This window comes from Ambystoma mexicanum, chromosome 4p, assembly GCF_040938575.1.
Source record: "Ambystoma mexicanum isolate Mex_15411 chromosome 4p, UKY_AmexF1_1, whole genome shotgun sequence".
NCBI classification, from domain to species: domain Eukaryota; kingdom Metazoa; phylum Chordata; class Amphibia; order Caudata; family Ambystomatidae; genus Ambystoma; species Ambystoma mexicanum.
The window spans coordinates 450,821,728-451,110,085 of NC_090927.1; the positions used below are offsets into that span (position 1 = coordinate 450,821,728).

Genomic DNA, 288,358 nt, shown 5'->3' on the forward strand with positions numbered 1-288,358 from the left:
TTAACAGGACATTGTGGCAATAAGACCCGAGGCGGCGGGCCAATATCGCCCCAGGTAATGCCACCGGGGCCATAGTTACAGGCCTGAGCGTTCCATCAACTAGGCACTAGGCCACCGTAAAGGTCGATATGTTGCTTCTAGCCGCTAGTACCATGTAAGGGCATATAGCCCCTTGGCGATCGTCCCATAAAATGGTCAACGTTGTGCAGTTGTTTACAAGAAGCTGCAGCTGGCATTTGAAAAATCTGTCTGCCGGGGTCTGGAATTGGTGGCAGTGGCAGTACGGTAGGATGTACCTGTTTAGAAAACATAAAAATTGAAATTAGTCTCACCAGCCGATCTTAATTACTATTATTCATTTTATTTATTACGGGCGAGCTGAAACTATTTGCTTGTGAGGATAGTGCAATGGAGTATGTTCAGCTCTAAAAGCAATGCGAAAACTAACAAAATAAATCGAGGGAAACACACAAACTAATGATTTTTTTTACCGTTGAACCACTGAGAAACGACTGTGTGTCGAATAGGCACATGCATGCCCATGTGCCCGGTAGAAAGACGATCCCACAAATGTTGTACTTGCTCTTCATTCATTCATTCCGGTATAAAAGCGTCTATAGTTACTTACATTATATTTGCCATTTCCATTGTATCTCTGCGTAATGCAGTCCGTAAATCCCATTGTGTTTGTGCCAACGATTTTTTTCATATACTGAACTAACATGAAACTCGGTCTAGTTTCAGAATTTTCAGCCTTATAACCTCTTACGTTATTGCCCCCCTCCTTCAAATGAAGTCCTTTCGCATGGTCCCTGTCTCTCAAGGTCAAAAAACAATAGAACCTTATGCTGCCAGTGCGATTTGCGGGCCTCTTCAGCCCGCGAGCAAAAAATCAAAGCTGCTGACCTTCACTCTGCATGAGCGTACATTATTACTTTGCAACATCCCGTGTAAAGCCATCTGTGAGAACTGGAATTTTCGACTCCATCTTTGTACTAGGCCTCAATGTGCAAATGCGAACTAGCTTCTCTCCCATCTGCAACGCCTCGCTTGGCGCGTTCTAAGGCCCCCAATTTTATCCTTGTTGTCCACGAGCTTTGCAGCCCCAGAGAACCATAACTATGGAGACATTGACTTTTTGGTGGAAGGTTAGGGAAAGTATAAAGTACCAGAGGAGTTGAGTTGAAAGTGAGATTTATTGTTTATTTGTTTTATTATTTGCAATCCGCAAGCCTCCCCTCGGTTAACAGTGCGCAGCATTTACATGAGATTGCGAAACTTCGCTACAGCAACAAAAATATATACATACACATATTCACATGGTCAGCAATATGAGGTGAATAGAGAGAGAACTTAAAGATGACACCCATGTTGTTCGCCACCCAGGATGGTGAAGGGAGGGTTTAGGGTTAGCATACTTTGTATGCACACTGTACAATAACATTATTTTCAAAAAGACAATCAGATTACAATGATTTATTTAAACCGGGATTTGAACTTCTCAACGAGCTCTGCTTTGGGTGGACATGGCACAGTGGCAATGTTTGGTGGCAATGCATCAGTGCTCTGCACAGAAACGCTCAAAATTCCATATCTGTGCTTCTCTAGTACACTAACAATAAGGCCTTTAACAAAGTCGAACTCCATTTCCTCATATACTGGTTTTCACCACCCATTTCTTACTTCTTTTTCCAAAGGTTGTAGTGTAGCGAGGCATCCCTACATTTCCCGTAGTCCTAGACTGTTCACGGCCCACATTCTCGTTATCAGCCAAGACCGCTAGTAGAGTCCTATGTTTCATGCCCTGTATGCCGAAATGCAATCGCTTTGGCCTGTACTTTAGGCACATATTGTGGAACACCTCCAATTCTCCTGTGTGACAGATGTCCCCTCAAATCTCTTGATAGAGTTTTATCGAAAACAATCTTCTCAATGGCTTTGTGTGTAGGTGAAGATGCAATCAACCACTTCTTCTTCCGTGCCTCCTCTGTGGACAAAGGGCCATGTTCGCATTGGTGGAAATGTTGGTTTTCTGTCCAGCGTTGAACGTTGGTACAGTGGTGCATCAGTGACCGCCATTTTTCAAGTAGGATTTCCACTGACCCTTTACAAGTTTTGGAGCTCCACCAAGGATGGTTGCTGATAGACTGGGACCACTGTGAAATACTTTCAAAACGTTTTTTTTTCCCTGCAGTCGATATTTTCTTATTGATTGATTTAGCAAGATGCCATACGTCAAATTGATGTTTAATATGTGGCAACTGCTCTCTCATTGTCTTGGCAATTGAAACGTGTCTGTCCGTGGCTATGAGGTCGATGTGCATTCCCCTTGATTGTAGATATTGCAATGATTTTATAAATCCTAGTTTCTCCATGGCCACTGAGGATTTACATTGGGACACCTGCACGACCACCGAACTCACAATTTTCTTACTATTCATGTCCTGAAAGTGGTAGGTGCAGTACTTAGCAGAAAATCCAGGGCTGTCGCACTGTCCATCGCCGGCTAGCCTGAATCGTTTCCCTTCAAATGTACTTGCTAGAGACAATTGTTAAATTTTCCAAGCATCACTAATGGCCGGAAACAGATAATCATGTTGGTATTTGTAGTACTGCGTTTTAGAAATGAATTGGAGTCCCACAAACTGAAAGAAAGCCTCTAACTTTCTAAAACTGGACCCACTAAAAAGTGAGGCAGCTGCACACAGTGGATTGCCTGCTGGAAGCTTCCCCAGCATCGGTTGAGCAGACCATGAGAACACATGATTTAATCTACAGGTGGCATGTATTTTGACGTTACTGCCTTGTTTTTGACGAGTCACACGAATCAATGGCTCCCCACATACTTCCCCTCCAACTGAATGCCCACATTTCAGCATACTTATAATATCCATCAAACAACTGTCGAATACTATGTATTTGCCCTCTTTCATTAGACTGTCATCCGGCGTGAAAGTTGTTTCGGACTGTGCCGTTGAGGACATATCAACAAATTTGAAAGAAATATCGCTGATATCAAGTTCTGATGCGTCGTTGGGTGCTGCTGCTGGTTCGTTCTCTGTCATTTCAACATCTGTTACTTCAGCATTGATGGGAGAACACAACAATGTCGACAGCTTTTTGGGTGGCATTTTTTTGGCGGGTGTAGATTGTGTGAATTGATCTGCGACTACTTCAGAGCTATCTTCAATACATTCAGTATCATCTTCTTTTGGTGGTGCGGTCGAACTGTAGCAATGGTCCAATAAAGCTTTACTGGATTCTCCGGACACATTCAATTCATGTTCTGGTCATTGGACACGCCACGTCTGAATTAATAGTTCCTTCATAGTGTAAATGGTCTGGCAAGCAACATCTCTCATTTGCTTCACTGTCTGTGTATGTATAGTTCGTACACCCACGGGTAACTAGAGGACAGATTGGAAAAGGGATGTTCATTTTAAACACAATATAAAGTATAGTACAATTGACAGGAAAAAAACATAATATAGTCCCCAACACAAAACAATTCCTAAAATTATGAACTGTTTGAAACTAACCTTATTTTTGTTTTTTTTCTTTGCAACTTTTTTGACTCGAACTTCAACATCTGCACGCTGTTGCTCCGATTCGTTTCCGCATGTCTTCCCTTCCTCTTGCGCTGCAACAACTATATTTTCTGGATCCGCATAGACAGCATGGAATGACGCTCCATCGACTCCCTGAAACATAGTACTTTCATTACTATGTATCACAATATTGAAAACATAAAACACACGTGAGGACGAACACACAGGTACATCTCAAAAGCTAAACACGAATTAAACATTGTGTAGAACCATCAAACGACAAGTATTCGAGCTCTGATGATCTAGTTTGATGGAACTGTCGGTATCCATACCTCTGGCTCCGCATGGACTGCCATGAATGGTTGTATTGGAGAGGAGGCATCAGCAACTCCCTGAAACACAGTACTTGCATTAGTATGGTTTTCAATATTGGAAACATAAGACAGACTTGGGGTCGACGGCACAGGTACATATAAAGAGATAACCACAAATGATGCATTGTCTAAAAGAATCAAGGAATATCTAAATATGATCAGATTTCATCGACTTATTTCTCCGATTTATTTACATCTGCATCATCTAAATGGGATGTTGTTATTGTAGTGGAAGCTCCGTCGTCTCCCTGAAATACAGTACTTGCGTTAATAGGGAATAAAGTGTAGCAAATGGAATCACATTATATGATGACGCTCGATGGATCTGTCAGTATCCATACCTCGTGCTGCTGAAGAATATGTAGGGATGTTGTAAATGTAGTGCTTACTTCCGAAAGCTGTTGCACCGATTCGTATACGCAAGGTCCCGCTTCCACCTCCCCTGGTATTACTTGAATGTCAGGCTCCGCATCAAGTGCAGGGGTTGACGCTCCATCAACTGCCTGAAACATAGTACTTGCATTAGTAAGGATTACAATATTGAAAAGATAACACACACTTAGGGTCGACCGCACAGGTACATATCAATGGCTAACCACGAATGAAACATTGTGTAGAACAATCAAACGACAAGTATTCCAGCTCTGATGATCTAGTTCGATGTAGCTGTCAGTATCCATACCTCGTGCTGCTGAAGAACATCTATGGATGTTGTCAATGTGGTGGACGCTTCAGCATCTCCCTGAAAGACAGTACTTGCATTACTATGGATAACACTAATTATAACTGAAAACAAACACCAGTGGACGATAACTAAGGTGTATATCAATTGGAAAGCACTAACCAAACATTCGGTAAAATAATTACACGATACAATAAAAATATGACTTGACATGCATAAAACAAGTCTGTAGCGGAATAGCCAAGTAAGATCACCTGATACACGCTAGAAGTGGTTGATAACTGCAAGCACGTCACGGATGTAGAATATTCTTGCTTCAGATTCAAGGGATAGTCAAGCAGTTGTAAAGGTAAATTATTGATTGATAATGAAATGCCAATATTAAAAATTGTCATGTAAGGAGACAGAACACTTGAGAGTAATGCTATTGAAAATGTGCAATAAAGCACAGTTCCCTGTGCCCATATATAGATTTTGTTTGTTGGTTATGAAATCGAAAAAGAATACATTGATAAATGTCATTATTCAAAAAGCTATACACTCATATCAATGTCGAAAGTATTACAAGGGACACAACACCTAAAATATCAATGAATCCATTCGGCTACCTACACACTACCGCAAGGCCTAAAGCTAAATCCGGACACTTGACTCACCAGTGTCAGAATGTGGACGAATAGAGTGGGAATAGCGTTCGCGAGCAATTTTCATGCCGTTCGCCGTTTATTCTTCTTAGTTACCCAAGATGTTGTGTACATGTTCGAGGAAAAGTGCCGGCTTTAGATGCGGTATCGATCAACCCTCTTGTCCTCTAAGACTTGTTGGACTCTACTTTCCAGCTCATCCAGTGGATATCCGCAATGTCTGACCCATTCTCTTATTCGATCAACAGTTTTCGGGAATACATGCATTGTAGTGCCTTCTGATTTAGCATGGGTCTTCGAAGGGCAACCGCTAATTGAACAGGCAGGCATTGTTGAAAATTCTGAAAAGTAAATATCAACATTATTATACAATCTTGATGAATAAAAATGTCATACAAAAGTAAATGAACCATACAATGTTCAATGTAAGGTTTGTTTTGGTCGCAGGAACTATACCAGTTCATCATGTGCGGCTTAGTATTTGCATAAATTGCAGAAATTTATAAATGATGTGACTAAACTCTGAACATGTGACTCGTCCCTTGGATGTTCTGTCTTGCACGAGAAGGAAACATGCTTACATTATAGACTGGACCCCCGAAGGATGCAATTCGATGACAATTGACACAGATGAAAATAAATAGATCTATTGATAGCATAACAATGGAAACTCAAGTCAATATCAATGAGACCAATGAACATAGCACTATTGAGTACTCTTCTCGCAAATAGATAGAAATTTAAAAATCAACGAAATATGACTAGGATACATGGCCTTACCTTGACCAACAAACAGTTGCATTCAGCAAGCCGAGCAGTATGTTGCAGGAGAACAGGTAGATGGCCACAGGTAGCACACTGACGAGTTTGCTCGAAGCGGTCACAGAAGTTCATGGATAGCACGACGACGAGCAGATTAGCATAGATCTCAGTGGTTCTCAGGTAGCACGTTCAGGAGTTGACTTGCAAAGCACAAAGATGTTCTCATGAGACATACCAAGTGGTTTATAAAGTATTACAAACAGGGGTGTTTTTTTGAATGAATGACGTGTGTATGTCATGGTATTATGTGGTTTGCCGGGGGCCGGCCAGCGTGGGGGGGGGTCCTGGCCGGACACACGGAGTCTGAGGAGGCCATGTGAGCGATTGCCCCTTGGCGTGGGATACCTTTTGAAGTGTACATGCTGTTTGGCACCTTGGCCGTTCGCGCCCCTTACAGCCCCCCATGGCAACGCGCATCCCCTGGCGCGAACTGCCTTTGATAGATGGGGGTGGGATGGATGGGCCTGGGGCGTGCAGATAAGGCACAGGAAGACTGCTGAATGGAGACACACTTATGTGGATTGCAGGGGCACGGCCTGCTTCAAGGGGTAGCCCTGCCTGGAGACACAGAGTCTGAGGAGGCCATGTGAACGATGGCCCCTTGGAGTGGGATACCTTTTGAAGTGTACATGCTGTTTGGCACCTTGGCCGTTTGCGCCCCTGACAGCCCCCCATGGCAGCGCGCATCCACTGGACTTGTTGTTATGGACTTTTGTTTTTGTTAAACTAACCACTTTTTTATACTTTATATAGTTATACTTCGCCTTTGATAGGGGAGGGGGACGGATGGATGGATGGGCCGGTGGGCGTGCAGACAAGGTAAAGGAAGACTGCTGAATGGAGACACACTTGATTCATTCAAAAAAATTGAAACAACTGTTGTTAAAATATATCTGGTGTTTTATTTTGTTTCTTTTTTTGATGGCACAAAAATACAAAACTTTACACATTGTACAGGTCAGGTTGCAGCACAGCGAGGGAAAATCCCCTGTACTGACCGCTGTCACTCGGGAAAGTTTCTCTAATGGCACGAACGGCACAGGCGGGTATTACTCTTCGAACGCGGTGTCCAAGCCTCCCGTGAAGCCACCATGTAAAGGAACGATAGGCCACCAGTCGGTACCACCTGTGAAAAATAATGATACAAACTGTTTTTAAATGACCAAGATAAGTTGATTAAACGTTTGTTGTCAATGACAATTCTTGTAACTAATGGCATTCTGCTCGGACAAATGCTATTTAGACACTGCACACTATTGAATGACTTTCGTGCATTACAATGATATGTAGATGTAATTTTGGATATAGGAGACGACCATGAAATAGTAGTGGCATCACAAGCAGATTATATTTACTCGTTACTCGGATTACGAGGACGAACAGTTGCGCGAAGTTCGTGCATAAGCACCATCATTATCCTCAACACGGACCGTGTGAGGCAGGCTGCCCTGAAGTCTGGCAGCTCGGTGATGCATTGTGGTCAAGGCTCACCTTCCGAAATGTAGGCCACGCATCCCGAGTTTTCACAGCAGCAGCAGTTCTCCTCCTCGGTTGGCATTAGCTAGCACCGATTGCATGTGCACCAGGTGGAAATACCGTCCATGCGACTAGGTCCAGCGTCTTCATCCGTTGATTCGTCCTGCCAACTGCCGTCCGAAGCCCCATCGTTTTCGCATGTTTCCCTTTCCAGTAGTTCCTCCTCAGTATACTCGGGCTCGTACATGGAGGGCATTATTGTAGCCATTGTGTGGTAAACAAACTAAAATAATTTATAGCGATGGTACAGGTGTTCACAAGCGGCAAAGGTAGCTGACCAGAGCACAGAAACGAGTCACAGAATACTCAAAGTAACATAGAGAGAGGAATGGAATCGAAAATCTGCTGCTGTGTGTTGTGAAACGGTCTGTTTATACTTATTGAGGAAAGAGGCGGCTTGCCATTTCCATGGCGACAAGTCATTAGCTGAAGCGCAGCGATTGTTGACACGAGACGTGCTTTGGCGTTGTAAAATGGGCGGTACACGTCTGCTGATGACAGGCTCAGAGGCGGGGGATATGATTTAGTGCCGCAAAAGCAGGTCAGCCAGGGCGATGGGGCAAGTGATAGGATTATCACAAAATAGCAGCGCCCTGGTACCTGTTTTCGCGTGCGTTTAATGGACGAAAACTCGGGTATGGTCCATAGGAAATGTTTCTAAAATCAAGCAACTTACGCTTAAAAACACATGGCCGACCCGTAGGGACAATAAAAATTTTTGACCGAACCACTCCTTTAAGGACAACATTGGCTCCCTTGCCCTTGCACTTGCTGATTTCTGCAATCACTCTCTTGCTACCGGGTCTTTCCCCTCTACCCTCAAGCACTCCCTTGTGCGTCCCCTCCTGAAAAAGCATTCTACTGTCCCCTTGTGTCCAGCTAAATACTGCCCCATCTCTATCACTCCCTTCCTTGGGAAACTTCTGCAGAAGCTGGTCTTACCCAAACTGACACAGCATACTGCTCGTTGGTTGCCTATACGACAATCAATCTGGATTCCCGGCATCCAGAGGCACAGAAACTGCTCTCCTGAACACCCGTGAATAACTGCTTGCATCTCTTGACTCTATCTCACCTGTTGTTCTCATTCTACTTGATTTCTCATCTGCATTTGATACGGTCAACCACTCCATCCTCATATAACTGCCCCATGATACCCTTGGTATCTCGGAGCGGGCACTGTACTGTCTGACTTCCTTCGTCACTGACCGTCCCTCTCAAGATATCCTGGGATATTTCTCCTCTCCCACCTCTGTCTCCACCTGAGGTGTTCCCCAGGGCTCCAACCTTCCACCCTGGCCCTTAAACGTCTGTCTGGCCCCGCCTGCTCACCTTATTTCCACTTTCTCTCCTCACTTCCAGTGTTATGCAGATGACACCCAACTCTTCTTCAAACTTCCCTCTGATCCTCTCCCCACTTCCTCTACCATTCCTGACTGCCTATCTGAATTCCAGACCTGGCGTGCCTCTAATGATCTCTGCCTCAATGCCAGCAAGACTGAGATCCTTCCTATTGGGACTCCTGCTCCCTCTTTCCTCCCTTCACTCTGGCCCACCCTCTATGGGCTCTCCACCTTATCCTTCATTTGGAGCCAGAAACCTTGGAGTCATCTTTCGTCTCTTCTCTCTCTTTCCTCCCAAGGCACAGGAGGCCCATTTTCAACTCCACCTCCTCAGAGGTATCCTTCCTTTCCTCACTTTTCCCCAGAAGCTCAATGTCTCTGGAGCTCTTGTACTCTCTAAGTTGGACTACTGCAACAGCTTCTTCCTTAATTACTCTCTTCCTCTCTCTGCCGCCCTCCAGCTTATCCAGAATAGGGCAGCAAGACTTATCCTTGGCCTCAAGCCCAAGGACTGAATCTCTCCAGCCCTAATATCTCTCCACTAGCTCCAGGCTGCTGCAAGGATCAAATTCAAATCCATCTGCATCATCCATAAGGCTGTCTGGGGCCGGGGACCACCCCTACCTTCAACCTGCTCTCGCCAAATACTCTCCCTCGAGATATTTACGTTCTTCTGGCTCCAACTCTGCCTGTCAAGCGATTCTCTAAGCATCAAGCTGGTGGCCGATTGCTTTCATCGGCTGGCTCCCTCCTCTGAAGCAGCCTCCCCCTTCCTCTCCATCTTGAGCCGTATCTCCTCAAATTCCGGAAGTTCTTTCCTCTTCACCAGCTCCTTCCCCCTCTCCCTCCTGTACTAACCCCCACAGTCGCTTAGATTGGTGGCCTGGTCCCTTAAGTGTCCTTCTGGGTCCTGGCCTTCCGTCCAATCACCTTCAACCTCCACCTTCCCCCAGCACTCGCCTTTGGGCACCACTGGCCTGTGTCGGCACACAGGCCTGCACTTATTGTATTGGCAGGTGACCACTCTTTACCAAGTGATCTCTGCCAGACACTTACCTGCTGCCTGCGACAGACTCTCTGGGACTTCCCCCTCGGTGGAACCACTAGCACTTACCCCCCTTCCCCTGTCCCTTCTCTCTTTGCACTTGCGCGTGCCGAATGCTCACAAGGCCTAGTAGGATCGCCTGTGTCTCTGTTCATCATTGTTACTTTTTTTGCCTTTTGTTCCACATTGACGTGCGAATAACTTGGGCTTTCATGCCATTATCTGGTATTTCATAGCAGTTTCCTGCCACAGAAGTATCATAGAATATTAATTCACTGCCTGAGAAATGACGAATGGGCATAGCGGGCAAATGGTGCCAATACAGGGAGAAATGGTAAGGTTTAAAAAGTTGCTGAAAGTAATTGTTGATAGCATTAAAAGCTCCATCGTCCGAGATTTTAAACAGAGCACAGGAGGCATGCAGCAACTTAAAATTGACATTTTAGCATGTTTCTTTTTATTGGGGGAAAATGAAAAAACATGCTATCAAATACCAGGCAAAAATGTCGGAAGACTGCAGAGTTGTCAAGTTTGGCATACGCTGCACGGCACAGTAGTTCTTCCCCAGTCGCCATGCATTCAGACTGCTTCTGAAAATCAGGGTGAAGGTGTGCCAGGAACATGACACCTGTAGAGGCCTTACCTGCTGGAGGCCAGCGTCCACGGGAACTGTAAACAGAAAGGGGGTTGCTATGGTAGGAAGGAAGTTGTGTTAGCACCCCGGGCAAACACCAGGTCCCTAAAACAGTCTGTCCAGGGAGGAACGACCCGAAGCAAGCCACCATGTCTGTGCCATACTCCTATTTCGACAAGACGAATGCGAGTCCACACAACCAAACCAGGTAGGCGAAAGGGGGGCAGTCAGGTGATTCAAATGGTGTGATTTGAAAAACTGCGCACACGCTGATAACTTAATGTTACAGTGAAGGGCGTGTTGCTAGAACATAGTCCTGTTCTGAATAACTTTTTGCTTCACATGTAACAACAAAAAAGTTGTTATACGAGGGAGACAATAATGGACAATAAAGGAGAATACCATTTTGGTAAATCAGTTGCTTGAAAGGCAGGCGGAAGGCACAGAACGCCAACATCTGCAGTGATTGGGTGAAGACGTGCCCCTCTGTTAGCCAATCACTGCACAGCCCCCAAAGCTGAGTCACAACGTACTGCATGTCTGCATCCTAAAGTGCGATTCCGCGTGCTGGTTCCTTTTTCTGACAATGTGACATATATCCCACATCTGCCTCTCACCTGTTTCGTGGTTAATAATGTCACACTTTTGTTGGGCGGTGCTTCATGCCGAATTTATCACCATGCTAATAGAGGCAGTGGTGGAAATGGAAAACATTTAAAGGGGATCCCACAAGGGCCTGGGTGGTGGTGGAGTTCCGAGGGGGCAGAGTTCTGAGCAGGGGGAGCCAGCAGTTGGACTCCGCTCAAAGAAAATGTTCAAAATAATAGTTTAAAAATGATGCAATTTCTTTCATGCTGCTTCTTTCCATACTCCACACTGTACATCAATTCCACTTTAAATCATTTCTATGACAGTGGTGCACCCAAAATACTGTCGTCAATGCAGTGATTGATCCATAGAGCCGCTCTACATTAGAAGGTTGCCAGGGTAGCTCAGCAGGTTGACAGACCGTTGCTGAAATGTTATATATTCAAAACGTGTTAATCGTGTGACTTTTTGCAATTCCTTATAAAAAAAAAAAAACAAGTGCTATAAAATTATAAAATGTGTTTGGCCAGGGGATGGGTTGGGTTGGGGTGGGTTGGTCGAAGGGTTGGACTGGGGATGGGTTCCTTATATTTAGGGCGGAGATGGGGCCCATTTATAAGTGATAATCAAAAGTTGGCATCCATGAACCCACAGTTTAATTTCCTAATAACTGTCAGCACAACAGAAGCATTCATGTGTGATTAACCAGTTTGAAAAGCATATAACATATTTTTAAATAAGCAAGGGGCACACAAATGACAGCCTTTTGGTGTGGTAGCCTGACCCAAACATTTCTTTCAAAGAAATCTAGTGTACTAGTGAATGCAAGCAGCATTTTTGAGTTTGGAAATTACTTTGTTTTCTATGAAAGTGTAAAATGGAAAACAATAGTGTGCCCAGCATGAAGAATGCCTGCTTTCACCCCCGCCCCAGTGATATTCATGGCCCATTGCTTCCCGTGGTGTCTGTTTTAGGACAAAAGAAAATAAACAGCTGAGCAAACGGAACCAGGAAACACGCGAGTGGCGGCTGGGGAAAGGAGGAGAGCGCAGACTAGATCACTGAGCCCCCAGCTTCCCTCAGCGAAGGGAAAGCCTGGTCAGGGCTGAGTCAATCCGGGTCCCGAGATCAGGCCAGACATCTGATGCCAGACCTCGGACCCGGCAAGAGCCGGCCCATTGACCAGCGCTGAATAGAGGTGATAATTACTGAATTTAACTAAACAATGAAGCAACCTCGATAGAATAATGCTCTGGCGCTTTGCCGGGATTCGAACCTGTCACTGCAAATCGCAGACAGATGTTCGAGGCAAGCAATTCCTTTGCTAATCTACTCTCTTTGCATAACTGCCGCATTGTTGTTTGAGTATTCTGAATCGTTTGTTACACTAATGGATCATCATTAGATTGACTATAAACGCCCACTGTGCTCGCCAACCTGTTCACAAACACCCACCCAACATAAATAACACTCACAACAAACAATCCCAGACACTGGACCTTGCCCATACGGATACAACAAGCCAGTGCGCACAATCATACATACCAGTCAGTCTACACATAAAACACATACAAACCCCCAACATAATTGATTTCTTGGCACCGATACCTGATGAATGGGCTGTGGCGGAAGCAAGTTGTAATGGTCCTCTGTCACCCAGAGCCTTAATTACTACAGAATCAAGAGTGAAGAGTGTGAAGGACCCATTGACTGTCTGTCTGAGAAACTCCTGGATGAAATTCAATGGTTTGCTGGGTGTGGATGCATGTAGAGATCCTGGTGCGTCATTGTGGTTGAATCCCTCTGTTAGATTGGAAAATAAGACGCTATTCTGGGCAGACTGGTTTTTGGGTGGTGTGAGTTTGATTGATGATTTATTTAAGGAGGGGAAATGGATGAGTGCTAGAGAGTTGCAACAACAATTTCATATTGAAAATTTCAGGTTTTCGGATTACAGGAAATTGAAGATTGCAGTTGGTGAGATTGATTTCCAGACGAGTTTGAATTTGGATTTTCTTACAAGAAAGTCGTTGGTAGGTGAAGATGGCTTAGCTAGCCAGGTGTACAAACAAATAGTGAGTGAATATAAAGACAATGTTCAGCTCAGAGATGAGTGGAGTCAAAGAATTGGCTCTGAAATTACAGTGGAGACATGGACAAGGATGTGTGCAAATGTCAAATTTTGTTCCCTGGGTTTGACTGAGAGAACGAGACAAATAAAGATATTAAACAGGGTTTATTGGACACCTGAAAGATTATGGAAGCGAGGTTTGAAAGATGACTCTGAGTGTTGGGCTTGTATTTGTGAAACTGGAACATATGATGTGGGATTGTAGGAAGGTGCATGAATTTTGGAATGAGATTGGTGTGGTGATGGAAAAGGTCTTGGATGAACCGATAGGTCTTGATTTTGAGACATTAATACTGGGAAATGATGCTACCTTAGATATACTCACTCTAAGCCAAAAGAAGTGGTTATTTAGGGGAGCCATGATGGGGAAAAAAATCATCCTTAGGAATTGGAAATCCGACATGTCTTAAAAAAAAGAGGACTGGTTGAAAGAAATGCTTGATCTGGCGGATGTGGAAAAATGTATATATAGGAAACAAGGCAAGAATGGGTTGTTTATGAAAATGTGGGGCAAATTTCTGACATTGTATTGATTCTGACAATTTCATATTATATGATGTGTACCTGGCATCTGTAAGGGGGGTGAGGGGGTATTTATGTGTTTGTAATTATGTATATAGTTTTTGCTACGAATTTCTTTGTTATTTCATGTTTTGTTGTTATAAGTAAAATGAAAATAAAACATGAAAAAAAAATTAAAACAAATAAAAAATAAAAAACAAACTCCCAAGATAGCAAACACTCACATGGGAAAACAACCCAGGCATTGGACCTCACCCGTAGGGATACAATAATCCAGTGCACACAATCATCCATCTGCAAGTCAACACACACATATGCCAGTTTCTCCTGGTCCTGAGCCTACCCCAGCAATCTACCCTCACTAACCAACCCCATCCTCTTTCTTGCAGAGCCATGTAAGTGCCTGGAGACGGCCCCAGTTTTTAGCAGAACACGGTATAAATCAACATAACATAATTACATTTCCAGGGCTCAAGTCCTAAAAAAAAGTGGGCGAAGTATGCAGTGGGGAGGGACGTCACAGGCAGTGAACGTAAATTGTAAAACATTTGCATTTTTCATTTTAGGATGTCTTTCCCAACTAAAGAAGGTTCACAGGACAAATAAGCTTTTCCCAAGAGAACACGATTTCTTAAAACATTGGTTGCTAAATAGAAAAGTTGTGCACCATTTATGTCTTAAAATGTGTAATAAAACCTGTCCTAAATAGTAGAAAGTCAAAATTAATGTTCCGGGGGAATCTACTGCGAGGCAGTTGTGGTCTCACAGCTTTCTTGCCTCAAAGCCACTCAACCTCGAATCCCAGACATGGCTCTGTTTTATCAAGTGGAGGCAGCACTTAAGGTAATTAATTGAAAACATGCATGGGGGACAGTGTCCGTCCTCTGAAACTGAATTAATTGATGTACATGCTTTTTCAAAATTATTATTGTGATATGGTTTAATAATGAGAAGTTGGGGATGTGATCCTGTTGTACATCCAATTGATCCACTCCAGTAGTTGACCACACTTGTTACAACTGTAGTGGTCTTGTACATTGAATGCATCTTATAAAATGACATTTCTTTAGTTGTGACCATCAGTAGGTCCTACCACATATGTACTGTATTTGGGTAGAATTTTTATGAATTGTTGAATGTATGGCGGCTGAATGTGGATGAATGGGCGAATGAGTTATTGTCAATTGTATGAATTGGTATGTTCTTAATGGTTAGCTCTTTTGCAATGTAAATAATACTTGAAGTGCTGATTAGGTCACGATTAATTTGTCTGTTTAAATGATGTATCAGGTTTAATAAAATTCCTTTTGATACCTTGTTTATAAATGAAGCTCCTCTGGACTATTTTTTCTGTGCTTATTTGTTATATTAATGCCCTAGTCCAGATTGTGGGGTCTCCTGCGTCTTTCAGTGATACATTAATAATAAAACCTTTCACATAACAAAATGCCAACAAAAAAAATATTTTAGAAATAGAAAAATATAACAGTCAACTTCATCATCATGCAACGAGTTATACTAAATTACTTTTTTTTAATCGAATAATAAACTCCCAAACAATTCCATTGCAGTGTAATCCCACAATAAAGTGCTTGAATCAAAGTGCCATATATATACATTTTACATCCGTACATGAAGCAAATCTCCTCCTCAACACCCAGGCCATCATGTCGCCCCTCTTCTCCCTACCCAGTACAGATGTACCCCTTCTCTGGCCCCCTCTGTATCCTATCCCCCGCTGTAAATCTGTTCTGTTGTTAGCACTGAAAAGTGCTCTGTTATGGCGCTCTGTTGTGTATCTGTATTGGTGTATACCTCTGTAAAGCACCCGGTTGCTTCTCAAAACTAGGCCCATGCTCAATAAATGCCATAATAATAATAATAATAGTAATAATAATAAAGATTGCCCACGCTAATAGCTTAGGAAGTCTTCATTCTATTAAAGACAAGGAGGTGAGCATTATGCTATTTCTTTCTTTATATACTGCCATGTCAGCACTTTAAAACTTTCAACTTTAATACTGAACATTTCTGTTTTTTAGAAACAAAGTTTAGAAAACAAAATGCAGAAGTTTAAAGATCCTCTAGTCCATAGTCTTATTCAATCAATTTGCATCAGAGAACTACAAGCCCCATGAGTCTTAGGTCTGAGGTAGTCCTGACCTTTCCCCTCTGCCCCTATCCGAGGGCAGCCCTCTCCATAAGAACCCCTCTGACCAGGTCCTTTCCTCTTTCTTTATGTCTGTCCACTTGAACAACTTCATTTTTGCAAACCAAACCGTCCATTATCATTGAACAGAGAATTGTTCCTTGAAACTGAGAACTTTTGCGGTCCAACATGACCAACTTGAACAGGTTTCCTTCCACTGTTGAGTAGTGTTTCATCCGGCCGTCTTTTGCTCTTCTCCTGTAAATAATGGAGAGCAAATCATGAGGCATGAGGGTGGGAATGAGCAAAGGAGTTACCTCATAACAAATATAGCAATGCAGACAATAATTTTGCCATTCTGGGTGGGATATAATGCTCGCCTCCTTGTCTTTAATAGAATGAAGATTTCCTGAGCTATTAGCTTGGGCAATCTTTATTCTATGACAAGACAGGAGGCTCGCATTATGCTTGTTCAACGCTTGCTACCACAATATTCGTAATCTCAGAAACAGGCTTAAAATAGAATGTCTTAAAGGTTGATTCGGAAGACCAATCTGCTGATTTCATAATGTTCTGAAGAGACACCCCTGTCGCAAAAGCTTTGGAAGCCATCGCTCCCCTAACAGAATGCGCCCCAAAAAGTGACAAATCAATTCGAGCCCATTGCATAATCTCTCTCACCCATCTAGCAATGGTTGCAGATGCTACAGCATGATAAGGCTTCCTGCGCGCTATAAGCAGCTGTGACACCCCTCGCAGTCTAAGATGCGCTGTTGCTTTTTCATAATCTTTAATACACTGCGCAACGCAAAGCTTCTTATTACTTGTGAAGTATGGGTAGTCTATTACTCTCGAATCTGTCTTTGTTCTCTTGGAAATGGTAAATGATACCCCATCTGGATAGAATATTTTCCTATCGACTTCAAGCACTTTGACATCAGAAACTCTCCTACAGGAAGTAAGGCAGAGCAGCATAGCTAGCTTTCCTGATAGCTGAGATCGGGATAAATTTTCGTTATCTGGCCATCTGAGGAAAAGACGAAACACGTCTCTCACATCCCATAACACTTTATACTTGGGTTCCGGTGGCTTCTTAAGCTTCATCCCTCTTAGCAATCTCACGACCGCTGGGTGTTCTCCCACTGTGTTACCTTCCACTTTTTCGTGACCCGCAGAGATAGCGGACCTATAGACTCCCACTGTTCTGAAGGCGCCGCCTTCTTGAAATTTAAAAGCTAAGAAGTTGAGAACCTCTACTACAGGGGCTGAAACGGAATCCACACTGTGGTCCGAACACCAGGTAGCCCACCCGTTCCAAGCCGCACCATAGCTCCGAAAGGGTGGAAGGCGCACAGGAATCTCTGATGCACTCTGCAGTGAGCTTTGAAATTCCTGGCAATTCCCATCTCTTCCTGAAACTCTGCAGGCTATCAATTGCAGCATGCCGGCTGCTATGAGAGGGTGAGCTTGCCCTGATGGGTCGAGAAGAAGGTCCGGCAGAATGGGAACTATCCTCAGAAAATCCGTAGAAAGTTCCATCGCTACTGGAGACCAGGGCTGAGCCTTCCACAAGGGTAGGACTATCACGAGCTCTGCGTGATCCCTGCAAATTTTCGCTAGCGCTCTCGTTATCATAATGAATGGCGGGAAGGCATAATGCACTGCTCCTGTCCATGACTGCAGGAAGGCGTCCGTGCCCGCTGCATCCGGGTCTATCCTCCAGCTGAAGTATACTGCCCCTGAGCGTTCAGTCTGGACGCAAACAGATCTATGTGCAGGGGTCCCCAGAGTTCCTGCAATTGTTGGAAAACTAGGGGGTGAAGCTTCCAATCGCTGGAGTCCACAAGATAACGAGAATTCCAGTCTGCCACTTCGTTCAGAGTCCCTGGCAAATACTCCGCTGATACGGATATTCTGTGCTGGAGACAGTAATGCCAGAAGCTCTTCGCTAATTCTGCCAGCATTTTGGATCTTGTTCTGCCTAATTTGTTTATATACCTTACTGCAGAGATATTGTCCATCTTGAGCAGGACGCAGCACTTTACTCTCTATTTCGTAAAAGCGCAAACTGCGAAAGAGCCCGCCGAAGCTCGAGGCAATTTATATGGAGCTGTAACTCTTCTTCTGACCATTTGCCTCCTGTCTGCACGTGTTCGCACCTGGCTCCGCAACCTGATCTGCTCGCATCTGATTCTATTACCAGATCTTGGGCGTCGCCGAAAATGGCGCGACCGTTCCAAGCCTCCATATTCTGCAACCACCAATGTAGCTCTGTGAGGGCTTCGTGGTCCAGAGTTACTAGTTGGTGGTAGCGAAGGCCTCCTTGCAGATGTTTTATTTTGAGCCGCTGTAGAGCTCGATAATGAAGCGGTCCCAGAAAAATCGCTTGAATAGAGGCTGCTAGCAGACCTACTACTCTGGCTAGATTGCGAAACGAGATAACCCTTTTCGCTATCACAGCTCTGAGCTCCTTCTTGATCGCTCTCACTTTGTAGCTTGGGAGCTCGAGAGATGCCTTCACAGAATCTATTGTGAAACCTAGGAATTCTATTCTCTGGACCGGAGTCAGCTGAGATTTCTCCAGGTTCACTAAAAAACCGAGCAAAGTCAGAAGTGAGAACACCCACTGGACGCTCTTTGTCAATGATAGTTTGTCTGGGCCAAAGACGCGGATGTCGTCTAGATAGATAATAATACAAATTCCTCTCTCTCTGATGGCAGCTGCCACTGGTTTCATGAGCTTGGTGAAAGCCCACGGAGCGGAGGAGAGGCCGAACGGGAGGCAGGAGAAACGCCATACTTCTCCGTTCCATAGGAAGCGTAGATACTTCCGAAACGCTGCTGCTATCGGAATCGTAAGGTATGCGTCTTTGAGATCTAGGCGGGCCAGCCAGTCTCCGGTACGCAACAGATCTCGAAGCAGATGAATCCCTTCCATCTTGAAATGGTTGTATACCACCCATTCGTTTAGACCTTTTAAATTTATTACGGGCCTTATTTTGTCCCCTCTGTGAACTAGGAACATGGTGCTGAGGAAACCGGGACCCTGTTGGTACTCGCGCTCTATTGCGCCTTTGCTTTCTAACTTTGTGAGCTCGCAGTGCAGGAGCGCTGCTTCCTCTTGCGTCATGTGTATGGGGCGAGGTTCTGCTGTCTGCACCGGTGTTCCTATAAACTCTAAACGCAGCCCCACTACTGCTTGCAATACCCAAGCATCGCTTGATAAGGCTTGCCATTTGTTCAGGTAGTGGAGAGTTCTCCCTCCCACACGCAAGCTTGCGGTACTCACCCACTGACTGCCCTGGTTGCCGGTACGATCCTCTTCCTCTTCGCCCTCTTGGAAATCTTGTTCTGGCAGGGAAGAAGGTATCCTGCTGTCTAGACTCCCAGTAATTTGATCGTTGACCTTGGGGTCTTCGCTGGAAGGAATAGCGACCGGACGAGCGACCCTTATGTCGTCCGGTCCCGGAAAAAACTCGCCCGGGGAAGATCTTCTCGCCCGGGGAACTCTGTGCTCTCTCTAGAGCAGTGTATGTGCCCACGAATTGAGACATTTCTTTAGCAAACGCTTCGCCAAACAACATTCCTTTGGTGCCTTCACCTGCCTCGCAGCTGGCGAGATCACTCAATTTGTTATCTATTTTTAACAGGACTCCTCTTCTTCTTTCTGAAGAGATGGCACAGTTGGCGTTGGATAGGAGGCATACCGCTCGTTGCGCCAAGTTACCTAAGACTGTCACGTCTACTGGGATACCGGTATCTTTTGATTTCTCCGCCAGATCCATGATCTTGGCTAGGGGCCCTGAGATGTCTAGGAGCTTGTCCTGACACCCCCTCCAGGCACGGTCTACTCCTTTCCTTATATCACAAGCTGCTTTGGTCACAAAGGTGACCATCTTGGGGTCTAGGTCTGGAGTATCTTCAAGCTTATTCGGCAGCTCTGGTCTGGGGCACTCCGACCTCATGCATGACCTTACTTCCCTTTCTATGGGTTTTCTAATGTGCTGGGCCATGTATGCTGCCACTCTGGGTAACGGCTCCCAATCCGATGACTTGGGATGCCGAATGGCCTCTGGATCGAACATGTCTGTTGTATCGTCGATACTGTGGGGGCCTTCAACATCTTTATCGATGTAATCTTCCTCCTCATCCCCTTCATCGTCGGGCGAATAGCCCTCGTCTTCGTCCCCTAGATTGTACACCCCTGGGGCAGTGGGTCTGTCCTGACTTTCTTTTTTCTTTGCCAGGAAGGCTTCTTTAAGCCTGGCGACAGGGTTGCCTTCCAATTGGGGAACAGTGTTAACCCTTTCATCGATACCCGGGGGGGTCAAAGAGTGCTTGCTCTTCCGGGCTACTTTACACCCCTTCTTTTCAACCCCTTTCTGGGGGTGTCCTGCCGACGTTCCTTCCTCTCTTTTCCTGGCTGTAAGCTGTTTCTGCTGTTTAGCCATAATCATTTCTAGAGTCTCCAGCCTTTTCGTAATAGGTTGCCCCCCCTGTGAGACAGCTTCAATCAAGGAATCTCCAAGTACCTTCTTAAAACTTAATGATAAGTCAGAATCTTGTTGGGAAGGGTCTTCTACCCATTATTCTGGGGAAGTGGAAGGAGTATTAGTGGGGGTGCCAAATGTAGCCATGTCCTTGGTGCTGGCAGAGCCAACTGTGAGGAAGTCAGCAGCTGGAAATGCTCCTACACACTTCTTAACACGTGCTGTATATTGCTAGCAGTGTGTGTGTGAAAGCAGCTTCCCTTTTTTTTTTCTCAAAAATCTGACTGGAGCTCTATCAAACCAACTTCCTTCGTTCTCTGTTCGTGTGCAATGCGTGCTGAAGCTGGATTCCCAGGGGACGCTGGGAACTGTGGAAGGTTCTAGCTCCCCTGGGTCCTAACGGCCGCCATGTTTGCCGGCGCTGAAATACGGAGAGAGAGAGAGAGCGGGACGCGGTAGTCTAACGCAGGCTAAATATGCACGTGACTCCGGCCCCAGCTCGCTCACAACACTCTTCTTACCCGCGATGTGCGGGAAACTCGCTGCGCTCGCGCTGCCCTAATGATATGCACCACAGTAAGAACGTCAAAATCATTATAAATGCGTTTCGTCTTCCTGCGCGAGCCGTTGAAAATGAACAATAAGCATTACTAAGTGTATTACAACAAATATCCAAGCCATTCATATCCATAAACAGGTAATATAGAGTTCATCTATCTCTCCTACAGAAGAAACAATAAATCATGTCACTTATCTGTTGGCAGCAGAAAGAAAGAGAAAAGGACCTGGTCAGAGGGGTTCTTATGGAGAGGGCTGCCCTCGGATAGGGGCAGAGGGGAAAGGTCAGGACTACCTCAGACCTAAGACTCATGGGGCTTGTAGTTCTCTGATGCAGATTGATCGAATAAGACTATGGACTAGAGGATCTTTTAACTTCTGCATTTTGTTTTCTAAACTTTGTTTCTAAAAAACGGAAATGTTCAGTATTAAAGTTGAAAGTTTTAAAGTGCTGACATAGCAGTAAATAAAGAAAGAAATAGCATAATGCAAGCCTCCTGTCTTGTCATAGAATTATATAATTGCAAGGAAATAAATAGATGTATTTCGGTAGGTAGGTTATCTCTTCTCCTGGTAAACATGGCATACTCTTTATAGTTTTCGTATGATTTCAATTGTTCTATGGTCTCCCTCCAATCTGTTACATACAACTTTGTTTTTGTAGGATTTGAAGTAGGCTCCTGTGAGATGACCAATTCAATTTTAGAAAGAAGTTAGACAAGTTAATGGAGCAGACAGACCGATTCTTCAGGGCCAAATTCAAATCAACATATACAGAATTGGAAGGAGGATCAATCATTTTTGCATAAATGCAAAGTTGTTTCCATAGAACTTTAAAATTAAGTGAAATCAAGCCTATTTTGTGCCAAATTATCGCATTTGGTACCGACAGGGATAATCTCAAGGTTCTTTTCCTTATAATGCCTTGTACGGTATTCAAATAAGCACCCAGATTTAACAGGGATATATACCGCCCATAACTGATAGCAGGTTGAACTTTCGCTAGATTAAAATGCAAGGCCGGCAACAGAGAATATTTTCACATCTTTGAATATATTCTCCTTAACTGGGCCTACAGAGGGTGTGTCCTAAATCTTAATGAAATTATATGATATATGATATGATATGGCATTTATAACACGCCTGTACACAAGTGTTTCTAGGCACAACAAGACAAAGAGGGGGAAACAGAGGGAACACAAAACAATGATCTTACTAGGCCTTGTGTCATTTAGATTGAGCAAGCTATCAATATATACCGATACCTTTTTTTTTACATTGCAGCCCAAGTATGGTAAAGAAGAAACTTTTCCAAATGAAAATCCCCCTTTTTCTAGACCATTGTCTTGGGATTTGTCTTGGTGGAATAAACCACCATTTTGAATTTTCAGGCATTTATCAGTAAATTATTATCAAAGGCATATACCGAAAAAAAATATTCAGTTTTCCTTGTAATCCCAATGGTGTCTGATCAAAAAATAACAGGTCATCCACAAATGCGTACCAATTCAGTTTGGAAGGATACAGCTTTACTGGGTAGGTAGTTTATGATGACCATAAATTATCAACATCTCAAATATAGAGACGTAGTGTGGAGTAGTTTAGGAGCTAGGTCACAGCCCTTTCTCAAACCAATGAATGTATCGATAGGTCTTGTTAACATCCCCTCTTTTTCAAGCCTGATCTTTACTGTAGTGTAAAAGAGATACAATTTGTACAAGTGGAGATTTAATGTTCTATGACAAACGTTTGCTCCAAAGCTCCCGCCCAACTGACACGATCAAATGTATTGCTCATGCCCATAAAAGCAATACAAGTAGTGGCTATGGCACCTATTTTTACTTCTGCAATAATATGTGCCTGTAGCCTACCTGAGAACGAGATAAGATCCCCAAAGGAGCCACCTATGTCTTCAGATCCTTTAAGATCAAAGATGCGAATATCTTACTAGATGCATCTAATGTAGCAACTGGCCTACAAATGTCCGGTTTTGCATGGTCCCCTTTTTTAAAAATGGGAATATTTATAGAAATTTCCCAAGATGAAAGGACTTGCAATGTTGACAAAATGTCCATGAATAAAGGAAATAAGTTACCCGACCATAGATCAGGATAATTTTTAATGGTGGCCAGAGATAAACAGTCAGACCCCGGCACCTTGGAATATTTGGCTTTTGAAATAGCTAAATGCACATCATCCTGAAACCATTGAAAGTCTATGGTTTCCATGTATGGTTTGTCATCCCCGCGAATGTCAGTCAGCTGAGTATGTGAGTCGATTATTTACCCTTCCAATGGTAACGCACAAAGAAACTTCCTTGACAATCTCCTTTATTGTTATTCAGCAGAAGACTTTTAGTTTTTTTTCCAGTTGTACCATACACTGTTTTTTTTCCTTCAGTTTCCTAGTCATAGGTTCAGTTCCTCCTGCTCTATGATTGAAGCAACCCTATTAGAGATGGCCATAATGGGCTCCTCTTCATTAGCCGTCGCAAGTAAATCCGCCGAGCAACTTAGTCTTGATTGTCACACTAATAAAGGAGTTGGACTGTTCACCCCTTCACCTTTGCAGTCGTTTTGTCAAAAACCAAACCACCTCCACAAGGAATATTATCAAAAGGTTTGGTGTGAGACCCCAGCACATTTTTCAAGTCTTTATCGTTTTACTCATATTTCTGAGAATGTTTCTGTGGGATGGCAGTACAAATAAATATACAAAAAATACAATGGGGGAAGGGACGGCCAAACCTACTATGCCTTCTGAGTATTCAGAATGTGCATGTGCAGCAAGGAAGAGGGCAGTGAGGGAGGCACTGGGGTGTCCGTGCTCAAGGGTGAGCCACAGAAGAAGTGCAGGTTATGGTAAGTGCAATGCGGCCAGGAGCCACATTGGGTGGAAAAGTGCAAGTCTCCAGTGCAGAGGGTGTGCTGGGGCAAGTGCTGAAGGTAGACAGAAGCTGGGGAGATTGGGTGTGAGTGATCAGGGGCCCGAGGATGCATAAGGGTCCAGTAAACCAATCACAGCAACTTTGAGATTAGCAGAGGAGGGAAGGAGGAAGGCTGTTCCATAGGAGGGATCCAGCTGGGGAAAGCAAACAACCTCCTGCTCTCTGTTAGGCAAAACACTTTACACAGAGTTGGTTAGAGAGGACCGTAGAGGTCTAGAAGGAGAGTATTTTGTAAGAGAGATTTGCAGATAGTGTGGTCCCTGGCCCCAGACAGCCTTGTGGATGATGCAGAGGGTTTTGAATTTGACCAGTGCAGCAACCAGGAGCCAGTGGAGACTTTTTAGTGCAGGAGAGATGCGGTCCGTGGGTTTAAGGCCAAGGATAAGTCTTGCTGCTCTATTCTGGATTAGCTGAAGGGGTTGCAGAGTGGAAGAAGGTATATTGAGGAGGAGGCTCTTGCAATAGTCAAGCCTAGAGAGAACCAAGGCTCGGGAGATATTGAGCTTCTGGGGGAAAGTGAGAAAAGAGGGAATTCCTTTGAGAAGGAAGAGTTGAAAGTGGTACTTCTTTGCAATGTCCTAAGTGTGAGGGAGGAAGGAGGGAGGAAGGATAGGGAGATGACTCCAAGGTTTCTGACTTCAGAAGGAGCAGGGGGAGAGCCCAAGGTGGAAGGCCAGAGAGAAGGGAAAGAAGGGAAAGACATGTCATGCCACAGTAAGAAATATCTATGCTGACTGCACCATAATGCCAGTTTAGCTATGTAATAACAAACATCAAGTTGACTTGGCCCATAAATGCCAGTAAACATGCTGTGTGCTTAAGGAAATGTCAATAATGCTCCAGTGTCCCCAGTGACTAATACACACACACAATCACATTCATGCCCATTCACCCACCAGTCACTGACCCATACACGTTCTCTCACATTGACTCACAAATGCCTCCAGAACATGCACACTGCATTCCCCACACAGGCGCCCACGCAGAACATTTGCGATATGCGGATGACACTCACCTCTCTTTCAGGCTCCCCTCAGCTTCCTCTCCTCTCTCTCATTCCTGACTGTCTATCCACGATTTTGGATTGGTGCGCCTCCAACGATCTCTGCCTTAATGCCAGTAAGAATGAGATCCTTCTCATTGGGACCCCTGCTCCCGCTTTCCCTCTCTCACTCTGGGTGCCCTCTTTGGGCCCTATTCCTTCGCCTTCCTGTGAGGCAAAAAACATTGGTGTCATCTTCAACTTCACTCTCTCCTTCTCTCCTCACATCATTGACCTTGCCAAGAAGACCCACTAACAGCTGCACCTCCTCAGAGGTATTCTTCCTTTTCTCACTTTCCCCCAGAAGCTCACTGTCTCCAGAGCCCTGGTTCTCTCTAGGTTGGACTACTGCAACAGCCTCTTTCTCAATCTGCCTTCCTCTACTCTCCGCCCTCTGAAACAAATCCAGAACAGGACTGCAAAACTTGTACTTGGCCTCAGGCCCAGGGCCCATATCTCCTCCAGCCCTGGAATCTCTCCAATGGCTCCCGGCAGCTGCAAGGATCAAGTTCAAGACCCTCTGAATCATCCACAAGACTTTCTGAGGCCAGGGCAGCACTACATCCAACTCTCTCTTCCAAAACACCTTCCTTCTCGAGCCCTTTGCTCAGCCACCTCTAATTCTAGGAGGGTCAGACACTTCTCCTGGCAGAGAGTGGGAGGAGATCTCCCTCCTCTGCAGGTGCCTCCCTCTGGAATGGCCTTCCGGCCAATATCAAACTGGAGCTGGACCATCTGAAGTTCCGGAAACAGCTCAAGACGTTGCTTTTTGCCTCTGCTTTCTCTCTCTCTCCTGTTGACCTACCTGTCTGCTGCGCTGACTAATGGCCTGGCTACCCTGAGAGTCTCACTGGGTACCAGGCTCCTCCATGACCAGTTGCCCCTGCACTGCCTCTGGGTCTACCGCGCCCCTAGGGGCTGCAACTGTAACCCTACAGTCTCCTGCCTCCTTGCACTTACCCAGGCCGCTCTGCCCTGGCCATACTTACTCAGAGCAATGCTGCCCTGATTGCACCTTATCTTTCCCTTTCCCTGGCACTTCCCCCTTCTCCCTCCCCCTGCACTTTGCATTATCGCACTTGCACGATCTGAATGAAACAAGGCCTAGTAAGATCGTTTGAAACACTTGTGTACAGGCACGTCATAAATGACTTACCATATATCATATCACATAAACACATTCAAAGCCATTCACAACTCTCTTACCCATACACATTCTCTTACATTCACTTACACTGCATACTCAACACATGAAAATCCACCCAGAACATTCACAGTCACATTCATACCCAGTCACCTACCAGTGACTCACCCATAGACTTTCTCTCATATGAACTCACAATTTAATCTCCACAAGTGCACCCACCAAGAACATTCATACACACACACTCACATTCATACCCTTTCACCCACCAGTCACACACCCATACACCTTCTCTCACATTCACTCACACTTCATTCTCCACATGAACACCAAGAACATACACACACAAACACAGACTGCATTCTCAATCACATAACAGGTGCACTCACCACCTATACATACATACATACATACATGCACCATTCACATGCACGCACACATACACATAGATACATAACATTACATACTTCAGTACACAATCACAAACGTATCAGACTTGCACGCACACACTCACACATACACATTTTCTTTCTTTTTTAAAAAGGTTTCCTAGCGACGCTCTGTCTTCTCTTCAGGGCTCTGGCTCTGTGCTGCATGCAGACAGGTAGCAGGGACACTCCTTCCCCGCCTCCAGCTTCAGTCACCCCTGCCCAGTTGTTACCTGGATTTAAGGGCAGGATGAAGGCTGGGCCGGGCTCCCTCCCTGGACCTGGAGTGACGCCCCTCTGCACCGTGTGGACTAACCTTACTGTCACCAGTGCTACTAAACCTATTGTCACCCTTCTCCATCTGAAAACCATAAAGCTGGTTCATTCTGTAATCCTAACCCAACAGGGCGCCGCCTCCATTTACAGGACATCTCAGAAACAACATGAATGGTGAAAACAGAGCTGCAAGTTTCATATTATGCCCGTTTGAAAATGGAGTTGAGTGGTTTGCTCTTAAAAACTCCCAGATTCTCCAAAAGGTACAGAAAACCACAATCAAACGGATTCAAAATTCAATAGGGAATCGCACAACTGAACAGATTCACAAAGATCGCATAATTTTGCTTTGTGATGCAAAGGAAGATGAACATTTGGTGGGCTCTGTAATTCAATTAAGAATTGGAATCATTGTGGATCTTTTGCATCTGAGGAGGTGGAGTTCTAGAGAGTGATTTTGAATGTGAGTAGGATAAATTGCAACTTCATGTCCGGATGGGGATACAAGGAAAGAAAATGGCCCGATTCGTAGTCAGTGCAGTGAGTTGCAGGTGGCCAAGTGGATCCTGGGTTTGAGTGTAGTGGGAAAGAGAAGAAGTGAGAAAGGACTGTGTGTGGGAAAGGTGGGGATTTTGAACAGGCCTCCTTTTCCACCGACAGCGAACATGCCTTGTATCTCCAAAGAATTGAGGTTTGATGGCACATGATTACTTGATTAGAGTGCATGTCGTGAAGGGACCAGCTTGGAAACAGAGTGATTTCTGAGTTTATGATAGCACAGTGCTTGGCAAATTCCCATCTAATACCTATACCATTAGCTGTATTGGCCAAAGCTGATGGGAGTTCTAGTCCAAACATCTGGGGAGCTAACGGTTGCAGATACATAAACAAGCCAAAATTGCTGGCTTTGTGAATGCTAGTTTTTAACAGGACTTCTGTAAAAGGAACCTAAGGTCCAAGCAGATCGTTATTTCCAGGGCACATACGGAGTCTCAACATCAGGCCCAGTCGTGCGTTAACAGTGGCCCAGCGGATTGGAGCTGGTTGGCTGGCGCTTTGGTAAGGTCATAGTTCATAGCTTGCCCCATTGCATGTTTTAAGCAACCAAATTAAAATCCGCTGGTGGAACACTCAGGGCTTTTTGCATCTGTTCAAGGAGGGCATCCCAAAACTGCCGTAACTAAATATTATTTGTCTACAGGAAACGTGGTTGCGGTCCCCTCATCTTTTGGAGGGTTATTCCATAGTTTTCTGTGCTGCTGAAAAAGGAACGAATGGTAGGCCAACAGCAGCTCTTTTGATTGCCCTATGAGCAGAAAGAAGTTACGATATTGTGGCTGAATTAAAGCCGTCACCACTTATCCAGGCTCTGTTACTCCGACTGGGAACAGCCTCAAAAGGAACTGTAAAGATGATTCTGGTAATAAACTTATATTGGAATGTGGCCTCAAAGTGGAGTGGGAAATTTTTGGAAACAGTCGTCGCACTGATTGATAATGTCAGAGCTGATCATCCAAACCTGGAGATTCTGGTATGCAGAGACCTCAACATCCATTGTTTTGATTACACAAGAGTCCTTGTTGAAGACATGCCACTTCTTCATTCGCAACAAGTAAAAAGTTTGCGTCATGAACTGTCAGAAAGAAACATCTTCTTGGTAAATGGACAGATTTTTGGTGATCACCCTCCCAGGGTAACATGGAAAAGAGGGTGTGACTCTAACATACTAGACTATAGTTTTGCTTCTGAATTTTTCTTTTCGGATCTATTAATTTTGGAGATTTGGGATTCGAACAAAAGCGATCACAATATTTTGGTATTATCAGTTACAAACTGGCTACTTAAGATCTTCAAGCACCATGAATGATCTCTGGAACTTGAGCCAGGTAGAAACAGGTTGAGGTTAATACCACCTTCTCCCTTATCGGATCAACCTCCGGTCACATCAAATTAGGTGATCAAGCCAATCTCAAAGCTTTTATCCCCAGATCTGCTATAGTGAATAAACCAGGATTTACTATTCACCATAAAAATGATCCTGAAGTGGCCAAGAGGAAAAAAGCTTTGAACAAAGAGCTACAACTTAGTTCCTCAACCCCAGGATAGGAGGCCAGTGAACATCGGAGAAAACTTAAACAAGCTTATAAGAACTGGTTGAAGGACCATAAACATTTAATGTTGCTGAGAGAGGCATATCTCATCTAAAAACAGCGGAGATATGGAGATTGATCCACCACCTCCTAGCGCCCCAAGAACCATTGTTGCTAAATTCTATACCAGCTGAAAAATGGAAGCAACATTTGAAACAATTTTTGCTGGCCCCAACTCAAGGTGGCCCCAAACCATCGAGAAAACTGAAGAAAAGTGGTCTTTCTTTACATCAGAGAGTGACATATATGACTTGATCCTTAAAACCAGCAACTCTAGAGCAGCTAGCCCTGATAGAATGACAAATTTACAGCTGAAACAGGATCCGGAATTGTGGGCCTCAGAATTGGGGCCATAGTTCGAGCGTATTAAAAGATGTAAAGAAATCCCAGCTTCTTGACAAGGACAAATATCATCCCTATCTTCAAAAAGGAAGACAGGGCAATCCCTACTAATCCTAGGCCTATTGCCCTTTTAGACATCTCTGGTAAAATATTCACCTCTCTACTTCTGAAAGCCCTATTGAACTGAATAACATCGTCACAGCATTACGACCTATGGCAAACAAGGTTTATCAAAGGCATGGGTACGACAGTTAACCTCTTCATTCTCAATATTCTTAAAATAAAGACAAAGGCAAAGAAGGGGTCGGAATTGTACGTGGCCTCAATCGATTTGGCTCAAGCTTTTGACACCGTAGACCGCCAGAGCTTGTGGGCCAAAGTGGGGTTGCCTGACGGATATTACAGAAGCTTTGAAATCACTTAACCCGGGTACTTCACTTTGTGTAAGATTAGACCGAAAGGGTCCGTTGACTAAGCCCACTGGAACATTCAACGGTTTAAAACAAGGCTGTCCGTTGCCCCAGGTGTCTTTAATTTGTTATCTCAGACGTAGAGGAGGCGTTAGATGTTTTGCACCATCATTGGCTGGTGTTCAAATTGGAAGACTCCTCTACACTGATGATTTGATCCTGCTGGATCAGGCCAAGGTGGGACTTCAAAGGCAGCTGAGTGCCTTAGAAAAGTATGTTGTTCTAAATGGCCTAATGATAAACATCAAAAAGTCCAGAATTCTATCTTTTGGGAAAATAAAGAAGAAGGGGGGGGCCATACAAAGTGATGGTTTCTTAATGGAGAGAAAATTCAGGAAGTGTTGGCACTAACCTATTTGGGGTTTTCTCTAAATAACAGTGTGGCCGATGCTCAAAGAGGACAAGTACTAAGGAGCAAGACATAGAACTTAGCTGCTCAAGCTATCATTATCAAGAACAGACACTGTAAATTCTCTCTGTTCCCAGTGATCTAGTTTTTTCGGTTAAAAGTCGCTCCAATTTTGAACTATGGGGCTGAAACGTTGTTTTCACTATCAGCATCAATCTGCGGGAAATTGGAGGGGATTTTTTGGAGGAGGATATTCAGCCTGCTGAATGGTGTTCCAATACAGGTGATAAGGGCAGAACTGGGGCTGATTTCCCTCTATTCCATTACGATCTGGAAGACCCTCTCACTCTTTAGGAAATGTGGAGCAGAAGTGAAGGAGGGTTGGCGTCCATTCATATGGCCCTATCTCGCCCCTCTGAAACCCTAGTGATCGCATGGAGCTGATTGTATACTGACATTTTAAGTGATCTAGGTGAGACAGCAGAATCACTTCAGCAGAGACCAGCACAAATAAAAAGAAAAATGTATGATCTGGACTGGATTCAGACAATTGAGGCTAGAGTTAAAGTAGAAATGTATGTATGGTAACAACTTCAAGGATTTAAGAGCAAGGGGCTTCATGCCCCCGTATATGTCCAAATTTTCATGCTCATTTAGGCGGTATGATTTTTTACGGCTTAGGATGAATCTTTACCCAACAAAAGAAGTTCTGGAAGCTGGGAAGCCTCCGGAGATACGGGATTATAAGTGTCGTTTGTCTGCCCACGACCATGAAACTTTATTCCATCTTATCCTGCACTGTCTGAGTTGTAACAATATCAGATCGAAAATGGCTGGCTAAATTCTCCGATCAATTTTTAACTTCGACGGCAGAGGAGTGGTGGGGTAGAATGATGTCTAGCACACAAATATCGCTGACCCTGGCTTTGTTGGCTTTTGTCAAAGAACTTGTTGAAGTAATAGCAGCGAATCAAATTTGAGTTTTAGTTGGTTTGAAATTATGGGACCACCCGTTGCACTAATAGGACTAATGGGTCTGACGGGACTTTATCTGTAGTTATAGAGCACTGAGTATGGGTGCTCCTGGTGATGGGGGGTTTGAAATGAAGTGTTCTCAGATATTTTGTAGGTGATTATGAATTGTATGTTGTTGATTTATTATTTTATTGTATTTTATTACTATGGCAAAGGTTTAAGCTAAAACCAAATGCTAATAAAAAAAAATAAAAAATAAATGGAACCTACATAAATCAAGTGACTGAATGCACACGTAGGTAAGACATTTTCATTACACCATTAGCGTATTTAGAACTCAAATCAAGACAGGCCAAAATGTTTGATCTTGCTACAGAACGGATAAAACGGTAGGGATAATGCGAGTTGTGAAAGAAAGTAAGAAGCATTAGTGGGGCATGTGAAAACAGGAAGAAATGCAGAATGCAGACCTCTTTAGAAATATCATTGAGACGATTGAGGCAACATCTCTGACTGAGGCAGCCCCATTCCTGGGCATCAGGTCCAGCAGGGAGCTCCAGGGTGTCAAGACTAGAAGGGAATGTTGGACAGCAGAGATGATCACCAGAACCTAACTCGCAATTGGAAAACACATTCCACCTGTCTTCCAGCTTAGCACACTTCCTTGTTCACTCTGTTAAACGTAACCATATTCATAACAAGCATCCACAAAGCCAACAGTTTTGGCTTTTGAGCAGGCATGAGATGGGCATTTGCCAGGCACTGTCATAATGGTACTACCTGGCCATTAGATGGCAACAGCAGGACAATGGTGCATTTACCAGGCCATATGACAGCAGTGCCTATACACAAGCCAACACTCACGATTTTAACAGCACTTCAGAACAAGGAATTAAACCATCAACAGCAGACTGCTTAGAAATAACATTGACCTGCCAAACTTTTACGTTTCTACTTGATAATGCTAGCTCAAAGAGATCGCGGGACGATGTCATTTGGACGAGCAGGAGCAGGAAGCGGGTGGGAATGGCCATAGGAATTATAATGGTCGTGTGAATGGGAAGTGAATGGGTGGTAAATACCCAAACACCATCCATACATATGTGTCCCTCCTCAAATGTAATTTCCCTCCTAGCTGTACTCCAATGCAATACTTTTTAGGTGGTGCTTGAGTGGCACCCAATATGTTTTACTATGTTTGGATAGATCTGAAATGTTGATAAGAACCATTAGATAGTGAACAAAGTGTGGACATATTTTTAAGCCGCAATGATCAGAATACTTCTAACAGTTTTAAAAACACAATTAAACAAGCGACTGGAACAAAGACATTGTTTTAACTTGATTTTTTGGAACTTTGTTTCCTTTTATATGGACTGTAGACTAGTCTTCTGCTTAGTTTTGTGTTCCAGTCTTCCAGGGATCTGTAGACTCCTTGGAATGTTCCTGAAGTAATGCCTTGGTGAGAGGAGGGAAGTGGCATGATCAGGGGTTGGGGGGGGCCGTATTGTTATGTGCCTTTAATGGGAATGATGCTGAACACGCCAGTACTATCTCAAAGAAAAGTGGGGGCATGACCTGGGCGCATGCAGTGAGGACGTGACCATGTAACGCTTCCAATGTGGTCCTTGCGGCGACTACCTTTTATCGATTGTGCCTGCAGCAAAACGACACCCCTGGCTAGGGGAAGCCAACGCTGTGCCCACCAGCCTTCACCTGACCCGAATCGGGCCCAGCAAGGGACGAATTTTATCCGAGGACGGTGTTGTATAGCCACCCGTGCCTCGGGTGGCCCACACGCATACATGCTCGCGCGCACACACTCAGAGAGACACGGGACGTGATGCTGCCTGCTACGCGTCCCGGCGGCAACTGCCCGCACGGACGCCGTTTATTAAACTGCGCATGCGCGGGTCCCAAACGAGGCTCGCGCTACAACTGACTGGGACGTCACATACCTTTTTTTTTATCAACAAAACAGTACAACAATATGGTAAACACAACCTGGATACTCCCATCACTGGTGACGGCCCGTTGGGACTTCGGCTCAGTCCCCTGAGTCCAGGACATAGTCCTTGAGGTGAGCAGGCAGTCTCCGGTCCCTCCGCACGGGGTACCTCGAGGTGCCCGGCAAAGTTCCACTGGTACTGACGTCCGCAGGGGCGAGGGCCCTGGTGGGATCCTCGTCTGGAGCCTCGGGGATCGTGTCCTGGTGTGGCATCTCCTCTAGACCTGTGGCCTCTGGTGACGTGTCCACTTTTTTGAAGAAAGACCTGTTGCGGGTGACAGTGCTGCGTTCACAGGCCGCTGTCACCATAGTTCCTTTCACGTGGGTGACCTTCCAGGGGCGAGGCTCGTATGGTAGAGACAGTTTGCCCTCGGGGTGCCGGTTCTGAACTAACACGGAGTCTCCGACACACAACTCTGTGTCGTGCAGACCTCGCCTCTCGCTCTCCTTCTGATTGCGCATGGCGCGCTCCTCTCGAACTTTGTCATTGTCTATGACACCTGGTCTCCTGCCCTCTACTTCTGGTATCATTCCCCGAGGGCAACGCCCGAACAGCGCCTCCGCAGGGGCAACCCCCGTCGATTGGTGAGGCGTGGTGCGATATTCTCGCAGAAACTCCACAAGCTTTTTCAGAAGGTCTTCACCCCCACTGGCGGAAATCCTCAGTACCTTATTCAAGGTACGCATCATCCTTTCGGCCTCTCCGTTCTCTCGAGGCCATAGCGGGGATACCCTGCGGTGACGGATCCCCCTGTGTTGGAGATACTGGGCAAACTGGCTGCCGGTAAATGGCGGTCCATTGTCCGAGCAAAGTATCTCTGGGAATCCATTCGTCGCAAACATTTTGTCTAGGGCCCTCGTGTTAAACTCCGTCGCTGTGGATTCCACCACCTCCACCTCCGGATACCTCGACCATTGATCCACCGCCACCAGAAGATACATGCCCCGACCAGTCGAGCCAAAGTCCACGTGGACGGTTCCCCACAGCTTTTCACTCCGTTCCATAGAACTGATAGGTGGGGCCTTGTCTCCTGGGTTGGCTGCCTGACATGACAAGCACTTTCTCACGTAACTTTCCACCATCCCCTCCAAATCAGGAAACCAGACCTTGGGCCGAAGTCTCGCCTTGGTCTTGACGACCCCTTGATGCCCGATATGAGCCAGCTCTAACACGCGCATCCTTAACGCCTGCGGGATCACAATCTGCCTCCCTTTTAGAATCAATCCATCATCTGAGACTGACAGTTCATCCCGTACCTTCCAGAGTGCCTGCAGGTCCTTTTGGGCATCTGACTGTCGCCGTGAATTGTTACGCAGCACCTCTCTCCAGTCGCCACTTCTCACGGCCGCTTTGATGATGCCGAACACCTCATCCTTGGATGATTCCGTCGCTATGGCCAGCCTCGACAGTGCCACCGGTAGCGCCCCATCCACCACGTGACAGAGCAACCCTTGGCAGTCGGACACGCCACCGTCCTTGTCCGTATTCTCTGTGTTGGGGTGCCGTGAGAGATAGTCTGCCGGGTTGTTGGTTTCTGGTCTGTATATTAGTCGAACCCCATACTCCATTAGGGCTAACATCCACCTCTCGATCCTGGGCGGCGGCTTCGAAGACACCCCCGCCAATATGGGCAGCAGCGGCTTGTGGTCCGTCACCACTACAACAGGCTTGCCCAGGATGTACAGGCGAAAATGGTGACAGCCCCACAGAATGGCTAGCGCCTCCCTTTCAATTTGCGAATATCGCATTTCGGTGTTGGAGAGAGCCTTACTTGCATAAGCGATGGGTCGCATGTCCCCCCTTTCATCAGGCTGCAATAGTACGGCCCCAAAACCCACGGGACTGGCATCCACAACAATCTCTGATTCCACGGAAGGGTTAAAGTACGCCATGGTGTCCCCATCGGAGAGCGCATTCTTGAGGGCTTGAAATGCCTCCTGTTCCTTGCTTTCCCACCTCCACACAGCGCCATTCCTGGTCAGCGCCCTGAGGGGTTCAGACAAGGAAGCCAAACCCTTGATGAAGCGCCCACAATAATTCACCATCCCCAAGAAGCTCCTTACCTCCGTGGGGGATGATGGTGCCGCAGCTTCTCGAATGTCTCTGATCTTAGCTGGATCCGGTGACACTCCAGCGGCGTGAAAAATAAATGCAAAAAACCCTATCCGGTCTTTAAAGAATTCACACTTCTGACGGTGTAGGGTAAGTCCCAGATCACTCAACCTTTTCAGCGTGCTCTCGAGCCTGTTCATGTGTTCTGCTTGCGAGTCGGCAAATACCAAGATGTCATCACTCATATTCAAGACGCCTTTAAGGCCTGCCAGCTCCCTCCTAATAGTGTTCTGGAAGACTTCGGCGGCCGATGAAATGCCGAAGATCAGGCGCTTAAATTGATAAAGGCCTTCGTGTGTGGTAAAAAGCGTGATGAATCTAGAGTCTGGGTGGAGCTCAAGCTGGTGATAGCCCGCCGGTAGATCCAATTTCGAAAAAACTTTCGCCCCCTGCAACTCCCCAATGATGTCATCGAAGGTCGGCGTTAAGTGTCTTTCTCTCTTAATTGCGGCGTTGGAGAGACGCATATCTACACAAATTCTCACCGCCCCAGGCTGTTTTGGTTTGGGTGCCACCACAATGGGCGAAACCCAGGGCGTCGGTCCTTCCACCCTCTCGATAATGTCCATACTGACAAGCGACCGGAGCTCTTCTTCCACTTTCTCTCGAAGATGAAACGGAATCCGCCTGTGCTTGAGGGCTGTTGGTCTGATCGTGTCGTCAATGTGCAGACGTACCGGGGGCGCCTTCAACTTCCCAACTCCTTCAAAAATGCCCGCAAACCTGTCCAGCAGTGTCTCAATATCCACCTGATAGAACTCTAGTGCAGGTTCAGGGCTTCGGAAGCCGCACAGCTGAGTAGAGAGTGGGGACTCACATCTGTAACGAAAAGTCGGGCCTTCATGGTCTTTCCGCCCCTGGATACAGGCGCTACAAACACACCCTTGATGGGGAGCGGAGTGTCTCCGCCAAACGTGAAAATCCTCGCCGTCGAAATGTTCAGCGCGGGAGGGCCCGGAATCTTCTGGTAATGATCCGAGGCAAGCACGCATACTGAGGCCCCTGTGTCAATTAGCACTTGTGTCGGCACCCCTTGAATGTTCACAACACATTTGGGCTGTCTTTTACTCTTCGCCCCAGTGGCGATGCTCGAGATGAAGAATACTTGTCTTCCTCCTCCTCTTCCTCCTCAGCTAACTGAAGTCTCTGCATTTCTTGCTCCAAAGCCGCAATGCTCCTCTGCCTTCTCGAACCACCCCCTTGTACCCTGGCCGGGCCCCTCTGTATTGACACGGGAGCTGGGGCACGACACATTTGGGCGTAGTGTCCTGGTCCGTTGCACCGGCCACATGAGCTCGATTTGGCCGGACACTCTTCAGAGTGGGGCAAATCATATCCGCAATACTGGCAGATAGATCCAGACCCTGTCGGGGAACGAGTTTCCTGTCGTTTCTGACCCCACTTGTCTTTCGACGCAGTCTGTTTATTGATAGCAAATGCCTCTTCCGATTTCCCAGGACTCCGCCAGTTCATAGGTTCTACCACTGTCTAGGATTTGTTGCAGGGTCCAGCCCGGTTCCCTCAACACTTGCCTTCGTAGTTTGCCTGAGCCACACCCTTGGAGTACTTGATTCCTAATCATCGATTCCTCATTGTCCCATCGACACGTGGTGGCCATGAGCCGCAGTCGAACGCAAAACTGATCAAGTGATTCCTCCTCCTGCTGTTTTTCCCCACAGAAGAGAAACCTCTCGTAGTCGACGTTAGAGAGCGGTATAAAGTGATTTTCCAGAGCAGTTTTGACGGCATCTTAGGTGACTACCTGCAGGTTCAGGGATTCATATATGCGTAGGACATCCAGACCTGCCGAGTACAAAAGAGTGGCCCTCTTCGCATCGTCATTGGTTATCCCAGTCGCTGTAAAGTACATATCAAGTTTTTTTATCCATAGCAACCATCTTGGGGCCAACTTCGAAGGGGGACCGGACACATCAAACTCTTGCATGGGTAACAAGGATCCCTGTTGTGCTTTCACCACCACAGTCGCAGCTTCCACCTCTCTGTCACTTCCCGCCATGTTTACAGGTCGCACAGGCACCTCCTAATGGCTCAGAGGCGCAAACCTGACTTTGGTGGGCAGTACCTCACGTTACTGTACGGTGGAATTCAGCATGCCCTTGCTCCCCCCCAGCTCTGTGTGTCTTCCTTGTTGCCAGCTGTGCTTTCCAGCCACCTTTTGTGCGGTAGCTATGCGATGTGGGCTGTCCTCTGGGTTGTAGACGCACGGACGCGGTTTATTAAACTGCGCATGCGCGGGTCCCAAACGAGGCTCGCGCATGCGCTACAACTGACTGGGACGTCACAGACGGGACGCCCACTGCACTCCAAGATGGCGGCTGCTGTGTGATACATGGCTCAAATGGCGAACTGCAGTGAGGCTGGGCCTCGGGACTTGTATGCACCTTGATTTCCTAGGATCCTACTGGCCGTATGTGCGACAGCGGCGGCTGTGTGTCAGACATTAAGGGAGCTGCGCCAAGAGGATTCAGAGGTATCCTGCTTGTGCTGCAGGGTGTGCGGGATAAAATGCGCTACTCACCCCTGGCTTGGCCTGGAACTGCAGCGCAGTGATGCTTCGGATTGCCTGCAGAATACTCCCTGGTGGGGGGACCTGGTGGGGAGCTGAACAGATTCCACTGTGGTGTACCACTATGGTGTACCATGTTGCTGTTACTGCCAAGCTCCGGGCGGACACACTGGTTAGGCACTCAGCCCAGGTTTGACAAGAAGTGGATGATGAAGGGGAAGTGTTCTTTATATAGACTGTGCTAGGGTCACGATCAGCTACAACGAATAAGTAAAATAACAGAGGGTGAGTGGAAAGAGTAGAGAGAAACTGACAACCCAGAGTCTGCATAGGAGGGAGGTGCGGTGGAGAGCAGATGTTGAAGCATTGAGAGTGAGGGAGACCTAGGTAGAGCATGCCACATCACTGTGATTTTAACAGATTGATACCTGGTAAACCAACATCAAAGTACTGAGCGTGAGCGATATATGGCGGGAGAATGCCAAAGCGCTGAGAAAGAGGAGGGAGAGAGAGATAGAAGCAACGGCCCAAAGACAAAGCGCTGAGTAAGAGAAATTTGCGCGGCAGTTGAAAGACACAGCAGTTATGCATGCTGGAATGAAGGGCGGACTCCCCCAATACAGCGCAAGAGTAGCTAAGTGGGAGAGGACAGTGCATGAAGCATTAAAAGACCAATCCAAGAAGTGTATGCTGGGAGTTGTAGTCTAAACACTCCTCAATGGTTTGTGTGTGCAATAGAGATATGGGACTGACCAAAGAAATGAAAGAAATGTATGCTGGGAGTTATAGTCGAGACACCCAGGAATGGAGCACAAGACACAGAAAGAAGGAAAAGTGACAGCCACAATAAGCAGTGGCCTTGTCAGGAATCAAATGTAGGAGGGCACAGAGGGGGCCACAAACAAAAGTAAGTGGGTCACAGACAAAAGTAGTGGGGCCGCCTATAAAAGGGCAATGTGTGACAGCAGAAGCACTCCTGCAGAGAATCATTTGTGCACACCAACTACCACACCCCACTGCACTGCCCCTCCCATCAGACTGTAGGCATGAAACCATTAAGTCAGTAATGACCCATCATTAGCGGGTTCCTGCGCTACATTCTGATTGGAGGGGCTGCTCTTGGCTCCAGCGGGGTCTTAACAGCTGTTATGGTTGTGTGGCAGCATTGATTGCGGCCGTGTGTGTGCTTTGTGTGTGCTGTGCGGACGGACACAGCACTGTAGACAGTAAAGAGAAAGAAGCCCAGCTGAGGTAGGGTACAAGGGGGGCCAGGATCTCAGAAGAGGGGCCTGGACCTCCCCTAAGCCCCCCTAAACTCCCCTAGCGACCCCATTGGCAATAAGAGACTGAAAGCCAGAGAAGTGGTTATTATAAGTTGCGCTCCAATACTTCTTGAGGGACAGTGAGGGACCTCAAGAGAACCCACGTGAACGGTAACCACAACGCACAAGAGGTTCAGAGAAGGCGGGAATCCTCACAAACCTAAGTGAACTACTTCATGGGAGTTGGAATCTTATCACTCCGCATTGACCGCAAGGTGGCGCAAAGTGAGCTGAAATAGCAAGAGTCACTGTCCAATAGAGAAGGACACAGTAGGTTAACCCTTCACAGGGAGGAAATCTAGTGGCAAGGGGAACTGGGCAACATGATAACAGCCAGCTATAGGCAGAGCCAGCTGAGGGCGGTGGGACAGGGACCAGAGGGGAAGCAGAGACAGAACTGGGCACAGCAAGAATCTGCTAAGTGAGAAAGTAACCAAGAGACTGTGAATAAAAGACTTGGTGAAAATAAACCATTTCATGTATGTTTTTAAAATTTAAGGAAAATAAAGAAATACATTTCATAGGACGTATGACAGTGTTGTGAAGCCATGAATTGCTTTACTTTAAGCAAACTTTTTTTTTAAGTCAAAGCATCATGCCAGGAGAGCTCCCTTTGAGTGTTCTGACCATAGTCCATCCCCTTGGTTTCTGCGCATGCTAGCCATACCTCTACCCTTTGCAGGGCTAAAACAGCCTTTCTGCGCGCCTGCTAATTTCTACTTTTGAGTGGAGCCCTCCCTTTTGTTCTACACGTTCTCTTGCGCCGCTTGCCTTGAAAGCTGCTGTTTGCCTTGGTTTGTCGTGCTTTTTATTTACCCGGGCGTGGCTTGTATCTCCATTGCCATCGGTTTCTTGTGAACTCAGAAGCTGTTCTGTGGCACGTCACCTCCCTGCCAATACCCAATAGCAAAACACAACACGGATGATACGCTGGGGTTAGCAAAGCAAGAGTTTCCATTCCACCTCTGCTGCCTACGCCCTTTCTCAAACAAGATTTAAACAACATATTAAGGTACAGTATATTTGGCTTGCTCTTAAAACCAAGCATCTGTGTATTGGTGCATTCAATGTTGAAACATGTTTCTATTTCCATGAATATGTGCTCCACAAGCTGTTCCTTTACATAAATTATGTGCATAGTATTAAAACAGTTTGGAAAATTCAGCGATTTGCTATTTCTGTGTAAACTCGTGGGTGGGCTGTTAGGTCTGCATTAAAGGGAGCTTTTATCTCTTTGCTACAAACAAATAAAATAGACCAAGCTATGAAAGGAGTGTGTGCAGGCAACAGCAGCTGCTTTTGTGAACAGCATACACTAAGTTACAGGGTCAAGACTTATTCGAGGTTGTGCTCGTCCGTGATACAGTGCTGGTCAGTGATGTGCTTTATCTGCTGGCATAATACCAGGTGTTTCGTATAGTGGCTTATGCAAAAGTTTTTCTGCTTCTAAGCACTGTAATGGTGGTTAACATTACCCAATTTAGGTCTCGATTCATGGAAAAGTGCACATTGATCCCACAAAGTCTACGCGCCGAGAACGGCTTTGCCTGTCCTTGCACGCAGAAAATAAGTTGTGCCCTCTGCGTATTCATGAACTGTTTCCCGCTAAGTAACACTATGTGAACGTAGCGGGAGGAAAGCACCCTACATGCCCCCATGCAAAGCATATTCAGCCACATGCACCTACCTTTCCGGGCTCCTCTGCCGCAAACTCATGCACCCCGGTAATACTGAGTGTGGTCACTTGCAACCAACCCAGCACCCCAGCGGCACCGCGTGGGGTCCCCCGTAACTGTAACCAGCACACCAACAACATGCAAACCATTTTATGTAACTCGGGTAATTCTACGATCAATCTGCATGCAAAACCCCATAAACCGCAGGCTGCACCCCGCTACTCTGCGTACGCGCACTCCTAACTGCGAACGGCACTCCAACTGCATGCACACACCCTAAATTCACAAACTGGCCTTACCTTCGCACGGTGATTCCGATGTGATTGGGGCCTTGCGCCTGCTTTCACGTGGCAGTGTGATCAGGAGCTTTGTGTGCTGAATTCCCCCGATGTGATGTTGCACGGCCAGATCCATGAATACGCTTGGTTTTGCTGCTCGAAGAGGTGTGCCGGACCTGCGCAAAGTCCCTGCGAGTCCTGAAAAAGTCCTGCAAAGTTGATTCCATAAATCGACATAGGGCTTTTTGGTACCCAATGTGTGAACCTGTGAAACACTGGTAGTGTCCTGGCACTCATTACGGAGGAGCCAGAGGGCAGGCACAGTGAAAACTGAGCACTCCCTCAGCCTCGGAGAGAACCTGAGCTGAGTGATGATGGGCTGCGGGTGTTGAGTGACTAGTGGTATGTTATTGTGTTGCAGCAGTGGCTTGGCAAACCACTGCTCGATGGGTCAGGTAAGGCTGTGGGCTTTCTTCTTTCCCAGCCTTGCATGGCCCATTGGGCAGGCTATCTGTCTGCAGCAGGCATACAAACTCACTGGGATATATGTGCCAGTAAGCTAACAGGGATGTGGTGCAGTCAGGCACATGTAAGACAAACCTCACTTATCATTGACTGCGTCCTAGCCCTACTGTCAATCTAAAAAGGACTATTCAATGTGGGTGTTAAGATATTTCCTGATACGCTGGCACCTCTGAATGGCGGGTAGGGTTAAAGGTACCTCAAGTGACTTTAGGTACCACATTGAGAGGGCAATGATCAAATGTTGCCCACAACAATGCAAGTCTGTTCAGAAGGGTTTAAACACATTTCAGACCTCTGGCAATGTGATCCTTAAGCTCTATTCTAAGACTAATTGCACCTTTGTACCATTAAAACTATAGAAGCCTGCCTGAGAAGTGCTGACACATTCCTTTATAAATCCAGTAGTTCTGCTTAGGAAATGCCAATACTTTCCCACTAAAAGTATGACCAAAGAGAGGTTTGGCACGGCATTAGTGAAACCTGAAATAATTTGCCAGGTTATGTTACGTTAACGCTTGACTCATTGATATTGATATTGATATACCAGATCTTAGAGTGTAGGGGCTCTTCACATCACCTCCAGTCTGTTCTCGGATAACCATCAGATGTCTCTCCATAATCCCACTAAAGGGTTTGCCCAAAGAAAGACGTCCTTGCACTATCACACCTCAAACAAAGTACATTCTGACACCGGAGCACCTTCAATAAGGCACTCAAGCACATGGTAACTACTAGCACGTTCATTGGCTCCCAGGATACAGTGACACAAGAATGCCAAAGAGATTAATGAGCCATGCACATTTTTTTTATCACATCTATCCTTTAGAATTATATATACAAAAGGAAATATCAACAACGCACGCACATCAAACAAAAAAAGCACTGCTCCGAACTTCTTTGAATATTGCTAAAACAGGTTTGCCGGCATCAAAGTGAAGCGAATCGGCAGGCGGCGGATCTATATCGAGCAGACGAGACTGCTCACCACAGGCAATGCCCAGAAGCCCTTTGCCTGTGATCCAGACTAGCACATGATTTTTCCAGTCCTCGTGCTCGGCTCCTCTACAAACCAACAGAACTGAGGGTACGGGAAGATATGGATCCAAGGGAGTAATGACCATGATTAACTAAACTGGTCCTGAAGATGACAACATCAGCTGCCATAGTCATCGAAACCGGTCGACATTTTTCCTTTTACGATATCCACTAAAAGCATACAGGATACGTGCTCTGCAAAGATTTGATACCTGTTTGGTAAACAGATGATTTGAGCATCATAGATGTTGCTCTCGCCCTGCACACGTGCAGGACATTTTAGATACCCACAGGAACCCAGCACCAATGCCCTGATAACATATTTCTCTGTTGGTTAATAAATAAATAGGACATTCCCCTTAGGAATGTTAATCTCACTAGCAAATTGAGATGGGGACATCGTTTCTCCTGTCATGGGTTACCACATTTGTGTTTTTTTTAGTAGATGAATTTCGATGCCAAAATGTATTGTGCACTCTTAAGTAGGGACAGCCTTGTCCCCCTTTTCTTTTAGATAGGCAGAGCATCATTGTCTCCCTAGGGACCGCACCCCCTGTTAGGGACAGGTTGTGCTCCGGGGAATCTATGGGCCCACGACCGATACTCCGGGATTTTTCACAGACTTATTCGCCACATGTTCTCCACATATGGGTCGCCTGGTGTTTATGGGTGGGGATCTCAATGTGGTGCTACAGCTCAAAAATGACAGGTAGAACCTTACGCAGACACAAGCAAGTCCCAACCTGACAAAGGATTGCACACTTAGGACCCTCTTATCAGACCTGAGACTGGTGGACGTGTGGAGGCACCTACATGAACGTTAGAGGGACTACACATTCTACTCAAACCACCATCAGTGCTATTCTCTACTGGACTACTGGCTGCTCGGCGGTACAATGATATATATGGTGGACCGCTGTTCAATCCTTCCCGTGACCCTATCGGATCATGCCCCGGTCCTTATGCGCCTCACCCTGCCGGGCACTCCTACCAGTGTTCCTGCATGGAGAATGAATCTTGTTGCTCTGCAGTACCCTGATTTAGCATAGCTTTTTGTCACAGCATGCGAGCAACTTCTGGCTACACAACCTAAGTGGCGACTTTAATACACTTAGCTGCTGGGACCCATTTAAGGTGCACCTCAGGGACCAACTTATATCTAGCTGGGCCTATAACAAGAGGGGTTGGGTGGAAATGGCGACCCGGCTGACGTCAGATCTGACCGCAGCCGAGCACATGCACAAAGCGACAAGGGACCCCGAAGTATATGCCAAAACTGCATCCTGAAAAGCACATGTAACCACACTTATAGCCCAAAAGGCCTTTTCCAAGTGGGCACTCAACCTATATGCCTCTGGAGATCAGCCCCTTTGTATGATGGGCCTCGACTTGAAAGGAAAGCAATGAAACCAATTAATCACTGCTATCCAGAGCTCTATGGAAGACATGCTTCCTGGGGACTCAGCTTTTAACGAGAGGTTTGTTGAGTTCTGTCGGGAGCTCTACGCCTCTCCATCCATCAGGGATGGCAGTAACATTATAGCATACCTCAATGATGGCCCCCTACCAACTCTTACTGATGCTGAGCTCGGCATCTTGAACGCCCCGCTGGATGATGAAGAGGTACTCTGAGCCATTTGGGGATTTAACCCAGGGACAGCAACTGGGCTGGATGGTATGTCTATAGATATGTACATACTGATGCAGGAAAGGCTTGCATGGAGTGTGGGACAAATATTCCAGGAAGCCTTGGAAGTTAATCATCTCTCAACATCTGTCCGATCCCTTGTCTACCTCCCCTTTCTCCTCACCTGTCTCCTCCGAGGTATATACACAAGGATCAGTCTCGACCTTGCTTGGCTTCTCCTTAGTCCTTGGAACCTTGCTTTTCTGGGTCCTGGTCTTCTTTTCGTGAAGATAAGGTCTGGCCCCTCCGGAGGCCACCTTGACAGAAGGTAGGACCTATCACCGGGGAACCCCAGGGGGCCAGCCTCAGTTCTAGGGAAAAAGCCCGAAGGCGGAAAAAACCCTAGTCCATAGATGGGTTCGGAAGGTAGGACTTAGCTGGTGTCAATCAATAATGGCAACTCCAAGATGTCAGAGTAGATGATGTTGTTGATGAATTAAGAATCCAAGAGACAAGAATATATTATACGGAGGAATAGGGTAGAGGACCCTGAAAATAGGGTAGGGAAAGGATGGTATAGATAAGAAAAGGGGTGCTGTAGGAAAAGTAATGGAGAAGGACTACTATACTCAACAACAGTGAGAAAGCAATTGAGCTGGCAATAGAACTGCCTAAGTAGTCTAGAGCAGCACTAACCCACCACGGCGGAATGGAAACGGAACCACACGCCAGCAGGTATTACGCCGTAGGGAGAGAAAAGAAGGTAGAGAAGTAGGCTAACGAAACGCTGAGGATTTTAGCACAGCGCCTTCGTGAGAGAGGAATAATGAAACAACCAGTCAGAAGGGCTGAAGGGACAGCCGATAGTAAGGTAAGTAGGAAGCTCCCGGACGCGGAACACAGTGTGCGAGCACCCTCGCGGCCGGGGAGCCAGGTTGAAAGGAAATGTACAAGTTTTAAGCAAGAAAGAAATAAAGAAGCGGAAAGGTACCGCAGCAGATATTACAGCGGAACTCGTGTGCGCAGAGCAGAACTGTAGCGAACACGGAATAGTAGAAATGAATGACAATAAGAAACAAAGGAAGCAACAAGGGGAAAAAGAGAACGATAAGGTAAACACAGGATGGCAATAATCCACAGACGGAGCGTTGAGAGAGAGTGAAACAACAGATACAACGCGCCGAAAAGTGGGCGGAGCCAGATTATATAAGCTCCAGCGTCCTGTCGGGCGCCATGTTAGGTGAGGACTAGACCGGTCATCGTCGGAATCGCCATCGATACCAATGTTTCCAATCTTGGTTCCTGACAGTATACCCCTCTCCTCTCGGTGAACCTCCCGGCTTGCCCGGGTGAAGGCGATGAAATTTTCTCAAGAGCCTAGGAGCATGAATATGGCTTACTGGTTCCCAAGACCTCTCTTCCACTGGATAGCGTTTCCAGTGAACCAGGTATTGGAGTCGACCTAAGTGGTATCTGGAGTCCACTAGGTACGCTACTTCATATTCTTCTGGAATGGAACGTACCTGGGCTCGACTCTTATTGATGGGTCTGAGGAACGGGTCTACCTTGTACTCTTTGAGCAAAGAGACATGAAACACCGGGTGAACCCTTTTGAGATAGTCAGGAAGTTTGAGTCGAAAAGCAACCGGGTTGACCTGTTGGAGAATGGGAAATGGTCCAAGATAACGGGGAGAGAATTTTCCAGCATGAACCCATCGAGGAAGAAAAGTAGTTGATAACCAGACTAGTTGTCCTGGTTTCCATGAAGGGTTGGAAGCTCTGCTCCTATCTGCCCATCTCTTCTGCGATTGTTGACTGAGTTGGTGTGCCTTCTTGGCGAGATCATGAATCTCCTGAAGATCCTGTATAACGCTCTCCAGAGTTGGAATCTTAGTGGCTAGGGAGCCAAACCCTGGCAGATGTTTGGGATGAAATCCATACGTACACAAAAAAGGGCTCATTTGGATAGTGGTATGCAGGGTATTATTATAGGCGAACTCTGCTTGAGAAAGGAAATTATACCATCTCTCCTGCTGGTTGCTGCAGAAACACCTTAGATACTGTTCCAGGGTTGCATTTAACCTTTTGGTTTGTCCGTTACTCTGGGGGTGGTATCCCGAAGAAAGGGCTCTGTGGATACCCAAGACCTGACAAAGCGAAGCCCAGAATTTGGAAGTAAACTGAGGTCCTCGGTCAGATACAATGGTCTGTGGTAAGCCGTGTAGACGGACTATATCTCTGAGGAAGATAATAGCTGTCTCAGACGCAGAAGGGATTTGTTTGAAGGCTGAAAAATGGGCCAGTTTGCTAAATGAATCTATTGTGACCATAATCACCGTCATACCCTCAGAAGGGGGGAGATCGACGATGAAATCTGTAGAGATATGTTCCCATGGACGTGATGGTAAGGTATGTTGTTGTAAGAGTCCGAGTGGTTTACCGGTTCGATATTTGTTAGAGGCACAGATTGAGCATGAGGTAACATACTGATATACATCAGTCTTTAATCCTGGCCACCAAAATCCTCTTTGTAAGAGTTCATAGGTCTTTCTGATGCCTGGGTGACCCGATAAGGGGTTATCATGACACCACGAAAGAACGAGCTTCTGGAGATTCTTGTTGGGAATGAACAGAGCGTGACCACGATAGTACAGTCCATCCTTGCCTGGGATGACTGTGGCGGGTAGTCTTGCACCGGACTGATAATGAGGTATCAGATCTTGAAAAAATGAGACAGTGGAAGCCAAGACCTTGAGATTAGGGAAAAGGTGCTCATGTTCATTGTAGGTCCCTGAACTGTCTCCGATACTTCTTGATAAGGCATCTGCCTTCTTGTTTTCTGTGCCCGGGATATAGGTTATTAGGAAATCGAACTGTAGGAAGAAATATGCCCATCGGGCATGTCGGGCATTGGTGCACTCCATTTGTTGTAGAACTCGGAGATTGCGGTGGTCAGTTCTGATCACGAAAGGATGGGCAGCGCCTTGTAATAGATGTCGCCATTCTTGACAGGCTAGCTTGATGGCTAGAAGTTCTCTCTCCAAGACAGAATAGTTCCGTTCACTACTGGTAAGGGTCTTCGAGAAATATGCCACCGGATGTTCATGGTCATCGGCTGTCTTCTGTAATAAGATGGCACCTACCGCTCCTATCGAGGCATCCGTCTCTAGGATATATGGTATGGTCTGATCAGGCTGTATCAAAATGGGAGCGGAGGAAAAACATTCCTTAAGAGTCTGAATTGCTCTCCTTTGTTCATCTCTCAAGGCAAACTTGACTCCTTTTTTGAGCAGAGATGTGAGAGGAAGCACTAGGTTGGAGAAGGTTGGTATAAATCTTCTATAAAAGTTGGCCAACCCTAGGAAACTTTGTAGTTCCTTGATAGTGCTGGGTTCTCTCCACTCCATAATAGCCTTAACCTTGGCTGGGTCCATCTCTATACCTTCCCCTGACAAAACGAATCCCAGGTAGGATACGGAAGTAGTCTCGAACTTGCATTTTTCCGGTTTCACCAAAAGTTGGTGTTCAAGAAGACGTTGGAGTACCCTTCTCACCTGTGACCTGTGTTCGTTTAGTGATCGAGAGAAAACTAGGATATCGTCCAGATACACCACCACCGAGACAAACAACATATCTGCAAACACCTTATCCATATACCTCTGAAAGACAGCGGGGGCGTTGACCAGGCCGAATGGCATCACCCGGTATTCGAATAATCCGAAAGGAGTGCGAAACGCGGTCTTCCACTCGTCGCCTTTTCTTATTCTTAGGAGATGGTAGGCGCCTCGTAGATCCAGTTTGGTAAAATAGACAGCTCCTTGCACCGCCTCCAAGATGTCTCGGATTAATGGCATAGGATATCGGTCTCTGATTGTCACCTTATTGAGCCCTCTATAGTCAATACATGGACGTAGTTCGGAACTGTCTTTCTTTGGTATAAAGAATAAGGAGGCTCCACAGGCAGATTTCGACTCTTGAATAAGCCCATTTTGGAGATTAGAGTCCAAATATTCTCGTAGGACCTTCCTTTCTGGGAGTGACAGAGGGTACATTCGCCCGAAAGGAATCACGGCATCCGGTGCTAGATCTATGCCGCAATCTTCTGGTCTGTGAGGGGGAAGATCACGAGGTTGGATGTCTATGAATACCTCAGAGAATTCGTGGTATTGAGGCGGAACTGAGGCTATGATTGTGGAGCTGGGGGTAGGAAGTGGTTCTGCTTCAGGATGGGTGGAGGAATCCATGTAACCCATACAAGTTGACTTACAAAAGAGTGAGTTGAAGCTCACTCTATTAGCCTTCCAGTCAATGTGGGGATTGTGTTTCCTTAGCCATGGAATACCGATGACCAGAGGGAAATGGGCAGCTCTGATCTGATCAAAGATCAGGTATTCCGAGTGATGACTCATCTCCATTCTTAGTGGTATTGTTTCTGTGGTAATGGGACCGGATGATAGTGGTCGACCGTCTACACCCTCTACCGGAATGGGAGCTATCTTAGGTTTGGTGGCTATGTGATGTTCTATAGCCCAGTTAGCATCCATGAAGTTACCTGCAGCTCCACAGTCCAACATTGCAAGTACTTCAATGGAACTCGAAGGAGACAACCATAACTTAACTTGGAACACCATCAGGTTATTTTCCTCAGAATTGTTCATGGCTCTTGAGTGGTTGCAAGGGTACTTGGCACTTCCCCCGAGACTTCCCTTGCTGTAGATCGGGGGTTGAAGTTTTCCTTCTTTCGGGGTGGCACTTCCGGACAATTTCTCAATAAGTGTTTGGCGGAACCACAATACATACATAATCCGGTGTCTCTTCTTCGTTTACGCTCTCCCGGTGTAAGAGGTCCCCGGGTAGTTCCAACTTGCATGGGTTCTTCCGAAGGGGCGTTGGTCCGGGTTGCTGGAGAAGGGTTCGGTAGACTGGGAGAATGAGGATTGATCCTGTATCGTCTTCTTTCTTGTCTTCTTTCCGTTAATCGGAATTCAATCTGTAATGCTAGGGTCATCAATTCTTGACAAGATACTGGCCGGGCTACGCGAGCTAACTCATCCTTGAGCTCGTCGTGGAGCCCTCTCCGAAATATAGTTTGTTGGGCTGAATCTGGCCAGTCAGCCTTCGCTGCTAGTCTCTGAAAGCGGGCGATATACGTCTGGACATCTGTGTTCCCTTGTTCGACATCTAGAATAGCTTCTAGGGAGGAATATAGTACCTCTGGTCTGTCAAATCGTTCCTTGAATCCTTCTATAAAACGATCATAATCAATCAAAGCAGGATCGTTTCTGGCAACAAGAGGAGTGGCCCAAGCCAGGGCATTTCCTGTGAGATTGGCGATGATGAAACCAACCCTAGATCTTGCTGATTCATAGGCATGGGTACGGAAGGCAAAATACACCCCACAGGCATCAAGGAATTCTTTCATTCCTCCCGGGTAACCATTGTACTTGCCAAAGGAAAGGGGCATCGCAGGTAGATCTCCACGGTCATCTCTATGCAGGATTACCTGCTGTCGGAGTGATATGTTCTCTGTCCTCAAGGCTTGGACTTCAACCATGAGATTTTGCATTGCGGCTACCAGTTCTTGGTATTGTTCCAAGGAAGCCATGTTAGGATTCAGGCGTTGTATTCTGTCCGATCCCTTGTCTACCTCCCCTTTCTCCTCACCTGTCTCCTCCGAGGTATATACACAAGGATCAGTCTCGACCTTGCTTGGCTTCTCCTTAGTCCTTGGAACCTTGCTTTTCTGGGTCCTGGTCTTCTTTTCGTGAAGATAAGGTCTGGCCCCTCCGGAGGCCACCTTGACAGAAGGTAGGACCTATCACCGGGGAACCCCAGGGGGCCAGCCTCAGTTCTAGGGAAAAAGCCCGAAGGCGGAAAAAACCCTAGTCCATAGATGGGTTCGGAAGGTAGGACTTAGCTGGTGTCAATCAATAATGGCAACTCCAAGATGTCAGAGTAGATGATGTTGTTGATGAATTAAGAATCCAAGAGACAAGAATATATTATACGGAGGAATAGGGTAGAGGACCCTGAAAATAGGGTAGGGAAAGGATGGTATAGATAAGAAAAGGGGTGCTGTAGGAAAAGTAATGGAGAAGGACTACTATACTCAACAACAGTGAGAAAGCAATTGAGCTGGCAATAGAACTGCCTAAGTAGTCTAGAGCAGCACTAACCCACCACGGCGGAATGGAAACGGAACCACACGCCAGCAGGTATTACGCCGTAGGGAGAGAAAAGAAGGTAGAGAAGTAGGCTAACGAAACGCTGAGGATTTTAGCACAGCGCCTTCGTGAGAGAGGAATAATGAAACAACCAGTCAGAAGGGCTGAAGGGACAGCCGATAGTAAGGTAAGTAGGAAGCTCCCGGACGCGGAACACAGTGTGCGAGCACCCTCGCGGCCGGGGAGCCAGGTTGAAAGGAAATGTACAAGTTTTAAGCAAGAAAGAAATAAAGAAGCGGAAAGGTACCGCAGCAGATATTACAGCGGAACTCGTGTGCGCAGAGCAGAACTGTAGCGAACACGGAATAGTAGAAATGAATGACAATAAGAAACAAAGGAAGCAACAAGGGGAAAAAGAGAACGATAAGGTAAACACAGGATGGCAATAATCCACAGACGGAGCGTTGAGAGAGAGTGAAACAACAGATACAACGCGCCGAAAAGTGGGCGGAGCCAGATTATATAAGCTCCAGCGTCCTGTCGGGCGCCATGTTAGGTGAGGACTAGACCGGTCATCGTCGGAATCGCCATCGATACCAATGTTTCCAATCTTGGTTCCTGACAACATCTCTACTAAAGGCCAACATCATGGCCTTCCATAAAAAGGGATAGGATGCCACCCTTTGTGGCTCCTACCACCCGATTTCTTTAACTAATGCAGATGCTATCCTGCTACCCATGCTAATTCATCAAGATCAAGTGGGCTTTATCATGAGCAGACATTCGGCAGACAATCTCAGGTGCTGTTTGCATATACTAGAAGGGGAAGCTCAATCCAAGGATGCAGTCCTAACGCTCGACACCGAGAAGGCCTTTGACAAAGTGCCTTGGGACTACATGTTCGAGGTGCTGTGCAAGTTCGGATTCTCGCGTTACTTCTTGCAGATGGTGAGGCTCTTGTATAAGGCACCATGCGCCTTGGTAGTCACGAACGCCCTAACACCTGACACTTTTGTCTAAGATATGCTAAGTTGAACGGAATTGCTTTGGTAGGTGTGCATGCCCAGTGAGGACGACAAGTTCTGGAATTTAGCCGACTTGTTTGTTTGAACCCCTAAGGGTATTTTGTTATACAGATTTATGGATTAGAGTGATGATTGCAGGGCATATCTGGTGCCCCTTAATAGGCAGGTTAATTTTGATTTTAATTTTAAGTTTAATTTTAATTCTAATTTCAATATTAACTATATTGTAATTGTTCTATTCTCACTTTGTGGTCTCTCTCATCACACTCATACTCTCTCCCCAGTGCCCCCTCTCCTGAATTTGATCTGCCCCCATTGTCATTGCATATATGCTCCCTTACTCTGTGTTGGACGGTGATGAGCGCAGGAGGGCGGGAAGGGATAGGACTGGAGCGGGACAGAGGGGATGGGATGGGGGACATAGTTGGGGTTACTTGATGGAGCGTGGCTCCATGTGTTTGCTTTACAATCCATGTTTGGCTTGATATATAGCAATAAAAAGATTTTTTTTTAAAAAAAGACAGTGTCCAAAATAAAGGTACGTAAAGTGTCATGAGTAAACGAAAAGAGCGAGAATACTTTCTGGGACATTCACACTTGTCCCATAAATTAACAAGAGTAAACGAAAGGAGCTAGAGTCATTACCGGAGCGCTCATATTCGTCACAGTCAAGAGAAAGTATAAAAAGTGCAGGGAGCGGGTGAGAACCATTATTGGAAGTCTCACACTCATCCCCGTCCGGATAAAATGCCAAGAATAAATAATGGAGGAAGAAACATTATTAGAACTTTCATATCCATTCCAGTCTAGATATAACATTCAGAGTGAAAAAAGGACAAAAGAATCAAGACTAGAAACATTTGTGTACAGACTTACTATATCATATCATATCAAGACTGGAACATTCCAACCCACTCAGGGTCAATATAAAGAGTGGACCTTGAAGCAAGGTACTCACATAAATAGAATAAAACCAGAAACGTATAAGAGTAATCAAGGAGAAAGGGAGGTTGAAAGCTGTAAGAACCCAGTCCCAGAACTTTGTTATTTAATCAGAGAGGATACGAAGAACTACTTAAAAATACTTTGTAGAACCGAACTTGGTGAAAAACCAGCTCGCTGGAGAAGGGAGCCATTCTCCTGGACCTTTGTTATTCTAATGGTGGTAGGGTCAGATAGCTTAGTTTGGACAGTGGACTGGTTTTGTTTTGGAATCTCACTGATGACCGATGAGCACCTGGGTTCGGAACACGCTTAGCATAGTGAAACGTACAAGTTTTCACCTTTCCTTTAATAAATATCAGCAGTGAGATAAAAGATCAGAGTATGTGGTCTTCTTCTGACCCGCCATAGATAGGAGTGCTTTTAAGCACCCCATTTAAGGGTTCTTATATTACCCTACAGGTGTGTTGTCGAGTAGGCTGGTGGAAGCTGTAATTTAGTTTTGGCTTCACCAGGGGTGCAGCAGGTTTTACTACATTAGTAGCACATTGTACTGATAATGTAGACATTGGGCTACAAAAGAATCTTTTTAAGTCATACTTCCAACAATTTTGTTTTGGCCCATTACTTTGTCTGTGGTGACTATGTTGCAGGCCTAAAATAGCAGTGTTAGTGTAATTAGCTTACTTTGAGCCCAGCCCTACACCCTCTTAGAGGTTTAAAATAGCTTAGCCTGGATCCTACCCCACACATGGCCAGTAGACATCTTGTGTCTTTTGACACAAGTGTTTGGCCTAAATAAACTGGCTTCCAAAGCCATTGTGTGTCTGCCTGGTGTGTGACTGGAGGGATGGCTTAGGTGGCCACTTCATGAGTCTATGTTCATGTCTAGAGGAGACCCTGTTCATTGCTTAGCTTCTTGTCTGAATTGCCAAGGAGATTGGCTGCTGATTTTATAAATCTTTGACTCCCTTGTCTTTGTCCCAGTTTCATCTAAAAGCTTCTGAATGTCATTCCGGGGTTGTTCCTCTTCCTCCTCGAAATCCTTGCTTGCTGGTCTGGCAATCCTGTGCTGCGACCTCCTCTTGGTTGGTGCAGTGGTGCCTTCCAGTGAGATCCTCTTGACCCAAGTGCCTTGTTTCTGCCTGGCTTAGAAGAGCTAATTGTCATTTCCAAGTATTCCACCTCGTCTACGCCTGGGCCCCTACATCCGTTGTTCCTAAACTGGGACCGTTTTGTGTCTGCACATCTTGCTCCTCGAAATGCTGGATCCCTTTGCTTGGTTTCCTATGTCCTCCTCGTGCTTTCTCCATTGCTGCTGTGAGAAAATGAATACTGTTCTGGCATAGTACTAAAATGAGTGCTAGCTAACCCACCTACTCAGCCCTACACTACTGCTGGACCAGCAGTGATCCCAATCATAAAGGTGAAACAGGCACAGCCCAAAAAGAATAACTCCTTCACCTTATATTGTAGTGTAGGCCAAGAGTAGGCTATACTTTTGGGAGGGGCTCAAGGGGGGTCTTAAAAGCCACTATAGTCCCTAAAGTTGACCTGGGGCACAGGGCCTTTTCATAGTACCTTTATTCTTGTATTTGCTGCTCGATAACTTTGACCCAGGCTTTATGGTGTTGAATGGGGCGACTGGGTGCTTTTGGCGCTGGGCCAGTGTTCAGTCAGGGGGAGTGGCAATGCTGGGTCCAATGATGCTGTGCTGGTCAGCAACAGAGATGGTAATGACTTGTGAGTCAAAGACGCTGGGGACGGCAGGCAATGTCGGGTCAGTGGCGTGGGAAGACTCATCAGCCTTGGGTACAGACTTTCCTTTTGGCGGCGAGCAGGCAAGTGCTTGGAGCCCAAATGAGCTGGTAACCAGGTGGTGGTGTCGAGCTGGGGATGCTAGAAGACTAAGCAGGTCTCAGATCCGGAGACAGTAGAGCTTTGAGATGATCATGGTTGAGTCTGGCGGCATCCTTGCGGCATCCTGAAGGTGCCTAAACTTCCCTTGAGACGGTTTAGAGATACAGGGAGACCCAGGGGATACTTCTGTGGTTGCTGGTACTCCCATTTTAGGAGCAAAGGACAATCTTATTCCTTTTGTTGTGCACTCCACTCCAGGAGGCATGACTAGCACCTACAGGAGATCCTTCCCTTCCAGTGAACTGGTCCTGGTTTCAATGCAGCCAGCAGTGAGGCACTGGACCATCAGAAGTCACCCCACCTTTCCCTTTTTCCCTGGAGATGATTAGGGACGATAGCTCACCTCTGTCTTGGATGCCTTCTGCCCTCACCTCTATGGCAGAGGACTTTGAGGTAGCCAGTACTTCCAACAAAGGTCCAGTGAAAACTTCTCCTCCTTGTAAGAGTCCGAAGATGAACTCAGACAATGAGGAGGAGCCCCTCTCTTTTTAAAGGCAAGGGCACAGGGGATTTCTACTAGCAAGCATGGTGACAGGGGTCCCATCCCGTTGTTATAATGAGTGCCCTTTGCCTCATGACATCACACCCAGGTTACTGTGCCTGCAGGAAAGGGAAGAGACAAGAAAAAGATGAGAGCGTTGGTGGGACACTTCTACCTTCCCTCCCTGGCTACTCTAACATTGCCTCTTCCCCACGCCTGCTGACTTCAAAGTAACGGCGTTGGTCAGCACCCTGGTGTGAGTGTGGCTTTGATATGTCAGTGATCCCTTTGAAGCACCCACGATCCCTTCTTGGTGAAAATTCCTATGCCCTGAGGAAGGTGTTTCTCATTTGTAGGAGAATCAAAGAAGCAGACTCCTGGTAATTGTTTCACATAGCAGTTGTGGTAACAATCAGCACAAACAGCAGATAGGACCCTATATGGGCCGCCGAACCTGAACCAAAGGCCCACAACATTTATCAGACAAAAAAGTGCAGGTTAGGATTCTTACTTGTACATTTATAGTGAATCAATCTCGCTATTCTCACCCTCCAACATTCACTAACTATCCCTTCTGCTGTAACTGACCATAGCAACCAGTGGTGAGCCGCTTATCTAAGGTGAGGGGATAGTCAGAGAAAACTGACCATAAAATCTTATCTGAGCCCAGATAGCTCAGGCTCAATTGAACGCCACTATGGTAACGCACCAGGATGTGAGCACAGCAGAAAGTTACAGTACATTTATTTCCATCTGCATACCTGCTTGTATGTAAACAAAAATTACAATAAAAACGTTTCCTGTGTGTCTAAATGATTAACTAGGCATCCCTTGTTGCAATGGTCGACCGGTTTGAGTGGTGTATCGTCACTCGTCTTCCACTTTCATCTGGACCCACTATCAATCTTCTTACCTAGAGTCACTTACAGACTTCCATAGGGTCAGGAAATGCATTCCACAACCCTCGGTCGTATTTCTATAAACAAAGAAAGAGAGATGTTTTCACCCTCAAACATGTCGAAACTAGTGACAATACAGTGTAGCAACATTGATATAGTCTAGCTTAGTTGGACGAAACAATACTCGCCATTAGTAATGTTAAAGTGCAGCCACATTGAATTCTGCTTCATATAGAATCTTACTTGCACCTATAAAGATAGAATAGACATTGACATAAAAAATCCTATGTATTATAATCTGTTATGATGATATGGGCAACATCATGATTGATCCAGTCCTTGGTACCGTTGGCTTTGGTTCTGGTCTGCATGGATGGGCTTTCACCTTGAAGCAGTTTGCTGAGATGTATGTCACAACGTTTTCAGCTAAGGGTGAGGCCCAACTGGGGGCTCCAGAACGAGCTAAAAAAGTAGAAGACATGATGAAGAAGCTTTGGGGCGACAGACCGCCTTGTTGAGACTTCCATCCGGGCCGTGCAGCCCACTGACCTGCAGCCCCTGCGGCTAAGGGCCCAAGGACAAGGGCGGCTCCCACATTGGTGGTTCCAAGATGTGTCTGCAGGTGTCAGCAGGGGAAGCCAATGAAGCCACCAGACACCGACAAAACTGTAAATGCTGGCATGGGTGTAGGGTAGAGCAATTACTCTACTCCAGAAAGCTCCTGCTACTCTAACTTACCTTTCAATGGCCTAGACTGCTACAGACCTACACCATGCATTATTAGAGATATGTGACCACCGGCCTAAACCTATTCATGGCTGGACAGCAAATACTGCCTGCAGTATAGTTTTAACTAGTACCATACCCAGAGAGAACCACAAAGATTAGCCTGCGCCAAATCTAGACAGAAATGTGATTGTTAGCATATGTGATTCTTAGCATGCACCAAACTTAGAATTCTCAACCTAGTTTGCGTCACATCTAGATAGAAATGTGATTGTTAGCATATGCCACACCTGTATGAATTCTCAAGTTTAGTCTGCGCCAGATCTAGACAGAAATGTGATTGTTAGCATATGCCACACTTAGATGGAATTCTCTAGTTTAGTATGTGTCGCATCTAGACAGAAATGTGATTGTTAGCATATGCCATACTAGCATGGAAATCGGAACTTTAGATTGCGTCGCATCTAGATCGAAATGTGATTCTTAGCATGCACCACACTTAAAATTCTGAACCTAGCCTGCGTCGCATCTAGATAGAAATGTGACTGTTAGTATGTACCACACTAGTACGGAATTCTGAACGTTAGCTGGCGTCGCATCTAGATAGAAATGTGATTCTTAGCATGCACCACACTTAGAATTATGAACCTAGCTTGCGTTGAATCTAGATAGAAATGTGACTGTTAGCATGTACCGCAACTAAATGGAATCCCACAATTGCAAGGACAGCAATGCCAACTAACCAACCAACTAACAATTCCATCCCTCTGCATACACCTCTCACACTATAACCAAACACAACCACGAGCCTAAAACGCAGCAATCCGCACAAGCTTCACAACAATGCAACAACAAAACAAATCACACATAGACTTGCACAACAGCACACGACGACTACGGACCATAAAACACCCCAAGCCCAGCCAACGGACCCACCGGGCTGAGGCAGCCAACAGCACATCACTGCTCTCTTGCACTTTTCCAGCTTATTCCCACTAACGCACCCCCTCTCGTCCACTTTTTCAGAGCCACCAGAGCGCCAGGAGACCCCTTCGGTGGTGATAGTGCGCGGTACAAATGTCCTTTAACATTAACATATGATATGGCATTTGTAACGTGCCGATACACAAGTGTTTCAAGGCGCGACGAGGCAAAGGCGGGGGAACAGAGGGAAGACAGAGACAACAATCTTACTAGGCCAGGTGTCAATGAGATTGCGCAAGTGCAGGGGAAGGGGGGTGAACGGGAAAAGTGCGGGGGGGGGGGTTCGGAACAGTGCTGTACATGGGAACGACAATAAAAAATAAATGGTATTTATGGTATGAATAACAGCCATAAATAAAGGTGCAGCCAAACTGGTGGCAAGGTTAAGTGCAGACATCAGGTGTGAAGTGCCGGTAGGGGGCTGTGGGGATACAGAAAAACAGTCCCCAAGTGCAGGAGTTGCCAGGGAGGCAGTGCAGGTATGCAACTGGTAGGGGAGGGGACCTGGACCCAAGATCAGAGAGTGGCCAGGAACCAGTGCAGTTACAGTTTCAGCCAGGGGTTCAGCATGGGAGAGGAGGAGAGAAGGCAGAAGCAAAGAGGAAGGTTTTGAGGTGCTTCCGGAACCGGAAGTTGTTCTCCTCAAGTTTCAGGGAGGCAGGGCGGCTGTTCCAGAGGGAGGCCCCAGCCGAGGAAAGAGATCTACCACCAACTTGTTGCATGGAGAAGCGTCTAACCCTGAGGAAGCTGGAGGTGGATGAGCAAAGAACTTGAGAAGGAAGATATTTAGGAAGAGAGAGTTGAAGGTATTGAGGACCAAGGCCCCAGAAGGACTTGTGGACAATGCAGAGGGTTTTGAACCTGATCTTCGCAGGTCAGTGCAGAGATTTCACTCCTGGAGAGATGTGATCCCTGGGCTTGAGGCCAAGGACAAGTCTCGCAGTCCTGTTCTGGATGAGCTGCAGAGGGCGCAGAGTAGAAGCAGGCAGATTTAGAAAGAGACTGCTGCAGTAGTCCATCCTAGAGAGAACCAGAGCTCTGGAGACAGTAAGCTTCTGGAGGAAGGAAAATCTTCATGGGGTCACAAAATTAGAGTGAGTTTAATGTTTACCTCCACTGCCTCTGTTCTGTATTTTATATCGGAAATGATCATCATCACACAATCAAAAGCCTATACATATATATATATATATATACAGTGAAAAAATGTGTTACAGGCACACAATGGTTAAGTTGCACTCGTAAAAACCTATGCAATTCCCTCACACAAAACATTGCTATAGGGACGTTATGGGTAATTACACTACTAAAAGGCTATGACATTCATTGATAAAAAAAACGTTAACGGGATGATATGTTTCAGTTGCCCTAAGAAAAACCTATCACTTTCAGTGCAATAAGGACTTGAAAGGAACATTACACTTACTTTGCACTAATAACAACCTATCCATATTATGGTTACAAGTACAAACGAAAAAACCCAGAAATTTGCCATTTAGGGTAAGCTAAGCAACCATAACTTGCGCCACCACTGTGCACTGCTAAGACTAACACCCATGCCATCAAAAATGACATCACAAATGTCATTGATGACATCACTGATGAAATTACATCTGCATTTAGTTTTCATGAAAATCCTCCACCAGGGATTGTCATTATAATGTTGGCAGCAAACTATCAGAGCTCATTGGGAGAACTTTTTTTTTCATGCTTACAAAGAACCTTTTATGTTTTTGCTCTTTATCTGAGTTTCTCTTTTGTTTGCCTCCTTACATTGTTACAGAATTGTCTTCAACACTTTTTGCACAGTGTAAAACAAAACAGCATTGCCAATTTTGGTCAAAAAATTCCATTTACATGGAATCAGTGCACATTTCGCTCATTAATGATGTCATAGTCGGTGCAGAACATCCCAGCAGACGACATAAATTGACACATGCTTATGTTAATGAAACACCTTCCGACATCTGGCCGCGGACAAATTACACCGCCATGGTCCCATGCTCCTCTTGGTGGTATGCTTGAGAAAACCACCTTGGCAGTGGGAAAAATCTGCATCACTTCTTCCATCAACTTCTTTAGGCGACAGAGCAAATGTCCACATGACATGTACCCCAAATGTAGAGCTCCATAATGCAGCACGACAACATCAACAGTACCGACAGAGGCCACACGTCTGCAAAGGTCACCTATACCGCCGAAACCGCCCTCATAGACAGTGCCCCAGAAAGCCTCCACTCCTTCCAACGCAAAATTAGATTAGCAGCCATGCCTCTTTGCGTGGCATACCTGTACAGATCTTGCACTAAGGTATCACTCACTATTACCACTCTGCGTCGCTCTATCTCTGCCTGCCACCCTCACTACACAGAGTAATGGGGAAAAAGTAGTAGCGGCCCTTCCTGTGAGGCACACCCTCGACACCTGATTGGCTAATTCCCACAGTTCCATTTGCATGGCCACCATGCTTAAAAGGGCAGAATGTGACACGTACGCTTTCCCAGCTACAACGAGGGCAGCCCCCCAGTGAAGCAGGGGCAGTCCTTCTTCTCTTTCTACTCCAGCCATGCATCCAAGGTGCTAGGCCCTCACCACACACAACACACCATAGTACACTCTATGTTTAAATGCTCAGGTCATGTGCAATGCACTCCCCTTCTGCGATTGAGCCTGCCAGCTTTCACCCTGGCCACATATTTGCCTGCATGGCTGCATAACGTTGCCTTGGGTGTGCTGAACGGTATGTAGGTGGCTGTGTACATTGTCCATATTTTACTTTTGTATGCTGAGCACTTCCTTTCATGACGCGATATCTTAAAGCACTTCCTAAAGCAAGGGTCTTGTAAGGGCCTAACCATAGCAAACGCAAATGGTCACATGTGGCTCCCTAATGTGCAACAGGTGCAATGATCTACATCATATGCTAATGCAAGCATAGCAGCTCACTTCTGCTGTCCTACCAAGTCTACAATGTCCTCCACAACCATTGTGTAAAAGTCACCAACTTCAAGTACATGCAGAGTTACAACTGCATGCCTGCATTATGTTGTGGTAGCTGTGGTGAAGGCCTATGCTCTTGGGTTCATGGCCTACGTCCTATGCCTTTGGCCATGCATCCAACAGTCTAGGCCTTGCCCACACCCACCACAACATAACAGAGCCATGCAGGCGAACATGTAGCCAGATTCCAGAATTCACAAAGGCAACATAGGCACCGGCACTTCTACCGAACCGCGCCCTATAATACAGCGATGCATGCAAACATGTTCCAGTTACCATAATCCAAAAACATACCACACTGTTTGGCACCCCTACCCACTATCATTCACATAGCATTGTATTACTGCCACCCAAACCACAAAATCTTCACAACATTTGTCCTGCTCCCAACACTCTAGTAACTGCATACAAGCAGTACTGCAGAGTGCCATACAAAACGTACTAATCTGCGCAATGCAGACTACCCAAGCACATATAAAATCCACTTCAACAGTACCCTCTGCTAACTGGACGGTATTCCAACACTGCACCCAGTAGAGATGCTGCAGTACTGCTCACTGAATAATCTCCATCCATACACCGACAACTGTAAGATGTTCTAACAATCACCACACCCATGGTGTCAACAACTTATGCAATGCAGCCAAACGACACACCCAAACCGACAATGTCAAACCTACTTGCAACCAGTGGACACACTTGTCGGTGCACGGTCTCCAGCCATGCAGCCAACTCAACATAGGAAGGGTCTTATAGAGGGCAAACCCTAGCAAATACCCCCACCTTCGAAGACATACAGAGTTACAACTGCATGACTGCATTATGTTGTGGTGGCTGTGGGAAAGGCCTAGGCTCTTGGGTGCATGGCCTACGGCCTGTGGCCTTCGCCCATGCACCCAACAGTCTAGGCCTTGCCCACACCCACCACAACATAACAGAGCCATGCAGGCAACCATGTAGCCATGTGCCAGAATTCACAAAGACAACATAGGCACTGGCACTTCTACCCAAACGCCACACCATAATACAGGGATGCAAGCAGAAATGTTCCAATAACCATAATACACAAACATACCACTGTGTTTGGCACTGCTACCCACTTCCATTCACAACGCATTGTAGTACTGGCAACCAAACAACTAAATCTTCACAACATTGGTCCTGCTCCCAACACTCTAGTAAGTGCATAGAACCAATACAGCATAGTGCAGTACAGCACTTACTAATCAGCCCAATGCAGACTACCGAAGCGCATATATGAACCAGTTCACCCGCACCCTCTTCTATATGGCCACTATTCCAGCACTGCACCCAGTGGACTCACTGCAGGACTGCTCACTGCAGCATCTCCACCTTTACACTGACAACTGTAGGTTGTTATAACAATCACCACACCCATGGAACCAATAATGTATGCATTGCAGCCAAACCACACACACAAAGCTACAATGTGAAACCTACTTGCAACCAGTGGACATACTTTTCTGTGCAAGGCCTCCAGACATGCATTGAATGGGACACGGACTTACCACACACAACAAACCATAGTACACGCTACTTTTAAATGTTCATGTCATGTGGAAAGCACTCCCCTTCTGCAATTTAACCTTCCACCACTCATCACAGAAATAGATCACCGCTGGAGCGGTCATGCCACAACGAAGGCTGCCTGCAATCACCACACAAGGTTGTTGCCTGGTGAGGTAACTGTGAATTGGCGTAGTAGGCACAGATACCGCTGGCACACCACCATCTTCTTCTAATGAGATATATCAGATAAACCACTTCTCACTCCCCCACCCTTTCCATCCCTTCTTCCCACCACCAGGTGCCATAAAGTATGTTTTCCAGACCCTTTCACCACTGCATTGTCCTCGGATACAATATGCCGGCGTTATCGTAAACTAATGACGCACATCACGTCACCAAACACTGCAGTGCAATCAAACTTTTGCCAAAACAGCGAACAGGGAAATGGGATGCGAGAGCAGAGCCAGATATGACTAATTTTAGTGGGCACACTGTTATGTACAAGAGCCCCAGCGATGCACACAATGCCTTAGGGGCATTGCACACACACCACAACACTATCCTCCGATACACCATGGCAGTGGTTCCCAAAAATGTTGATGCACAGCATGCTTCCCTCCAGCCAACCACCGGCCGCGTCCAATGTTTGCCGCCATCACGGCGTACTGCAAGCCAATGAGAATTTTGTCTGCAAAGTGAATAGGGAAATGGATCCACGGAGCGGAGCCAGATATCACAATTCTTTTTTAGATGTACATTTCAGGTCTTTGCAACAAAAGTACTGGTCCGATTTCCACCAAACACACAAAAGCACTCTTTCTGAACCAAGCCCCTGCCGCTTATTTGGTTAAAATCCGTCCAGCCGTTAAGCCTGTAGCCGTGCACAAAGTTTTTCCCCGTTCAGTCTATGGAAGAAAAAACATTTTTTGGGACCCTCCCTTATAACTTTGCCCCCCCCCCCTCCAGGAAACCTCACCCAACTTCCCCAAAATATTCAGCAGAGCCCATATACTTTTTTGGCGAACTTTAGTGAAGATTCGTCCACGGGAGCCAAGTTATAAACCACCAAAAAAGTGGTCTTCCTATGGGTTTAGCAACTTAACCATAACTACACGCCCGCTGCCGCGGGCCGTGTTATATATATTTTATAAAAAATATTTTAAAAAAAATATTTTTATATATTTATATATATGGGACTAATGGGACTAGCCTTGTTTCTATCTCAAAACATCATAAATGGCTATATCTAGGTGAAATACTCACAGTGATTATATGGATATCCAACATCGAGCATGTATAACACTGACGTTTCTGAAATCTCTCTTTATGCGCATGCGCATCTGTTTTCAAAGATGTTGCCGTAATGTGGTCAAAAACTAGGGAGAATGCTCCTCTTATGGCTAATTCCCCTTACCTATAGAGTCCCCCAGCAGCTTTGCTGGATTTGAAGTTTTTTTTTTTCTCCTGCTAAGTGTGAGACTCTTTTTCCCACTCTTAGGCAATTTTGCTATGTGAGTTCTAGGCTATTTTTGTGTTTAATGTCTATGGGGTTTCTCTCACCTCCATAGGAACCATCTTTATTCACATGTGTTGCACAGCACCCTACGTGCAGTGACACAGGGGTGTCGTAGCGACCCCCAAACATTGACTCCATACCCTGGGACTGACTACTGTCTCCCAGGGCATGTAAAGTCCCCATTGACTTTACTAGTCAATTTGTGTGAACTAAACCAGTACAACCCATCTTACTATGGAGGTACTGGGAAGGGGTAATAGTTTTTCCCTTATGTTCATTTTCAAGAGTGTACCGTACAGTCCCTCTCTCAAAAGTTTCTGGCTGGTGGTAGTGGTTACTACCGTAAATATTCAACCGCAAATATTTTCCTATGGGATTTTCCCATTGTTCGAGGCTACCACATTCTGAAAGCCTCTAACATACCGCCGTTGTATTTTAGTATTAACTTTACTCCGGTAGGTTTTATTTGCCAGAACTTTAATATTACTTCTTTCTCATGTCTTTCTCTTAACTCCTAACCCAGGTTGGGGATCCTTTGTTCGTCCTTTTGGCGGGCTTCTAATGTGTAAACCCTGAATACTGCTCATCTCCCTCTTAAGATAAGTCTGACTGCTTAGCCACAGCTACCAACTAAATTTTTGTGGTACAGACTGATACCAAAGGGGATTTATTGCTCTCACCTGTAGTCCTAATCTTGTGGATTCTGCCTAACTTTGGTGTACAGCGGTGAGGATAAAATTATTGGATTTACATTTTAGAGTTCTGCTAGTACCTTGGTTCAAATAACCACAAGGCTAACTATCACAACAAGTTTATTTTAAACAAAGTCAACAATATGGAAATTTACAGCCAGGAGACCCTCCTTACTAATACTGCTGATTATTTAAGGGTTCTGTGTAGACAGAAAGGTCTTCCTGTCAAAGGCAAGAAATTAGAAATGATTGATAGACTGTTAGAGAAACAAAGTCTGGATAGTGGTGCTGTAGTGCCCACTACCCCAGCAAATGTAGCAAACAGTGAAGAGGATCATGTTGAAAATGTTATTATTGAAACAGATGAGGAAGGAGGAGGATAACAATGTCACCCCCTCTGGGCCTCTACCTGCTCAAAGGCCTCAACATGCAGCTACTGGACCTTTAACAGGTCCCACATTAAGTCCTGAATTTATCTCCCTAGAAAAAATGAGACGTGAACTAGAATTCAAAGGAATTAGTGCCCAAACTGAACAGAGACATCAAGAACTAAGGCTCAAAGAAATGGAGCTCAATCATGAGCTTGAGATGAAGAAATTGTCTTTGGAAAATGCTTCTCTCCCCGAATCCTCTAGATCTTCCAGTCCAAAAGACCCCAGATGCCTAAAGAGATTGTGGGTATGTATGAACCTAAATTGGATGTATTGGATTGGTTAGCTATTTTTGAATATAATCATGGGCTCCAGGATATCACAGGGAATCAGTTGATCCCCCGGTTATTCTCTAGGCTCCCCCCTGTTGCATCTGATGTGGTAATAGAGTTGGGGGAGGTGGATAGGATGGATTATGAATGTGTGAAGCTAGCTTTGATAGCTAGATTTGGGAAGACTCCTTCCCAGTACCTTAAGAGGTTTAGGACCCTCATAAGCATGATAGTACCCCTTGGGCTACTTGGGTGAATGAGTGTTTTGAAGAACTTAGAGTGTTGGATTAAGGGTTCTAGAGTTAACACTTATGAAGGAATGAGAAATCCTGTAATGTTGGTGTCCATCTATGATGCCTGCTCTCCTGAGCTCAGACAGCACTTGGCTGATTGAAAAGAACTAGATTCTAAGAAACTGGCTAAGGCTGCTGACTTGTGGGTTGCCAATAGGGCTACTCACAAGGATTCAGGGGTAGCTCAGAAAAAGGATGAGGGAAAGCAGCCAAAGAAAGACAACAAAGGGAATTCCAATAATTCCAATCCCAAAGAGGTCCCCAAACAAAATTCTAAGGGTAAGCCACAAGGGAAACCTAATCAGGCTAGTGCACCTTCTGGTCCTAGGCCAGAGGGAGGTCAGAACATGCCACCATTCATAAAGACATTTGGAAAATGTTATGTTTGTGGCTCTACTGATCATATGAAAGGGGATCCCAGATGTAAGGGTAAACCTTCAGGGGTCCACACTGTCTCCTTAGCCTTCGCACAGATGGCCAGTGGAAACTTTCAACTACTAGCTGAAGACCCCATCAGAGTCTCAGCTAGTGTATCTTTAGTCTCTCTAGGGTTGTGGGAACAACAGAATTTGGATGTTTATAATTCTATCCCTCCTAATACTAAAGAGTATTACAAAGACAGTGGCCCTCATTACGACCCCGGCGGAATACGAAAAACGATGGCGGAAATGCAATACCGCCATCGAATACCGCCCGTTGCGATCATGACCCGTCACCGTAAAGCACGATGCGATTAGCGACACCGTAGTGAACGCCAACGCTAACTGCACCAAGTACGCGCACGCGCGCCGTGCAAAACCGCAATATCCGCCATGGCGCAAGGGTACGCGAATGCTGACCCCAGCGGACATTCACTTAACGCCATCAAGCATGGCGGAAAGTACCATTCCGCCATGGCGAGAACTACGGCATCGCGAACCAACCGTAATGGCCCTCCTGAGTGCCTGTACTCCACTCCCTGGCCACATTGCACAACTCCTCGTAGGCGCAATGCAGTCACACCATGCAACCAGTGAAATGTACAAGTCACCCATGCATGCCAACGAACAAATGCATGCAGGGGCCCCAAGTGCCCTGTGAGTGGCCATCCACAATTGGCAACACACCATTGCCGTACTGATGCAGCACAGGCATCTGAAGGTGCAAGTACACCAAAATGAACTGAAAATTCCATGACACAAAACAACAACAGTCCCCCATCGCTAGCCACCAGTGTAAATCAACATTCAAAGCAGTAACCTGAGGGAGACAGCACCAGCCCTGTACACATGCCAGTAGTCAAACCAACCATCAGCATAAGCACGTACCACACAACTGTACCCAGAAGCCGGAACCCAATGCAGAACACCTCACAATACATCGCGCCACAAATCGGAATATGCCACATTACTGGCAAAGAATAACGCTACACGGTTAATATCTGAATATAAATTTAATGCACATCAAAATCACCAAGCCCATACAGCCATTTGAACATAAACTCACAAATGATCAGCATTACTGTGGGCTGCATCCGCAATAAATGACCAGCTTCCCCATGTGTGACGCCCTGTACCTTCATGGCACACAGGGGCTACATCAACGTCCAAAAAGGCAACATGGAAGCGCCTAGGACCGCAGGGCCGTCCCATGAAGTAGGCACTAGTCCAGCTGGAAGCTAGGTATGCTGCACCTAGCCACTAGTACTGCGTAAGGGCATGTGGGCCATTGGCGATCGTCCCATAAGATCGTAATGGTGCTCCACTGATTAACTCGAAGCTGCAGGTGTCGACTGTAGAAGCCATCTGCAGGAGTGGCGTACAGATGGCAGCGGCAGAAGGGGAGGAGATACCTGTCACCCAAATGAAAAAAATGATAGTATGGGCATCCGAACTTCATATGTATTACTCACTTCATTCAACACACCAAACCTACAACCATATGCATGCTAGCCCACTCATAAGGATCAATTGCACCCAAAAATCACTTGCGAATTATTACGACACAAATCGAGGTGAATACACTATTTCAAACGAGTGCCTGTGTGCATGCGCCTGTCAGAACAGGATCCATCAGATGGGATCATCAACGTGCATAGACACAAGTGATTGAAGGCGCGTCGAGACAGGGAGGGTTCAACAAGGGCAGACAGACGATGGTCCCACTATGGCAGCCTTGCATCACATAGCGCAGGGGAAGGGGATAGATTCCAAATAGCCATGTACATGGCAGACTCCCAATTAATTCATCTTTCCATGCATCCATTCATCATTCCCTCATCCCGTTATGAAAACGCCTGAATATTCACTCACATAACATTCGAAATTTCCATAGAGTCTGTGCGTAATGCAGCCTTCAAAATCCACTGTGCTCCTGCCCGGATTCCTTGTGTAGTGAAGTCACATGTATTTGGGAACGTCCTGCCTTATCGTCCACTACGCTATAGCGCATCCCATTCAAATCATATCAATCATTGCATTCCCGTCATGGGCCCTGTCCCAAGGACATTCAACAATAGAACGTTACATTTCCAGTCAGACCTGTGGGCGTCTCCACGCCGCTAGTTGAAAACCGAAAGCGCTGTCCTTCGAATTCCTAATTTGCAACATCACGTCGAAAAGGCATCTGTGAACGCTTGTATTCACAAATACATCTATGCAGTGCGGCTGTGTGTGAAAATGGTAACTGGCCTCAATCACTGATGGGACTCCCCGCCGTCGGTGAACGTCGGTACAGTGCTGCATGAGGGTCCACCGTTGATCGAGTACTACATTCCAATGACCCTTCACAAGTCTGCTCGCGAATGCAAATATAGTATGTGAAACAATGGGACCATAGCAGAATTAACATATAAACCAATATTTCACTGCCATCGGGATCAAAAACATGAATGTAAATGCAAGATGCCATGCGTCGAATTGCAGCGTCGTGTGCGGGACGTGCTCGCACGAAAGGCATTGCAGCTGACACAGGTGGAATGAATCACCACAGGTGAAGGCTATACAGCCTGAAAACACATAAATTGCACACCCAACCCCCTCCCCCAACCACACCCACTCCAGAATGCTACCGGCAGGACTAGCGATGTTGGGCCTGGGGGACCTGATTGCACTGCAAGTACTCCAACTTCAAGAAGAAGACGAACGCCAACTACTACAACAACCAGCCGCACAGAGGAGACGCAGGAGGAGGAGGAGGAGGGCAAGGCATGGCCAGCAAGCCCCACCAGCACAGCCACTACCACCACGCAGGCAGCCCGCAATCCCACGCCTCCGAGCTAATCCGTTCAACCTCACAGCTGAGCAGATCCACACCCTCTACCGTTTGGACCGGGACACCATAACCGCCATTGTCGACATGACACACGCTGACCTTGTCAGCATGATAGATAGCCCAACGGCCATCCCACCCCTACTGAAGGTGGTGTCTGTACTCCACTTCCTGGCCACAGGCACCTACCAGCACACAGTCGGACAGTTGCATGGCATTTCACAGCCACTATTCTCACGGACACTATTCCAAGTGCTTGATGCCCTCCTGAAGCACTCAGATGACTACATCACTTTACCACGCTCGGAGCAGGAGCTTACAAACACAAAAGTGGGATTCCATGCACTTGGCGGCATACCGGGTTGCATTGGTGCCATCGACTGCACCCATGTGGAATTGGTTGTCCCACATGCCATGGAGGCCCAGTACCGCAACCGGAAACAATATCATTCTATCAATGTACAAATGGTGTGTGACTCCAACAGGATCTTTACACATTGTTGTGCCCGATTTCCAGGATCAACCCATGATTCTATGGTCTTGCGGAACTCTAGAATACCACGCTACATGGAGCGACACGCAGGGCGCCGATCCTGGCTACTCGGTGAGTCTCATTTAATGCATGAGTATGTGGGGTAGGTGATGCGTGGATGAGCTGGCAGGAAGGGGGGGGTGCGTACGTAGCAATGACATTCCACAAACATCCTTTCTTGTCCACATACAGGTGATTGCGGGTATCCACTGAAGAGATGGCTCCTTACACCAATCCGGAACCCACAGGACCAGCATGAGGAGGACTACAACCATGCCCACTCACGTACCCGTGTGGTCATAGAACAGGCATTCGGCCTACTGAAGGCTCGTTTCCGCTGCCTCAGCAGGTCTGGCGGGGCACTCCTGTACCGCCATGAGAAGGTGGCAAAGATGGTCATGGCATGTGTCATGCTACACAACATGTGCGTACGTAGGAATGTGGCCATGCCCCCCGACGCAGAACTGCTAGCACCTGAAGATGGTCATGATGAGGGTGGGGATGTGGCAGCACCTCAAGGGGTCCGCGAGGCACAGGAGGCCCGTGAATTACGTCAGAATCTCATAGATGCATGCTTCTAGCACTCACGCCTGGTGGCTGTTACATGGACACGGGACTTGTGGCACTGTGTGTGTCTGGAACATGCACAATGTGGACTGTACGCCAAGATAGGCCTCGTACACAGAGATCAATGTCCACACATCTCATTGGATGAATATGAAGAATTGTATTGCAGATGTGAAATGACATTACACACCCAATCGACCCGCCACCCAAAGAAGCACAACACACCCCCTCCACCCTCCTACCCCCCCCACGAACACCAGTGTCCAATGACGCTCATTGTCAGTGGGCAGACGCTATTGCAAGCCCCCTCTCCGGGTATCAGGGGCACCCCTGCCTGTGGAGCGCCGGTTCCTCCCAGATCTACGTTGGGGGCTGCCCTGGACGGAACTTGCAACGGATAATGTCTCTGCCTGCTCACGTCCATGCATGTCCCTAAGGGTTTGTGAGAGCTCAGTGAGCACACGGCGCACAGCGGCAAGTTCCCCACATACGTCTTTGGACGTCGCATGCAGTTCCCCCCTCAGGCTCTCGGTGCTTCTCTCCATTTGTCCCCTCAGGCTCTCGGTACTTCTCTCCATTTGTCCCCTCAGGCTCTCGGTACTTCTCTCCATTTCTGCCCTAAGTGTCTCAGTAGATGTTTCAATGGCTGCCTTAGAACCCCCACATTCAGCAGCATGCTCCTTGAGGAGCGTGGTCAGTTGCTGCTGTTGCACTATCATCTGCTCGAGGGACTGTTGCCTCTGCTGGGCCATGCCCATTTGCGGTGGTGTCACAGAGGGGCTGGACGCCTCATGTTGCCTTGCAACAGGCCTTGTGGGGGTTGGCCAGTCGTCGTCTTGTGGGTGCCCCTGCGTGGTTTCCTCATGGTGTACGGGATGATACAAACAGGGGGATTGAGACAGGTCATGGATGTGTCCTACTTCGGCAGCACCGTTTTCTGTGTCGGAGCATGCTGGCATGAATGCAGTGTCACCTAGGGTGCTGCTGCCACCAGAAGCAGTGCCTTCTGTGGCATCCATTGGGGGGACCTGTGGTGCTGCTGTTGTGGACATGCTGGCTGCTGGGGTGCCTGTTGGAGTCCCCTCCAGTGTGCTGCAACTCAATTTGTGCAGCTGCCGTGTCTTGATCCGTGCAGCTGAGGTGGAGGGTCTTTGGCCGTTGGTCTTGGCCCTCTTTGCAGGTGTGCTGGTAGGGGTGTCCTGAAGCTCGTCGTTGGAATCGGACCCTGTGGTGGAGTAAAGGAGGGCGAGCGTTATTCATGGGTCTGTGGTAATTGTAATGGCAATTGTATCACATGCATTGGGGTGGTACCTGGGGGTGATTTGGGTCAGGGCCTTGGAGGTGGTCTCATTTTTGTGTGCATTGGGGATGCAGTTATTTTGCAGTCTGCAGTTAGGGTGTGCATGCTGCACATGTAGAGTGTGTTTTTGGGATTTTTAAATATTTATTTATTTAATCTGACTTTTAAGGGGCGCTGTCATGGCAATGTATGTGGTCGTTCTCCTGGACATGTGTTTCTAGTGCACTATGGGGACACATGGTACTTCACATGGTTGGTAATTGTGGATTTGGCATAGTTTTATTTGGGCCACCTACCTGATTCTTCTGATGTCTGCACTCCTTTCTCCATCCCTCCGACTCCCTCTATGCTCTCCATTCCAATGGTGGAGGCACAGATTTCTTCCCAGGGGGTCAACTTGATGGGTGATTCCGATCCTCCCCCGGTAGCTGTGGCAATGTTCCGGTTGGCAGAGAGTATGCTCCGGACGCGTATCCGTAGGTCGTCCCATCGCTTTCTGCATTGCTGTGGGTTGCAGGGTGCGGTCCCCACCGCACTTACCCGCTGTGCCACCAGCGCCCATATGGCCTTCTTGTTCGCAAGTGCCGTCCTGGTCATTTGCGTAGAGAAGACGACGGCAGCATTCTCCTGGAGGGTCTCTGTGAGCACGGTGAGTTCCTCGTGGGAGAAGTGGACCTGCCGCTTGCGGTCGCACGCTTTTTTGGCAACTTTTCCCATATTTATTTTTTTAAATGGGGTGGCTAACGGGTTGGGATGTGTCTCAGGGTCGGATTTTTTATGGTTGTGTTGGGATTCTGATTTTATAGGTGTACGGCGTGCTGTTTCCCGTTCCGGCCCCATGTTTTTACTTCCGTTTCCGTATATTTACGGTGACCGTATTTTGCGCTGCCCGCTCATTACGGTGACCGCTAAGATGGGTGGCGGAATTGCACCTAGGGCGACGTACGACGGCGGTAAGGGGCGTTTTGGGGTCATTTCCGCCATCGCGGACTTTGCACTTCCGCCATGGCGTAATGCTCGTGCCCGATGGGTCAGAATTAGGCGCACTTTCCTCCATCGTGCAATGGCGGAAACGCTATTTACGCTATGGCGGTCATGTCAGTTACTTTCCGCCAGGGTCGTAATGAGGGCCAGTGTCCTAGTCAATGGTCAGGAAACCCCTGCCATTAGAGACACTGCGGCCAGCATAACTGTGGTGGACAAATATTTTTTCAAGGTGGAGGATGTTGCTAAGGCACCCAAACGCCTCACCAAGTTAGCTGGAGGGTCTGTGCAGATGCTTCCCCAATTACCAGCTCTCATCCAGTGCAATGAAATGATTGCCAGGATACCTGCGAGTGTACAATCTGAAGTACCAGGAAGGGTGCCGTTGGGTAATGATCTGAAAGAACTGGGAGTAGTGTCAAGTACCCCCAGACCTCTTAGTAAGAGATTACAGGAGTTTACCAGACCTGCAAGGTAGAGGACCTTGAGGGGCTCTCCTGAGGAGATGATAGAAAAATAAATCATTCCTACTCCACTGGAGTTACTAACTGCTATTTCAAAGCAACCAGAAGCAAAGGGGAAACCCAAGACTTCCAAGAAGAAACCAGCAGAAAGCACTCTAGTGCTGCCAACCAGGAAATCTCATAGGTTGTCAGAAATCAAACCTGTGATTCCTCCTCCAGCCGAAGCTGAGAGTGAGGTACCACCCTGTGTGGTTGAACTAGAGCCTGAGGACTCAGATCTGGTAGAAGGCCAGGAACTCATTGGAGATGTTGACCCTGTGAACCATCCTGAGCTGCAGTCGTTACTGGCAGAAGGTGGCCCCAACAGGGCAGACTTCAGTAGGGGACAAAGAGAATGTCCAACTCTGTAAGGTCTTCGCCACCAGGCAGCTTCTCAGCTTGAAGGGCAAGAGCCTGGGAAGTACAGGTTACACTGGGAAGATGGCCTCTTCTATAGTGAACCAACCGAGTCAATCCCTGGGAACTACAAAAGACTTGTAGTGCCTCAAGCAAACTGACTCCGATTCTTGCAACTAGCCCATGAGATACCTTTGGCTGGTCACTTGAGTTTCAAGAAGACCAAGGAAAGGCTCTCTCTCTACTTTTATTGGCCTAAAATGGGGGCTGATGTAGATAAGTACTGCAAGAGTTGCCACACTTGCCAAACTTCTGGTAAACGTGGCTCCAAGAACGTGGCAACTTTAGTGCCTCTCCCTGTGTTGGGAGTACCATTTGAGAGGGTAGGAATCAACATTGTTCGTCCCCTTGATCCTCCAGCCTCTTCAGTAAAAAGGGTTTATCCTTGTTGTAGAAGACCATGCTACTAGGTACCCTGAAGCAATTCCTATGAGGACTGTTACAGCTCAGGCTGTGGCTAAGGCCCTCCTTGGTATTTTTACCAGGGTTGGGTTTCCTAAGGAGGTAATATCCGACAGGGGGTCAAATTATATGTCCCACTACATGAAGGCCATGTGGAAAAACTGTGGAGTTAGCTTCAAGTTCTCAACATCATACCACCCTCAGACAAATGGGTTGGTAGAAAGGTTCAACAGAACCATGAAGAGCATGATAGGAGCTTCAGAGGATCCCCTTAAGAAAAAGTGGGATCTCCTACTGCCATGCCTGATCTTTGTATATAGAGAAGTCCCTCAGGAGGGAGTGGGTTACAGTCCCTTTGAACTTCTCTATGGCCATCCGGTCAGAGGTCCATTGGCCCTGATCAAGGAGGGGTTGGAGAGTGCTCCTTCCCCCACACCAGTCAGAGTCACTGACTATGTGATAGGACTTCGGAGGAGAATGTCACACATGATGGCTGAGGCAAGTGATATGCATTTCCATGACCATAAGGCCAACATGGTTGAGTTCGCTCAAGACCAGCTAGTTCTTGTTATGGCCCCAACAAGGCAGAGGGCCTTGCAGGACAAATGGATGGGACCCTTCAAGGTTGTGGGAAAACTTGGAGAGGTGAACTATCTGGTGGACTTAGGCAATCCTAAGGAGGCTCCTAGAGTCTTTCACACCAACCGTCTAAAAGTTTATGTCTCGAGACCAGAACTGGGAGCTTTGATTCTAGCTTCAGCTCAAGAGGAGGAGGAGAGTGAACCTCTACCTGGCCTCCTCAGAGGCAAATCTTTAAATGAGAACATAGAAGGAGTTAATCTCTCTTCTGATCCGACCCCTGAGCAACAGGTGGAGTGCAAAGTTTTGTTAAATCAATTTGCCCCTCTGTTTTCTGTAATACCAGGCTTGACCCCTTGGGGTCAGCATGATATCAATACTGGTGACTGTTTACCTGTTAAAAGCAGAGGTTAAAGGATGTCAGAAAATGTCAGAACCCACATCAAAGGAGAGGTCAACAAGATGCTTTATCTCAGGGTAATAGAACCCTCTACTAGTCCATGGTCTAACCCAGTTGTGTTAGTACCAAAGGCAGGATCCAAGGAGTTGAGATTCTGTGTGGACTATAGATCTCTAAATGCAGTCACTAAGAATGATGCCCATCCTTTGCCAAGGACAGATGAACTGGTGGATAGACTTGGTTCAGCCAAGTTCCTCAGCACATTTGATCTCACGTCAGGCTATTGGCAAATAGCCCTGACTGACCATGCCAAGGAGAAAACTGCATTCTCCACCCCAGTGGGCTTATACCAGTTTAAGGTTATGCCTGTTGGATTAAAGAATGCACCTGTTACAGTCCAACGGATGGTTAATCAGGTACTGAATGGGATGGAGGACTTCTGCATGGCATACTTGGATGACATTGCAGTGTTCAGGCCTACTTGGAAAGAACATGTTGACCACCTAAGATATGTTTTGCAGGCTCTGGAACAGGTCCATCTTACCATAAAGTGGTCTACCTTGGGCATGAGGTAGGAGGTGGTAAAATAAGGCCTTTGCTCAGCAAGATTGAAGCTGTGCAAAATTGGACAACCCCTTCTACTCAAACCCAGGTGAGAGCCTTCCTAGGCCTCACTGGGTATTACAGGAATTTCATTGGGAACTATGGATCCATAGCTTCTCCACTGAATGTAATCTCCTCTCCTAAGTTCCCTAAAAAGATCAAATGGAATGAGGAGTGTGTAAAGGACCGGTAGGGGGTGGTCTGTACTTCTGCTCTCTATATGGTAGAGGGGAGGCACAGAGGACCCCAGCCTAGATTCTCTATTCGGTAGCTATGGTCGAGCAATTAAGGCCTAGCTTCTCAGGAGGTGATGCAGGCTGGTTCTTAAGTACAGTGAAATCCCCAAGCTCCCACAAAGGAATGTCCGCACACTGTATTGGTTAGAACACAGTCTTTATATTATCAATATTCAAGGTTATGTAAACTTATCATAATAACTCACTTTGTACTTAGGAAAATCAACAATGGCAAATATATACAATTCTAAAGTGGTACCACTCTTTGTATTAGATCTCATTAAAGTGCATCAACAATACTGTAACAATGTCACACAGATCAATAGAGTGAAATCAGCAATATAGAGAGGAGAGAAAATAAGATGGTTGAGCAATAGGCAGAATACTGGCCCCTACCACTAGACACAGTTCTGTGTGGAGATCCCCCCACCTAGGCAACCTGTAAAATAAAGATATAGCACAAGCCCAGTCCATATATTGTTCTGCAAGTCTTATTCCCTCCTATAATGTTTTTACCCCCCCCAATGTACCTGGTGGAGTCGAGTTCTTCGAAGAGGCGTCGACAGATCCTTCTTGAGCGACCCCCTTTCAAGCGGGAGTCACGGATCGTCGAGAGGCGTCGAGAAGCGTCGAGGAACTCGGCGTTCGGCGGCGGGGAATCGTCGGTCCTTCTTGGATGCCTTCCCTTTCAAACGGGAGACACGGGGCGTCGAACGTCCGTCGAGGAACTTGGCGTTCGGCGTCGGGGAATCGACGGCCCTTCTTGAGTGCCTGCCCTTTAAAGCGGGAGACACAGGTCGTCGAACGTCCAACGGAGAACACGGGTGAATGGCGTCGATGAGGCGGCAGCTTCGTCCGAGCGGTGCTCGTCGGCGTCGGAGCATCGGCGTCGGAGCATCGGCGTCCTGCAAGGAAGAGGCGTACGGGGCACCTCGACGACAATTGTTCTGGACCGCAAAGATTCGTGAAGACGGGGGCCCAGCAAGGGCGTCGAGTCGTTCGAGTCTTTGTAGTCTTCGGGTGGCGGGAAACCCACCGGCAGGTTTCTCCTCGGCGCATTGGTCGTCCTCGACTTTCTCCGGCAGGATAAAGCGGTCGACGATGCGGACGAGGGAGTCCTTCGATTCGAATGTTCTTAGGCAAAGGAGCGGACGGCTCCGGTCGTCGGCGGCATGCCGTCAAGTGGTTCCCACGGCTGGGCAACACAACTTCGACGGGCCTCCAGCGGTTACACAGACCTGCGAACCCTGGTCAACGGCAATGGACTTCGACGGCGGCGATGTCCGGGTGCTTCACTTCGATCTCCTCGGCGGTCCCGTCTCGGGTCGGCAGCCTTTCGAGGGTCTGACTTCCAGGGCGCTTCGGGGAAGATGGAGCGGTGCTCGATGGTCCCTCGGAGCACGGGAAGAGGGCGCCTTACCAGGTCCTCTCTCGGGTCAGTCTTCGACGATTTCGGCAGCCTTCGGATCGGTCGAAGCAAATGCAGCAGCAAGTCTTCTTCTTCCAGCTGGGCGTCGAGGATCATCAGTTCCAGTTACTCTTAGAGTGGAGACTCAGCTCCAGAACGCTTCTGAACAATTACCAGTGGTGAGAGGTCTCCAGATATACTATTCTGTCTCTCATCCACACTGCTGGCACGCACTCAGCAGCCAATCATACAGAAGGGCATTCATGCAGTCAGTCAGCCAATCAGGCACACAGTGCATTCAGGCCACACTCCTCCCTTTCAGACACTCACAACAAGGAATGTGGATTGGGACAAGTACCCAGCCATTCAACACTACACACTGCATTCAGGCCAGTTTCGGGCAGGGCTGTCTCAGTCTTTGTCTCTCATGCCAGAAACCAGACAACCACAACAAGGAGTGTATATTGGTCACACACTCCATTCACCCAGGTCCCACCCACAGGAGGTACCCACAACATACAGTCACTGGGAAGGCTCCAGTCAGTCTAGCTGGGCCTTCACAACAACACCATATATGGAACTTCCACCCAACAGCCAGTCGGGGGGAAGGGACAGAGTCAGGGCTTCCCAGGACTTTGGGAACACAATGTAACAGGCAATAGAAAGCAAGAGGCCACAGGGGCCATCTTGTTTCCTGTCAGGAATCAACTGATCCCAATGGCAGGGCCTGGGTATCCCAAAATAGAGGACACCCAGAGCACCTGTCAAATTCAGCACGGAGCTGCCACCAGCCCATACCCTGCTCTGTGGGCCACCCACAGGTGCTCAAAAACATACACTAGGGGCACAGGGTTGTACCCCTACCCATGGGTGCCATAAGGGTATCCCATGGGTCTGTTCACCAAACCAAAAGAGAGAGCTGCACTGCCAGGAGAAAACACGACAGAACACACGATAAAAAGCAGTAAAGGACAAGGATTCAGAGGCCCTGTCCCTCGGATGCATTTCCAGCATCACAGTCGCCCCCCCCAGACTGAGGTGGAGGGTGTCTAATCTCCCACGGGATAGACACCCTCATCCAGACGGTCAACATACCTTCTGGAAAGGCCATCCGCATTATCGTGACTCTTCCCTGGTCTGTGACCTATGGTGAAGTCTAGCCCTTGCAGGCTAATGGACCACCTGAGCAATTTCGGATTCTCACCCTTCATTTGCATAAGCCACTTCAGGGGCTTATGATCTGTTTGGACCTTGAAGGTAGACCCCGTAAGGTAGGGCCTAAAACGCCTAAGGCTCCAAACTATGCTAAAACACTCCTTTTCAACAGTAGCCCACCTAAGTTCTCTACCCTTGAGTTGTCTACTGATGAATATGATAGGATGTTCTCTCCCTTTGTCATCTAACTGGGACAAGACAGCTCCAATTCCGGTGTCGCAGGCATCCGTCTGGACGATAAAGGGTCGGCTGTAGTCAGGCGCACACAACACAGGTGCCCTACACAGACTTTCTTTCAAGCCATCAAAGGCCCTCTGACAGTCTTCGGTCCAATTAACCTTCCTGGGCTGTTTGGGTGAAATTAGAGCTGTCAGGGGTGCAGCTATGGTTCCATAGTCTGCCATGAAATTGCGATAGTACCCAGTGAGGCCCAAAAAGTCTCTCACCTGGGTTTGAGTAGTGGGAGTCTCCCAGTTCTGTACATCCTGTACTTTACTGGGAGAGGTTGGATTTGACCCCCTCCTACCTCATGACCAAGATAGGTAACTTTCCCCTGAGCTATCTGGCACTTGGTGGCCTTGATAGTGAGGTTAGCCCTTTTCAAGCCCTGCAACACCTTATCCAGATGTGTCAAATGCTCTTCCCAGGTGGAACTGTAGACGGCAATGTCGTCTAAGTAAGCCACACAAAAGGCTTCCAGCCCACTGAGCGCATGGTTGACCAATCTCTTGAAGGTGGCAGGGGCATTCTTCAACCCAAAAGGCATGACCCTAAACTGGTAGAGTCCCTCAGGTGTTGAGAAGGCCGCCTTTTCCTTGGCATGGTCCGTCAGAGCTATTTGCCAATAGCCTGAGGTAAGGTCAAAGGTGCTCACAAATTTGGCAGCACCTATGGTGTCCACGAGCTCATCAGCCCTGGGCAATGGGTGCGCGTCAGTTTTGGTGACGGCATTGACTCCTCGGTAGTCCACACAGAACCTCCAATCCTTGGTACCCGCCTGGGAACTTGCCTTGGGGACAAGGACCACTGGACTGGACCAGGGACTGGTTGAGGGTTCAATAACACCCAGATCCAACATCTTGGCGACCTCAGCCTGGATGTGGTTCTTGACGGTATCTGACATACGGTAGCACCTGCTTTTGACAGGCACACTGTCACCAGTGTCAATTTCATGCCTACACCACGGTGTAAGGCCTGGCATCAGTGAAAACAGAGAGGCATACTGTTGGAGCAAAGCCCTGCAGGCCCTCTGTTGCTCTGTTGTCAAATCCGGAGAGAGATGTACTCCCTCCACTGAGCCATCCTGAGGGTTGCTATGCAGCAAATCAGGAAGGGGCTCACTCTCATCCTCTTCTTGCCCTGAAGCTAGCAAGAGACATGAGACTTCTGCTCGCCGGTGGAAAGGCTTGAGCCGGTTGACATGGAATACCTGAGGGGCTACCCCAGAGGCTCCCATGTCAACCAGATAATTGACTTCGCCCATCCTGGAGATGATCCTGAAGGGTCCAGTCCACTTGTCTGCCAAAGCTCTAGGCTTGGTAGGCTCCATCACAAGGATTTCCTGTCCCGGAGTCCAATCCACTTGCGAGGCTTTAAGGTCATGCCAGTACTTATTCAATTCCTGGCTGGCCTTGAGATTTGCGGTTGCCTGACCCATCATCTGTGTCATCCTCCGTCTGAGGCCTAACACATAGTCCCACACTTGCTTGGCGGGACCTGGAGGGGTGGCTTCCAAGCCTTCTCTGATCAAGGCGAGGGGCCCCCTCACGGGATGTCCAAAGAGTAACTCAAAGGGGCTGAAACCAACACCCTCTTGAGGTACCTCTCTGTAAGCAAACAGCAGGCATGGCAGGAGGAGATCCCATTTCCTCCTTAGGGGTTCTTCCAAAGCCCCTAGCATGCCCTTGAGAGTTTTATTAAATCTCTCAACCAGACCATTGGTCTGGGGGTGGTAAGAGGTGGAGAACTTGTAGGTTACCCCGCACTCTTTCCACATGGTTTTCATGTAACTAGACATGAAGTTGGATCCTCTGTCAGAGACAACCTCCTTGGGGAATCCAACACGGGTGAAAATGCCCAGGAGAGCCCTGGCAACCACCTTGGCAGTAACAGTCCGAAGGGGTATTGCCTCAGGGTACCTGGTGGCATGATCTACCAAGACCAGGATGAACCGATGTCCACCTGAAGTGGGAGGGTGAAGGGGACCGACGATGTCGATGCCCACCCTCTCAAATGGTGTGCCAACCATTGGCAATGGCTGCAGTGGGGCAATGACACTGCCTCCAGTCTTGCTAGACAACTGACAAGTTGGGCAGGTCCTGCAGTGGGCCTCCACCTCTACTCCCATCCGTGGCCAGTAGAAATGGGCAGAGAGCCTTGAAGGAAGTGCGGTACACTGTATTTAGGGTAGGTTTCTTTATTACGGAGCCCGCCGGAGCTCCTCACAGCCCAGCTCAACATACGTCTTTTTCAAAACCTTAACCGCCTGCTGTGGTCACGCGGCTCTCGTTCCATGATGTGACCCGAGAGTGCGCGCGACCGCAGCGAGGCTAACCTTAGAGTCTCTACACATCTTCCCCCTTAGGGAAAACAACAAAACAAAATATACGATTAAGAAATAAGTAAGGAAAACATAATCAATTGTAACCGAAGCAGTACCTATGAAATATGTGCTAACATTAAACAGAATCAATTGCTAAAATACCTGTAATAAGATATAACATGCAATTTGTATTTGTGTATCAAGTTTCATAATCTCTCATCCACACCGGCTTTGATCTAGACCTATGTGAACCTTCTTCATTAGTTCTCACGCCAGTGCCATCTTTTTTTTTATTTACCAGCCCTTCTTTCATCTCTTCTTCCAATTCCATATTATTGTTCACATGCATTTCCTTTCCTTTCACTTGCGTATCCCATTCATTCTCTTTACCATTCCCCACTCTTGCCAACCTTCCTTTTGACCAAACCTCTCCTCCTTCCAATATGACCACGTTACTTTTTACTGCGCATATCTTTTTCGGTCCCAGAAATTTACTTTCCACACATTTGTTCACCAACCTGGGATTTTTTACATATACCATTTCACCAACCTTCCATTGTCGTTCCTTCACTTTCATCCTGTCGTCAAACAACTTCTTGTTTCTCTCTTGACCCAAAGTAATGAGTCTCATTATGTGTTCACGATCAACATTAACCACTTTGGCCATACCTAGCCATCCTGGGCAAAGCCTAGTCCCAGGTTCTCTACCTTTCATAGACACAAATGGGGATACGCCAGTCACAGAGTGTGGCGTAGTAACGTAATTCCATGTTAACATCCTTAACACCTCCCTCCATGGTTGTCCTGATTTCATGGCCATTTGCAAGCCCCCTTTTATGTACCTGTTGACTCTTTCCACAAGACCATTCGCCTTGGGATTATACAACGCCGTCCTCGTGTGTTTTATGCTATATCCTGTCAGAAATTCTTTCATGGCCACAGACACAAATTGTACCCCATTATCAGACACAATTTCAACAGGTACCCCTTCTTTAAGGAAAACTTTCTCCAAGAAACTAATCAACTCTTTAGCTGTGACCTCTTTCACTGCTTCCCATTCAAACCATTCGGAATGAAAGTCTACCACAACAAATAGAAACTTCAAGCCTTCTCCCAGACCTGCTACTGGACCCATAATGTCCACCGCCAACTTGCTCCAAGGTTGGTCTGGTATAACATTAGGTATTAATGGAGCTTCTCTTACTACTCTGCACTTGTCACTGGTTTGGCAAGTCATGCACTCCTTGACACACCTTTCAGCATTCCTATCGATTCTCGGCCACCAATAATTCTGCCTCAACTTCCTTTTCATGGCAGCCTCTCCAGGATGTCCCTGATGGGCCAGCCTAACCAACACCGACCTGAGTGATTGTGGAGGAACGATGCACTTTCCTCTCCTTAGTCTGTCTTCACACAAATTTAATTCATCTTTTACCTCCCACCATATATTGAATTTACTATCCAAGTCTCTTTTGGCTGGCCACCCCCTCACTGTCCACACCTTTACTAGCTTGAGGTCCTCATCTATACTTTCTTCTTGTGTCCACTCTTCCTTACTAATGGCACCTTGTATTTCTGCCACTACTGATTCTTCCTCTATTTCTCCACCTTCTACAATCTTACAGTTCACCGGCAACCTTGACAGACAGTCTGCTACCACATTTTTTTTCCCAGGCAGATAGCTCACTTCAAAGTTATAGTTCTGGAGTCCCAAACCCCACCTACTAATCCTTGGTGATCCCAACGCCCATCTTCCACTCTCAAAAAGTTGAACCATAGGTTTGTGGTCGGACCTAACTATGAATCTTCTTCCCCACAAGAAGTACTTAAAATGGCTTACTGCCCAGAACATGGCTAAAGTTTCCCTTTCTATAACCGAATAATTTCGCTCCGCACCTCTCAGCGTTCTAGACGCAAACGCAATAACTCTCTCTGTATTTTCTCTGTCATACTGCACCAATGTAGCTCCCAGCCCAAGCATACTCGCATCAACCACCAAAACAATCTTATCTTTGGGATCGAATCTACCTATGGATGGTGCTTCACACACTGCTCTTTTGATACACTCAAAAGCCACATCGCATTCTGCTGTCCATTCGAATTTTGCACCTTTCTTGAGCAACATTCTTATGGGAATGGACACTTTGGCAAAATCTTTCACGAACTTATGATAATATTCGGCTAATCCTAAAAAGGACTTCACTTGTTCTTTATTCTCTGGCACGGGTGCAACTTTCACTGCCTCCACCAAATTCTTCTTAGGCCTGACCCCTTGTTCATCTATCTCGTGTCCGAGATATTCTACCTTGTGCACCGCAATCTTACACTTGCTCCTTTTTACCGTTAACCCTGCCTCACCCAATCTATTTAACACCTGTCTCAACACCTCATCATGTTCTTCAGGGGAACTTGCATATATCAGAACATCATCCTGGAACACGATAATGTTCTTTACTCCGCTCAACACTGTCTCCATCACCCTTTGGAAGACGGCTGCCGCCGAGGCAAGTCCAAACGGCATCCTGCAATACTTAAATGTTCCAAACACTGTAATGAATGCCGTCAAATGCTGGCAATCCACCTTCAGCGGTACTTGATGGTATGCCTGAGAAAGATCAATGACTGAAAATACTTTGGCATTGTTCAACACAGATAACTTGTCACCAATTATCGGCAGGGGATGTTTATCTATCAAAATGTTCCTGTTCAGGTCTCGCAGGTCTACACACAGTCTGATGTCTCCATTTGCCTTCGCTGCCACTACCACCGGCGACAACCACTCAGAGCTTTCACTCTTCTCAATTATTCCTTTTTGAAGTAGCGACTCCACTTCTACTTTTAGCTTTTCATTTAACTCATGAGGCACTGGCCTCACCTTGTGCACTTTTGGGCTGGCTCCTGCCTTTAGTTGAATTTGGTGCTCAAATCCCTTTAACACTCCTAATTTATCTTGGAACACTTCAGGATATTCCTTCTCCCACTTATCCTTCAGCTCAGCCACGTCAATAGGTCTTTCCGCATTCGCTTGGATTCTGATTCCTAACTTCCACTGTTCGCCCCAACCCAGGAGTGACGAACCCTCTTGAGTAACATATATCTCAGAATCACAGCTTCTCCCCTTGTACTTTATGGAAGCCTGGAACATCCCTACAATTTCAATTCTCACGTTCCCATATGCATAGGGTTCAATATTGTGTTCCTTCAACTGTTTTACGTCTCCCTGCATGCAGCCCAAAAACGTTGCCTTCGACATCAAAGTCCACGGTGAACAACTGTCCACCTTCATTGTCACTACTCTCCCATTGATCATAAACACATCCGTTGGTGCACCACCTTTGTTTGATACTTCTGACACTTCCAGTATATGCTTTGCCTGACTGCTTCTGCCCATTGCATGATCCTCTTCTTGTTCCGGCATTCTTCCTCCTGCCTCAATGTTCTGCACCACCCCAGATTCACGGCAAACTCTTGCAAAATGACCCATTTTCTTGCATTTTAAGCAGGAGATGTTCCTGGCTGGACAGAACATCCTTGTTGAGATGTGGCGGTTACTCCCACACTTATAGCACCTCACTTCCTTGTTCGGGCCCCCCTTGCGGAATCCTCTCACCGCGGCCACTTCTCCTTCCGATTTTTCTCCCTTCATAGTATTCATATATTTATGGGTCTGTTCCATGCTTCTTGCCGTATCTATGGCTGCTTTCAGTGATGCATCCTTGGACAATAGCCTCTCTTGTATCTTTACATTATTCGTGCAACGTACCAATTGGTCTCTTATTAGAGAATCTGTGAGCAGTCCAAATTCGCACGTATGGCTAAGGGACTTCAAAGCTGCAATAAAGTTTTCCACTGGTTCCTGTGGATCTTGTATTCTTTGGAAGAACTTATGCCTCTCAAACGTTATATTTTTCTTGGCCTCAAAGTGAGCTTCCAACTTCCTTTCCGCCATGGAATATTGATCCACCTCCCCTTGACCCTGCTGGGGAGGATCCGGCAAACCATCATAAACAGTTCTGCCTTCAGTCCCCAAGTTGTGAAGTAAAATCGCTTCTTTTCTTGCTGATGCGAATTTATCCCTCCAATGGCAATTAGGTAAGTATCAAATAGCTTCTTCCACCTGTCCCACCTTATGGGTGGAGCACCAGGTTCTGCCAGAAACGGTGGCGGTGGTGACATGCTTGCTGCAGCCATTTTCTTGGTGTTCCAATTACACCCAATTTCACAAGGGCACCACTGCACTCTCTATGTTCCTCTTTGTATATCCTCTTATTACTCTTTAGTCTTTCAGTATTAAATGCACAGTGTTTTTCTTCTTTTATGCTAATTTACCATTAATATACTTCTCCCTCTAAACACTGTCTGGTGTGAGGCTCCCTCACCCTTGTATTTGTCTCTATTTCCTCTGGGAGACACTTCTTCACAGCAATGGCCTTCTGGGAGGCACTTCTTTACAGCAATAGTCTCCCGTGAGCTTTAAATGTGCCTCCCCTCTGGTTGTGCCTGGCCCCTCCCTCTCCCTGCTCCTCACCTCCTTGTCCAATGAGCAGGGTGGCGGCACCAACCAGGAAGAGCTGCTTTTCCTTTTGCAGCCTCTCGTTGCAGAGGTGGAGAACCGTCTGCCTGCAGCGCCACGCCCCCAATCAGGAAAAGCTGCTTTCACTTTGACAGCCGCTCGGAGCAGAGGTGGGGAGACTGTCCCCCTGCAGCGCCACGTTCCCCGGCGCCACAGAGACAGTCCCTCTCCAACCCCCACCTCCTTTCGCGCTGCTCTGCTTGTCGCAGGGCCTGCTGTCCACGCCGCGGATGACGCATCTTCAAAAACAGCTTTATGGGAGCTGCAGCGAAACTCCACGGCGAGCTCCGTGTGCCCTTCCTCGTCGCCACCTGAAGGAAGTGCGGTACACTGTATTTAGGGTAGGTTTCTTTATTACGGAGCCTGCCGGAGCTCCTCACAGCCCAGCTCAACATACGTCTTTTTCAAAACCTTAACCGCCTGCTGTGGTCACGCGGCTCTCGTTCCATGATGTGACCCGAGAGTGCGCGCGACCGCAGCGAGGCTAACCTTAGAGTCTCTACAAGCCTCTGCTTAGTCTTCTTGGTCCCAAGATGACCAGCCAAGGGCACCTCATGCGCCAACTGCAGTAGGAAGGGCCTGTAAACCTGGGGTACCACCAACCTCTTGAGTGCACCAGGTTCAGGCTTAGTGGGCTCACTAACAAGGAGCTCACCCTCCCAATAAATCCGGAATGTCCTAGGCACTTCTCCTTGTGCCTGGGATAGGGCCTGTTTCCTCAGTCCCTCGAGAGAGTGGCACTCTCTCTGTCCCTTACAGAAGTCTGCCCGGGAGGGTCCCCCTTCAGCTAACAAGCATTGAAGGTCGGGATGATCCTCCGGGTTGAGAACCTCTCCCACAGGAGAGTCTCCTGTCTCTTCTCCCACAGGAGTTGAGTTTGGGTTTTCCACTGGACCCAGCCCGTCCGGAGCATGGATCCCAAAGGGTGCTGTCGGAACAGCAGGAAGAGAAGGTGTTCCCTCCACAGAGGTGGCCTTCTTGGTCTTCCTTCTTCTTGCCTTAGGCCTCGCCTTTGGCTCAGGTACCTGACTCACAGCCAGACCCGGTGTCACCTGTGACCTAGTGACTGCAGCAGCAGTCATGGGAAGACCATCCGAGATCAACCCCAACTCTACTAGATCATTTCCTAACAGAATATTAGCAGGGACATTGTCCTGAACCAGGACAGGAAGCTTTGCTGTCTTGTCTCCAATCATGAGTGTGACTAAGGCTTCAGGCGATAATTTGGGAGGCCCACCAGCTAGCCTGGTGGTTCTCAGAGGAGCACCTACATAGTCCTCTGGCTTGAGCAGGGTCCTGTCCACCACCGTCATGCTTGCCCCAGTGTCTCTCAAACCAGTAGAAGGCTGGCCATTCAAGAGGACACTTCTCAAAAACCTACGGGTGTTCTGTGGGATAGTCGCCAGTACTTCTGCATACTGGTCCGAGGCCCCAAGGGACACTAAGGAAATCTCTACCGGAGCACCAAATGTGATCCCGGTAGAGGAGGGGAGGACAGTGGCCTCCACCTCAGACACGGGGTAAGGGTAGGTCAGGCTGACAGCCTGTACTCCAAGTGCCTTACCTTTACACTTGGAGTCACCCCTTCTGTGACCCAGAGCCCCACAGTCCCAACAAGTGCCAGGAGTGCGGGGAACGGTACTGGAACCACTGGGAGCCTGCTTTGCAGCAGGTGGACCACCACTCTTATTCCCACCCACAGATGACTTATCCCCACTAGATTTTTGGAAGGTTTAGGTTTACCCGACTGTGACTGCTTGTGGGACTCCTCAGCTTTCTGAGAGGCCCCCTTTTCTTTGTCCTTGTCCTTCCCACTGGAGTCCTTAGGGGACACCCGGTGGGAGACCCACTTGTCAGCCAACCTAGCCAGCTTTAAGGGGTCCAAAATGTTCTGGTCAGCCACATACTGACGCAGCTCTGGTGAACAGGCTTCAGAAAAATGCTCAAAAAACAAGAGGTGGGACAATTCAACAAAAGTCTTAACCTTGTATCCATCAATCCACCCCATCATGTTCATGTGCGCAGCACTCACCCAGTCAACCCAAGACACATTCTCTCTTTTCTTAAAATCCCTGAACCTTTTAAGGTTTTGGGTAGGTGTCTTGCCAAACTTGGCAATCAAAGCAGACTTAATACACTCATACTGACCCCTTTCTTCCACACTCAGCTTCAGAATACAGTCATATCCAGTTTGAGGCACTCTGCTTAACAAACACTTAGCCCAATCTCTTTTATCAACATCATGAATCGCACAAGCCATTTCAAACGCTTCAATCCATTGGAGGATATCTGAACCCTCCACAAATACACCAACCAAATCTTTCATAAACTTGGTGGCTGGGGACCAGACACTCTCACTGGTTTTAGCTGAAGCCTCCACTCTAGCTTTCTCTAGCTGGATTCTCTGACATTCAGTGTCCTGGCTCTTGAGTTCAAGGTCCTTATTTCTGAGTTCGAGATCCCTATTCTTGAGCTCCACTTGTTGAGCCAACTCCTCTTTCTTAAGTTCAGCATCTATTTCCAACTTGCGGTATTGAAAGGCCAATTTGATCCTTAATAACTCAAGCTCCAAGGAATTGCTGGGGTTTGGAACAGAGGCAGCAGGAATGGCGGCATTCCCAGAAACAGATTCAGCAGAAACCCCAGGGGCAGAGTCCTCATTGGTTGCATTCCCCCCCTCATCAAGAGTTTCACCATCAGTCTGGTAGTCCACCAGGGCAGCTATCAGCTCAGCCCTAGACTTATCCACAAAGTCTAACTCCCTGGCATCACAAGCACTCTGGAGAGCCTCCAAGCTCATCCGAGTCAATTTGCCATTTGCAATAGACTCCATTGTTTGTAATGCAGTTATCTTGTACACAACTAAACCTTAATTTAATAAAGTGCAGATATCTTTTGTAAGTGGCACGGTTATACACTGATTCTTAAAACCATAAGCATCCCACCGCTGCCACCAGTGTAAAGGACCGGTAGGGGGTGGTCTGTACTTCTGCTCTCTATATGGTAGAGGGGAGGCACAGAGGACCCCAACCTAGATTCTCTATTCGGTAGCTATGGTCGAGCAATCAAGGCCTAGCTTCTCAGGAGGTGATGCAGGCTGGTTCTTAAGTACAGTGTAGTCCCCAAGCCCCCACAAAGGAATGTCCGCACACTGTATTGGTTAGAACACAGTCTTTATATAATCAATATTCAAGGTTATGTACACTTATCATAATAACTCACTTTGTACTTAGGAAAATCAACAATGGCAAATATATACAATTCTAAAGTGGTACCTAACAATGTCACACAGATCAATAGAGTGAAACCAGCAATAGAGAGAGGAGAGAAAATAAGATGGTTGAGCAATAGGCAGAATACTGGCCCCTACCACTAGACACAGTTCTGTGTGGAGATCCCCCCACCTGGGCAACCTGTAAAATAAAGATATAGCACAAGCCCAGTCCATATATTGTTCTGCAAGTCTTATTCCCTCCTATAATGTTTTTACCCCCCCAATGTACCTGGTGGAGTCGAGTTCTTCAAAGAGGCGTCGACAGATCCTTCTTGAGCGACCCCCTTTCAAGCGGGAGTCACGGATCGTCGAGAAGCGTCGAGGAACTCGGCGTTCGGCGGCGGGGAATCGACGGCCCTTCTTGGATGCCTTCCCTTTCAAGCGGGAGACACGGGGCGTCGAACGTCCGTCGAGGAACTCGGCGTTTGGCGTCGGGGAATCGACGGCCCTTCTTGAGTGCCTGCCCTTTAAAGCGGGAGACACAGGTCGTCGAACGTCCGACGGAGAACACGGGTGAACGACGTCGATGAGGCGGCAGCTTCGTCCGAGAGGTGCTCGTCGGCGTCGGAGCGTCGGCGTCCTGCAAGGAAGAGGCGTGCGGGGCACCTCGACGACAATTGTTCGAGGCAGCCACATTTTCTGACAGCCTCCAACATACCGCCGGTGTATTTTAGTATTAACTTTACTCCGGTAGGTTTTATTTGCCAGAACTTTACTATAACTTCTTTCTCTTGTCTTTCTCTAAACTCCTAACCCAGGTCGAGGATCCTTTGTTCGTCCTTTTGGCGGGCTTCTGCCAAGAAGCCCTCCTTTCGGCGCCACTGATTCTGGGGTGGGTCCATTGTGTGGGAGGGGGAGTAGGACCCCTGGACAGGGTTGCCTCAGAAACCCATGTCGCACTCTATCCTGATAGGCTGGAGGGTTTCCTGCCAAGATGGCCACTCCACTGTGTGAGTGACATCTAGGCTGTATGAATGGGGCTCTTTTTGCATAAAAGCAGTTGTCCTGAGGACTGGAAGGGCAAGATGTTGCCACTGGAACTAAGAAGACGAAGAGGAGAGAAGCCAAAGACATCTGCAACGACTGAACCACCGGTGAAACCCTGCTGCAGCGTCTCACCACTTTTCTCCACACAACGAGAGAAGATCGTCATCTGCAAGAGCCTTCTTCCCTTGAGCTGGTGGGGTCAACCAGTTTGCCAATCGCCTTCCCGAACCCGCCTTGGTCGAATCGCCAGTACCCTGTACTCAGAGACCGGATAGCCAGGCACCAGTCCACCCAGACCGCGATTTAAAGGTGCATACCTTTTATTCGTCGGGCAGAACCGCGGCTGGTTTCATCCCTGGGGAGTGCAGTAACTCGAACCTTCCTCTACGACGAGAGCCTCTCTTCCTCTGCTGGATCCCCCAATCTGCAGGAACTACCAGGAACAACCGCCACCGCAGGAGCCACTTCTTCATTTTAAAGGTACATTGTTCCGTCAGGCCGCCCTTTCTTCGTGGTAGAGCTAGAGGTGTTTTAAATCCTTTACCTACCGGCTGGGTTGGCCGCCCCTCTCTCTTAACATTGTCTTTCACCTTCTGCACCACCTTTTCATAATTGTTAACCAAAGACTTGACTGCAGCTACAAGAACATTTTGCTCCTGGGCCCTTGCCATGTACCACTGACTCTGGCACAGGCCTACTGACTCTCGCTAAATTTGTTAGAACTGCCTTCACTAGATTGCTTCTCAACTAGAACTGTGTTGGTGCACCTATTTCTTATAATCACCCTTTCCTCCCTACTTTCATATCTTGTGAAATGCCATTTTGATCAGTTTTCATTTAAGTATTTACTATACTGATGCACTGCCTTGCTTAAACTGGTTCGCAATCTTATGGGAAGTGTTGCTAGGGTATATAAGAAACTATTTCTGTATAACTTGTCCTTTCCCTCCCTTGTAAGAGATTGCTAGAGTGCCATTTGTGTTTGGGTTTCACTGTGCCGTTTTGCTCAGTTTTCACTCTTGCTCAAACTTGTCTACCAGTTAACTAGTGAGTGGTGTATGTTTTCTTTGACCAAATTTAACTTGCTTAATATTTGTGATAACTGTGTTTAACTAGAAGTGTATAAATAAATATATATTCCTTTTTAATACACGGTTTTGGTCAGTGTTTCCTTGTTCCATAGTACTGAAGGCCTATTGTGTAAACCCTGAATACTGCTCATCACCCTCTTAAGATAAGTCTGACTGCTTAGCCACAGCTACCAACTAAATCTTTGTGGTACAGACTGATACCAAAGGGGATTTATTGCTCTCACCTGTAGTCCTAATCTTGTGTAGTGCTCCCTAAGGGAACTGCACAGGATTCTGCCTACCAGCCATTATTAAATAATATGAGACTCCATAGATCTCTATATCTACCCAATAGTTCCGCGAGACAAACAACTATATAACTAGTGTCACTGATGTAAATTGACAATCAATGTACACTTGTTTTATAAACAATTGCATTGCCAATTCGATCATTGTAAATTACAGTAGGAAACAAGTTCTCAAAATCGTTATGTTAATTAATGTTACGTTTTCACTGTAAAACGATCACTGTCTCTAAACTTACAGCACATTGTGATTTCCCCAGCCTGGTGCGGTGTTCATCAAGTATCTGAATAAAGTTTTTAAAGCACCAGGCTCTCATATGCATAGTGCTGATCATCCCTGGCACTAGCATGAGAGTCCATGAATGCTAAAGTAACAGGCCAAAAGTAATAGATGGAGAGGGACGTTTTGGGACACGTTGTATTGGGCCTCCAATTCCAAAATGAAAAGTTGATAACATATAGATGTTTTCAAAGATTTTAGTTTGTACCTATTATTTGTGTACTCTATCACTTATTTGTATTTCTTTATTTCTTAAGGGGTTCCCAGTCTGGGAGCCATCCAATATATATTTGACCATAAATAATGGGTAATTCATTAGGTACTTACATATAATGGTATACTTACATATATTTGCATTTAATTTAAAATCTCGAAATCTCAGCAGGCCCATCCCTTTATATTGGTAGGGGTTGTTGTTTTTACATGCTGTTACATACTAAAAAGTGACAGATGGTGTATTTCCCATGCAGCATGGTGTGGTGTAGTTAGAGAGTTGCCAAAGTTTGCCAGCTCGTATTTTCACTGAGCCCAGAGACATCCGTTTTCATGCAAAATATCCATAGCTGTTCCCTCTTGTACAGCGTGGCTGCAATGTCTCTGGCTCTTTAAGGAGCTTTTATTTTTTCCAAGATAGTCCATGTCAGATGATTATGTGTGTGATTCAGGTTCATAAAATGTTCCACCATCGGGGCTGTGAGTTTTTTTAATTCTTATACAGGATCTAGGCTCACCAATCCTGACTTTTATTGGGTGAGATGTCATCCCAATATAATTTAGTCTGCAGGGCAGGTGATTAGATATATCACGTTCGAGGTATTACAGTTCGTGAAAGACTTTTGAACCCATGGAAAGCACCATCCTATATCTATCGAGGTGCTTCGTTTTGTACAAGGACACACCTCACATTGTCCACAAGGGGAGTGGCCCACTGGTCCCGGCTGGTTCCAGAGTGTACCTTGTGTGGGTGCTTCATATTCTGGATATGTATTAAGCAATGAATCTCTCAAATTCATTCTTGACTTTGTGGCGAAGGTGCTTTAAAAGCTTTATTCAGATACTTGATGAACACCCCCAGGCTGGGGAAGCCACAATGTACTGTAAGTTGAGAGACAGTGATCGTTTTACAGTGAAAGCATAACATTAATTAACATAACATTAAGCAACATAAAACACACCATAGTGGTGTTTAATTGAGCCTGAGCGATCTGGACTAAGGCTTTTAAGGTCAGTTTTCTCTGACTATCCCCTCACTCTAGATAAGCGGTGCACCACCTGTTGCTACGGTCAGTTACAGCAGAATGGATATCTAGTGAAAGTTGGAGGGTGAGAATAGGAAGATCGATTCACTATGAATGTGGAAACAGGCTAGACCCCAATATACATCAGTCGTCTCATAGTTGGGCCCTGCTCAAAGAGCTGAAACTACTGTGATATCAAATTGCTGTGGGTGTATAATTGCATGCTCTTAATAGTTACCATGCCACAATCAGGCATGGCTTATATTTACAGATATGCGTGCAATCAGACTGACTAAGGCATGCAATTATTATAATTTAGATCAGAGGGGCTTAAGAATAAAACAGCCAACTCTGCCCGTGGAAACTTTGGATTCCTGCAGCAGCCAGAAAAGTGATCTTTGCCACTTCAGAGGTGGTGCTGTAGATGTCAGTAGACTCGTTACAGCAAGGAACCATGTGTACTACAATTCTGGCGTGAAGACATTATGATTACTGATTAGCAGTAAAAAAGCTCAGGCTATCCCATCCTCGCCAGATGACCGTTCTGTCACAGCTCCTCAGGCTGCTGGCTGTTGCGTAATCATCCTGGGTTCTGTGAGCAACCAGAGGGAATTCTCCCTCCTATTCCCCTCATGGATCTTCTGTGCAGGTGGCCAGGGAAAGGCCATTGCTCTTGGATCCCGAAGGCGAAGGGAGGATCACCTGGATGGAGGGTCTGTGGAGACTGGGAGTTGGATGCGATTAGGCGGGGCATGGTATCCCCCTTTTCCTATTAAGGAACAACCTCAACCCTGCCCCTAGCCTTTATGGGCTATTACAAGACCTCTCCCGTTATTTTCCCACAATTCCCGCCTAACAGCACTAAGATGAGGAAGAAGCAATCAAGAGTAGTAAACACTAGTATCCTAGTTTACCACTCTGGTACTGAGATGAAGAAGATGCCTGAAGAAGGGTATGAGAACCAGCCATGTTCAGCTAAACACTTTTGAGAGGGTCAGGCAATTGGGTTTAATGAGCAACACCTGAAAGTGATTAAGAACTATTTAGAGCCCTCTGCCAAATCAGACAGAGAGTCAAACCGAGAGTCAGTGTGTAAGACAGACTGGAGGTCGTAGCAGAGGTCGAAGTCGAAGACCCGACCGAGAGTAACCGTGAAGACACCTGTGAAAGAGAAAGGAAAGCCAATCCCGTCTGGAAGCTGCGGGAATCCAATCTGTGAGGCAGAACATGTCAAAACACCAAAACCAGAGGTGTGTGAATTGGGTCTCGTGCCTTGCGCTGAAGCATGATCTCCTTTCTGTTTGGTTGGTGCAGCAGGGAGCTTTGCTGGTGATGTCTGTCCCAAAAATCGCTCAGAAGAAAGCTTGTTCTCTCAGGTCATGCCATAAACCCCAGAGTATCGTAGGGGCAGACTGGACGGCACTGAAGGCAGACGTGGAGCACAGAGCAGCCCGTGTAGCAAGGAGAGACAAGTGCAAGCACTGGTGAGTTTCCCTGCACTCAGAAACACTGGTGTCTCTCATAAATGTATGCTGCTGAATGAAAGCCCATTTCCAAAAGCAGAAACAGTAACCGTGAGCGGCTATTAAATTGCAATCCATTATCGGAATGAACTGTTCTTTTTTATTTGTATTGTTTATGGCTTACAAAGAAACCTTTACAACACAACATGTCCATAAACATATATGTATACAAGTTATTTCATTAACTGTTCTTTAATAATGAGCTGGACTTTTTGTATCTAGCATTACCCAAAAATAAAGAAAACATAAACAATGAATGTTTAATCCACAAGCAGTCAAGGAAGCTGTTGGATAACTTAGAGAGAGGCTGGAAAACCTTCCTGCACAAATTGCAGAAGAAGGAGGGAACATATTATTTAAATGTGTGGTGTCAAAATCAACCCCCTCCCAAATGTACTGAGAAGCCTGCATTGTCAAAGCCATGACCTAATCATGTGACTAGCTGAGGGGAAGGGACGTACTGTGCAAAGAAGGGTGAATCTATATCTAGGGTTCCTGGTTGCGTGACCTGTGATAGGCGGTCCGTGTGGTCTGACAAAGACACTCTGAAAGAAGAATCCCAAAAGTAGTATTCACTTGACTTGGAAGTGTGCTTTGTTTTCCTGTGAAACTGAGTTGCTTTGAACTTGGGGAAGAGAACCCTGAGACCCATCTGTGACACTGCTTTGAACCTGGGGAAGGGAACCCCCGAGACCTATCTCCAATATTACATTGAACTCGGTTAAAGGAACCCCGAGGGTTGTTTTTGAACTATATCACCTTGAACTGAAGAAAGGTAATCTTGAGATTCTTTTGTGGAACTTCTTTATACTTGCGTAAGGGGAGCTGAAAGAAAGCTGTGAGCTGGAAGAAGCTCAGAACTTTGAGTGTAACACACTTTCTTTTGATTTTGATATCCCTACACATTGGTTAAATTTAGCAGTGAGGGTAAGTATATGTTTTGGATATACACAGACTTTTAAGTTGAACTGTTGGACTCAGTCGGTAGGGAAATCCCACCTTAGCATAGGGCAAGTTAGGCCTTTTACCATCTTGACATTTGCTTTAATAAAGTATTTTACTTTGAACTTTAAGTCTGTTGGCTGTGTCTTGCTTCATGATGCCTTCACAGTACATGGATTATGTTCATCTGTCTTGATCAATCCTGGTCCAGAGTTTAAGCATCCTGTCGCAAGCCATGTAAAAGAAGCCCTGTTCTTACCAGCTTTTCCTGCCTCTTCTAAGTCAAATCCTGAGAGACTGGCACCATAATTACCAGTACACAAATCCTAGGGTTTGGCTATATTCTTCGCAATCTTCTTCAGGAGACCCCTGGAGTAGTGCATGCCCCCATTTACAGTGGCTTAGCTTTGACTTGCATTGGCCCAAATCCTGTTCTGCGTCCTTCCTTCACTGGTTGGCTGGGCCTCAAATCTGGAAATGGATCTCAAGTGGGGTCTCCCATTGTGTCCTCTGGGGTTAGCGCTCCTTTGTCTGCACCTGTAGGGTTGGACAAGTATTTATCTGGCTTTAACTCATAACCATGTCTTGCCTATGGACTTTGCCCCATTATTTTCTATGTGGAATTTTTGCAAACTTTTAAACTCTTCCTCATGCCCTGGTTGTTAGTCTTAGCAGTGCACCTTGGTGGCGCAAGTTTTGGTTGCTTAGCTTACCATTACCAGCAAATTTCTGCAGGTTTTCGGTTTTACTTAACGTCCTTTACCAACATTTTTTCATTAAATTTCAAGGGTTTTTATTAGTGCAACTTAACCATAACGTTCCTTTAATAACCAGTGCACCCAAATTTGCTACAACTTCCTAACGTCATACTTACCGCCAACATAGCAGCATTTTCCACAGATGTAGAAAGTTTTAACTTAAAATTGTTCCATTCCCTACCTACTAGCAACATTTATAACACTTTTATAAACTTTTTGTAACTTTTTACACTGTTTTTGTGTTTGCCGAAGTCGCGAATGTCTGAAGTCATCGCGGACATTCCGGACAGTGACACGTGACCGCATGCGCGTGCCATATGTCCGCTTACGGGTCAGCGCTTTGCGAACGGGTCTGCGCTTCGCGAACAGTTCGAGACTGCATTTTCAGCTGATGTAAGAGGTTTGAAGCTGAAAATGTACCTTTATACAGCTACTACACCTCTTTTTACTCATTATCCATTAACAATTTAGGACACAGCACATGCTTGGAAGAATATTAGCAAAACTGCTATTTATCTTCGAAAATGCATCAGCTATTGCCACCCCTCCTCCCCAGGAGCCACCTCCACAAGCCAAGACAACAGAATAACCACAATAATTCAGAAAACAATGAAGAGGACCAGAAAGATGAGTTCGAGGAAATACCTGCCTCGAGCACCCAGGGAGAATCATGGGTGCGGCAGTTCTTTACCACTGTTGGGGGTGTACCAAAGGATGAAGCTACCAAAGTGAAATGCACTGAGTGCGATGCTGTACTCAGTCACGGACAACCTGGGCAGTACTCCTACAGGACCACCTCCATACATCGCCACACCAAATCCAACCACCTGGATGCTCTCAGATAGGCTGTTCCTTTCTCAGGAAGTAGTAGTCTGTATTCCTCTACCTTCATCTTCCTCAAGCAATACTGCACCCACACAGGCTACTCCTGTGGGGCACAAAATCCCTCCAGCTACCTTGCAAGCCATCTAAGAGTCTGTTGATCCACATCTTTCGAAGACAACAGTAATCTGTTCATACTGCAACATACCACTCTGCAGGTGGGAGCAGTTTCAAAGTGCTTTCGAGACTGTAATCAAGGAGCATGACAAACACTGCCCCCTACCTCATATGTAATGCACGCCCAACATCTTCCCCTGTTCACCTGCCTCTCCATAGCTGTGCTTGCTGCCCCTCCCCATCTTACTTCCTGACCTTCCATTCTGTCTATGCTAATGGAAATAATTGGACAATTGTATACTAGAGAAAAAGAAAAAACACAGACACCATTTTCTGTCCCAAATACTTTTCTCTAGCATACAATAAGGACCATAGTCCATGGACCTTCATGACTAGCCACGGTCTCCGCAATCCCCTCTAAAGGCTATGCATCATTAAAAAACCCAAATTGCATGTGCTCACCATCGCACAAGACAGCCCTTCTACCCTTTTTACTGCACTCCCTCATTGCCTGCTTGGAAACAGTCACACATATATCCACTAATCAGATAGAAAAACTCTACATATAACCCTATCAACAAAACATGCCAAACTGGGAGGCTACTAGCTACCTGCTGGAGCAGAAGAATCCCAAGGGTGTGGTACACATCCAACAGATGGTAGACACGCAAAGACAGTGCTGAAGGGGTGGGTGGGTGTACTGGTGTTTACTAGATATAGTGCCTGGAACCAACCTGTGAGGTTCATGAGGGACCAGGCCACCAGTCTCAGTGGCATTGGTATGAGTTAGCAGGGAAGGGATTAAGTAAAACAGGAACACAAAGGTAGAGTTTTCAGAAGTTTCTGGAATTTAAGGAAGTCCAGCTCAAGTATAATAGGAGCAGGAAGGGTGTTCCAAGGACAATCACCGGCCGAAGACAAAGACATGCCTCCCACTCTCTGTTGCCAAAAGCGTTTGACAAGCAGAGTATTGGAGTTACAGCAGTGGAGAGCTCTAGCAGGGCAGTATTTAGGGATGCAAAGTTGGACATATTGTAGTCCTTGCAATTAGCAGGAGCCAATGTAAACATTTAGGGCTGCAGAGATCCGATCCCTAGTCTTGAGGCAAAGGATAAGTCTTGCAGCCCTATTCTAGATTAACCGAAGGGGACATAGACAACAAAGGGGGAGGTTAAAGAAGAGGCTGTTGCAGTAGTCCAGCCTACACAGGACCAGGGCTCTACAAACTTTGAGCTCTGGGGGAAGGTGAGGAACAGTATATTGCCTGTAAGGAGGTCAAGCTGAAAGCATGGGCTTTCTTTACAAGCTCCAAAATGTAAGGAGTAAAGGAGAGTGCAGACTTAAAAGGGAAAGTTCACTCAAAAATGTTATTGTCCCAAAAGATCGGCCATAATCAAAGCTATATATAAAACATATTTTTAAAGAAAGTTCCTATGTAACATTATGAGTAAATAAGGCTCAAAGTTTTTACATGGGGGCATCCATTTTGTGATTTGAAGCAGCCTCCTCTGTTCATGTTAAGCTCTGCTCTGCTCTGGCGGCAATAATCAAGCAAAAGCCCTCTACTGGGAACTTTTGCCTACTGCTGCCAGAGAGCAAGGCTTAACACGAAGAGAGGAGGCTGACACAGTACTTTGCCGACTGCCGGGAAACTGAAAACTAAAGTCACAGCAATTATGAATACTCTGCCAGATGTCGGCAAAGCATTCATAATTGCCTTGACTTTCTCAAAATGAAAGTCACTGCAATCATAAATACAACAACGTTGTATTTCCCGTGTACCCCAAGCTCAGGGGAGCCCGGGAAAGCATAACCCCCCCCCAAAAAAAATAAGCACTTACCAGCACAGCAGCGCATGGCAGGAAAGATCATGGCTGGAGTCTCTGCTCTCTGGCTGTAATAAGCAAAAGCTCCCTGTAGGGGGCTTTTGCTTCATTATTGCCACAAGGGCAGAGTGTAACACAAGCACAGGAGGCTCATTCATTTCACAAAATTGATGTCTCTTAGTGCTTGAAATTTTTGATTTAGAGCATCATTTGATCAAAATATTGCATAGGAACTTTCTTTAAAAATATTTATATATATATTTTTGCTTATGGGGCATCTTTTGAGACAATAAAATGTTTGTGTGAACTTCCCCTTTAAAGATAACCCCAAGGTTTTTGGCCTCACTGGATGGTGAGAGTAGAGGGCCCAAAGACAGCGGCCAGAGGGTAGGAGAAAAACAGGGCACAGGTGTCACTGTAAAAAATATCTCCAGCTTACTGGCATTCAGACACAGATTGTTAGCCGCACACAATGCCTCGATGGCAGTCAGACATTTAGAGATAAAAAAGTAGGACAACAAATGAGTTCAGCGAAGTTTAAAGAGACCTGTGTGCCATTAAGATAATGCTGGAAATGAGAAAAGAAGAATGACATCAGGTGAGCCAGAGGGACGAAATAAATATTGAAGAGCCACAATTATAGGTTAAAACCTTGGGGTACTCTGCAGGTACACAGTGAGGTGGTGGAGTGCAAACAGCATAGTTGCATCTGGTAAGGGCAGTTAGTCAGGAAAGGAAATTAGACAGTCCAGGGCCCGCTCCATAATGCTAATGGTATCATGTAACCATTTAATGAGGATACAATTGTTGACCTTGTGGAAGGTGGAGGAGACAGCAAGAAGCATTGTTCTCAATTGTACTACAATCATAAATACCATATACACTTTAATTATATCACTCCACCATGTTACAAATACTGTATATTCCTACTACATTACCTACAATTACTATAGTGCGTGTTGCAAGTGGCCAGATTGACATTTGTGATGTCATCTTTCATGTGCTGGGTGTTTGTCTATGCAGTGCATGGTGGTGGCACGAGTTATGGTTGCTTAGCTTACCATAATTCGTGAATTTCTGGTGGGTTTCGGTTTTACTTGTAACATGACGTCCCTTTAACAAAGTTTTGTCATTATATATATTTAGATATGTTTTTTTTTCCAAGGAAAAAACTTTAGATGCTGGGACGTTAAGGTGAAAACTTAATGCAACAAAACCCTTGAAATTCAGCTAAAGCCACCTTAACTTTGTGCCCAGCCTATGGCCACAATGATGACATCTTAACTATAGGGCAGCATAGTTAAGGTGAGTCAGGCACCCATAGGAACCTCAATAAATTCTATTTATGTGATGTTAATAACAGGTTTTTAAGTTTGTAAATGTTTTCGCACAAAATATAAAAACACACACACACACACACACACACACACACATCACACACACACACACACACACACACACACACACACACACTTTATTTATACTGCCTTATTTGAACTTTGTGTTTTTTATGTTTAGCCATATAATAAAGAGTATTTATATTTCAGTATCTCTATGTAGTGTATTCTCTTGGGTTATCTATTGCGACCCATCCACCGACATTCCTTTCTCCCTTGCTAAGTGAAATCTATAGGATTTCCCTCCCTTTCCCTCCCATTTTTCCTCCAACCACACCTCCTTTTGCACTCTTTGGCTGATTTTCTACTGTTTGGTGAATTTTTCAGCAATTTTTCCTTCCAAAATGGTGGTGGTCATGTTTTAATGTTATTTAAATTTTAAAGAAGTCATTTGACCTGATTGATGCTTTAAAATATATTTACTGCAGCTTTCAAGTTATGTTACACATGTTACTGTGTTTTGTATTTAAAATAAACAAAGTACTGTACTAGCTACGTTTTGGTTTACAATGGTTCTGAAAATGACCATTTACTGATTTGTGAGGGTTGCTCTAGTGCTCTGAAATGTAAGCAGTAGCTAATTGGCTGTGAAGTTTGTTAGTGATGTCACTATTATGTTATTGGCTCTTGAGTATGGGCTTTTTCCCCACACAGCAGCCCTTTTCTTTCACTGATTCTGAGCAGGACTCTAGGGCTGGATGACTGCCGGGTTTACATGTGGAGAAATGGAGTTCAGTTAATGCAGCACAGGACTCCGACATGCAGATTTATTTCCCCTCCTCGAATGTTAATGCACGAGTTGGCACCATTCCAAGAACAGGTGGGTGGGAGCCAGTGACAAAAGGGAGAACGAGGAAGGATAGTGCACACTATGAATGACTCTGAAGAGTTCAAAGACCATAAACTATTCTATCAACATGAAATCGCTGCTTCATGTCATGTATGCAGGCAAACCATCAAAAATCCGTTGAATCGTTTCTTAAAAAACAAGTAGTATCAACTGCTGGTTATTATGTCATCATTAAAACAAGTAGTGCCGATGTCTAAGAGGCACTTTCATAATCGCCATCTCGGAATGAAAAACTTTTCCATTCATATACACCAGACACATTCATGGCAGGGCAGTAAACGGATGGAACATATTTATATTATAAATACAATTAGTGATCGAGAATGTCCGAGTAATGTAGATTTAGTGGCAACATTTGGGGCAGTTCAGCGTGGTGGTAACTTGGATGACACTTGGTGAGCAGGGGACAGTTGTTCAGTGTGGCTGTCGCTCTTCTTGCCCTGACAGGAGGGCATCGGCATGGGTGACTTGTCAGACTGCAGTCTTTGCCTGGCCGTGGTGCTTGCATTTCGCTTCAGGGGTGCTGGTGGGTTGGCAGGTGAACCACCAGCGCAGGAGGTTCTTGGACTGGAGACAAAAGAGGCTGCACGCCAAACTCATTGAAACCCGAAAGAAGCTTGACTTGTCCTAACGTGTATTTGAGCAGGCGAGTGAATTAGAGCACCCTGTACATGTCTGTTTGCGCCTTGAGAGTGATTCTCTTTTTGGAGATTTCCGAGGCCATTTCAAGGGGATGGAGCAAAACATGCCTTCCAACTCACCCACCAATCCCCTTGCCCGTCCAGAGGTGCCAAAAGAGATTTCATAACCGCAAAAGTGAAATCTTCATTTCTCACCTGCCTTTTTATTTGAAAAGGTTGACAGGAATGGGAACAGAAGAATAGCAATTCTGAGGTGCCAAAGCTATGTAGAATGGTAAAGCATGAAACTGTGCTAGTCAGGTGTGAGACTCCCAGCCGAGGAGGGGACACTGAGTTGTCTGAGTTTTTTAGTTTGGTTATCAGCTCTACCTAGAAGCCAAAACTATTGAATTAAAATACAGCTGGGGGTAAAATGGCATATGCGGAGGAACACACAGCTTGTATGTGTTGTTTGGGTATTTGCCCACCCATTGGCTGTTCGTTGCCATGCTAAGCCTCATATAGAGTGAGCAGATTTTCAAGATGAAAAACCGGACGTCCAACAATATAAAAGGACTACCCCCTCAAACCGCCCCTCCAACATGTCACTCCCCCATCCCCACAGTATGTCCAGCATTGCTCCTATAAATTACGCGGTTTTCACTCTAGATCTAAGCTCATTAATAATATAAAGAGCTTTTTCTTTGATACATGTTACAAGACTTGCTGTTCATTCATTTACCAACTGGTCTCTGTGGCACAATCAGTTAATCTGTTTGCCCAGCGCGAGTTCAGCCTGACATGGCAACATTCTGTATGTATTTAAATGTATACTTTATAATTGTTGCCGACCCTCTATTTCCATAAAGACCGGGACTGACACCTCCTCCACAAATCTGGGGGACCAATTCCGGGACATCTGGTCATCCTACCTTATTGCCATTCCCAGCCACTGTTGCCCCTCCCTGCCCAAAACACATTCTTCTGTGATTTCTTTGAGTTAACTTTATCAAGCCATCAAACTTTGTGCTCGAAGTGCATGCCAGTGTTCATTCAAAGCAATCGTCTGAGAGTTAATGACTTAACTGGAGCTGTAAACCCAATCATGGTGTAATAAAAATGACGTAACCAGGTCTGCTTTCAGCCACTGGCGTCCTGTTAAAAATAAGCATTGGCAAAGCCAACAATTTTGGATTGCGTTAGGCCTTTGCCAGGCACAGCTTTTATATCGCACCATTTTGCAGCTGCTACCACTGATTAATTCCACCACGACAGTGCCTGGTTTTGTTTTGAGCTGTGACCGTTTTCTGTTAAGTATGTTGATGATAGTTAACACTTGTAATGGGAAAGTGTCAACTTCATTGCTCCTCTTCAGTCATGGTGACTCTTTGGTGGCACTGCCCTCTCAGTATCCCTAGGTGGTGAGTGGACTGCGCTACAAAAATGCACATTTACGTAAAGGACGCGGGTACCAATATCGGTATACCGCCTGAATCCTTTTGTATAACCTCGAGAAGTGTATGGTGTGCCTCTACTTGATGGAATTGGGGCATTGCCAGATACCCCCGGGTCAGAGGCGTCTTTATGGCAGGGCAAAAGGAGCACTTGTCCTGGGCCCCCACCTTGGAGGGGGCCCCAAGAAAGAGCCTTATTAAAAAAAAAAAATCAGTTTCCCAAAGTCATCAAAATTAAGTATCACACATCAGGATTTTCTATGGTGTGCTGCTAAGGCTAAATCTATTTGCTGTCTCTTGTTGATAAGTACATATTGTTCTGATCTTTTCATCCTGTAATGCTATATTCACTGTGGTATGCATAGTTTGTGTGGCACAACGCCCGTAGCATTCTCACCTTTCTGCGGGGATAATATTGATCATGTGCAATAGCCAAAGGTGAAATACATATTTATACATTTCAGTTTCCCGATGGTTCAGAGGATAGCTCAGTGTGTTAAGCACTCATTGCAGAGATATGCTTTCACATGCAAGATTACAATACCAAATTCCAGCTAGGCCGACTCACCGTTTCCAATTTATGAAGTTGTTAACCTTGCATGTATGTGTACTTTGTTCTATGGCACTCCAGGTGTTATCATCACCAATGTACCTGAATTAGATAGCGGTTGCTATAGAAACTAACATAGTGTCAGTATGGTGATGGTCTAGAAATTGGTTTGTTTAGATGGGGAGTTGTAAAACCTAGGCAGGCACCTCCAATGATGACAACAATGTGTTAGAGGTGTTTATGTATCCAAATTCCACACTGTGGAACGAAAGTGTTCATGCTTGGATCCTGGCTTTGCCAGCAGACAATACAGTGATCCTGGACAAATCTTATATCACTGACAGTACTGTCCTGCCTTCTATGAAAAGGTTTTCTTCTCAAATACTGGTGGCATTGTTTGGCAATTACCTGATCTTTCCTATCATGTAGGCCACTTGAGTGGAAGGAGTTCTAGACAGAAGATAGCAGACCAGATATTGCAGGCTTCTTACCAGCATATTTTAAGGTCTGCTTATGTGACAGCTACAACGGTTTGCTTTTTTGTACAATTCAAAAGTTTTTCTGCACATTTTTAAATACCATTGCACAACCCTGTGTTTGGGGTGTATTTAAAGCTTTACAATACAAAAGAGAAACCTATCTGAAATCTAAGATCACATCCATTAGTATGCTGGTATTTATATACTTTCCTTGATAATGGAGACAATGAAGCTAGAATAATTCCAATTTTGAATAACATGTTTCTATAACGTTGTGTTTTTTAAAAATGTTTATATTGGGTTATGTGATTTTCATATTATCCATGTCAGTTCTGTAAAATGGGATTATTTTAGTTCAAGGTAAAAACTAGAAAATAAATTGGTAAAGAGCAGAAATTGTGGGTACGAATCCCAGCTTCACCTCATAATCAATGTGTGATCCTGGGTATCTCATTTAATCTTGTATTTCTTCACCTGTCAAAATAGTAAGTCCCCAAACCTTTCAAAATATTCAGCCCTTCAGAGTGATTTCGTTCTCAGGGTATGACCTTTAAAAAAGACTCACTCATGGTTTCCCTGGCTATAGATAGTGTTGCTTCCTCTATAATGTTAGTAAGCATCATTGATATATTATACACCACAGCCACCTGTTTCTTTGCTATCCAATGGCAACACTGTTTGAAAACCATGTCCACTTCTAATCTCAGTCTGTCTGGATACAGACACTTTCCTGGTATCTTCAAATCGTCATCCACTCTCTATGCTATTGTTTGTGTACTTATATACTTGCTTCCCATTGGTCATCTGTATCCATGCTTGAGCGCTTTTGCTGTCTCTGAGACAGCTAATCTCAGATTATTCTGGATTATTTGTACCTTTGTCATAAAATATGTGTCCTACAGTTATACTATGTCCAGTATACCAACCACGTGGCTGCAATTGATGAAATGTTTGCTGTACCTATGCTTGAACACAAGTACCCTCGCGTAGACTGCTAATGTTGCCCTTGAAATGCTATTTGTTTATCACTCAGATTACAACATGAATGAAGAGGTTAAGGTATCTGAAAGGAAGTTTACCATGCTTATTTTGATCTGTGAGTCGGCATATCAAGCTATGGGTTGTTATCGTGACACGGGGTGCGGCGTACTCGATATTCTATATCCCTTAATTCCTTTGGCCTGTTGGAGGGGGGCCCCAGAGATTTCCAGGCCCCCAAAGTGCTTAAAATGGCCCTGCCCCGGGTAAATCACCAGGTGACCTCACCTATTGGCTTGTAGAGGCCGTATCACAAACAATAAAAAGGTTAGAGCCTAACTGCAATACCATTTATACAGGTTCCCTTAATGATGACCGTGGCTCTTGATAACTCTCACCCAACCCTTTTGTGTAGGCAGGGAAAGGCACTTACCAGGCACAGACATAGTGGTATTAACTGGACATTGATGGTGCAAAATTATGTGAGTACCTGGCAAATGCCTAAGACTTACATACAAGCTAAAACTGTCAGCTTTGCCAATGCTTGTTTTTTGTTCTTGTTTAGAGATTGGAAGAGAGAGGTAGGCAGTTTATTTCTCATGTTTTGTGTGAATTGAGTGGGCCATGTGAGGTTTCAGTTTACTTGTTTTGTGTGGTATGGCGTTGTTGGACTTGCCCATGGTGCTGCAGCTCGGCGGGCCCAGAAGGATCCTCCCACATCGGACGCTTGGTGTTGGAGACGCACCTTGGGCGCTCTAGGCTGTGAGGCGCCGCAGCTGGCACTGGAGAGGACCGCCTCTTGTGCATAGGACACAACTCGATGCTCTGGCGGATCTTGGAGGTGTGCTGGAGTTGGCACTGGGACACACACGTATAAGGGGGCTGTGCCAGTGTCCTGGATGCTGCTACTTGGGTGCCGGAGCAGTGCGGCTGGTACACCTGTGATGGGACCGGTGTACCCAGACCTGCCTAGTCTCCTAATGTACCACGGACACTGAGGGTTTTTACGTTCTTCTCCTGGTATCCGAGGAAGAAGAGCGAGAAACCTCTGGGATTCCAAAGTAATGAGGGGCAGTGTGGCTGCAAACTGGCTTCCCTCGAGGGTGTGATCTGCAGGTTACAGACAATTTAAGGTGATAAATGGCAGCATCGAGAGCTGCTTTTCAATCTGGGAAACTGGGTCCCTCCTTGAACGATGACGGCCCCCCTGCTTTTATTCTGCCAGAAGACCGCCCTTGGCCGGTTGTTAATAACATTAACATTAACATTATAAGAGCTGGCAGGAGGCCTGAATGGCAGAGGATCACAACGGGAAAGCAGCACACATGAACACCCTTGGATTTAAAAGGGAATGTTTTGGAGGCATGACTACATAAACCTGTTTTTTAAAATAATTTTTAGATGAAAATAGTTTACAATGTATTTTTCTTTTATGCATTGATGGGTATTTGGTGTGTTTTGTAGAAAAATAATGCAATCAGCACCTTTGGCAACGTTTGTAGGTGTATTCTTGCTCACATGCTAGCTGCTGTTTATCTGGCCATGGGGAATGGGTGCAAATGTTGGGAGCCTTAGAAGTGCAGTGAGGCAAGGAGGGGTCTAATCGTGCACATTATGCTAAGAATATGGTATATAGCACCTAGACTGCGCTTGAAGTTCTTTTTTTAGCCTGTCGGCGTGGCAGGTGCGTGAGGTCTCGAATAGCTGGGGGCATGGCATTACGTGACATAAATCTCAGGGTTTTTGATTTTGAAATGTAGGCAGGTATGGGTGTACCGCTGCTCTGAGCATTGGCGGGTGCTTGGCGGGACACCGAGGTCCTGGCCACCTCGTCGGCAGTTGATTTGGGGTCTGGGGGCCCTAGAAAAGGAAAAAAGGACATGTAGCCTTTTCAAAGCATGGTTAGGCTAGAGGTGAGGAGAAAGAAGGTTGGCACAATATTGGCATGCAGATTCATAAGAGAAATAAACACTGCAGAACAGTTGCAGCTGAACAGAATTCCTAGAGCAAGGGGGCATGGTATGACTCCGGGAAAGTGAAACGACCAAGAGAAAAATCAGGAAATAAATCACCATGCCAAAGTTATTCAATGCATGGAACTTCCTGCTGTAAAGCAGTTGTTGTACCAATGAAATAGTAAATTAATTTCAAAAACACTGCAGCAGACTCTGGGGTGCAACAGTAAGCCCCCTATCCTTCCCCCAAAGAACACCCCATCAAGCATTTGCTCCAAAATGTCCACCACATCAGCCAGTTGCTGATGAAGTAGGATTTATAGCTTTTCAGTGGGTATTTAATGTTTCAGCTCCCTGCTGGTTGCCCTCTCGTGATAATCCACGGCTATTAACTCCTGGCTGTATTTCTTTGTCTCCATTACAATGTATGCACCACACAAATGGCTCAGCCTGTTTTCCGGTCTAAGCAAGTGGGGGAAGGGGCCACCAACCATCATGTTGAAATGGGCAACCACACAACTTCATCCGTGCCTTTTGTGGTATTTACAAAGCTACGTTCTAGCTAGGAATTAATGGAACACTGTATAGGGGATGCATCCTAGGGGCTGGTGTGCATAGTTAGCAGAGAGGCTGGAGTAGTGTATGAACATTTCAGAAAGGTAGTTGTTGCAATCCAATTCAAGTCAGTGAACACGAAGTAAATATGCACAATTTCAATAAAAAATTAGTGTATGTTCTGGAAATTTTTGGCATGGGTGGAGTTTTGAAAAGCGGGACTCCCTCTCTCCTGCGCACCTTCTATTCGGTTGTTGACTGAGTTAGACCTGCAGCCAAGGTCCTAGTTTGTCAAGGGACCAACTCCGAGGTTCCTAATGTTTAGAAGATTTGTGGGGTTTGACAAACTCTGGACTGGAAAGACACTGGTTGGATTAGATAGTCCGGTAATTGTTGGTAGGTAGTTTGCACAAGTAATAGATGAGTCAAGTTATTAGTGTGTCAAACATGAGGTTTGGTTTATTCCTTGGTTTAGTCAGCACCAATGAGAGACATCATTGGATGTAAAGGTGATATTTACAACATGATGATATGTTACACAGCCGACGCCGTTTCAACCTAAGTCTTTTTCAAGGCCATTTGGGTTTGATGGTTGAGGATCGGCTGATCCTCGACTCCACACACCAGCACTGCCGAACCCGGCTCAAGCACGGCTATCCAGCCTACTGGCACCCACACATGGGAGGACCAGCTCACCCCACCTGGAAGCTCAACCAAGGAATAAACCAAACCTCATGTTTGACACACATATAACTTGACTCATCTATTACTTTTGCAAACTACCTACCAACAATTACCGGACTATCTAATCCAACCAGCGCCTTTCCAGTCCAGATTTTGTCAATCCCCGCATATGTTCTGGAAATGTCACAACTTGTGCTGTCCCTCCTTCCCCTTTGCGCTGTCCCTCCTTCCCCCTTGGGATGTACCTCCTTCCCCCCTTGGGATGTACCTCCTTCCCCCCCTGCACTGTCCCTCCTTCACCCCTTGCGCTATCCCTCCATCCGCCCTTGCGCTGTCACACCTATGCCCTTGCGCTGTCATACCTTCCCCCTCGGGCACTGTTGCTCTGTTCACCTTTGCAATACCACCCCTTTGCAGGTCACTCCCCCACCCCATTTGCGTTGTCACTCCTTCCTCCAAATGTTGTACAATGCTCCAGTGTACAGTTGCTGGCCTAACTTTCATATATTGGATTTTCTATTCTGACTTGTGTTGCCATTTATTTGTAATGTTTCCTCCCACAGTGCTTCCCCCACCCCCTGGTGCCGCCCTTCATCCCCCCATTCAGTCATTTCTTCTTCCCTGTGCTGTCATTCCTCATTCCTTCCCTCCATGCTAAATGCAAAATGCTAAAAACTACAAACGTCAAAACTATTGGCTCTGCCAATGCTTGTTTAAGGGTGCGACCAACCCTGATTTGCAAATGGTATTTCCCCTTTCTGTAATGGCTTGGCAGGCTAAAGAAGAATGGTCTGGAGGGTTGCCCTGAGCGATGCAGAGGCTACGTATAATTCTAAACCCTCCCGTCATCAATTCTTTTGTTTTGCTGAATTCACCCCAAGTGGGATGGTGTCACGGCTTGCTCCCTTCGCTCCCGTTCCCGCCACTTGGGGGCATGTTTTTTTTTTTTTTTTTAAACTGTGTTTATTGGTTTTACTGAAATAAAGCAGGTACAATTACATTTAACATTAAACCTTTCCCTCCTCCCATCCCCTCCCTCCCCTCTGGTCGGATGAAATCGTAAAGTCCATTGTTCCGCTTATGCATTGAAGATGTCTGAAACCCTAATATTATGAGGGCACCATTGACCCATAAAGTCTGACTGCAGGTATTGCAATATCCCTTCCCATTCCTTTCCGAATGTGTCTCCAGTTCCTTGGATCTTGTGTGTAATTTTTTCCATAGTTATGTGGGCCCACACTTTCCGTAGCCAAGTGCTGGTCAGTGGAGTGTTTTTATTCTTCCAATTCTGCGCTATAGTGGTCCATGCCGCTATAAGTAGACCCATACAGCTTCTCCATTGTGTTTTGCTGTATTGCATTGCTATATCGTCTCTGATTCCACAGAGCCACACTCCCTCCCCCAACAGACCCACATCCGGGAATATTTTACCCATTTCGCTTTTCACTTCTTCCCAAAAGGGTTTAACACCTCTGCAGTCCCACCAAATGTGTCTCCAAGTACCCACTTCATCACACCCCCTCCAGCATTGGTCAGATGAGTTTGGATACATCGAATGGAGCCTCTCTGGGGTAAAGTGCCATTGTGTCATAATTTTTACCCATATTTCCCTTGTTTGTGCCGAGCGGGTCATCCTGGGGATTTGCTTCCATAGGTCTTCCCACCGCTTATCCGTTGGTTCCACCCCCAGCGTTCTACCCCATTTTATTCTATATGACCATTTAATGTCTTCTCCTTGTGTGTTTATGAATTTATATAGTATGGATACCCACTTTTTCTCCCCCGTATTGGATATGATATATGTCTCGAACCCTGTGAGATCCCTGGTTGCTGCTTCGGTGATTTCCGGGGCGTTCAGCCAGTGTTTTAGCTGTTCATATCTGTATCTATTACTTTTGAGGATTTTTTCGTCTATAATGCAGGATTTCAGTGATCTCATTTCCTTACCTATGAACATCTCGCCTATTTTGGTTATGCCCCCCTCCTCCCAGCTATCGTATGCCCCTTGTTCCATCCCCGGGGGGAACTGTGGATTTCTGCATATGGGGGTAAAGGATCCCAGCGTAGTGGTCATTATTCCTTTTCGTGTCTGGATGTCCCATACTTTCAATGTGGTCCTCATAATTTCGCTGATCCCTACATTCTTATGCCTATGCTGCTTTTGCTTCCAGAGAAGTTCTACCAGCGGGGTCCTTGCCACTGCTCTATCCTGTTTGGCCCAAATTTGCTGTGGATTCTCCCCAACCCATTCCCTTAGGACTCTGAGCTGTGCCGCCTGAAAGTATTTTTTGAAATGGGGGAGCGCCATCCCCCCTTCCCTGGTTGGAGCCGTGAGGACCATTCTCGCTATCCTAGGCGTTTTCCCTTTCCACACAAAAGACGATACTAATTTTGCTAGGGTTTTGAAGAACGAATCGGGGACACCCACCGGGAGAGCCTGAAAGTAGTATAACACCCTTGGGAGAATAGTCATCTTTACTGATTGTATTCTACCCCACCATGATATCTGCAAGGGATTCCATCTGCTTAATTCCTTACGGATGTTTGTGAGTAGCGACGGGTAGTTTTCCCCATAAAATGGTTCTATTTTCTGAGGGATCACTATTCCCAGATACCTTATGCCCCCCTCTACAGTCGTAAGGTCTAGTTTCTTTGCTTCCCTTTCTATATTTGCTCTGTCCCCTGCCAATATTAGGATCTCTGATTTTTTCCTATTAATCTTTAAACCGGATATGGTCCCATAGATTTCTAGCTCCCGCACCGCGGCTGAAAGGGTGGATTCGGGGTTTTCTAAGGTAATTAGCATGTCATCCGCATATGCTATAACTTTATGTTCCTGTCCAGCCATGTCAATCCCTTTAATATCTATTGATTCTCGTATTTTTATAAGAAGAGGTTCCAGGAATAGGGCGTACAGCAATGGTGAAAGGGGGAAACCCTGTTTCGTACCTCTTGATATTATAATCTTGTCCGTAACCTCGCCATTAATGACTATTCTGCTGGATGGTGAGTTGTAGTTTGCTTTAATGCGCGCAATATATTGTTCCCCAAATCCCATGTGCTGAAGTACTTTGAATAACAAGGACCACTCCACCCGATCGAACGCCTTCTCTGCGTCTACCGATAATAGTATCGCTGGGATGTGGGAGATACCTATTTATCTACTAGATGTGCGAGCCTCCTCGTGTTATCGTGGGTTTGCCTGTCAGGGATAAATCCCGATTGATCCTTACTAATTAGGTTTGGAAGTAGTGGGGATAGCCTAGTTGCCAGGATTTTCGTATACATTTTTGCGTCTAGGTTAATCAGGGATATTGGTCTATAGGATGCAGGGTTAGTTGGGTCTTTACCTGATTTGTGGAACACCAGAACTTTTGCCTCATTCATTGTGGGGGTCACATTACCGCTATCTTTAAATGAGTTCAAGAGTCTGGTTAGTATCGGGGTCAGTATATCTGAGTATTTTTTATAAAATGGGGCCGTAAAACCATCAGGGCCCGGGGCTTTGTTACTTGGGAGTCCCTTTATTGCTTTGCTGACTTCTTCTTCCCTAATGGGGGCTTCTAATGTTTGTTTATCCTCTTCTGTTATTTTCGGTATCTGCAGGGTCTTTAGGTATGCTTCTTGGGCGTTTATGTTAGGGCTTTCGGTGGAGTAGAGCTCCTGATAGTATTGCCTCAGTGCTTCCCCCATTTCGTGTGTGCGAGTTTGGACGTCCCCCTTCGCATCGCACATGGCCTTGATCGTCGTTTCTTTCTTTTTAGCCCTTAGCTGTCTCGCCAGAAGTCTATCTGCCTTGTTCGCCTTAATGTAATATCTCTGTTTCAGATATAGTAGATTCCGTTCTGCGCCCTTTGTGCGTAGCATCTCTAATTGCCCTTGTGTATGTTTTAGTGATTTTTTCAAAAGCCTGGTGGGGTGTGTCTGTACTTTTTCTTGAATATCTTCTACTGTTTTTTCCAATTCCTTTTCCCATTGAAACTTTTGTTTATCTCTTGTGATTTTCAACGCTATCATCTTCCCCCGCAGCACTGCTTTAAATGCATCCCAGACTGTACTTACTGCCACCTCCCCGGTGTCGTTTTGTGTAAAGTATTCCTCTATCATTTCCCTTATTGCCTCCCCTGTAGCTGGGTCCTGGATCAACTCCTGCGGGAGCTTCCACCTCCAGAGCCCATTCTTTTTCCCTGGGAATGCCACATCCAGCCACAGTGGGGCATGATCCGATAGGGCGATTGTACCCTTTTCCACCCCTTGTATTTTCCCCAGCAGTCCCACTGATACCCATAGATAGTCTATCCTGGACATGGTATTATGAACATGTGAGAAATATGTGTACCCCCTCTGTTCGCCCCTCGTATCCCTCCAAACGTCATTCAGGGCCAAGTGGTCCATTCTTTGCCTCAGGTTCTTCGATGGCGCCCCTTGGCCCTGAATATTCCCCGTACTCCTATCCAATTGTGGGTTCCATGCCATATTGAAGTCCCCCCCATGATCACTTCTCCTTTTGCAAATTCTTCCAACTTTGATAGCATATCTTTAATAAACCCATCCTGTCCTTGGTTAGGGGCGTAGATCGAGGCCAGTGTAATGCTATAGCCTTCCACTTCTATATTGGCGAAGGCGTATCTTCCATCTTTATCTACTTTTGTGTCCCGCATTTTATAGTCCTTTCCTTCTTTTACCGCTATCAGTACCCCCGCTTTTTTTTCCACTGTCGTTGCTTGTACCCAAATTGTGTATCCTTTTAGCCTTATTTTCTGCTTATCCCTTGTTCTTATATGGGTTTCTTGGAGAAGCAGTATATCAGCATTCCCTCTTTTAAACTGTTTCTCCAATTTCGCTCTTTTTGTTGGGTGATTCATGCCTCTAATATTGTAGGTTAATATGCGTACCATCCCCATTCTGTTGTATTAGTGTGTCGATAGATCCTGTCTTCTTCTTTGCGTTTCCTGCCTCTCAGATTTCTCCGATCCTCTCTCCTCCCCCCAACTTCCCCCCTCCCCCAACTTGTAACTTTAAACTTAACAAACTGTCCCCCGAGTAGGGCAAGGGTTCCTATTGATGCTAAGGCGTTGCGCCTCTCGCTCCCTGCCCTCCATACCCTCGGGGGGTATGTTATGGGGAGTCCTAAACCCCAGTGATCCATTTTTTCTGTCCGATTACCACCCTGTCGGGACTCGACCGGGCCGCCAACCGTGGATTGTCCATTGGGTGCCGCACCTCAGCCGCCCCCCGACCAACACCCAGCATCCGGTTTCCATGTTGTCTCCCAGTTATGCATTCTTCCTTATTTTCTCATGGTACTTTCCTTCGGGTTTCCCTCCCTGTGCTTGTCTTTTTCTTCTTACTGGATTCCCAGCCCATTAGGTTTCTTGTACGATCTCTCCTGTATGAGGCTTCTCTTCGTTCCATCTCTTCTTCTTGGAGTCCCAGAGTGCTGAGGCCTTCATCCAGTGTGGTCACCCTTCTCTGTTTTCCTTCCCAAGTAAATAGTAGCCCAAATGGGAAAGTCCATTTGTAGCGGATCTGTTTTTCTATTAATACTTTCACCAGTGGGGCCATTGCTCTTCTTTTTTGGAGGGTGACCATGGCCAAGTCTTGATACAATTGGATGTCTTGCCCATTCATTTTGATATGCTCCATTTCCCTTGCCCTTCTTAGAATCTGTTCTTTCTGCGGATAAGAAGAGAGGGCCACCAGGACATCGCGTGGTCTTTCCCCTGGGGCTCCAGATCTTTTGGGTCCAACCCTGTGTATTCTGTTGACTCCAATATCTTCAGTATCTTGCGTCCCCAATATGTCTCTAAACACTTCTTTTACCGCCTCTTTCAGATCTTTATCTAGTACTGATTCCACCATGTTTTTGATTCTAATGTTCGAGCGTCTGGAGCGATTCTCCAAATCCTCGCATTGTATTTCCAAGTTTTGAGTGAGAGACACCAACCGTTCTTGTGCTTCGCCTATTTGGCTCGTATCTTCTTCAAGACTTTGCACTGATTTTTCCACCATATCCGTTCTCTCTTCGAGGTTGTTTATATCCAGTCTTATGTCTTGGACCGCTTGTTTCATTTCACTCTTCATGGTTGCAAATTGCTCTTGATCTGTAGACATGAACTTCTCTTGAAAATCCATGAACCATGATTGCATATCTTCCCTGGTCAATGGATGTTGTTTCTGGGAGAGTGTTTCTGCCTCGCCCTCGGTTCCTTCCTGGGTTCTCCCTTTCGATTGTGATGCTCCCTCCGTTGTCCACATTTGTAATATGTCTGCGCCTTGTTTTATCGATTGGGGTGTCTGTTGGGAGGGGTTGCACTTCCCTTTTGCTCTTGACATGGCGGGGTGTTTTATTGGAGGGTCTATGGGGTTCTGTATCCTCTTGTGGCCTTCCAGTAGTGTTTTCCCCCGTTCGGCTCCTCCGGCGTACTCCTGTGAGTGTGGGGGGGGGGGGAGTTCCTGTTTTTCCAGACGTGGTGTCCCCTATTCCACTTCTTTTCTTGTCGACTCGGCTTGCCCTCACCCCTGTGGCTATGAGTCTCTCCCCTTTTTTTTTTTTTTTTTTCTTGTGTTCCCCCCCTCAGCGATCCCTCCACTCTATGGGGGAAGCGACTCCATCAGTGGACTCTCTTGTGCCCTGGTCGGGCCGTGCAAGGGGAGAATTCCCCAGCCGATCCGATACCTGGGTGCTGTTCCTTGCTGGGGTTTCCTATGAAAGTCCCTCTTCCGCTCGTCTTCCCGAGACAATCACAATCACCGTTAGTGCGCCAGTTCCCACCTCTCCTGATCTCTCCTGATCCGTGTCTCCCTCCTTCACAGCATTATGGAGGTGGGTGTTGGGTCAACATTTGCTGCCTCGGTGGATGGCTCGTCTGCCGCCCCCCCCCCGGCTGGCTCACCTTTTCTGCTGCCGGAGTTCTGCCTCCCCTCTTCCGCGGGCGGCTCCGCTCCCTCCCCCGTGCCGCTCCTCCTCCCCGCCGCTGACTCGATCGCGGGTCCCTGATCCTTGGGACTGCCTGTCAGGGCTTGCCGTGGGGGGGGGGGTGCCCAGCGGAGCTCCCGATCCTGCTCCCACGCTGGGATACCCCCGCCGCACTGCCTTCTTCTAATGCGCTGGTATGCGCGGGGAAGTCTCGAACGGCTCCGATGGGGGAGGGGCCGGACCTATTCCTCCGCTGTTCGCGCTTCACGCTCGGTTCTCCTGCCGCGTCCCCGCCTCCGTGCCAGGGGGGGGGCCCTCAGCTGTCGGGGGGGCCGAGAAGCGGGCCTTTACTGCATTAATTGTGCTTATTTTGGCGGCCCGGGCGGAGCGCCGATTAACTGCGTCTCCTCGTCCCGGCGGCCATCTTGGATCCTTGGGGGCATGTTTTGGGGTTTCTTCCCTACTGGACATTTCCTCCGAACCTTATGCTACAGTGTCCTGATGAATTGGGAGCGCTAAAACCTTATTTCCCAAATTACTTCCCTTCCGGATCCATTCCAGGTTTTTGGCAGCCAGCATGCTACTGCTACTTTAATCAAATGACTATGCTTCCCAGAATGCCTGGCTCACTGCCTCACCTCCTCCCTTGCAGGACAAGGCTGGGTGGAGGATAGGCAACACCTGTGGCTGCAGGTGCAGCAGGCGACACGCCTGAGGGGTGTGCTCGTTAAGCAGCTTTAAAAGCCTCAGTTTGCTTCAGTCCAGCGCTGGTCATTGTTGCAGCGTTCCTGTCGTGACTGGTCCCTTGTTCCTGGTTCCTAGTTTTTGTGCCCAGTTTCTAGTTACTGTTTCTTGTTCCTTGTCCTGGAATTCGTATTTGTATGCCTAATTGATTTCTGCCTTTTGGAAATCCCTTTCTCCCTTTCTCTGTCTGCAGGCAGCCTTTCTCTGAGCTTTCCTTTTGCTGTAGCCCAATTGCCTGTGTTCACTGTTTCCTAGAAATTGTCCTTTGCTACTGAAAGACTTGTTGCATTAATCTTTCCTTTACAGGTTTAGTTTCCTGCCTTTTCACCTTGGATGGGTGGGAAGGTTTCCCTTTTGATATCGTTTTCACTGCTCCTGATTCTTACCTTCTATTGGGATCCATGCCATGTATTCCTTTACACTTTTGCATTTATTTCCTATTTTATTATTAGGTGCGGGAAGCTGTTGTAACTAGCTCCTGTGTGATTATCTTTTGTTTTCCACACTGTACTATTCCTTATTGCCTCTTGACTTGGGTTTAGGTATTTAGTTATCCTCACTCTTTGCCTTTACTGCCTTCTGGGTTCTTGTTTGATTTACAGGGTTGTGGGTTAGTACTGACTTTTGAGTGGTCTTTCCGGTCCTCGTGAATACGGACATCCAAGTGGTCTTTCCGGTCTTCGTGAGTACTGGCATTCATGTGGTCATTCCGGTCCTTGTGAGTACTGTTTCCAAATTCTTTATTCAGTACCGTCTAGAGTGTCAGCTCACAGACTCTGTCCCTGCTTGCCCTCTACGTGGGCTTAGCGCTGTCAGTATCTGTAATAGCATAGTGGGTAAGGAGTTTGCCGACTTTCCTTTCAGTCATAAGGAGGTTCTAAGTGCTTACCCTACATTCCTTTTTCATATAGTGGTATACACGAGTCTTGGGTATTGAATGCACGTTGTTAGATTCAAGGTTGTTTACTGTGTATTTTGTGCACATTTCCCCTGCCATATCCATCGCCTTCTTCCTTTCCTGACAGAATGACCAGCCGTTGTTCCCGTTTGAACATGGCCAGATTACGAAGGAAAGGCAGCAAGGCCTCTAACAAGCTTATACAGAAAGCTTCCCTTACAATTACACGTGAAAATCGAATCTCTGCTCCTGACTTAAATGAACTCCTTGACATGAATGGGTATTTACGTGCAAAGTATTTTACCCACTGGGTGGCCCATCCTACATTGCCTGATCCTAGCTCTGTCTTTAATTTTGATCCAGAGTCTATGTCCGCACAAGCCTTAGCAGTGGAAAACAACACACTGCTAGAATTTATACACACAAGTACCTCTGTTATTGAACCCCATGACTCCGGTTGTGCTTTACCTCAGATTGAACAGTTTCATGATTCAAGCATGAAGAATGGAGGGGTTCCTTGCATTATCTTCTGTTTTCTGCCCTCAGTCTACAGCTTACTCCTCTGCACAGGTTCTTACTGTGGTCTCTAATGTCAAGGGGTCTGATGCCAATAGTCTGCTTAAAAGAAACACAGACCACGTCGGTAAGAGAGAGTATAGATCACAAGACCTGCAAGCAGTAGATGACAATATACAATCAGTGCACTTCCAGATGGCTAGGGCAGGATCCAGCCCTGATGCCACCATGCCTTCCCCTGTGCCTACTGATAGGGATGTACAGTTAATGCGGGACATGCTAAAAGCAGAATTTGAGGAGTTAAAACAAGAATACATTTCCTTAAAAGAGGTGAATAAGATGTTACAGTCTTTTCTGAATACACCTCCAACTGTATCCGTTGATGAAGTGAATACTGTTCAGTCCCTGAGTGTGGAGACTTTTGTAAATCATGATACTTGTCAATATGTAAGATCTATTGGGAGTGAAAGTCTTTTTTCAAGCCCAGCGCTTATTCAGGGCACAGGTTCTGACAACTGTCCTACCGTTTGTCAGGAATTGCTGTTAGCTGAAGATTCACAAGCCACTCCTTTACCTGAGGCTTCCTGTGTAGCAGTTTGCCATAACTCTGAGCTTGAACACATACATGCTTCTGATTTCCAAACACAATCCACAATGGTGGCATACACAGAATCAGTCACAACTGTAGGCTTAGGTTCTGCCCTTGATCTAGCTGCTGAGACTGAAGTAGACATTCAAATTGATGTGGAAAACGATGCTACCTCTGTGTTCGCTCTTCCTTCTGCCAATTTCGGTCACTACGAGCAGTCAAAGACAGTGCAGAATTCATGTTTTGATGGACTCATTCCACAGATTACTGAACCAAAAACCCGGCAGGCGATCCCTGAACTGTTGATTGTTAATCAGCCACTTTCAGAAGCTAAGACAGAGGAATGGTCAATTGACGAAATCCTGATTAACAGAGACTTTACTATGGTGATTCCTCTGGTTGATTTTGACTTCTACAAAGGAAGAGACTCTGTGTCATCCACTAAGGAGAGGGATGGCAGGGGTACAGCTCAGACTTTGGTTACTGGTGCCAAGGGGTCAACTGCCTTAAAGGGGCTTTCCATTCCTGAACCACAAGTGTGTCTGTCGAATTCTGGGACTTCAGACTGTCCTCCTACTACTATTGACTCTTCAATAATCCTGTCCACAGCTCTGCAGTCATCGTTGGCACACGTATCTTCGATCAATAAAAAATTGCTATGTCTGCCAGTCACCCAAGAGCCTTCACCATGTACGCAGTCAGAGCCAAAGACCTTGACAAGTTTGTCTTCAGCTAACAAGATGGCTCCAGCTTGCATGCCCTCAGCCTCGGAATTTCCTCTGGCATGTCTGTCTTTGGCTACAGTGACTCATCCAGCGGATTATCCTTCAGCCATGGAACCTCCGGTAGCACATCCTGAGTGCCTGTCTTCGGTCCCAGAGCCTACTGCTAGTTTGGCTTCAGTTCATGAAAGACCTGTATCCTGCTCAGCCTCGAAGCCAATATCGGAGGTGCACCTGTCTGCTCGGTTTGATTGTGTTGCAGATTCATCTACTTCAGAGCTACCTCCTAAATCCCAACCATCTATTACGGATGAACGTCCAATCTGCCCTTCTTATGCTTCAGGAGGATCACCAGAAGGCCTGCCTCTTACACAAGTTAATTCTCCCAACTGCTTGACTGTAGAATCAGCACCTCCCGCATATGCTACATCTGAGTCTGAGACTTCTGGCAGAAACATCAAGCTGGATCACGACTCGGGAGGGCCTTACATGCAAGGCCGTTGGACTTGCCTTGAGTGTTACAAGGGGGAGACGGATACCATCCGCCATGGCCCAGACATCGAACAAGTAGCCAACCAGGATAACGGGTTGGACGGTTCGCATTTGGGGGCCGGTTTGGATCAGCCGCTTGACAGCCTTTTTGTTGCCGGATCCCACATGAGCCTGAAGGAAGGGACGAGCACGGCCCCCCAACTGCTGCACCATTCGGGTGCTAGTAGCCAAAGGAAGGATATGACTGCTGCAGTTCAAGATGTGCCCGTTATTGCTCCTGCTGCGAGTGTGCCTGATGTACCAAGTACTGCGTCTGTCACTCCTATCGGTATGTCAAACGTTCCTGCGGTTGTATTCCATGAGCAACAAGGTAGCTACATGACTGACACCAAGAGTGCCAACCTCGTACAACCCATTGGACTTCCAGGCCCCCAAGGCGTGGGACAGATGCAGTCGAACCTTGGTCACCCTCAACCACAGGCCTTTAATCAAATGGATGATGAGAGAAGATCCGAACCTCTACCTCGGCCGCCACCTTCTTTGTCTGAACATGAACATTTCCTGAAACCTGCTGTTTTCTCACCTCCTATGTGTCCACTCTCAGCAGGGGGGCTACCAGAGCATCAATCATTGTCCAAAGCATGTTGCACCAGCCTGCCTCCCTCCGCAATGATGTATGAGTGTTCGCTCCCAGAGACTGAGCTTCCTGGACCTTCCTACTCTGCTTCAGGTCCTGCAAGTCCTTCATGCCTTTCTTCGACCCATGAGTCTCTTCCTCACCGAAAACCCGCCTATGGCTCTTATAGACTGCGGCCTGATTCTATTCATTCCAGTCCTTCTGCTTCTGCCCGTGGGTCATCGTTTCCGTCAGTGCCACTTCTGAAGACAAAGCGCTCCTGTCATGGAAAGAAGATGTTTTGTGCGAGTAACGGCCGCCTGGAGTCGGCCGTGGGAGGAGGTATAGTGTCACGGCTCGCTGCCTTCGCTCCCGTTCCCGCCACTTGGGGGCATGTTTTGGGGTTTCTTCCCTACTGGACATTTCCTCCGAACCTTATGCTACAGTGTCCTGATGAATTGGGAGCGCTAAAACCTTATTTCCCAAATTACTTCCCTTCCGGATCCATTCCAGGTTTTTGGCAGCCAGCATGCTACTGCTACTTTAATCAAATGACTATGCTTCCCAGAATGCCTGGCTCACTGCCTCACCTCCTCCCTTGCAGGACAAGGCTGGGTGGAGGATAGGCAACACCTGTGGCTGCAGGTGCAGCAGGCGACACGCCTGAGGGGTGTGCTCGTTAAGCAGCTTTAAAAGCCTCGGTTTGCTTCAGTCCAGCGCTGGTCATTATTGCAGCGTTCCTGTCGTGACTGGTCCCTTGTTCCTGGTTCCTAGTTTTTGTGCCCAGTTTCTAGTTAGTGTTTCTTGTTCCTTGTCCTGGAATTCGTATTTGTATGCCTAATTGATTTCTGCCTTTTGGAAATCCCTTTCTCCCTTTCTCTGTCTGCAGGCAGCCTTTCTCTGAGCTTTCCTTTTGCTGTAGCCCAATTGCCTGTGTTCACTGTTTCCTAGAAATTGTCCATTGCTACTGAAAGACTTGTTGCATTAATCTTTCCTTTACAGGTTTAGTTTCCTGCCTTTTCACCTTGGATGGGTGGGAAGGTTTCCCTTTTGATATTGTTTTCACTGCTCCTGATCCTTACCTTCTATTGGGATCCATGCCATGTATTCCTTTACACTTTTGTATTTATTTCCTATTTTATTATTAGGTGCGGGAAGCTGTTGTAACTAGCTCCTGTGTGATTATCTTTTGTTTTCCACACTGTACTATTCCTTCTTGCCTCTTGACTTGGGTTTAGGTATTTAGTTATCCTCACTCTTTGCCTTTACTGCCTTCTGGGTTCTTGTTTGATTTACAGGGTTGTGGGTTAGTACTGACTTTTGAGTGGTCTTTCCGGTCCTCGTGAATACGGACATCCAAGTGGTCTTTCCGGTCTTCGTGAGTACTGGCATTCATGTGGTCATTCCGGTCCTTGTGAGTACTGTTTCCAAATTCTTTATTCAGTACCGTCTAGAGTGTCAGCTCACAGACTCTGTCCCTGCTTGCCCTCTACGTGGGCTTAGCGCTGTCAGTATCTGTAATAGCATAGTGGGTAAGGAGTTTGCCGACTTTCCTTTCAGTCATAAGGAGGTTCTAAGTGCTTACCCTACATTCCTTTTTCATATAGTGGTATACACGAGTCTTGGGTATTGAATGCACGTTGTTAGATTCAAGGTTGTTTACTGTGTATTTTGTGCACATTTCCCCTGCCATATCCATCGCCTTCTTCCTTTCCTGACAGAATGACCAGCCGTTGTTCCCGTTTGAACATGGCCAGATTACGAAGGAAAGGCAGCAAGGCCTCTAACAAGCTTATACAGAAAGCTTCCCTTACAATTACACGTGAAAATCGAATCTCTGCTCCTGACTTAAATGAACTCCTTGACACGAATGGGTATTTACGTGCAAAGTATTTTACCCACTGGGTGGCCCATCCTACATTGCCTGATCCTAGCTCTGTCTTTAATTTTGATCCAGAGTCTATGTCCGCACAAGCCTTAGCAGTGGAAAACAACACACTGCTAGAATTTATACACACAAGTACCTCTGTTATTGAACCCCATGACTCCGGTTGTGCTTTACCTCAGATTGAACAGTTTCATGATTCAAGCATGAAGAATGCCATATCCATCGCCTTCTTCCTTTCCTGACAGATGGGTGTGCACAGAAATGGGTCCTGTGTTGGTGGACCTAGAGGCCCAAGCTACTCCTCACTGATGCCCAACGAGGCCAAAACATGTCTGGAGTTGCTTGGGTTCCGGTGCAGAAGTATGTGACCAAGCAGTTTGGGCTGGACTGCCCCTCTTAGGGTGGGACCAACCCTCATTTGCATTTGGTCTTTCCTCTTTCTGTAATGGCTTGGCAGGCTGAGGAAGGGTGGTTTGCAGGGTTGACCAGAGGAACTGCCAGAGGTTAAGATTAATTCTAACCTTTCAGCCGTCATCTCTTTTGTTTTGCTTAAGTCACCCCAAATGGGACGGGTATGGACAAACGTGGGTCTCGAGCTTGTTGGATCTGGTTTTAGTTCTATCCTTACCAGAGTCAGGATCAGGCATATTTTTCTTCTGTGTTGTCTTGGCTTTCGAGAGGCAGTGATGCAAGTAAGGACGCCCCTCCCCCAAAGCCAGGGCTGCCTGGTGGTAACAGGCCGACTGGGCTCCAGAGAGGGACGACCCAAAGAAAAACCAGAATGGATGAAAAATCCTTGCACGGTTGCTCTCGATGGCGGCCTCCGATGAATCCTATTAGCTCGGGGGCCAGGTATGATGTGGGCTGGAGTTTCAGGATCCTCTGTAGGATACAAAATGGAGCAGAGAGGCAGGAGGAACTGGAGAGAGCAGAGGGGGAAGGCAGAGCAACAGAAGGACAACGTAAGGGCAAGGAAGGAACAAGGAAGGCTAGGAAGTACACAATTGGCCGCGGGGACGGACTGGAGTGTTATGGCAACAAAGTTGCAATGCAATGCGATTAACGTCTTTCCGACCTTTGAAGTATATCTGGAGAGGACAGGCCTCTCGAGCATGACAAGGTTGGAGTAGCATAGTCCGGTATTGACTGTGGTGCAGCTATGTGGTTGTCAAGATCTGGAGGCTGCCATAATGGAAATGGCAGGTGGTTGGAAGCCACGGATCAGCGACATATTGTGATTGGCGCAAATGCCATTTGATTCCTGCCAGTGACACACCAGGTTCTGTAGAAGGACAAGTCCTTAACATCTAGAGACCCAAGCAACACTTCACTGACGCCCAATGAGAAAAAAACATGACGGGGGTTGCTTGTGGTCTGGTGTAAAAGGGTTGTGACAAAGCAGTTCGGGCTGGACTGCCACTTTTAGGGAGGGGCCTAGCCTGGTTTGCATATGGTCTTGTCCCTTTTTGTAATGGCTTGGCAGGCTGAAGGAGGATGGTTTGGAGAGTTGCCCAGAGCTGGGCCAGAGGTTAAGATTACATCTACACCTTCAAGCCATCACCTGCTATTAAAGTGCTTGGAAGTTTCAGCAGTCTAGCACGAAGCACTATATACGAATACAATATTATCGTCACATCATGTTGCAGTCAATTAAGTGCTCCTTTTGGGATAGTATCATGCCCCTCTGTTAAAGTGGCGTCTGCAAACTGCATGGATGTTGCTCCTTTATTTGAGTGATTTTGAGTATGTAGATGTGTTGTGTTTATTTCAGCAAAAGCCCTGCGGGCATCTGCATCTCCCCGTGGACTGGAGGAGGAGAAAGATGTTTCAGTTCTTTTCTGGTCTATAGTTTATCTTTATATTCACAACATGCACCAACCGCATCTCTCTTTTTTGTTCTAAATTCATACAGACGAATGGGGGAAGAGCGAGAAAAGGGGGGAGGGGAGGACGTATGTGTCTGTGTTTACTATTTTCTAAGTCCAGAGAAATTGCGGGATGCACGCCGAAGGTGTTAGCTATATAAACAGACTCCTCTCTATACGTAATCCACAAAAATAGAGAGACCCGGAAGTCGGCGTGTTTATGTTTTCTCTGCCCTGTATGCTTAGTTATCACGGCCAGTGCGAAGCAAGCCCTTAACGTTTACCTGCAACGTCAACCTAATACCCCAACATCATGCATTAAATATGCCACTTCTAGGCTCCTTTGTATGCATCCTGTGAAGACAGTTATCCAAAACCAGCCTCATTAACAGCACAACATGAACACAGTGGAACATGAAGCATGCTCTTTATTCGAAAGCGGTCAAATATAAGAAATGGAAAATGCACACTTTGGGAGACCACTGCCAAGGAACGGGCACAGAAAGTCTTAAAGCAGCCGGACTCTTTCGAGACCAAGTTAAAACATCCCAATTGATGGCATTATTGTGTCCAGTTGTTTCACAGCGAGGTTTTATTGTGCATAAACTGCAGCAAACGCCCTCGTTCACTCAGGTGCTGGATTCTGTTACTTCCAAACAGCATTGAATGCGCAGACATGATATACAACGTGCAAGGGCCAGGAGGCGGGCATTTAGGCGCTTTATGATTGGTAGGGGAAATGGATTCATGAATATACCTGGACAATGGAAAGCTCAAATCAGCACGTTAAGGACAGCAGAATTACAAACATGGCAACAGGGGAGTTGCTAGGTCTGGAAAAGACCCGGGGCTTCGCCGATGTCTGAACTGTTGGGACTGGGGGCCAGCTAGTCTTTTGGCTGTAGCTCCTGAGATTCTATCCGGGGCTACAACCAAAAGATCCGGTGCTCTAGCCCCATTAACCCCCCCCTAGCAACGCCCCCGCATGGCAACAATATGAGAAATCAATGAATCTAGCAGAATTCAATGTATCTAAGAGGCCAAAGTATTTTGGATACTTTAATGAAAAGAGAGAATGGATACAAAGCATTGTGATGAAGGATGGATTGTGGAGAAGACACCAAAAAACCTCCGCTATTGGGCCAGTACATTTTACAGATCCATGAAACTCAACGGCCTAGACAGAATCTGGCTCTCCATCAGGGAGGAATACGAGTATTGTTGTGGATTCTGAACTTTCACTTTCATCTTGGAGATCCATGGCAGAGAAGACTGGTTTCTTTCACCTGAAGAGACACACACGTTTTCTCCCATTACTATCTTATATCCCACATACAGGCGCGGTATGATATGCCTTTGTCGGCTGTATGTCTTTTGGCAGGTTCTTTTTTTTTGGGTCAACTCCTGTCTTCTGAATTATTTTTAGCGAAAAGGAGGGGGAGAACTCCCGCACCCCCTCCACCCAAATCACCATCTAAATTTTTGTTGGTGGGGAAATTTGAGCAGAACATTCAAGAAAAAAATGATTCGACCACAATTAAAACGATCAATAAGCCTACTTCCGCCTTTGTATCTCCAAGACTTGCCTTTAGGAATATGATTCATCTTGGGCTATCTGGGAAATGTATGGCCACCATTGATGTCCCACCAAGCATGCCCACGTCTGGAATTGGCAGACTGACACAAGGCCTGACGGATTAAGCCATCAACTCTCACCCAGTGCACAATCTCTTGGCTTTATCATTGACACTTACCCCTCGTTCACAATACATATCCCCGTGCAGACTCAAGCAGCATGGTACTAGCTTGCACTCCTCTGCAAAGTCAAGCCTATCATCCCTGCCCTGACTTTCGGAACACTTGATATGATATGATATGATAGGTTATTTATAACGTGTTTAATACCCAGAGGTTTCTAAGTACTGACCCGGGGATCGAACCTGTGGTGCTCCGTGTCGTCTTGCTTCCAAGGTTTGTTTGTTTATTTTATTTCTATAGCGCTCCGGACCCAGGAGTATAGGGGCGCTTAGTACAAGGTTACAAGGCACAGTACATGGTAATAAACAGTGATGCTAGAGCCATTTAAATAGCAGTTATATACAGGCAGTGGGGGTGCTAGCACCCAATCGTGACATAAGTGAGGCATGAACAGTCAATACATTGTATAGCAAGGTCTGACTTCAAAGTTGACTATTTGTCAGAAGCCACCCAATGACAAGTTTCCTGAATGACTGGAAGGAATTGGAGGATTTGATGCTCACTGGCAGGGAGTTCCAGAGTTGGGGGGCGAGGACAGTAAAGCTCGAGCCTCCGGCTATTTTAGAGTTAAATCTAGGTACTGTTAGGCATAAGGTGTTGGAGGATCTTGTGGTTCTAACTGAGGATTTCATGGTGAGTTTGTTGGTTAGGTATGGGGGTGCTAGATTGTTGAGAGCTTTGTACGTCAGGCAATGTGTTTTTAGGTCAATTTTATGTTGGATGGTGAGCCATCTGCATGTGGTTCTGGTGGTCGAGATGTGCTCACGTCTGGAGATATTTAGCGCTGCCCGTAGTGCGTTATTTTGAAGGACTTGGAGCTTGTTAATTATCGCTTGGTTGGCACCTAAGTAGAGACTATTGCAATAATCTAGTTTCGATTGTATAAGGGCTCTGGCTAGTATGAGGCAACTGTTAGGGGAGAGAAACGGTCTACATGCTCTAATGAGATTTCCGGTATATGCAGTGGCGGAGGCAGTTGCGTTAATTTGTTTAGTGAGGTTAACGTTGGCATCAAGATAGAAGCCAAGTGTTTTCACATTTTTGGCGACCGGGATGGTGTTGCCATCGATTATGATGTTAGAGTAGTTGGGGCTTAATTTATGTAGGTTGTTGGGCGAGCCAACAATGAGCAGTTCGGTCTTCTCGTCATTGAGGCAGAGGCCATGTGTGGCCATCCATGCCTGAATGACGGAGAAGATTTCATTGATCCTGGCTACATCAATATCGTAGTTGCCCGAGATAGTGAGGAGTATCTGGGTGTCATCCGCGTAGTTTGTATAGGTGACACCCAGGCGGTCCAGTTTATCAAAGAGGGGCTTTGTAAAGATATTGTAAAGGGTAGGTGAAACACATGATCCTTGTGTGACACCACAGGAAATAGGGATAGGGTCTGCTGCTGCCTCCAGAGAGAAGACCCTCATGGTTCTGTTGGCTAGGAAGGACTGTATCCACGAGACAGCAGAGGGGGAGAAGTGGGCGGCAGAGGAGAGGTGGTTACAGAGTATTTTGTGGTCAACCAGGTCGAAGGCCACTGAGAGATCTAAGAGGAGTAGGATGGCAGCCTTGCCCTTATCTTTAATTTCGTCAATCTGACCTTTAAGGTCAACAAGGGCAGTTTCTGTTCCATGCTGAGGCTGGAAGCCAGACTGACGCAATCCGAGTAATTGGTTAGACTCTAGGTAATGCTGAATTTGCAGGTAAGCAACTCTATCGAGAATTTTCAGCCGGAAGGGAACAGTTGTGAAGGGCCTGTAATTTGTGGGGATGGAGGGGTCCAGAGTCGTTTTTTTTAGTAGCGGGAGGACCCATGATTGTTTCATATTGTTGGGTACCGAATTAGTGGAGAAAGATGCGTTTATGAGCTTGGATATGAAGGGGGCAAGGTCTCTTGCTGCATCTTTTATGATCTGTGCAGGGCAGCTGTCCCCTTTACAGTTTGATGGTTTGAGGGATGTTATAATTTTTTGCACTTCTAGTGCGGTTACGTTTTTGAAGGTGAAGCCCTGGTTGGTGTTAGGGGTGGTAGGTGGGCTGGGCATGAGGGGGCTAAGGGTGGGGCTACTATTAGAGAGTTGAAGTCTTTTGTTTTCGATTTTTTGTAGGCCAGTAATTTTGTTTGCCAGGGCATCTTGGATACTTGTGCACCAAGATTGGTCCTTCACAGACGAATCCATAGGTGGATTGGGGTTTTCTAACTCCTTCAGGATAGTGAATAGTTCTTTGGTACTGGAGCTAGCATTACTTATTCTTGTGTTGTAGGCTTCCTTTTTTGTGCGAATAATTTCTTTTTTATAAAGGGAAGATGCATTTGTGAGACTGATTTTATGTTCCGCTGATGGATTCTTTTTCCAAAGGGTTTCCATTTTGGACTTATTTTTTCTTAGTATTTTGAGTTCTGGAGTATACCAGGAATTGAGGTGTGCTTTAGATTTACTTTTACGTAATTTTAGTGGGGCAACACGGTCAATAGCGTTGGTCATGGCGTTATTGTAGGTGTCTACTAGTAGGTTAGGGTTTGATGTGTTGGGGATCATGTTAAGGGTGGGTAGAACCAGTGGGATGAGGGCTTCAGCGGTGATGTTCCGTTTGTTTCTCGTCGGGCATGCTGGTGCTGGCGGGTGTTGTCTGTGGAGGGGGTTATTAGTACTGATATCAAATGAGAGTAGGAAGTGGTCGGTCCATATCAGTGGTTGTGGGTCCCTGCAGATGATGTTGCAGATGTGGGCAGCAAGCCAGTCTAGGGTTCTGCCTTTATGATGTGTTGGTAAGGTGTTAAGTTGAGTGTAGTTGTGTTCACCAAGTACATTGGCGAGGGAGGATGCTGGAGTGTCATGGGGGTCATTGTAGCCCAGGTTGAAGTCACCGAGAATAATATTCTGTGATAGAGGTTTGGATTTTTCGGCTATGAGGGTGGTTATATCTTCCTCAAATGAACCTATGGGCCCAGGGGGTCTGTATAATAGATCCAAGGTAATGGAATTCTTGGGGGAGGTTTGAATTTTTATGGATAGATATTCGCAGGTCTTTAAAGGAGGGGCGGTCACAGATCTAATGTCAAGCAAGGATTTGAAAATGAGTGCTACACCTCCTCCACGGGCATCCGGTCTGTCGGCCCTGAGGATGGAGTAGTTGTCTGGAACTGCGAGAGATAGAGAGGGGCCTGCTGCAGTATGGAGCCAAGTTTCTGTGGTGGCGAGGAAATCCAGGTCTGCTGAGCAGATGATGTCTGCAATTTCCGTGGGGTGGGCCACAAGGGATCTAACATTGAGTAAGGCTCCTTTAAGTGGCACAGAGTTTGCAATGGTGTTTTTATTGGTGATTTTAGTAATATGATTCGTGGTCATTTTGCTAAGTAGGGTAGGGTGTCTACAACCTAGTCTATCGTTACGGGTCATGAGGTTGGGGTGGGCTGCAGGGTAATGTTCAATCGAGCTGCGCAGGTTCTGGATGTTGTCAGAGTGGTCATCTGTAACGAGACTGAGTGGGGTGTTACCTAAAGTAATGCTCATTTTAGTACTATGGTCTGTGGATGTGCTGTGGGAGAAAGGAGGTAGGGAAGGTAGGAAGGGTGTTGGGCAGGGAATGGGGTGATGTCTAGGACAGCCAAGCTTAGCGAGTCCATTACTGAGTGGGATATAGCTATTTCTGCTAGATGGTGTGCAGTCGGGCATAATGCAGAAGGGGAACATGATGAGTATTAGCCAGGCTGGCATAGTTTGAATATGGATTTGGGTAGTATCTGTCTAGCAACCAGAGGGCACAACGCAATCAATGTGGTCTATTAGCGACCAAAGGCACAGCACAGTGAGTGTGGTCTGTTAGCGACCAGGGAGCACAATACAATCAATGTGGTCTAGTAGCGACCAAGGGCACAACACAGTGAGAGTGGTCTGTTAGCGACCAGAGGGCACAATACAATCAATGTGGTCTAGTAGCGACCAAAGGCACAACACAGTGAGAGTGGTCTGTTAGCGACCAGAGGGCACAATACAATCAATGTGGTCTAGTAGCGACCAAAGGCACAGCACAGTGAGTTTGGTCTGTTAGCGACCAAGAGGCACATCATAATCAATATGGTCTAGTAGCGACCAAGGCACAACACAGTGAGAGTGGTCTGTTAGCGAACAGGGGGCACAATGCAATCAATGTGGTCTAGTAGCGACCAAGGGCACAACACAGTGAGAGTGGTCTGTTAGTGACCAGAGGGCACAATACAATCAATGTGGTCTAGTAGCGACCAAGGGCACAACACAGTGAGAGTGGTCTGTTAGAGACCAGAGGTCACAATACAATCAATGTGGTCTAGTAGCGACCAGCAGCACAACACAAATCAAGTGTGGTCTGTTAGCGACCGTGAGGCAGACCACAAGTCACCTAAATTTGGCATTCCTATTCACAAGTAAGGTACAGGTATATTATGGTGAGACATCAAGAATTGGTATTCCTATTGCGACTTGTTCCGACAATGACAGGCGACTAAAATGCAGTAAGGTAGCAGTTGAGGCAGGCATAAGTCCTAGGATTCATTCTGAGTGATAGGGTAAAGAAGATGCAGTACTCATAGGTGAACATGTCAGGTATTTTTGCAAGAGTACACGTCAGTTCAGCTTAGGTATCGTTCTGATTGTAGTTACAGTGGTCATTACAGTAGAAGTAACAAGAAGATTGTCCCCAGTGGCGTCTGTGATCTGTTCTGGGAGAAGTGGTCTTAAGCGGTGGGCAACGTTTTTATAGTCTTAACATTAGACTAAGGAAAGAAAGACTAGACTAGGAGAGGGCATACATCAGAAGCGGAGTAGAATAGCTGAGTTCTTACCCAAGAATCAGGAAGATTTCACCAGGGGGATCGTCCTTGGCCTCTGCGTTATTTCGCGTTACAAATGTAGTACTCCGGAGCACTCGTGTACGACATGCCAAGACAGGCATAGACAGGGGGGTAGCCTTAGTTATGGGGCCTTTGTTGGTGGAGGCCGGCTTCTGCCTCTGGTGATGCCTGGTTGGTTAAGAAGGCATACGGGGATAGTTGCTAAGCAACGTATCAACAAAGATCCGAACAATGGATCAGATGGTGGCGGCCATCTTGGATTTGCGGCGAGGCTCGTACCTCGTATGGGCACTCCACGTTGGTCTGGGGGAGGCTGTGGAAGCCGTGGGTATAGGCAGCAGGGTTTTACAGGGCATGTAAGCGCGGATGCTTACTTAGAATGCTGCTCCTGCAGCGATGTTGATCCCGGCAGCCAAGTTGAGGGATCGTAGGTCTAGCTGCTCCTGCAGCATCAGACACGGCTTGATCAGCTGCTCCGGCAGCGCTGGTCTGGGGCTCCTGCCCTTGTGGAAGGGGAAGTCAAGCAAAGGTGAGCACATTGCTCCTGAGCTATCCACCCGAGATCTTCAAGCTTTGGTTGTCTTCCACCTAGATAGTAGCCACAGCCTGCCTGCAGGAGTCCCATATGCAATTATGGCCCCTCTGAAGTTGCAGGAGTGCTATAGGTCACCACGGCTCCTCTGAAATCTACCCAGCACACTGCAGCATGCCTCATGACAGGACTAAGAACATTGGCCCACCTTACCCACTTCCTCATGGAGCTGCACGGTCTTCCACTTTAAGCATTCATCATATTCAAGCTCCTGATGGTGTCCTTCCAGACCTGTCAGAACCTCTGTAGGCGTTCTCCTCATGAATTCTGGATGGGCTGTGATATTGAGGTGGTAAGCTGGGAATACTGGGATCTATCAGAGGCAGGGGCCCCATAGCTATGACCTCTACTTCAAAATGGACATTTGTCCTGAGCCAAGGCTGATCTTCTGACAGGGAAGGGTCTGCAAGATATGCACCAACAAGCAGAGATGGTTTTGTAGAATTTCAATGATTCTATTAATCAATTCCTCCATCGGAAGGCCAAGTAATGTTGACTCCACGAAGCAGAGAGCTGCCTCAGTTTTCCAGGCCCTCATCCACAGTTTATGCTGTGCTGCCAAGAAGCAACATGCTGCTGTGGTTGAGGCACACAGACATTTAAACATAACATTTGATCATAATTTTGATCGTAGCACCATACTGGCTAGAGCCACTGAGGGGTCTTTCTGCTTTTGGATCATGTCAAAGACTTGATGAAAGGTTCTCAACAATGCCTGCATGATATACACTAAATAATTCCCCATCCAGAGAGTACAATGTGAGGCTAAAAGGAACGTTTTAATGCCTTCTCTATTTAGAGCCTACTGGTATGGCCCCCTCAGATATGCCGGAGTCTTGGGCTGATACATTACAGGCCAATAAGTCAGCTCTTGGGACAGGTGTGAACTCGGACTCAAAATTTGACAATAGATACCGTCTAACCACAAAAGCAGGGGTCACTGGCCTGTCAACCTCCTTCCACTATTTAACAAGCAAAGACTGTGTAGCCTTGTGAATGGTGAGGCTCTACGGATCATGACTGATGTACTCCGCAAAGATGCCATCCTCTTCCAAGTCCGCCGGAGAAGAATTGGGAAGGTGAAGAACTTCCCTGATACTTTGCAGTGCCTCAGTACACAGCCCCTCCTGATACGATTGGTTATTTATAACGCGCTTAATACCCAGAAGGCTCTAAGCGCAGACCCGGGAATCGAATCTTGCTTCCAAGGCGAGCACATTGCCCCTGAGCTATCCTCCTGGAGGTACCACGCCATTTTGTGAGGGGGCTCAGCAGGATATGACGTGCATTGGTCATCAAGTGCTCGTTGAGGCTGCAGTTGCACGTGTTCCCTTAAAGCTGTGGCTATAACGAAGGCTACCAGCCTCTGAACATTCTCTTCCTCCATTGTAATTAACGTTGGCTGAGGAGGAGGCTGCTGCTCCATGCAGCCGCAGTCATGGACTAGGCGAGTGACTATTTCCATTATGTAGAAGGTTGCCAGCAGCCACACACGAACTCTAATGAGAGCTGCCATGCTGTCTCTGTCCTCAAATCAGTACTGCAGGATGAAGACAGGCTGACAAGCACCCGCTACTTCAAAGTCGGCCCTGCCGAGGGCCCTTACTTTTGAGATGCATTGCTCTGTTACCGGCAGCAGATCCCATGTGCTCATGCAGGACCACCTCAGCAGTGTTCGTTTTATAGAGAGAAAAAGAGCTGCGCAGCCTGCCTTGCAATGCTGGCAGTAGTTCTGCAGACATAGCTAAACATGAAGCTGGGAGCCCAGCAATACTCACTGGCAGGGGTGTTGCTAGGTTTGGAAAAGATCCGGGGCTACGTTAATGTCGGGACTGTCCGGGCTCGGGGGTAGCTAGCCATTTGGTTGTAGCACCTGAGCTTCTATCCGGGGCTATATCCAAAAGACGCGGGGCTATAGCCCCCTCAGATCCCCCATATCAACGCCTCTGCTCACTGGGAGAAACAGAGGTTAGTCACAAAAAACAAAAATGGGCCCCATTCATGGACATTGGCACGGTGTAAAGTCACCTTTCACTGCTGCAAAGTCACTTTGCACTGTCACCGCACACCCTGATTCATGGAACTGTGCAAAGTGTATTTTTGCAGTGCAAGGGGGGGTTCGGGGGGAACGCGTAGCGTTTCCCCCTGGGGTGGTTTTGGGCGCTGCACATGCCAGTGCATAGAGCGCCCTGGCGGGGGGTTTTTAAGGGGCAGGGAAGGTTTGAGAGCAGGCGACCGTTGAGGGCGAGTCTTTGTCCGGGTCGCCTGCTTCGAGCCTTCCCTGCGTGAGGCCTGGGTGTTTGGGTGGCGAGGTAGGCAGGCGGGTGCAGGGTAGTGTAGTGGGAGGGAATTGTTTAGTATTTTAAAACAAAAAAAAATAAGGAGAATTACAGAATCTTTGGTGCGGATAGGGGACTCGCTGTAGATAAAGCGGTCTCAAGACGTACCTTGTAGGGGGAGGTAGGGCCTTTCAGCCGGCGGGTTCCCTTGCGGGGTTGGGCAGCTGGGGGGGCTTCCTGGTGGGGGCGGCTCTGGGGCGTAGGTCCCGTCGGGCCACGCTTGGTGCACGGTGGCTGGCCGTGAGTTTACGGGCTCTTTGCAGCGCCTCAGCAGGGAGGCGCCGGGGGCGGGGGTGTGTTCTGCAGGAGCCGCGGACCTCTCCAGCTGGTTGCCGGGGGCAGGCCTGCACCTCTCAGCGGCTCCTAAGTCGGGCCCGAGCAGGTGTGGTGTGGGCGGACCGCCGCTGGGAGCAGGAGGGGCCGGGGGCAGAGGCAGAATTTCTGTGCAGCAGCTGCTGCTCTCTCGGGATCTGCATCCCTGCAGAGTCGGTTGGGGGTTGGATTGGGCCAGTGGTGTTGGGGAGCTTGGGTAGGTGGGGGGGGGGTATTAAAAAAAAAAACATTTTAAATAACTGGGTGTTTGGACTTTGGTAAGATATTTAAATTATTTTATTTAGGATATTTTTTCCTACAGGTTGATTTCTCTTCTGGGTTTGGGGATACCAGATTGGCTGGGTTTCCCGCTATTTTCCCCCTTTATACGCAGGGCCGTTGTGTACATTTGTGGGGCCCCCTGTGGCTCTGGATTCTGGGGTGTCACCGGCTGGGAGTTGGGGCGCCAGGGGTGCTTGTCGAGTGTTTCTGCTTGTAGCTGGGGGGATTGGGCAGTGGTGGTGTAAGGGGCAAGTGCCTGGCAGGGCCGGTGAGTAACTGGTGCAGGGGTGCGGCAGGGCAATTTTTCACGAGGTTAGGCTGCGGCGGCTGGGGTACTTTCGGGGGCCGAGGAATTTGTGCTGCGTCCGGTCCCATTTCTTTCTTGGGGCGGTGAGCGCCTGCTAGTGTTAGTGGTTGCGGGTTAGGTTAGCGAGCAGTGGTCGCCGGTCGGGTCGCTGGCCGTGCAGTGATATGAGGAAGATGGTGGGCCAAAAGGCTAGCAAGGAGGGACTCATTGATGCCAAGGCACTGAGGGAGGCCTTGGCGATTATCAGCAGGGCTTCCAAAGCGCAGCTCGAAGGGGCGGTGTCAGAGTTTACAGGGGGTAAGGAAGGGGAGGGAGGTAGACCGCAGAGGCGAGCTGCGGCGGATGGAGCGCTGGCAGCTGTAGTTGCATATAGCCCTGCGGCTGGAAAAGGGGGAGCCTGGGAGGGGGGGGCAGGAGGTCCAGGAGGAAGACTCCCAGGAGAGCAGCGGGAAGGGTTGGGGGGGCGCTAATAGATATAGGATTGCGGAAGGGGGGGCAAAGGCGGAGATAGAGAGGAGAGGAATGGGCATGGGGGGTGGGGCAGGCAGAGGAGGAGAGAGGGGGAGAGGTGGTGCAGAGGGGCATAGTGGCGCAGAGAGGTAAAGGAGGTAAGTATCTACAGAAGAGCATGAAGGGGAGAAGGAGGGAGCGGTCACCGGAGAGCAGTGAGGAGAGGGAGAGGTGCGGAATGACCTCCCTGTTTAGGAGGGCATCGGGTGGAGGGTTTGGGGTGGCCCCCACAGTTCATCAGGAGCAGCCAAGAGAGGGTTTGAGAATGGCCCCTCTACAGGATAGCGGGGTGCAGCCTAGAGGGCGCAGCACAGCCCCTAGCCAGGAGGAGCAACGGGTGGAGGTGAGGACCCCTCGCCCAGGAAGAGAAGAACAGGCAAGGGTTCCTACGGCCCCGCCTAGAAGTAGGAGAAAGAGCAGTGGGGCGGACGCCCTGAGTTCACCTGAGGAGGAGCTACCCGGAACGAGCATGTGCTCGCAAGAGCCCTGGTATGGCATTGGGGATGATGATGGGGTGGAAGAGTATGCGGGGCAATGGGGCGATGAGAGTTACAGGGTGGCTAGGAGGGGGAGAGGGAGCAAGGGGTTAAAGTGGTTTGGGGATGTGGAAAGGTGCGGTGGTCAGCAGCTGAGCAGCCGGGGGAACATTTGGTTAGGTGAGTCTTCTGATATGTTTTCTTCCCGCAGCAGGAGCCCATTGAGGAGGGAGACGAGGAGTGTTGGAGTGGAGGCAAGGCTGCAGTCGGGCGACGGCAGGGCAGAGCGAGGTGAGCAGTGTAGGGAGTGGTCAGCTGCATGGCAGAGGGGAGACACGAGGTCGGGGTAAGTGGGGAGGGGATGGGGTTGCAAGGGGTGAGGAGAGATGGGGCATGTAGGCTGCCGGGGCTTTGTGTGGGGAGAAAAAGGTGTCGTCAGTGGAGGTCCAGACTGACGGGGTGATGGAGCCTGGGGCAACGGAGGTGTGGGCAACGAAAGATAAGGAGACAGAGGGCAAAGCGAAAGATAAGAAGCTGCCATATATGGGCATCACTAAAGCATTGGGAGCGCATTTGATGGCTTCTACAAAGGATAAGATTTGGGCTGGGGAATTTGTGTACGTTTTCAAGCTGTTACACAGGGAGGTTAGAGGCAAGGAGGCTTCGAAGGAAGAGGAGAGGGAGTTGGCATTGCGTCCGAAAGTTCCGGTGACAATAGAGAATTGGACATCAACGTTTATCATATACGCCAGTGTTTACTGCAAGAAATTCCCAGAGTGGTGTGTAGCACTGTTGAAGTATATGGATGTCATTAGGAAGGCTTTCATGAGTTTTGGAGGTTTTGTGTGGGTGAGATACGACGAGGAATTTATGGCAAGATTGGCTGAGGATAGCCAGGAGGTTTGGCGGGGGATAGATATGGACCTCTGGCCAGAGGTGTCTTTATGGCAGGGCAAAAGGGGCACTTGCCCCGGGCCCCCGCCTTGGACGGGGCCCCACGAAAGAGCCTTATTAAAAAAAAAATCAGTTTCAAAAAGTCATCAAAATAAAGTATCACACATCAGGGTTTTCTATGGTGTGCTGCTAAGGCTAAATCTATTTTCTGTCTCTTGTTGATAAGTACATTTTGTTCTGATCTTTTCATCCTGTAATGCTATGTTCACTGTGGTATGCATAGTTTGCGTGGCACAACGCCTGTAGCATTCTCACCTTTCTGTGGGGATAATATTGATCATGTGCAATAGCCAAAGTTTAAATACATATTGATACATTTGAGTGTCCCGATGGTTCAGAGGATAGCTCAGTGTGTTAAGCACTCATTGCAGAGATATGCTTTCACATGCAAGATTACAATACCAAATTCCAGCTAGGCTGACTCAGCGTTTCCAATGTATGAAGTTGTTAAGCTTGCATGTATGTGTACTTTGTTCTATAGCACTCCAGGTGTTGTCATCACCAATATACCTGAATTAGATAGCCGTTGCTATAGAAACTAACATAGCGTCAGTATGGTGATGGTCTAGAAATTGGTTTGTTTGGATGGGGAGTTGTAAAACCTAGGCAGGCACCTCCAATGATGACAACAATGTGTTAGAGGTGTTTATGTATCCGAATTCCACACTGTAGAACGAAAGTGTTCATGCTTGGATCCTGGCTTTGCCAGCAGACAATACAATGATCCTGGACAAATCTTATATCGCTGACAGTACTGCCCTGCCTTCTATGAAAAGCTTTTCTTCTCAAATACTGGCGGCATTGTTTGGCAATTACCTGATCTTTCCTATCATGTAGACCATTTGAGTGGAAGGAGTTCTAGACAGAGGATAGCAGACCAGATATTGCAGGCTTCTTACCAGCATATTTTAAGGTCTGCTTATGTGACAGCTACAACGGTTTGCTTTTTTGTACAATTCAAACGTTTTTCTGCACGTTTTTAAATACCATTGCACAAGCCTGTGTTTGGGGTGTATTTAAAGCTTTACATTACAAAAGAGAAACCTATCTGAAATCTAAGATCACATCCATTAGTATGCTGGTATTTATATACTTTCCTTGATGATGGAGACAATGAAGCTAGAATCATTCCAATTTTGAATAACATGTTTCTATAACGTTTTGTTTTTTAAAAATGTTTATATTGGGTTATGTGATTTTCATATTATCCAAGTCAGTTCTGTAAAACTGGATTATTTTAGTTCAAGGTAAAAACTAGAAAATACATTGGTAAAGAGCAGAAATTGTGGGTACGAATCCCAGCTTCACCTCATAATCAATGTGTGATCCTGGGTATCTCATTTAATCTTGTATTTCTTCACCTGTCAAAATTGCAAGTCCCTAAACCTTTCAGAATTGTCAGCCCTTCAGAGTGATTTCGTTCTCAGGGTATGATCTTTAAAAAAGACTCACTAATGGTTTCACTGGATATAGATAGTGTTGATTCCCATTGATATATTATACACCACAGCCACCTGTTTCTTTGCTATCCAATGGCAACACTGTTTGAAAACCATGTCCACTTCTAATCTCAGTCTGTCTGGATACAGACACTTTCCTGGTATCTTCAAATCGTCATCCACTCTCTATGCTATTGTTTGTGTACTTATATACTTGCTTCCCATTGGTCATCTGTATCCATGCTTGAGCGCTTTTGCTGTCTCTGAGACAGCTAATCTCAGATCATTCTGGATTATGTATACCTTTGTCATAAAATATGTGTCCTACAGTTATACTATGTCCAGTATACCTTCCACGTGGCTGCAATTGATGAAATGTTTGCTGTACCTATGCTTGAACACAAGTACCCTTGCTTAGACTGCTAATGTTGCCCTTGAAATGCTATTTGTTTATCACTCTGATTACAACATGAATAAAGAGTGTAAGGTATCTGAAAGGAAGCTTACCATGCTTATTTTGATCTGAGAGTCAGCATATCAAGCTATGGGTTGTTATCGTGTGACACGGGGTGCGGCGCACTCGATATTCTATATCCCTTAATTCCTTTGGCCTGTTGGAGGGGGGCCCCAGAGGTGTCCATGCCCCGGGACCCCAAAGTGCTTAAGATGGCTCTGCCTCTGGCTGCAATGGATGGTGCCGACAAGGCCTGCGCCGACGGTGCACACTGCAAGTGGCTTACCCGTGCCTTACCGGCCCTTTCTTGGTTGCCCCGCTCCTGAAGGGGCGGGGGGAGGAGGCAAGGGTCGGCAGTCAGCAGTGTGTTGGGGTTTCAACAAGGATGGCTGCACGCGGACGGCCTGCAGGTTCAGACATGAGTGCACCAGATGTGCAGGGCGGCATCCGGTTACACAGTGCTTCCAGCAAGGAGACCGTGGGCGGGGGCGGGGAGCGGGACGAGGGATTGTGGGGAAAGGCTTCTACTCCGGTTACGGTAGAGGTTCTGGAGAGGTGGCTCAGTTTGTATCCGGACAGGGAAGGGGCGAAGACCCTGGGGGATGGTTTTAGGGACGGTTTCAGGTTAGGGTACCAAGGTCCGAGGGTGCGCAGATGGGCGGAAAATCTGAAGCCAAAGAAAAGGGGGATGTGGTTAAGGAGAAGTTGCCCAAGGAAGTGGCATCCGGGTGGTTGGTTGGTCCATTTGTGGATTTACCGGGCGATTTGGTGATATCTCCGTTGGGGGTGGTGCCCAAGAAGGTGCCGGGAGAATTCAGACTGATACATCATTTATCATGGCCGGAGCGCTTGTCAGTCAATGATTTCATTGCCCCGGAAGATTGTGGGGTGTCATATGCGAGCGTGGACCAGGCAGTGGAATTGATAAGGAAGGTGGGTCGCGGAGCATATTGGGCCAAGTGTGATATCAAGGCAGCGTTCAGGTTGCTGCCGGTGCACCCAGAGGATTTTTGGTTGCTGGGAATGCAATTTGAGGATTGCATCTATGTAGACAAGGCTCTACCGATGGGATGCGCGATTCCTTGCGCTTTGTTTGAACGTTTTAGTTCATTCTTGCAGTGGGTTTTTACTTATAGTTCAGGTGCGCAGGGGGTTTTACACTACCTGGACGATTTTTTGTTTATCGGCGGGGCGGATGATGAATCTGAGTGCAGGAACATGCTTCAGACTTTTCAGGCATTGATGCAGGAACTGGGGGTGCCTTTGGCCGAGAATAAAATGGAAGGGCCGGCAGTGGTTTTGACATTTTTGGGGATTGAGCTGGATTCCAGGACAATGACATCACGCTTGCTGCACGACAAGGTGAGTCGTTTGGTGGGTTTGCTGGAGAAGGTGGTGGTGGCGTGGTAGGTGACTTTGCTTGAGATGCAGCAGCTCGTAGGTCATTTGAATTTCGCATGTAAGGTGGTGGCCCCAGGGCGTACCTTTTGTAGGAACATGTCGAGGGCCATGGCGGGAGCTGAATGCCTACATTATCGGGTGAGGGTTTCAGGGGCGGTGCGGGAGGATTGCAGGATCTGGCTACGTTTCTTGGAAGGGTTTAATGGGGTGTCCATGTGGCTACAAGGGGATCCAGTAGTTTGGGAGGTGCAGGTATTTTCGGATGCAGCAGGTGCGGGGGGTTTCGGAGTCTTCTGGCAAGGTAGATGGTGTGCAGAGAGTTGGCCGTCGAGGTGGCTGGAAGAGGGGAGGAGTATTGCATTCCTTGAGTTCTTTCCATTGTTGGTGGCATTGGATCTGTGGGGCAGGGAGTTGTCAAATAAGAAGGTGAATTTCAATGTGGACAATGAGTGCGTGGTCAATGTCGTCAACAGGCAGTCAGCAAGGGACCAGAGGGTGGTGAGGTTATTGAGGGATTTTGTGTTGCGATGCCTTGAATGGAATGTGCTGTTCAGGGCTACGCACGTACCGGGTAAAGATAATGGCATCGCTGATGCATTATCTCGTTTTCAATGGCAGAGATTCCGTGGATTGGCACCTGGAGCAGACCAGATCGGGCAGCGGATCACGGAGGAGCTGTGGAAGCTAGGAAACTGAGAGCTCTGTCGCTAGTCCAGGGCTTTCTGGCACTGTCGTCTAGGGCAGCGTACAGGAGGGCGTGGGGAGAATTTCTAAAGAGGGGGGCTCGTAGCTGGAAGGGCTGGGAGGATGCTGAGGAGCGCAGAAGGGATGATGTGGCTAATTTTCTTTTGTGGTGTATGGATAATGGTTGGTCGAAGGCCACCATAGCAGAGAAATTGGCGGGAATAGCCTTCTACGGCAAATGGTTTTGGGGGTTTTCACCTAATGGTGGGGAGTTGGCGAGTAAGATGTTAGAGGGCCGGGCGAGGGAAAAAGGTGGGGTGAAGGATAGCAGAAGACCGATATCAGCAACCCTGTTGGTCAGATTATGCCGGGCGCTGGAAGTAGTTTGCTGGTCGGGTTGGGAAGGGGTTATGTTTCAGGCTTGCTTTACATGGTGGTTTTTTGGGGCATTCAGGGTGTCGGAGCTTGTGGGAGCGAGAGGGGGTGCGGGTGGGTTGCAATGGGAGAATGTCAATTTTTCGGATTTGGGGGTGGATATTTGGATTGGCTGCTGGGTGTCGCTGGGATGGGGAAGTAATGAGCTGTGCCCGGTGAGGGCAGGTTTGGCGTGGAAGGAGTTATCAGGGGGAAGGTCGGGGATGGTTTTTAGACATGCTGAGTGGTCAGGGGTGTCGGCAGCCCAGGTGCTGGGGGTTCTGAGGAAAGCATTGAGGGTGGTGGGGGAAAAGCCTGAGGATTTTGGTAGGCATTCATTTAGGATGGGTGCTGCATCTGAGGGTAACCGTTTGGGGTTGTCGGAGGATAAGGTCAAGAGTTTGGGTAGGTGGAGGTCTAGAAAGTATAAGGGATATATCAGGGAGCTGCGGAAAGAGTCTGGTTGAGAAGGGGCAGTGGGGTTGTGGTGAGGGGGGATCTTTTGGGGGGGTGGAGGTTCGCAAGTGACACTGTGATTCCTTTTTCAGAGACACAGCGAGGAGGCCGGGGCAGATTCGGCAGATATGGATTGACGAGCGCTCGATTGTGAAGTGGGCGGGCAAAGAGGCAGAAAAGATGGTTTTTGGCATGCAATTGGGCTGCAGCTATGAAATAGGGATTGTGAGGTGGTCGGGTCTTGGGGGGCTTCACTGGGATCAACTGCTACCCATGCTAGCAGGGATGAAGGAGCGTTTTGGGGCCCCGGATGGGATAATAATAGATGCTTGGGAGAATGATCTGGTGCGGGATACGGGAGTGACTTTGTTGAAGAAAATGAAGAGGGACCTGGCATGGCTTAGGGAAATTTGGCCTAAGGTAAGTTTGGTATGGACTAAGTTGTTACCGAGGAGAGTGTGGAGGGGTGCAGTGAGTGAAGGCGCGGTAGAGCGTACAAGAAAGAAGCTAAACAGGTAGGTGACAAAGTTTTGTGGCCTGGCAGCGGTGCGAGTTCCTGAGCACAATGAGATTATATATGAGAACTTTGAGGTTTTTAGGGAAGATGGAGTTCATTTGTTGCTTTACGGTAATAGCTACTATCTTCTGGATTTAAGGTTGTTGATGGAGGATATGGTGAAGAGTTGGAAGTGTTGAGCAACTCAGTGGTGGGGCAGAAAAGAACACCTCAGGGGAGGGTTCTTTCTGGTGGCGGGGGGCATGGCCCCTTTGGATGAGGGGGGAGGCAAGCAATGGGGGGAATAGCGCGGATAAGCATGGGGGTGGTGCTATTTGCACGAATGGGCTACCCCGGGGGTGCAGAGAGGGGAGCAGGTCTGGAAGATAGAGAGGCATGGCCCCGGGGAGAGGGTGGCAAAAAGCGGGGACGAAGGCTGGAGAATGATGGTTAAGGGATGGTAAGGACCTGGAGATAGGTAGGGAGGAAGTTGGGGTTATTCATTCAATTGTTGGGGGCTTTGAGAGTTAATTATTTATTTAATGTTTGGCGAAATGTTAAAGCGGTTAATTTAGTCTGTAAGGCCAGGGGCCAGGTTAGCATTTATTTGTGAGCTTTGGCCTGTCACATTAAAGCGACCTTTTCCACTTTTAAGCGAGTCTGGGTTTTTTGTGCAGTAAGCCCAAAGGGGGGCACCGGGGGGAACGCATAGCGTTTCCCCCCGGGGTGGTTTTGGGCGCTGCACAGGCCAGCGAGCTGGCATGCACATAGCGCGCCGCTGGGGGGCGTATTTAAGGGGCAGGGAAGGTTCAAGAGCAGGCGACCGTTGAGGGAGAGTCTTTGTCTCCGCCCCCCCTATTTTTTGTGAGGTCCATTGGGGTGAGGTAGGGGTGGTTGATTTGTGAGTGGGAAGTCGGTTTTTTAATTTTCCCCCAGGTTTTGTTTTTTTTCAGGTCGTTAGTGTGTTTAGGCCATAAGGTAAAGGGGGTTGTTGGTAGTTTTGGTGTGACAGGTCGGGGCATTATTTTTGCGGAATGTTAAGAGGTTTTGTTGCTGATGTGACATGTCGGCCTGGCTGCGGGTCTGAGGTAGGAGGAGATTGGTATTGAGGGGAGTTGTGGGGGGGCAAGAAGTAGGTGGCGGGGGGCATGGCCCCTTTGGATGAGGGAGGGAGGCAAGCAATGGGGGGATAGCGCGGGTAAGGATGGGGGTGGAGCTGTTTGCACGAATGGGCTACCCCGGGGGTGCAGAGAGGGGAGCAGGTCTGGAAGATGGAGGGGCATGGCCCCGGGGAGAGGGTGGCAAAAAGGCAAAAAGCTGGGACGAAGGCTGGAGAATGATGGTTAGGGGATGGTAAGGACCTGGAGATAGGTAGGGAGGAAGTTAGGGTTATTCATTCAATTGTTGGGGGCTTTAAGAGTTAATTATTTATTTAATGTTTGGCGAAATGTTAAAGCGGTTAATTTAGTCTGTAAGGCCAAGGGCCAGGTTAGCGTTTATTTGTGAGCTTTGGCCTGTCACATTAAAGCGACCTTTTCCACTTTTAAGCGAGTCTGGGTTTTTTGTGCAGTAAGCCCAAAGGGGGGCACCGGGGGGAACGCATAGCGTTTCCCCCCGGGGTGGTTTTGGGCGCTGCACAGGCCAGCGAGCTGGCATGCACATAGCGCGCCGCTGGGGGGCGTATTTAAGGGGCAGGGAAGGTTCAAGAGCAGGCGACCGTTGAGGGAGAGTCTTTGTCCCCGCCCCCCCTATTTTTTGTGAGGTCCATTGGGGTGAGGTAGGGGTGGTTGATTTGTGAGTGGGAAGTCGGTTTTTTAATTTTCCCCCAGGTTTTGTTTTTTTTCAGGTCGTTAGTGTGTTTAGGCCATAAGGTAAAGGGGGTTGTTGGTAGTTTTGGTGTGACAGGTCGGGGCATTATTTTTGCGGAATGTTAAGAGGTTTTGTTGCTGATGTGACATGTCGGCCTGGCTGCGGGTCTGAGGTAGGAGGAGATTGGTATTGAGGGGAGTTGTGGGGGGGCAAGAAGTAGGTGGCGGGGGGCATGGCCCCTTTGGATGAGGGAGGGAGGCAAGCAATGGGGGGATAGCGCGGGTAAGGATGGGGGTGGAGCTGTTTGCACGAATGGGCTACCCCGGGGGTGCAGAGAGGGGAGCAGGTCTGGAAGATGGAGGGGCATGGCCCCGGGGAGAGGGTGGCAAAAAGGCAAAAAGCTGGGACGAAGGCTGGAGAATGATGGTTAGGGGATGGTAAGGACCTGGAGATAGGTAGGGAGGAAGTTAGGGTTATTCATTCAATTGTTGGGGGCTTTAAGAGTTAATTATTTATTTAATGTTTGGCGAAATGTTAAAGCGGTTAATTTAGTCTGTAAGGCCAAGGGCCAGGTTAGCGTTTATTTGTGAGCTTTGGCCTGTCACATTAAAGCGACTTTTTCCACTTTTAAGCGAGTCTGGGTTTTTTGTGCAGTAAGCCCAAAAATCATTTTTGCAGTTATTTTTGCAGTATAAAGTGACTTTGCACTGACTTCGCACTGCAAAAACACACTTTGGACAGTTCCATGAATTAGGGTGTGTGTTGGTAGTGCAAAGTGAGTTTGCAGCAGTGAAAGGTGACGTTGCACCGTGCAAAAAATGTTATTAATCGGGCCCCTAGTATCTTCGCCTTGACTCGGTGGACTCAGACAGATAAAAGAAAAGGCACATGGTCTAGTGGGAGGTTGCTGTATTGATCACTTGGAAAATAGCACCTAACAGGGAAATTTGCCTCAGTAAGGACTTTAATGTCAGGGTAATGCTGGCAATGAAGGGCAAAGGAGAGCAGACTGACAGGCAGCAAGGCTAACTCTAAGAAAGGAACACACTTTACAAAGGGAGGAAATAAGGAGGTTAGAAGAGGAAGGAGTCCACCAAACATACAACAACACCAGATTCTGGAAACTCGGGGCCTAGGATGAGAGATAAAGAACATAGACCTGCATAGTGAGGGGAGCCATCACCACACACAACAAGCTGCAGAACTAGGAAGAAAACTAAGAGAGGAGTGAAAGCAGGAGCCCGTTAGGAGCGCACAGGGCAGTGGAATACAAAATGGGGCAGGCAAGTTGCGCGCACAAACGATGTGAATAGCAGGGTACACAAGAGGTGTGTAGAGGACCTTTATGTAGACACAGTCAAGCAGAAGCGAAACAGTAGACATTTGACCAGGAGTCGCTGGAAAGCCTGGATCAACACGATTAAGTTTCCACAGGGAAACAATGCTGCTAGCCGCTGGCTTTCCGCTGGTGAAAAAGGGATACTCCCAAGAGGCACACAGGCGTAGTCAATGGCCTATGTGCTGTCAACAGGATACACTTCCTGGGCATTCAGTCAAGGCAGAGTTTGAAAAATGCGTTGGCCACAATGCATTTGAGCATAGCATGAAATCCTGGAATGGACTACAGATTGGGGTAAATTCTGAAAACAGTCACACAGGGCTGTATACATGCAACAGGGGTTTAGGCAGAGTTCAGGGGTGAAAGGGAACGAACACTGAAAGCCACGAGTCACTTCGGCACACCACTTGGTGGCAGAACGGCAGTTTGTGGCATGATTGGTAAACCTGAATAACACCACTCCCATCCTGTATGGCTGGGATCTGTCTAAAATTAGGTTTTGTCACATTTGTTTATTTGAGTATTTGTCACATACTACAAATTATTTATTTAAAATGTTTCTATAGCGCCAACCAGTCACAAGTGCACCAGAGCACTTTACAAAGTATACCATTTTACAATCATAACAACACCACAAAATACAATAATTTAAAATCAAGATAAAACAATCTAAAACAATTAAAATGTATAATTCCATAGCCATGCTTTGAATGTTTTTCTCAACACCAAATAGCGGGGATGTTTGTGAGTCGATCAACTGGGCAATAAATACAGCCGCCCCTAAGAAGAATCTATTCAGTGTAAGTGTCAACGTGAATTTGCATACTTCCAGGTGGAGATCGTCCCATCTATGGAGACCTCTTGAACCTCTTGAGATTTATAATTTGTTAGTTGGGTAGAAAGGAGTCTGCCAATATATTGCTTTATATGTAATACCTAAAATCTTGAATTTGATCCTACCATTTAAAGGAAGCCAATGAAGGGATTTTAAGATCAGAGAATGTGTTCAAATGTTCATGCTCCAACATCCAAATGTGCGGCAGCATGGCAAACTGCCTTCCAGGGACCGAAAGAAGAATGAGGAATACCTGTTAAATTGGAATTTTCACAATCAATTAGAGACAAAACGAATCACTGCACCAACGTACGAAAGTGACTAGGTGTAACAAAAGGATTCACTGATCTCAGAGAAAAGAAGTGAACATTTGCATATTTCACTATGGCACAAATGTGAGATACTAAGGATAATCAGGGTCCAGTACAAAGCCTAAAGATTGAGCCGAATGAGAAACTTCTGTCTTGGAGCCTGGAATATTTTCATTTGAAAACCAGTTTAAAAGAACAGGTTCTCTATAAGAGCGGCACAATAAAAGGAATTCATGCTTAGACGAATTTAATTTTAAATAAATGTCCAGGCATCCAACTCTCAATCTCAGACAGTCACGTAAGAGAAACATATTCTTTTTGTACGGAATTCTTAGGTATAGCCGAGTGTCATCCGCATATTACTGCCTCTCAATATTCTATTTTTCTACCCATTGGCCAAGGGGTTCCATGTACAAGTTGAAAACAGTGGTGAGAGAATCAACCATGGAGGAACACCAAATGTGTCAAGAATGGATTGGAGCGATTGTGACACATCACAACCAACTGACTTCTGGGATTCAAAAATGACCGAAACCACTGAAACACTTGTCCTCTAATACCCATCTGATGTAATAAAATGTCTAGCAAATTCTTATGGCTGATAGTGTCAAAGGCTGCGTACAGATCTATCAAAATTAAAAAACAAAATCTGACGTCATCCATATTCCTATACACATTGTCAATAATGTGCAGATTAGTGGTTACTGTGCTACATCCAGCCCGAAACCCAGACTGAAAAGGTGCCTTTAGATTTTGATCCACTATCCACCTATTCAGTTGCTCCGAGACTATTCTTTCAAGACATTTCCAGGGAAGGGTAAGGAGGATGCTGGTGTATAATTGGCCAAGTTGTTTTTTTAACAAAGGTGAAACATGCCCAGTTTTGAATGAGTCAGGAAAACACCCATTCTTAAGAGAAAGATGCACTAGTTGCCGAAACAAAGGAAGAAAAATAGACACATGTTTTCTAATGTTAACTGAAGGGCAGGGATCATTATGATGAAAGACAGCTTTAGTCTTTGTACCTCAGGCCTTTTTAATGTACCAGGATTAAATGTGATATCTTCCAGGGTTCAGGTACTCTCCCAGAATTTGTTATTCTTTAGAACAAAGGTTTTAGTATGTCTGCCCACAATTTCAGGATAGCTTTTAATATCATATTACAATGGCCATCAGTCAGAGGTGCACGTGAGGATTTGAGTACTTTATTTTCTCTTCTAATTCAAATTCGATCTCAATTGAGCACTTTCTTTCAACAGGGTGCACACTGCCAGAAAATGTATCCATTAGATGTTCTTTCCATGAGGCTTCTTGGGCAGTGCAGATAACCTCACTATCACCTTTATTCGTCAGGGCTTTATATTTCGCCCATAATATTTTACTATCCCCATCAATCAATACCCTCACCATACTTTGCCACACTACATTGTCTGCAGACATCCTATTTTTATCCAGTAATTGTACTCATTTTTCACTTTGCATATTATCGAATGCCTTTCCGTCCACATCAAGTCGCATTTAGCTATCCTTCTCAATTCCTGTTGAAACTTTTTTTTCTGAGCATGAATAACTTTATCATACAACATGCCATCCTTTTGGCCCTGCTTGATGGATATAAAGTTACCCATGGGCATAAAGCCATGCATGTTGGTTAAGATCCGGGAGACTATGGGCCTCATTACGACTTTGGAGGTAGCCATTGCACTATTAGCACCATGGCTGCCTCCAAAATCGTGTCCGGGTCCGGTCTGGTGGAGAGGGGACTTACCAGGACATTCCGCCCTAGGCAGACCTGGTGAGTCCCCATTCCAAATGACATTTCCCATTCCCATTTGAGCCCTCATAGGGCTCAATGGGAAGGGGGAAGGCGCTAATATCACACGTCCTTTATGGTTCCTGCTAAGGGACCTTGGAATTGGGTGGTAAGGGATTACCGGTGCCCGGTATCCCTTACCGTCCACCTCGGAATGAGGCACTATGTCATCAGCATTCTCCATGTGATGATAACCATCCTGTATATCAATAACCCACTTTTGCACTTTTTCCAGATTTCTATGCATCCAACCCAGCCTATTACCACCTGCATTGACATTAACAGAACCCACTTTATCAAAACAGGTATGCTTCATAGCAGGTAGTGATATCTGAATGTCAATATCACATGGACACTATAGTCTGTAAATGAGATTTGCAATTCCAATATCTGCTCATACATTTATTCACATACAAGGTTAAAATCAAGCGTAGAATATCTATTTCTGCTACGCCACATTGAGGCAGAGGGAATATCCCCTTTTACTGTATCATTCAGAATGACAAGTTTTAGATCTTCAAAAAAAATTGTACCAAGTTAAACCATTCTTTTTTTTAACACATCTTCGTTGGATGTTCGAAAACCTCCTACTGGGTGCATTATGGGCTTCGACAACAACACAATTGGCATTTAAATCACCACCAATGATAACGTTCAATCCCAACAATTTGAATACTTTAAGCTGTATACCTGTTGTAAAAGAACCTCCATGAGGATCATAGAATAACTTGTGATTAAGTCCACTTGTACCTCTACTACTAGCACATTCATGTCATGTTCCACTTCCCGACACTCTTTAGCTTTCAAGCTATTTGCTACAGAATAGCGAAACCACCACACGGGCGGCCTTTAACTCCCCTAGTAGCAGGAGGCAGATATCAGGTGTACCCATCAAATTGAACCTTCCCCACCAACCAGGTCTCCTGTAATAATATTATGGCAGCGGAATAAAGATATTTACATAAGCCATTTGTACTAAAGAGATGCTTGTGACCTCTAGTATTCCAAGATTTAATTTCAGTACTCGATCAGGATTTTGTAATTGCAGCAAGAATGTATATAGCAACTTCAAATAAGATTTAATGTTTGGGTCACAAACCTCTCCAGTGGTTTTGGGTACCTGTGTATTTTTATTAATTTGAGACGTCTTCCTATCCCCCTTCTTAATAGAAGTTTGATCTTTATAGAGGACTTCTTTAGGGGTATCACAATGTAATTTGTATCCCCATTTCTAGAGTTATGCTGAGTTAGCCCTGATTTGGCCAACTACTTCAGCAGGTGTACAGTGACCATTGGTTAAGTAATGAGGACATAACTCAACAAACTCAAAGTCACTGGTATTTATCACTTTTATAGGAAGGATATTGTTAAAAATGTCAAGAAAGCATCTTCTATTTATTGGCCACTTTGATACCTTCCTTAAACTCACAATAGAGAACTCCCTGTGTGGAAGGTTACTGCCCTTACAGAGAGAAGGTTTTTCAGATGCTAGCAATTTAATAGCTTTCTTAGTTGATGTGTCTGTTTCGTGCTTCAGTTTGCTCTTACGTCTATTAATTTGGACACAGCAGCAGTAGTTGCAATACTTTTTCTAAAGTTGTATCTGTAGCATCTAGTCAACTTTCTTCAGTTTCGACAGGTATCGCCTGATGCAGTGGAAATGTTTTTCCCTTAGTGGCCTTAACACCGATTAGCCAATTTATTAGATTGCCGGCTTTGTTGGCAGCTCTCTTAGCTCTAGGTGCCGCCTTTTTCTTCGATCTTTCAGAGGAACAGCAGTTCTTATCCATACTTTCTTTACCCGATGCTCAGTTATTTCTTCCACAATCTGGGGTTTCTTTTTCCCAATATATTTTAAGTTCTTAATTCTGCATTTTTCTCTGTTTGATAACAAACACTGGTCTTCATCTTCATCACTACCATCAAGGATCTCTACCTTTGTTGATTCCATGATTTCCAAATTAGATGTTGGATGTATATCAGTTGTTGGATTCGTAACAAGGCCTGTCCGTGATTGATGCTTGATAGGTCCATTATCCGGACAAGCTTGCCTTTGAAGTACCAGCTATAATAGCATGCTTGCATTTTTTTGCACTTGACAAGAGATATTGTGTGTCAATTTTAGCAAAATCTTTAATGCAAAGCTTGAGGCTAAATTATGAGCGTCTAGCTCATTCAATTTTTCATAATACATGAAAATATCCATGTTCACATGGTTCCTGGCAGCTTCGGTGAAATCGAGCAAGTCATTAGATATTTTGGGATTTTCATCATTCAGTCTTGTGAGCCGTGCGGAGCATGATAGTCTCATAGAGGGGACAAGTAAATGTTCATTAGATTGAAGAACTGTTCGCTCATTAACCTTTGTCTTGGTCTCTATGTTATTATGTCCAGCTTCCAAGACCAGAATTTCTCCCTGAATAGGTTCAATAGGAGTTATTATTGTCAAATTCCGCTGTAGTACAAGCCGCATTGCTGTTCAAATGTTCACATATTTCTGGGGTAGGATAGACTTCAATTACCACCATCTGTCCTTTGTTAAAGTCAGTTATGTTGTCCTTTTTTGCAGCCTGAGGTTTAGAAACACTTTCCGAGTATGAGCATATACTAGGGTCTGCATTTGCTAAAGACTTTTTACTGTTAGCAATAGTTCTTTGTTTGCCATTTCGCAGACCCATTTTTCCTGGCATGCTCCTGCGTGAAATAAGCAGGCTTGCAATACTTGACTTAGTAGATTAACTCCCACCTCAACGTCCCTCAATGGGTCTGTTATCAGGTCAGTCCAAGCAGTTCAAAAGCAGTCACTGCTTATTAGGTCTGTCTTGTCCACACCATTCAAGTGATTAGATGGCAAAACGAAAAAGATTTAGTTTGGTTGTGCTCATCCAGTAGATCAATCCAGGTACTACAGGGGACACCCCGGCCAGCAAGCACTAGTTCTCAATTGAAGGAAACCGAATTAAACAGATTTCACCTAGTAGCAAACAGTGTTACTATATATAACCGGTGTGAGAGTAGGTTCAGTGGGCGTAATGATAAATAGCCGAATTACGCTTACCTGGGTGGCCATGCGAGGGACTACAAAATGGTATCGTCAACATGTCGCATGCACCGGGAAGGCTTGCACGCCTTCCCACAGCAAACCACAGACAACCACACTCTCCTCAGCACTCCATGCAGCACTATCATGCTACACGTCTGTGTAAAAAGGTTTGCAGGAAGTCTCTCCGCCGCCAATGACTGCAACTGTAGAAAGACTGGTATTGGAAACAGACTCCAGCCAAACTCCAGCCACGGACAACACAGTCTCCTCAGGCATCAATAGATGGTACGACCACGCCACCTTAACACAGTCAACTTCCAACTTCAAATCTTGAAGACTAATGACCCAATGTAGAATGGTCCCTTGATATGTGTGGGGGAACAACAATTATGAAAATTAAAAGGCATTTAATCTGATTACATTGATGTATGACTCGTTGCCCTCTTCTGGGCTGCAGTTCAATATTTCTGAGATTAAATTTGTTCTAGCAATGTTTAGGTTTCACATCCAGAAGTCTAAACGATGAAGTATGCACCGGGATAGCAGATGAAGTAAGCATGGTAGACTTTGAGCGGCACATTGCTCTCGAATAAAAAATTAAACTTGCAGAGCAATTTATCCAGTTTATCCTTATAAACCCTTGCAATATCTTACCAACTTAAAAGATCTAGATGCCCGCACTGGACACACTGGCAAAATGTCAAACTGCACCTTTACGCACCTTAGTGCGACGGTGGCACGTAGCGCTTTGGGACGCCTTAAGCTTCTGTGTCCTGTTCGGACAATGTGCTTCTCGTATCCGCAGCAGTCCGAATGCCGTAAGGAAGCAGGCAAGAATCAGGGTGCAAATTGACTGCCAACTGCACCTACACGCCAGCATCGCACCAAGGTGTGCAAAGGTGCAGTTTGGCAGTCAGTCTGCCCCCCAATTCCTGTCTGCTGATTTATGGCATGAGGACCACCGTGGACACGGAAAGCACATCGCTTGAACAAGACGCAGAAGCTTAAGGCGTCCCAGCACCCTACTTGCAAGCATTGGGCCAGGCGTTGGGATGCCTTAAGCTTCTGCGTCTTGTTCGTGAAATGTGCTTCCCATGTCCATGGCAGTCCTATTGCCGTAAAGAAGCAGAGAGCAATCAGCGGGCAGACTGACTGCCAAAATGCACCTTTGTGCACCTTGATGCGACAATGCATACATTGTCACATCAGAACACCAAAATTGCATTACATTACTTGAAATTATTAGAAGGGGTAATTCATCTGCAGCACAAACTCAACATCTTGGATGTTAAATGCTAAAACAGTGCAGCAATCTACTTTTCTATGAAGTGATGATGACGGGTACAACACATGGTGTGCACCTCTTCTTTGCTTACAGTTCTATAGTCCTTGTTTCAAATGTATAACTTGGGTTGGGCAATATTATGTTAAAGAGTCCCACTCGAATTATAGCAGAGGTGACCTACCAGAGTCAGCTATGTGTGGGTGCATCCTCTTACCAGGAGCAGCTATTTCATTCATTAGCTCGGGAGGATAGCTCAGGGGCAACGTGCTCGCCTTGGAAGCAAGATGACAGTGAGCAACACAGGTACTATCACCGGGTCCTCACTTAGAAACCTCTGGGGATTAAGCCCGTTATAAATAACCCTTCATATCATATCATTGCCAGAGAAGGTTATAAATAACTTCACAAATCCACTATCTCGTCATGTGGGGAAACGGCAGGGCTAGTGCAGAGTGTATGGTGCAGTCATGGTCACTGGCGGTTCTCAACAGTTTGAAACAGTGCAACACCAAAACAATGTCATGATATAAGGGGTGTGACCTAACCCTCTCAGGAGAGTGGTGTTGGGGCACGGCTAAAGTGCACCATACACCTGATATTAAACACTTATATTTAATTCACGTTTTTTTTTAAATAAAACAATACATTTAGTGCATGCTAAAAAAGCATTAATGCAGAAGCAATTCTTAAATATGTCTCTATTTAGTTAGTTCAGCCTATCAGAACATGTATCCTCCAGCAGTCTCAATGGGCCTCATTACGAGTCCGGCGGTAACCGAGGAGGTAAAACTGCCTGGTTACCGCTGGACTCGTATTACCATTCCGCCTCTGTGATTCCCGGAATTACCGGGGCATTACAACCCCGGTTTCCCGGGAATCACGGAGGCGGAATGGTGTTAATCCCCATTCCCATTGCTGCCGGTGTTTCCTCGTCCGCCTGCAGGCGGGCGGTGTTAAACCCGCCAGGTCAAACCTGGCGGGAGCATCACCTCCCGCCTGCAGGAGTCGGGATCAGGCGGTCCGGAAACAACGGTGGCGGCGGGTTTACCGCCACCGTTATTTCCGGACCGCTTGATTTGTAATGAGGCCCAATGTCTTAGACGGGGACGAAGTGTGGGAAGTTGTGGTTTGCCTCGACAGTAAATGCCATTGTAAAACATTTTCCAACTGTTCACTGATTCATAGAGAGGTGAGAGTGATAAAGCGATGGATAGAGAGAATGAGGGAAGACTGATATAAACTGATGTGTGAGTGAGAACATATGTGCTAAAGAGTTATTAAGAGTGAATGATAGAGAAAGAAAATGCAATGTTTTTTATTTAATTTTTCAAAAACTACAACATAACTATTATTAAGATAATGAGACAACTAAATAATGCTAAAAAAAATCACAAGAGAACCAGCTTTTATGCACACCAGCTGTGGAATTCATGACATTTGCATTGGTGGCAAGGAGTGTGTGGCACTGAGCAATTTATAGAACCCAGTGACCAGTTTTCAACCACAAAGTGTGTGTGTAGGAGAGAAAGAGAGCGACTGAGACAGAGGGAGAGTGTGTGTTTGTGTGTCAATATGTGACTATTAGAGTGACAGTGTTACTGTATTTGAGAGTGTGACTGTGTTTGAATGTGAGCATAATTGTGAGACAGCAAGTCTGTGTGGCAGTGTATGTGGGTGTAAGATAGTGAGTTTGCGGCACAGAGTGTGAGAGACAATGTGTGTGAGACAGCAAGTGAGTGTGTCTGCATTTCCGAGTGTGTGACAGTGATCCAACATGTTTGTGTGTGATAGTAGGTAAATGTGACTGAGTGATTGTGAGAGTGTATATGAATGTGTGTCAATGAGCGAGTGTGTGAAAGTGAGTGTGTGGCAGTGAGTGACCGAGTGCAACATTCACATTGAGAGTGGTGGATTGACAATGAATGAGTGTGTGTGCAGTGGTGTTATTTTGACAGTGAGTATGTGAATGTGACAATGAGTGTGTGATTGTGGCAGTGTGTGCGGCTGTGTTCGAGCGTGACAGGGAAACACTGTGTTTGAGTGTGGTAGTGTATGTGAAAGTAAGACTGCCAGTGCGAGTGGGAATGTATGTGTTGTGTAATGACACAATCTGCTATGATTAGTATTTTCCATTTCTTTGAAGTCACACATATGAAAACAAGAGGTTGAACAAGGGGTTAGAAGATTTAATTTCTACACGAAATATCACTTTTTTGTCCTGACGAAGGCCCTGTTACCAGAGCCATTTTAAGCACTTTGGGGGCCCGGGCATGGACACCTCTGGGGCCCCCCTCCAACAGGCCAAAGGAATTAAGGGATATAGAATATCGAGTGTGCCGCACCCCGTGTCACGATAACAACCCATAGCTTGATATGCCGACTCTCAGATCAAAATAAGCATGGTAAACTTCCTTTCAGATACCTTAACCTCTTCATTCATGTTGTAATCTGAGTGATAAACAAATAGCATTTCAAGGGCAACTTTAGCAGTCTACGCAAGGGTACTCGTATTCAAGCATAGGTACAGCAAACATTTCATCAATTGCCACGTGGTAGGTATACTGGGCATAGTAAAAATGCAGGACACATATTTTATGACAAAGGTACAAATAAATCCAGAAACAACAGGGAGAGCTTATAAAGCTAAAGTGCACGGTACAACCGTGTTTGTCCTTTTAACCGTTAACAAAATCACATAGGGTAACACAAAAACAACAGTTTTGTAGGAAAAATGGTATTCAAGGTGCATCAGATGTATGCCAAACAAATAAGTGAGTTGTAGTGCTCACACTCAATTACATGAAAAGGAGGGCCACCTGACTCGGCGTACCTAGCCCTAAGGAAGAACACCCTGACCCTGACGGGGTGCCTTTCCCTGGGTTACGCGTGATGTATCGCCTACTAAAAAGATATAGAGGAGAGTACTGTCCCTCAACCTTCTATATTGGTGGCGGTGTCTGAAAACAGACACGAGTAGTCCAACAGGGACATCTAAAAAGTGGTAGACTTCAGCAGGTTAGGCAGCGTGCTACAAAACTGTATATTAGATCTTGAGGCTGCTAAAATGTATGGATACAACCTGCGAAACAGGTCAACTGCTTATATTCCATCCAGAATGCATAGCTTTAATGATTCCCGTAGGTCTTTGTGGTTGGAGTGTGAAACAGTACTGCTGGAGACACCACTAGAGGGTGCAAAAAAAAAAACAAACCCAGCCTAAGGGCTGTAGGGCTAAAAAATTGCTCTTGTAAAAAGGTGTAGCTCACTCTGTGAAGGTGAGTGTGCTACAGTAAGTAATTTTTTAAAGAATACAGTCTCTTAAATTGGTGTGAAAGAGATCACGGGTAGGTCATGAGAGCCCTCATGACCGAAAAAGGTAGACCGGTTTCGATGGCATGGGAGATTCAAACCATCTTCTTCAGGACCGTGACTTGAAATGCAAACAAGTTTGCCAAATGTTCAGGTAGATGCTGAACAAGGGGATGCTGGTGTCTCCTGTAGGGAGACAGAAGGGAGGGGGAAAGAAAGAGAAGGGCAATCAAACAATGATGAAAAACAAGCACCAATAGTGTGCAGACATACAGGTGGTGCTTGTCATGCGTAGAGTAGAGCATGTCTAAGCAACAGAACTACAGCGGTCAGAAGTTTACAGGAATGGTGGAGGTGCCTGGACACCTGTGTAGGGTCTCAACGCCAAGTGTGAAGGAATACGGGGACAAGGAGGTGAGGGGGAGGTGGGCCGTGAAAAAACGAGTCTCTCCAGGTGATAGATGAGCTGCTGCCTAGGTAGTGAGGGGCAGCGAGTGTGCTAGTGTGGGAATTAGTGCACTACAGAGTAGGAAGGTCGTGAGCCTCTGTGTGGTCCACAAAAAAGGGGGGAGCTATCCCAAAATGGTGCAAGTAAAATGGAGGGGGCTGAACCTACCTCTTCGCCAAAAACCTCTAGGCATAAGGTCTGTCTGGGAGGCGAGGGATGACACTGGTTTGTTTACAGCATCATGCTGGTGAGGAAGGATCAAAAACCTGCACAATCGGGTGATAATGTGCCTGAAGGAAAACAAGAAGACCACAAAGTGTGGGTGGAAATGGCTCAAAAAAACATGGCTTTATGAGTTAGAGTATAAAGCCAAAGTGTCCAGGGGTGTGCCGTACCTTTAAAGCTGTAACTGCTGGGCTCCGTAAAATCCGTGTGCTGTATCGAGCTGGTACAGCTCGAGACTGATGTTCTACAGAAAAAAGGCCCATCGCCTATAAAAAGGAGCGAGCAACGCGCTCACACTAGTTGAGGCGGCGGCGGCGTCGGCGTGACGCAGCTGGCTCCAGGGAAACGCCTCGAGCATTCGGAGCCAGCAAAAGAAGCCCAAACGCCTCTCGACAGAGTGGCAGAGCGCGCTTGGGTTACGAAGGATCGGGCGCTGAAGCCCGATCTCATGTGGCAGAGACTCGATGGGAGGGGGGAGGGGGAGGGAAAGAAAGGGAGGGAGGGGGGGTCGGGAGTGCAAAGAAGGGGGGAGGGGGGCGGGAAATAAATAATAATAATAGAGGGCAACTATTGGCACCAGAAGGACTAAAGAAAAAGGGGGGGTGGGGGGGAAAGGTGGGACTATGTGGCAGGGGGGGTTAGAATGGGGGGGGTGGGGAGAGGGGACAAAAGACCGGATGGGATGGTCAAGATTGCTCCTGAGCCCTGGGCAGTATGAGGAGGGTATGCCTCATAGGACTCATGGTATGTCTAGAGGAGTAAGATTAGAAACAAAGGAGCACTATTGCTGTGCGTGAGATAGGTGATTCAGGACAACACTGCGACTCTGCGACTTTGTAGCTAACATAAGATCTGCACTTGACACCACTTTAGAAATACTAGCCCCACTGAAACCCTCCAAAAAAAAAAGGATAAAAACGCTCCCTATACTCCATTCTCAGTTGAAATTACTGAGGCCCGTTCTAAAAAACGCAAAATGGAACGACAATGGCACAAACAACCATCCGAGTCCAGTCTGTATGCCTATAAGCAGGCGCTTTTACAGTATAAATCCCTTATTCGTTCAACGAAAGAATTGCATCTTAACTCTAGGATCTCTAAAGCCAAATCTAGCTCCAAAGAGCTCTTTGTCATTCTTCAGGAGCTCAAAGGTTGTACTACCATGTCAATGCCCTCGGCAGACAGTACTTGGTGTCAAAACATCCATAACAGCTTCACCAAAAAAACTCTAACTCATCAAAACAATATTATTTCTCAGGTCAAATTATTGACTAATACCTCCTCCATTTTTGATAACATGGATTCACCTAATGATTCTCATGTTTTCACCTTCAAACCCGTTTCTACAGCCGAAGTTATCGACATCGTCATAAAACTCAAACCCACTTCCTGTAGGGGAGATGTTTTTCCGGCCTCCTTATTTAAAGATCATATTCATACCCTTGCCCCATGGGTTACTACCTTTGTTAACAGATCCTTCAGTGAATCATATGTCCCCGAAAGCATAAAAGAAGCATGGGTCACTCCTTTGCTTAAGAAGGAAAATCTGGATCCTGCAGAGGCAGGAAACTATCGCCGAATCACTAATGTTCCCTTTTTGCTGAAAATCATAGATAAAATCGCTTACTGTCAATACCAAACTTTTGTCGAGGAACATGATATTCTAGCCTCTCAACAATCTGGGTTTCGCCCCAATCATGGGACCGAGACTGCACTGCTAGATTTAAAATCCTACATTGCTGGCCTTATTGACAAAGGGCATACCGCCCTGTTACTATTATTAGACCTATCCGCTGCGTTCGATTTAGTCGATCATCAACTACTGGCGGATAGACTAATCACAATTGGCAAATGTTCCCCTGAAGCCTCTGCCTGGTTCAAATCTTTTTTGGGACCACGGAACATGAGAGTTACTAAGGATAATGCTCACTCCATGGCATCCCTACTATTATGTGGTGTTCCACAGGGCTCATGTCTTTCGCCTCTTCTCTTTAACATCTACTCTCGTCTTCTCTGCGCTCTTTTGTCAGCCCTAGGCATTTATTTTGCCAATTATGCGGACGACACGCAGGTTGTTATTAAACTCACTGGTGAGTATCAAAAAGATGTTGAGCACATCAACTCAATCTTCACTGAAATCCAGAAGTGGATGGCTCTAAACTCACTGGCCCTCAACAATGCAAAAACAGAACTGTTGATTTTAGGTACCCAGAAAAATCTGAAGAAACTTGACACAAAATATGACAACTTTCTGATTGGCCAACATACAATCCCTGTATCTCAGTCCGTAAAGACCTTAGGAGTTTACTTTGACCCGCAGCTATCTTTCACCCGTCAGGCCAATTATCTCAAATCCTCGTGTCATTATTATATTCAACTTTTATGGCAGATCCGTCCTTATCTGTCTATAGAGAACCTTGCTGTGATTGCAGCCGCCATTGTAAACTGCAAGCTCGATTATTGTAACAGTCTAATGATCGGTGCCTCCCAGGCCAACATCAAAACCTTGCAGATCATACAAAACAACGCAGCACGCGCAGTAATGGGCCTTAAGCGCAATATGCACGTCTCTGACGCCAGGCGTAGCCTTCATTGGCTCCCTGTGAAACAGCGCTTACACCACAAAGGCCTTACCACTGTGTTTAAATGCCTTCATGGCCAAGCTCCATCCTATCTCACTACCAGGATCAAAAAGAAACCTGTCACCCGTTTCTTGCGCTCAAGTAGCAACACCGTCTTGGTTCAGCCCCCATCTATCTTGAAAAGATTTGGGGATATTAGCTTTGACTCTTGGGCTCCAGCTCTCTGGAATGCTCTCCCTAAATACCTCTCTAATAGTGAGTCTCTGCCTATCTTCAAAAAGAAATTGAAGACCTTCCTGTTTGATAAAGGATAGGTCCATTTCTGTCTTCTTAGCGTAGCTCTCTCGGTACTTGAAATCAGTTCTCCGTTATCTTCTTCCTCTTTCTGCTGGTCTTTATGAGGTTTAGATTTCACCAGTTTTCATGTCTTTTCGTTCTCCTTGTCTGATATTGTTTTCTGTTGTTTTTGTCCCTTTCCTCCTATTGTGAGCGCCCTGAGGCCTATGGGTTGGTGGCGCAATACAAAAAAAAAAAACAAACAAACAAACAAACACTGCTAGTTTGTGCCACTGGATTTGTTCATTCAGACCTTCTGAATAGGTCTTGAGTCTATAAATCCACATCTGTTCTCTTTTGAAAAGTATATTGTGGTAGTTGCCGCCTCTACGGGGCGGTGTGACTTTTTCAATGATGGTCCATTTGAATTGGTCCGCAGTATGTCCTTTAGATGTAAAGTGAGTCACCAGTGGTGCAGTGAGTTTGTTCGTTCTTATGCATGATTTGTGTTCGGTCATGCGGGTACGAACTGGCCTAATGGTCATTCCAATGTATCTCAGGTTGCATGGGCAAGTGATCATATAAATGATGCCCTTGGTGTTGCAGTTGGTGAATGTGTTCTGTGTCCATGGTGTTTTCCAACCTATTTCTATCTGCGTGGTTCTAGAGGTCTGAGCGCACATGGAGCAATTACCACAGGGTGCATGGCCTTTGATGGATGGGGTATTCCAAAGGGTCCCCTGCGTGAGGGCATCCCTGGGTGGACCCGGTGTAAGGGTTTTAACAACCTTGTCTCTCACGTTGCACCGTCTCTTGAGGGCAAACCGTGGGACAGGGATGGTAGATTCGCCTGTATTGAGAATGGGCCAAAGTCTTTTAACTTCCCGCTTAATTTTATTCAGCAGAGGTGAGAAACTGAATACTGCTGTGAAAGTGTTGGACTCACGTGGTTTAGTATGTTGTTGTAAGGTAATAGAACGTGGAATGTTCCTAGCTCTTTTACAGGTGTCCTTAATAATCCTCCTGGGGTAACCTCTCTCGGCCAGTTGTATTTGCAGTTGTTTAGATTGTCTGGTGTAGTCCGGAGTCTGTGTACACAGCCTCCGATAACGTAAGAACTGTCCAAAGGGGAGATTGTCTCTGAGTGCCTTGGGGTGGTAGCTTGAGTAACAGAGCAGGGCGTTTCTGTCTGTAGATTTTTTGTAGACGCTCGAGTGAAGGTTCCCACTAACTGCTGAGATGGCAAGATCAAGGAAGTGGGTTTTGGATCTATGTCTCTCCAACGTGAACTTGAGGTGTGGATTGAGGGAATTGAGCCAGATGTGGAAGGCCTCTATCTCGTGTTCTAAGCCTCTAAATATCACAAAAATGTCATCGATATATCGCCGCCATATAATTAGGTGTGCGAGATACGGATTAGTCTCTGGATAGATGTGTTGGCGTTCGAATGAATCAACATATAGATTGGCGAGGCTGGGGGCGAAGGTTGCCCCCATCGCAGTTCCTGAGATCTGTTGGTAAAATGTGTCTTCAAAGAGAAAAAAGTTCTTGGTCAATGCTATTTCTGCGAGAGATAAGATAAAATTAGGCGGGACTCCATGGAGGTCCATACCTGAGTGTAACAACCTGCTGAGCATGTGCAGTGTTTCCTGCTGCGGTATCCGGGTGTAGAGGGATTCTATATCAATGGTGACTAGCCATTCTGTTTCTGGATCGTATGTGATGGTATCTAAAAGAATCAGCATATTTGTGGAGTCTTTCACATAGCTAGTCATTTTTGGGACTTGATCTTTGATAAAGAAATCCACATATTGTGAAAGGGGTTCCAGAACAGAGCTAATTCCTGAAACAATGGGACGGCCTGGTGGGGGAGTAAGCCCTTTATGAATTTTTGGAAGAGCATACATGGCAGGGATCCGGGGGTGGGGGGGGGACAGAAAAGCAGCTTCCCGAGCGCTAATGTGTCCCTCAGCTTCTGCCTCATAGATGATAGGTGCTATCAGAGCCTGCAAACATGGAGTGGGGTCTCTCGGTAGAATACAGCTATGAAAGACCAATCTTTCCTGAATTTGAGATTATCTACGTATGATGAGGCCATTAGGTGCAGCATGGGCTTTTCTGTCCCCCCCCCACCCCTGGATCCCTGCCATGTATGCTCTTCCAAAAATTCATAAAGCGCTTACTCCCCCACCAGGCCGTCCCATTGTTTCAGGAATTAGCTCTGTTCTGGAACCCCTTTCACAATATGTGGATTTCTTTATCAAAGATCAAGTCCCAAAAATGACTAGCTATGTGAAAGACTCCACAAATATGCTGATTCTTTTAGATACCATCACATACGATCCAGAAACAGAATGACTAGTCACCATTGATATAGAATCCCTCTACACCCGGATACCGCAGCAGGAAACACTGCACATGCTCAGCAGGTTGTTACACTCAGGTATGGACCTCCATGGAGTCCCGCCTAATTTTATCTTATCTCTCGCAGAAATAGCATTGACCAAGAACTTTTTTCTCTTTGAAGACACATTTTACCAACAGATCTCAGGAACTGCGATGGGGGCAACCTTCGCCCCCAGCCTCGCCAATCTATATGTTGATTCATTCGAACGCCAACACATCTATCCAGAGACTAATCCGTATCTCGCACACCTAATTATATGGCGGCGATATATCGATGACATTTTTGTGATATTTCGAGGCTTAGAACACGAGATAGAGGCCTTCCACATCTGGCTCAATTCCCTCAATCCACACCTCAAGTTCACGTTGGAGAGACATACATCCAAAACCCACTTCCTTGATCTTGCCATCTCAGCAGTTAGTGGGAACCTTCACTCGAGCGTCTACAAAAAATCTACAGACAGAAACGCCCTGCTCTGTTACTCAAGCTACCACCCCAAGGCACTCAGAGACAATCTCCCCTTTGGACAGTTCTTACGTTATCGGAGGCTGTGTACACAGACTCCGGACTACACCAGACAATCTAAACAACTGCAAATACAACTGGCCGAGAGAGGTTACCCCAGGAGGATTATTAAGGACACCTGTAAGAGAGCTAGGAACATTCCATGTTCTATTACCTTACAACAACATACTAAATCACGTGAGTCCAACACTTTCACAGCAGTATTCAGTTTCTCACCTCTGCTGAATAAAATTAAGCGGGAAGTTAAAAGACTTTGGCCCATTCTCAATACAGGCGAATCTACCATCCCTGTCCCACGGTTTGCCCTCAAGAGACGGTGCAACGTGAGAGACAAGGTTGTTAAAACCCTTACACCGGGTCCACCCAGGGATGCCCTCACGCAGGGGACCCTTTGGAATACCCCATCCATCAAAGGCCATGCACCCTGTGGTAATTGCTCCATGTGCGCTCAGACCTCTAGAACCACGCAGATAGAAATAGGTTGGAAAACACCATGGACACAGAACACATTCACCAACTGCAACACCAAGGGCGTCATTTATATGATCACTTGCCCATGCAACCTGAGATACATTGGAATGACCATTAGGCCAGTTCGTATCCGCATGACCGAACACAAATCATGCATAAGAACGAACAAACTCACTGCACCACATTGACTCACTTTACATCTAAAGGACATACTGCGGACCAATTCAAATGGACCATCATTGAAAAAGTCACACCGCCCCGTAGAGGCGGCAACTACCACAATATACTTTTCAAAAGAGAACAGATGTGGATTTATAGACTCAAGACCTATTCAGAAGGTCTGAATGAACAAATCCAGTGGCACGAACTAGCAGTGTTGTCCTGAATCACCTATCTCACGCACAGCAATAGTGCTCCTTTGTTTCTAACCTTACTCCTCTAGACATACCATGAGTCCTATGAGGCATACCCTCCTCATACTGCCCAGGGCTCAGGAGCAATCTTGACCATCCCATCCGGTCTTTTGTCCCCTCTCCCCACCCCCCCCCCTTCTAACCCCCCCCTGCCACATAGTCCCACCTTTCCCCCCCCCCCGCCCCCCTTTTTCTTTAGTCCTTCTGGTGCCAATAGTTGCCCTCTATTATTATTATTTATTTTTTCCTCTCCCCCCCTCCCCCCTTCTTTGCACTCCCGACCCCCCCTCCCTCCCTTTCTTTCCCTCCCCCTCCCCCCTCCCATCGAGTCTCTGCCACATGAGATCAGGCTTCAGCGCCCGATCCTTCGTAACCCAAGCGCGCTCTGCCACTCTGTCGAGAGGCGTTTGGGCTTCTTTTGCTGGCTCCGAACGCTCGAGGCGTTTCCCTGGAGCCAGCTGCATCACGCCGCCGCCGCCGCCTCAACTAGTGCGAGCGCGTTGCTCGCTCCTTTTTATAGGCGATGGGCCTTTTTTCTGTAGAACGTCAGTCTTGAGCTGTACCAGCTCAATACAGCACACGGATTTTACAGAGCCCAGCAGTTACAGCTTTAAAGGTACGGCACACCCCTAGACACTTTGGCTTTATACTCTAACTCATAAAGCCATGTTTTTTTGAGCCATTTCCACCCACACTTTGTGGTCTTCTTGTTTTCCTTCAGGCACATTATCACCCGATTGTGCAGGTTTTTGTTCCTTCCTCACCAGCATGATGCTGTAAACAAACCAGTGTCATCCCTCGCCTCCCAGACAGACCTTATGCCTAGAGGTTTTTGGTGAAGAGGTAGGTTCAGCCCCCTCCATTTTACTTGCACCATTTTGGGATAGCTCCCCCCTTTTTTGTGGACCACACAGAGGCTCACGACCTTCCTACTCTGTAGTGCACTAATTCCCACACTAGCACACTCGCTGCCCCTCACTACCTAGGCAGCAGCTCATCTATCACCTGGAGAGACTCGTTTTTTCACGGCCCACCTCCCCCTCACCTCCTTGTCCCCGTATTCCTTCACACTTGGCGTTGAGACCCTACACAGGTGTCCAGGCACCTCCACCATTCCTGTAAACTTCTGACCGCTGTAGTTCTGTTGCTTAGACATGCTCTACTCTACGCCTGTATGTCTGCACACTATTGGTGCTTGTTTTTCATCATTGTTTGATTGCCCTTCTCTTTCTTTCCCCCTCCCTTCTGTCTCCCTACAGAAGACACCAGCATCCCCTTGTTCAGCATCTACCTGAACATTTGGCAAACTTGTTTGCATTTCAAGTCACGGTCCTGAAGAAGATGGTTTGAATCTCCCATGCCATCGAAACCGGTCGACCTTTTTCGGTCATGAGGGCTCTCATGACCTACCCGTGATCTCTTTCACACCAACTTAAGAGACTGTATTCTTTAAAAAATTACTTACTGTAGCACACTCACCTTCACAGAGCGAGCTACACCTTTTTACAAGAGCCATTTGTTAGCCCTACAGCCCTTAGGCTGGGTTTGTTTTTTTTTTTGCACCCTCTAGTGGTGTCTCCAGCAGTACTGTTTCACACTCCAACCACAAAGACCTACGGGAATCATTAAAGCTATACATTCTGGATGGAATATAAGCAGTTGACCCGTTTCGCAGGTTGTATCCATACATTTTAGCAGCCTCAAGATCTAATATACAATTTTGTTGCACGCTGCCTAACCTGCTGAAGTCTACCACTTTTTAGATGTCCCTGTTGGACTACTCGTGTCTGTTTTCAGACACCGCCACCAGTATAGAAGGTTGAGGGACAGTACTCTCCTCTATATCTTTTTAGTAGGCGATACATCACGCGTAACCCAGGGAAAGGCACCCCGTCAGGGTCAGGGTGTTCTTCCTTAGGGCTAGGTACGCCGAGTCAGGTGGCCCTCCTTTTCATGTAATTGAGTGTGAGCACTACAACTCACTTATTTGTTTGGCATACATCTGATGCACCTTGAATACCATTTTTCCTACAAAACCGTTGTTAAAGGTACAAATAATCCAGAATAATCTGAGATTAGCTGTCTCAGAGACAGCAAAAGCGCTCAAGCATGGATACAGATGACCAATGGGAAGCAAGTATATAAGTACACCAACAATAGCATAGAGAGTGGATGACGATTTGAAGATACCAGGAAAGTGTCTGTATCCAGACAGACTGAGATTAGAAGTGGACATGGTTTTCAAACAGTGTTGCCATTGGATAGCAAAGAAACAGGTGGCTGTGGTGTATAATATATCAATGATGCTTACTATCATTATAGAGGAAGCAACACTATCTATAGCCAGGGAAACCATGAGTGAGTCTTTTTTAAAGATCATAACCTGAGAACGAAATCACTCTGAAGGGCTGACAATTTCGAAAGGTTTAGGGACTTGCAATTTTGACAGGTGAAGGAATACAAGATTAAATGAGATACCCAGGATCACACATTGATTATGAGGTGAAGATGGGATTCATACCCACAATTTCTGCTCTTTATCAATTTATTTTCTAGTTTTTACCTTGAACTAAAATAATCCCATTTTACAGAACTGACTTGGATAATATGAAAATCACATAACCCAATATAAACATTTTTAAAAAAACAAAACGTTATAGAAACATGTTATTCAAAATTGGAATTATTCTAGCTTCATTGTCTCCATCATCAAGGAAAGTATATAAATACCAGCATACTAATGGATGTGATCTTAGATTTCAGATAGGTTTCTCTTTTGTATTGTAAAGCTTTAAATACACCCCAAACACAGGCTTGTGCAATGGTATTTAAAAACGTGCAGAAAAACCTTTAAATTGTACAAAAAAGCAAACCGTTGTAGCTGTCACATAAGCAGACCTTAAAATATGCTGGTAAGAAGCCTGCAATATCTGGTCTGCTATCTTCTGTCTAGAACTCCTTCCACTCAAATGGCCTACATGATAGGAAAGATCAGATAATTGCCAAACAATGCCACCAGTATTTGAGAAGAAAAGCTTTTCATAGAAGGCAGGGCAGTCCTGTCAGTGATATAAGATTTGTCCAGGATCACTGTATTGTCTGCTGGCAAAGCCAGGATCCAAGCATGAACACTTTGTTCCACAGTGTGGAATTTAGATACATAAACACCTCTAACACATTGTTGTCATCATTGGAGGTGCCTGCCTAGGTTTTACAACTCCCCATCTAAACAAACCAATTTCTAGACCATCACCATACTGATGCTATGTTAGTTTCTATAGCAACCGCTATCTAATTCAGGTATATTGGTGATGACAACACCTGGAGTGCAATAGAACAAAGTACACATACATGCAAGCTTAACAACTTCATACATTGGAAACGCTGAGTCGGCCTAGCTGGAATTTGGTATTGTAATCTTGCATGTGAAAGCATATCTCTGCAATGACTGCTTAACATACTGAGCTATCCTCTGAACCATCGGGACACTCAAATGTATCAATATGTATTTCAACTTTGGCTATTGCACATGATCAATATTATCCCCACAGAAAGGTGAGAATGCTACAGGCGTTGTGCCACGCAAACTATGGTTACCACAGTGAACATAGCATTACAGGATGAAAAGATCAGAACAAAATGTACTTATCAACAAGAGACAGCAAATAGATTTAGCTTTAGCAGCACACCATAGAAAATCCTGATGTGTGATACTTAATTTTGATGACTTTGGAAACAGATTTTTTTTTAGTAAGGCTCTTTCGTGGGGGCCCCCTCCAAGGTGGGGGCCCGGGGAAAGTGCCCCTTTTGCCCTGCCATAAAGAAGCCTCTGCCTGTTACACCAACTGAGAAGACAACTGCATGGATGTGTACTATCTCAATTTAAGAGGCCGAAACGCAGTGCGTCGACAACATCTTTGCTTATCCAGGTGACAGTTAACAAGCACTTTCCAGATACGGTGCTGAGTTATTTTCAAGGAAAAGAGTGACTATGAACTCTATAGAACACACCCAAGGAGTGTTATTCCCACATTTAACAGCAATACGGGGTCTGAATACCAGGTTTTACCCTTGAAACATTCCCTATAAGACACCGCTCTGATATGGGAAGCTCATTAGATCGAATAGAACTTCCTTTTGAATTGGACATTAGCACAATATGCTTGGTAAAACCAAGAACTAACCCAGTATGAATGATTTTTGAGTTGTGTATATTGATTTGTTTTTACTGATGTATAAATAACAATATGTTTTGTTTAGATATTGATAGGATGTTTTTTCTGAATAAAATGTGTTAAAACTAATTGGTCTACGGGAGTTAAGTAGAGAGATTAACCCCCCAGGGGTAGTCTGTGGGATCTTTTTGACGAATAACAGTCAGTAGGATAACAGGAGCAGGAGGTAGTTGATGGTTCATATTTTCATATATAGAAGTACCTTTTATAACACCTTCCCCTCGTACACAAATAATTAGTAAGTACAATCTTTTGTTTACATGACTTTGAAGTCACACAGCAATGTCTGCCTAACGAGAATGCTTAAATGCAACATTGCTTTATACAGGGACCACTCCGGTGGTGATAGTGCGTGGTATAAACATCCTTTAACATAACATACCTCCCTGAGCTGCTGCTTCATTCATCCATGTCGTCCTTAAAGAAAGTCATTAGAATACAAGGAAATTGTCTGCGGTAATTTGGGGCTTGGCACCAGTCCACTGGCTTGGTGATAGAGGCTGGGCAGGGGATCCTGTGAGAGTGGAAATGTACAGCTGTGCTGCTTAGCAACTCTTGCAGGGACTCATGGAGATGTGACTAAACTTGGACAGGACTTCTCTTCCATACCCACAAGGTGCCCAAATAAAAGTTGCAGTATGTTCTAGATCTTGGGAGCCGCCTGTGGCCATGGTGACTGTGATGAATTTCTATCTGGCAAGGGTGTGAAAGACCTGGCTTTATTGATTTTTATTATAAAAATAAAATGATGCAGGTAATTGCATCTCTGAAAGGGAAATCTGTTAATCAGATTCTCCTTTCATACGTTTCATGCCAAAAGCATAGTGTGTACGTCTTCCCTGCTGCATCGGTATCCAGATTCGCGGCACCTGCTCTGACAGTGGCACAGAGCAGGTTCAGAGGTCACAGGGGTCTTGTTGACAGCTGCAGTGACATCCAAGTCTCTGCAGTGCAGGGGCTGCATTTAAGATGTGTACCCTGTTCCAAAACCTGCATAACTCTGAAGAATCTGTCCTGGTGGTACACAAAACTGTTATAATAAGCTATACCTGAGCTAGGGTATGGTGGCCAGCATCTTTCAGGGTTATCCCAGCCATGATAAATTGATATTTTACCTGAGTCAGCCCTGTTGACCCAAGCTGTAGAAGGGTTATGTGTATTCCCCCAGACAGGCTAGCGACTCTGCCCTACTGGCAGGAGGTTAGCCTGGTAGGATTGCCCATCTTTGTTCCGTTGTAAGAGCAGGTCAAGTCCTTCTCCCAGGGAGAGCCACTCCACTGGACACTGGCCTGGGAACAGGACTAAAGGAACAAACCCATTCACAAATCCACAGATAAGCAGGCCTCACACCAGTGGGCTGCATTTCTAAGGCCTTTGTTCTTAGAGAGAAGGGGGAAGGGTTAGAGTAGTCAGAGGAACTCCGTTCAAGGGAAGAAAACTTCCACCATTTTGAATCTCTCTGCCTCTCATTCTCTTTCCTGTCCCCTCCACTTCCTCTGTCAAAGCACTTTGGGTGTGACATCAGAAGGGCAAAGCCTGATCACTCCAAGAGCAGGGATTGGACCCCATCTTTAGTCCAGTCACCTGGAGACGTTTCCCTATAAAAGAAGGGGTCTCCCTCCACTTCTTTAAATCATCTGTGGATCATCACTTGAGAAGATTTTGTTGTACCCTGCTGGGAGAGCAGTCCTTTCCAGATTCCTCCAGTTGTGAGGAGAAGGCAGGTGTACCAATACAGGTGAGAGCTGTGTCCCCTAACCATCCCCAGGAGCCATTGGACCGCGTCTCTGCCAGCTACAGCAGTATCCATGACCTCACTGTGTCTAAGGATCTCTAAAGTTGTGTGCCAGCCTCCCCTGTGTTTGGGTGCATGATAAAAGGACTGATCTTGTACATGAGCTCCTGGATTGGTACTGACAGCACCCCAAAAGCCAAGGCAGCCAGGATGCTAATGTTTTTTTCCATTGACCTGCTTGGAATGTGTTGCAAGAACTGTTCAACACATTTGAACCAGCAGGACCGTCCGTTGCTGCCTTTTACTCTATCCGGATCTTCGCACAGTGTCAAGCTCTGGTTCGGTGCTGCTGAACCACCAAGAACTGCAACGAATGTACTATTGATTGATTGCCCTGATGGCCCATTTTCTGGACCTAGAGACTGGTTAGGTCTCTTTGAACCCTTTTTGCTCACATACACATATCTTTTTCAAGAACATTGTTGCTTTTGCTTGTCTTTCACCCCTGATTCATTACCCAGAGTTCTACATCTACTATCTTTGCTTATTCTGTGTTCCTTCCACAGAGGTGTGTTTTGTTTAGTGTTTTTCTAGCTATTATTGGGAATAATACCATTAATATGGCCCCAGAACTGCGACTGCCGAAAATGCTGACCCCCTTACCACCACCTATATATGTGGGAGACGGGGTATGGTATATAATGCAAGTAGAGGAGGGTGTGGGGGGGTCTCGCCCTGCAAAATATATGTGGTGTAAAAGGGTCAAAATAAAGTAAGTCCCAATTTTCAAGGTCGCAGTAATGGGGGTTGCAGTAATTACATAGATTCTTATTATTGTATATGGTGTGTTTAATTAAAGTGTATATCTTTTTTATAGAATTTGTTTGGACTTTCCTTTATTTTGGACTGTAATACTTCGCTGTTTGGGTTGCTACTGAACCACATTCACACCCCTCTTGAGAGTATAGCCTTCCCTCGGCCTACGTTACCACCAAAGGTGAAGGAGGTATATCTCTTGACTGTGCCTTTTTTACCTTTATGATTGTGTTGACTCTTGGTTTGTAGAAGTGTACGGGCTGAGTGGGCGTTTTAACCTCTAATTACCCTCGTACTTCTGCAGATGTCAATTTGTCACAGTGTACAGGTAAGCTGCCTCGGTAAAATGTACTATCCACCAGATACAGCATCAGGGCCTTTCAATTGAAATGAGCCTGGAGCCTCAAAAGGTCCCCAAGCTGCCGCACCCATGCTGGGGGATTTGCTATGAAGCAAATATTCTTTCACTCATTATAATCAATGTGCGCTTTGCAACGCGCAACTAACAGACTGCCTTTGCTTGTTCCATGAGGCCACACACTCTCTCCTGGCCTTGCAGTATCCAGCAGCGCCCTAGTCATTATCATGTTGCCGTTTCACTCTGGGTTTACACTATATTAGCCCTTTGCTGATACAGAAAGCTAAAAAGCCTTTTAAAGTTGTAATTCAGGGTTTCAACTCCCCGCTGGCTGCCTTTCATTGTTCTGTCTTTCAGAGGCCAAAATACCTGTTCTGGTAATAGTCTGCTTCTACTCACCCCTCCCGGCATTGCTTTCTCACAGAATGAACCTACAAGGTGGAGATTATGGTATGCACATATTCCCTAAGGAGGCATCAGTCTTCTCAAAGGCTGTGTCACGTGTATGGTGTACTTGCAGGTCAAGGACTGACTGACCCTTTAAAAGCTGTTAACGTATCACACGTTTTAGCTCTTTGGTGTGCGGCGCCGAGAGAGTAATGGTCCTGCTAGCAGCAGTGATGAAGGATGCAGCATTTGTGTTGCGAGGAAACGTGGCATCACGGTTGAGTGCAGTTGGTTGTTGGTGCCTGAGTGATGCGGCGTACTTTGTGCATGCTGTGAAGTGCACTAGTGTTTTGGCGCTGCTCCATGCATGGTGTGCCTGAAAACGCACAGGCAGCGGATAATCAAAGGGTATTTCTGCAAATACGATTCTGCAAGTGGTAAGCCTGGTCTTCTATTATACGCATGACCGAAGAAGAGCAGAGTTCTTGCTAGTCCCTGTGTGTACACCCCCCTATTTTAGACCCTTGGCAACCAAATATTCACGGACTGGCGCCCATGGCTGCAGAGACAGTTATAAGAGTCTGCATATCAGTTTAGCAACTAGATGGGCCCTACTGTACTTTGAAAATGCACTAAAAAGATGTTGTCAATTTTGAATAAACGAAGCCCGGAACATTTTGGTAATCACAGCATTACCACGTTTCCAAATATGCAAATGTTTCCAGTAATAATTGCAACACGTGTGTGATGCTGGGCCAGCCCCCAGCAGTATTGCCTCCAGCCGCCCCGCTCTTACAGCTTCCCTCTCTTCTTCCTGTACAGTTCGACAGTATGCTGCAGCTGCCTCGTGCAAGGTGTGCATGGCATCAGGAGAATCACATGGTTTCTAGTGGGTCCAGTCCTCTCAGGTGGACTATACACGCAGAGCGGAGGGGAGGATAGCTCAGGGGCAAGGGGCAACGTGCTCGCCTTGGAGGCAAGACGATGCGGAGCACCCAAGGTTCGACCCTTGGGACCGCGCTTAGAAACCTCTGGGTTAAGCGCGTTATAAGTAACCTATCATATCAGTAACAGCTACAGAATGCACCAGTAGACATCAACAACCAGGAAATACCATGCTGTAACTAGAACCAGTTGCAATAGCCTCATCAGCAGTTCGGTACAAGTCCAACATGCATTGGCAAAGCCAATAGTTTTCGTGTTTACTGCTGTTCTTTGCATTTTGCATTTGTGAGCACCAGGGTGCAAGGAGGAGAGTGCAAAGTTTCAAAGGAGGATAAGGAGCGCAAGAGAATGAGAAGGAAGGAGAATAGAGCAAGGGTGGAAACAATAGCGGGTGACACCGATGATGAGCCTTTTTGGGTGTGTGGTGGTAGACGGGGTAGAGTTTTTGGGTGGGTGAGGGCAGAAAGGGTAGGGATTGGGTGGGTGGGGATAGAGATGGAGGGGATAGTGTGAGGGGGTGAGGGTAGGTTGAGTAGTGGTGGGTGGGTGGCGTTAGAGAGAGTGGGGGTGGGTGGTTGATGGTAGTTGGCTGGGGGCAAAAAACATAAAAAACAAAGCCTCCTTGGGAGAACTTGTCAATAGCAGGCCAAAATAGCCCAAACAAAACCCAACCACCACACGTAATGGGGGTGGAGTGGGTGGGTAGGGGTAGAGAGAGTGGGGTTGGGGTAGGTGGGTGTATGTAGAAAGGCAGCCATATGAAGACAAAAAAACAGATCTGCCATCAAAAATAGCCCAAATATAGGCCCACCGTTCACTGCAAAATAGCCCAATATTAAAACACTGCACAGCTGGGACATGGAAAGTCGGATAACCCTACTTGCTTCTTACAAAGCTGCTGAGTGGAGCAGATATTGTTAGGGAACTTCTGATTGGGTAGTACGGTAGAGGAATTTGGAAAAATAGATTTTAGTGATTTTGCCATTTCATGCCATGGCATTGCCTGTAGCTATGCCAACCAGATATTCTCAGTCCAGAACCCACATTGCCTCCTCTTTCTTCTGTAACAATGGTTTCAGCAATTATATAAATCACAAACTGGTTGCAGGAAGAAATTGCAGTTGGGGGTTTCCACATTGATCATGTTCGCAAGGACGCGGTACTGCGGTCCTGAGCTTTGCTTTTATTTTGGTCAATTGAAATGAAAAGACTAGATTTTCCAGAATCCAACTAATGGAGCTACAACCTATGAAAGGGGCATGGAGTTACCAACTAACCATAATGCCTGACAAGCCTTTGCAAAAGGGGAAAGGCCATATGCAATTCAGGCGTGGTCCCACCCCTAAAGGGGCAATCCAGCATGAAGTGCTTGGTCACATCCTTTCTGCACAAGACCACAAGCATCCCCAGACATGTTTCTTTTTTTTAAACTTTTTTTTGTTGTTGAACTTTTGAACATTCTCCACATCACCCCTTAAAACCATCTCAGTCCTCTGAGATTTTGAAAAAATCCAATTTGAATTCAAAAACATGCAAAAAGACAATTAAACAATATCAAATTAAAAGTGTTTTAGAAGAAAAACTTGAGAAAATAAATGGTTTAAACAATGCACACCAGGATTAAGTTGTGAGATTGGTCCATTTGTTTTGTTGCCAAGAAGTGTTTGCTTGTTCTACTCCTCTTTTCTTGACCTCAACACAAAAATATGTGTACAAATGGCACATCGCCAACTGCACACATTCCTCTGGGGGTATCTCTTTATGTTGCAAATCAGGAGGCATCTCGCCTTCCATAAATCCAGCTTAAGCCAGTAAGATAGCTCAGCGGGTTGAGCGCTTGCTGCTGTGAATTGAATGTGATCTGCAGGTCGCAGGTTCGAATCCCGGCAAGGCCAACTCAGCCTTTCATCCTTCCAAGGTCGATACATGAGTACCAATTTCAGTTGGGTGATATTGTATGTAAATATGTGCTCTGTAAAGTGCTTTGGATTAAGGCACTATATAAATAACACATCATTATCATTAATGGAGGTAATGATTTTGTATAGTTGTTAGGAGCACCAGGAACCATGGGTTGCCGTGCCTCCCATCTCTGATTTAAAGTGCACTAGCAGCCAGTTGGTAGAAACTTAAAGAGGCCCGTGCTCGTGGTGCCTGCTGTATGTATCAAGAGAAGTCGGTTTTTAGTTTCTACTACTTCGGCGTGTGTGCTGTTTTGTATACAAAGGTACCCTCCTTTGTTTCCAGTTCAGGTGCATGAAGAATATAGGTCCACAAGGACCTTGGTTACATTTTCTGATTTTATTCTTGTGAAATCCTCAATTGATGGAGTAACAAGTGGTGCCGACACGTGTTTTGACCTTACTGGTCTTTTTCTAGGCTACCAATTTAATTTTTGGGGTACATGACAATAGATACGATCTTATAATAGAGTTGTGCATAGTGCATGGTGAGTGTAAGCGCCCCGTGTGGAGTTTCCCAACCATTATAATCATTATTCAACCACATCATTTGAGTGTTGGGCCATTCCAAGTGAGGTGACATGGTGTCCGATATTGCATTGTGTTATAACGAAGTTTACAAACTATTTTTAAATCGAATCATCATATATTAAAGTTACATTTTTGCATATACATGTAAATGTGGCATCATAAATTTGGAAAAAAACGAGATTTTTGAAAAAAAGGAAAGGGGGGGAGAAAAGATTTGTGCGAGACTGTTAGTATTGTCCTAGAGATGCATAGGTTGCAGGTTGGCGGTGTGTTCATGGGCAAGACTCACCTAGTTGGTGAGATGCAAGGGTTTAAGTTCATCTTTATCTTCTATCGGACGAAGGCAGAGACGTTCTACAAACAAGAGGTAAAATGCCCCTCAAAGCACGGCAACCACCGACTTTTAAAGCAATGCAACCACATGTTAACTCAACAGATAATCTTGTTAACGCCATGCATAGCAATAGACCCTTCTCCATTCCCCCTATGGATTCACTCGGGGTGATTATGGCAAAACAAAAGAGGTGATGGCTGGAAGGTTTAGAACTAATCTTAACCTCTGGCATTGCTCTGGGCAACCACCCACACCTTCTTTATTTGCATGCCAAGCCATTACAAAAGGGGAAACACCATATGCAAATCAGGCTTGGTACTACGAAAAAGAGGTTAAGATTAATTCTAAACCTTCCAGCCAACACCTCTGTTTTGCTTTGGTCACCCCAGTGGGACGGGTATGCCCAGATGTGGGTCCTGTGCCTGCTGGGCCTTGAGACCCAAGCTACCCCTCATTGATGAGACCCAACGAGCCGAAACATGTCTCAGAATGCTTGTGGTCTTGTGAAGAAAGGATGTGACCAAGCAGTTTGGGCTGGACCAAGCAATGCCGGAGGTTAAGGATAATTCCAAACCTCACCTCTTTTGTTTTGCTGTGTTAGAAAGTATGGCCTCTTTACATCCTTGCCAACCCTACAGATTTAGGCAGTAGGCTGCTGCTTTTGAAGCAGCCCTACCACCTACAGATTTCAGTGACAGCTCCTACTGCTTTTTACAGTGGCAAGTAATTTATGTGACTCTAAGGCAGGCTCCAGTAGAAAGCATGCAACACATTCATTAGCCTGTCTGTACAGTGGGCTGGTAGGTGATTAATTTGATTGGGCTCACACCAATCCACTGACCTGATGGCTACTTTTGCTGGGACAGCCCTTGGGTGAACCACCAGTGAAGGCAAGTGGCAGAGTGTAACACCATCACACAGCATCTGCCAACAATTTGGTGTTAAGTTACCATTCCGAATTATACATTTGTAACAGTTCAACATCTTTCCATGTTGTGCTGTTTGTATGTTTTGTATTTTCCTGTGATGTCATGGAATTATTATTTTCGAAACTTGAAAAGTCCTACATCTTTTTGGTCACAGAATGTTGGCAAGTATGTCTTTAGCTTGGAAATAAATCCGGAGAAGTTCCTCCAGCTTTGCACACACATCTTTAGGGGCCTGGGCGATCTAATGTCGAGTAAGGGTGGCTCCTTTTACACCGAGTTAAGTGTCATTGTAGAAGCAGAGCAAGATGTGCATTTAATTGCTTCGTTTCCCCCCAGAGGGTTCTAAGCGGACACTGTTGCCTTGGGTTTTGAATTTCCTGTTAGTTCTTGGAATGCTAATTGCCTTTGCGCTTTCTCTGGTCACGGCTTTGTAAACAGACGCCCATGACTCTCCTTCCTCTCAATATTCATGAGCAGCGGCATCAGGGCTAGTTTCCATTGGAGACTGTAAACAGACGCGGCGCGTTTCCCCACGGCCCGACCTCGCGGTGTTGACATGCCCGCCCAGATACACATCGGGCGGAAACACATCTAGTCCAGGCTGGGCAGTCATCTCCGCCTGGCAGGTGCTGCTGTCCTCCCAGGGTGCTTCCTGAGGCTGGGCAGTCATCTCCGCCTGGCAGGTGCTGCTGTCCTCCCAGGGCGCAGGTCCTGGCTGCTTCATGAGAGGACGACTCTGCCTGGGGGAGGGACCATGCCAGCTTTACTACTGCAACAAGTGTTTCATGGGCGTCGCAAGCAATGCCCTAAAGCTGGCACGGCTGTTTGAAGAGCGCAGGAACTCTGTTAGGGGTGGAGCTCTTTATTCTGCATTTCCCAAACATGTAGGAGAGTGTGAGGCAGGAAGGACGGCAGAATACTTGGACGCATAGACCCTGTAACCCTGGCCACAGAGGGGCTGAGCGCCTAGGGGGACAGGGCACTGCGGCTCAGGGGTAGCGCGCCCTTTCTGCCTCCCCGTCGCCGGTAGTGCAGTACACTATGGCGAGCAGGTCCGGCGGCTTCAGGAGGACCACCTCCGCAGGATACCGCCTGCCTGACCCAACTCCCAGAGTGGACTCAGTCTCCTATGCTTCTTTCAGCACTCTCCCCCGAGGACGAGAGGCGGCATCGCAGACCCAGCCCAGGGGCGCCCGGGCCCCGCCACAGAAGGACGAGGCGGCGCGGCGTGAGGACCAGGTACGCCAGGACCACACGTGGAGGGAGTTCGTAGAAGCCGAGCGGCGGGCCGGCCGGCGCTGGTGAGTCTCACTTTCATCCTTCTATTTGTTTATTTATTTTTTGCTTTTACGTTGATCTCTCTGTTTGCATGCATTTCTGTTACTATTGTGTTGCCTGTGCATGCTTTGCGTGGTGTGGCGTGCGATGCCATGGCAACAAGCTGTGTTACCCAATCTCTACACGACTCATTCAGTGATGAGATTCTGTCACTGGAGATGGTGAGGCCGGCACGACCACAACACCAGAACGTTTAAAATCAGCACGAGGCATATGGCCTGTCAAACGCGTTCCTTTATACATGTTGAGTGGGTAAGCGGGAACATACAACAGTGATGTTACCTTGCCGAAGTTCGGTTCTTATTATTGGGTACATTTCTTTTTTAGGCAATAATTGTGAGTGATTGGAAGGGTAGGGGGAGAGGAGACACTTCATTCTCACAGCAGTTCTTAAGTGTGTGGTGTCAGGCGTGAAGGAGAGAGTTAACTGCTTGTAACATTAACAGTGCTCTAGAATACTCTCATTAGAATGCGAAAATAAGTTAGACGCCCCTGCACAAGTAGGTTTGCTCCTCCTGCACAGCTTCAGACATTAGACCCTCTCCCAAATTCTGAAGGGTTAGCCGCCCCCTTCCGAAATGTTAGTCAAATTTCACATCTGCCGCGCAACGTGTTGTTATCCTTCCGAGATTAGTAAATTACTCATAAACTCGGTTACGCTTGTTCGTTTACTGCACAGTGAAAATGCCCACACGGTGGCAGCAATGTTATACAAAAGAATTACAGACTGCTGAACGTAGCAAACGGAGCCTGGTTCTCCCCTCTCAGCTGGAACATTCTGCCTCCAAGGCCCGAAAAGGAGCACAGTCCACTTCAAAACAGCATGGCGTGACTCTTGTGGAAGCACAGGTGGCATTGGGCTGCCTTACTAGCCTCAACCTAGTGGGATCAACTCCGCAAATGGCAAGACTAGGCTTGGTCGTACAACGTTCGAGGCACAAAGGATAAGTTTATTTGAGAACTAAAACAACGTTTGTATCCAGGGCCCCGTGCTTCCTTAGAATTTGGAGCATATTAGGGTAAATGTGGAGTTTAACAAGTACCTCAGTCTCCTGGCGAGGGAAAACTGTTCAATCAATGTGATGCTGGAGCCTGCTAAAGGCAACAAGGGTTCAAGCCTATCTTAACAGAGTAAAAGCCAAGAAAGACCTCACAGAAAATGGTGAAAAAAAGACTGGCCATTTTGACAAAGGGGTCACCCATGGGTGCTGTACTGCAGCTAAGTGTTTAGCCTGCGGTAAGAATGCACACTGGTAGTAAAAGGTAAACCACTGCCACCAGCCATTTAAAGTAGTAAGTGTAACATCAAATGTTACATAAGAAGAAAAAGATAAGGGGCTACTAGGTAAACACCCCTTGCCCCCAGCACTTCACATAAAATGGTGTGTGCTGGACCTACCTACAAAGAAAAAGTAAGATCAATTTCACCTTGCTATTTATTCTTGGGAACAGTAGTTCACCCAAGAAAAGGTATTTAAACCTTAAGGGAAATCCAAAGAACTTCTCGGTGACACTGCACTGAGGGTGTGCTGTGTGTCACTATACAAAGAGCAGATGCCTATGGATTTTGTTAGACTCCAAAAACAGTGAATACATAAAATCCTAATCGGTTGGGGGGTGGACAAATGAGGGAGTGAGAAAAAGGTTACAATTATAAATCCAGCAAAAGAGGCTCTCTAAGACCTTCGACTCCTTCACTCCAATATCAACTGACCAATTTCTCAAACTTCTCTCTGCCCGCAAGCCATCCGGCTCCCCACTAGACCCCTGCCCAGCCACAACCCTCAAAGAAATGTTCGCTTCTACCTGCACAGGAGAACACGCAAGAACCATCATAAATGACTCCCTCTCCTCGGAACTCTTTCCCGATGCGTTCAAAACCGCTCATGTCAAGCCTCTCCTAAAAAAACTTTCCTCGACCCTCTCGAGCCCAAAAACTACCGCCCCATCTCAAACACCAGGTTACTTGCTAAACTCATTGACCAAACCGCCTACTCCCAACTAAATGCCTTTGTCGAAGCCAACAATCTCCTAGACCGTGCGGTTTCAGACCCCGACACTGAACTGAAACTGTCCTATCTTCAATCTGGGATGACCGCTGCATTAATCCGTCTTGAACTATCCGCCGCCTTCGCCACAATCAACCACTCAATCCTCCTCGACCACCTCCACTCCCTGGGAATCCGTGGAACCGCTCTCAAATGGATAGCATCCTTCCTCAACAATAGGAAACAAATAACCCTACTCTCCCCCTATGCTTCCCACGCCCAACCAGTCAATACCGGAGTCCCACAAGGAGCATGCCTATCAGCCCTCCTGTTCAACCTCTATATGTCCACCCTCAAGAATAATCCGCTCGCACAATATCCTGTGCTACAACTACCCCAATGACACACAACTAATCCTAAAACTCCTTAATTCAAAACCCAACTCCCACCCCGACCTCGCTGCCTGCCTCCTTGACATAGATCATTGGATGACCACAAACCACCTCTTGCTAACGACCACAAACCACCTCTTGCTAAACCCCTCCGAAACCAAAATCATGGTATGTGGCAACTCCAAACTTCTTCCGCACCCCCTACCCTGGCCAACCACCATGGGTAATTCCCTGGCACCCTCAAACTCAGTAAAAAAACCTTGGATGCACCTTAGACTCAGACCTAACCCTCTCGCTCCAAGTCAACAACGTCTCTAAGTCCTGCCACTACCACCTCAAATCTCTTAGGTGCATTCTTCCATACCTCACCTTTCCCAACAGACTCTCTGCGGTCCAATCAATTGTTATGTCAAGACTGGACTATGCTAACCCCCTGTACCTCGGAGTCCATGTGTACCACCTGACTAAACTACAAGAGCATAAAATGCCGCAGCCAAACTTCTACTAGCCCTTGGCCCAAGAGATCACATCTCCCCAGCTCTCAAAACTCTGCACTAGCTTCCGGTTGCCCGAAGGGTGACCTTCAAAACCTTATTCATCTCTCACTGAGCAATGCATAAAACTGGACCTCAATATCTCCAGGACAAACTAAAAACCTACCATCCACCACACACTCTACGATCAAGCTCTGCCGGCCTCCTAGTGATACCAAAAACCAACTCAGTCAGGTTAGGTGGATCATCATTCTCAGCCCTTGCCCCCACTCTGTGGAACTCACTTCCACCCCACATCCACCTCACCGAGGACCTCATGTCTTTCCGCAAATTACTGAAAACGTGGCTCTTCCCCTAATATCGACTCTTAAACTCTAACATGATAACAGCAACAAAGACAGTAGCCCAAGATTGCTATATAAAAAAGAAAAGAATCCAGCACCGCGATCCGATCGAGAAAAATCAAAAACTAAAACTGCTACTGTCAATTAAAACGGAGAAACTGAACAGAACGAGGGAAATCGATGAATGGAATAAAGTGGATGAAAGAAATGAAGTTGATGAAAGGAATGAAGTTGATGAAAGGAATAAAGTTGTTGAAAGGAATGAAGTGGATGAAAGGAATGAAGTGGAAGAAAGGAAATAAGTGGATGAAATAAATTAAGTAGATGTGAGGAATGAAATAGATGCAGTAGGTGATATGGATGCTGCGGATGAACGGATGGAGTGGATGGAACAGATGGAGTGGATGCAACAGAAGGAATGGATGGAACAAATGGAGTGAATGGAACGGGTGGAGTGGATGGAACGGATGGAGTGGATGGAACTGATGGAGTGCGAGGAACGGACAGAGTGCACGGAAAGCACAGAACAGACAGAGTGCACAGACAAGATGGGGTGCACGGAACGGATGGGGTGCACGGAACGGACGGGGTGCACGGAACGGACAGGGTGCACGGAACGGACGAAACAGTTGGAGTTGATGGAACGGATGGAGTGAATGGAACGGATGGAGTCGATGGAACAAATGGAGCGGATGGAACGGAATGAGTGGATGGAGTGGATGGAACAGATGAAGTGGATGGGACGGATGGAACGGATGGAGTGGATCAAGTGGATGGAGGGGATGGAATGGATGGAACGGATGAAGCAGACGAGTGCATGAAATGGATAGAGTACATGAATTGATAGTTAGATAGAGTGCATGAGACGGATGGAGCATGTGCGACAGGTGGAGCGCGTGGGTCAGATGGAGCGCGTGGGTCGGATGGAGCGCGTCGGTTGGATGGAGCCTGTGGGTCGGATGGAGCACGTGAGTCGGATGGAGCGTGTGAGATGGATGGAGCGCGTGGGACGGATGGAGCATGTGGGACGGATGGAGCGCGTGCAATGGATGGGGCGCATGGGACACATGGAGCGCGTGGGACAGATGAAGCGCGTGGGATGGATGGAGTGCATGGGATGGATGGAGCGCGTGGGACGGATGGAACGCGTGAGACGGATGATGTGCGTGGGACGCATATGTAATGCGTGGGACAGATGAAGTGTGTGGGACAGATCAAGTGCGTGGGACGGATGAAGTGAGTGGGATGGATGAAGTGAGTGGGACGGATGAAGTGCGTGGGACGGATGAAGTGCGTGGGACAGATGAAGTGCATGGGATGGATGAAGTGCATGGGACGGATGAAGTGCGTGGATCAAATGGAGTGGCTGGGACAGATGAAGTGCGTGGGACGGATGAAGTGCGTGGGACGGATGAAGTGCGTGGGAAGGATGAAGTGCGTGGGAAGGATGAAGTGCGTGGGAAGGATGAAGTGCGTGGGAAGGATGAAGTGCGTGGGACGGATGAAGTATGTGGGACGGATGAAGTGCACTGAGACGGATGAAGCGTATGGAATGGGTGTAGTAGTTGGAACGGATGAAGTAGACAGATCAGGTGAAGTGAATAGATCAAATGGAGTGGCTGGAGCGGATGGAACGCATGGAGCGGATGGAACGCATGGAGCGAATAGAACGCATGGAACGGATAGAGTCAATCGAACGGACGTAACAAATGGAACGGACGGAACAGATGGAACGAATGAAACGGATGGAAGGGACGGAACGGGCGGAACTGACGGAGTGGATGGAACGGACGGAGTGGGTGGAACAGACAATGGAGTGCACAGAACGTAGGGAGTACATGAAACGGATGGAGTGCATTGAATGGATAGACTACATGGAATGAATAGAGTGCATGGAGTGGATAGAGTGCATGGAATGTATACAGTGCATGGAATGGATAGAGTGCATGGAATGAATAGAATGCTTGAAATGGATAGAGTGCATGGAACGAATAAAATGCATGGAATGGATGGACCGGATGCAGTGCATGAGTGGATGGAGTGGAAGCAACGAATGGAGTGCATGAAATGGATAGAGTGCATGGAATAATCGAATACATGGAATGGATGGACCGGATGGAGCGCAAGTACCGGATGGAGCGCATGTAGCAGATGGAGTGCGTGGGACGTACGGAGTGCGTATGATGGATGGAGTGGGTGGGACTGATGGACTGCGCGGGACGGATGGAGTTAAGATGTTCAGTAAGATCTCAAGCACCTTACTGAAAACCACCATATCTCATTACCACTCTTACTCTCTCCTATACACCACCACTCAAATAAAACACAGCGATACTATGACACATTGGGTATAGCTGTTCTCATACTAACTCCCGCCGCATACTCCTCATCATCCTAATTAAACACAGCTGGCTCAGGACACCCACTAGCCTATGCGTCTCCTCAGGCCTAACGCAGCCAGAAATCAGTCTGGGTATCAACCCACTAGAATGAACACATATTCCGGATCTCCCAACCACCACACCTACCGCTAAGAAGCAGCTATCATGCAAGTGCCACACCAGCTGCACACATATCCGGTGCACCCACGCACCTTATTGACTTGTGCTCTCTCTCTCTCTCTACTGACTTGAACTACGGTTCCCGAGGGCGTTCAACCCACCAGCGCCTTGAGATCATACCAATGATACGTAAGGCGCTATATAAATGGAAAGTAACATAACATAACATACAACAGATCACAATACCCTACATATCCACATGGAAATCCAGAGTGTTCTTATTGGAGAATGAAACATGCTGAGAAGCCAAATGTTTTGTACAATTTCTGGCAAATGAAACTAGCTGGAAGCGTTGAGTCAATTTCCTGAACATGTTAGAGTGGACTTTGTTACAGCAAGCCTATTATGGGCCTCATTACGCGGTAGGAGGTAGCCATGGTGCTATTAGCACCATGGCTACCCCCTTACCGCATTCCGGGTTCCCGAAATAGGGATTTACCGGGTCATTCAAACCTTGGAGGACCCATTCCCATTCTAGCCACCATAGGGCTCAATGGGAATGGGGATGGAGCTAATAACGGTACCGCAATTTGCGGTACTGTTATTAGCTCTGAAGTCCCTTAACGGGGTCCCATTCATAACGCCTGGTAAAACCAGGCGTTGAGGAAGGGACCCACTAAGGGACCTCGAAATAGGGTGGTAAGGGATTACCGGCACCGGTGACCTTACCGGTGCCAGTAATCCCTTACCACTTACTGCATAATGAGGCCCTATGTCTCTCCAGTAGGCTGTCTGGCAAGACGGTTGATTGTGCAGTTAAGCAATCCTATACCGCAGTGCACGTTAATGTCAGCTCTGCGTACTATGTAGACTGCACAGTACAGACTCATCCTTTAAAGATTTCCAGCATCTGTTTAATAAGTTCCAAAATGTAGAGGGCTGTTCTCACCTTGAGGCATTGTTGGAAAAAAATGTGGGTTACTCTTGAGCATTGCGATTCATGGGGTTATGTGCCTCTCAAGCACTGTCCATTTTCTAAGTTCTGGCACAGCACCAGATTTAGTTGAGAAATAGGAGGATGGATTCTCAGCAAAAAAAGGTCTTCTCTCCCTGAGTTCCAAGATCTCCATCACCCAGATAGAGGAAGCGGTTAAGAATTTAACAGAGGATTGCAGAGCCCTTAAGCCTGCTAGTCTATCCTCTTCTATAAAGCCCTTAAACATGCAAGTATATCCTCTTCCAAAAAAGCCTTTAAACCCACTAGTCTTTCCTCTTCCAAAAAGCCCTTCAACCTGCTAGTATGTCTTCTCCCAGAAGTAGGACCTTTACCAAGCAAGCTCAATACCTCACAGTGGCAGGGGCACTTTCATGGAAAGGGAGTTGCTGGAGGGCTTTTTCACCATAAAACTCAAGAATCCAGCAATATTCTTTTGTTAGCCCAAGGCCATCACTATCCAAACCATTCCCTAGGCCAGATAATTCTTTTTCACTATGTGAGAGGATGATGGTCATTACTGTTGCCACGTGGAGAGAAAGGTATAACTAATCAGTAAGCCCTGGGAGTCATCAGATGGCATTCTCCAATATACTTCCCTTCTATCCTTATATCTGGTGGGGTTTGACCTGCTACTCTCCCCAAGTGTTCATTGAAGAGAGGAGCTTTGTGGGTAATATATGCAGTTCCCTACTGTGGGATTAGCAGAGGTAGGTATTTCAGCCCCTTTTTGCTGGAGTAGCCCACACACAAGAACTGACCTCATACAAAAGGGTAACTAGATACTTGCATCAGAAGCAGTTTAGTATGGCTGCCCTTCAAACTATCCCTTCAGTGGTATTTGAGATTTGATGGCAGACCTGTGTAAAAGCTTTACTCCATATCTCAATGTACCCAGATTTGCAGTTTCTGCTGCCCAGTAGGGGGGCAGATCCCTTCCAATTCACGGGTCTTTATCTTTGCCTAGGATCCGGACCACAAGCATGTGGCAGCGTTTCTGGCGCATTTGGCCGGTATGTTAAGTGAGCATGGTGTGCAGCTACTCCCTTACCTGGCATGGTAAATAGTTGTTTAAAGGCAAGTAGATACTCTGTTCTAATGGTTTAATCAGCTACAAGGAGAAATATTTGGAGGTTGTGTTGCTGCCTCTGGAGCGAATGGACAGAAATATTCACTGTGTGAGGCTTCTTCTGTCAAAACCAATGATCTGGGTCAGGGAATGGTTACAAGTGAAGGCACTGATGTTGCCACTGCTGCTGTTCTGCCATTGACATGGTTTGATCTAAAGCCTATGGTGCAGCATCTTCTTTCCTTCTTGGTCTCCAGTCTTCTAATAGAAAGATAGTACCACAGTATCACAGTGTATATATAAGATAGCCTGCCTGGTGGTAATGTCGCCAAACCAGGCTTGTCAATGGAGGCTTGTTTTTTGTTCATCAGGCTCCTCTAGTTGTGACCAAAGAGTCCTATCATCTGGGTTGGAATGCAACTCTATCAAATCGGGCAGTGCAGGAATATTGTATGTTGTAGGAGAGTTGTTGCTATCCCAACTAAAGAGAGATGTTGGCGAATCTTGTTGCCCTTTGGGTTTTTACCCTGCTCTAAAGAATCAATATCTTCTTGTGCACACAGACAGCCAGGTGGCAAGGTGGTCTCTGAACAGGCAGGCACTCTGTCATAAACCCCGGTGACAGTTTTGGTTGTTTGTTCAATGATGGGTTTTTTGTTGTTTTTTTTGGTTTATCTATTTTAGTTTTAATTTGGTTTTCTCTTCTTTTTTAGTAGAAGGCAGGGGTAGACCTCCCATGCCCCCCACCCCGCTACCTCTAATGGCAACCTAACTAATATTGCATAATCCTAACTTACCATCTGTATTTTTCACCCAAATATTAGACCAAAAAATATTAAATAAAATAGTTTGACCAAAAATAATTCAATTTGTTTTATTTATTTTATTGTGTTGTAGTTCATTACAAACTTTTCACAAATTACATAAACCAATACTAAAATCAGAGAAAAACCAGACCAAAACATTTCTAAACTCTGACCTGGTTTAGGAGGCCACCCTAATTTAGTGGAACCGGGGAACCTTCTGGACAAACCAGACCAATCTACGGTAGCTTGGCAGGCGGTCAAGACTGAGGGCTTCATTACAAGTGAGGCAGAATGGGTTAACGGGACCCGCTAAAGGAGGCGGACCCGTTAAACCCGTTCTGCCTCATTACAAGCTTCCCTCGCGATCCCGGTAAGTAACGCCTGGTCAAACCAGGCGTGCTTACCGGGTCCCGCGAGGGGAAGAGGGAGCAAACAACGGGCCGCTCGTAATCGGCCCATTGTTAGCTCTCTCCCCCATTCCCATTCAGCCTTATGGGGGCTGAAATGGGAATGGGGAAGGTCCGGGCCCGGGTTCCTGGGGGGAGGAATTACCGGGCCCTCCGAACTCGGAATGGCCCGGTAATTCCCCATTCTGGGAACCCGGACCCGATTTTGGCGGCAGCCATGCCGCCAATAGCGGCATGGCTACTGCCAAAATCGTAATGAGGCCCTAAATCTCTGGAGGGTTAAGAGTGATCTAAAGCCCACAATGAGCACACACAGTAAAATCCACAGATTACTCTTAGACAGATGTATCAAACATACATTTATTATAGGCCTTTATAATCAAAACACAATTATACCACAGTTATGAAGAAACAATAGCACACACAATCATTCACTATCTAGCATAGATACAATAATGCGATTAGCCTAAGGCTGATGATGGTGGGAGACAATAACCACGACCTGTAACCGCAAAGGTTAAACCAACAAAGATAACAGTTTAGGCAGACCTTCATCAACCATCCATAGCGTATGTAGTCCAGTCCTATGAAGAGAGGAGCCTAGCGCTCAAAGCGCAGTTGTGCGTAAACAACGCGTGGTCTTCAGTAAACGAAAAAGCAGGTTCTCTTGAGGGGGCTGTAGCTGCTCAGGAAAGGGCTTGAGGCAATGAAGAATAAGTTCCTTTTCCTAGAAGAGGGTCTACCCTTGCGGACAGAGTGACTTTCAGAGTTCGGGAATAGCTGGGGAGCGCAGACTATCCCAGCCCAGGTTAGTATCTTTTGAGGGACACTCATGCGTAAAAATGAATGGATGTGCCAGGGGACCACTGGTAAATTAGGAAAGTACTAACCAACTCTCCACACAATCCGGACCAAAGTTTGGCAGTCTAGCCTACTTCGTCTGTTGGTGTTAACCCTGAAGTTTCAGGACGCTCTGGCCCTCAGCGGCTGCGAAATGGGACTATCGTCTGTGACAGAAAGTTTGCTTTTTCTCAGCCCTTGAAGGAAGAAGGATAGCTCCGGTGCAGCACTTCTCCGGACATGGTAGGCAAGAACTGCAGGCACCTTCAGTGATGGTCACCACAGCGGGGCGATGCAGGTACTGCAAATGCTCGCGGCGTGGCACACTCTCATAAATCGTGACCCAGAGGAGCTAGGCGGGAGAGGGCCCAGGACCACAAACTAGTGATTCCCCAAGTCTCAAGTCTCTCCTCGGGACGGCGGTGTTCTTGTACGATACCCTGGGTTCGAGCTGGTCAGTTCACTGGAGGGCCCAGGAACACTTCCGAGGAGGCTCTTTGCGAGGGTAAGTAGGAGAAGCCGAGAGTAGTTGTTCTCACTACTCCAAAGGGGCAAAGCGCCTTTGCAGGCCTTCTTGGAACAAAATGAAACAGGGGTCTGATGGGACAACAGCAGGGTTAAGGTGCCAAACCTTCCAAGCACGTCACCGGTGGTTCCTCAAGTCTGCTTTCTTGTTAAGGATACTTGGCTCCTTTATGAGGTTCGGTATGAACCTCAGTAGATCGACCTGGAATGGATGCAGAGCCCCTTCTCTTAGCCAAGATTTGGTTTGCGCTCAAATCTCAGATAGCCAATGGAAGATGTGTTCTCTTGCATGCACGTCAGACGTGGCCCAATCCTGGCCCATGGCGGTTCCATTCATTCATGGCTACCAGACATACTGGTGGCACCAGTAGTGTGGATTGGGATTAGATAGTCCCAACCCTATTCCAGGGCACTAGCACAAGTCACATGTAGGAGCCTGCGAAAGTTGTGGTTTTCATAGGAGGCTACATGTCCAAATAAGGAAACCCGGGTCTCTCGACCTGGGGGAAAGCAAAGGGACAAAATGGCCAAAGGACAGAACAAAAGACCTAGTGGCACGGCCATTTTTGGCACTGGCCAAAGTCTTGTGCCAAACGTGGTTAATGCGATATGGTCCATACAAACGAAGTAAAAATACTTTAAAAGTAAACTGCTGCCACTAATTCGTCGTAGGCACACTTGTACAAATACCAACAAATCCTTAGAGGGTGGCTAGGGCCATAAAAAAAGGGCCATAAAAAAGGACCCCTATGCGCGGTACTGTAAGGTACTTGGCACATAGATAAAAAGTTACCAAGAAATAGCAACATACTGACAGCCTGAAGGACGTGTCAGTTTCCCCATAACAAATGTGCCCCACTGGAAAAAGTCAGGTTAGGTACTCCAAACAAGAGCAAAAAGTTGGGGGGGGGTTCACAAATGGAGCAAATATTGCACCTAAGGGAAATCTTTCCTGACAATATATACAGTTTCAAGTTCCTAAATAGAACTCCACAGCTGATCAGTGACTTGGGATACTATAGGCACTCAACACCAAGGCACCCGTCCAAGCAGGAACGGATTGGATGGAGAGCTCTTGTCACATTTATTAATAACACTCTGCCCCCAAGCTAATGATTTCAGACTCAAAAGCCCACCAAACATTGACCAGAAGAGCCAGTGATCAAGTCAAACAACAACCAGAAAGGCTATTTAACCAAAACAGCTCCCTTGATCATCCTGAAGACCTTCGGCAAAATGAATGTAATGTTTAACATAATGCTTAACCATTTTACAAGAAGATGTCAATATGTGCCGAAGAGATTCAGCACCTCCCACTCTTTTACCAAGTCGTCAACCTTGTTCTTCCGTTGGCAAATTAAACCATGCACCTTTAGCGTTGATAACCAGAAGTTTGGTAAAACACATATGCCTATAAATCTGCATCTCTTCCGGGCTAGGGAATTGGTCAATATATTTTTTAGCCTTTAAATATGGAAAAAACTATTTTGAATAGGTACATAGTAAGGATAACCTCCCCATATGATCATGGGAACATGCCCAGTCCCATTTCCGGGCATCATTTTTAAATGCAGCCTTCAAGGTTCCCATGCCATCAATCCAGTCTGGTGACCATGCTAGTTGTAAGAAGAATTCCTTGTTCCTCGCCCTAAAGTCTGATTGGAATCTACTAGAGCCTCTAAGCAATTCCAACCAGAGCAGGCCCAACAAGGATGATGATTCATTACACATTGTATTTATCAAAAAGGTTTCCTCTATTCACTTTATAGTGGTTCTCCGAGAGGTTAGACCCAGCTCAATCTTGTGGTCTGTATGACTGTGGCACCAGCACCCCAGAATACGGCCCAGCTATGACCATCCAAAAGAACGTCCCATAGTTTGGAGTTCTTGTACGAGCATTCCAGTGCATAAGAAATGCTTGTTATTAATATTTGTTGATAGTTATTATCCTGATCAAACTGAACTCCGTGCTGGAAATAACACATTTCTTTATCACCAGCATTATTGTAATTGCTTTAGTGTAATATTTTATTCGTTTGGGTGTGATTCAACTCCATATCCTAGGTAGCAATAATGACACACAATATAGATCCCCAGCTGGTGTCCCGATGCCATGGTGATCTTTCTTGACCTTACCAAATCTCATACATTTTGATTTATCTATGTTAACCACCAACTTAATGCGTTTGGCTTAGTCAGTCACTACATTTGTGCTTCGGCATAGCCCAGATATAGAACTTCTCAATTACCCAACTTAGGAGGGAAATTATGAGTTTGATTTAGTACCTCCCCTATATCTGACAAAAACAAATTGAACAAAGCCGGGGCCAGTATACCCCCCTGCCTAACTCCCCTGAAAATGACGTTTGATGTTGATAGGTCACCCCTACTATTCAACTGCACCCTTGAACAGTTATTTTAATTAGGAAGTTGGCACACTACTAATAAATCTTCAGGCATCTTCAGCTTCTTTAGTTTCTCCCAGAGGAGTGAACGATCAATAGTATCGAACGCAGAAGCAAAGTCTACAAATAATACATAAAGTGGAGCAGACCCTTTAACATGAGCTTGACTAATCAAACTTCAGTATAAATACGTCTAGTTGGCAGATAGACCCTTCCTAGGTGGTGTCTGGTGGGGACTAAAAATAGAATTTTCACCACTCCATATCTCAATCTATAATAGGATGAATTTGCCAATCATTTTACTTGGGCCTTCCAAGAGTGTTATTATCCTATAATTTGCAGGATCATCAGAAATGAGATTCCTTCCAGGAGGCATGAATTTGAACGGCCTCCACGATCTGCTTAAAGGGGATTGAGAGTATGCCAGCCCAAAGTTCCGGGTTGGCTCGCCATAATTATGTTGCAGACACCATCAGGGCCTGGTGCTCTGTATTTTCTTAACTGCCATAGGATGCCTACTAGAGTGTCCCTATCAAAAGATACATTTAAAGAACTATGATTAGACTGTCACGATCCATGCCCATGACCACCTCAGGTGCAACAACGCACTGGCAGTAGTGGGGCTAAAGCCCTTCACACTGGCCCCAATGGCTTTTAAACTCCATCAGAAACATACATGGAGTCAGTCCTGGCGCCTTTGGCACCAGGCTCATTATCAGGAATAAAGCAATACCAGTTTTGGACCTTAATCCAACATGGAGGCCTATTACAACCAAGCTATGCGGTCTAGTGTTTTGGGTGTGGCTGGGCCTGGAACTACTTGGCCTGGAACTACTTTACCTGGGCTATTTAACCCTTTAAATGCCAGCGACGAGCCGGCTTGTCGGTAAAAACCGCTCCAGGTTGCCACCGACGAGCCGGCTCGTCGGTGGCACTTAAGGGGTTAATGAGCGGGGAAATGCTGGCGGGTTTGGGCGGTGAATACCGCGATTTTAAAAAAAACCCATTGGCACTGGGGGGGAACCTCAATGGCACTTAAGAGGTTAAACCACACCCAAACAGCAGAACACACTTTGCGTTATTCTACACTCCTGCAGCGTAACGCTCACTGTGTCCAGCTCCTGCTCATCTGCTTCTCCGGCGGCCCGATCCTGAAGCTCTAGATCCGGATTCCATTAATAACCTGGAAGAACAAGAACAGCATTAGCGAGCAAGAACACTTACCTGTGAAGTAACCGGCCTTGAATCCATCCTGCGCTTCGCTTACCTCTCCCATCTCTGAAGTTCGCCGCAACCTGCAAAGGTAAAGAAACAAGGACAGCATTAATAACAATTATTACTTGGGCAAGCAGCGAGTCCTGGCAGCACCCTGCGCTTCTCTTACCTCGCCCATCTCTGGGTTTCACCGCAACCTGCAAGGGAGAAGGAACAAGGTCAGCATTAACAAAGCACTTACCTGGGCAAGCAGTGCTTCGATCGCTCATTACTCCGGAACATCACCGCAACCTGTGCAAAGAAGAGAGAGAACACAGGTTAGCAATTAGCACCAATAAAAAGCGTAGCGCTCCGCACATCAATAACTCACATGGTCTTCGCCATCAGCGCGGCAACTATGAGGTCACAACCATCCCAGTGAAAACAAAAGAGACATTGTTAGGGAACAGCGTAGTGGTGCAAGACGCCGAGAAGACAGAGGAAACCGAGGGAAAGAAAGAGACAGAATAAAGACGGAAAAGACATTATAACTCACCTGGAAGACAGCAAGCAGAGTCAGAGTCACAGCCAGTCTGGACCCGACGTAAGAGCACACGGACCAGTGAAGCAACTAGGTCCACGGAACGCCCACACCAACCACGCGCGCCTGCACAGAGACGCAGGACGGAGAGTTCAACACACAAAAACCTAAGGTGCTACCCAACGTCTGGCACATAACCGAGCAGAGAGGCGTCCGGGATAGCGCTTAGACCTCCATCCAGTATTGTGTGGCACCCCCGTGGATTCCAGGTGAGCATAATATAGACAGAGTTGGGGGTTTAAACGCAGCAAATTTATCAGTCAAATGCTTCCCAAGCGTTGCTAGCAACAGGATTGGTCATTACCGCTTGTGTCGATGAACTATTGCTCTTAAATAGCTGCCACAGACATTTTCATATTGTGTCTACAGATTACATCATACAAGTCCCTCCAGGCAGGCCCTCAGTGCTCCCAGGTTGACCCTGTCTGTGGGCCTGTTATGACAACTTCACTGGTTGCCGGTGAACTCCTGAGTAGAGTTTAAAACTCTGTTTGTGACGCATCAGGCTCTTCATGGCACATGCGCCATTTATGTGAAAAATATATGGGAGCGCTACCATCCCGTCAGGTTCCCCAGATCTTCCTCCCATGTGCTTTTGAAAGTGGCTTGTTATCAACGTTATCCAGAGGTTCTACAATATAGATGGTGCCACTTTAACCAGGAGCAATAGGAGTTTTTAAGCCTCCTGATCGCTGCGTGTCTGTTACAGTTATCAACATCTATTTTTTCACTTTTGAAATGTTCGGTCTCAGAGTTTGTTTTTTTAAGGGTAGTAGCTTTATCATATCGATATGTGTGGACACCCCCTTGTCTTAATAGTGTACCTCACCCTCTACATAGGAGCAAGTTGGTGATTGATCTTACCCATTCTATTATTCGATTAGAGCACTCAAATTGTTTATGCACCACATTCAATCCACTCATGTGTCTCGTAATTGCCTCGCTATTACGATCAGACCAGCCTATTCTACTCAGGGTGTTATTCACTTTCACATCCCCTGTACTATCTCGTTCTAATGTTGTAATAGGTTTTTTATTTATCTTACGTTTCATTAACACATGATCACTATGATCTGTGAAACACATCATTTTTCTGCGTTGTTATAAAGAGCAATGCCCCCCAAAAAAATCAATAGTTGATTTAGCTACGTCATTCTGCCACGTCTTAGCTGCTGGAACATCACTGGCCGTTGCTCCATTAAACATTTGGGGCCCTAGATCAAAGCAGAAGGACGTCCACAGGGGAGCAGAACCATTTCATTTAGAGCGTTTAAATTCCTTCAGTGCCACCATTACCCCTCTAATCTCATTTACAGGATATGCTATCCAAGGTGAATTAAAATCCCCTCCCATAATCAAATACATTGCCTGGAAATTCAGTCAGAAATAATGCATTTTTAGATCTCCATTTGAATCACTTCACTATATAGACCCCTAGGTGGGTTGTAGAGATTTAGCACCAACACATGTATAGCCATCATATAACTCGATGTCTACGAGTAAGACATGTGGATTGATATTAATTATATTCGAAGCCCTAGCCCCAAATGACTTGGAGCAAAGGGTCAATAGGCCCCCAGATGGACGTCCCTTAACACCTTTTCTGGCTGGTTATGCAAAGCACATGTATCCATCAAACATTGCTTCCCCCCATTAGCAATGCTTCTTGGCATAGAATTATATCCAGATAATTAAACAAACTAAGAGAGCCACCCTCTCGAAATAAGTGATGATGGCCCTGAGTATTCAAGGAACAAATAGTTAATGAGATTGTAGGAATGCTGCTTGGGGACTGTTAAGAAGGACTGGAGCCGTTCCCCATGAGAATTGTCCATTACCTCCTCGGGAGCCCTAGGTACCACCGGTTTAGGTGGGAGAGAGTCCACCTTACATTTAAAATCAGCTGTTGTAGACTGGACAGTCTCTTGTGAACCTGCTAGATTACCCTGTGGATGGTGCTTCTCACTCATAACAATCTGTTTCAGATGTTAGCCCCATTTTAAAAGGGATGTTGCATTTCTTCTACCAGGGCAGGAATTTTCGAATCCTTACAATGCACCTGAGTCACAATAGAGCGTGAATCCCTCCAGCTGCTCCACAAAGTCAAGATCGCCGCTCTGGAGGACATGCAGCGCTAGTACATTACCAAAAAGATCCAGCAATACATGTCGATTTATGGGCTGGCTGCTATCTTCGAAAAGTCTGGAGATGCTAAACAAGGTTCTTCTCGACCTCTCTGCAGCCTATGATACTGTGGACCATGGCATTCTCCTGACCCAGTTGGAGCAGGCAGGGATTCCAGGGGTTCCTCTTGCCTGGTTCATCTAATTTCTTTCGGAGCATACTCAGTTTGTTTCTTTTTAGGCCTGTCACTCTTTTCCCTCTCTTCTTTTTTGTTGGGTGCCGCAAGGATCGTCCTTCTCTCCACTTTTGTTCAATCTATATCTACGCCCACTGGCAGATCTTATCTCGCAGTCTGGGGTTCACTTTTATATCTATACTGATTACACTCAGCTGGTGTTTCGGCTGGATTCCCCCACCAATTAGCCTCCCTGTAAACTGAGAGATTGTTTATCTTGTATTGGCAAAGGGATTTCCGCTAACTGGTTGAAGCTCAACTTGGAAAAAAACAAAGTTCTTGTGTTCGGTCCCCAGACTACTACTAACACCTGGAGCTCCCAGTTTTGGCAGACACCTTTCACTTATGCCCTACTCCGAGTATGTCTGTGAAAAGTCTGGGGGTGAGGCTTCTTCCTTCCGGTTCCCGTGAAGCCCAGATAGCAGCAGTTTGCAATACTGGTTTTAGAAAACATAAAGTAAAGCCTATTCTTCCTCTTCTCACCAGTGATTGCCGGACCAAGGTAGTTACCTCAGCGATCATGGGATCTTTGGACTATTGTAATAGGGTCTACCTGGGACAGCCGAAACAGGTGCAGTGGCTGCAAGTACTGCAAAAGTCTGCAGCTAAGCTAAGCCTTAATGCTCCTAGGTGGACCCCGTCTGTGGGCCTGTTACGACAACTTCACTTGTTGCTGGTGAAGTCCCGAGTGGAGTTTAAAACCCTCTCTTTGACACACATGGCTCTTCATGGCACAGGCAGCATTTATTTGAAAAATAAGTTGGAGCTCTACTATCCCGTCAGGTCCCTCCGATCTTACTCCCATGTGCTTTTGAAAGTGCCCCATCATCAGCATGCTCGATTTGGGGGCCATTCCTTTTTGGTTCTGGCTCCAGAATGGAATGGGCTTCCTCTCTTCCTTAGACAAATTGAGGAGTATCTGCCGTTCCGCAAGCGCAAGTCTCTTCTGTTTTAACACAGTTTCTCTGCTTCCTTGACCGTTCTCCCTCCCGGAATGTCTGTCTTTGCACAGCACCTAGACGCCTACGAGCCGCAGTTGTGCTTTACATATTCTGGTACAATACAATACTACAATAAAATGGGTTCATTTTGTAGATTCAGTCCATCATTCTCTTCAATGGACATAGGGCCGTCGTGGTCAATCGATTACTCTCCCAGAAGACTTAGACTTATATCCTCAACAACCGAGTCTTCAATTAGTCCTATTAGCGTAGGGGAGCACGAGCATCTTTGGCTTACCGAAGATACCAGCACTGGGTCACTTCTCACATTGTCGGCCACAGACCCCAAAGGTACTACTTGAGGGATAGCCGAGCAAGGTAATTGGTGCACCTCAGTTTGTAAAGACAGACATCAATTAAGCAAAGTTAATATTATCAATCTCAGTTGAGGTGTTTCCAGAACTTACATGATTTTACTGACTATCCTGGTCCCAAACATGTACTGAGATAATTTCAGGAGGGGGATTCTTTGCAGAAACTTTAAAAAAAACGTTGTGATTTTAGGCTCCACTTGTATTATGGAAACGCTTTCACCAACCCTCTGGGTAGTACTTCCAGGATTATTTTGCAGAAGCACAGATACACTAGGCTTCATCACCTGTGCAATCAGCAGCCTTCCCCTTTCAGCGTAGATCAGAAATCCTTTTAGGAGGCATTTCAAGGTGAAACGGAGGCATGCAGAATCACTAAGCACCGCAGGCACGTTGTGATAATTATAGTAATAATACTCATAATTATACTAGCATGCAGCTGGGTGACAACAGCAAACCCTTTGCAGTGTGAAGTAAAAACTGTGTTATGGGCCCCGTATGATGATGATTTTCAGATGTTTCTAATCACCTACGCGTATCCACTTGAAGACTACACGTCTATGCCCTCCAATCGTCCTGGGGCGCACCTGGCCAATGTAACAGGTAGGGCTAGCCTCCATAAATCGCATCTACCAAATTCATTTCCTTTAAAGGTTTTCTCTGCACAAGGTAAAGGCAAATGTGCTTCCCCACTTTTATTAGCCATGCAGTTCCGGCGGGCTCTTCAGTCAGATCAGAACCGCGAAACCATCTGTGATTGTTTTAATTTATCGTCCTTCTTCTTCAAAAATCGATGTATCAGAAGCAATTAATAATTACCTTGTTCCGCAGCTTAAAATCACTTCAAGATTTATAACCTTGGGAGACTTCAATTATTGGTTGGGTTCGGTGCAGGATCATGAGGCCTTAGAATTACAAGGTTCATTAAGCAGTCTAGGTTTTTCCCATTGCATGTGGTCCCCAACTCATGTTTTGGGTCATACACTAGATTGGCTATGTGTACTGAATACCTCCTGTAGTCAGGTTAGTTCGAATACTTGCCCCTGGTCGCATCATTTCTTTGTTAACTTTACCATTCAAGTACCTTTTGTAACCAAAAAGAATCACATATTGCAGTAAAGATTTTCATGTAATCCAAAACAATTGACCATTGCCAATATAGAACCTCTGATTGACAATACACTTGATTTTGCACCTGAAAAAGCTCTGACAATTCAAGATATGGTCACCTCGCTAACTACCAATCTGGTTAGCATTTCAGATAAATTAGCACCACTTAAACTTAAAAAGATATGTAAATGTAATATCAATAAAAGGTCCTGGTTTTCAGAGGAACTGAGAAAACTTAAGTTTCACTGAAGGCTTATTATGCCTGGAAACGTGACCCTAATCCTGCTGCGCGAACCGCTTATAAGAAAGATGCCCTGGATTACAAAAATGCTTTACTCTTGGCTAAGAAATTTCCACAACACCCGTATCAAGAATGCTGTTTCTGATACTAAAGAACTGTTTAGAATTTTAAAGGAACAGGAAATCACACCTGCTCAGCAGGGTTTAGTGGAAACAAACGATAAGGACTGGTGTCAACTAATCCAAAATGGCTTGGAAAGTAAGCTGAATAACATCCGAGCAACTATGCTTGAAAAAAAGAAACTGACCCTGGCCTCTTCGGATACTACCTACCGAATGCTTTTATAAGGAATCCAGACATCCCCATTTTCAACTTCCATCCAATAAGCGAATGGGAACTAGAAAAAATAATAGGTCAGATGAAACCTTCTCACTGTAGAGGCGGCGCTTGTGCTTACACGATTATTAAATCGTGTGCTCCATCCCTAGTCAAAGCAATTTGTATATTTGTTAATGCTTCACTTAAGGAAGGGAAAGTGCCCTTGGAACTTAAACAAACTAAAGTTACCCCTATCATTAAGAAACCAGGCTTGTCAAGAGATAATCCTTTACATTTCCGCCCAATCTCAAATACTCAATTTTCGTCAGATTGCTTACGATCAGATTGCTGAACATTTGAATCAACATCCAATCCTGCACTCTCATCAATCAGGCTTCAGAAAACAGTTTGGAACAGAGACCTCTCTTCTGGAATTAAAATCCAGGCTATTAACACAAATGGATAAGAGCGGCCTCTCTTTGATTATATCCCTGGATCAATCTGCAGCCTTCGATTTAATCGAACACTCCATATTGAATAACAGGCTCAAGGAAGTGGCTAATTTCTCTAACCAGGCTGCTTCTTGGATCGCTTCTTTTCTTGAACATAGAGACAGTAGTGTTTGTTCGGACAATGCCAAAGCTGATCCAATCCCAGTTCTCTTTGGAGTTCCACAGGGGGCTAGCACCTCACCATGTATATACAATCTTTTTATGGCCCCATTGTTCTATATGCTAGAGCAGGAGGGTGTAACTTTTTCAAATTACGCTGATGACACCCAATGTGTGGTGTACCTAACCGGTTACCATGAACTAGATGAGCTAGAAGTGAATAGAATTTTCAGCCTAATTGAAAACTGAATGTTGAATACTTATTTGGCTCTTAGCAGAGCCAAGACTGAGCTAATGATTGTGGGTTCTCCACATTCATTGAAGGTATTAAATCATGCCTATAGCTCCTTCACGCTGGGGGTTGATATCATATGCCCACTTCCAAAAACAAAAATACTGGGCGTTACCCTTGGCCAGTCCCTCAATATGAAAGCACATGTGCTCTCGGTCATGTCTTCATCAGTCTATTATGTTAAACTGTTATCACACCTGAGACCTCTTATAACTCAGAAAAGTGCTGAAACTATAGCAAGAGCTATAATAGGGGCCAAATTAGATTATTGTTGCAGTCTCTTACTAGGCATCAGCAAGTTGGCTCTACAGAAACTACAACAGGTTCAGAATTGTGCTGTGAGAGTTGTAGTGGGGCATGCCAGACACGAACATGTTTCGGAAGCCAAGCGGGGTCTGCACTGGCTTCCAGTGGAGGCTAGATTCAAATTTAGAACATTGGTTATAACATTTGAATGTAGAATGCAAATGATGCCTCCATATCTTCAATGCTATATGAAGGATAAAGTAAACACTAGAGCGCTAAGATCTGGAGATCACAATTTACTGGAGCAACTAAGACCAAAAAACTCAAAAGCGGAGAATGGGGCCTTTTCCTTCAAAGCCCCCATCTTGTGGAATTTACTTCCAGATCACTTGCGCAAACATAAACTCCTAGCCAGCTTCAAGAAAGAACTTAAAACCTTTTTCTTTCCATAATCTGGTACCTCGGGGCAGCACTATATTGCAAGTATCCGGCCAACAGGTTTGGTTTTTCTCTATGTTTGGTTATTCTCTACTTGTGTAGGTTAGTATAGGAGACCATGGGCCTCATTACACGGTAGGCGGTAAGGGTTTACCGGTACCGGTAAGGGCACCGATACCAGTAAACCCTTACCGCCTTACTACGAGGTCCCTTTGCGGGACCCGACCTTAACGGCTGGTTTTACCAGCCGTTAAGGAACGGGCCCGAGAAGGGACGTTGGTGCTAATTACGGTACCGCAATTTGCAGTACCGTAATTAGCGCCTTCCCCATTCCCGTTGAGCCCTATGGGGCCAAAAATGGGAATGGGGAAGTGCCTTGGTGAATGGGGAATTACCGCCCCCGCTCACCTTGGAGTAGGGCGGTAATTCCGCCATCCACCAAGGCGGACACGGTAAAATACCAGCGGCAACCATGGCGCTAATAGCACCGTGGTTACAGCCTACCGTGTAATGAGGCCCCATGTTAGTAGTATATTTGCTATTTTTGTTTTGTTAGCGCCTTCATGCCTACGGGCCCATAGAGCGCTTTATAAATGTAATGTAATGTAATTCCGCCAGCACCACTGACAAGCCGAGTGCAGGCAGATGGCTTTGAGCTTCTCCCCGCTCTGCGCCGGGATTTCGATGCCAATCATTCTTTTAAACCGCGCCCGAGAGCGAGTGATACAAAATAGCATGTTAACCAACTGTTCAGTTCACGTTGCTTACCCTAGATCTTTGTTTAACCATTGCAGTGACGGAGGTAACTTCATGGCGATACACGATTCCCCACGGGCCAACAATCGCCACTCTGTGTCCACGCAGCACTCTGCGCTGCACTGGGGGATATATGCTGTAGAAAGGAGACAGAGCCGGCCAGGCACCTCCTTCACCACTAGACAGGATATACAGACTGTACCACCAATGACCACCCCTGCACCACTCTGCATCCACAATGAATCTAACTACTACCAACGTTTCTGGGGCATTTGTGCCTGGGCAAAGAGCAACATGGAGTTGCTGACAGCAGCATATCTTGCATGCATGAAGAATCATCAAGTTCTCCCTTTTCACCTTTTGACTGCACCCAACCATGTGCCAGATAAGTACACATCAGCTTGCCTCCAAGTAAGACTAGCAGGTCCCAGACAGCCTGTCTCTACAGTAACCTCTGGATCTGATGTCTTCCCACCCATTTCACTGCTTGGCAGGGCATTGTCAAAGATTCAAAGGCACAGGGCAGAAACAATCTATTTGCTTGCCTTTTTGGCCTTCTACTGTCACTTTCCCAACAGCTCCGCAGCGAGAGGTATGGGGCCATAACACACATAGGCTTTCACGGTAGCTGGGCATTTGAACTGCTGGCCACAGAGAGCAATCTCCTTGGAGCAATCCTTGCGCTGGAAATGAGGAAAGGCTAGTGGAGAGAAAGAGAGTGATTGATCGATCTTTCTCTCTTTTTCATGTATATATATGTCACTGGTCCCATATATCCCGCTAGAGCTCCACAATCTCCAAAAAATGCTCTATTCCATTGCGTGTCCTCTTTCATATCTTGTAGCATTCTGTTTTCTGTAATTAAAAGATTCGTTGGAAGTGGGCATGTAACCAATCATTTAGGGGTCTTTGTCTTTGTATTGGGATTGGAGCCATTTTTCGTATTTTACAAAATACATGGCTACATTTTAAATTCTGTTATATAAGGTTTGTCTTACAAAATACATGGCCACATTCCGTATTCTATTCAGGAGATGATTGTCCAAAACTATATATTTATTTAATTCTGTGACTTGCAGTTTTCTTCTTTTTTACAACAGTTTTTAATCCAGGACGAGTCCCAGAAATCAAAGAAAATACAGTACTGGGCAGGCATCTCCTAAATGAAATGTGGCATTGATTTCTGCAGTGAATCAACATTTCGTAAGACTTTAACAAAGAAAATGGAGGAGGTAATCTTCATTGTTCCTGGACTTATACTTCACCATCTTGCCAACACTCCCATTCACCTGTGGCTTAGGGATAACTTCATGAGAATTTGTGAACTTCAGATCTGAAGTAGAAAGGAAAACAACAATAGAGGAAGGACTAGTGAAAACCGATTGTTCATCGGGTGTCATAGGCACCTGTTACGTGGGAGTCTCATTTCAAAAAGACTGTGATGAGGAAGACATGGACGCTAAGTGATGAAGATTAAGGAAACGTAATGCAGGCATTAATCTTCAATTGGCCACATACAGAATGCAACGTTTTAAACAAAAGGTGTGTTCCTCCTCTGATTTTCTTTGAGCCTGATTTGCTTTCATATTCTTGTGTCTGACAAGCAAGTTCCTGACAGGCACCATCTCATCCTTTTCGACAAGGGACATTTACAGGGTAGACCCTCGCCAAGGAGCTCAGACTTGCCAACCGCCTGGTGCTTTCCAAACAGCTCAGAAGAGAAGTCCAATGCTTCTCGGTCCAAGCCTCCACTTCTGGAACGACCTCCTCCCGGTAGACAGGAAATGTGCATAAATGATCTCATTTAGAAAATCCCTAAAGATGCATTTGTTCATGAATTAAGTATTTTCCTATCAAGTAACATAATTCATTTTCTATGTATACCATAAAGGGAAGATCCTCGTATTGCTCTTCCATCAGCACCGAGGACACATGGTGCAGGCAGCAACAATGACGATATGTGAGTCTATTTGTAGTGAACAAGATACAAGCCATTTAAAAATACATAGACACAGGCAGCACAGTGACACATCATGCCCCGAGTATGTTTCTGTTCCTGTACAATGAAGTAGTTTGTGATTCAAATCACAATTCCTGTCCAAAATGTGAGTCAGACACTGAAGAACTACATTGAATCAAGAAATCACAAATGTTATCACACATGTTATGTTGGGAAAGTGATTTTTTGATTTTGTTTGTTGTGAAAACAATACCAATTATTGTTTAACTAAAAAGAGGATTAATTAACTGTTTTTTGGATGTTCCTTTTTCAGGGATGAAAATTGGGGGTTTCTGAAGTTCTATGATTCCATGGTAAGATTAAATGCAGCTTTAATATCAAATTTGGCGACCAAGCTACAACATGATTGCATAGATACAAATTCACTGCAGTGATTGTTTTACACATTGGAAAGAAAGCATTTATGTTTAATCCCACATGTGTCAGAGACTTCGGACAACATACTTTATATTTATTTAATCATCTCCTGTTCCCAGGGATGCAGGATACACTTGAGTCATGCATCCACCATTGCCATTGAATAAGATCATAGGGATGGCGTGAAAGGTAATTTAGGGTCTTCAAGAAATCCGAAACGTTGGTGTACCATCCGGTAAAGCACCAAGGGGCATCCGCATTTACCCTTTCACTGCACCGTAGGGAGAAGGATTCTACATGTCACCTCTACCGTTCAACACATTTATCATCCCTATCATGGAATGGATAGAGGTGCTTGTTAGAAACACATAATGCCCATGGATGGGTCGAGATGAATCACATATATTATGAAGCAGTTTCACCAAACATGATTCATATAGGCATTCTAAACAATTACCGACTCATGGTTGGGTGGGCAGTATCACATTACAATAAATAATGATTACAAGCAACTTAGTCCATGCATAGTGCACATTTACTTTTCTTATGTACGGTTCATGCTTCCCAAATGCCACTTCAGAGTTCTGCGAATGAAAGAAAATGATGGGTTACGGGACAGTACTGGACTTTCTCCATTATAGAACAGCACAACAATGGAGTACTCCCAGAGATCAGGATCCTATTATGGCAAAATGATAATTTGCACCCTGGGAAAGGCCATTGGCCAATCAAGTGGCTGGAACCCTGGGCGAGAATATACATTCTGCGCCCGCTCTTCCAGCCACCTGAGGCCCTCCCGCAGGTGGCACAATTCGTTATAATTTTTTTAATGGGGGGAGGTAACAGGTAGCCTCTCCATGGGGCAATCTTATATCGGACACTAGAGCCTCAGTGACTGAATCGAAAGACTTCAAACTGACTGACAGCAATAGAATCTTCACTCTCCTTAGAATTTCAAATGTATTCGTCAGAATGTAAGACTGTTTACCTTATTCATAGAATCTCTGCATGCTTCTTTATACATAAAGGAACATCTGAAAGTTTCACAAATGTTCAATTTCATAATATTCGTCAGAGAAATAATGCTGTCTAATCAAATTAAAACAACCCTTTCTGTACTTTATGTGTAATCATAAACACTAGCTTTAATATAAAGCAATGTTCACCCATGTTTTGTAATTTTATGTTTTTAATCATTACTCTGGATTAGGCTCCAGGGCCCATCTGTTGCCTACCATCATTATGGATTAGGCTTCATCGTTTCAGTATTGATCAAATATGTTTAAATCCTTAACACACCCTTACCTGATTGTTTATTATTAACATACACATGCAATAAATACAAAACAGGCTGCCTTTATCGGTCTTCAATCTCAATCACATATGTATGACATACGGTAGGATTTCTCATATTCATGACTTCCATGTGGAAGGCTTTCGATTTGAAGTCAGCCCAATAAAATATAGGCACAAGTAGATAGTCCCATTAAATATATATCTCTGCCAAATAGAGTATATGCTGAGAGCATTTTTAAGTAAAAACAAAATAGGTTTTTCTTAATGATAGTTGTCCAGGCTTCCTCCTATCCCGGTCAATTTCAGCCGGGTTCCATCTTATTCTATGATATCTTAGATCCTTCTACTTAACACTTCCTGCAAATAAAACCACCAGCTTTCCAACCCCTTAGAGTCTGACCAGTCAGCTGCTGGCTGTAAACCAATTAACGGGCTGGCGTTTCACTACCATTTGGCAAAGACCTCATAAGAATCTCCACTCCCCATGTTGAGTGTAGCAGCGAAGCTAAATGGCGCTTCTGGCATTAGCTTAAAAAAAGCAAAGGGCCCAATGTTAAATGTATGAGTGTAGCTAAATGACACTTCACTCATACCTTTTTTCATTAACCCCAAAAGAGGCTTCATTCATTACAAGGCTGGTCTTGTTGGCGACACCTTTCTACTTGCTACTAGTTTTGTAATCTGTTTCGTTATCTAAAGCCTGTTCCATAGGTTTACTTGACGGTTGCGTCTTGGTGAGTAGGGCGGTAAAAAGCCCAAAAAATGTCATATATATAGAACAACACAAATACTCATGTAGACCTGCGCCAGTTACGTTTTTTACCATCAATGTTTAATGAGAAAAATCATCATAGTGTGCCCTCGTGATGACACGTGTTTCGGCATTCGCCGCCTTTTTCAAATCCGGACATGTAGCATTTTATAATCTCAGCAAAAGAAAACTCTGTGTAAATACAATGTGTCAATAGAACCATTGTGTATAGGCACGTACAATAATACTCAATCAAACAAAATAACGTACTGTTGTATGACAGAAAATCATGGGTTGGTGTAGGGGAGGATTGTTAGTAGGTTAGAGAAAAGAGACAAAAAATAATAAATCAACATGAAAAATGTAAAGGCTGGGTTACGAAGGTGTTGTAACATAGGTAAGTGAATTCACAATTGTTAATATGATGTTTGTAAAAATCTATATTCAAATCCTGGTTCAATTTTCTAATTAAGAGCGGTTTAATTGCATTGGTTATGCAGCTCATAATAAGTATTCAGTGCTATAGGTAATGGAATCGTTCTTGGAGTAGTTCCAAGTTCCTTTGTAGCTAATTGTTCGATTCAAAATAGAATAGGTACGCATCGTGGTTTGTTATATTACTGTTGGTTTAGAAACCGTGCACAAAATATATATATATTCACCTTACCATTGGTCTTCTAATAATAGTTCATTCCAGTGTCAATTTGAAGGGTTAGATCCCTGTGAAAAATTGATACATTATAAGAATTTAGTACGCGCTTGTCCAGTCTGAACTAGAAAGCGCATTTTTGTGAATATTCTTGCCGGCAGAATAATAGGCTGCCAGTTGTCCTGGTAACACTCTATGATTCCGCTTGTAGTTGTTACATACAAAAGGAAAAAATGCAAAGGATGCGTGCTTATTTAAACTAAGGAGCGCTCATCCTGTAGAGCATGGGTGCACAACATATGGCCCGGGGGCCAGTTGCGGCCCGCCATGCCTTTTTGTCCGGCCCGCGAGGCACAAAGACTTTCCTAATGGAGGGCGGCCCGCAAGCAGCATCGGCCGCCCTCCATTAGGAAAGTCTTTGTTGTCTTCCGGGCCGGACAAAACACTGGCCCTCATTGGTTCAGTGCACATGCACCACGTCGCTCCTACGAGCCATGTAGTGCGTGTGTGCTGCACCAATGGAGTGCCAGCACCACGGCTGGCGTGGTCCATAAGGTTTGATGCCGGAAGGCATTTCAGCCTTGGACCACGCCAGCCATAGTACGATTCCAGTTACCTCACCAGCGTTTCAGCTTACCTGGCCTCCAGCACGTCTCCGGTAAGTGGTCTGTTTGTGTTTGTGTGTCGGGTTTTTTTTGCTGTATGTTTGTGTTGTGTATGTTGAGATGGGGGGGTGGGAGGGGTGTCAGTGTGCATGAATGTTTGTTTTTGTATGTTTGTGTTGTGTATGTTGAGATGTGGGGGTGGGGGGGTGTTGGGTGTGCATGAATGTTTGTTTTTGAATGTTTGTGTTGTGTATGTTGAGATGCGGGGGTGGAGGGGTGTCGGATGTGCATGAATGTTTGGTTTTGAATGTTTGTGTTGTGTATGTTGAGATGCGGGGGTGGGGGGGTGTTGGATGTGCATGAATGTTTGTTTTTGAATGTTTGTTTTGTGTATTTTGAGATGCGGGGTTGGGGGGTGTCGGATGTGCATGAATGTTTGTTTTTGAATGTTTGTTTTGTGTATGTTGAGATGCAGGGGTGGGGGGTCGGGTGTGCATGAATGTTTGTTTTTGAATGTTTGTGTTGTGTATGTTGAGATGCGGGGGTGGAGGGGTGTCGGATGTGCATGAATGTTTGTTTTTGAATGTTTGTGTTGTGTATGTTGAGATGCGGGGGTGGGGGGTGTCGGGTGTGCATGAATGTTTTTTTTAATGTTTGTGTTGGTTATGTTGAGATGCGGGGGTGGGAGGGGTGTCAGATGTGCATGAATGTTTGTTTTTGAATGTTTGTGTTGTGCATTTTGAGATGCGGGGGTGTGGGGGTGTCCGATGTGCATGAATGTTTGTTTTTGAATGTTTGTGTTGTGTATGTTGAGATGCGTGGGTGCGGGGGTGTCGGATGTGCATGAGTGTTTGTTTTTGAATGTTTGTGTTGTGTATGTTGAGATGCGGGGGTGTCGGGTGTGCATGAATGTTTGTTTTGGAGTGTAAGTGCGGTGTATGTTGAGATGCAGGGTCTGTATGTGTGCATGCTTGCTAGTTTGTATGCTGATTTGGGGGTGGGGGGTTCTGGTCTGTGTGCTGAGTTGGGGGTGGGGGTTCGGGTCTGTATGGGTGCATGCTTGAGAGTGTATGTGCTGAGTTGGGGGGTGGGGGGTTTTGGGCCTGTATGGGTGCATCCTTGAGAGTTTGTGTGCTGAGTTGGGGAGTGGGGGATTTGGGTCTGTATGGGTGTATGCTTGAGAGTTTGTGTGCTGAGGTGGGGGTGGGGGGTTCGGGTCTGTATGGGTGCATGTTTGAGAGTGTGCTGATTCGGGGGTTGGGGGGTTCGGGTATGTATGGGTGGTTGTTTGAGAGTGTGCTGATTTGGGGGATGGGGGGTTTGGGTCTGTATGGGTGCATGCTTGAGAGTTTGTGAGCTGAGTTGGGGGTGGGGGGTTCGGGTCTGTATGGGTGCATGTTTGAGAGTGTGCTTATTTGGGGGGGTAGGGGGTTCGGTTCTGTATGAGTGCTTGTTTGAGAATGCTGATTTGGGGGCTGGGCGTTCGGGTCTGTATGGGTGCATGTTTCAGAGTGTTTGGTTGGGGGTTCGGGGGCCATGGGGCATAGTGTTTGGTTGGGGGTGAGGTGGCCATGGAGCATAGTGTTTGGTTGGGGGTGGGAGCCATGGGGCATAGTGTTTGGTTGGGGATGAGGGGGCCATGGGGCATAGTGTTTGGTTGGGGGTGAGGGGGCCATGGGGCATAGTGTTTGGTTGGGGGTGGGAGCCATGAGACATAGTGTTTGGTTGGGGTGAGGGGGCCATGGGGTATAGTGTTTGGCTGGGGGTTGAGGGAGCCATGGGGCATAGTGTTTGGTTGTGGGTTGAGGGAGCCATGGGGCATAGTGTTGCACTCCAAGAGTGCACCCAATAATAAAGATAAAACAGGCACAGTTAGGAGATGTACATCCTTTGTTTTTTGAGGAAACCTGACTCAACGAAGGCTATACTCCTCTTGGGCGACCCAAACAGCAAACTATGGCAGTCCAAAATAACGGAATGTCCAATCAAGGGTCAATAAAATATATATAATTTAATTAAACAGATGATATACAATAACTAAATAGAAATAAATTATAACAATAGAAAATGTGCAGTACAAAATATAAGTTTGAAATGCAAATAAAAATCGTTACCCCTCAAAAACATTCTTTTTCCATGTGTTTAATACAAATTGGGGGTTGAAAAAGCCTCCTGCCACGTCCCGCCTACCGCCGCGCCCACATTTACTTTTTGGCCCACTATAGCCCTCATGTAAGGTACTTTCGGTCCTCTGTCAAAATCAGTTGTGCACCCCTGCTGTAGAGTGTGCGCTTTGTGGTACAATCTTTCGAGTAACAAGAAAAAATGCAAAAAATGCATGCTTTTTCAAATTATGGAGCGCTCACCCTGTAGAGTGTGTGCGCTTCGTGGTGCAATCTATCTAGTAATGGATAGTTAATGTCTTAATGGTTAATCAAATGCTTTCGTTCCTATAGTTAGAGCTGCTGTTGGTTGTAAATCCGAAAATTGTAGACAGTCTCTTACCACTACTGTGTTCTGATTCCCCGTGTTGGCTTGGTGTTAGGACGCAGGTTGCCGTCGCCATTATGTATATGTTGTGCTTGCTTACCAAGGCAACATTGGAGCATGTGTCCCTTTTTGCTTTCGTTACTCGTACTCGGTCGCCATATTTAGGGAGAGATGTTAGTCTAATCTCAGGGTTTGGACGCTATCTTTTGGGCATCCCATGCCGTATTTAGCTATGAACTGAATATTAAGCATCCCAATCTTTGTATACTCGCGTACATCTTCATTGTACAAATGCATACAGTATCCATCTATGTTTAATTTTATCTATAGATATATATATATAGATATATATATATATATATATATATATATATATATATATATATATATATATATATATAAATATATACATATATATATATATATACCTCCAGCTGCAAGGAGCATTTAGCAATTTGCATGCATTTAGGTAACATATGAGATTATTATGCCCATACATATAGAGTATGATACTTACATAATTAGTTGCACATACATAGCTTCCCCATATTTGATAGTCATATATATCAGTTGAACAAGTTTGTCAGAAACATATTGCCAGAAGTGCATTAATCGGTCTCAATGTGAGATACTGGTTCACAGAAGTCAGATGAGTTGTCAATAATAGCTAAAGTTATCCATTCCCTACTTCAGATACAAATTCTGCATATCATGTTATGCGGGTTCAAATTAAAATAGTGTCAGCAATGCGGTAACCTGGTCTGTTAAGACTCTGCTGTGCTGTGGACACTTCATTAGTGTGCATTTGATGTGTAAATATTTCGTGCCTGTCTCATATGAAATGCACTAATTGCATAGTTCGGTACCAATTTAGGATGCCTCATATTTAGTAAATATGTATCAGATATGTAATTGCTTAATCAGTTTCTAAACAATGCATTAGTCAGTTTCATTATGTGGTTCCAGATCATGACATTGAATCAATTAACATTACCAGATATCATTGTCAATTCACTGAGTCATGTGCGACTTCTGCACAACATTTTGTAAGGGTACAGCCCAAGAGATAATGATAATATGGTATGTTATAGATCTGCTGTGGTTGTGACAGTTCTATTCACTCTCTCTTCTTGTTTCACCTTATGTTCAAATCCCATATCTACAGAAAAGATACCATCTCGTTATCAGAATTTAGACCTGTGACAGTTGTGTTCAATTTACATATGAGTTTTGCCTCAGCTTGTCTGAGTGCTTTTTCTTTGTCACCACCTCTTCTTCTAAGAGCAATTTTTTGCAGCCCAATAAATCACATTTCTGATTTATTTTCCATTTGGTGCGTTTGCCAATGTTGGGCAATAGGGAACTTCGGATCTTGACTTCCAATTTTGGCCAAATGTTCTCTGATGCGTGTTCTAGGTTCTCTTATAGTACTTCCAATATACATTTACATATGATGCCATAAACCACGCATTTTGTCCTGCAGTTAATTCCTTGCTTGATTATAATTTATTTTCCATTCATGTCAATAAATGTGTTAGTCCTCTAGTGTGCAAATCGGCACATGGTGCATGTACCGCATTTTCTGAATCCAATGTGTTCTGATTGTAACCATGTACTGTCCATTGTACTTGTAATGTTAGGTAATAGTGAAGGACTTAGTTGGTTTCTGAGTGTGTCTGCTCTTCTGAATATAATGTTTGCTTTGTCATCCACATAGTCTCTGATATTCTCGGCTAGCTTGAGTAGATGCCAATGGTTTTTTAAAATCTTGGTGTTGACGTGGTGGTTACTGCTGTATTTGGTTATGAAACCAACTTTTTGTTGATGTTTAGTGGAAGGCTTCTTTCTGGTTCTTCTAGTGTCTGATCTTGTGTAAGTTCACTGCTTCTTTTGTAGGCCTGTTTGACACGGTCTCTTGTGTATGCTCTTTGATAAAATCTAGAATTGAATAGTGTGCATTCCTTTTCAAATTTCTCTTGTTTCTGGCAATTCAGTCTTGCTCTAATGTACTTGCCTGTCGGAATGTTGAGTATATTAGGTCTATGGTGGCAACTACTTTCATGGAGTGTTGAGTTGACCTCGGTATCTTTTCTGAAGGTTCATGTCTCAAGTTTGTAATCATCCACATGTATTGTTAAGTCTAGGAAGGATTGTGCTGTTATCACATATACCTGTAAATTGTATGCCATAATTGTTAAGGTTGATTCTATTTGTGAATTCATGAAATTGCTCTGCTGTCCCACTCCACATTAGTAGGACATCATCAATATAGTGTGTCCATAGTTTCATCCTGTCGCTGTATGCTTCATCTTTGTATACAACCTTGTCCACAAAAAGGCCCATAAACAGGTTGGCCAGGGCTGGGGCATATTTCATGTAATTGGCAAAAGTTTCCTTTTACCGCCCCCTTTTTTTGTGTGTGTGTGTGTATCTCTGTCATATTTCCCTATGTCTTTTCTTGGGTATTGCAGCTTCCCTAGCTCCTGGGTTTCCCTGCTAGTCGGATGGCTCCTTAGTGTGTGGGCTGAAGGATTAACAGTCCTGTCTGCAGTCTTCGAGTCAGGCAGAACAGCCATGGCTTCCTTGCTGCTCGCCACTTAACGCTACTCTATGTTCTGCAGGTACAAATCAAAGGCCACCTGGTGCTATATTTGTGTAGCGCTTGCAGTCTGCTTCATTGGATCATTGTGGACAGGATTGCGAGCTGCCGAAACTAGTAGACATTGTTGCTGTACGGTTGTAACAATGATCCGTGGAAAGCATAGAGGGCGCCCCCTTCCATCTGTAAACACCAACGAACCTTGTTGTGTATTGACACAAGGGTTTAGAGCTGAGGAATTTGTTCAACGTTCTGTTCCTGGACATGGAATAGCCCTTTTTGTTTTTTACCATTTTACCATCAGCCCCTTTAGTACCTGTTTAAGCCAGAGTTTGGGGACAGGGCTAGAGTCTGGTGGATCCATCATATACAACTCAAGGCGATTCCACTTGCCCCTTGAGTCTCCCTGTCCTCCACAAATGGCCTATTCCACGCGACTTCATCACAGATCTCTATACATTATGGAGTGCCTTGACAGCAAGTCCCATGCACATGCCATTGCAATGGACGAGGCAGAACACACTGTTCCACTGAAAGGACTAGGACTGTGGCAGGAGCAGCAGAGCGGGTGACGCCAATTAGTTACGGCTGGTGAAATCCCTACGGGATTTACTTGGAGTCATAGTCATTTGCAATACACGGGCTCTTTACCTTTTGAAGTCCGTTTTAGCCGGTAAAGCATAGACATTGGTCAGTCAAAAATAATGGCGTGGGTTCATTTTTCCCAGTGTCTGCTGTGTTTATTCCCTTTGCATCCATCTTTGACATGGGCCTGACAGTCAGTGGCTTGCTGTCAACTACCAGATTCCCCATCAAGGGAAGAACATTTCATAATTTCAAAATAAACGCACACTTTTATATATCTATTCCCGCTTGCCACAATGATTTGAAAAAACAAGTACGCAAACAGTTATTTTTACATTTTGCATGCCTCAAGATGTACAGAGGAATGCAGTGGTTTCCAGACATGTATATGCTGCCCCTACCCCCAAATGCCACAACTGCTTGTATGTCCTATTAAAAGGTATCCCTGTTCCCCCTTTTGAAATGGCCAGCCGGATCATCTTCCAGGGCCCCGTAGGGTGACTGACACTCAGTTTGAAGACCATTCACCTATTGTTATGCTAGACCTCTCTATATTACTACTACAGTTTCCTATGATGACTTTACTGGAAATGACACATTCAACTATCGGAGCCCCTTGTGCTCACCAAGAAATTAACTCTGACAGCTCAACAGGTCTTTTTTTGCACCGCTAGATGGATCCTATGCACAAATCATTTGTTGCATCTATATTTGTTCATCTTTTGCAGCTAGATTAATATTTTCCACAGCTAGTTTATTATTTTTTACACAGCTAGATTTTCTGTCACAGCTATTTCAATTTCTTCTGTGCAAATCGAGATTAACTGTTGCGCAGCCAGTATAATTGCTCCACAAATTGACTATTACACAATCAGTCTCACCCTTGCACAGCCAAATGAATTGCCTACAACTAGAAAGAGACTAGTCTGCACAGCTATATTAATTTCTTTACGGCTACAGCCTCATTACGACCCAGGCGGTAAGTTACCGCCTGGGCTGTGACTTTACCACCATGGCGTAAACTACGTTTACGCCATGGTGGTAGGCGGACTTACCGCCCCATTCCAACCTTGGCGGGGCGGTTAATGCCCATTTTCCCATTTTCCCTTCCCCATTCCCATTTTGCCCCATAGGGCATAATGGGAGTGGGGAAGGCGTTAATTACGCCACAGTAAATTACAGTGGCGTAATTAACTCCATGGTCCCTTAGCGCCATGGATTTTAACACCTGCTAAAAGCAGGTGTTAAGTCCGCCATGGCGCTAAGGGACCTCGTACTCAGGCGGTAAGGGTCGGCGCTGTTTACGCCGCCGTAAAACCCTTACCGCCTGAGTCGTAATGAGGCAACTGCTGCACAGATTGCTTTAAGCAGCTAAATACCTTTTTCGCACACAGGTAGCTATGCATTTGCACAAGATTAATTGGATTACTCACTCTTAAAAGTCGTCATTTGGGACAGCATGGCCTTATCGCCATAATGACCACCAGTAGACCCCTCGTCCCCTTTCTTATTTTAAGGCAATTGCAATGCAACCACCAACTCTCAACAGTAAGTGGTGCACAGCCCCAATGCAAAACGAATTGCCAGAAATGCTTCTGCTGAAATTATTCAGTCCTTAAACGCAAATAAGACACTTCAAAATGGCTCACCAATAGAAAAGCTACCTGGACAATAAGGGAATAAGCAAATGACCATGACTCCAATGCAGGAAACAATGTCCAATAAACCACGGATTCCCTCACGTACAAAAATCCCAGGAATTTCACCCAAGAACCACAAGGAAGGGAGAGACCTCAACTAAGATAAAAAAAACCATCTATATCTCTCAATAACTCCCAAACCTACCATCACAACCAAACCATGGCTTACAAGAGGCCAGACGAAAACGACAACACAACGTTACCAACACAAGGGGTTTGCATGTAAAGCAGACTGTGTACATGCAGTACATGCAAGTGGCTCTCTCAGAATGCCCACCTTTTGTGAAGGGCACTAGATGGCCACCCCATCCCAAGCCTCAAGGATCACACAGCACTTCAAGACACCTTTGAGGAAAACACACCATCTTTATTAAAAACTGGAATGGCAACTATCGGTAAGGCACCCTTCAGCAAACCGCCATGAAACAAATTAACACAACAACATAAAATGCAACTTACTAGAAGTGTTAAAGGGGATCTATGTGATATTAACAAAAGCGATAACACTGAATCACATCGAAAGTGATTTGATATTCATTTTAAAGGCACTAAACACCCTCCCCAGCATATTTTAGGACTGGTGCAATTATATAATTAAACTTGAGTCCTAGAATATTTGGGGGTAGTGTTGGATAGTGCCTGTAAAAACAATATCGAATCACTTTCGATGTGATTTGGTGTTATGGTTTTCGTTAATATCACTGGATACCATTAAAGAGTGTTAAGTTTGGTCTTATTACATCAGGTGTGAGCGTGTTTCTGAATGGAATGCTTGTGTGGAATGTTTACTGTTGTGTTGAATGGAGAATTCCATCTATTTCAGTTGGGGCCAGCTTTGTCTGATAGCCAGACCAGTGGATGTATTCCTGTTCACCTGTAACTTAAACCTCCAATATTACCATCTTTATTGTCATTAATCGCAAGTCTCATTAGAGCGCTGTGATTACCTTATGAGCTCGTATCCCTCATTCAACTTACAACCTTCAGATTTAACATTGGCGACAAGGATGGGATGTGAAAGGAGGATGGCACATTGGGACTCACCTCAAGGGCTTGTTTTTGCCACAAACTTGTGCCCGAGGAAGTTGAATCGTGTTAAGGAGTTTCTTGGTGTGAACGATGACGAGCAAGATCAGGGGTGTTGCAACGACAGCAACAACGGAGCAGAATTGATGCTGCCGAAAGCATTGGGTGTCTGAGTGAAGAAGCCAGAGCTGCAGGAAAACATCCACCGGGTCTGTGTGGTGCCCCCAGCCAAAAGGTCCGCCTTGGAGGAAATGGACCGTCCCTCTCACTGCGTAAGCACATGTATGATGGGGTGCTGTGCTGGCGGAGGTGACTTTGAGCTCACTGAGATTAGCGAAGTGGAGGCGCTGGTGTTCCTGCCCCCAACTGATGATGGGAGTAGTACCAGGTGAGTGAGCGGAGGCTGGGAAGTTGTCCGGCAAACGTGGGTTACACGGTCGGTGTCATGTGGCGGTTGGCCCGATCGCTCGTCAGGGCTGAAAGGAGGTCTGCAGCAGTCGAGCGGAGGATGGTCTATGATGACGTCAGCGCTCAGAGGGGCATTGTCTTCCAGCTTGGAAGGTGACGGTTGGCCTGGTGATGCTGCCTTTGTTGATTCACATGCTGGTGGGTTACAGCGATCTATATCTCATGCAGATTGCGCTTGTTCTCATGGAAACCCGAGTGTGCGCCCAGTGGTGACGTATGAGGAAGCAGACAATGGGGCTGGTGTCTACAACTCGTGTTGTTGTTCTCGCACAGATGTGATGATTCCCAACAACAATGATTACAATGTTGGTGTTTATGTCTCGAGTTCGAATGGCGGAGAAGTTTTGAGAGATCCTTTGGATGCGTCAGCTGATCATATTGTAAGTACTGCAACCAAGTTAAGTCAGCCAATGATTGGTCCAGTTGTGCCGGATGGAGTTGGCACTGAGTTTGGCGTTGTTGGTGGCATGTCTGTTCAGGAGGAAGAGCCAGCAGGGAGGCGGCTGGAGAACAGTCCGACGAATTTGGACAGGGTAGACAGTGTGTTTGGTAATTTTCAGGAACCTCCTGCTAGGAGGATGGACAGTATGGGCTCCGAATTGACGTGGGTTGATCATTATTTTGGTAACTTCAAGGAGCCGTCCACTAGGGTGCTGTATGAGTCATCATTTTTTGGTGGAAGGTTGTAGTGTTATGTTGGTTAGGCCACACTTCAAGGTTAGGCTGGTAGGCGGTGGCAATATGGGTGAATTTCGTTAGACAAGTTTAATGCAAGTGTTTGTGTTGCAAGTGGTTGTGTACTTAACCATTCATTTGTTTTCCACAGGTTTACCAGTATTACTCTGGGGGCTTAATGTATGGTATCGTGAGGCAGGGTTTATTTTTCTTTTAAACCATACTTAATGCACAATTCGTATTCTGGTTTATGTGTGTAGTAGGGCATGGTGCGGGACATGTATTGCTGAGTTTTACGTAAGCTGGCATCATTGTCTAAGGTTGGTGACCAGTGGTCCTTAGCTGGTGCGTTGTAACAGGAGCTTGGTAGTGCGCAGCATTATTTTTTAACAAGGTTGCTCCTGGTTTTGTGGTGCCTGTGTTTTTGGCATGTTTGATCAGACTTTGTGGGTACAATAGTGTGAGTCTGATGGGTTGTCGTGTGATATTACCTGATCCAATATTTTATTCTATTCTGTGTATTACTATGTTTCCTAACCTGACAGTCCTGTTCTTATGTTTAACGATGTTTATGATTAATTAGTTGCTACGGGTGTAGTGGGTAAGGATGTGTGTGGGTTCAAGGTGTTGTGTGAGCGGATGACATAGTATTTAGTTGGATCTAAGAATAGTAGTTGCGGTTATATTGGCATTACATTTGGTGTTGCATCTGTGGCACCAAAGTGCTGAGATCTTATCTCAGTGGTATGATAGGGTACTGTTTCGTGTTTTTAATTTTGGTGTTACATCTGTGGCAACAACTTGATGAGACCTTGTCTCTCTGTTGTGACAGGGTATTATTTGCTATTCTCACTGTGAAAATTGGTGTGCACCAGTGGCATCCATGTGCTGAGGCTAAACATCAGTGGCGAGTTGAGTTAGGTCCATGCTAGTGGATGCGGTGGTGTGTAGTGAGTGTGTTGTTGGTTGATATTTGGGTTGAAATAAGTTGAGGGGCTGGTTCCCTGTGTTGATGTTTTGGTGGTATTGACCTGCCACAGTGAGGTTGCTGGATTCTGTGTGGGAGCAGTCCGTTGTGGTCTGTTTGTGTTGGAAAATTTGATTGAAGGTTGGGTATTTGTGTTGTTGGTAGTATTGTCATTTTACATTCACTGGTCTAGTGTGGTTCAAACATTACAATATTAGAAGGAGGGAGATGTGTTATGTTTGGTCTTATTACATCAGGTGTGAGCGTGTCTCTGAATGAAATGCTTGTGTGGAATGTTTACTGTTGTGTTGAAGGGAGCATTCCATCTATTTCAGTTGGGGCCAGCTTTGTCTGATAGCCAGACCGGTGGAGGTCTTTGGGTTCACCTGAAACTTAACCCTGCAATATTACCATCTTTATTGTCATTAATCACAAGTCTCATTAAAGCGCTGTGATTACCTTATGAGCTTGTATCCATCATTCGACTTACAACCTTCAGATTTAACAAAGAGCAACTAAATCTGGCTCCCACCAGCATAGAGGATAAGGAAAACAAGAAAGGCGGGGCCAACTCAGAGATGCCGTTTACATCAAAATGAGATCAGGAGGCAGAACATGGGATATCTTGCCACCTGGTTAGCACTTATTCCATGTCTAAGCACAGAACAGAGATTTGATTCGAACCATTTAATACCGTGCATGAGGACTGGGCAGAATAAACTGCAGGGGACAGAGGAGAAAGCAGAGTCACTCAAAAGGACCTGAGGGATAGCAGAAGAGGAATTATTTCAATGCTTTGTGGAAGGGCAACAGAGAGAAGTGTAGTAGTATATTGAGGGGTAAGGGATTTAGGAGGAAAGGGCCAACATTCGAGATGTTCTATTCACCCCTTGTCCTACACCTGGTCTTTAGGACAACTAACTGACGGGAGGCTAAAGGTCAAAGAATCTGCCTTGTTGATAACTAGAAATCTTATTACTCAAGTAGGCAGGGGAGAAAGCATGAAGACATTGATAAATAAGGCATCATCCCTTACATTGTATCCTTTGGTAGACTGTGGGCCAATGAAGAGCTAGTTGAAAAATGGAAAGTGAGTGAGATTTACAAATGTTTTAAAAGATGCAAACCCCAGCATTTTGTATATGCTGAAGTCATGCCAACTGATAGTCAGAAATGCTAATGTATAATGCACTTGCATAGTCCAGTATAGAATTCTTTAATTTTGGATTTGCATTTGGTTAATACAATTATCAAGCTTTTACAAAATGATCACAAATAGAACTATTTATCATACAATTAAATGGTCAATCTAAATCACCTAATCACCTCACCCTATGAATGTTGTTATTCTCAAATCAGGTTACCTTTGTACAGTTCACTGGAACTGTATCACGCTCACTGTAACCAAGAGCTAAACTACGTTACTGAACTAAGATCACTTCATGTAACAAAGACCATATTGTATCATGCTCACTGTAACCAAGAGCTAAGTATCCCTTTGTAACTAAGACAAATATGTGTAAATAAGATAATATCTGCAACAGCGCCTCAATGCCTGTGGGCTGTTTTACAGTGTGCTTTACAAATACAAATAAATAAATATATTAAATGAGTTGGAATTTTTTACAAATCTGAAAACAGCTATAATTAGTTTAAAATGTACATGCCCAACACAGTATCAAGGTATGTTTTGGAAAGCAATGAACCTCCATAGCTGTCTAAGTTTAAGAAAAGCATGTTTGGTTACATCCCCAATCTCTTTTTTGGGATAAAGATCAGCTTCTCAGTACAGACCTACATTCTTGGCTTATTTGGCATAGATGGCATCCCACTGTTGCTATGTGTGCTGGGCTGCATCTGACATACAGGGTCTGGGCAGTGATTGCTGGACTGCATCTGACATAAGCAGGCCAGCCAAAGAGGACTCTGGGACCCCCACGGTTTGTGACGGGTGGCCGGTGGAGTCAAGTAACAAATGGATGGGCCCCAAGCATATTACCTCGGTTTTTGAGGGATTGAGTTGTAGACCATTAGGCAACATCCAGGCTTGCACTTAATTCAAACCAATTTTTAGGTGTGATAAATCATTGCATTAAGTAGAGATTTTGAAATAAGTTCGGGTGTTGTCGGTGTAAGAGCGACAACATAGACAAAGGGCAAAGAGCGGCCATATATAAATCTTGGATAGCAAGAGCGATAGGGATGACCTCTTACGAAAGGGACCCATTTTGACAGGTTGACATCTGTTGGACAAAAAGGAATGGAATCTGCAGATGGCATCCTCTGACATTACTATCTCTCTCCCTGTCTCTCTTCCCCTACCCTTCAGTGAACCCTAATTTAGGTCCCACAACAAGAATGCTATCATGAATGCCTCCCAATCACCCAGGTCTCACTTAGCCTTTCCTTACAGACTCATGTACTCCTTATCCTTATGTTCCATCCTTACTCTCCCTTCTACTCTCCTCCCCTTTCTTCCTCCCACTCTCCTTTGTCTCTCTGTCCAACCGATGTGCTCTTTCTTACTCCTACTATAGCAGGGGATTATACCGCGCACCTATTGGAAGATAAGTGTAGGCGGGCACAACAATATACTTTCATATCACTTACATTAACACTTGATCCACCTCTTGCCTGTCTCCAACAGTCCAGCAATCACCGGCAGCATGACAGAGTTCCTTTACAGGGAGGCAGCAGTAATTTAAGGCACCCCCATGCCTGTCAGAGGAGCACCACTATCGAGGCACAGGCAGCAGCGGTGAAGGCACAGAGCGCCGTTCAGCCCTTCTTCTTGAGGGTTGACAAACGGTGAACTCACCAGCGCTTTGCCCGTGAGACCACCCACAGAGCAGCGATGTGTAGTATCAATCCTAATAATCTAACACTCAAGACCTCCCCTACTTTTATCCTGTCTCTTTGTACTCTTTGAGTAGAGACATGACTGGTGATGGACACGTAGCATTACCCCACCTGGGAACTGGAAGCCAGAGGCATGTGCTGTTCATGCCCGGACAGAAACTGGTCCTGACTACAGGAATCATTTGGTGTGCAATGTGCAACATAAAATCCAAAATGTACCCAAATGGATGACAGAGGAAAGATAAACTAACACCCAACAATAGAAAATTATTTGAGAGCCAGCCTACCCGCTTCCTGTAGCTCATCACACAGCCTTCGTGTCCCCTCGCTCCCCTTATTTTGCTGTTCTGTCCCAGACATTTTGAGGTTTAATTACTATTTTATGCTCTATCGTGTTCCATAGATTCATTGCCGTTCTAATATCCTGATACTATCCTATACCACACCATCCTCGTCCAGTTTCTTGATAAGAGCCTACGTTTGGGAGTAGTCTTCAGATGATGTCATGGTCCACTTATTCGAGTTGAGAATTCGAATGTTGATGTAATATTCTGCCTGCCTTCTTTCCTCCGGTCTCTACCTTTTTGGAATATGTGCCTATAGGACTTGTGGTTTAAGACCTGTCTTCAGTTTCTCTTTCTTTCCTTTTTAAAGGGGGGCCCAAACGATGATACAACTCAGTGGCCATTGTTATGGGTTTGGCAGTGGCGATAAAATCAGGAAATATTTTGAAATGACACCACTGTTTTTTGCCAGATTGCCACCTTATTGAGTTGTCAAATCCCCTATTATTTTTTCCAACTATACCTCCATCCAGGAAGTGCAGGAAAATGTTAAAAACCTCCCTCACCCCACCAAAATGTTTTAAAACTCTGTGTGCCTGTTCTGACTGGAAGTGCAAGTGCTTCCCTTAAATGCAGCAACACGGTTTACCGAATGAGGACCAGCAAAAGAGGGTGAAGAGGTGGGCCTCACAACCTTTACTGTGAACACCACAAAAGAGTCAGAAGTGATGCTTTTGTGCACTCGGGAATGTGGTTAAAAGAGTTATTATCCTCTATTGTACACTATTCATTTCCATCTTTAAAATCAGGAAGAAAATGAGAAAAAAAGAAAAATCACGCAAGCGGATTTTCAGAAATGCTGCCTGCAGTATTTCTGGATATGCAAATCTGTTAACACATTTTGTAAAAGGAATTACTACATGCAATATTCTCCTAATGTGACAGGGTCGGGGCCTTGACCCTGTCAGGGCAAACAGGGGCCCCTCCTGGCCTGGGGGTACAAGCCCTACCTGGGCATGAGCCAGAGCCAGTCCTGCCCCCCGAGACTGGGTGAGGTCAGGAGGGCCCCGCTCTCAATCTTTAAGAATGTATGTTTAGACCTTGATACCATTTTTCAATCACACAATGTGTCCCGACAAATGTGCTGGCCAGAATTCTTTTGATCTTTTTTCAGAACTCCAAGGACCAAAATGCTCAGTAACCTTGTGAGCCCACATTGGAACGAAGAAACAAACCGAGGGTCCGGATTCAACCTGGGATGCACCTGCACGCAAAACAACTAGAACCTCACAAAACGAATGTTACCCACCGCGGCTAAAGCAAACGAGCAGCACGCCAAAAGAACACCATCCGCTGGCAACAGACTGGTTCAAATTCCATGTGCGGGATGGAGGCTGGGCTAAAAGAGATTTCGAGAATTCCCCATGTAATAACCCAACCCCAGGGGCAAGTCTAGTTCAAGATGGGACACCAGAGTCAGCTGCTGGGGTGAACCAATGAAGAGGAAGGGAAGAACAAGAATAGGAAACTGCAAAGGCGGTTATAAAAGGTGCACAGTAGCATGGCAAAGTGAAAGGTGTTTGGGTGAGGTCAGAGAGCGTGGTGGGAGACCAACAAGAAGACAAAAATTGGGTGGAGTTCCGAGGCCTTTCATGTGTTGCTGGAGGTTATTTCAGGTGAGGTGTTGATTTTGAGAGAGAGAGTGGTACCAAGCTAGGAAGAGTGGAGCTGTGACTGGAAGCGTGGTGTTGAGAGTGAATGTCATAGTGACTCAGAGAGGGGTATATGAGAGAACGAGTGAGAGGAGAGGTGAGAAGGAGGGAGGGGAGAGGAACGCCAGAGCAGGAGGGAAGCAGAGAGAGAGAGAGAGAGAGAGAGAGAGAGAGAGAGAGAGAGTAGGACTAGAGTAGGATGGAGAGTCAGGAGTACAAAGAGAAGGTAGACAAAGAAACGGGAGCAAGTGTGAGACATAAAGCAACGTAGGGGCTGGAGTTGGCACAATAGAACATACCTTTGAAAATCACTTTGAGGAGATTTCTAGAGTAGGCAGCCCCTGAGTCCCGGATGACGTGAGCCCAAGAAGTTCAACGCATTTGTGCCCTTGTAGGGGTTAGCTGTCAGTCTTTAAGAACCATTCTGGGGTTAGGGAGGCTTGGACCAGGGTGGAGCGGGTCCACAGAATGTTGAGAGGGGGAGAGAGAGAGCACGAGGGGGGAGGGGCACCCATTTTTGTACCCTTCCCTGGCCCATGAAAATTCAGAGAAAACTATACTTTTGTCTTGAAAAAACGAATCCCGTTGAATCCTCCTTTGGAGTCTGGAAAATGTGTCAAGCCATCTGTAACATGAAGGCCATCTCCCAAACACCGAATAATTGCTGTTGTCTATTATTACCAAAACGTGTGACATTAATGCGTTGGGAAAACAAGGAGTTCCCCCGTATTGGGAGATGGGAAGAAAATCCGAGAGAAGAAGATCAAGAAGAGCTCTGAAATGTTAATATGTAATGTTCCAAGATGTACACAACGATTATGTGCTACGATAAGCAATGTTATTGAAAGTAATGTAATGTGACTATTTGTGCAAGTTAAATAAACTTTTTTTTTTTTAAGTCTTTTGTATTGAGCAGTTCAAATGTTTTTTGAAGTGAAGGATGATGAAATCCATAGACCAGATCTTGTTTTCTGCATAATTGTGGAAAATGTCTCGGAGGATAATCTAACTCACTTATTTCAACGTATTCGGTTATTCTGTGCCACGCCGTTCAGTTGCCTACTACTGCCATCAAGGCTATGGTTCCCAAGCCTACTCCAAGCTCTGTTTTTGTGGACTTGAACCGTAGCCTCCTCTTTACACCGACCCACATACATTTCTGTCTCTAATTGTAATGGACCAAGTTTGCCAGTGATGGTACTGCCACCAACCGTGAGCTCCATCAACCCTTTATTAACATACTGACCTATAAGGCTACTCTTCACACACTGTAATGAATATGGAGTTCATGGTCCAGTAGGGAGAACAGCAAGAGAAGAATGCAGGCCATATCTGCACAGGCACTGAGGAAACATTTGCAAAAACTGCCACCACAAGGGAGCATACATGCTTTGGCATTGCATTGGTTAGTATCTTAAGTTACAATAATATCTGCACTACAGGACATGGTTAGCACGTCTTGAATTTGGAATTTTATTTTATTCCAAAGGTCGTAAACTAAATTACCTCATAGGCAAATGTAAAACTGTTGGGTGATATAGAAAGGCAGGGACACCATTTAGCAGCATTGTAATATCTGATATGACTCGTATTTTAAATGGAAGAGTGTTCCACAAACGTGGGTCCAAGCACAAGGAATCTTCTTGGTTCTTTGGTATGTGAGGATAACACATGAAACCTTCAAAAATAATTGACTTGATTATCGTAAGACACACATCTTATCTTCCTGATACTGAGGGCCAGGCCATTTAAGCACTTGAAAAGAAGGCAAATGATCTTCAGGTAAATATGATGCCACCCTCTACACTACTGTGGAGAGTGGCAGGGCTAACATAAAGGGTGCGCATGAAAACAAGATGAATTGCTTCATTCTGAAAAATGAGTCGGTGCACCTGATAGGGTAGTGGCCCAATGTAAAGGGCCTTTGCATCTGCCAATCTCGAGTCCATCAAAGCCGCTTTATGATGAGCAGAGTGGATTAAGTAACAGGCATTTTGTAAACTGACACAACCTGAAGTAGCCTCGCTTCCCAATGCTCGCAGTCTGTCTCCAAGACCACTCCGACTCCCACATTTATTCTTTTGTTGCAAAAGCAGTGTTGCACCCAAAAACATGGGTGGTACCAATGTAATAGTGAATAGCTTCAGAAAGTTATGTTGATTGATACTGTGCATATCGGCCGTTTTCATGGTCTCCCGGCCTTCTCGTGGCTCTGAAAGGCAAAGTGGGGTGGGTTGTTTAGTGTAGAAAGAGGGATAATACAAGTGTTGTGCTCAGCTGTTGGTGAGTATAAAACCAGGAATAACTGGTATCTATGTTTTTTGGGTGTGCTTTGTTTTGTACACTGGCGGCGTATTCTTTCCATATGGGAGACATCCAGTGTCTGACTTCTCAGGTGTTTGAGGATGGTAGGGGGGTTTATGGTTAGAGAGCAATGTGAGGTTTAAGGGTGTTTAGCGGAGGGTTCTCTAGCCATCTGCACTGTGTATGGTAAGTGTGTGGTGAGTGAGCGTGGTTGAGAAAAGAGATGGTTAGTCGGTTTTGGGTTTCGAGTTGTGGAATGTCTATGGGTACCATGCAGCTATGTGATTCCTTTTATCTTTTAGTTGTTTGGGCACTCGCTTTCACATGGGTTTGGCATTATTTTGCTTCAGAAGTGGGTGTAGCGATGTTGGAGTTGCTGGGTGTGGAGAACAGACTAGAGGAGAGTTGGTATTGTGGCAATTTATTGTTTCAGGAGTCTGTCTCAGATGGAAGCATTTTTCTTGAGCGGACTGAGGTATGAAGTATGACTTATTGGGTTGCCTGGATCCTCTTCAGCCACCAAATGTGTGCATTTGGGTTTGGAAGGCCATAGTGGTGTGGCTTGGGTATTGTCTGAAATAGGCATGGTATAAGAAATGTGGTGCGTTAGTTTGTGTGGATCTTCTCAATCCAATTATTTAGGGGCTTGTGTTTGAAATGCCTTTGCAGAAGTGGCTTGACATTGTATGGAGTCAATGTGAAGCTCCCAACGGAATGATAGGTATCTTGGTGTTGGCCTGTGTCTATCCTGGTGAATTGAGTAACCAGGATTTTAGCAGTTTCCAAAACCTCAGGTGTCCTCCATGGTACCGATTTCCTTAAGGGATCAAATTCCCTAGTTTTGCTGTGAGAATGGAGAAAGCAGTGAATCTGAATTTGGTTTGCTCGTAGTGCTGTGTTTCTTTCCGGAGGTCAGTACTTGATATAAAAGTTCTTCTTGGTTGGTATTGGGTGATTTTCGTTTGGGGGGAATTCAGCTCCATGTCTGTGTAGTGCTCTATCGGCATTGCAGAGGGCTTTGAAGTAGATTTGTTTTTTGACATGTAACCAATGAAGACTTCCCAGGCCGGGGTGATGTGTTCTCTTCTGTTTAGTCTGAGGAGGAGTCTTGCCACTGCGTTTTGGATGTGTTGTAATTTCCTGGCGAGGTAGTCAGGCATTCCTACTTATAGACTGTTTGCATAGTCTATTCTTGATAATACTAGGGAGACAATGGTGAGGATTTGGTGTGGGAAGTTAAGGTAAGTGTGGATGGTAGAAAACTTTTCTTACTACTGTATTAACCCGTAGTTCTAGTTGGAGACCTCTGTCCATGAGCAGTGCCAGATTTTTTATTACGGTTGACGTTTCCAGTTGAGTTGCCATTCCTTGGTGGCAGGTGAGTGATGTCTGTGATTGGTTGTTGTTTCATGGGGCCATCATTTTTTCAGTTTTGGCTGGGTTTAGTTTTAGGTTGTTATTAGTCACCCAGATGTTTGTATCAATGAGGGATTTATTGGTTTGTCAGGGTCATTGTTGGTTGTCATCTTAAAGAGGAGCTGGGTGTCGTCTGATTAGTTGTTGCATGTGAGTCTGTACGTTTCAATGAGCTTCATGAGCGGGGCCACGTAAATATACAAGAGACGTGGTGAAGGTGACATAAACTTGGAGCAATACAGGTTTGTCTTTCTTCCATTAACTTTTCAACTACTCTTTCCTAATCACTCCCATTCCAGCAAACTCTGGGGAAAAGCTACACCCTAAGAGTCCTAAATCTGTAGGTCATCCATATAGGAGTGGTATGAGAGTCCATGGGTATGGAACAAATTCATGAATGGTCATCAAGTAGTGGAGATGGCAGAGAGAGAGCTGAGGAACTGCAAAATCCAGTGTTACTGAGGCCTAAAAAACCCAGCTCCCCAGCTTGAGCCTCTACCCGCTATCTTCCAAGAAGGGTGTAAACCACCTCACTGCTGACTTGTATCCCCTAGCAACTTCTTCAAGGTGTTCAGGAAGTCATGGTCCACAGTGTCAAATGCTGCACACATACCTAGCGAACTGAGAAGGAACAAATGTCCTATATCTTCACTGGTCAAGGAATCCTAGATTGCAATATGTCTTCTCAATCCAAGGTTTTGAACTGTCTTCTGCCTCTTGACAAACTAATACATCTGAAAGACATTATACAATTATACAAGTGCCTCATTGATACAGAAAGCTGTGAATTAGTTAGTGCCTCCAGAGAAAATAGCAGACTCCCCAGTCAACTACAGGGTGCAGTAATATCTATTACAGAGGAAGCTTTTGGGTTCAGGAGATTCCGACGCGGCCCCGCAGATATAAATTGTTATATGTTGGTGGCTGCTGGTGATTTTATTCCCCCCACTAAAGGTGTGCTAATATTTCCCCGGAATTGTTGTGAGCGACCAAGCATAATGAGGGAGCCCAACCCAACATAGGGCTGTCCATTGCAGTGGGGCTTTCCTATGCAAATTTATTTTAAATAATCAGTTGAAATGGCACGTGTTACAGCACAATATTTGATAAAACTGCAATCAGTTCTGTAGGGAACATTTGAAAAGAATCTACTAGATGGTTGGCTCGCCATCAACAATACACAGGATCATTGGACAATATTTGTATGTTGCCTGTTCTCACAATATATACCGGCATTGTGACTGTAAAGCACATGTTCATGATGTCTCCGCCTACAGCATATTGCGACATGGCCTTGCAGAACACTCTTTCTTGCTGCCTGTGGCAAATGTATGCCAGTATTGTCACTATAAAACACTTTCATGATGGAGCCCAAAATGTATGCCAACATACCGCTATAAAGCACATATTTTATTCATGATCCCTCTGTCTACAAGATATGCTAGCATGCCAATGAAAAACATATTCCTGCTTCTGGTGCATCCCACATTCCCACCACATGCATGCACGCACACGCTCACAATCATTAAAACTCTATTGTGTGCGCACAGAGACACACACACAAACACACACACACATCGCATAACATTTGAGTGTGTTTCGACAGTGTGCTCTTGTCTCCGCCCTGGGCACAATGGGCTTCAGTTTTGAAGCATCTACAACAGATCCAATCATTATTTTATCCAAGGTAAAAAAATACATAATTCAGATGAGATTTTAGCATTCCTCTAATGCTGTTATACCAACTACCTTCCAGGGCCCTGTTAAAATATTTCAAGAGTTTTCTTTACCCATAATTGATTCTGATATCCACAGTATAACAAACTGCTGCAAAAGCAACTCCATCGTCTAGTCTGAAATATGTAGTTTCAGACTGCTTTCAGCAATCACTTCGGGTTTATGTGGCAAACGTTGATGTGTTTACTCAAATAGGAGCTGCAGTTGTTTATGTTGTACATTTACTTCCTCCCAGTGCTCTGCGGCTTGAGAGCATTTGTCAAATCCAGGCCTTGATTCATTGCGTGATGCCTTTATACTGAAATGTTTGGATAATGGAATTGCATTACATGGAGATCTGCTCTCTTGTCCAATTGGGAAACTACGATTTATGGCAAGCAAATCTACTTGGATGAAAAGAGAAGCTTTTTCCTTAAAATCTAAATAAGCTTATTTGAATACAATTCATCAAACTATCCAGCTAAAAAATACAAAATCACGACTACAGTTAAACTTAATAAATTTAATAAAATGAAAATAGTTACAAACAATGTGTTCAATATCTATAAACCTCCTTTAAAACATTATTGAGACAAAAAATGACGAGTGGTTCTGCAATTTTCATGTAAACATTATATGTTAATCTATAATCCAGCATGTTTAGGTTCCTTAACCGCAGCATAATAAATCTTTATCTTGCTTTTGTATACAGGGAACAGAAAAATAAGACATGTAAAGAATGGCTACGTTTTGCACTATCACATTCATAGTTAATGTTATATTCAATAGCTGCATTCCAACCATATATATGGAGAGGTATTCAATGAAAAGAGGTTTTTGCTATAAACTTTTTTAGTCTATGGTTAGTTACTAAATGTAAATACGAATTATAGAGCAGTTGAAAAACTGCATTCAGGTAATATAATCTCACTGCAATTTTCTGTTGCAAAGCTCTGATAATGGACTGGTTGTACTTTAGCTGTAAGCAATCCTGAAAGATACATGTATCAACTTTTGAAATACCATGATTACTCCAAAACATATTATCTAATCCTAAAGATGTTAAGATTTTCCTTACACAGGCTAACCATGTTATTTCTGGAATTTCAGTCTTTTTTTTAAAAAAAAATGTTTTATTTGTTTGGCTAAATTTCAACCTTTCAAATATTTCATAATAAATTGAAACACAAAACAAATTTTCATCATCCTGATTATAGGTAAAATTACAATTACAAAAATTTTAAACGGAAGAAAGAATACAAACAATTTTCATGTAAGAAAAATGTCACTTTGGCAGAATAGCAGACATAAATTGAACCAATGCAATGTGCATTGATGTTCTACAACTATTTACTACATACCCCCAAATTTCTTCTTCTGAACGATAACAGAAGAGATGTAGTGAGTTCTTAAAATATTTTTGTTGTAGAAAATTTAACACAGGACAGCTAATTACTAGGTGAGATAAGGACTCTGTCTGCTTATTGTTCTTACAAAAACGACACCACTTTTGATTTTTTGGTACAATTCCACGTCTAGCTAGAATTTCGTTTGTTGGATATAAATTTAACCATATTCTCAACATTTTTGATCTAATATGATTTGAAGGACACTTTGGCAGATATTTTTTCATTGCTCCTAAGATTTTATGACCAAATGTTAAGATAGAGTAGTCAGCATACATTTTACACAAATTTTGCGTATCAATCCAATCTTGACGATATGCTGTTAACTTCGCTTTAGCTGGGTTTAGAATCAGCAATTCTAACGATATATTGCCATCATCCAGTGCATTTAGAGCACACTTACACCAAGTACTGGGAAAGTTATCAACTGAGGTCAACAGATAGTGTGCTATGGTATTTAGAACATTTTTCGCTGAGGAACCTACCAGGCATTTTCTAAAGAAGCTACACATTTTTTTCCAAATTACCTGACAGTAGATTGAAATAGCACCTAGTTCATATCGCAAGAGAGAGGTTGGTGTGCAGCTAGGTAATTTGAAGACTGTCTTCCAGAATTTTCCTTCATATCGATCCCAATATTTTCTTACTTTGGGCAGTTGTGTTTCAGAGCTATAGGAAGCTATTGGAAGCACTTTTTGTTTGTAAAAGGTCATCACATGATTGATGGTAAACTTGCCATATTTACGCATCAAAACGGATGCTTGTGAGCCCAGTGTTTGCATTTTAGCATCTAAAGTCAGTGACTCCATAGAGTTTCCTAGGCTTCCGGAAAACGGCAAGCCTAGGTATTTATAACTGTCTACAACAATAAGATTTTGCTTGCCCAAAGACCACCTTAAATTTCTAGTACGTTTGTTAGCTTTTTTCTTTTGACAGATTACCACTTGTGTCTTATCTGTATTAATAGTCAGATTATTTTTGACACTGTAGTTGTCTAGACAATTAAGCAGGTTCTGCAAACATCGGGGAGTTTGAGATACAAGCACCAGATCATCCGCATACAAAATCCACATTATTTTTTGAGAGGCTAGATTCGGGGCATCACTTTCGATATCATTGAACGCATTTCCCATGTCTAGAATGAATAAATTAAATAGAGTCGACCCCAAGATGCAGCCCTGCTTAACACCTCTTTCAGTCTTGATGTGAGAGGAGAGAAGCCCTTCTAATGAGAGCCTTATTTGGATGGTCGTATCAGAATGTAATTTCTCAATTAAGGTTTGTAACGATTGGGGGCAACTATACATTCTCAACTTGTGGGATAACAATTGGCGATCGACCGAATCGAAGGCACAGTGAAAGTCAATAAATGCCATAAAAAGATTTTGGTTACGATTAATGTATTTTGATTTTAACATGCTGAGAGTTATCATGTTAGGCACAGTGCCAAGACCAGCCACACACCCTGTTTGAAACGGATCTCTTATATTATAGGTATTCATCCAAGAATTTAGTTCCTTCAACACTATTCGTGAATATATTTTTCCAGGCGCATCTAAAAGGGCAATGGGCCTGTAACTCTCAGGTTTTTGATGATTTCCTTTTTTGAAGAGAGGGACTATTATAGAGTGTTTCCAGGATAATGGAATAGTTTGTGAAAGATTAATTTGCTCGAAGATAGAAAATAGAAAGTTTGTCCAGAGTTCAGGGTGTTGTTTGAGGATGTTTTTTGGCAGGCCATCAGGGCCAGGATCTTTGGATTGACTAACTGTGTTGATAAAGTACAGTATGTCTGATTTGTCTATATTAAGATGAAATTGGGCAGACCCATTATCTGTCTGGGCCGCGCATACAACATCTGGACGTGCAAATATTTTACCAAAGTACTCCACCAAAACCACTTCCGAGACATTGAATTTGCTTCGACGTTTGGGGAGAAGAGGTGGTATTGTTAATTACTTGCCACATTCGAGCCGTATTCTTATCTTTCATAATTTCAAGCATTTTTTCACCATCAGATAGCAACATATGAGCTTTATAAGTACGTATCCAGTTTCTATAGGTTGTTTTTATGTGCTTTAGAGTTTTATATTGCACACATATAGGAAGATTTTCTGCCTCACGCTTTTCACGGCGAAATAGTGCTTTCCTATTCTTTATTACCGGGTCGTAAGTATGATTTCTCTGAACAAAAACTTTTCGTTTAGTATCATAGGATCCCAATTTCTGTATGATGTCATAATAAATGGATGCACTGAAATCCTGATCAGATTTAGGGTTGTTAAATGCTTCATTCAGCAGATGGCCTAGCTGTGAGATAGATTTTTCAGTCCATCGTACTCGATTGACACTATTGTTAGCAATTAGGGTACCCGACCATTTCTGTTTTGTGTTTGTTAATTGTCATACCGTTGCAGGCCACTGTAAACATAGCATGCTGTGGTCACTGCATACCGTTCTTTCAATTTTAAACAGTCAACTTTCGAAAATAACTCGCTGTCTACATATATGTAGTCAATGATTCCTGCAGAGCCTCTTTGTGACCAAGTTGGTTGCGGAGGACAATCATGAGGGCCTGACCCATTTAACATCATTAAGCCTCGTGCTTTCATCAAATGATCCCAAGCAATTCTTCTAGTCTGTTCAGAAGTCTTAATGTGATCAAGACAGTGTAGATTTAAGTCTCCAGCTATTATCGTGTGGACAATTTTAGGAACAGAAGCAATACATTTTAGCATGGTTGACACATTGTTAACAAATTCCTGACTTTCAATCCCTGCTGGATTCCAGTATAAGTTGACTAGAGCATATAAAATGGTGTCAATGGAAACAATTGTCAATTGAGAATAAGGATTCGGAGAATACATGTGGATTATTGATATATTTGACTGATTTTTGTGCTTGTAATGAGGCCAGCCATTGGACGTCCTCTTGTGCCCTTTAAGGCAGGGGTAAAATGTATTTCATGATCATTCCACAATAATGAATCTGTAATCCATGTCTCCTGTAACATGACTATACTATATTTTAATAGTTCGCAGTTTTTATTGTTAATTAGATGACGGAAGCCACAAGTATTCCAGGAGACTAGGGAGATTACTACGCTCTCATCCATATGCTCTAGTTCACTTCTGGACTCCACACAATTACATGAGCAGTTCTGGTTTGTATGACTCCTTGTTTCCTGATTACTATTATTTAGACACCATGACACAGTTTTTTTGCCCACCTCTTTCGAAAGTGGAGTCTCATTTGCCATTTCTTGAGGACCAGAAAGCACAATAAAGCCCATTTGGAACAATTCATCTTTAGACTGCCATATAAGATTTCTGACCACTCTTGAGCAAAACCATATCTCACTGTACTTAGAAAATTTGTATTCATGAACTCTACTGGTTCGATGTCAGAGCTATTAATATTATCAAGCAATGCGACATCTGAGAATAGTTCCATAATACTACGATTTAAATTATATTGCGTATAAGGGTCAGGCCGACATCCAAGAATTAAAGATGTTAGATTTTTATAGTTTACATTTGTTTGGTTCAACTCCTTTAAGATCGTGGAACTTTTGGTAGGCTTTATAGATGACGGGTTTACACTCTTTTTCTCAGCTTTTTCTGGTAGCAAGGCCTGCAACATGCGAGCTATTTCGGCACCAGGACTCTCAGATTGAGTTAAAGGTTTTTTTGACCAAAACTGCTGCAATCTCGAGTGTCGGTAGGCATGCTCGAATTCGCAGGTGACTTGTTACCGGCTGGATTTTTAGTAGGGCTGAGTAGCTTGCTTGGTTCAGTCACAGCTTGTTTCGAAGTTATAGATATATAATTCTGTCTATTACTTACATTCATAGTTCCTTAATTTGAGATGAGAGGTCTAAAATCTAAATGTCCCCCATTGGAGATAACAGGCGCCTTTAATTTAAATCTCTTTGGTTAGAGAATTGGGACATATATGCATCAACTTCTCTTCTTATCTCCCTGCGACGTAAGTCATTTTTCTTTTGTTCGTCGCACTACAGTGGAGTCAGGGGCTGAGAATGGATGGAATTGGCACCTGAATCAGATGATTTAGATTTGGTAGAATTGGTATGTAATTGAACAGCTTTGACTAAGTCATCTAAGGGCTCGTAAGGAGCCGCCACTGGTTCCGGAATTCCTAGGACAATTAGCTTTAATTTCCACGCTTGTGCCAACAGCATGTCTTTTTTAGAGACAGCAGTCGATGCTATTTGACAAGTGGTGACTGGTGCCTTAAGGGTCTTTATAAATTGTTTGGAGGCGGCTGTCATAGGATGTTTCACCCCTTTGATGTTTTTAGTTTTTTTAACCATTTTACTGGGCCCTTTTTTTAAGCTACATTGCTTTTCCACATGATCTGCATTGGAAAAGATTGTATAAGCAGTTTTTGCATTTATTGCTTTTGTTGTCACTTCACTACCATTCTCATCCAACACCACTGTCTCTATTTGTGTTTTCTGCAGTCGATCGGTAATGATGTTAGGGAAGCATGGTAGCAAAGGTGCAGCTAGAGCGTTAGTAGTGTTCCAACATTCTGAAAGATTTTTTATGGGCGAGGTGGCTGTATCAACACCCTTTATATTACCCGGTTTACTACATGGGTTTTTGGCACTACACAACTAGGAGGCTGTATTACATCATGGGTTGCCTGCCAAGCCATTATAGATATAAGTTGGCTGCTTTGTGTATTCAGCTTATCATTCAGCATTCAGCATGTCAAAAAGTTTCATTAAAGTGTTCATAGTTGTTTGCATAGCTTCAGAAGTCACAACTGCCAGTTTAGACATGCCATCGTTCGCGTGTTGCATCTGATTGCCGTTTTGCTGGTGTGGAATAGGGGCCAGAAAAGAGGATACTACACTTCGGTTTCGATGAGTAATTACTGATATGTTCGGCGAGAAAGAATTTTTCCATTATTGCTTGATTAGAGGACTCCAAGTTAGAGGCATTTAGGTCAATAATCACACTAGCATCAACACTCGGAGACAGTTGCCCAACGGTTTCGACATTAATGGGAGCCACAGATTCCCCTCTTAGAACAGTACTTTCAGACAGAGAAATCTTACATGCAGTTACTTCAATTACATCTTGTTCATCGGATGCAACATAGGGAATCAGTCTCTCATTTGTACCAATCTTTGTAGAAGTACCTTGTAATACTGCATTATCTATGATTGGCTCATTGGGCACAGTAGGCGAGTAAAAAGTTCTAATACCAGTGGAGTTACAATCATTGTCATAGTTCCTACCTTGCTTTTTGCTGTACGAGCGAGTTCTAGGCGTTGAACAGGCTGGCACTATGTTTGTTACGTTCCTCCCAGCGTTTCCAGCATTTTCTGTGTCGGAGACAGTCCGCCATGCAATCTGAGGCGGCGGCATGTTCGTTCTCAAGGTATACCGGTTTTGCATGCTGTAGAACTCCAAACTCCAAACATTTAGTTTGCGAACAAAATTTGTGACTCAGGGCACACTCCAGACAAGCCTCTGCTTCTCAGAGCATCAGGGCTTAATTACTAGCCACCTTTCAGCAAGGTATTCGAGACCAATGCAGGATGGAAAACAAGAGCCAAAAGGAGGAGGAGGAGAGAGAGGCAGAAGCACTATGGATAGACAAGCACTCAGAAAGCACTGCGACTCTGCGACTCCACGGCGAAGTGGCAAAGCAGTGCTTTCCAGGTGTTTTGTGTTCGGTGCACGCGTGCTGGTGCGCGCGACTGCCTCCTTTTGTAGGTTGTAACAGAAAAGGGGCGGAGCAATAGCTCACACGATGCAGGTAATCTATAATAAGTGAAAAATAAGTATAAGTATAGGTATAATGACTCAATTTATAGTCAATATATAGTCACTTTGTCCCACAGGAGCAGGCCTTAGGTTGTTTGGGATGATATGCAGCAGATAAGAACTATACCCAAATCTCTTCCAAAGAACAGCGTCCAAGCAGTAGCAGTGTCCGGTGCAAAGCAGTGCTTTCCAGGTGCTTTGTGCTCAGTGCGCGCTCAGATGTTTATGGCCTCTAAAATGGAGGGTTGATGTAGTTGGTGTCTTTTTGAGTGTGCTGAGCTGGCATTGCTAAAAACAGGGTGTTCCCAACGTGCTCTGAAGTACAGATCCTTATTCTGTGCAGTAAAAAACGAAAAGGAGGCCTCCAGTTCCAGGAGGGTAATCGCAGCGGTGCTCCACTGTGAAATGAGATGAAGGTTTGAAATCAGTCAAATTCAAGATATTATTTATCAGACGCTAGTTTAATTTGGTCTGTGGGCGATAGACAGGGGAATGCCAGAGCAGCTTCCAATGCAATCTCATTTGGCTGCATTTCGAATGCTAAGTATAAAAGTTAATTAGCCATTGTTTTCTTCACTCCTAAAATACATTTCAGAAATTCAAGTTCAGTTTTGACCAGACCTTAATATTGCTTAATTGACACCAGCACCATATCTTGCTTCCCTGTAATATTATGCTCTATATATTTCCAGGGCAGGAAGAACAGCATTTCCCCCATGACTTGCCATAAGGCATTTAATACCTGCATTTGATTGTTTTAGGCGGGTTGTTAAACTCTGAGCATTGGTCGACCAATTACATTTATTGTTGAAGCATATGCCCAAAATAGTTGAAGGAATCAACTTGCTCCAGATGTTGTTCTAATGAAAAAGCTTGGCTGCAACCTAGTTTTCTGTTTTCCAACTACCATAATCTTACATTTAGCAACATTTACTTGTATTTTACTTGTATTTTATGTTTGTCATAAATAATACATATCCATGTAAGGCTTTAGGGGTTCTTCCTATAAATATGACATCGTCGGCATATACTAAACATGGGATTAGATGTCTGAGGACACGCATGAGGTCCGATGTTAATGGTGTTAGAAATTCTGAAAGGTCATTTAACTATAAGTTACATTTCATTGTTGCTATTACACAGTCTTGTTACACACCTGAGTGTGTTTATCTGTGATTTCTTTAGATGTAGAAGCTCTCTGAATGAAAAAGCTAAGACAGTCGGATACCCAATGAGTGTTCATTCAAGAGTGCCTCTAGGAATTCTAATGGATAATTTTTCCAAAAGTTATGGCTTTAAGGCTTAATATTTAGTAGTGCCCCTCTTTCCATGGTGCTACCATTGCATCTCATTTTGCACTGCTCCTGTGGAAACATGGGCAGGATTGCATGGCCCGCAGCCCCCTCCTTGCCCCACACTAGCACATTGTCAGTGTGTTTACTATTTTCCTTCCTGATATCACTCTTCCTGGTCAAAGGGCCTCATTACGACCCAGGCGGTAAGTTACCGCCTGGGTCGTACCTTTACCACCATGGCGTAAACTACGTTTACGCCATGGTGGTTGGCGGACTTACCGCCCCATTCCGAGGTTGGCGGGGCGGTAAGTCCCCAATCCCCATTTACCCTTCCCCATTCCCATTTTTGCCCCATAGGGCATAATGGAAGTGGGGAAGGCGTTAATTACGCCACCGTAAATTACGGTGGCGTAATTAACAACAAGGTCCCTTAGCGCCATGGATTTTAACACCTGCTAAAAGCAGGTGTTAAATCCTCCATGGCGCTAAGGGACCTCGGAATCAGGCGGTAAGGGTCGGCGCTGTTTACGCCGCCGTAAACCCCTTACCGCCTGGGTCCTAATGAGGCCCAAAGAGGCTGACACTGTGTGTGCCCACTGTGCTTACTTTCCCTGCTGAAACACTGTCTCCACTCTTTGCCTACCCTTTTGACTTTTTAAAAAAAATATTCTTAGTTAAATAAGGGACACCTTATGATCCCTTTTTTTGTGTTTCTCCCATTTCTGTCTATGCCTACATTGTTTGGTGTGTACCCATGCGGGTCCCTCTTCCACCTGCCTGCTTGATGTTGACTAAATACAAGCAAAATTGCATGCCGATGTCACTAACTCCCTATCCATCAAGCTGATACGTTCAAGGACATCTAGTTGAACACCCAGGCTTCTGAGTCAGCTGATTGCCCCAGTAATTAGATTGCTTTTGTCACTGTAACCTGAGGGTGTTTAGGCAGCTTGCAATCTGCTCTGGCATTACAAAAACCAGTTATTAACCCTAACGATGTTGGACAGGTTTTTGGGCTCTTGTAGAAATATCAACAGGTTTCTTTTCCACTATCACTCTGCGCCATTAGCGATAGTAAATCAACAATGTATTGTGGTACTCATCCTATAGGATCACTAGGGCAGTGGTATGCAACCTGGTGCCCTCCGGGTGTTTTGAACTACCACTCCCATGATTCCTTACCATTGACTATGCCGGCTAGGAATGATGGAGCTGTAGTCCTAAACCTATAGCGAACCAAAGATTGCAGATCAAGCGCCATATAACATATTATTGTCTATGACTTAATTACATTGCTTAAGGGAAATGCTTAATTGTCATGGGCAGAGCAGAAGCCATGCTCTTAGCCTCACAAGGAAAAAGCTGATGGGTGCTCAGGTACCTGTTTGGGTGAGGGGGATAATCCCCATATCATTGGATAATAACATTTAGCGCCATTGTTTTGAATTAAGGAGACCATGCAGCAGATCACCTGTTCTAACACTGTCACTCTTAATGTGTTGGGACAATGAACTGATTTTAGTTTTTCTCTTTTGTTTTTTGCAGGGTAATGAAAAAGAGCAAGAGGAGTTGCCAGAGTATGTCCCTGTGTTTTCAGACAAGTTTCCCAACACCACAAACCAAGCCATTGGCAGCAGGATGAGCACAGATATTGGCAAAGCTCTCATGAAAATGGACTACATTCTGATTAGTGGAAACCAAAAAAAGAAATTGGGAAGCGAACTCCTACCTTGCTAGGATTAAATGTGCTAGTATGGAATCTATAAATATGACTTCCTTTACAGAAGAACTGCGACAAAGGTGGTCATAAATTGACCTGTCAAATAACCTGACGCTGTCCAAGAAAGATGAACTTCTGTGGGACATTTAGCCTCAGCAAACATCAATGTTTGCCACATGTGCATTGACCTGTTTTTATTTTAGCAAATGTAATATTTTTTAAAACCAAAACCTTCCATCACAAGTATGTAGCGTCTTCCGGTTTGAAGAGTTTCCAAGTCTTCAGTGTGTTTGAAGGAGTCATTGGCATCAATTATATGGGGTATAGGTGCTTTGTAAAGACATATTTATTCAACAACACTTCTTCCGGTTAAAAGCTTAGAAAAGATCAGTTGCAAATTATGGAGACAACCTATGCAAGAAAGAGAGTGTGACATTAATGAGTCTTTTTGGGAGGGAGGAGTAAAATTCAGAAGTGGGGAATATTTGTAAAAACTTGTTGTGCATGTCAAAGTTAACCACATACCTTTCCACTACGAATGGGTGTAGAACATATAATATGTCTTTATTTGTGCTAGCCTAGTATTTTTACTAGAACATGCATGTTTAGAATGCCTTCCTTGTTTGAAATGTGAGAGAACTCGAACAAGTTATGATGCCTCCCGTAATGTGGAGGGGCACCTAAGAAATATCAACCTGGATGGTTACTCCTATATGTGTAATATATATATGTATGTATATGTATGTATATATATATATATATATATATATATATTATATAAACAAATCAGTAGTAATGTCAAGTGGAGAACAGATACCTCTGTGATGTTGAAGATACAATCTAGTCTGTCAATAAAGCTATGAGACAAACCTAAGGTAAGCAGAGGCAGTTCAGTGGAATGAAGTTGCCATGGCGTGAATCAGTTGGCATCTAAATTGCGGGCTTGTGATGGGTAGTAGGTCATGAATTGGATTTTCAGTTTGGCATATTTGCAGGGAGCTGCCCATGGTTCCACCCAATAATCCAGCATAATCCCTGGTTGGGCAAGCCACGATTTGGTGATGCATCACTTAAATCCGTATCTTTAGCCCTTGGCTGTGCCTTTCTCCTTCCTTTTTAAATGTAACCTTTTTATTGAGATGTTGAGCATAAGAAAAACAAAAACTTAATACAAATCATGTAAGTACGACGACCTACATCATGGCATCTCAAACCTGCAAGCACACCTTTGGCCATACCATGATCGACATCCCCCCTGCTTGCACATATCATTGTCAAAATTAGAATTGTAATACATAGAGCTTCAATATGACAAATACCATCCCTCTCCCTTAATATACATGCAGTTGCAAATCCCTGCTTCCCAGGTACAGGGGGCGTTGAATTGCATTGTAGTTCGCCCTCTCCACATTGCCCATCACCATAAGTACACAGGTGTAAGAGAGCTCAAATGTCTAGAGAACGGTTTCTATCAAGTCCTCAAATTTGCCAGTACAAGGCTGAGACGTCTTTTTAATGCTAGCTCGTTCAAAATACGTTTTTTGCTAACAGGCCAAACCATTTTTGTTTATCCAGTGCCCCCCCCAGTTTCCAGCCCATCAAGAAGGCCTTCCTTGCAGAACATAGCAGAACATGTATGAAATGGCGTGTTAGAGAATGTTTGTGCCACTGTTGAGGCCAACAATCACTGTCACCGGTGCTGTAGGGACATTGCAGTTTCTGATTTGAGATGGGCGTCGCAACACTAGACTCCAGAATGGTTGTATAGCTGGGCAAGTCTAAAAGATATGGCCAATGGAGCCCACTGTCCCGCAATTTCTCCAGGGGAGATTGGCAGAAACCCATAGTGTGCAATTTAGAGGGTGTGTAGTATGCCCTATGTATAATCTTGTATTGCATCTCCCTGTGCCTCAGATTGTAGGACATGTTTTTGATTGTGTCAAAGGCATCATATATGTCCTCAGCGCATAATGGCGTGTGTCTTCAGCCCACATCTCAGATATGTCACACCCAAATTCTGCCTCGCATGCCTGACCCTAGACTCTGCAGTAGTAAACTTTGATACGAGCAAGTGTATGGAAATGTACACCAGCCAGTCTGGGGCCGCGAGACCCAATACCCCCCTGAAGGTTGGGAACAGTCGAATTGTCTAATCATCACAGAGATCCATAACCCTTACGTTGGTGCAGGCATTATTTGGTCAACTGTGTATCTGCATGGAAGACCCAAAGGTTAGCAGGGCATACAGGCTAATGCAGGACTGGATTTCATGGACGTTCGACCCAGTTAGCGTACACATACGGTGCTATTGCGCCAAACTCGGGCCTATAATGGAATGAGTGTTAAGCAGGTGTGGGAGCCGTCTGGGTGCAAAGGCCAGTATTTCCTATGGTGTGAACGTTCTCATCACCCGCTGCTCGATCGCTTTGCAGCTGGCCGTTTCAGTGGTATTTAGCCATCGTTTAGCCGAGAAAGTCTGCACAACCAGGTAGTAGGTACTCCACGACGGGAATGCCAGACCATCATTAGCTTTAGAAGCCTGGAGGATAGACTTGTTTAAACATGCTATCTTGCCCCACCAGGTACATTTCCTCACTGCCTTGTCCAGGTCATCATACAGCCATTTCTAGTGGGGGTGTAGGGATCATAGTGCTAAGATAGATAAGCTTAGGCATCAAATTAATTTGTATTGCATTAATCCTGCCGGTGAGCGAGAGTAGTATTGCATGCCATCTTTCCAGGTCAGTATTTATTTGTAGCGCAGATAGGTGTGCGTATTACTTTAATTCCTAAGTATTTGATATGTTGGCCTTGCAGCCAAAAAATGTGCAACTGCATCGGGATCCCAGGGTGCATCCGATCATAGAGGCATGACCTCAGACCTGTCCCAGTTAACACAATAGCCTGAGACTGGCCTATATTCCAATAGAATGGCCTGTATTCTGGCCAGGGACTGGGTGGAGTTACTAATATACAGCCCAATATCATCTGCGTAGAGGGAGACTCTGTGCTCTGCATCTCCTTTCACAATCGCAGACCACACTTCCTCTAAGCGCAGCTTCATAGCCAATGGTTTGATGGCGACAACAAGGGATAACAAGACATCCCGGCTGCGTGCCAGTATGCAACGGGAAGGGCTCGGAAGGTGTGACTGTTGATGACCACTGTGGCGTGGAGTGCATCATAGAGCAGGTGGATCATGCATAGGATCCATCCCAAGAAGCCCAACCCCTGGAGATCCGTAAACATATAGTCCCACAGCGCCCTGTCAAAATCCTTCTTGGCATCTAATGATAGGACTACATTATCTAGGTCTGATGGGCCCTCCATTATGTGCAACAGCCGTTGCAAGCAGTCTGAGGAAAGGCGATGGAGTATGAAGCCAGTCTGGTCCTGGTTTACCGGAGTGGGCATAGGCCTCTCTAGGCATTTTGTAAGAATGTTCACATCAGCGCTTATCATCGGCCTGTATGCGCTGCATTGCATTGGGTCATGTCCCTTTTTGTGAAAGACGACAATACGTGCCTTTGTCCTTCTGACTTGCATTTCCACCAGACCTGTATGTGCATTCTCGCTTTTTGCTCCCAGATATGCACTGTACTCCAGCTAATGGTGCAGTTCTGTCAGCCAGCAACAATGTTTCCCAAAAGGTATTCTGTCCATGGCGATTGGCTCTTTGTCTTCAGCAATGCCCTTCAGAATGGTTGACCGGAGACCTGTATTACAAAACAACTTTCTGCTTCCCTAGGGCAGGGTGTGATCAAATAAGTTCTATTCATTTTATTTCCCATCCCTGACAGTATCCCCTGAAGAACAGCTGCATTTCTAATGATTATGGCAAGCAGATACATAAACACTGGACGATCCTTTCTGCAGGTTCCCACCACAGGCTACCATGAACAGCTCTCTGGAACAACAGAGTTACAGTAAATTAAATCATATTGCCCACCTATGGTAACTTTAGATTACATGTCTTCTATCTAATTTCTTGGAAAACTTCCATCATACCGACACAGTGATATCAATAAAGAGTGAGTGCTAGCCTTCGTATATTTCATTAGGGACTCCTTTATTGTTGAATGGAATCTTGTTTTAAAATTTCAAACAGTCTAAAGGAGGCCTGGGTACTACCCTTTGTTAAAAAATGCTGATGCCCCAAGCAACTACCCCCCACTACAACAGTCCGTATCCTGAAAATCCTGGACCGGGCGGCATACATCCAAATTCAGAACTACTTGGAATCTAACCATATTTTGGGAATATGCCTATCTGGGTTCTGCCCAGGCCATGGAACAGAATCAGCCTTGCTTGACTAATCCAGCTGGACGACACGAAGGATGAGGGCAAGCCGGTTCTCCTTCTACTCCTTGATCTCTCCGCAGCATTTTACATGGTTGACCATCCTCTGTTAGCATCTGACCTCAGCCGCTAACTTCTCATCAGAAGCCACACGCTGGAATGCCTCCTTCTTGGAGAAGACATCCCACAGAGAGTTCACCTACAATGCCAGTATTCCCCACCTTTTACAATATCTTTACAAAGCCTCTCATTGACCTGCTAGACTCAATGGGTATATCCTGCTTCCTCTTTCAGGAGACTACCTACAAGACTCTGACACATTAAACACTGTTTACCAGAATGTCCAGGCATGGATGGTGACACATTGTCTCTGCCTTAATGATGAAAAGACCGAAATCCTCCTTGTGGGATCCTCGGCCACGGTCAAGAAACTTAATCAGCAATATTCCACATTTACTATAGACAGAATCATTAACCCTGTCTCCCTGACAGTGAAAACATTGGGAGTCCACCTTGATGCCACACTCTCCCATACAATACAAGTTAATGATATTGCCTCCTCCACTGCCCACACTTCAAAACGGATAAATGCCTGCAGGCCATTCCTATCTCCCTAGCTGTCATTGGCTCCAGGCTTGACTATTGTAATGCACTCTTTGCAGGTACGTCCTCACGGAACCTCCATAGGATGCAGGTCATCCAAAACAATGCAGTCTGAGCGGCCCTCACCATCCCCAGACAAGAACACATCTCCACAGCAACAAGAAAAGTACATTGGCTCCCAATACTACAAGGGATTTTGTTCGAAACTCTGTCCATCACTCACAGGTGCCTCTCTAACTCTGCTCCCCCTTACCTCGTACAGAAAATCAAAAGAGCCCAAACTATGAGACCCAGTATATCCGCCTATGCTCACCGGCTCATCATGGCCAAATTTAAACGGGATAAGGTTGATGAATGAAGCTTCCCAGCCATGGCAGCCAAACATTGGAGCACTACAATAAGAACAATCCTACTGCGTCTTCTGGAAAGCCCTAACAACTTGGCTCTTCATGTAAGCCTTTAATCAAGTTATTATATGCATTTAACTTGACTGTAACAGCGCCTCGATACCCAAGGGTTTAGTGCACTTTATAAATGAAAAAATAAACATACAGTTATGCAATTCGTGACTTTTATAATGTCAAAGAGAAACCATAAATTGTGGCTGCAATTCTTTATCATCATCATCATCATTAGGCTTTTTTTCGACTTCCGTCATTTGCCAAAAAATACATAAAACTCATAAAACAATTGGACAATATAAAATGTGGCATGATTTTGCAAGGTGAACAATACAGCATCAATTTTAACACATAGAATTAAAAGAAACCTGGTCTTGACAAATATTCCCAAAAGTGAATTTCGGTAGCTCAGCTCTTTCCTATGCAAGGCCTCCAGGCAGCATTGATTGTACAGATAATCAGTCTGGCTCCAGTTATTAACCCCCAGAATATAATAAATGTGCAAAAAACAAGCACACTGAGTGCAATTTTGTGCAAGATTAAACAGCACAATATATTTGCAAATTGCCATACGGTCCAAACACACAGACAAGTGCAAATGTACTCAATATACGAAAAACAAATGGGAGCTTTTTGAGCGCAACAATATATATATTCTCAAAGTCCCCTTGATCACCCTTGATGATTTGCTCAATATGCAAGATAATCTGGGATGCAAACGAAAATATATATATACACAGAGAAAAAAAGAGGAAAACGAACTGCAATCAAGACGAGCACACACAATGTCCACAAGTCACGCTGCAAAAAATGCAAACGCGAACAAAATTTTAAAAGGAAAAAATCCAGCGTTAACACATCACCAGAGGCAGGACACCATCGGGCAAGTCCTTTCAACAACGCATTTCGCGCTCTATATAGCGCTTGTTCACGTTATAGGGGAAACCGCTTTTAAGTCAGACTAAATAGAAAGGAGAAGTCCTTTCATTGTGTCCACCGATTGAAAAGCAAAGCGTAGGTTAAGTGTAGGCGCCATGGCAGACATCTTGGAGTGGATAAAATACATACAGATATAAACATGTATTAAAATGCAGAATGATAAAGCACTGCAGTAAGTGAATTGCATAGGGAAAAATAGAAGCGAGTGAAGCCCAAAGTGGGCTACAATTCACAATAAGCTTCAAGCAACTGCACATACACAATCCACACATAGTGAAGACATCTAGCCTGGGTAAACTACATACATTGTATAATGGACGATAATATGGTCCAAAAAATACAATTATGAATCAGTCTGATACAAGAATATATAGACATTTCGTAAAGTGCAAGCAAAACTGCATATAAGTAGCAAAAATGTAACGAAATACACAGTCAGTACAGATATACAGCATTCATTGATAATCAAATGGCTAGGCCGCACAGTTGAAGATACAGTAGAAAAAAGGAGCTATTTGTTAAAATGTAAATCCAATCATAAATTGTTAGCTAGTCATAAAGAGGCTAATAAAATGTTGCTGCAAAAAAATGGCAAGCTAAAGTGCTAGTACAACAGATTACAATAAATATCATGAGAGGCCACCCCAATGAGTAGTGATCCCTGATGAATACAATGGATCTCAGAATTGAGGAAAAAAATAGCAGCATCATAATAGAACGTTGTTAGAATAACAAACTGGTGGAGCCATAAAGTGCAAATGAGCATAAGTGCAAATCAGGGAGATTAAAATGCTGTTATCCGGGTCTACAAATAAATCAATAAACCACAATAGAGAACAAAGGATGTCAGTAAAGTGCAAGTGCCTATAGCAGCATAGAATATTCTTCAAAAACAGAAAGTTTGTATCTAGCCCGTCATCACATCTGGTGTCTCAATGTAAAATGAACATAAAGGCTCAGCATACATCAGTGGAAAAAAAGGACACAAAATTCCCCCATTAACCTTTGTACAAAGAAAAGGCATAGATCAAAAATAAGATATGCATATAGGTCCAAGGGAAACCTAAAATAAAAGAAATAGTGAACAACAAAATAAGCACAAGTATTAATACAACATAGATGAAACAATGAATGGCTATGGATATGTATACTCCAAGAAAGGTGTAAAGCTCCTCATCCATATTATGTCCATTTGGGACCTTTGTGTCAAAATCAAGAATACATCTTGTTTCCAATTGTCGCACAAACATAGGTAGGATCAGGCTAATAGTACAATTCAGCAAAAGGTGGATACATAATGTCATGGAAAACTAGGAGATTAATTCCCATTTTTCTTGCTCTTCAACAGTCTAGATCTTATGCACTACGCCTGGTGCACGTAACTAGCTACACAATATACAACATCCAGGTCATTAGATCGCCTAAACAATAGAAGTGCTTGACCTACACGTACACTGTGTGCAGGCTGTTTTCAAGTACCTACATCGGGTCACTCGGTATCCCTGACAAAAAAACAAGAAGTAGCTTAGTTACTCCCTGGCTGAGCCGCACACTAACCATAAGTCACTTCCGGTTAAAGACCATTTACTTGAACGGTTAAAGAGCATTTACCTGAACGGTAAGCCAGGTTCAATAATTTAGTCTGAATTTCATGTACAAGCTACGCGCCATTGGTGAATTTACCACATCTAAATACTTTTTGAATCCGAGTGAGTACTTGCCAGTCAGATACGATTCAGCCACCCGTTGCTAACCCACAACAAGTATTAACAAATTCCATTTCAGCTGCCTCACAAGCAGTGGTCAAAGTGGGCGGGAGCAATTGGGAGCAGCCAGTGCTTTAAATGGGCTGGGGCCAGGCCCCGGCATTCTCCAAAAAGTGACCACAACATTGGCGGGATACATTATCCCGTCCCAGCTGAAGCTACGATTGGATATGTGGCCGCCATTAAGTCAGGGAAGCTGACAGAAGTGCCAGCCAGCCAAGCAATGCAGCTGCTGGCTGGCACTTACGTCAGTCACTGTAAATTCATCTGGTGACCCATTGTGCGAGGGGTCACCAGAGGAAGTTACTGTCCCTTTTATCCCCAGTTCGCCAAGGCGTCTTTAACCCTTGGCGAAACTGGAGACTCCTCGACATAGTTCGAGGTTAATAAAAGATGGCTTGAAACTTACACAATTCAAGCCATCTTTTATAAGCTTTGCCGATGGAGAAAGACGCCTCAGGCTTTGTCCGTCTACAAAGATTTCTAAAAGATGTACTGGATTGTGTACTTTTCAAGCCATCTTTTATAAACATAGAAATGTTTAAAAAGGATGGCTTGAAAAGTATGCACGCCATAAGTTATGTACACACATATATAAATGTTATATATTTGGTGCGTACTTTACTACGGTTTGTACTTTTCAAGCCATCTTGTAGTACACAAACGATAGTAAGGCATGCAAACAAATATATAAATGTAGGCATTTATATATTTATGTATGTTTTCAATTTTTTATTTTATATTAGTCGTAAACAAAAGATACATGACAAAGTTTCAAATATTCTACATAGGATCAGAGATTAATTCATAAATTCTGTAACCAAAGATGAGCTTGCTAAAATGCACTGAACAACAAAGCTAAGGAAGAAGAGAAAGAAGAGACAAGAAAAGAGAAGATGAAGGAACAAAAAAGAAACCAAAAATTGTAATTTAAGACATAAATAAGTCATAACGACTGTACAATTCATGAATAATTACAAAACATTTCCCAACATGACAATTACATTGGCTAGGATATCAATGGCTTATATGGACACAAGAACTGATCAATGTACCTTGCAAACAACATTGAATTACGACAAAACAAAGCAGTATATCCCGTCAGTTCAGACACATTAGCCATAGATATCGAGGAAGCTCCCCCATGTGTCCAAAAACGTATCAGTATCTCCGGTTTGTTTGTAAATTGCCCTTTCATAGGTGGAAACGGTAAGCAACTCTTCCACCCAATCGTCAATGCAAATAGAGGCAGACGATTTTCAGGCCCTTAAAATCATCTTTTTGCAATCCTACAAGCCCGGAGTAACCATATTTTTTTTACTGAATTCAATATCCTCCAACCGAGATACATCCCCAAGCACCAAAAGAGACGCAGTCATTGGAACTGTACAGCATAAGAATAAGCCTAATTTTTCACAAACTCACTCCCAGAATGTTTTAGTTTTGGGACAGAACCAGATCAGATGACTGAGAGTGGCCCTTGCTTGTACTTACAACGCAATTTGTTTTCCAGAAGGTGTCTCTTGAACATGCGCACCGGTGTCCAATAAGTTCTAAAAAGGAGTTTGGTTTGCGATGCTCTTAGGCCCCAGTCCATGCTCATCAGTCGCACATTACCACAGCACTTTAACCAGCAACGCTTATTCATCACTTCACCCAGTTCTTCAGCCCAAACATTTACAACCTCCGGATCGCCCCTTATAACATGTTTTCAGGATTCCGTACATAGTGGCAGCTCGGTGAATAACACGTTTGCAAGTTTCCAATGCTGCCCAAGCCTCTGAGTCGCCAACTGTGTCCATATTTGCGGTGATGATGTTCTTCAATTTTCTGTATTCCGCGTAAGTGCATTCACTCATATCAAAAGTGTGACGTAACTGTGCAAATGGGATCCATTTGTCCCCTTCGATCAGATCCTTAATATAGCAAAAATGTAACGAAATACACAGTCAGTACAGATATACAGCATTCATTGATAATCAAATGGCTAGGCCGCACAGTTGAAGATACAGTAGAAAAAAGGAGCTATTTGTTAAAATGTAAATCCAATCGTAAATTGTTAGCTAGTCATAAAGAGGCTAATAAAATGTTGCTGCAAAAAAATGGCTAGCTAAAGTGCTAGTACAACAGATTACAATAAATATCATGAGAGGCCACCCCAATGAGTAGTGATCCCTGATGAATACAATGGATCTCAGAATTGAGGAAAAAAATAGCAGCATCATAATAGAAAGTTGTTAGAATAACAAACTGGTGGAGCCATAAAGTGCAAATGAGCATAAGTGCAAATCAGGGAGATTAAAATGCTGTTATCCGGGTCAACAAATAAATCAATAAACCACAATAGAGAACAAAGGATGTCAGTAAAGTGCAAGTGCCGATAGCAGCATAGAATATTCTTCAAAAACAGAAAGTTTGTATCTAGCCCGTCATCCCATCTGGTGTCTCAATGTAAAATGAACATAAAGGCTCAGCATACATCAGTGGAAAAAAAGGACACAAAATTCCCCCATTAACCTTTGTACAAAGAAAAGGCATAGATCAAAAATAAGATATGAATATAGGTCCAAGGGAAAAGGACCAAGGGAAACCTAAAATAAAAGAAATAGTGAACAACAAAATAAGCACAAGTATTAATACAACATAGATGAAACAATGAATGGCTATGGATATGTATACTCCAAGAAAGGTGTAAAGCTCCTCATCCATATTATGTCCATTTGGGACCTTTGTGTCAAAATCAAGAATACATCTTGTTTCCAATTGTCGCACAAACATAGGTAGGATCAGGCTAATAGTACAATTCAGCAAAAGGTGGATACATAATGTCATGGAAAACTAGGAGATTAATTCCCATTTTTCTTGCTCTTCAACAGTCTAGATCTTATGCACTACGCCTGGTGCACGTAACTAGCTACACAATATACAACATCCAGGTCATTAGATCGCCTAAACAATAGAAGTGCTTGACCTACACGTACACTGTGTGCAGGCTGTTTTCAAGTACCTACATCGGGTCACTCGGTATCCCTGACAAAAAAACAAGAAGTAGCTTAGTTAATCCCTGGCTGAGCCGCACACTAACCATAAGTCACTTCCGGTTAAAGACCATTTACTTGAACGGTTAAAGAGCATTTACCTGAACGGTAAGCCAGGTTCAATAATTTAGTCTGAATTTCATGTACAAGCTACGCGCCATTGGTGAATTTACCACATCTAAATACTTTTTGAATCCGAGTGAGTACTTGCCAGTCAGATACGATTCAGCCACCCGTTGCTAACCCACAACAAGTATTAACAAATTCCATTTCAGCTGCCTCACAAGCAGTGGTCAAAGTGGGCGGGAGCAATTGGGAGCAGCCAGTGCTTTAAATGGGCTGGGGCCAGGCCCCGGCATTCTCCAAAAAGTGACCACAACATTGGCGGGATACATTATCCCGTCCCAGCTGAAGCTACGATTGGATATGTGGCCGCCATTAAGTCAGGGAAGCTGACAGAAGTGCCAGCCAGCCAAGCAATGCAGCTGCTGGCTGGCACTTACGTCAGTCACTGTAAATTCATTTGGTGACCCATTGTGCGAGGGGTCACCAGAGGAAGTTACTGTCCCTTTTTTCCCCAGTTCGCCAAGGCGTCTTTAACCCTTGGCGAAACTGGAGACTCCTCGACATAGTTCGAGGTTGATAAAAGATGGCTTGAAAATTACACAATTCAAGCCATCTTTTATAAAGCTTTGCCGATGGAGAAAGACGCCTCAGGCTTTGTCCGTCTACAAAGCTTTCTAAAAGATGTACTGGATTGTGTACTTTTCAAGCCATCTTTTATAAACATAGAAATGTTTAAAAAGGATGGCTTGAAAAGTATGCACGCCATAAGTTATGTACACACATATATAAATGTTATATATTTGGTGCGTACTTTACTACGGTTTGTACTTTTCAAGCCATCTTGTAGTACACAAACTATAGTAAGGCACGCAAACAAATATATAAATGTAGGCATTTATATATTTATGTATGTTTTCAATTTTTTATTTTATATTAGTCGTAAACAAAAGATACATGACAAAGTTTCAAATATTCTACATAGGATCAGAGATTAATTCATAAATTCTGTAACCAAAGATGAGCTTGCTAAAATGCACTGAACAACAAAGCTAAGGAAGAAGAGAAAGAAGAGAAAAGAGAAGATGAAGGAACAAAAAAGAAACCAAAAATTGTAATTTAAGACATAAATAAGTCATAACGACTGTACAATTCATGAATAATTACAAAACATTTCCCAACATGACAATTACATTGGCTAGGATATCAATGGCTTATATGGACACAAGAACTGATCAATGCACCTTGCAAACAACATTGAATTACGACAAAACAAAGCAGTATATCCCGTCAGTTCAGACACATTAGCCATAGATATCGAGGAAGCTCCCCCATGTGTCCAAAAACGTATCAGTATCTCCGGTTTGTTTGTAAATTGCCCTTTCATAGGTGGAAACGGTAAGCAACTCTTCCACCCAATCGTCAATGCAAATAGAGGCAGACGATTTTCAGGCCCTTAAAATCATCTTTTTGCAATCCTACAAGCCCGGAGTAACCATATTTTTTTTACTGAATTCAATATCCTCCAACCGAGATACATCCCCAAGCACCAAAAGAGACGCAGTCATTGGAACTGTACAGCATAAGAATAAGCCTAATTTTTCACAAACTCGCTCCCAGAATGTTTTAGTTTTGGGACAGAACCAGATCAGATGACTGAGAGTGCCCCTTGCTTGTACTTACAACACAATTTGTTTTCCAGAAGGTGTCTCTTGAACATGCGCACCGGTGTCCAATAAGTTCTAAAAAGGAGTTTGGTTTGCGATGCTTTTAGCCCCCAGTCCATGCTCATCAGTCGCACATTACCACAGCACTTTAACCAGCAACGCTTATTCATCACTTCACCCAGTTCTTCAGCCCAAACATTTACAACCTCCGGATCGCCCCTTATAACATGTTTTCAGGATTCCGTACATAGTGGCAGCTGGGTGAATAACACGTTTGCAAGTTTCCAAAGCTGCCCAAGCCTCTGAGTCGCCAACTGTGTCCATATTTGCGGTGATGATGTTCTTCAATTTTCTGTATTCCGCGTAAGTGCATTCACTCATATCAAAAGTGTGACGTAACTGCGCAAATGGGATCCATTTGTCCCCTTCGATCAGATCCTTAATATATTTGACTCCCGCTAGAAACCATGCCGGCCAGAATAGTATTTTCTTTTGCGATTTCAATGCTGGATTAAGCCAGATCGATGCATTTGGAAACAAATATGGATTGGTTCCTACACGATTGGATATGCTGCACCAGTATTCCTGCATAAAAGCAGTCAACAGGTTTTGCCCTTTGGAATGTTTTGCCACTGTCGTCAGTAAAGACTTTGGAGCCAGCTGTGGAAATGCATTACTTTCCCTTATTATTTCAACTGTTTGATCTCCATCCGTGTTGATAACCTTGCACAAATGTCTAACCATAAATGCCAGATGATATTCAGGAAAGTCGGGTAGATTCATACCGCCTTGTTTTTGAGGAAGCTGCATTTTCCATAATGCGGTTTGCCATCTCATATGAATTTCTTCATAATCCTGTTGATCTCTTTGAAAAAATGCTTTGGCACCTTAATGGGAAGCATCGAAAGGAGGTCATTTTAATACAATTGATTTTCCTCCATGTGGACAGTCTCAACAGTCCCTATCTATACAAGTCTGATTGAAGTTTCGGCAAAATCGCTTCAAAGTTCATCTTCAGTAATTTCACCACCTCCGGTCCTATCCAAATACCCAAATACTTAATTCTTTCCGGACACCAAGTAAATTGGAATTGATTGCAGGTATATCGCATACACATGTTATTGATTGGGAGGATCTCAGACTTATCCCATTCACCTTATAACCTGACACAGCAGGAAACTGTTGAATGTCTTGCATCAGATGTGGGATGCCAAGTTCAGGGTCACGTAAAGCCACTAGTAGGTCATCCGCGTAAAGCCAGATTTTGTTCTCAGGATCCTCCTCTATTATTTTGCGGTGACTGTCATCAGATCTCAGCAGCACAGCCAGTGGTTCCATTGTCAAGATGAATAATAGCGGGGAAAGTGAGCACCCCTGTCTGGTACCCCTGTTAAGCAAAAATGGTTCTGAAATAAGACGGTTGGTGAGTACACTTGCGGATGGATTCATGTACAGAAGACGTACCCATTGTATGAAGTCTATGAAGTCTTGACCAAATCTCATCTTCTCTAAACAAGTAAACAGGAAGACCCACTCAATACGGTCAAACAACTTCTCTGCGTCTAAAGATACCACAGCAGCAGCGTTCATTTGTTTATGTCCATGTTCAATTGTCAATAGCAAATGTCTCATATTGTCAGCCACAGATCTTCTGGTCAAAAAGCCGACTGGATTTCCATGAACTAACGAAGATATTACCGGTTCCAATCTTCTGTCTAATGTTTTGGCCAAAATCTTGCAATCTGTATTAATCAAACTGATCTGCCTATAATTTGCACATCTTGTAGGAGATCTATCTTTCTTATTTAACACAGTTATCAAGGCATGCCGCATAGTATCTGGTAGAGCTCCAGTATCAAGAAATGTGTTAGGTACATCACATGGCAGCTGCAGGGAGCAGTCAGGCAAAATCCTGTAGAATTCCACAGGTAGTCCATCGGTGCCAGGCGACTTTCCCACATTATGCGAGCAGACAGCCAAACGAACATCTTCTAATTCGGAGTGACAGTCCTGCGTCTGCTGAGAAAGCTGCACCTCGCCACTCAAACCCTTGGCCGACCCTTGAGTCTGTTTTCCAGCAGAGTACTGGTGGGTGAACACACAGTACTAATACCGCCTGCAACCGCTGAGCAGCCGCGGAGTGACGGAGAGTGACAGTCCTGGATCTGCTGAGAAGGCTGCACCTCGCCACTCAAACCCTTGGCCGACCCTTGAGTCTGTTTTCCAGCACAGTACTGGTGGGTGGGCCCACAGTACTAATACCGCCTGCAACCGCGGAGTGACGGAGAGTGACAGTCCTGCGTCTGCTGAGAAGGCTGCACCTCGCCACTCAAACCCTTGCCCGACCCTTGAGTCTGTTTTCCAGCACAGTACTGGTGGGTGGACCCACAATACTAATACCGCCTGCAACCGCGGAGCGGCCGCGGAGTGACGGAGAGTGACAGTCCTGCAGTCCCGCCAGGCAGGGTGAGCAGGGCGAAAATGCACTCCACTTCTACCGAACCGCCTCAGGATGATGAAGAAGGTCGCCGACTGCGCAGTGCTCGCTCACGTGCATTAATGTAAAAAAAGCTGCCTGAGGAAAGAACTATATTGAAGAACGGCGTCCATTCTAATTCCAAGCAGAAAGGGAAAATTTTCTGTCAAAAATCAGACTTCACTGTAGTTCACTTAGACTGTAACACAACTCTGCCACTAACCTGTGAAACTCTGTCGCTGAGGCGGGGTGAGCTCCCGGAGGATTCGGCAGCCTTGGAGGTGTTGGAGACACCTTTGGGCAGCGTCCGCCCGGCTGTGCCTCGCTGGAGCCCTCAGCCCTCTGCCCTCCTCCGTCGATCCCCGAAGGGGGGCCGCTGTGTGGTGTGATGGGCCGGGCTCAGTTGGGCGTGTAGCCGAGTGCGAGCGCGGGCCTGGTCTGCCGCAGTGAGGCAGAGTTCAAGTGCAATGGGGGGAGGCCTGGAGGTTGGGAGGGGGAGCCTCCGGCCTGCAGTGACCTTGGGAGAAGCGGGGACCAGTTGGAGTCGGAGCCGGCAGGCCTGGTGGGTGAGGCACAGAGAGCCAGCGTGCCACAGGCTCAGATCCCAGCGACTCGTCCGGATGAAAATGTGGACACGCCCCCGGTCCATTCATTAACTAATAAGGCACTGGTGCACTCAGAGCCAAGGATAGAAGCAGAAACTGACGAGCAGAAAAGACCTAATTCTGCTCAAAATTTGTTTGCAGCCGATGCAAACTTGGAGGAGCTCTTCATCGAAAACGACACATTAAACCAAAAAAAAGACAAAGAAACACTGACTCAACAAGGGCAGAGGATTATAGTAAAAATAGACCCCAAGCTCCATTAAAGGTCTCAAAAAGAAAACGAAACCTCTGAGCTTGAGACCCAAAACCAAATCTCAAGCAGCAATAGAAAATAAAAGAGCAGAATCTCAAATTGGAAAAAAGAGCAAGAGAGTACCTGCAGGGCCCTCCAAATTAAGGGACTTTTTCAACCTCAGACCCTGCATACAAATCTACTGCAGAGAAGAATTTACGGACATCAAAATCCTTGAGGCATTAAATGAATGTCTGCCGGTGTCAAAACAACGACGAATGGAAGGTTACTTCTCAGACACCCTCGTGCCTTTAATTAAACAAAGGGAAAAAATCACCCAGACTCCCACGCAACCGGAGCCCCCCCAGTGATAGTTTGTCAAGTACCCCAGGCCTGGCGCCCACGAGCATAGTGCTCAATTGGCCTCCCCCACCACAAACAGGGCTGCAAGTGCTGGATTTGAGCACAAATGCCGACTCAACTGACTCAATGGCCTACAACATGCCGAAACAAGCAACCATCAGTAGTGGGATGCAGACAAATGTTACGAAGGAAACTGCGTCGACACACGAGAAGTCCGCTAGACCAGAGGCTTTAGATAGTCCGGGTAAAGTTTCAAGGGAACAAGGGGAACGCTTAGAACCATCTAGTGTCTCTGCCACGCTTGGGGGAGTGGGAGCCAATGAATCCCTCCAAAAAAATAGATCATGAAGGAGTGGAAGCCCATTCCCTGAAATAGTAAACCCCCTGAGGCATCGCAGTGAACATGTACTTTGGGACCCCTTAAACGTAATGACAAGCCAGAGAAATTCGCTGGAACCACATAGAACAACCAGCTCTCAACGCCCAGCATCCTCTCCACTCTGGATCGACTCTCCATCAAAAGGAAGACACCATCTCTCCACAGATCTAAACCAGTGGGCTACTCCGACAAAGAAACCGGACATGCTATCGATAATGTCGGCAGTAACAATCGCGTTAACGCTGTTCATGAAACTGTATGAAGGGATCAGTGACACCCTGATTTACCACTCTTCGATTCAAGCTACGATGTCCAGCAAGCTGACGTTCTAGGAAGCCTACATCAAGGCCTTGGAAAATAAAGGACAAAGACAGTCATGGATCCAAGAACGGTTACCTCAGCCCCCACCGGTGACCACTACAGAGACAGGGAGACAAACGACCACCATGATCGACCTAACACTGAACATTAAAGAAAAATCTCCCCTTAGACACGAGAAGAAAACCTCAGGAAAAGTAGAGAGGCCTACAAACTTGAAAGTAGTGGAACCAGTCTTCATACTAAATCGACCCCGCAAGGACCTGCCCAAAGATATAAGAACAAAGGTGAATCGCGCCCAGGCACGGGGCATGACATGTGCGCTAGAAGAAAAATTTATGGTGGAACCAACTTCACTAACATAAAGTTCACCGAAAACAATAGACAAATTCTTGAAGGGGGATGCGCTGATGGGTATAAGTTTGCATCTTGATGATATTCAGTCCCCAGAACAAGGGGCAGTTAACAAACACAAGTCGTCCAAAGAACAAGCAAAACAGAACAACGGTCTGACCCAAAAAGACGAGCGAAAGGAAGAAAAAGTAATCTACTTTCGCAAAGACAAGGAAAGGGAACGAGATGGGAGTAGGAAAGGAAACAACACGCCAGGACATTACGTAGAATGACCCTGGACTCAGAGGGGTTCCAGAGAGTACGAATCTACAGGAAATTCCAGGGAAAACACAAGACAACAACATGAGAGACCTCCAAAGTCATCGCGGTCGTATAGAGACAACAATGAGAGCAATATACCTCACAGAGGGGCAGCTAATTACGGGAACCCCCACAACAGTCCAGTGAAAATTCATTACATAACAAAAACAAATCTATATCAAAGTTAACAAGAAAAAAGACTCAACTCGATGGATCCTGAAATTGGAACAAATAGAGGGAAACGATGATGAAGTCATCTTAAATCAAAGTTCGGTCTTAGCCCTATTCAGCTATATCCCAAACCTACATCGTATAAAATCAGATGATCTACTCATAGTGGACCCGAGCCAAAGAAAACAGAAAGCCATAGCCCATCTGTACATTGCCTCATCAACAGTGCTACGTCAATTAAGAGAGGAGACTAAAAGCCTATTGAAAATGGGCTACCACCTGACTGAATCCACTAGAAAGGTGAACTCGAAATCAGGGTCAAATTCAGTCAATGGCACACCAGAAATAACCCAACTTCAAGCAACCGTTCAACACACACACGCTAACATAAGAGGAGGAAAGACTCACAATGAACACCACATACTAACCAAGAAAAGTAGTGTTTCTAGAATTACAAGAAAACTACATGAAACTACATAGTCAAAGTCTCGATCAAAAGACCAAAGCAGGCCACCAGTTCCGGTCAATAATAGGCTGTCGACCGCAAAAATCAATAAAAGGGAAACTTCTGCAAACCAATGAAGAAACAGTAGAAAAACCAGCCAAGCGAAAACTGAGAAATCGTTTATTGACAAAAACATTGGTAAGAAATTTTCCACAAAAAGCCTGTGGTCCTGGCTACTGAAAGCCCTATCAACACAGCAAAAAAGATAGCAATCCTTGATTTCCGAGCATAATAAAGAAGTACACACAACCCCAGATAAATCAATGAAGCAAATCAAGCTATGCTCTTGGAATACAAGGGGCCATGGACATTTGACAACCGCAAGTGACATAAAACTGGGGGACTACGACGTCCTTTGTCTACAAGAGACTTGGCTGACAGAGCCTCCAACACTAGACGGCTATGACATTTTCCTATCACCAGCAGAAAAGGGCCCCCGGGGTCGCCCCTCATCTGGAATATTAACGGCTATACGTCACGGCTGTGAAATATCAACAGCAAAACTACTAACAAGCAGTCAATCTCTGCTGACGATTAAGGCAGTATGGACAAATAAGGAAACAAATGGAGCAAAAAATACAAACACAGTGATAGTCATCATGAATACATACTGGAACCCGGCAACAAGTGAATCCAACTACTTTCTTGGCACGATTGAAAACGCTATTGATGAGGCGACGGCAGTACATCTGGCCCCACATATATTGATTTGCGGAGATATCAATTCAACTTGCAAACAGAGAAACGAGAAGGCCCTCTCAACTAAAAAGGTTTCGGCAGCAGACCTAAGAGGAGTAGCATGGACTAACCTAATGACATCACGGGAGCTCTACAATATAGACGAGGTAAATGAAAATACCCTGCCGACGTGGGAGCGAGAATCATCAAGCGCTATGATTGATTATATATTCGCAACATGCCAACTCACACAAACCATAACTTCGTTTGAGGTGATTCGCTCGATTGCTAGCGACCACAACCTGCTGAGTGTCTCTTGGCCAGCAAAGCTTATCACAACTACCAAATCTATCCTGCACTTGGAGACAAATAATCAAGGATCTAGACTGAAGATGTCGGCGGCTGCAATTATTGATTTGAAGACCAAATATCTTGCGCAAAATCATTTGGAAGCTTCAAGACAGATCGACTACTTACCGTTACTCTTGATCTACAAAAAGAAGCAGGCCAAACAAAATAGTGGAAACCCACTAAAACATGTATACAATAAAATTCTGGTGGAAAAAAGAAAAGAATTAAGAAAAGTAATAAGAAAAGCCAAACTCTTAGGTCCCGTAAGTTCAAATCCAGCAGTGATAGAAGCCTTGCAGGGATACAAATCATGGCTCAAAAACCATTGCATTGCGTTATACCAGCAAGACGCAGAAAACATCCAAAGAGCCATAAGTGGCAACAAAAGTAGAGAATGTTGGTCTCTCTTGAACTCAACTAGCCCATCAGAAGAATCATCGATATTAACTAATATAGGTGAAACAACATGGGTAAACTTTTTCAGATCTCTGTTTCAGTTGCCAAGGGACAGTCCATCCTTGAACCAGTGCCCAATTTCGCCAGAATGGGCCTGCCTAGATGAAAAAGAGGAGATTACACGTACGATCAAGACTCCCAAGAACTCCAGAGCGCCAGGGCCCGACGGAATCACGAACATGGACTTAAAGGCCCACCCGGCAGAATGGGCAGATCTCCTTAGCAGAATATTCCGAAGATGTGTTGAGTTAAAATCGATCCCACCATCATGGAAAAAGGCAACGGTGGTGCCAATTTATAAAAAAGGAAACAAGAGCGAGCCGTCCAACTACCGACCGACTGCTCTTTTGGACTACATTGGGATGGTGTTCGGATCACTACTCCTTAAACAATTAAAGGCATGGGCAAAAGCGCCTCCGTGTGAGGACTATTTGCAAACAGGGTTCAAGAAGAACATAGGAACAGCAGCTAACATCTTGACGTTGAATATCCTGAAGAACAAGGTCCTTGAAGGGGGCCCACGGATATTTATTGTCTTCATGGCCTCGCGCAAGCATTTGATCGCGTGGACAGGTCGCTTCTCTGGGACAAATTAGCAAGGTGGAACTGCCCTACTTCAATACTGGCACCAATTAAAGCCTTGTACACGGACACAAATATGCGAGTGCGATTGGACCAACAAGGCCTACTCTCAACCGAAATTCCTACTCGAAGAGGCGTTAAGCAGTTCTGCCCGCTGGCACCAGCCTTGTTTTTGGCTTTCATAGGAGACATAAAGGACTCAGGCACAGAGGTCCGCTGTTTTCCTCCTAAAATGGGTACAGTTCCCATAAACAACTTTTGTACGTGGATGACCTGATTCTCCTTGACTATACACTGATAGGTTTGCAACACCAGCTCAGCAACCTACAGAAATACATCACAACCAACAGCTTGGAGATCAATGAAGAAAAAACTAAATTTATGATCACGTCCATAGGTACAAAAAGAAAGGAAAAAATAAAACTGGGAAGGAAGACAGATAGAACAAGTATGGGAGTTCAGATACCTAGGAGTGATACTCGACAATTCCAAGAACGAAACATCTATGCAAAAGTTTCTGAAAGAAAAAAACTGAAAACTAGCGGCCCAAGGGATTGCAATCAACAAAAAATGTGGCTGCTTTTCATTGATCCCTGTCCTTAACTTTTATAAAATGAAAGAAGTACCATCATTGACTTATGGAGCAGACGCGATGCCGAACATACCGACGTCAACATGGCCTAAAATGGATGCCTTATTTAGGCCAAAGGTGCTGGGCCTCCCATACTGTGTTTCGATAGTCTGCATTAGGAAAGAACTAAGCCTGTTATCTCTAGCGGCCACAGTGAAGTGCAATACCTTGATGCTGTTTAGAAAATGTTGTCTTTCCGGAAAACCTTCAATCCACAACCTCTTCTTGCAAGAATGCTTGGGATCAAGTTGCAAGATGTTGAATCGGTGGATAAAACAGAACCTGGAAACCTTATATGAGGTGGCCATGGATGAAGAAGTACTGAAAACCAACCCGGTGAAAGTCTTGAACAAGATCAAAGAGCTCGACTGGATTGTGACAGTAGAAGCAGCAGCCGCCAACAAACTAACTCAACATTTACCTCATACTCCAAGGAAATTGAACCAACTCCAAACGAAAGTTTCCCTCAAAACAGGCCAGAAACCTCTTGCTGAGAGCAAGGTTCAATCTACTTCACACCAATGAAAATTTAAACATTCGAGAGCAGGCTGCCACTAATGGATGCCGATTCTGTGACTTGCTTGCCAGAAGCGATTGAGTCAATTCACCATCTGCTTCTCTCCTGTTCAGGCACTTCAAGTGTAAGAACACACTACTTGAGACACATATTTTCAGACTTTGCCCTAAGCAATGAAGATTTATGCTGGTCACGAATGATGTTGGGAGACAAAACTTTGTGGCTGGTGGCCACATATAAAATTCTGCAATACATAGAAAATTCTCACCTCTTAGTAAATCGGCCTGCGGACACTCAAGTACATCAGTCAATGCGTGTCTGCCCTTGAACTTTTTTCTTATCGCATTAAGATTCAACTTTAAAGACTTCAAAAATGTGGTGATTTACTTGCTACTTTTTGTAAAAATCTAAGTGATTAATATACAAAATTAAAAAAAATTGAAAAAAAGATTCTATGTTACCCTCAAGACTAGCTGTTTGGTCAACGGTTAGATAAGAACGTTCTAAGCAATCCAAGAAAGACTTTATAGTGTCCAGTTCACATTTCAAATCCGATCGGTAGAGATTTTCATAAAAGTTGTGGAACATGGTATTTATTCCTTTTTGTTGAGTCTCCAAACTACCAATAGGATTTAGGATTGCAGTGACAACACGATCACTCTCAGCCACCTTCAGCCTGTGCGCAAGGATCTCACCAGCCTTCTGTCCATTCTCAAAATAGTTAATTGTCTGAACAAGGCGTAATCAATTTGATCTGATATTAGTTTATTTAGTTCATATTTTGCCTTCCTCGATTTTGATTCAACTCCTTCGTCATGGCACGTAGTAAATTGTTTTTCCAAACTCTTGGCTTCTGCAGACAGTTTCTTTATCTCCTTTTCTCTCATCCTTTTATATCTACCAGTCTTGGATATCAGTACACCTCTGATAAAACATTTGAACGCCTACCATACAGTAGAGACTGTAATGTCTTCTGTTTTGTTGACTTGAATGAATGCTTCAATCTCCTTCACAATATCTCCTTTAACTTGCTCATTCTGCAAAATGTTTGAGTTAATTCTCCAACTTGCTGATTTAATCAAAGTATACTGTAGGGAGAGGCATAATGATACAGGTGCGTGGTCCGAGATACTAATGAGACCTATTTTTGAACCAAAGCAACTTGGTGTTACTAGTCCAGAAGTACGGAAAAAGTCAATGAGTGAATAAGTATCATGGCACAAGGAGTGGAAGCTCTAGTCTCTCTCCAACGGGTGCTCCAGACACCATGCATCGGCCAGACGTAGTTCAGTAATCAAACTCTCTGGAGACCTCCTGCTTTTCTTTGGGATCTGTGAACAATCCCCATTTGAATGGTCAAGTAATGGGTTCAACACTTGGTTGAAGTCGCCAGCTAACACAATTGAGTCAACTTTGCAGTTTTGAATAACTTGTGCGAACATATGGAAAAAAAGAGGATCATCTGTGTTTGGTGCATATACATTAAATAATAGTAGTATTGTGTCTTGTATTTTGACTGTAACACAAACAATTCTTCCGTCCTTATCTGTTTTGCTGGACAGGACTGTTAAAGGTACGTTTTTCCTGAAAAGTATCGAGACACCTCTCTTGCTGGTCGAATGTGTTGAAAAATAGGACTGACCTACCCATCCCCGTTTAAGCTTTCCAGCTTCATTTTCATCAAGGTGTGTTGCTTGCAGAAAAGCAATGTCACAAGGCATGGATTTCAAATAACTTAGCACCTTGGTTCGTTTCACAGCATTGTTTAGACCATTCACATTCCATGAGACCATGTTAAGATGGTTAACAGATCTAGAATTCATGTTGCACATTCCAAAAGAAGACAAATAAGAAATGCAATTAGTAAAGAAAGAGGGAAGGAGAAGAGAGGAAAGAAAAAAGAAAAGATAAAGGAAGGGACCCACACCCAAACCGGGCATGAGTAACCAGACAATTTTGGTAATAGTTACAATCAGATGGCCCACTGGTCGGATATAGCACTGCGTCAGAGCACAGTAGTCAGCAGTAAAACAGTATATATAAAACACCCAGCCCCCCCGCAACCCAACCATTATAGAAATTCTCAGCAGTCATTAATGTGTAAAGTTAACTCTCAACCCCAAAAGCACTCGACCCCAAATACATTCACCCACACACCATGAACCGACATTGGAGATGAGGGACTAGCCCCCAAACAAAAACACCCCCTGCTCAAGATGTTTCAGAAATACGAATTGAAGGTTCAATAACGATTCCCAATAAAGCACAAATATATCCACTCCATGTCGTCATGGAGATATGGTTTCCTAGGCATCCAAAAAGCAGCTATATTAATTAACAATCACTGGCGTTCCCAGGCGCATTTTACAATCTATGGATTAAATAGGTAGAAACGTATGGAACACCAGTAATAATTTGTATATTTATGTGCGTACATTACTATGGTTTGTGTACTTTTGAAGCCGGCTTTTATAAACCTGGAAATACGTAAATTATTTCTAAATATGTAACATATTTCTATGTTTATAAAACATTGCTTGCGTAGTAGACAAACCATAGTAAGGTGCGCATCCAAATATATAAATACTTACATGCATTAATATATTTGTTTGTTTTTAGGTCACGCCCATACCGCAAGGCATACCCCCAAATAAGAACCCCCCCTCAATTTCTTACCCCACATAAAGCCCTGGGAGTGGTGATCCTATACTTTTATTTTAGAAAGAAACCGTTCCAGAATTGTTTCGTTTTAAAATAAAGTGTAGGAAGAAGTTGAAACTTGCACTTTCAGTGCACTGTACTACTGAATGTTCGCTTAAACAGCAGGTGCATGTGTTTGGGGGTTTGTATTGTGTGTGGGTGGGGGCATGGTGATGGGGTGTGTGGGAAGCTGGAGCAGATCAGTAGGGAGCATAGTTGCACTGCTTCATTTTGTACACTTTGACCACGGCTCACGAGAGGCCCTCTTCACCAATTCTACGTTCCTTTTGTGATGCCCAAGGGATTCAACCATTGCTCACATAAGTTCAGATCAGTCAGACGTTTCTTAACGTGAACAAACCAAGGCAGAGACGTGCCGCCCACAAATCTCAGAATGTGTGCAACTGCCTCGCAATAAACCGCGAGTTCAGCAACTATACAGGACTGGCCGAAGTACCCCTTTTGGGAGAGGGACCCTGCACCAGCCCCCTTCCCTCCTTCCCTTCACTCTGGATGATGAGGCCAGTCCACTGGTGCCCAGGCACTTTCACTCTCCTGGTATATGTAGTGTACCATTATTGGTATGTAATCTACTCACGCTCGAGCTAGGGCTTTTTTAACCCTTCCCTTTCTCTCCCCCCCTCCCTTTTTCACATTGGAGTCTTCCCTCCTTAAAATCTCCGTTCTCTCCCTCCCCCTCCCCCTTCTTTTTGTGTCCCTGCAGGAGTTCCCTGCCACAATTCAGCAATTCTGAACTTTTGGATTCGTTCTACACCTGAATCTTGGTCCTGACGAAGATGGCTATATTTTTTCACGCCATTGAAACCGGTCGACCCCAGTGGTCATGAGGGCTCTCATGACCCATTGCAAATATCCCGAGTCCAAGAAAGAAGATATTGAGACTTTAAACCACTTCTGCGCACACTCAGAAGTAAAATGAGTGTGTCATTTTTATAAGAGCCTTCCTTATCTCAACAGCCCCTTGGCTCATTTTTACCTCACCAGGCTTCTCCACACATTTGAACTACAAGTACCTCCGATTTGATGTGACCTATGGGAACAATGTAGATTACCCCTGCTAGCTGCGCAGGGAGTATTAATTCTATTAAAGACTAGGAGGCGAGCATTATGCTTCATCTTCACTTTATTCTACTCTTCACAGCAGTTCAACAAACACAATAAAACTCTTGAAAAGTGTCCAACAACAAAACTTTTCTCTTAACACACTACAAAGTCCATGAGCCTCTGCAGTCCAAGCTCCTTCAGTCAGCCACAACCCACTTCCTGTGCATGGGCTCCTCCTCTGCTTTTACTTGCTCTGAATGTCCATATAACTTCCATAACTGTTCCTCGCTAACGACTCGAAGCCTTCATTAACTTGATAACTCAACTGCCGAAAACTCGGCCTTCTAGATTCCTTTGTCTTCAGTTACTCTTCTGGTCTTCCCCTAATAATCAAAACAAATAGAAAGTCTTTAGGGTGGTGTCTACGTGTTGTATTTACTATCATAAGAACAATACAAATGTAAATCGACAGTACAATACTCGGGTGGGAATTTAATGCTCGCCTCCTAATCTTTAATAGAATTAATACTCCCTGCGCAGCTAGCAGGGGTAATCTACATTCTATGACAAGACTGGAGGCAAGCATTATGCTTGTTCAAAGCTCCCCCAACACCGTAACTGCTACATTCTCTGTTGGTTTAAAATAAAACTCTTTAAACGTGCGTTCACACGACCAGTCTGCTGCTAACATTATTTCCCTTAAAGATACACCGGCCCTTACGGCTCTCGAGGCCATTGCCCCTCTCACAGAATGAGCTCCATACATGCTCACATTCACTCCTGCAGCCTGCATAATCTCTTTGACCCATCTCGCGATAGTTGCAGTAGTTACTGCGTGAAAAAGGCTTACTACGAGCTATCAGAAGCTGCGTGGTACCTACTGCTCTATATTCCGCCGTCCTGCTCTCGTATTCCTTAATGCAACGTGCGACGCACCATTTCACATTACTCGGAAAATAGGGATAATGTACCGAGGTGGTCCCTGTCTTAGTTCTCTTCACTATCGAGAAAGTCACTCCCTCCGGCCCGAACGACCTCCTGGAAACCTCCAACGCTCTCACGTCCGACACTCGTTTGCAGGATACCAAGCACAATAGCATAGCTAGCTTGCCTGATAGCTGCTTGAGTGAGAGATACCTATCTGATGGCCAATCCGCTAGTAATCGTAGCACTACCGCTACGTCCCACGTTGAGCTATATCTGGGCTCCGGTGGCACTTTAAACTTTGCTCCTCTAATGAGTCTTACTACTGCAGGGTGTTCTCCTGCCGGCGCTCCTTCAATCAGCAAATGGCCTGCTGAAATGGCCGATCTGTATACCCCTATAGTACGGAAAGCTCATCCGTCCTGCAACAAATGCGCTAAGAAGTTAAAAATTTCCACTACAGGCGCTGAAATGGGATGAACACCTCTGTTCTTACACCAGCTGGACCACCTAGCCCAAGCTGCGTCATAGCTCCTCCTAGTGGATGGCGCCCAGGATTCAGCGATAAGCTCCGCAGCTTGCTTCGAAATTCCTGGCAGCGCCCAGCGTCTCCTGATATTCTGCACGCGACTAACGGGAGTGTCCCTCTCACTCTCAGAGGATGAGATGACCCAACTGGGTCCGTGAGTAGTCGCTTTCCTTCTGGTAGTACCCTGGGTATGTCCGTCACTAACTCCATGAGCGTCAGGAACCATACCTGGGACTTCCACCCGGGCACAACTATCACGAGCTCCGCCTTCTCCCTCCGACATTTCGCTAGAACTCTGTTCAGCATTACAAAGGGAGGGAAAGCGTAGTGTGTGCCTCCGGACCACTCCTGCAGGAAGGCATCTGTTCCTTGTGCTCCTGGGTCTAACCTCCAGCTGAAGTAATTCCTTGTCTGAGCGTTGAGCCGGGAGGCAAATAGGTCTATGTGCACCGGGCCCCATCTCGCGTTCAATTCTCGAAAGACTACTGGATCTAGTCTCCAGTCGCTGGAGTCCGTCAGATACCGCGAGTTCCAGTCCGCCACCGAATTCAGGGCGCCTGGTAGATATTCTGTTGTCACTGACGTCTTCGATTCTAGGCAGAAGTGCCACAAATCCTTTGCTAGCTCCGCTAACATCTTGGACCTTGTCCCCCCTAGGTGGTTGATATATCGTACAGCCGATATGTTGTTCATCTTCAACAGGACACAAGATTTTACTCTGTCTCTCGTGAATGCAAACGAACCCGCTAGGAGCTCCAGACAATTTATATGAAGGCGAAGTTCCTCTTCGCTCCACTTGCCTCCGGTCTGTAAAGACCCACATCTGGCTCCTCAGCCCTTCCGGCTGGCATCTGATTCTACGATCAGATCCGGACTGTCTCCGAATATGGCTCGCCCATTCCAGGCGTCCATATTCCTCAACCACCATTCTAGTTCCGTAATGGATTCCGAATCTAGGGGTACCGACTGATGATACTTCAACCCCTGCTGGAGGTGGGCCCGGAAATATGGCCTGGATAGATGCTGCTAGCAACCCTACTATCCATGCCAAAGTCCTGAGTGATACTTGTCGCTTCTCTAAGCATGCCCTGATCTCCCTCTTGATATCTTTTATCTTTCGAGGTGGGAGTTCTAGCGTCGCTTTCCTGGTATCTAGCACAAACCACAGGAAATCTAACCTTTGTGCTGGCGTGGTGTCGGACTTCTCTGTATTCACCAGAAACCCTAGTGATCCCAGAAGGTCCTGCACCCACTGTGTCTGATAAACCAGCACCTCCCGATCCTCTGCTAAGAGTAAGAGATCGTCCAGATAAATGATCATCCTCACTCCCTTCTCTCTGATTGCCGCCGCTACCGGCTTCATCAGCTTCGTGAAAGCCCAAGGAGCTGATGCAAGACCGAATGGCATCGTCTTGAATTGCCAGAACTGCCCCTGCCAGTGAAAAGCTAGGAATGATCTGTACTCCTTGAGAACTGGGATTGTCAGGTATGCGTCCTTCAAGTCGAGACGCGTCAACCAGTCTCCCTCTCTCAGGGAGTCCCTTAGCTGATGGATACCCTCCATCTTGAAATGTCGGTATACAATCCATCCGTTGAGCTCTTTGAGATTTATAACTGGTCGCACTTTCTCCTTCCTGCGAACCAGGAACATGTTGCTCACAAACCTTGGAGCTGACTCGCACTTCTCTATCGCTCGCTTGCGCACTAATTGCGCTAACTCGCTGTCTAAGCATGCTTGCTCTGTTTGCGCCAGCTTCTGCCTCTGGGGTCTGCTGAACTGTACTGGGTTTTCTACAAAATCTAGGAGCAAACCTCTGACGGTCTGCAATACCCAGGAATCGCTTGAAAGCGCGCGCCAATTCTCCAAAAACATGCGCGTCCTCCCTCCTACGGGGGGATACTCCTTCGCTCTCACCTGGTGTAAAACCTTGGCCTCGCCCTGATCCTCTGGATCTGCGTCCTCTCGGGAACCTCCCTCTGGAGGGGAAAAAGGTGTCTTGGCCCTTGTTCTCCCAGTACTGGGCTCTGGATGTTTGGGATCTTCTTCCCCCTTGGCTGCGACCGGCTGCTCGACCCCTGAAACGGCCGGTCCCGCCAAAAACTTTACTCGGGAAGATCCTGCGGATCGATGCCTGGGCCTTCTCTAAGGACGCATACGTTCCGACAAAGCGCCCCATCTCCTTCCCAAATGTCTCACCAAACAGGAGACCCTGAGCTCCTTCTCCCGCTTCATAAGAAGCCAAATCACTAAGCTTAGAGTCTATCTTCAGAAGGAGACCTCTCCGCCGCTCTGACGCAATGGCGCAGTTAGCGTTCCCAAGAAGGCAGACTGCCCTCTGGGCCCAGCCGGCGAGAGCCTCGGGGTCCACCTCTTCCCCGGTATCCTTTGCCCTCTCTGCGAGGTCCATAATCTTCGCCAGCGGACCGGCCAGGTCCAAAACTTTTTCCTGGCAGCTTCTCCAGGATCTATCGATGCCCTTGCGCGGGTCCTTGACTGATTTCGAAACAAAGGTCAACATCTTTGGGTCGAGTTCGGGGGCCTCAGCTACCTTTCCTGGAAGGTCCGGGCGTGGACACTCAGCCCGAAGGCGCTGTCTTACTTCTTTATCTAGCGCCTTGCGCATTCTCGCTGCCATATATTGCGTCACCCGGGGACATGGCTGCCATTCGGAGGACCTTGGGTTGCGGATACTGTCTGGGTCGAACATATCGTCCTGGGGCTCCAGGAGATGTTTCTCTTTTCGTACCTTCTTTCCCCCGCTCGGGATGGCCCAGTCGTCTTCTGCGACTTCCTCGTCTCCCTGCAAGGTCCGATCCTCTACCAGCTCTTCTTCAGAGCTTGGGTCTTCTCCAGCGTTTTCTTCCCCTGGAGATGGGGTCAAGAGGTGTGGCACTGTTTGACGCTGCATATAAGCCTCCTTCAACTTCGCAAACGCGTCAACCACCTCTGGGGCCTTGTCTTCTGCCCCTTCCAAAGAGCCCCGGGGGTCGTCAGAGAATTTTCTCTTAAGGGCTGTCTTACTCCCCTTACTCCCCTCTTCTGAGGGTTCTGCGGGCGTGCTTTTCCAGGTCTTGGTGCTTGTACTGGGTTGGGATAGCCACACTTCCAACGACTCCAGTCTCTTCTGCAGGGGCCTGACCCCTTCCGCCACTGCATCTACTAGGGAGGTACCCAGCACTTTCTTAAAGCTGGCAGCGAGGTCCTCACTCTGTTCCTCCTCGCTCCACTCGAACTCCGACATTATGTTGTTGTGCTCTGTGCCCAAAATACCTGCCACAGGTGTTTTAGCATGCCCCTGCTCCCTTAGATGCACTGCTATAGAATATTTATTTTTTTTCTTTTCTTTTTTGTGGCTGCACCGACCTCCTATGCCTTCTGGCCAGCTGCGAGACACCTCGCTTCAATGCGCTGTCTTTCCTGTGTACAGGGCTTCTCACTGCCCCTCTCCTCCAGCTGATCTCACTCAGCTGTTGTTCTGAAGCGCTGCGACCGAGGGATCGCTTAATGTGTTACAGCTAAAGCTGTGATCTCTCCCTCTCAAAGCCTTTCCCTTAATACTGTCGCTTCGAAACGACGATCGGATTCCGCGCGAGGCAGAACTCGCAATTGGCTCCTCCCACCCGCGGGTGGGGGCTCGCTCACGGGAGCGCTATTCGCTCGGCTTCCCGAGCGTAGCTCCGCCCACCCGCGGGTGGGGGCTCTCGCTGTGATCGGCGCGTCCCGCGCTCGCGTGTGCTGGCTCCTCCCCTCCGAAGGAGGGGGCCGTTGCGCGAGCAGCAATGAGCTCGCTGCGACGCTCGCGAGGCCGGCCGCACCCCCGAAGTGCCGGTAATGCGACACGGGGTCGCCGCCTCGCGAGCCTACTCACCTGCGTCCCCTCGGGAACGCTACTCACCTGTGGGACCCTGTGACGGGGTCGCCGTACCCTAACACCAAACACCTACAGTGCATGACGCGCCGCCCGCGCGTACTCTCTGAACACTGCCTATAGAGTCAGAAACAACCCCTGCTCGCCTATTAGCGCACAACCCTGTACTGGTAAAGCTATTAGCTGTCCCAATAACCACTCTCTCCAGTCAATCCCCACAGACACACGGAGAGGAAAAATATGGTACTTATCTGCTTGAAGAGCAGTAAAAGAAGAGGAGGAGCCCATGCACAGGAAGTGGGTTGTGGCTGACTGAAGGAGCTTGGACTGCAGAGGCTCATGGACTTTGTAGTGTGTTAAGAGAAAAGTTTTGTTGTTGGACACTTTTCAAGAGTTTTATTGTGTTTGTTGAACTGCTCTGAAGAGTAGAATAAAGTGAAGATGAAGCATAATGCTCGCCTCCAGTCTTGTCATAGAATTAAAAGAATTACACACAGAAAGGAATACGAATAGCTGACCTGTTACCAGGTCATTCAGACTACAGAAAGGTCACTTCAGAATCTAATCCTAAATTCTGGACAGTGCTCACAATAACCAAAGTGTATTTGCCTTCTTCTTCTCCAACACTTCCCGCCCTAGACTTTAGTCTGAGCAATTTATCATGTCAGTCATACCTGTTCATAGAAACCAATGAATTGCTTCCTTCCTATAAAACCGTTGTTTTAGTGCTACCGAAGTCTTGCTTCCCCATTGATCGGCCTGAGGCCCAGCTCTAGATAGAGGGGGAGGACCACGTTTGAGGGCTGCGGGCCCCTGTGCCGCTACACATAGCATATTGTGATGTTTGATCTGTAGGTGAGATCAAAGAGAGAAGGATGCAGGGCCCTTTTCTTGAATGATGAATGTGCGCCTGCAACAGCAGTGGGCACGCACTCAGAGTGGGAGATCACTAATTCGCGTGGGCATGTGACCCATGCAGACCAGGGCTTCGCTGTTGCCTGTTTTAGTCATCGAAACTGGGCGCATGTGCACCTCCAGGAGGTCAACACCCACCCCCTTTGCAGGATCTACCCAGCGGGGGATATGCTTATGGTAATACGGACAGCTTGACCAGAGCCATGCTTTAATGCAAGCACGCATCTGCAGGTCGTTCATCAGGGTGGGTGGCTGCTGCAAAAGACTTTAGAGTAATCGGCTGTGCCTCTCCTATTTGCTGTAGAAGCGCTATGAACATGTTAATGGGTGACTTGGACTCGAACTGTGACTGACAAAACGAGTGACTTGGCTAATGTGACGGCTGTTAATCACAAACTGATTTCCTTCATTTTTGTTCACATCATTATCACTGTCTCCATTGCCTGCGGAGCCAAATGTTCTTCCTCGCCTTTCAAACCTACTCTGTGATCTTCGCTGCTGGAAGTAGAGCTTTCAGGAACCCACATGGGAATCTATTTTCAGGGATGCGTTCAAGTGCAAATGAACACAGGCACTCCCTCTGAAGAATGGGCGCATTTCTGCTCATGGCAGCATTTCTATCCAATCCTAATGTGGCTCATTAGGGAAGCACCTCAGGCGCTGCTGCAACAGCTCTTGAGTCCTGTTAGTGTTTCTATTCATCTAGGTATTGAATGGCAAAGACAGATGCAGCTTCATTTTAATTACGTACTACTTTCCAAAACGTGGTGTGGCTGGAGTGCTTCTATCAGTCACTAAATGTGATGGCAATTATGGATTTGTGTCAACTTTAACCAATCGGAGATCTAAAAGGCACCTTTCAAAAATGAGATGATAATTATCACTATAGCTTTTATTCTGCTGTGACATTGTAAAATCATTATCTAAGCACAACATAATATGTCAATTTTCTTTTGCTGTTAGCAGGAATATCCATAATATACAAACTCACTCGACATTAATTCGGGGGCATCTGAACCGTGAAATGAATGGAAGTCTCTTCTGTCTTCAGCAGAGTCCTGCCATGAGGCCACCATGACTCCAAATCCCCTCTTCCTCTAGCATCTGTTTCATTGGTATAGATTGTTTATTGTTACATTTCAAATGAGCCTTCACATGAATTTCTTTCTCTCCATTGCATCATCCTTTGCCTGCTTATATCACTCCATAACTCTGAGAGGCTCCACTATTTAAAGGATAGTTCCGGGACTTTTTTTTTATTGTTCCTACGGTTCGGCCATGTGTTTTTAAGCATAAATCGGTAGATCGTAGAAAACTTTCCTATGGACCTTACCCGACTTTTCGTCCATTAACGCACTCGAAATCAGCCGCCATTTTGTGATAATCCTATCATTTCCCCCCATCGACCTGGCTCACCTGCGTTTGCGGCACTAAATCAAATCCCCCGCCCCTGAGCCTGACATCAGCAGACGTGTACCGCCCATTTCCCAACGCCAAAGCACGTTTCGTGTCAACAATCGCTGAGCCTCAGCTAATGAAGTGTCGCCATGGAAATGGCAGGACGCCTCTTTCCTCAATAAGTATAAACACACCGTTTCACAACACACAGCAGCAGATTTTCGATTCCATTACTCTCTCTGTGTTACTTTGAGCATTCTGTGACTCTTTCTGTGCTCTGGTCAGCTACCTTCGCCGCTTCTAGGCCTTGTGAACACCTGTACCATCTCTGTAAATTATTTTACTTTCTTTACCACACAATGGCTACAATAATGCCGTATATGTACGAGCTCGAGTACACCGAGGAGGAACTACTGGAAAGGCAAGCACGCGAAAACGATGGGGATTCGGACGGCAGTTGGGAGGACCAGTCAACGGATGAAGAGCCTGGACCATGTCGCATGGACGGCGTCTCCACCTGGTGCACGTGCAATCGGTGCGAGCTAATGCCAACTGAGGAGAACTGCTGCTGCCGTGAAAATTCCGGGTGCTTGGCCTACATTTCGGAAGGCGAGCCAAGTCCGCAATGCATCACCAAGCTGCCAGAGTTCAGGGAAGCCTGCCTCTCACGGACCGTGTTGAGGATGATGATGGTGCTTATGCACGAACTTCGCGGCACTGTTCGTCCGCGTAATCCGAGTAACGAGTAAGAATACTCTGGTTATGATGTCAGTGATGCCACTACTATTTCATGGTCGTCTCCCACATATAAAATTACATCTACATAACGCATGTAAATTGGTTCCATATTGTGCATTTTCTAAATAGAATTTTTTTCAAAGCAGAATGACATTTATTACCTGAATCGACATTGATAAGAAAGTTTTGTCATTTTAATACGGTTTGCATCTTTCTTTTTCACAGGTGGTACAGGCTGGTGGCCTATCGTTGCTTCACTTGGTGGCTTCACGGGAGGCTCGGACACCGCGTTCGGAGAGTAATACCTGCCTGTGCGGTACTTGCCATTAGACAACATTTCCCCAGCGACAGTGGACAATACCGCGGATTTTCCCTGGATGTGCTGCAACCGGAACTTTACAGTGTGTAATATTTTTTTTTTTTTTTTAACTTCTTTTTATTGGTTTTACAACATAGCCCCCTTTCTTCCCTCTTCCCTCTTCCTCCCCCCTCCCTCTCCCCAAAGGCAGCCGCAGTATGTTTATGGTCCGATGCCTCCTCGGGCCTGGCTCAAACAGATGTCGAGTTTATAGTGGGGGGGCCGGTCTCTCGGCGACCTCCCTTCTTTCCCTGGGAGTTTCCTCTGCTTTCGTCCATGTGTGTATTCGCTGGCCTTTCCAGGTAGGATTGCATTGTTCAGTGTGTGCGTTGGTCCCGATCCCGTCTCCTTCTTCCCATTTCTTCCCTTTCTCTAAGTTATGTGGTGCCCCTTCGGCGTGGGCGGGCCAATTTCTTAATTTCCTGAGTCGCTTGGGTCGTCCGTGTCATCCCTGCTTCTGCTGCCAAACAGGTCTTGCACCAGAGAGTTCCATGCTAGTAGTCTGGTCCCACTGTTGCTCTCCCCCTTTTGCGTGGCTCTCGTCCAGACTGCTGTCTCTGCTATTGCCCATTTTTGTAGGTCGGCCCACCAGCCCTCCCTCGAGGGGCCTTCGCTCTTGTTCCATGCCATCGCTATGCGGCGTTTCGCTAATATTGTCATTAAGTCTTTCATTTTTGCCACATGTGACATCTGCCGGTGCCCCCTTGGGAACAGGCCCAATAAATATGTTGCTGGCGATCTTGCTGGCATATGTATATCTGCTGTCAGCGCCTTTTCTTTCACCATATTCCAGAAGTCTGTTATCTGCGGGCATGACCAGAACATGTGCACCATGTCGGCTTGTTCGTCTCCGAGCGCGGGCAGCACCGGGTCTGTCCGTCTCCCATCCTCGACATTCTCTTGGGAGTTAGGTATGCTCTGTGCACTATGTAGATTTGCAGTTGTCTAAACCTGGCGTTCCTGGACACCTTTTTTGTGTACGTGAGGACTTTGTTCCATTCCTCATCTTCGAAGGGTTGTTGTAGTTCTTCCTCCCATTTCGTTCGTGCTTTTAATGTCTTTTTGTTGGTGTATCCCAGTAGTTGCTCGTAGAGTCTGGACACAGTGTGTCCTCCCTCGGAAACATCATACCATGCATCTAGTTCTCCTTCGGTGTCCTCAGGCTCCGGCATGGTGTTCCACCTCTCCTTTATTGTCCGAACTAGGCTATTGTACAGGATGAATTGGCCCCTGTGTACATCTTGTTCATCCATCAGGGTCTGGAATTCAACCCATTGTCCGTCACGCCACAGGTCCCCTACTTGTGCTACTCCTTTGTCTTCCCATTGTGCTCTATACGTGGCCAGGCTGGCCACTCGGGTGTCTACCAGCCCCGCCAGTGGGATATGTCTTGAGCAGGGGTCTCGTATGCCTTGTGTCTTCCAGGCTCTTTTCCATAGTGTCCGGCCTAGTTGGGCTATATTGGGTAGGTCTTTGGCTTGGGCGGCTTTTATCCATAGTAGTTCTCTCAGGTGGTATCTCCGGAGTGTTGGTCCCATAAGTATTGTGTCTATCGAGGTCTCTTCACCCAGCCATCTCACCACAAATTGGAGTTGTGCTGCCAAGTAGTAGTATTCAAAATCTGGGAGTTTAATGCCCCCCCCATTCGTAGCTTCTTTGTAGTGTGTCTAGTGCCACCTTGTTTCTCCCCCCTCCCCACAGGAAGGTTCTCGCCATGGTGTGTAGGTGTTTGAAGAAGGACCTTGGTATGTTATATGGGATGTTTGTAAAGTAATATAAGAGTCGGGGTAGCACCGTCATTTTTAGCAGTGCCGCCCGGCCTATCATGCCCAACGGCAACGTCTGCCAGAATTTCATGGCGTTTTCGATTTTGTCTAGGGCTACTTGTGTGTTACCTGCATGTGTTTCCATGGTGTCGTGGTAAATGTCCACTACCAGGTATTTGAAGGTGTTCGGGGCCCATGTGATACCCAAGTGCGGCAATTGATCCGTCGGTATTGCGCGTAGGCCTGCCAGGGGAAACAGTAAGGATTTTTCCCTGTTGACCACTATTCCGGACAGCCTACCAAACGCGCGCATTGCCTCCAGCAAGTCCTGCAGGTGGGTGCGTGGATTCTGTATGTAGAGGAGTATATCGTCTGCGTATATGGATATCTGGTGTATTTCCCCATCTATCTCTATGCCCATTTCTTTGTAGTGCATTCTTAGGAATACTGCGAATGGCTCCAGGGCCAGAATATATAACATTGGGGACAGGGGGCATCCCTGTTTTGTGCCTCGCTCTATGCTCCATTCCCTAGAAACTTGTCTACCCGTCTTGACTCTTGCTCTCGGGTCCTTGTATAGTAGTTCTATCCATTGTGTAAACCCTCGTCCGATCCCGTAATGGGTGAGCGTTCCCAGGAGCCAGTCCCATCCCACTGAGTCGAATGCTTTAATTGCATCTAGTGAGGCTACGGCACACTCCCCTCCCTCTTGGTTCGTTTTTTCTATAACATAATGGAGTCTGCGTAGGTTCCAGGACGTGTTTCGTTCTGGCACGTACCCTGTCTGGTCTGTGTGGATCAGGGTGGGTAGCACTCTTTTAAGGCGGTTAGCTAATGCCGCCGTCAGGATCTTGGAGTCCTGGTTTATTAGGGAGATCGGTCTGTAGGAGCCGCATTCGAGGGGCGGCTTACCTGGTTTAAGGATCGGGATTATTATAGATTCTGACATGCTATTCGGGAGTCTTCCTTTCTCATATGCTTCTTCTAGTGTTTCTAGCAGTCTCTGGGCTATGTCGTTTTTGTATTGTTTATAAAATTCCCCCGGGAGCCCATCTGGCCCCGGAGATTTCCCTGTCGGCAGCTGGGCGATCACGTCTGTTAGTTCCTCTACAGTGAGAGGGGCGTCTAACATTTGGGCCTGTTCCTCCGTCAATTGTGGGAGTCTGATTTCCGCGAGGGCTTCCTCTAGGTCCCCTTCTTCCGCCTCCCGGACCCTGGAGTATAAGTCCTCGTAAAATTGCGAGAACACCTCGTTTATTCCCTCTCGGGATCTAATCACCTCTCCCTGTCTATTTTGAATTTCATTAATCGGCTCCCGCCTAGTTTCCTGTTTGGTTAGCCAGGCCAGGAGCCTGCCAGGCTTGTCCCCCTCAGCATGTAGTTTCTGTATATATTTCCCATAGTCGAGCCGCCCTAATCTTTCCCAGGTCTCCGCACACTGTTGTCGCAGGGTGGTGAGGTTCTCTCGTTCCGCCCCTTTCTGCCCCGCTTGTCCTTCAGCCTTCTCGATTTTCTTTTCTAGCTCATCTAGTTGTGCTAGGGTTTCTCGCCTGAGACCTCCCATTTTCCCCATCGCCTCACCTCTGACTACCACCTTAAAGGCCTCCCAGACCGTTCCTGTGCTTTCCACACTACCCACATTATGTTCGAAATAGTCTTCTATTACGTTTTGGATGTGTTCCTGGAAGCCTACGTCCGATAATGCCTCTGCCCTTAATCTCCACGTGGGTATAGGGGCTCTCCTGTGTGTGTGCGCCCATGTGATTCTCAGGGGGGCGTGGTCAGATAGGGTTCGCGCGTGTATGTGTGCCTCAGTAAATTCCCCTAGTGTCTCCTTGCCCGTAAACAGGTAGTCTATCCGTGTGAATGTCCCATGTGGGGCACTATAATGCGTGTATCCCCTCTCTTCCCCATGTACCTTCCTCCAGATGTCTTCGAGGTCGAGTTGGTCTAGTGTCTGTCGTAGTGCTCTCGCTGGTGGCACCGCTCTCTTGTACTTATTGTCCGACCTGTCCAGCCGGGGGTCCAATGTACAATTGTGATCGCCTGCCCAGATCACTGTTGCATTCCTGTACGGGGCCAGCCGGGACGGAAGCGTCCTGAAGAAGGCCGTGGCGTCATGGTTGGGAGCATAGGTGTTCACCAGGCATATCTCCCGATTTTCTAGCATCCCGTGGACTACCAGGATTCTGCCTTCCACGTCTTTTTCCTGGTTGATGAGCTGGAATGGGACGCCCGGGGCGACCCAGGTTATTACTCCCCTTGCGTAATTAGAATATGTTGCACTATACATCTGACCTCCCCATTTTTTCTTTATTTTAGCTTGTTTTTCGGCCGTCAGGTGCGTTTCCTGCAACAGTGCAATGTGGGTCCTCGTTTTGTTCAACCAGGTATAAATTCTCAGCCTCTTGACATATGCATTCATCCCTCTGACGTTCCACGTGACAATCCTCAGGTCATTTCGGTCCTTGTGGGGATTAGCGCTCGCGGTCTGTTTTTTCCCATGGGCCCGCTCAGTGTCTTATTCTCTTGGGTGCTCCTGTCGGGGATTTGTGTCCCTTTCTCTGGCTGTTGAGTTTTGAATCGTCTATTCGTCCGCTTTCTCGGGTTGGTTCTCTTGCTGTTGGCTGCACTCTGTTGTGGACGGTCTCACCTTGTGCTTTCCACCAGCTCTTTGTTTGTGGGTGCTGCTCCCTGAATTTGCTTTTCATGCCGATTCTTTGTGTGTGACAACTGTTGTTTCCTTTTCTGCTCTTCTTCTTTCCTTGCGGGCTTAGCCTTAACTTTCGAACTATTATAACTATGAACCTAAATAACATCAACAAACGCCCAGCCTCCCCCCATCTGCTCGGGCTCCACGGCTCTCCAGGTGCCGCTTCTTCCTCCTCGGGCATGCCTGTCGCGGCGTAGTGTCTTGAAACTGACACTATAGACTTTGTTTTTACTGGGGTTTCTCTGTGGGTCTTGGCGGTTCCACTTCCCTGAGTCTTGTGCTCCCTTTGTAAGTCTCTTTACTGTAGGCTTCTCAACTTGGAGGCTGTCGGTTGCCCCATTTCGTTATTTCCCGGTAGGGTGTCTCTACCGCCTTGTTCCCGTAGTGTTGGATTCGCATGTCATGCTCGGTTCTAGTCCCTGTTTTGCCGGGGGGGGTTTCTGTTTCGCTCATTTCTCTCTGCCAACTGCGGAATCCCTCGTTGGTCCATCCACTCCTGGGCGTCGGTCGTTGTCTCGAAGATCTGTGTCTTTCCGTCATGCAGTATTTTTAGTTTGGCTGGGTACAGCAGCATGAATTTCACCCCTGCCGCTCGAAGGCGCTCTTTGGTCTGCCAGAACTGGGCTCTCTGTCTTTGTACGAGAACCGTATAGTCTGGATATATCGTTATCCTGGCCCCGTTTCTTGTTATGTTCCCTCCTTCTCTTGAGAAAGTCAGGATTTTTTCCCTGTCCTTGAAGTTCATGATTTTTGCGATCATTGGTCTTGGTGGTGCTCCTGGGCGCGGTTTCTTAGTTAGCGCCCGGTGTGCCCTCTCTACTACGAAGCCTTGGGACAGGGTCTCAGCTCCCACTTCTTGGATCAGGAGGTTCTCTATGTAGTTCGTGGGGTCTCTACCTTCCTCCCCCTCTGGCAGCCCCACTATGTGTACGTTGTTGCGCCGGGCCCTGCCTTCTGCGTCTTCAGCTCTACGTTCTAGTATATTGATTCTCTCCAGTGCCTCCGACATTTGTGTTCGCGAGGTGGTTACTTCCACTGAGTTGCTCTGTACTTGTTGTTCTACTGTTGTCATCCTCTCCGCCAGGTTCCTCGTATCTTGTCTGAGGAGTCCTACATCCACCATCACTGCGTCCAGCTTGCCTTCTATCGACGTCTTTAACGCCCCTATGGCTTCTAATATGCTGCCTTCCACTTGCCTGATCTCTTCTTGCGTGGCGTATGGCTCCGGCGTAGCTTTCTCCCCTGCCTCCGGTTGCTGGTCATCACTTTTGCGGGCAAATGTCTCCATGACTGTTTGTCTTCCTCTGCCGCTTTTTGGCTTGTCTGGCATGCTGGTACCTGCTACCCTTGGCCTGCAGTTGGGTCCTGCTTGGTCGGGGTCTGTTTGCGCTTCGGTGAGTTCTTACACGGTCCTCGCACTCACTTTCGCACTTTCCTGCGTGTGTTGGCTTTTAGTGAGTGTCTTCCTTCTGTTTCTTTTCCCCCGTTGTCCGTTTGCCGTGTCTCTCTGTAGTGTTCTCTTCCCGCACGCCTGTGGGTACTTGCAGTCTGTGTTTAGCGTGGGGCGGCTCTTCCCCTAGTCTCTGCCTTTGTTCTGGTGTTGTGGCGGGGGGTCCGTCGTGTCGGGTGGATTTGTGGCTCGTAGTTACTGTTGAGGTGCTGCCCCGTGAGTTATGTTCTCTCACCCGCTTACTAGTGGTCTTTGGGGCAGCCGATTGGGCCGGGGTCTGGGTCTGTGTGTATTTCTTTTGCACACCTCGTTATGTCGGTGGCTACCTCTCTCCTCTGTGCTGTCCCTGTTGGGCCTCGGCTCCCCTCGCAGGCTCCGCAGTCTGTCTCTTGTTTCCCCGGTCTTAGTTCTGATGACTCGGCGCTGCCTCACCTCTCAGGATCTCTCGCTGCTCTGCCGGGTCTCCGCTGCTGCTGCTCACCTCCGCGTCGGCAGGGGAGGGCTCTTCTTCGGTCCGATCTGTGGGCCGCCTCCCATTCATGGGTCGCGACGTTTTTACCTTCTCCAGTTCGGTGCCACGCGATTTCTTGCAGTGCTCGGGCTCCTCCTTCGCCTGCTGCCGTTGGTACCTTGACCTTCCGCCGCTCGGGGTGGTGCTCCGGTCCTGCTCGGGCCGGGTGTTGGTCTGCTGTCTCCCTCGGCTCCGCTCTGTACCGGCAGGGAAGGGCTCTTTTTTCGGTCTGGTCTGTAGACCGCCTCTCGTCCTCCGCTGCCTCACCTCTTGGGATCTCTCGTTGCTCTGCTGGGTCTCCGCTGCTGCAGTTCACCTCCACGTCTGCAGGGAAGGGCTCTTCTTCGGTCCGGTCTGTGGGCCGTCTTACGTTCTCCACTGCCTCGCCTCTCGGGTTCCCTCGTCGCTCTGCTGGGTCTCCGCTGCTGCTGCACACCTCCGCGTCGGCAGGGGAGGGCTCTTCTTCGGTCCGGTCTGTGGGCCGCCTCCCGTTCTTCACTACCTCGTCCCTCGGGCTCACCTCCGCATCGGCAGGGAAGGGCTCTTCTTCGGTCCGGTCTGTGGGCTGCCTCACGTTCTCCACTGCCTCGCCTCTCGGGATCCCTCGTTGCTCTGCTGGGTCTCCGTTGCTGTTGCTCACCTCCGCGTCGGCAGGGAAGGGCTCTCCTTCGGTCCGATCTGTGGGCCGCCTCCTGTTCTTGAGCCACGCCGTCTTTACCTTCTCCGGTTCGGTACCGCGCTGCTGCGTGCAATGTTGTCTCGGGTTCTTCCTCCACCTGCTGCAGTTGGTGCCTCGTGTTTCCGCGGCTCTGGTGGTACTCCGGTCCTGCCTGGGCTGGATGTTGGCCGGCTATCTCACCCGGCACCGCTCTTCTCCTTCGGTCCTTCTTCGTGTGTTGGGACGCAGGTCGCTATTTCAGCGTTGTGCGCCCGCCATTTTGTTGGTGGTGCCGCGCGTCTCTCCCTCTTCCCGTTTTCACTCTTCCGACCTCCGTTTTTTCTCGGGTCTTCTCCCGTGTGTGCCTTGGGTCTTCCGATGCCTTTTCCTGGCGTTTGTTCGGTTTTCTACACTTTATTTTCGCCTTTCTCAGGATCGTTAGTCGGATCTAGTGGGAGCCTCTCGGAGTCTGCTCACGCTTGCATGGCCGCCAAGCCACGCCCCCCCTACAGTGTGTAATGTTTATTATTTATGTTCAATTGAAATTAAGATCTAAAATAAAACCCAACATATATTTTAACAATGGTTGTTTTGATTTTTTAAATGAATCTAGTGTGTCTCCATTGAATAGTCTTCCTGTGCCTTGTCTTGTCACACCACATGTCTCCGGCCAGCATCCTCCCTCACGCTGGCCGCCCAACTTCAATCCACATAACCGTTGAACCCATATGCAGCAGACATACATATGTTATTTTGCGGGTTGGCATCAAGCCTCCCGGCCTTGCCTCCTCCCCCAAAAATACTTACCACACCACTTTGTTCAAGCGTTGGCAATAAAAGGCCGTTGGATTTTATTGATACAAAACATGGTTATAGGTAAATAATCAATATGGTTGATCATAATAAATCATCCTTTTGGGCACCGGGTACAGAGATGACCCCCTCTGGGCCGTGCCGCCTTGCCACCACAGGCCAGCCTGCTGCTGACTAACTGCCTAGGCATCCAGGGTCTCCAGGGTGAACTGCACCCATATATTCTCCTGGGAGGGTGAGGTATTTATAAACTCACCCCCCTGCCTTCCATGTACTAGATCCTGCAGCCTGCCTCTTACATGCAGTTAGATGGCCTCTCCTTGGTGAGGCCCTGCGGCAAACGAGTCTTGTCTGCACGACCACCGCCCCAATCCACCCCCCGCCCTATCAAAGGCAGTTCGCACCGGGGTACTTGCGCTGGCAAGTGGAGCTGTCAGGGAGCGATAAAGGCCAAGAGGTGCCAAAGACCATGTACACTTCAAAGTGGTCTATAGAGCATGGGTTGTTGTTCCCATGTCTACCTCCAGACCCCGTGTCTCCTGCCAAGCATCCCCCCTCACGCTGGACGCCCCCCTGCAATCCACATAAGTGTGTCTCCATTCACGAGTCTTCCTGTGTCTTGTCTGCACGACCACCGCCCCAATCCACCCCCCCGCCCTATCAAAGGCAGTTCGCACCGGGGTACTTGCGCTGGCAAGTGGAGCTGTCAGGGAGCGATAAAGGCCAAGAGGTGCCAAAGACCATGTACACTTCAAAGTGGTCTATAGAGCATGGGTTGTTGTTCCCATGTCTACCTCCAGACCCCGTGTCTCCTGCCAAGCATCCCCCCTCACGCTGGACGCCCCCCTGCAAACCGCATAATGCCACGACATATTCACGTCATTCATTCACAAACACACCCCTGTTACGAATTCTTTATCACCCACTTCATATTTCTAATGAGAACTCCTTTGCGCTTTGCTAGTCAACCCGTGAAGGCGCTGGTTATCTGCTCTTCATCTCTGTGAACTTCCGTGACCACTTCGAGCAAACTCGTCAGTTTGCAACCTGTGAACTGCTCCCTGTTCTACAACAAGAAACTACTCTGATCCCTGCATCTAACTGTTTGTTCGTCAAGGTAAGGCCATGTACCATAATCATTTTGCGTCCAATTTTTTTATTTATATCTATTTGCTAGTAGTCATCACATTGCATCCATGTTTTCTTTTCGTTCAAGACAGTACATGCAAGGAACTAGTCACATGTTCTGAGTTTAGTCAAATTATTTTTCTATTTTTTTTAAAGTTATTCAAATACTTATCCGCATGTGAATAACGTGTATAGTTCCAAGAACCAAAACAAACCTTGCATTGAACCTTTTATGTGTCATTTAATTTTTTAACACATTGGTATTCATAGAGAATTGTTAATCTTTACTTTTCAGAACTTTCCACAATGCCTGCCTGTTCCATTGGCGGTTGCCCTTCGAAGACCCATAAAAAATCTGAAGGTACTATAATGCATGTTTTCCCTAAGACAATAGATCAGATAAGAGAATGGGTCCGATATTGCGGATATCCACCGTCTGAGCTTGAAAGTAGAGTCCTAGAAGTCTTTGCGGACAAGAGGGGTGATCGATACCGCATCTGCAGCAGGCACTTTAGCTCAGACATGTACTCCACATCATTGCTAATAAAGAAGAACACACCGCGAGCGAAGCGAAAATTGCTCTCAACCGCTATTCCCACTCTATTCGTCCACATCCCTCCACTGGTGAGTCAAGTTTACCGATTTAGCTCTCGTCCTTGCGGTAGTGTGTAGCATTAGCTAACAATAATTTCCCCATTTATGTATCCACTCAATATGAAGGTGGAAGATTCTCCATCCGTGTCGTTATTGCAGTCATCAGCCACTTCAAGCGCCTATCGGGTAATCTTACTTAGCTATTCTGCCACTGACTTGTTTTAGGCATGTAAATCAATAGTTTTAATTTATCGTGTAATTATTTTACCTAATGGTACACCCTAGTACTCGTCCTCTAGTCTTTGTTTTCAGTTATAATTATTGTTATCCAAAATAATGCAAGTACTGTCTTTCAGGGAGATGCTGAGGAGTCCAACGCATTGACGACAACCGTTGATGTCACTCAGATGCTCGAGGTACGTTTCCGGACAGTTCCATCGATGGAGATCATCAGATCTTGCATTCTTGTAGCGTGATTGTTACACAATGTTTCTTTCGTTTTTAGCCATTGATATGTCCTTCTGTTGTCGCCCTCCTATGTGTCTTCTTTTTTCAATATTGTGTTCATTACTAATGAAAGTCCAATGTTTCAGGGAGTCGATGGAGCATTAGTCCAAGAAGAAGGGGGAGCATGCAGTTACGGGTCGGCGCAATGTTCTACAAGAACATCACCCCTAGTAGTTGATGCAGATCTCTGGGTGGTGACACTTCCAACGATCGAGCAAATCGAATCATATTTAGATATCCATTACTTATTTTAGACAACTGATCATTTGTGCAGGTCTATTTAGATGAGCCGTTGACGCCTGCACAAAGTTTATGTTCTTTTTAACAAAATAGAAAACTATACTAATGCAATTACTGTGTTTCAGGGAGTTGCTGAAGCGTCATCTTCAATAATATCATCAATGGAAGTCTATGCGGAGCCCGAGGTATGGATCTTGACAGTTCCATCTAACTAGATCAACACTGCGTGAATAATTGTCGTTTGAATGTTCTACACAATGCGTTCATTCGTGTTTTGCTATTGAGATGTACGTGGGTATTGGTCCCCAAGTACGTTTTGTGTTTTCAATATTATTATACATACTAATGAAAGTTCTATGTTTCAGGGAGTCGATGGAGCGTCAGTGCGTGATGGATGTGCTTATCATGAAAATATAGTCGTTGCAGCGCAAGAGGAAGTGGAGACATGCACACACGAGCCGGAGCAACAGCGTCCTGATGTTGATGTTCGAGGCAAGAAAGTTTCAAAGAAAAGAAAGCAAAAGAAGGTTAGTGTCCTGGTCACTATATTATGTTGTTTTTCACTGTTAATAGTTCAATACTGTAAGTTGTGTTTAAACTGAACATCCCTTTTCCAATCTGTCCTCTAGTTGCGAGTGGGTGTACGAACTAGATCTACACAGACAGTGAAGCGAACGAGAGATGTTGCTTGTCAAACTTTTTGGCAGGGACTTGAGACTGGAGATGCATCGTGCCAATGGGAAGAATATGAAGTGATTGACAACGGAGCTATACCACCACCAGCCATTGATAGTGAATGTCCTCCTGGTAGTTCGGATACAGTCGGAGATCAATTCACAGAATCCACACCCGCAAAAACTAAGACCGCGAGAAAGTTGAAGAAATTGTTTTATTCACCCATCGCCGGAGAAGGAACAGATGTTGCAATGGAAGAGAATGAAGTGGACGACAATGAAACACCATCAATATCACTGAACATAGCGGAAGACGATATCAGAGATTCTACCTTTCATGTGAGTGACATGTCCTCAACGTTACAGGCCGAACCAGCTGGGATGCAGAGTGACAGTATAAGGAAAGAGGCCAAATTCATTGTATTCGATAGTTGTTTGATTGATATTATTATTAGGATGAAATGTGGGCATTCGGTTGGTGGGGAAGTATGTGGGGAGCCATTGATTAATGTGACTCGTGCAATTCGAGGCACTAACCTTAAAATACATGCCACCTGTACAAAATATCATCCTTTCTCATGGTCTGCACAACCCATGCTGGGGCAACTGCCAGCAGGCAATCTACTTTGTGCAGTGGCCGCACTTTTTAGTGGTTCAAGTTTTAAAAAGTTAGAGTATTTCTTTCAGTTTGTGGGAATCCATTTCATTGCGAAAACTCAGTTCTACAAATACCAAATCGATTATCTATTTCCAGCCATTAGCGAAGCTTGGAGAATGGAAAAAATGTCTATTGATAGTACATTCGCGGGCAAACGGTTCAGGCTAGCCGGTGATGGACAGCGCGACAGCCCAGGATTTTCAGCCAAGTACTGCACCTACCACTTTCAGGACATGGAAAGTAAGAAAATTGTGAGTTCGGTGGCCGTGCAGGTGTCACAAAGTACATCCTCAGTGGCCATGGAGAAAGTTGGCTTTGTAGCATCATTGCAAGAACTACAATCGCGGGGAATGGTGATCGACCTGATAGCCACGGACAGACACGTTTCAATTGCCAAGACAATGAGAGAAGAGTACAAAAATATAAATCACCAATTTGACGTATGGCATCTTGCAAAAACAATCAATAAAAAAATGTTGGCTGCAGGTAAAAAAAAAGATATGCAAGGTATTTCACAGTGGTCCAAGTCAATCAGCAACCATCTTTGGTGGAGCTCAAAAACATGTGGAGGGTCGTTGGAAATTCTACTGGAAAAATGGCGGTCAGTAATGCTACACTGTAGCAACGTTCACCGCTGGACCACAAACCAACATTTCCACAATTGTGAACATGGCCATTTGTCCACAGAGGAGGCACGGAAGAAGAAGTGGTTGATTCCTTCATCACCCACTCACAAAGCCATTGAAAAGATTGTATTTGATAAAACTATAACAAGAGATTTGAGGGGACTCACGGAATTCTGCCACACAGGAGATTTGGAGGTGTTCCACAATATGTGCCTAAAGTACAGGCCAAAACGATTGCATTTTGGCATGGAGGGCATGATAAATCGGACTCTTCTAGCGGTCTTGGCACATAACCATAATGTTGGCCGTCAACAAAGTAGGACGACCGGAACTTTAGGGACGCTTCGCTACAATAAGGCCTTCACTAAAAGAAGTAAACAATGGGTGATCAAACCAGTGTTTCAGGATATGCAATATGAGTTTATTGAGAGACTTATTGTTGATGTCCTAGATAGGCACATACATGGAGTTGTGAACGAACCTGTGCAGGGGACAACTGCATTGCCACCCAACATTGCCTCTGTTCCATGTCCACCTAAAGCAGAGCTCATTGAGAAATACACATCACGGTTTAAATGATTGTAATTTGATTGTCTGTTCTCTCGAGTCTCCTCATGTTGCAGGCCCATTGAATATGTGTATCTATGTATTTTGTAAATAAAAGTGATTGCACAGTGTACATGCAATGTGTCTCTCCACCGTTGCCCCTCCCTTCACCGTGCAGTTGTGCGAACCACCCGGGTGTCACATGTGACTTTGCTCTGGAGTCTCCTCATGTCGCAGGCCCATTGAATATGTGTAGCTATGTATTGTGTAAATAAAGGTGATTGCTCAGTGTACATGCAATGTGTCTATCCAACCTTGTTCATTTGCGCATTAAATTAAACCAAACAGTAATATAAATCATTCTTCAAAAAATATAGAATGTCTCCGTATTTATGGTTCTCTGGGGCTGCAAATGCACGAAGACAAAATGCAAAGATGGAGTGTAAATTTCAAGTCCTGTGAGATGGCCTTACACTGAATGTAGCTAACTAGGAATGTGTGCTCGTTCAAAGTGAAGGTCAGCTGCTTTGATTTTTTGCTCGGGTGCCGGAATGGCCCACGACTCAGTATAACGTTCTATTGTTATTTGACCTTGACAGGCCGGGACCATCCCGAAAGACTTCTTTTTGGGGGTGTGGTGCAATAACGTAAACGATAATGAATATAATTTCAGAAACGAAAGCCATTTAATGTTCGTTCATTAGAAGAAATAACGTCGGCATAGAAGGAGTGGTATTTCGGGGCTGCCCTACGCACAGACACAATGGAAAATGCAAATATAATGTAAGTAACTCTTTAGATGAGTTTATACCGCAATTTAATTACTATACAGTAGCTTTAAAGACGGGTTAAGTTGTACTTGTTCGTTCTATGTGGCATATTGTTTTGTACCGCGCACTATCTTGAGGAGAACCATCTCCTTTTACGGAAGCACCTCAAAACCTTCCTCTTTGCTTCTGCTTTCTCTCTCCCTCTCCCCTGCTACTTGCGCGATCTGAATGACACCTGGCCTAGTAGGATCGTTGTCTGTCTTCTCCTTGTTCCCCCCCCCTGCCTCGCCACGCCTTGAAACACTTGTGTATAGGCGCGTTGCAAATGCCATATTATATCATATCAGTGACGAAGTGGTCCACTGGCGCTCAGGCGGCTCTGAAAAAGGCAGAGGAGAGGGGGTGGGTTACTGGAAATGACGTATAATACCCAGTTGCACTGCCCTAGCTATGAAATAATTTCCCGACCTAATATATAAAATGAATAATTTTAATAAAGATCTGATGGTGAGACTAATTTCATTTTTTATGTTTTTAAAACAGGTACATCCTTCATTATTGTATGTGTCACGAGTACCAGACACCGGCGGATGGCTTTTACAACCGCCAGTTGCTTCTCCGCGTGAACAACGTTACCACCCTGACCATTTTATGGGACGATCGGCAAGTACAAGTATGCCCTAACGCGGTACTAATGGCTAGATGCAACATACATACCGTTGTGGTGGCCTAGTGCCTCGTTGTTGGAACAGCCATGCGATTATCAGTGCGACCGAAGAGCTTATTTTATCGTAAACCAACACCCTGTGTACTGCACACGAACATCGCTTGCCTCAAGACAAACTATTTTGGATCGAGAGCAAAGAAAAATGCAAATCGCTGAATATTCTCTAAACATTTGATGTCAAATAAATGTACTTTACCAAATTTACAATCTTGCGGTTTGATTTGAAAGTACAGTTTCATATTCCGAATTGTGGCGCGCTGTGTCGTGAGCTGATCTGTGTTGGTTTCCGGGTTCTGTGTGGAGTCGCGTAGAAGACGCCTGGGCGCGTTTGCCTACGCAGCACATTCACGTCACGGATAGAGGCGGGGAATATGAATGTTTTGATAAAGTCTGTTTCAGGGGCGGGGGATATGATTTAGTGCCGCAAACGCAGGTGAGCCAGGTCGATGGGGGGAAATGATAGGATTATCACAAAATGGCGGCTGATTTCGAGTGCGTTAATGGACGAAAAGTCGGGTAAGGTCCATAGGAAAGTTTTCTACGATCTACCGATTTATGCTTAAAAACACATGGCCGAACCGTAGGAACAATAAAAAAAAAGTCCCGGAACTATCCTTTAAGCAACGATACCCGAGCCATCAGACCGGATTGGACTGTAAAGGCCAAGGGCCCAAGTTATTAATCCAGGGTGCTCATAACAATGTATTTGTTTGAATGAATGGGTCACGCGTGTGCGGCATCCCATTCATTCAAACTAATACTGCCCTAAAATAGCTGCCATGGAAATGGAAGCAGCGCTCCATGCCCAGCACCTCTTCCATTTCCACAGTGGCCTTGGATACCAGAGCAGCAGTAGCACCTCTGACAGAATAATCAGGTAAGTGTGGTGGGGGAGCGGCAGTGAGAGGGGTGGGAGGAGTACAGAACACAGGGGTGGGGGCCAAGATGGTGGGGTTGCTCAAAACATGGGCTTGGATCATGGGATTCAGCCTGCGATCTGAGCAACATGACTGGCTGCAGCACCCAACGCAGGGGCTAATGGAACTTTTGGTAGATCATATCAAGCATCAACTCCACGCATGCCCATTGATGGTGGCCTTGATAAGCCATCAGTCATCCCGTTTCCAACTACAGGATGAAAAGTGTGGAGAATAATAACATCCATAGTGCTTGAGATTGATTGACAAACATAAACAGTCCTAAAATATACTATTTTCCATGGTCTATAATGATTTCGAATAACAGTGTGATAGTCCACCATAGAAAAAGGTGGGCTAACAAAGGGCACACTTTTGTCTGACTGACGTCAGTCCTAATCATTCGCTAATTGTCCTCAAGGTGAATTTGATCTTAATTAGATTAACTTAAAGATGCCGCAAAAGACTCACTTCGAATCAGTTTACAAATATATTTTTCAAAAACGTGTTAATTTGTACTTGAAACGAAAATGGGTTACTGAATTAAACAAACATCATTACATTAAACACTTTGCAAATAAACAATTTCAGCCTATGATTCTGATTATTTGTACAAGGAAAACTGGACTTTCATTTCTTTTTCAATGAAAAATGTCTTGCAAATCATATACTTGTACGACGTGTTTCGGGACTAGCCCTTCATCAGGTACATTTTCAATTAAATTCTGTGAATAAATTGACACTGATTTTATTTATTTATTTATTTATTATTTATTTAGCGAATGATTACGAATGATTACGACTGACGTCAGACAGACAAAATTGTGCCCTGTGTTAGCCCACCTTTTTCTAGGGTGGACCATCCCACTGTTATATGTTATATAGGTCTTTTGGCCGAGACCCACACAGGAGCACCTAAATTAATATTTAAGAATCAAAACAATTAAATTACATTTTTGAATTGTCTACTTAGAGTGCACCTCTACACCACCAGTTCACTATAATGATTTCGATCCATAATTCAGAATTGGATTGTCTGCAATTACACTTTTTATACCAGTAACCATTCAGTGTTATAGAAAAATATAATCTCTACATGTAACTTTGCTTGAGAAAATATCCACCTAGTCCAATATTGGAGGCATCGGTCTCCAAAAGTATACTTGAGCAATCTTTTTGTTACATCACTGGACCAAAGCAAAAAAGCTGCTTTCATTTCTGAAAAGCAAATTCTTCCTCTGGTGCCCAGTGGAATACTACCACTTTTCTAATCACTATAGTTAAGGATACCACCACCATAGAATAGCAATCAAGATATCACAGAACGCTTTTGACACCCATTATTGTCATAAGGAACACCCAGTCTTTACCACCTCTACTCTGTATCTTGAAAGTGAGCGTCCCCCAATAATTCATTTAAAACTCCCCAGTGAGAGTCAACAAAGGACACACCCCAGAAGGGAATGAGACCAAGACCAAGTGCGGGTGAAGGCAAAAGGCAAAAGTTTATCCAAACCAAAATAGGGCAAGCAGAGAACTCTGCAAACTCAGAGAGCGCTCTGCCAAACATCAGAAAACATCTACGTTTTGTTACAAAACCAAGTCACCTATGACGTGGGATCTAAGGATTAAATGAATCGATGAGATTGGGCAATGGAGAGTGGACAGTATGGAATATGTAGGGTCAAAGCTTCAGGAATGGCAAGGTTCCACGTGGTGTCACGGTGATGCTTGTAGGGCAGCTGGACTTATCAGGGTGGAGCTCTGGGTCAGGCGATGTTTGATTGATACATCTCGGCTGCACTAACATTTGCCCTTGTGGACACACATACTCATTCAGTGTTGACTATAATTCATAATGCCCTGTAAATCCTACAAATCGTTATTCTAACATCACAAGAAAAGTAGCACATAACTCTAGGTGTTCATGTTTCATCATCATAAAAAATACTATACAATAAATGGCTGCTTCATGGGTTCAGGTGGTTATCAGCGGGCACATTTCAGGGATACCTCTATCACTCTTCTACGTTAGATCTAGTGGGGGACATCTTTATAGTATGTTAGTAAAACAGTAAACATATGGCCACCATGGTCAGTCGGGGTTGGGGTGAGCTGGGATACTTCCCAGTCAGAGGGCACGTAGCCGGTACATCAAAAGACAGTGGGATGAGGGGCGTGCTGCCCATATTTCTTTAATCAGAGTCTAGGGGCTTGGGGGAGGGAGGATGCTTGGTGCAGGCTCAGCGGAAGGTGAGGGGTTACAATTGTAGCATCACATCGTCAGTGAAACAAAGGCATTTACAGGTCAGCCTGGCCTGAGGGGGAGGAAGGTGGGGGCTGTGTACGCGGCACTGCACTGAGAGGGGAAAGAAGGCCCTGTAGCTTGTTGAGCTGTGTATCATGCATTTTGCGGGGAGTGCATGTGAATCATACAAATGAGGTAGCAATAGGTTAGTGTGTGTACAGGTACATTAAATGGTGTACAAGGTTTTGCTTACAATATGGGTTGAAAAGGTCAGTGCTCTGAGGTCATACAAATGATACATAAGACACTAAATGTATAAATGCCACACTTCATAACATAACATAAATATTGTGATATTGATTGGATATGTTGGGGATCATACATAATATTAGGAAATCATTATATATATATATAGATGTCATACATTGTATCGTGTAGTTTGTAACAAAGAATCATTCTTGACCGACGGTGAGAAGCCTAAACATACAATTCATAGCTTGGTGTGCGGTCGGAGATGGGTGAGAGTCACCTTATTTCATCATATACAATCAATCTCTTGGCATATGACAACAGGAATGGATTTATAATCTCTCCAGAAGGATTAGCTGTATGGGTGAAACAGAGTGGCACGCAGGCTTGGCATACGTATCTATTACTTCAAACGGAGAATAGGGTTGGGGGTTATCCACAGCATATGTCATAAATGTAGGGGCTGCGAGGGGACAGGACATATTTATGGAGGTAACTTCTTTTTCACAAACCCCAGCTTCGGCCCGGTCATTTGCAGGTCAATGATGGACTGCGGAAGGTGAAAGATACAGTGTTTGCCATGTAGCTTGTTCGCGCCTAGTCTCCCGTAAGAACAGGCCCGCTGCAGGGACGCTGAGGGGAGGAGGGTGAGGGAAGTGACTGGTCCGCTGTTGGCGATCAGGAGGGGAGAGCTGCAGCCCTGCAGGCCGCTTGTGTTCATGAGGCCTAAATTGTTATGTACAAAATGGAGTCTGAATGTGGCAAAACATGGAGTCTGGTATCATCCTGCTGGCTGAGTATTGCAGCCATATGGGTCGACCACAGCCATCCCGGATCCCTGGCCACAGGCGCATTGGTGGCTGCTGGACGAGGTCATAATCCGCAAGTTGGTAAGAATGGAGGGGAGGGGGGCTTTGAAGACCTTTCCTCCCATACATTCCCCCCTTTCGTTACTTAAGTAATGAATACTGCAGTTCACCCACACTCTTTCGTTCCTCCTCCTCGGCCACTGCCTCGTCCCATGCCGGTGTTCCGTTTTGTGGCATCCAGGCCCTTCACACTTCCCAGAGGCTCTGCCTGGCTCTAGCATATTCATCAGGAGTACAAGTCATGTATATACACCCCACTCTCCCTCAGGTCCACCCACACCTCGTCATACCAAGCTAGTGTGCGGGGTTCTTTTATTGTTGTGTGATATAAGTTATCTACAATGTACCCATCATAATACATTGCCGCCAATCTATATTTAGGCCCTGAGTCATCCCCTGTTTGTACCTGCGCCTCGTGTGTCATCTGCACCACTCCCTTAGTGTTGCCGATTGTCACCATCATCATTGCACAGTTAGGAATTGCATCTGCGCAGCACCTGAGACCCAACTGGCATACACAAAAAATCAGGCGCAAGAAAACAATGGTGCATACTAGTAGTTTGACGGCCATCCCGAACCAAGAAGGTACCCACGAAAAAATCTCAACGAACCAGGTGCTGGGCTGTACCCATCCTTCTTCCTTCATCCGCTCGCTAAGGTTGTGCACGGTTGCAATAACATGCGACAGAGTTCCACTGTCCGCGTCTGCAGAAGATACGAATGTGCAACACGTGCACCCGGTTTTTCGGCAAACACCTCCATCCATGACCGTCAACAGGTCTAGCAAATACCTGTTCTGCATCGTCATTAGCCATAGGGCCCTTAGCTCCACCTTGATCACGTTAAATCCTTCTTCGGTGTCGTTGGCCAGTTGGATCAGCTCCTAGCGGGTAATTTGGAGCCATTTTGCATTGGCTCGCGCCTGTATGTTTGGGATGAGGGAGGCGAAGAACGTCTTGGCGGAATTAAACAACCGGAACCTGTCTGTCTGGTATTTGTGCCAAAGGTTCTGTGGATGCCTTGGAAATGTAATTCGAAGGCCCTCTCTTTCTTGACACTGAGCTTTGCATGTTCTCTGTGGATAGAGTATACACCGGGGCATCTTCAGTTAGTTGTGGGGCTCCTGGCGCTTTGACAGCTGACAGCCCCTTCCCCCCTTGGATATGACTTTCAGATACCACCATCAGGGCGGAATGTAGCGTTGCCAGGGAGCACGTGCCCCTCCATGACTGTGGGAGGTGCAAGTACGGCTGTTTGCTGCAAACCGAGTAAGTGTCCATCAATGCAGCAGTCCCTTTTTTCATGTCTGGGATGATGAACAATGTGTTACAGTTCTTGTTTGTGCCCATATTTACTTTTCCTTCTCCAAGAAAACACAGTTCATAGGCTATTTCTTTTTGCTTTTTGCTGTTTGAATGGCTTCTCAAGGGCCGTGACCCAAGTCAGCTTTGTGATGTGTTGGGTCCATATTGGGGCGCATGTTTTCTGAATCCATTGCAATTTTTCGGCTGCCAACCCTCATAGTGCCTCTGCTTTGCATGTGATCTGCTCGTCTTGCCACTTAATGTCCAAATTCAATGTCCATTTGATCACTAAAAACGGC

At 45.8% G+C, this 288,358-nt stretch overlaps 1 protein-coding gene across 2 annotated transcripts; it reads left to right on the forward strand.

Annotated features, from left to right (window-relative positions):
- Positions 1-10,757: 10,757 nt before the first annotated feature.
- On the forward strand, positions 10,758-234,780 carry CIMIP5 (ciliary microtubule inner protein 5). 2 transcript variants are annotated; one of them, XM_069605968.1, is made up of 4 exons: positions 10,758-10,836; positions 174,762-174,920; positions 199,474-199,513; positions 233,727-234,780. In XM_069605968.1, the coding sequence occupies exons 1-4, from the start codon at positions 10,778-10,780 to the stop codon at positions 233,916-233,918; spliced, it is 450 nt and encodes a 149-aa protein (XP_069462069.1). In that variant the 5' UTR covers positions 10,758-10,777; the 3' UTR covers positions 233,919-234,780. The 2 variants fall into 2 exon arrangements, with proteins under 2 accessions (XP_069462069.1, XP_069462068.1); XM_069605967.1 differs by lacking the exon at positions 10,758-10,836 and having other exon boundaries at positions 174,122-174,920.
- Positions 234,781-288,358: the final 53,578 nt, after the last annotated feature.

Excerpts from the sequence above, each read along its gene's own strand:
- CIMIP5 (XM_069605967.1), top strand. The coding sequence starts at position 174,661 with ATGGCGAGCAGGTCCGGCGGCTTCAGGAGGACCACCTCCGCAGGATAC. Across the intron at positions 174,921-199,473 it reads CGGCGGGCCGGCCGGCGCTG|GGATGAAAATTGGGGGTTTC; the intron begins GTGAGTCTCACT and ends TTCCTTTTTCAG. Across the intron at positions 199,514-233,726 it reads TGAAGTTCTATGATTCCATG|GGTAATGAAAAAGAGCAAGA; the intron begins GTAAGATTAAAT and ends TGTTTTTTGCAG.